General features: G+C 45.9%; 1 protein-coding gene across 13 annotated transcripts; it reads left to right on the forward strand.

Moving 5' to 3' along the window:
- The first annotated feature begins 13,230 nt into the window (after positions 1-13,230).
- Positions 13,231-236,350, forward strand: CCSER2 (coiled-coil serine rich protein 2). Of its 13 annotated transcripts, XM_075934841.1 has the most exons (12): positions 13,237-13,562; positions 49,606-51,064; positions 60,573-60,778; positions 100,592-100,682; positions 113,630-113,789; positions 114,517-114,712; positions 151,435-151,518; positions 186,460-186,546; positions 190,618-190,716; positions 207,648-207,732; positions 212,462-212,501; positions 231,365-231,575. In XM_075934841.1, exons 2-12 carry the CDS (start codon positions 49,645-49,647, stop codon positions 231,426-231,428), a joined length of 2,532 nt encoding a protein of 843 aa, XP_075790956.1. In that variant the 5' UTR covers positions 13,237-13,562; positions 49,606-49,644; the 3' UTR covers positions 231,429-231,575. The 13 variants fall into 13 exon arrangements, 12 of the variants coding, with proteins under 12 accessions (XP_075790960.1, XP_075790954.1, XP_075790955.1 ...); XM_075934839.1 differs by lacking the exons at positions 207,648-207,732; positions 212,462-212,501; positions 231,365-231,575 and adding exons at positions 199,899-200,012; positions 200,529-202,332 and having other exon boundaries at positions 13,234-13,562; XM_075934840.1 differs by lacking the exons at positions 207,648-207,732; positions 212,462-212,501; positions 231,365-231,575 and adding exons at positions 199,923-200,012; positions 200,529-202,332 and having other exon boundaries at positions 13,234-13,562.
- The last annotated feature ends 52,008 nt before the right edge of the window (positions 236,351-288,358 follow it).

Below are 288,358 nucleotides of genomic sequence, written 5' to 3' on the forward strand. Positions count from 1 at the left end.
AGTTCCATTACTTGGGACAGTACTGGATCAACACGAGTTGCTCTCTTAACTTGTACAGCAGTGATGGGTATGTTCTCCACCTGTTCAAAATAAAAGATTTCCTTCTGGCCACTATCTTGATGTTTGACTGGCAAAGGCAGTCTAGAGAGAACATCTGCATTGCCATGTAGAGTGGCTTTCCGATATCTGATCTCATATGTGTGTCCTGAAAGCCACAATGCCCATCGTTGCATACGACTAGCAGCCATTGGTGGAATACCTGAGTGGACCAAAAATTGCCGTCAGATGTCGATGGTCAGTGAGAAGTGTAAACTTCCGTCCAAACAGGTACTGATGAAATTTCACATTCAAATTGCACATAGTTAGTTTCAGCCTTGCTTAAGGTGCGCGAAGCAAAAGCAACTGCTTTCTCCTCTCCTGAAGGCATAACATGTGATAAGACTGCTCCCACTCCATATGGGGAGGCATCACAAGCCTACTGTAAAGGTAAGGATGGATCAAAATGTGTCAGGACCTCTGCTTTTAGAAATGTACATTTAGCCTTGTTAAATGCAACATCACAGGCATCAGTCCACTTCTAGACCTTGTTCTGGCCAAGGAGCTCGTGAAGTGGTTTTAATAGTGTGGCTAGCTGTGAAATAAACGTTCCATATTAGTTCAATAGTCCTAGAAATGAGCGAAGCTGACTAACATTTTGAGGGGGTGGAGCCTCCACAATAGCCTTAACTTTTGAAGGGGACTTATGAAGACCTGTAGCATCAATGATGTGTCCCAAATATTCAACAGAGGGCTGAAAGAATGCACACTTATCTTTACGGACTCGTAGGCCATACTCTTCCAGTCTTTGTAGGGTAGCCTCTAAGTTCTTAAGGTGATCCTCCTCGTTCCCGCCTGTGACCAGGATGTCGTCAAGATAGCACTGAACTCCTGGCAAGCCACACAAGATCTGGTCCATAGCTCTCTGGAACAAGACTGGGGCAGAAGTTATTCCGACGGGTAATCGACAGTAACGATAAAGCCCTTTATGAATCACAATAGTCAACAGCTCTTGGATTCCTCATCAACTGGCATCTGTAAATATGCTTGACTCAGATCAATCTTGCTGAACTTTTGTCCCCCAGCCAGGCCCGCAAAGATGTAATCGATGCGAGGAAGGGAGTATTGCTCTGCACATAAAACAGAGTTAACAGTGACCTTAAAATCCCTACAAATCCGAATAGAACCATCTTTCTTCAATATTGGAACTATTGGCGTTGCCCATGGACTATGGGTAACTGGTATTAGGACTCCATTTCTGACTAGGCGCTCCAGGTCTGCTTCAACTTTTGGCCTGATAGCATATGGCACAGTTCTGCCTTCAGATATTTTGGTTGGCTACCAGGTTTAATGTTCAGTTTCACAGTGATTCCCTTCATACTTCCCAGATCCTCTCCAAAAACAGCAGCATGTTTCTTTAATATATCAGTCAGACCTGTTTCTTGTTTAGTCATCCGGTGCACTTCTGCCCAGTCCAGTGGGATCTTCCTAAGCCATGATCTCCCCATTAAGGCTGGGTAATGGCCTTTCACCACAAACAGTGGTAATTCTGCAGTCTGTCCATTTAGTTCCACCTTAACATCAGTAGTGCCCAATAGGGGTACTGCTTCTCTTGTATATGTCTTCAGAATGATCTTTGTTGCCGTAAGTGGAAGATGCTTCAACTTTTCCTTACACACCGTGTCTGAGACCAATGAAACTGCTGCACCAGTGTCCACTTCCATGCGTACCGGTTTGCCATCCTACAGTGGGGTTACCCAGTATTCATGGGAGCCCCCTTCCAAAGACAAAACATAGCATGGCACTTCTTCTTCAGACAGGGTGTCACTTTGATCATCAGGCATCTGCTCGATGGTATGCAGATTTTCCTTTTTGTTCCACCAGGCCACAGGCCTCTTTCTCTTTTGTTTGCAGGCACGCTCAACATGTCCTTTTTTTCTACACTGTCGACACACTAGGTTCTTACACGAGCATTCTGATGCATGGTGACCTGTCTCACCACAGCGGTAACATTCCTGGCTCTCCATTGTTTTGTGAGTAGGTTCTTGGGACATTTAATGCACCTCAGGGGGTGCACTAAGGTATTGTGCCTCCTGTGTGGCCAGTTCCATGGAGACCGCAATATCAATGGCCTTCTGTAGGGTGAGCTGAACTTCTGTTAACAGACGCCTCTGTATAGCTTCACTGTGCAGGCCACACACTAACCTGTCATGTATGGCATCATTTAACATCTCCTTAAATTCACAGTGTTCAGCAAGCTTTTTCAAATTGGCTACAAATTATACAATTGTTTTACTTTCTTTTTGTTCTCTGTTATGGAACCTGTACCTTTCTGCAATTACCAATGATTTTGGAGCATAATGTGACCCCAGGATTTCCACAATGTTACTGTAAGATTTGGTCTCTGGCTTAACAGGGAGCAGCAAACTGTGTAGCAGAGAGTAGGTCTTAGCTTCTACAACACTTAAAAATATTGGCACCTTCTTTTCTTCTTTAATGTAAATTGCAATAACAAAAAGTTCAAAATGCTCAGTATATACATACCATTGCTCTATAGTCTCCTCAAAAGGTCCCAGTGGCCCTGTAAGTGTAGCCATGGCTGTTGCACTCCCCCCCTTTTTTTTCTTTTTCAGTCTCTGGGCTCCTTGATCTTAGTTTCAGTTTGCACAGTGTAGCAGTCAGTTCTTATCCCCACCTTTCAGAACAGCCAAAAAAAGTTTGTTTTCTTACATTCACTTCTACTTCTTTTGTTGCTGGAGGCAGCACAGGTATCCCACCCTCGTCGCCACTTGTTATGTCGTGGGGAGTTTCACAGTATAGGAAGAAATCAGTGGAAATGTAGAGACCTGGAGTAGTTGCAAGTGTCCATTTTATTGCACAGCACAGAACTAACAGAATAAGCCCAGACTAGCTGGGCTGACCTCAGTTACCTACTCAGTTACTATAACAAGATCTATATCTACAACCCAATATACAACAGCTGGAAGCTTCAAGAGGGCCTACTGACTACCCCTCATCCTCTGGATCTGGGTCCCCAAGTGGCAAATTTTAACATCTCTGAGGCATCCAAGGAGCTGGTCCTAGGCCCCACTCGCTTCCCTCAACAACAGGAGGAAGTTCGCTACCTGGTGAACTCCTTTCCTGTGATATTTATGGCCTGGCCTGGATACAAGACCATAGTCTATCATAAATTCAGACAACCCCGGGGGCTGTGGTCTGGGAGACAACTTGCCCGGTTCCCCGGCAAAGGTGAGAGGCGGTCCAGAGAGAAGGCCAGACCATGCTAGAGCTGGGAGTGATCGAACCATCTCAAAGTGAGTGGCGCAGCCCCATAGTATTGGTCCCAAAACTACATGGGGCCGTCTGCATTTGCATAGATTTCCACAAGATAAATGCGATTTCAAAGTTTGACGCCTATCCCATGCCTCATGTCAACGAACTACTAGATTGACTAGTGTTACCAGATTTGCCCAATACTATGAGGTAAGCTCATGTATTAGGGTTACTCTTATGGGGCTGGGGGGAGGTTAACAATTCTATCACTGTGCTGCTTGTGCTCTCATCTGGAGCTGAATTCTCTCCCTGCTGCCAATTCCTCTTCCCACTGGAGCTCTTCTGCAGGAACAAGGTTCCTCAGGACGGGGTTCTTCCCACCTTAGCACGCAGACACTCACACTCACTAACAGAGCATGCCTGAAAGGATTGGGTAATCAGCACTCACAAGCTGACCCCTTATATGTCTCTGGATTCAGCAGGCTGGGTTTAACAGCAATACAGGCAGTCCCCGGGTTACGTACAAGATAGGGACTGTAGGTTTGTTCTTAAGTTGAATCTGTATGTAAGTCGGAACTGGCATCCAGATTCAGACACTGCTGAAACTGACCGCCAGTTCTGACTTACATACAGAATCAACTTAAGAACCCCACGCGTCCCCAAGTCAGCTGCTGCTGAAACTGATCAGCAGCTGATTCCAGGAAGCCCGGGGCAGAGCAACTCTGCCTGGGGCTTCCTGTAGTCAGCGCTGGTCAGTTTCAGCAGAAGCTGACTTGGGAACGCCTGGGGCAGAGCAGCTGGGGTGCTGCTGGGTTGCTCCAGTAGCGCCGCTCCTCGGTGCTACTGGACTAATCCAGCAGCACCCCATCTGCTCTGCCCCAGGAGTCCTGATTCAGCCGCTGCTGAAACTGACCAGCAGCGGCTGAATCAGGACCTGGGGCAGAGCAGCTGGGGTGCTGCCGGGTTGGTCCAGTAGTGCCCAGAGCGGCGCTGCAGGACCAATCGGCAGCGCCCCAGCTGCTCTGCCCCAGAGTCCAAAACAAAAGCCTGGTCTGCTGGGGGGGGGGGGGGGAGCACACTAGCTGCGCCGCCGCCCCCCCCCCCAGCAGACCAGGGACACGGGGAGCAGAGCCGCAGCGGCAGCGGGGTGCCGCGCCTCTGAGGCTTTGCTCTGGCAAAGCCTCAGAGGCGCGGGACCCCGCCGCGGCTGCGGCTTCAGTCCGGGTGCCTGTGGTCTGCTGGGGACGGTCCCCAGCAGACCACAGGCACCCAGACTGAAGCGGCAGCAGCGGCGGTTCCCCGCGCTTCTGAGGCTTTGCTCTGGCAAAGCCTCAGAAGCGCGGGAACCCGCCTGGTGCCCCTGGTGTGCTGGAGACGGTCTCCAGCAGACCAGGGGCACCGGAGCAGCTTACGAACGGGGCTTTCTCGCCCCGACCTTCGGGGCGAGAAAGCCCCGTTCGTAAGTGCGGATCCGACATAAGTCAGATCCGCGTAAGTCAGGGACTGCCTGTACCACACTGCACCCTCATGTGCCTTTGGACTCAGTGGGTTGGATTAAACAGCATTTTAAGCTGCTATCCTCATATGCCCTCAGGTTTAGCATCCTCTAATCCCCACCAGGGCCGGCCCGAGCCATTTGTGTGCCCCGGGCTCTAGGAGTGTGGTGCCTCCCCCGAGAGCGCGATGCATGCACGGCCCCGCTCCTGGGTGCGCGGTGCCCCCGGGGCCCCGGGTGCCTTGTGCATGCATGGCACCACCCCGGGTGCATGGAGCATGCGCGGTGCTGCCCCCACCTGACCCGGCAGCCCTGCATGGCGCTCCCTACAATGGGGCGCCCCGTGTGGTAGCCCAGTCAGCCCGTAGCTTGGGCCAACTCTGATCCCCACTTTCACACCACAATCATTCACTAGAAAATCATTCATCACATGATGAGCAAACCCCACAGGATTTTGGGCACTACAGGGATCTTTAGCTTGGGTACAAGCAGCATTGTCACAGAGTGAATGGGGAAGCCAAAACAACACTCCTTGAAGAAGAGTGAGCGAAAGAGGAAGAAAGAGAGAGAAGCATCCAGCTTAACAATGAACGTTATTTATTATACATATAGGGAGTCAAGCACACATAACAATTACAATATTAAATCTAACAGTTACAATATTAAATCTAAATTGGAACTGATTACAAATGTTAGGGCTAGCTAACCATATAACAGTTTACATAGGGCAGTCAGGATGCTAGGCTTAGAGATAGGTAGTTTGTGGGAGAGAGAGAGAGAGACCTCACCACTCCATGGAGCTTACACTGTTCGGGATTCCCAGATGATGATAGTAGCCAAGGGCGGCAGGTTTGTATAATTTTTGGTGGTGCCCCATTAGCCACGCCCCCTGACCCCGTTAACCACACACCCTGCCCCCCCCCATGTTAGCCATGCCTCTGGAGGTAACACGCTTGGGGCAAGATCGACACATGACCAGAAGTAAACAGTGTCATGTCACCCCTCTCGAAGGGCTTTTCCCACCATTCTCCTACCAACAGGGATTAGTTTGGCCTCCACCACACCCCCCTCATGCAACTATCCTGCAAATTGCATTAACTCAATGTGTGTGACATTAACTTGGGGGTGGAGAGGCTGGGGGAAGTGTTCCCTCTAAGGCTATGTCTACACTCGCGGCTTCTTGTGCAAGTACAGCCATTCTTGCGCAAGAACCTGCAGAGCATCCACACTGCCCGCCTGCTCTTGCGCAAGGAAATTTACAGTAAGACATAGTAAGAGAGGGCGTCTTGCGCAAGAGCTATGCTCTTTTCTAACAGGTGAAAGCTCTCTTGCGAAAGAGGGCAGTGTAGACGCTTAGCAGGGATTTCTTGCGCAAGAAACCCCTATGGCTAAAATGCCCATCGGAGCTTTCTTGCGGAAGAGAGCGTCCATACTGTCATGGATGCTCTTGCACAAAAGCACAGCTTGCACATAGCACTGTGGATGTCTTTTTGCGCAAGACTTCTTGCACAAGAACCCTTGTGCAAGATATTCTTGCGCAAGAAGTCGCTAGTGTAGACATAGCCTAAGAGTCTCCTCCCGTGAGCAGAATGAATTTTGTGTTGTGCACCAGTACTGAGTTCATGTGGCTTGTTTGGATGTGCCACTGTGGCACTAAGTTATTAATACATATTTTACAAACCTCTACCTTTTCTCTCTGCTGCCATGTCTCCTGCCCTGGCTCCATCAGCTCCCCTGGTGCTTGCTGCCCCCCAACTCCTCACCCTCCTCTGCTGTTCTCCTTCCCTTTGCACTGCCCTCAGCCCTCCTGCAATCTGCCCCCCTCCACCAGCCCTTCTCTCCCCCCTGTGCCCACTCCTCCAGTAGCCCCACTCTGATCATGTGGGCTACCCCTCCTCATCCCCTCTCCTAACACCTCCCTCTACACACCTGCCCTGCCTCTCTCCTCTGGTGCTGGTCCCTCCCCTGCAGGTGTCTGCCCTTCTGCTTCATCCCCAGAATCACCTGGCATCTGCACCTTCCCTTAGCCCTGCACCCTCCTGGTGCCTCCCCCTTCTGTCACTGCCCCTACCCCTGCCCCTTTTTTCACTGATGCCCACCCCTTCACCACCCTCTGCCCCCGTTCCCCTCATGCCCCTGTACCCTCACACGACTTGCTCCATCCTCGCCTTCCTCATGCCCACCCCTTCTTTCAAGCCTTCTCCTAGCACCTCCCGCTCCCACCTCTAGCCTCCAACGCCCTTACCCTTTCCTCTCCCAGCATCACCCTATCCCCCTCCCACTGACACCTTCCCTCCTGCCCTTTTCCTCATTGTCTCCACTTGGCCCCCTGGCATTTATCTCTCCTCCACCCTGTCCCTAGGTGGCTTTGCCTTTCTTTTCCTGACCTGCCCCCCTCCCCCTCTGCACAAGCCCCTTCCTCTCCCACCCCTTCCCCTAATTTTCCCCCTTCCCATCCACCTTCCACTTTTCAGGGCCGGAGTCTGTGCTTGGGCCCAGAAGTCCCCGCAGCCTGGACTCACAATAAGGCTATCACTTCTAAATTCACTGCCTTCTGAGTAAACAATGGCAGTAGGTTCCTGCAGGCTCAGCCACAACTGCACAGAATGAGATTCACCCCATCCAGTTAGCCAGGCTGAGGACTTTGTGTGGTGATGCCACCTGTACAGCCTGAATTTGGGGTCCCTGCTTCGAAAAGTATGAACTTCTACTAGCAAAGGGACCAGCTTCATTAGCTGAGGCCAGGAGTTTTTAATCTGTGGCCTTTGGACCCCTGGAGGCCCTCAGATTATGTCTAAGATTTCTGAAGGGGTTCGCACAGACACTTGAAATCTTTTAAGGGCCAATGAGTGAAAAAAAGATAGAAACCCATTGGCCTAAGCACCATGGCAGAGTCACAGACGTCTGCACATGGATTAACCACTAGTTCCCCCCAGTTGGCGCTGGTGACTGCAGGGACCCCCGAGATTAATTTGACCCCACACTTCTAAGTCCTCATTGAATCTGCTCACTAGATTTTTCCCCATTGACACAGCCCTGTGGCAGAGGCACCTACAGATCAATTAGACACAGCATTACAAATGTTTATCCATTTTATTTAACCCAGTCCTGTTTTAGATGGCCCTTGGTCTTGGGCTAGGGACCACGGTAAGGAGAAGTGGCCATGTGGCCTTCTCTGTGGCTTTTCTTATGTTAAATATTGTGGGCCATGTGCTGATCTCAGTTCCACCAGTGTGAATCAGGGGTAACTCCTTGGACCTCAGACACTGATGTCAATGCTCAGCTATTGTTCTGCATTTCTCTCTTTTCCATAGAAAGTGATAAGCCAAAAGCAGTGTGGCCTAGCGGAAAGAGCCCCACTTGGGTGTCAAGATACCAAGGCTTCAGTTCTGCCTCTGCTACTTGGGTGTATCATTTCAGCTCTCTGTACAGTGAAAGTGTACATCCTTCCTCTGTAAAGTGCTCTGAGCTTTATCTGTGTTATTTATTCTCTCAACAAGCTCCTTCCTCTCTCACCCCTTCCCCTATTTTCCCTCTCCCCCTCCCTTACCTTCTGCCTTCCACGTTGCAGGGCTGGAGTCTGCGCTCGGGCCCCAGAAGTCCCTGAAGCCCGGGCTCTGGACCTGGAGCTGGGCCATGCGGCACAACACCCTGCCAGGGAGTTTTAAAGTCCCGGGCCGTGACATCATGTCACGCCCGGGCATCTCCCCACTCGGCTTACCTGTTGCACGGCGTGCAGCAGCCAGCAGCACATCCTACCAGCAGGTGGCAGGGATGCTCTGGGGCGGACTATCTGGGGCCGGGGGCAGGATGCATGGGGGCCGGCTGGCAGGTGGGTGCCGGGGCCTGCTCCAGGCAGGGCCAGAGGAGAGACCTAGCTCCAAATATTGCTGGAGCAGGGCTCCCGACTCTGAATATTGCTGGAGCACGGGCACCACGAGCCCATTTAACTCGCTGCCCATGTGTATGGGTGCTCCCCCAGGAGCAAGGGAATGGGTGCAATACCACCAGCCAAACACACTGACATTCACAGTAATTTTAATGGAGAATTACCTGACAACAGAAGAGACTGGAACCAGACCTCAGTGGTCGAAAAGTCCAAGTCCACCTCCTCCCTACATCTTCTCACCACCTCCTTGCTTCTGCTCCATCCCCACTTGACCACTTCCTCCAATCCCCCTTCTCCAAGAGATGCCTCCCAGAAGGATACTGGGTGGCTGGCACTGACACCTTAGGTTGTCCTCTAGGCTGCCTTGGGCCCTGTAGGGCCACCAAAACACATGGCCCAGGGCTGTTGCCTCTGGATGAGACGGCTCTTCTGGCCTGTTTCCCCCACCATGGCATGGGGGGCATACAACCCTTCCTTCCCTTCCCTCCATGTTGCACCTGCAGGTGGTTGTAGAAAGAGATTTTGCCTCAGTTGTTCAAATTGACTCAGATGAAGGTTTGAGGTAAAAACCGCAGGAAGGAGTTTAAATTCAGAAAAATTATAACTCTCTTAATGGACACAGTAGGAAAGGGGATAATGTCAGGAGGAACCATTGGAATGCTTAGGCTAATAATCCAATTTAAGAATAAAACTTTAATTAAATAATAAATGAACATGTTTAAATTTAGAAAATCCAGTAATGATGATGGAATTAAACACTCCATTACTTATAATGTAATGGAAGGTTCCATTTCCTATGGAAGATTCTATTTCTAAAGAACTATAGGGTTACATAAGAATTATTTTTCCTGTAATGAATTGGCAGTGACACTTCCTGTGACGTAGTGGTAAACTCCACTTCCAGCGGGAAATGATTAAGCAAAAACTCTAATTCTGACAGTTCTCTGAGTCACACACAGATCAGCTAAAAACTCCATAGGAATGTAACAGGAGCCCATAGGAATATACAGGGATGATGCAATATTTCATCATTACTGGATGATGTAATAGAAATAGAGGAACAATATTGCATCATTTTCAGTAGGGAATGACTCAGCAAAATCCCATAGGATGCACTGTAGCCCAGTGGTCACCAACCAGTAGATCAGGGTCTACCGGTAAATCTTGGAGCCTCTGACATGTGAACCTAACTGGTTTGGCTAGGAGGCTACCAAGTGCCAGCACCTCAGCTGTCCCTCCCCACACTGCCCTGAGGCAGAGTGGCGCTGATGTCATCCTGTCCCCCTCTCCAGTACCCCATCTTCACAAAGTGAGGAGAGCGGGGCCTCAGAGAAAGGGCAGGGCAGGGGTATTTGGGTTTGAGGTAAGTCCTGGACTGACAAATTCAAAAAGTGATCTTGTACTTAAAAAGGTTGGAAACCACTGCTGTAGCCCATAGGAATAGATGGGACTTCCTGTCATGTACAGGCACACATGGCTGGGCTTGGCTAAATTAGCATATGCTAATCCCTGGAAGCTAATTGGCTGAGCCTACATGACAAACCAGACTATAAGCACAATAGCTGACAGGCTACAGCTATGCTAGGATTGGGGACCTCCAAGAGACAAGATGGTACAAGACACCTGCAAGGAACAAGCCACTTGAGGAACAGCAGCAGCAGCAGAACCCTGAAGAGAAGCTGCCTGAAAAGAAGCTACTTGAGCAGCAGCAATCACAGAATTCTGATGTTGCTCTGGAAAATGGCTGCTCCAGCAACCTAGCCAGCAGGAGGTCACAGAAGTGATCACCTCAGCAGCCAAGCAGGCTTCTGTCTCTGCCTCCAGCAGAATCAACAGCCTGGTTGGGCCCCTGGGCAAGGTGGTAGTAGATATCTGCTCTGGGTCCCCTTGAAGGGGCAGGACCTTGGGCAGAAGAGGCAGGTTGGAGTTAGGCAGCTTTCCTGAGGCATGCTCCACAGCATTTTGGCAGCAATTTAAAGGGGCCACTGCCACAGCAGTGGCTGGGAACTCTGGGCCCTTCTGTAACACTGGGTGCCATGGCAACTGCCCTCCTTCTCTTCCCTCACCCTCATCAGTGGGCCAGGCCACCAGAAGGCAGCATTTACCTCAGCAAAACTCCATCAAAATAGGGGTCTAAGGCCACCAGTGCTCTCTGCAGCATTGCTCTCTATACTCAGAACAGAATGACCATTGACAATTTAGAGATTTTAAGGGCAGTAGTGTAACTTAATCTTGCATCTACTATACAAGATAGTATAGTATAGTATAGTATAGTTGCATGCTCAGCCAGGCGAGGAGGGGAGGGGCGGTGACGTACACGGCCAGGGGGTGGGGCCGTGTACGTCACCCGAGCCATTTTTGCGCCCTGGGCCCGACCCGGCCCGGCAGCACCACACGGCCCAGCAGCATGGGGTGGCACCTGAGGCGCCTGGGAATGCCATCGTCCATCACGACAGCACGGCGCGGTGCCCTTGAGGCGTCTGGGAGCTCCCCCGCCCAGCATGGCAGTACAGCGTAGCGCCCTTGAGGAGCCTGGGGGTGCCCCCGCCCGGCCCAGCACTACGGTGCGCATGGTGCAGCGCCCTTGAGGAGCCCGGGGGCACCCCTGCCTGTCCCGGCAGCACCACACAGCGCCCTGCCCTGCAAGCTGTAAGGCAGAAACTGAAGGTGGGGGGGGGGGGAAATAAGAGGAAGGGGTGGGAGAGGAAAGGGCTTTTGTGGTGGGGGAGGGTGGAGGAGGAAGAAAGGGGAAGGGGTGGAAGGGGCTTGTATGAAGGGAGAGGGGAGGGAAGGGAGAGGGGAGGGGAGGGAAAGGGAGGGGAGGAAAAAAGGGGAAGGCAGCAAAGAGACAAGGTAGAGGAGACACAAATGCTGGGGGGGGAAGTGGAAACAATGAGAAAAAGGGCAGGAGGGGAGGTGTCAGGGTATGTCTACACTGCCACCCTAGTTCGAACTAGGGTGGCTAATGCAGGCATTCGAAGTTGCAAATCTTGCCGGGCGCCGCCATTTTTAAATCCCTGTTAGTGCGGACTCCGGGCCTGCGGCTACACGCGGCACGGAGTAGGTAGTTCGAATTAGGCTCTCTAATTCGAACTACCGTTACTCCCGAGGTGTACCAGTAGTTCGAATTAGAGAGCCTAATTTGAACTACCTACTCCGTGCCGCGTGTAGCCGCAGGCACGGAGTCCGCACTAACGGGGATTTAAAAATGGCTGCGCCCGGCAAGATGCAAATGAAGTCCGGGATATTTAAATCCTGGGCTTCATTTGCAACTTCGAATGCCTACATTAGCCACCCTAGTTCGAACTAGGGTGGCAGTGTAGACATACCCTCAGTGGGAGGGGGGACAGGGTGATGCTGGAAGAGGAGAGGGTAAGGGCGTTGGGGATTGGAGGGGGAGGTGCTGGGAGAAGGCTTGACAGAAGGGGTAGGCATGAGGAAGGTGGGGTTGGAGCAAGTCATGTGTGAGGGCACGGGGGCAGAGGGTGGTGAAGGGGTGGGCATCAGTGAAAAAAGGGGCAGGGGCAGTGACGGAAGGGGGAGGAACCAGGAGAGTGCAGGGGTAAGGGAAGGTGCAGGTGCCAGGGGATTCTGGGGGTGAAGCAGAAGGGCAGACACCTGCAAGGGAGGGACCAGCACCAGAGGAGAGAGGCAAGGGAGGTGTTAGATGAAGGGATGAGGAGGGGTAGGTCACATGATCAGAGTGGGGCTACTGGAGGAGTGGGCACAGGGGGGAGAGAAGGGTTGGTGGAGGAGGGGCAGGTCTCAGAAAGGCTGAGGGCAGTGAGAAGGGCAGGAGTCAGGACAGCAGAGGAGGGTGAGGGGCTGGGAGGCAGCAGGCACCAAGGGAGTTGATGGAGCAAGGGGAGGAGACATGGCAGAAGAGGGGAAAGGTAGATATTTATTAATAACTTGGGTGCCACAATGGCACATCCAAACAAGCCACATGAATTCGGTACTGGTGCACAACACAAAATGCATTCTGCTCATGGGAGGAAACTCTTAGAGGGAACACTTCCCCTTCCTCCCTCCCACCTCTGCATTAATATCACACACATTGTATTAATTCAATTGCAGGATAGTTTGCATGGAGAGGGGGGGTTGGTGCGGGCCAAACTAATTCCTATTGGTAGGAGAATGGTGGGAAAAGTCCTTGGGTTGGGGAGAGGTCACATAACACTTTTTACTTTTGGTCATGTGCCCATCTTGCCTGGAGAGGGTTATGTCCAGCGCTGTGGCTAATGGGGGCCAGGGGGTGGTCAAAGTGCATTTTTTTTAAAAATCTTTGGGTGCACGCCTATGGTGACCCTCGTTGGCCAACTCCCTGCTCTAGGCAAGGCGTGGAGCCTCGCCAGGTAGGTCAGCAGGGCGAGGCCCTGCTCGTACCAGGTGCACGTGCTCGTGAGAGCAGAGACGGTAGCTGGAGAGGGTTTTTCTGCCCCAACCCCCTGTAGCCCATACCGTGATGCAGGCCGCGGCACCTCTCGCCCTGCTTTCTCGTGGCTGGGGGCTATGCGCCCTTCTCGCAGTACAGGTTTGAGTCGCGGCGGGCGGGAGAAAGACCGTCAGCAGCGCGCGCTGGGGGACCAGGGAAAGCAGCGTGTCGAGCGCGCGCAGGCCGCGCCTGGCAGGACCGCGCGTGCGCTGTGGCAGACGCTTACCTCAGCCTCAGCTATCAGACCCGCGTCGGAGCCCGGCCTGATTTCCGGGGCGTGTGTTGTGATCTGGGGCTGTGCGCGGTGCCTTCCCCCTCCCACCCCTCAGCTGCCGGGGGCTGGCCGCCTGCCTGCCGGCATTCATCCCGGACAGGAGGACGCAGAGCCCGGCCCCGCTGGAGGAGGCCGCGGAGAGCCCGAGCCCATCCTTGCGGTGAGTTGGGAAGGGCCTCGGCAAGGCTAGTGCGGCGAGACCCCTCTCCCGCGGCCGAGGCAGCCGGGGGAGGTCCCCTCCCCACTCTGAAGCATGGCGTCCTGCTGTGGTGCTGCTGTCCCGTCTCGTGGTGCCTGCTTAGGCTGGGGGTTGGCAGTGATTTGCTGGCTGTGCAGAGGATGCTGCAGCATCACCATTCTCCTAGGCCAAGGGGCTGTGTCAAGGTAAACACGAGCCACCCGGGGAGCGAGAGGAAGACTCTTCCTGCATGACACGCTAATAACAGGGCGCTGCCTTAACCTTTCATCTTCTCTGAACGTCACTGGCAGGAGCCGTGGCTTGGGAGCAATGTTCATTGTTGTGATGCCATGCTACAGGTGTGGCCATGTTGAGCTTTAGGGTCTACAGCAGGGTCGCCATAACTGTGGGCCATACTTTGGGAGGCACAGGCAACGAAGTTTAAAGTAGTCTTGGATGGTACACTCCACCTCTGCAATCACCTCTTTGCTATTTTAAATGTGGCTTTTTTCTGTTGTTGAGAAATTCAGAAACAACAAGGGAAAACTGATAGTGAAGGAAAAGAATCTGTGCAAAATATAAGTCTGCCTGCCAGGATCTCTGTAGGGTTGGGGTTTAACTTGGAAAATACATATGCCTGAAGTACACAGCCTGAAAAAACAGATAATCTTTTTTCTATGTCTTTCAATTACTTTTGCTATAGGAATTGCTTGTAATAGCAGGAAAATGGTTTTGGAAAGAAATAAGTTCACCTCTCTCTAATCACGGTAAGATGCCTGTATCACCCATTGGTTCCTGTAACTTTGTATTCAAATGTACCTGAATGTGCCATTAAGCTTAGGCAACATCAAATGCTAATTTTGACTTGGAGCGGTTCAAACTTTGTCTTCAGACTGAGGTCTAAATTACAAAATTAGGTTGATCTACACCAGAGGTGGAGAACATTTTGAAATCAGGGCCACTGACTCATGGTAAAATCAGTTGAGGGACACACGTGAATCAGAAGAGAAGAAATACTAAAAAAACAAACCCAAAAACCCTCCAAAACAGCCCCTTCTCTCTTCCCCACTTCCCCCGTCCGATACCTCACTGACGTGGCCTCTTCAACTGAGAAACAGAAAAAAAGAGACACTCATTTCGCTCATGCAACTCTGTGGACGGAGTACTGAAACTCAGGGCTTCTGTCCCCCTCTCGCCCCTCTCCTCCTGGGCTGAACTAACTCTTCTAAAACTACTAGACTTTGTGGGGCCCCTAGGCTCTGAGGTGGGGCCAAAAAGGAGGAGTTTAGCTTATGGGAAGAGACTGCTGGCCGTGGACTTGGGGTGAAGGGTCAGGGGTCTAGGAGGGAGGTAGAATGCAGGTGCAGACTGAGTGTGGAGGATCTGGGCAGAAGATAGGATGCAAGAGAGGGCTGGGTTTGGGGTCTAGGTGGGAGGTAGGGTGAAGGAGCTAGGTAAGGGTGTGGCATCTGGGTGAGAGGTATGGTGTGGGAAGGGGTAGGGGATTGGGGTGCTTACTTGTCACATCACCCTGGGAGGCTCTGTACTGCCTTGCACTTGCTGGCACTGCCGCTCCCATTGGCCGTGTTTCCTGGCCAGCAGGAGTGGTGGGAGAAAACCCTGTAGGTGCTGCCATTCTCCCAGTTGGCAGGGAGGGGAAAGGCAGTGCTCAGAGCTGCTTTCTCCCTCAGCTAGGCAGAACAGGGCACACAGTGTTGGCTCCCTGCTGCTTCCCTCTGCTGTGATGGGGGGAAGCTACAAGCCTCTTGGGCTGGATCCAGGGAAATGGGGTTGCATCCAGCCTGTGGGCTGTAGGTTCCCCAATCCTGATCTGCAGTCTCACACAGTAATTACATAAGCTGGGGGGGGAGATAAACCCAGGGTTGTGAGTTCAGTCTTTGAGGAGTCCATTTAGGGATCTGGGGCAAATCTGTCAGGGTTGGTACTTGGTCCTGCTGTGAGGGCAGGGGACTGGACTCAATGACCTCTCAGGTATATCTCCAAGAACTGGAAGATACTTTATCTCATTATATTCAGTTGTGTTCATATAACTATTTTTGTGCTAGTAGTTTGAGGTGCGATTGCATTGATTGAAGTTGGGCATTATGAAGCACTAACAGCCCCAGCTGTGGGTCAGTCAAGGACTCAATTTCACAGCAGGGAACCTACCAGTTATGAAATGGACATTTTTGTCGGTTTCACAGCTGCAATTACTTATTTAATATTTTCTTTTGAATTGCTGCTTGAAATAATAGCAACTATGAAACTCAAGGATGTCAGTTTCTCTACTGATAGGTTCCCTGCTGTGAACTTGAGCCCCTGTGCTGGCCTTATGTCTGGCTGCCACGCCCCAGTGCCAGCGGGAGGAGGCAGTAAATGCACACTTGGAGCCTTGCAGCAGCCTCCTCATGAGAAATGAGGAATGGAGTGGGGGGAAGACCTCAGCCATCTCGTAGTAAGATGGGAGAGGGGGGAGGATGACCCAAGCCCAGGTGGTAGGTTTGAATTCTTCTGTCCCCTAATTCCTCTTGAGGAGTTGGTGGCAAGGCTCCAGGCTGCCAGCCCAAGTGGGACGGGGTAGCAGTCTCTGGACTGCTGGCAGGTGATGTCAGTAATGAAATGTCTACACAGGCACTGTGTTACCCTAAATACGTTGACTTAAGTGTTACACCTTTCTCAGAAGTGGAGTTATTAGTTCGATGAAGTGGATGACTTTCATTGGTGGGCACAACATTCTAGTATAGGTACTGACATAGTTAGGCCACTGTAAGTTGCCTTATGTTGACCTAACTCTCTAGTGTAGACCAGACCAAAGGTTGCAAAACTGAATGGGAACAATGTTGGATACTATTGTGGTACTACAGCACAGATATAAGGAAGGAGGAGGAAATTAAAAAATCATGACAGATATCTGGGCCAGTGCTTGAGGTAACCCCTTGACATTATCAGCCATGTAAAATATGTATTTAATGCTTATTTAGCGCAAACTATATTTTAACATTTTATTTGTTTACAATGTTAAAAAAAATCTATCCGTAGGCAAGTAGAATATTGCAAGGTGTTGCTTATCATAGAAAAGGGAATTACACTTTTGCAGTTCATTTTGTAAAGGGTTTTTGCTTTTGCAAATGAAAGCTGACCTCAGTTTAATTCACCATCTTAAGTGTCTGGGTCTGAAAAGAGTATGTTTGATGTATGCTTTATTGTTTAAATTGGCCTCAGTGTGTTTCTGTGGGAAGGCTTTTGTTGAAGGCAGTGTATCTCCATGCTGGCATGGGCTAGCTTGTTAGATTGAGGCCTAAACTCTTCAGATATTTTCATGTTGTACGTGATCGAGATGCACTTTTTTTTAAATACAGAGGTAAAAATACTGCTGCTACTAGTTCTTGTGCAATATGTAAGCTTTTATTTTCGGACGTTTTCGTACCAAAACCCAATACAAACTGTGGTGTTACCCGGAGAGCTGGGGTAAACAATTGCTGTGCTATGGGCTATGCAATTTAATTAAAGCCTAAGGTGCCCTCCCACAGAAGCCAGATTCGGCCTGGTATCCTGTATCTAATCACCAGGGAAACAGCTTAGAAATCACCAAACAACAAGAATTTAGGGCCAAACCATGTATTTTAAATGTAAGATCAAACATTAGCAAACAGCATACAACTTAGCAACAGTCCCACCCTAACCCTGGAAAAGAAGAAGATAGAAGAGTCCCCCACGCACAAGGATATACATTACATTCAAAGCGGCGATTGATGTTTGATGTCCGTGACCTTCAACCTCGTGGCTAGTGAAAAGCCTTAAGGGAGGACAAAGGGAGCGATCCCTCGATGGATGCTTCTCGCCTCCTACAAGCTGACGCTTGGTGGGCACCGGATCCTGTCCGAGTATCCATAAGCGAGACAGTGTTATAAGTCCCAAAGTCTTAGTGGGAGCAGAAAAGGCTTCCCTTATTCCAGTTAAAGTCACTAGCAGTGGGTAGTCTTGTCAGACTGCAGGCTGGAACCTTGGCCTCCTCCGGGTAGACGATGACGCAGGGGAATGATGATTACAGATGCACACACGGGACATGAAGGGGGCCAAAGAACACGAATGCTCCTTGACAAGGGTATATAAACACCTCATGGCGGGAAAACCATGAAGAGAGCGGGGTGCAGAGAACTAGAGCTGGGTGCATAAGACTTGGGTGCCGTGTGCAAAGAATGGGTGTGCACGCAGGCAATTGGGCGGTGTGCACAGCCTTTGGTGCTGAGTGCACAGGTTTAGTGCTGGGTGCACAGCCTTCCTTTACCCGTTTTGGCGGGAAAACTGCTCTGAGGGAAAAAGAACCCCTCAGACTCCATTTTGTATTGATGTTTGATGTCCGTGACATTCAACCTCGCAACAGTGGGAAAATTTTTAAATTTCAGTAGAAACAATTATAAAAAATGTGAGTAGAGTATAGCATCTTAGTATGGCTTTCTCCCCCCCCCTCCCCCCGCCCCCAACAAGTTTTCCTTTTGTTTTTATGCTCCACAACTTTTCTGTTTTTTTTTTTTTTTTTTCTCAACAACTTTGAGTACCGGCATCTTTTTTTCTTACAAAAAAGGTAGGGGTGTGTGTGTGTGTGTGTGTGTGTGTGTGTGTGTGTGTGTGTGTGTGTTTCAGATGAGATGATCTTGAGTGGAGAAAAACATTTCTCTAGTACTTGCCACTTCAATGCTCAGCATTATGATAGTGTTTCAGAACCAAAAAGTAATTTTTTAAGCAAAATTGAAACTAACTCTCTTGAAATGTAAAAGCTTCAGTGGGTAGCCACGTTGGTCTGTACAGGATAAACATAAGAATGGCCATACTGGGTCACACCAAAGGTCCATCTAGCCCAGTATCCTGTCTTCCGACTGGCCAGTACCAGGTGGTCCGAAGACGACAACAACAAACATAAGAACATAAAAAAACCAACAAATAGTCTGGTAGCACTTGAAAGACTAACAAAACATGTAGTCTACTTCTTCAGATGACCAGAACCCCCTTACCTTCTGTCCTGTTTATTTGAGTTCTGGAAATCCAACACTCTGGTCATCTGAAGAAATAGGCTATGCCCATGAAAGCGCATGATATCGTCTACATGTTTGTTAGTCTTTAAAGTGCTACCAGATTATTTGAAATTTAAAGACATTGAACATTTAAATAAACAGCATGCATAATGGACTGAATTCTGCGAAGACAGAATTCATGTATTTTAAATATTGGCCAAATATTGCAAAGTTGAATCCCTAAAGTTAGGCACCAAGCAGAACTTGAAAAAAAGAACTTAAAAAAACCTTTGTTTTTCATCTTTTGATCTGTCATGGTGTAGATCAGGGGTCTCCAAACTTTTCTGCCCGAGGGCCGCATTAACTATCAAACAGCAGTTCGGGGGCCGACTACACACTTGAGGTCCAAATAAAAAACAATCAAAACATGGATGTTGTTTTTAATTATTTATTTAATATTATTTTATTCAGTTATTATTTAATAACACATTGATACACTACACATGAACACCTGTATTAGTGTGAATGGTGAAATTGTTTCCTGGATGCCAAAATAGAGCCCAGCCCACTAGTGACCTCATGAGAGAGCTAGCCAATAGGATAAGAATGCACTGGCCAATAGGGAGCAATTGTCCACGCCAAGTCCCAACCCCTCTTGCTGTGAGGGACGCGCAGAGCCCGGGCTCGGCCGTCGGTCCGCAGGGCGTGTGGCCGTCCGTTGGCGGCTCCGATCCCCCGCACCCCCGGCCGGGGAGTCTCGCTGCCCAGGGCAAGGGCTGCGCGGGTCCAGAGTCCCTCCTCCGTCCCGCTGGCTCCTCCGGCTTCCCTCTCCTGGCTGCCTGCCCAAAAGAAAGTGAGTGCCGGCCGCCCCTGTCCTTCCGGCCCCTCCCCCTTTTGAGCCGGCACGCACGGGGCGTGCTGTTCACCCTGGCGTCCCTGCCCCTTCTCCTCCTGGGTCCTGCCGCCTTCCTCGCCTGCCGCGCCTGCGGCTGCGCGCCCTCGCTCCCCTCCCCGTGGGCTTTCCCATGGGCTCCGCTGCGCTGGGAGGGGCTGTCAGTGTGGGGAGTTTCTTCCCCGCCCCAGCCCCAGCTCCGCGGCGCTGCGCCGCTCGGCGCTTCTCCAGGGGAGGGGCTGTTAGTGCGGGGAGTTTCTTCCCCGTCACAGTCTCCACGGGCCGGATGAGAGGGCCTCGCGGGCCGCATCCGGCCCGCGGGCCGTAGTTTGGAGACCCCTGGTGTAGATAATGAAAATTGGTTAGTCAGATTCATTTTGTTTATAACCACAGTTTCATTATTAGATATCCAGTGTTTTGGCTACAATCAAAGCAAGGTATTATTTTTGAATATTTCTGGGTTTTAGTCTTCATTAAATCTAATGGTTTTTTTAAAAGAAACTCTAAATATTTATCTAAGGAGTTAATAATATAATTATCTTATTTTTTCCTCAGAAACATGAGTAGTTTATGTTCATGAGTAGTCTCACTAAGGCTAGATCTACATTACAGCCCAGATCGAGGCTCTGAGATTGATTTACAGTACTGATGGTCAATTTAGCTGGTTTAGTTAAGACCTCCCTAATAGATGACAGATGACTCTCCCATTAACCCTGTTACTCTATCTTGGATGAGTAGAGTAAGGGAAGTTGACGGAAGAATTTCTCCCATCAGTCCTCTGTAGTGTGGAGCTTGCAGTAATGTGACTTAGGATACATCAACTCTAGCTACATTATTCATGTATCTGGATTTGCATAGCTTAAGCTGACTTTGTGCTGTAGTGTAAATATAGCCTCAGTATAATGGAACTACACACAGGTACAGTATAAGTGTTTGCAAGGATGGGGCCTATTACTTTCAAAACCAATCCTTTTAATATCTTTGGAATTTGCCACTGAGGGTGAAGAGGTGGCAGAGCTTCTGTAAAACTAGAGGCATCTTTCAAAAATTATGCTCTCTACATGATAGAAAAAAATCCTCTTTGCATAAGCTGGCTAGAGTTCATATGTATGGAAATAGTCTTAATTTTATTCAGTGGCTAAATGTTTTGCATAATATTCTGTTATATTGTCAATAAGCTGAAGTCTAATCAATAGGTCTGTCTCTTTTAACATGAGAAAGGTACCCATGTTAGGTTTACATTGGGTGACTCCTTGCCGAAAGGGATATTAAGGAGATAAAATAACTAATGGTGCTTTCTGTAGTTAGGAAGCTAAAATGAATAATTAATTTTATTTCCATTTAAATAATAAAAAGATGCCTATACAAGGCTCTGGGCACGTTAGAACATAATTAAGTAATACAGTAAAACTCCAGTTGTCCGGCATCCAGTGGTCTGGCACTCCTGATAGTCCGGCACCAACTGGAACCCGGAAGTGCTCCGGTCAGCTGGATCTGAAACTGACAAGCGGCGGACTTGGGGAAGCGGCAGAGCAGTGCAGCTGGGGTGCTGCCAGGTTGGTCCCACAGCACTGCCCTCACCCCCCCGCTCGGCTATAACTACTGCAGTCTGGGGGATGGGGAGCCCGCTCCCTTCCTGGAAACTCTCGGTGGCTGCACAGGGCTGACCTCAACTGGAACGGGGCAAGTTTGGGGACTTAGCTCTCGCCCCCTCTCCTCCACTGCCGTTCGCAGGCCGGCGACTGGGTTTCCCCAGCTGGCCTGTCGCCAGCGGCTGCACGGGGCTTCTCCCGCCATTTTGCTGGAAGGCGGAGGTTTGCCCCTTGCTGTGCAGTTCCCTGCCCACCCCCTGGATGCAGTGCGGGTCTTGGCAGACCTGTCACAGCCCTCTCAATACTCCGGCATATCTGATACTCCAGCACCACTTAGGTTCCAAAGGTGCTGGATTATCGGAAGTCTACTGTATTATAATAAAACCCCAGCAGCATTCAAATAATCATTTCAAAAAAGGGAATTCAGTGAGCCAGCCTACGAAATCTGTTCTGACCTCTTCATAGTTCTGTGAAGCATATCTTATGCCCTCTTCAAAAACCCAGTAATACAGATGCCTTTTGCGGTGTAACCTGAAGATCCCCAGATTCAATTTATTTTGGACCAAGAGAGTACCAGTTTCAGAATCTGGTGTCCTTTTAGAGAATGTCGTGCCAGCTACCTTTTCTCTGTCATGACATCTTGAACATCTCTGATGACCATAGATGTGGCAGTATGGAGGGAGGAGAAGAGAGGGGAAGCATAAGTATGTAGTTTGCTCTTTTGGGTTTCTGTGGTTCATAACCAAAACTTCATCTGAAGACAAGTGATCAGCCTAGAGCAGGGGTCTCAAACTCATAGCCCAGAGGCCATCTATGGCCTGAGCGGTTCCACCATCAGGCTTATGTGTAGCTGCCGACATGAATCCCTATAGCTCTGGGGGAGGTGGCTCTGTACCCTTGCCCCCCCCCCCCCCCCATGCCCAGCCCCTTCTATGTTCACACCCTGCTTCTTCCTGCCCTTGCTCTGGCCTTTCCTCCACCCGCCATTGCACCCTACCCGAAGCCCTCTTCCCCCAAGGGATATGGCCTTGGGGATTACTTGGGGCATGGTGTGGGGCAGCAGCAGGGGATTTGAAGAGTGGCATTGGCCCTAAGGTAAACTGAATATGAGACCTTGTCTTAGAACATTTGTGTCATGCCCCCAATGAGATGCGCTGTTCAGTAAGTGAGCTGCTAGTTTCTGCACCATCTTCAGACTGAATGGCTTTAAGTTACAGCCTCATGTTAAATGCATGCCAGTAGTTATGTTTGGAGGTAACTAGAGCATGGATAACTCAGTGTCCACATTTGAATGGAAAGGTCCGGATAGGTTTGCATGGGAAATAGTGGACAGTGTTGTAATGTGATTGCTGATTAGTGGCTGAGGTCTAAAGTAACTCCAGATGAAACCTAATATCTAGTGAAAAAGGTATGTCTTTAGTCAAAGGGACTGATGTTTTATCCACTCTCTTCTCCTCCCTGCTTTCCCAACCCACCATCATTGCTTCAGTAGGTTCGCTCCTATGAATGCCATAATCTCAACTAGACCATAGCTGAGGTGCTGAACAGCATTGTCTGAATTGGACAAGATAGAGATGTATTTAGAAATTATCAGCACACTGAAAACACCACATTCCATTCCTTTTTACTAACCCTCGTAATTGCTCCATACATACTCTCTGAACTGAAGATCCTGAATGTTTTCTTTATGCTTTCTCACAAGAGCAAAGAAGAGTACCCTCCAGAATAATTACACAATAGGAAGGGAGTTGTTTAGGTTGGACATGAGTAAAAACTTCCTGTCAGAGTTGTTATCCACTGAAATAAATTGCCTAGGGATGTTGTGAAATCTCCATCATTGGAGCTCTTTAAGAGCAGGATAGACAAAAAACAGTCAGGGATGGTCTAGATCAGGGATGGGGAACCTAAGGCCTGGGGGCAAGACTCAGCCCCTGGCTTGCTTGGATCTGACCCCTGTGGGAGCCCACACTTGTGAGGAGTGAGGTTTTTTGTTTTTCACTTGTGCACAGCCCGACTGATTTTTCTGTGGGGCAGTGGCCCTGACCAAAAAAGATTCCCCACTACTGGTCTAGATGGTGTTTGGTCCTGCCATGAATACAGGGGACTGGATTTAATGATGTTAGAGGGCTTCCCCTTTCACTCTCCCACTTCCCTGTTTCTTGTCATGCTGACAGAAGACCAGAAGTCTGAAGTACAGATAGTGGGGATGTTTCTTGGAGTTAACTTTCAGCAAACATTATGCTAATTTCCTTCCTAATTTGTTTCCAGTTTAACCTCAATTTATATAGTACAATTTGAGATCGCTCCACTATATAGTAACCAATGATTTTTTTTGAAATTTTGATAATCAATTCTAACATATTGTAAAATAATTCTCTGATCAATTATCTCCTACCACCTTGATTTATTTATAGTGTCCAACCTTTTTACACCCAAGATTACTTTTTAAATATCAAGACAAGCCAAGATCTACTCCATCTCTTCTCCAAGACCCCATCTCTTCCTTGAGGCCCTGCCCTCTCTGTTCCCTTTCTCTCCATCACTTGCTGTCCCCGGCCCATATACACTCTCAGGGTACGGCTACACTGCCGCTTTTTTTGAACCTTCTGTCAGAAGAGGTTTTTCTCACATTTAGCCCGTCTAGACTGGATGCCCCCTTATACCTCATGTAAAGAGAAATGCAGGGGCTGCCAAAAGAGTGTGTTTGCCGGAAAAACTCTTGTAGTATAGCCGTACCCTCACTGGGTTGAGACAGGTGGTGTGGGCTCTGGGGTAGGAATGAGGGATTTGGGTGTGGGAAGGGGTGAGAAGTGCAAGCTCTGGGAGGGAATTTGGATGCAGGAGGATGTGGAGAAGAGAATGCTGACTCGGGGAGGGGGCTCCAGGCTGGGGAGTGTTGAGGTCAGGTGGAGCATTGGGGTGCTGAGCAAGCCACAGGCTTGTGGATGTGAGGGTGCAGGAGTTTGTCTTGGGGTGTGTGAGACACTCAGGGCAGGGAGGTTGGGAGTGTGATAGGCTCAGGACACAGATTTGCGGTGTGTGGATGGTGCAGGAGTGTTGTGGCAGAAAACGGAAGATGTGGGAGTGCAGGAGTTTGGGGATGAGAGGCTCAGGACGGGGTTCCAGTGTATGATAGGCTCAGATTTGGGGTCAGGGTGGGGGGTACGAGAGTGTTATGATGCTGTGGCCAGATAGGAGCTTGGCGGCCAGGCTTCATGTTTAAATAAAATATGTCAAACACAAAAGGTTTCAGCATTGTCTTTATTTATGAGAGTGGCAGGGAACCTGTTTTGAGTCAGGATCACTGATCCACAGAAAAGTCAGTCGGGACCACAGAAGTGAGATGCAAAAACACAGCCGTTCCCAAAACCCCCCAAACCTCACTGATGAGGCCCCAACTGTTCCGGTGGGGACTGGGGCAGGAGACAGGGTGCCAGTGGATGCTGGGTAAGGGAACAGTGTGTTGGGGCTAGGTACTGGTGGGTGCCAGGGCAGGGGAAGGCTGCTAGTGGGGGCTGAGGCAGGGGACAGGGGGCTGGGGCAAGGTACTCGTGTGGGGAGGAAGGGGTCTGCCCAGGGGGAGGGGACAGGGTCAGCTCGGGCCAGTACCTGGGGATCCTGCAGCCGGTCTCAGGAAGCACGTGAGCTGCTCCCCCATCACCCAAACAGCCAGCGCATTTCCTGAAACGCCAGGTGTGTGACACTCTGACGACTTCCTTCTCCTGCTGCCTTCCTGAAGGGGTGTGCCTGGGCAGTTGGAGCTGGCGCAGTCCCGGGACTCCTCTTTCCCCCCCCCCCCCACTCACATGTGCGCAGGAAGGCAGAGGAGAAGGAAGTGCCCGGTGCACGCTTCCTCCTGGGACTCCTACACCTCCTCCGCCTCCCCACGTGCAGGCAGGCAGCAGGGGTAGGAAATCGCTGGTGCACCATAGTCCTGGCTTCAGGAAACATGCTGGGTATTTGGGGAAGGGGGGAGCATTCGGCGCACTTCCAGAAATCCTGGAAGTGGCGCACAGCTGCAGGACTTCCCCCCTCCCCACCCTGCAGGAAGCCCGCGCTATCTCCATTGTCGCTGGAGGTAGCATCAGTGGGGGCTTCTTGAGGGTGAGGCGGCATGGGGGGGTCCCGAACGCTTCGCGATTAACTGGTTGAATCCTGCTGATAGACCAGTCAATCGCGATCAACGGGTTGGTGACCATGGATTTACACCCAGGAAGATAGAAGCAATTAAAATCAAGAAAAAGGTCACCAAGAATAACAATAGAAAAGCAGAGACTGTTTCACAGCCAGTCATAGAATCGTAGGGTTGAAAGAGGCCTCAGGAGAGCATTGATTTAGCTGTGGTTGGTCCTGCTTGGGGCAGGGGGTTAGACTCATTCAGAGCTTTGTCAGTCTGGGACTTAAAAACCTCTAGGGATGGAGATTCCACTCTCTCCCTAGGTAACCCATTCCAGTGCTTCACTGCCCTCCTAGTGAAATAGTTTTTCCTAATATCCAGCTAAAACTCCACCACTGCATCTTAAGACCATTGTTCCTTGTTCTGTCATCTGTCACCACTGAGAACAGCTTCTCTCTGTTCTCTTTGGACCCTCCCTTCAGGTAGTTAAAAGCTGCTATTAAATCTCTTCTCACTCTTCTCTTTTATAGACTTAAGTAAAATCAAATCCCTCAATCTCTCCTCATAAGCAGGGCTAGACAAATGCACTCGCCCGCTCACCCGTGGTGAGTAGATTTTACCAGCTGGCGAGTGCAGGGGTGGACTGGTCCAGTGGGCTCTTGTGACGGGCTGGCCGAAGCCCGCACTACAGGCAGCATGGCCCCATCCGATCCGCCGGCTGGTGGAGGAGCGGAGTGCCACCGGGAAGGGGGAAGTTTGGCAATTCTCAGTGCCAGGCTGCCTGCGTGCAGTTCTGGCATGAGGAAGCGGGGCGTGAGCCAGAGGGCGGGAAGCTGGCAGACGCCAGCATGACGTGGCCCTGCTGATTTTAAAGGGCCGCAGCAGCTCGGCTCTGGCTGTGTGTCCCTGGGAGCTGGCTGGGGCGTGCAGCGCAGCCAGGCCCTGCCCTGCCAGCTTCAGTCCAGCCACGGCCCCAGCCCCCTTGCCGGCAAGAGACCGCTCCCTGTTGACCACCCACCCTGCGCCCTTTTGTCTCTGCACCACCCATTCCCCATGCCGCCCCTGCACCTCGGATCCTCTGCTCTCCCTCTTCCCTGCGACTCTCTGGCTCTGCGCTGCCCTTGCACCCTGCTCCCCCTGATCCCTGCACTGCCCCTAGACGCGATCCCTCTGCCCCTCCCGTTCCCCGCGTCCCATTCGCCGTGCCTCCACCGCACCCTGCTCCGCCTGATCCCTGCCCCCCCCCAAGCTCTGTGCCGCCCGTTCCTTGCACTGTCCCTAGACCCCATTCCCTCTGCCGCTCCCGTTCCCTGCACCACACCTGAACACTCCCAGTGTTCCCTGTACCTCTCTGGTTCTGTGCTGTCCCTGCACCCCCTGTGGGTTGGGAGTGAGGGGTGCTTGTCCATAAGGAGGGGCTGGACAGGGCAGGGAAAAGGCTGCAGTTACCCAGCAGCAAATGAAAGGGGGAGTTCACTTGAAGCACCTTTGCCTTTATGGAAAAAAAGGAATGAAAATGCTATTTGCTACTTATAGGGCTAAAATGCCAGGACAAAAATGAAAACAAACAAAGAAAACCCCATTTCAAAATGCAAACATGTAAAAGACAACAAAAAAGGGGGGGCAGCCAAAAAATGTTTTGCTTGGGACAGCAAAAAACCTAGAGCTGGCCTTGGGAGAGGGGAAGGGGACATGATAGCAGTTTTCAGGTATCTAAAAGGGTGTCATAAGGAGGAGGGAGAAAACTTGTTCATCTTGGCCTCTGAGGATAGAACAAGAAGCAATGGGCTTAAACTGCAGCAAGGGAGGTTTAGGTTGGACATTAGGAAAAAGTTCCTGTCAGGGTAGTTAAACACTGGAATAAATTGCCCAGGGAGGTTGTGGAATCCCCATCTCTGAAGATATTTAAGGGCAGGTTAGATAAATGTCTATCAGGGATGGTCTAGTCAGTATTTGGTCCTGCCATACGGGCAGGGGACTGGACTCGATGACCTCTCGATGTCCCTTCTAGTCCTAATATTCTATGACTCTAGGTCCAGACCTCCCTTGAGGCAGCTCTGGATGCCATGGACTCTGTGGTCAGGTCTCTGTCAACAGGCATAGTTATGAGATGGAACTCTTGGCTCCAGGTGTCTGGAATCTCTCCTGAGGTCCAGAGTATGCCCTCCTTTTGACAGCTCCAATTTGTTTGCAGTGCAAACAGATTCTGGGCTCCATAGCTTGAAGAACACAAGGGCAATGTTAAAGTCCTTGTGCCTTCACACGCCTATAAAGTAGTGGAGGCATTTCAAAGCAACCCCCCACATTCTATCCTCCATATCAGAGGCAGGAGCAGAATAGAAGGAGTAGTAGGCAAAGTTGCCATTGCCCCCCAAGTGTCAATAGTAGTTGGAGTGGCAGCACTAATAACCAGGCCCAATGTTCACCAGGTCCTAGCAAGAATTTATAAAGGTGGGCCCAAAGGCAAGGTACCTGTTTACCCATCAGATCCTACCCTTATATTTGGGGACTGCTTGTCCCATTTTTACCATGCCTAGACCCGAGTCACGTCTGAGAGGTGGGTTATAGGCACAGTAAACATGGGATATTTCATTCATGTTCTATCTACCCCACCTTCCCATTCCCCTGACCCATTCCATTTCAGGGACCTCTCTCACAAGCAGCTCCTGCATTAGGAGGTGCAGACACTCCTCAAGGTGCGAGCAGTAGGGGAAGTCCCTCTACTGTTCAGGGGCACGGGTTTCTATTTCAATTATTTCCTTATCCTGGGTTGATATTAATAGCTCGCTTGATGAGCAGGTTCCTTAAAGGCTTGGATAGACTGTATCCTCATGTGTGGAACCCGGTAACCCAAGGGGATTTAAACCTTATTTTGCCAAAGTTACTGGCTCCTCCATTTGAGCCATTAGCTATTTGTTTTTTATTGTATTTGTCAATGAAAATGGCATTTTTTTGGTGGCCATTACTTTAGCCAGACAGGTTTCTGAACTAAAAATGTTAATTGCAGAACCTCCTTATACTGTTTTCTTTAAAGATAAGGTTCAGTTGAGACCCCATCCTTCATTCTTCCCAAAAATTGTTTTGCAGTTTCATGTGTGTCAGGACATTTTTCTACCCATATTTCTACCATATTTCATCTTAAGCACCTCTTTACCCCCCAGGACAAGTCCCTACCTTTCCTGGATGTCAGGTGTGCCTTAGCTTTTTACCTGAACTGTACTAAGCTGTTTAGGAGGTCATATCAGTTGTTTGTTCCAGTAGCAGAAAGGATGAAAGGGCTACCTGTTACTGCCTAGAGGATATGTTCCTGGATCACGGAGTGTATCCCTACTTTTTATGAATTAATGAAAGTGCCAGCTCCTCTCAACATTTAGACTGTTAATATAGAATCAGGGATATTAAAACTGGAAAGAACCTTGAGAGATCATCAAGTCCAATCCTCTGCATTCATGGCAGGACCCAGCATCATCTAGACAAGTGCCCCCAACCTTTTGGGGCTGCTGCGCGCTCGGGGGTGGGGCTGTGCATGTGCCATGCGCTCGGGGGTGGGGGCTGCACATGCGCTGTGCGCCCGGGGTGCAAAAATGGCTTGGGTCGGCCTTGGTCACTCGGCGGGTGCACATATATGTCCCAGCGGGCGCCATGGCACCTGTGAGCACCGCGTTGGGGACCACTGATCTAGACCATCCTTGGCAGGTGTTTGCCTAACCTGCTCTTAAAAATCTCCAATGATGGAGATTCCACAAAATCCTTAGGCAACTTATTCTAGAGCTTGATTGCCCTGACAGGAAATTTTTCCTAATATCCAGCCTAAGCCTCCCTTCTTGCAATTTAAGCCAATTGCTTCTTGTCCTATCATCAGAGTTCAAGGAGAACAATTTTTGACCCTCCTTGCAGTTCTATAGAACCAGGTCGAAGTTTTAGCCACGTGTCTCATAGCATTTCCTTCATGGGGAGGTATAAATCACTTAAAGCTCAATTGATCCTTTCTACTGCTTGCCCTCTTCACTGGGTACCAGATCAAGAAGCCAAATTTGGGGGAGAAGTTCCTAGTCCCCTGGTTTACTTCAGCTTTTCTCCTTTGTGGGACAGGTGTTAGATGTGAAAGTTTGATCTTGTAAGTACGGAAATCTATATGTTCTGAACTACATTTAATAATAACCTTTTTCATTTTAAATACTACTGCTAGATCAGTGCTGCCAATGGGGTGTTGCGGGAGCAACTGCTCATGGGTGCAGTGATTTAAAAGGGTTGGAGTTCCCAGCAGGTGGCAAAGGCTGTGCAATGCTGAAGGGCTGGGTCGGGGTGGCTAGTCCCCAGCCCTACCTCTTCTGCGTTAGGCCTTGCTTCCTTTAACTATGAACCTGGCAATTCCATGGTTGAATATAAAATGCATCTTCTGTTTTTCTATTGCAATTTTGCATAGTTGAGGTTGGAGTAGATGCAAAAAACCATAATCAGAGGACAAAACTATGTATATATTTAGGGTATAACCTAGTTGTAAATATGATTCAAATGTAGTATGTACAAAAATAGAGCTATATGTGTGTGTTTTTGAAATACAGGCAGTCCCCGGGTTACGTACAAGATAGGGACTGTAGGTTTGTTCTTAAGTTGAATCTGTATGTAAGTTGGAACTGGCATCCAGATTCAGCCGCTGCTGAAACTGATCAGTTTCAACAGCGGCTGAATCTAGACACCAGTTCCGACTTACATACAGATTCAACTTAAGAACCCCAGGCGTCCCCAAGTCAGCCGCTGCTGAAACTGATCAGCAGCTGATTCCAGGAAGCCCGGGGCAGAGCAACTCTGCCTCGGGCTTCCTGTAGTCAGCCGCTGGTCAGTTTCAGCAGCGGCTGACTTGGGGACACCTGGGGCAGAGCAGCTCGGGTGCTGCTGGGTTGGTCCAGTAGCGCGGCCGCTCCTTGGCGCTACTGGACCAACCCAGCAGCACCCCAGCTGCTCTGCCCCAGGCGTCCTGATTCAGCCACTGCTGAAACTGATCAGCTGCATTTCCCCCCCCCCCCCCCCCCAGCAGACCAGGGAGACGCAGAGCAAAGCGGCGGAGGACCCGGACCGGACCGCGGCGCTTCCAGATCAGCGCCGCGGTCCGGCCCGGGTCCTCCGTGGCTTTGCTCAGCGTCTCCCGGATCCGCAGTTATGAACGGGGATTTTTCTTGCCCCGGAGGACTGGAGCGGCGGGACGCCTGGTCCCGCCGCCCGCCTCCTCCGGGGCGAGAAAAGCTGCTCCCCGTCTCCCTGGTCTGCTGGGGGAGCCAGCAGACCAGGGAGACGGGGAGCAAAGCGGCGGAGGACTCGGGCCGGACCCACAGCGCTTCCAGCTGATCTGGAAGCCCGCGGGTCCGGCCCGGGTCCTCCGTGGCAGATCAGCTGGAAGCGCTGTGGGTCCGGCCCGGGTCCTCCGCCGCTTTGCTCCCCGTTTCCCTGGTCTGCTGGCTCCCCCAGCAGACCAGGGAGACGGGGAGCAGCTTTTTTCACCCCGGAGGAGGCGGGCGGCGGGACCAGGCGTCCCGCCGCTCCAGTCCTCCGGGGCGAGAAAAATCCCCGTTCGTAACTGCGGATCCGACATAAGTCAGATCCGCGTAACTCAGGGACTGCCTGTAGTTCTCTTGTGAATACCATTTTTGTTTAAATTCCTGCTGTTAAGAAAGCTTTACCTTAATTGAAGAGATTAAATATGCAGAGCATTTTAGGAGATTTTTTTTGTTACAAATCAGTGTAACCTTACCCTACAGTAAGGTTAAGTATATGATAATTTTCTATTAATCATCAAATCATTGCCCTGCAGATAATACTTGGCATTTGATTTATTTTTATTTTGTGTTATCACAGCATCATGTAATCTTAGAATAGCTGTGTGTAGACGCTTATTTCGAAATAGGGGGCCTCCAGCTCTTCCCAGGGTGGTCTGCTGGCCGCCCTGGCCACAAAGCAACTTCTGACCTGATGCCCTGCCTGATCTGGTTCCAACCAGCCTTAAATGTGATTCAGTGTCCACTCAGTGTGGACATGCTGTTTTGAAATAGAAAAACGCTATTTCGAAATGCATTTTGTGTGCAGATGTGTTATTTCGAATTATCTATTTTGAAATAGCTTATTTTGAAATAACGCTGTAGTGTAGACATACCCTTTGTCACTAGGAAGGTGGGGAAGCACTGGAATGGGTTACCTAGGGAGGTGATGGAATCTCCATTCCTAGAGGTTTTTAAGTCTGGGCTTGACAAAGCCCTGGCTGGGATGATTTAGTTGGAATTGGTCCTGCTTTGGGCAGGGGGTTGGACTCGATGACCTCCTGACATCTCTTCCAGTCTTAAGATTCTGTGATTCATTCAGAGAACCTCAGCGTTATAAGCATCTTGGGGAGGAGGTTGTCTAAAATGTTCGTAACTCTGAACAAAATGTTATGGTTCTCTTGAAAATTTACAGCTAAACATTGACTGAATATACTAATGTAGTAATATAAACTTTACTACACAGAAGAAAAATGATGCTTTCCTCTTCTCCCCCCCCCCCCCCCGCTTTTCCTGTATTTGTGGGGGGAGGGGTGGAGAGATGGCGGTTGGTGGGTTTTTTTTTTTTTTGGTTTTTGCTGCTGCCTGATGGTAATTCGGGTTCTAAATGAGGGATCTGGTTGGCTGGTGTGTTTTGAACTACAAAGGAACAATATATTTTCCTTCAGAGGACATAGGATAAGTACTGGCTAATAGTTAACTTTTAATTTATTGTATGTCCATATTTGACTCTTAGCAGCTGTATTTTTATGTTTAAATTGGAGCATTTGTTGTTCAAGCTTAATTTGGAAAATAAATCCAAATACTGGATTATAATTTACAAACCTCTGGGTACTTTCACTGTCATTGATACACCGAACATCTGGTGAATCGATATGCATATCACTGCTGAGCTATTTTTTTTAACTTGAATAGCCAAAGTAGGGCAAACATGTTGTAGTAATCGAAAAGCTCCAGACTAAGCTAGACATCTAAATTACTATAATTAGAATTTTGATATTTTTGTTGGGCTATGCCTTTCTGCAATGGTGGAATATCCTGAAACCTTTTCAGATTTTTTTCGTTTAATTAACCGCTATGAAGGTAGCAAGGTGGGGGGGGGGGGGGGGGGGGAAGCCAATGTTGGGTGGGTCTGCACTGCGCACCAGCCTTTTAAGAGCCAGCTGGCTCTTAATACATTTAAAAGGCTGACGTGCAGAGTGGGGACCTGGTGGGAGCTGGGAATCAGCTGTCCTGGCTCACATCAGGTCGCGCCCTTCCCCCCCCCCCCCCCTGCGCTTCAGTCTTTAAATGAATTAAGAGCTCTGCATTTAAAAGGCAGACACACAGCGGGGTGAGCTCCTGGGGCTAGGAGCTAACCCTGCTTCAGCTCTCCTGCTTATTGACTAGTCAATGGAATTTAGATGATTAAACTAAATTTAACATCCCTAATCCATACACATCATGCATTCAGTGATGAAAATTCATTGCCTTATATCTCATGACCCATGGTTGTGATCACACATCTGTATGTTACTGCACTGATAATAATGTTTGGTTAGCTTATTGAATTTTAATAAAGCCCTATTGTTGACTGACCCTAGGATTCTCATGTGGAACAGCCTTTATTTCTATAAATGTTTTAACTTTGTCTATTTACATATGGGTGAATCTCTTTGAGAATTCTTTCCTAAAACAAGATGTTATTCTTGCATACTAGAGCTCTTGCTGCACAGCTGTTATCACCTAGCTCCTGAGTGAGAGGCCTGCCTGTTAGGGCTCAGACCTTTCAGCTGCAAGTGTTGCCTGCAGCCATTACCAGGGGCAGCCTTAAAACCAGGCGGCCGCCCCTGGCGGTGGCCCACTGCTGGCGGGTCGCCCCTTCGGGGCGATCAAAAGGGGGCTGCCCTTTTGGGGAAGTCCTTCGGGGGTAGACCAAGGGCAAGGGTGTGTGCTGTGATGGTCGATTGTAATTGAGTGTGTGTGTGTGTGTGTGTGTGTGTGTGTGTGTGTGTGTGTGTGTGTGCTGGTGAGAGCAGCACACTTGGTTGTGTGGTGGCCTATTCAGTCCCTGGTGAGAGCAGGGAGGGCAAGTGAGGGTTCTTGGTGAAAGGAAATTCCCTTTAGCTACCCAAACTGAAGGTGTATGTTTGTTCTGGTACCGACCCCCCCCCCACCGCCAGTATGTGGTTTGGCACAGATGGGGTGCCTAAGGAGGAGGGCTCAGATGGCATTGTGGCAGTTGTGACAAGTAGGGAAAGATACGGAAGTAAGATCTGGAGTGGCCAGCCAAGGGGAATGAGGTTTAGACAGTTATGTGCTATTCCTTTTTCCGGTCCTATTCCCAGCCTTAAAAATTTTGGGAACTTTAATACCTGGCCATCAGGGTGCCGTTGCTGAATGCCAGGTCAGTATCCCAGAAGACAGTTGTCATCCACGATTTAATTCTGAATGAAGGGGCTGACCTGGCTTGTATCACTGAGACCTGGCTGAGAGTGGAGGGAAGCGTTGACCTTTCCCATTTGTGCCCGGCTGGGTTTTCAGTACAGCATCAGCTGCGGCTTAATGGTCGGGGAGGTGGGGTAGCAATTGTCTATCGAGATACTATCTCACTGGGTAGGGTTGTAGTCCAACAAAGTGTCAAATTCGAGTGTCTGTACTTGACTTTGGGAGGCCGGGATAGGTTGGGTATGCTGCTTGTGTACTGCCCACCTTGCTCTACGGCAGATGCTCTGCTCGAGCTGGCCGATGTGGTCTTGGACGTGGCATTGAGGACGCCGAGGCTTTTGGTCTTGGGGGACTTTAATATTCACGCGGAGGCTGTTTTGTCTGGTACAGCCCAAGATTTTATGGATACCATGACCACCCTACGATTATCCCAAGAAATAACCGACCCAACACATGTTGCAGGTCATACGCTCAATTTGGATTTTTGGACTAAGGGTGATAGAGTTCTTGGGATAAAGGATGTGGCCACACTCCCTTTGTCATGGACTGATCACTACCTGGTCAAGTTTAGACCATCTGCTGACCTTCCCCTCCACAGAGGCGGAGGACTAATTAAGATGATCTGCCCTTGGAGGCTGATGGATCTGGAGGGTTTTCTGAGGTCCCTAAGGGATTGTTCAGCCATTATGGCAAATGGTCCTGTAGATACCCTAGTTGATACATGGAACACCGAGGTAGCTCCTAAGCACCCTCTTCGGACCAGTAAAGCCAAGTTTGCCCCCTGGTTTTCTAGGGAGCTGATGGCAGCAAAACAGTCTGTGTGACGGCTAGAATGCCGCTGGAGGAGAACTAGAGCTGAGTCTGATCAGCTGCGGGTTAGAGCTGAGCTGTGAGCTTACTCTGTGGCGGTGCTGACAGAGAAGAAAAGCTACTTCTCCATCCGTATCGCGTCCGCACGATGCCGCCCAGCGGAATTGTTTCGAGTAGTACAGGGCCTGTTGCAGTCTGGCACTTGTGATGAAATAGAGGAGCCTTTGGCCCCCGGCAATCTGTTTGCAAAGCATTTTGCTAATAGGATCGCCCACCTCCGGTTGGATTTAGACTCTGGTTGCTGTGTTAGTGGGACACAGAATGTGTTGAGTGCACCACCCAATTTTTTTCCTCTGGATCAGTTTCAGCTATTGCAAACTAAGGATGTGGACAGGGTGCTTGGAGGAGTGCGACCGACCACGTGCTCACTTGACCCCTGCCCTTCATGGCTTATTAAATCTAGCCGGGAAGGGATAACTGGCTGGGTCCAGGGGATTATTAATGCGTCTTTTAGATCTGGTATGGTTCCTGCTGCCTTGAAAGAGGCAGTGATAAAACCGTTACTCAAGGAGACCTCCCCGAACCCTCATGACTTAAATAACTATCACCCAATTGCTAATATTCCCTTTGTGGGCAAGGTACTTGAGAGGGCGGTGGTGTTGCAACTCCAGGCTTTCTTGGAAGAAACAGACTACTTAGATCCATTTCAGTCTGGCTTTAGGCTTGGTTTTGGAACTGAAACAGCCTTGGTCGCCCTGGTAGACGATTTACACCGGGAGATAGACGGGGGAGTGCATCCCTGTTGATTCTTCTAGACCTCTCAGCGGCTTTTGATACCATTGACCATGATATCCTTCTGGGATGCCTGATGGAGTTGGGTATTGGAGCACTGTTTTGCAATGGTTCCGGTCCTTCTTGTGAGGACGCTTTTAGAAGGTGGAGCTAGGGGGATGCTATTCGACCCCGTGGCGATTGTGCAATGGGATCCCGCAAGGTTCCGTCTTGTCCCCTATGCTGCTTAATATCTACATGAAGTCGCTGGGAGAGGTCATAAGGAGTTTTGGAGGACGGTGCCATCAATATGCAGATGACACCCAACGCTATTTCCCTGGGATATTAGAACCAGGTGTGGCAATTACTGATCTAAATTGGTGTCTGGAGGCAGTGATGGTTTGGATGAAGTCAAATAAGCTGAAGTTGAACCCAGATAAGACTGAGGTCCTATGGATCAGAAGGCCATCTGTGCGTGAATGTGGCATGGCACCTGTTCTAGACTTGGTTACTCTCCCCCTGAAAGAACAGGTACGCAGCTTGGGAGTCCTCCTGTATCCTTTTTTAACATTTGAAAATCAGATTTCTTCGGTGGTCAGGAGTGCCTTTGGGCAACTTCGTTTAATCCGCCAGCTGCGACCCTTACTGAACAAACATGACTTGGCCACAGTGATCCATGCTCTTGTTACATCCCGACTGGATTACTGTAATGCACTTTATGTAGGGTTGTCTCTAAAGAGCCTTTGGAAACTTCATCTGGACCAGAATGTGGCTGCTCAAGTTTTAACCAACACTAAGTTATACGGAGCACGTTATGCCAGTGCTTCGGCAGCTGCACTGGCTTCCGTATATTTCCGGGCACAATTTAAGGTTTTAGTTATGACCTATAAAGCCTTAAATGAGCTGGGTCCGGGGCATCTGAAGGACCGTCTTCTCCCATATGAACCTGCCCAGGTATTGAGGTCAGCTGGGGAGGCTTTGCTTCATGTTCCCCCACTTGTGGAGATAAGATTAACATCTACGCGGAACAGGGCATTCTCAGCTTTTGCTCCCAGGCTGTGGAATTCTCTTCCTTGGGATATTTGCATGGCGCCAACGCTAGTGTTGTTCTGGCGTCAGGCTAAAGCCACCTTTTTACTCGTGCTTTTATTAAAGTTTGAGTCGGTATGTGTGTTCCTCCCCTCTATATGTTTTTAGCTGGTTATGTCCCTCTGAGGTCTCATATTTTAAACTCTCATATTTTAAATTTTTATATATATTTGTATTTTTTTTTGTTTGTTCCTGTAAGCCACCTTAAATATTTTAAATAGAAAGGCGGGGTAAAAATATTTAAATAAAATACTACAATCACTAGCTTTCTCACTTGCTCAAAATATAAGTGTAGCATAAGTGTGACATAAGAATAATCTGAAGTTTAATTAAAGCATCATCATATGGATTCATGCCTCCAATATCATCCTTAGCTTTTAGTTAGACCTGCTCTCAGTGAGCACATTTTCTCATTTCACAATTTGATTAAAAAGCAGTTCTAATCTGAAAGGTGATGCTGAGTCTTAAAACCGATTGAAATCCATGATTAAGAATTAAGAGCCTTATCAGTGTGCACACTTTTCAATTAAAATTTCATTTCTAACTGTCCTCTTTGCATATACAACATAAATTTTAAAGGTAGATTATCATGTTTTGTGCATGACCATCATTAATAAAGATTTTGCTGGCTGAACTTGGCCAATCTCACTGACTTCAGTGAGCTTGTAGAAGTATACAGGCAGTCCCCGGGTTACGTACAAGATAGGGACTGTAGGTTTGTTCTTAAGTTGAATCTGTATGTAAGTCGGAACTGGCGTCCAGATTCAGCCGCTGCTGAAACTGACCGCCAGTTCTGACTTACATACAGAATCAACTTAAGAACCCCAAGTGTCCCCAAGTCAGCTGCTGCTGAAACTGATCAGCAGCTGATTCCAGGAAGCCCAAGGCAGAGCAACTCTGCCTCAGGCTTCCTGTAGTCAGCGCTGGTCAGTTTCAGCAGTGGCTAAATCAGGATGCCTGGGGCAGAGCAGCTGGGGTGCTGCAGGGGTTGCTCCAGTAGCGCCGCTCCTCGGCACTACTGGACCAACCCAGCAGCACCCCATCTGCTCTGCCCCAGGCGTCCTGATTCAGCCGCTGCTGAAACTGACCAGTAGCGGCTGAATCAGGACCAGAGCAGCTGGGGTGTTGCTGGGTTGGACCAGTAGCGCCCAGAGCGGCGCTGCGGGACCAACCGGCAGCACCCCAGCTGCTCTGCCACAGGCGTCCGGAGAAAAGCCTAGTCTTCTGGGGGGGAGGGCATACTAGCTGCGCTTCCCCCATCCCAGCAGACCAGGAAGACACGGGTGGCGGACCGAAACGCACCACGGTCCCGCCGCCTGGGTCCTCCACGGCTTTGCTCCCCATCTCCCTGAGCAGACCAGGGAGACGGGGAGCAAAGCCTCTGAGTACGCCTGCAGTGGGACAGCCGCGGGGCGTCTGATCTGTCCCGCTTCCGGCTTCCCCCGCGGCTTTGCAAAGCCGCGGGGAAGCCGGCAGCGGAGCAGCCCAGGCGGCCTGGGCTGCCTTGCTGCCCGAGCCCCCCCACAGCTTTGCAAAGCTTTGCGCGCCTGGGCTGCCCCGCCGTCGGCTTCCCCGCGGCTTTGCAAAGCCGCGCGCGGGGGGGGGGGGGGGGGGGGGCTCGGGCAGCGGGGCTAACCCGCTGCCCGAGCCCCTCCGCGGCTTTGCTCTGCGTCTTCCTGGTCTGCAGACCAGGGAAACGCAGAGCAAAGCCCCAGAGTACACGGGCGGCAGGACCGCGAGGTCCCGCAGTCCGTGTACTCTGGGGCAGCCCCGGTTGTAACTGCGGATCCGACATAAGTCGGATCCTCGTAAGTCGGGGACTGCCTGTAACTGACTAGAATTCAGGATTGTATCACTAACATTATTTTCTCTCTCAAGCATTGCAGCATGAACAGGAATAAAACAGTAAATTTGTAAGCTTTCTTAATGTCTCACATGGCACTGAATACACGTTAGAAGTATAGCTACTGCACTTTTGTTATAACTGTTTTTCAGAAACACACATTAAGGCAGGTGTGATACCTTTATAACAAGTAGGCCTTCCATGGACTGATTAAGCACATTATTTTGTTTAGGAATCTGTACTCAAGAGTTGTTTTATGGTGATCCTTATAGAGCTTATTGTGAGGAGCTTCCCCAAAATCTTGAAGAGTAGTATTGTATTAATCTGCTATATATTTTAGAAATGTGTGTCTGTCCATTTGTGATTATTTTTGTTCAAGAATTCCTCCTAAAAGGTGAAAGCAAGGACCATCAAATTTGGTATTCTGCTTCCTCTTATTCTAATTTAAAGCAAAGTTAGGGTTTGGTTGTGCCAGGACTAGGGATGTTAACATGTATCCATGAACATGATTAATCGATAAGCCTGGGCTCATTGGTTAACCTTCACGGTTACATGTATTATTAGAGGCAGCAGGGAGGAGGGCATGTGGGAACTGATGTGGGCTCCCTGCATGCACCAGCTCCCCCAGAGCTGTCTACCACCACCACCTTCATCCCCATCTACCCCCGCTCCCCCCACACACACTGCCTCCCAGCCAGCCCTGGATAGAAGCTAGTGGGCAGCTTGCGCAGTCTTCCTGTCGACTCGAAGGAGAAGCTGGGCACCACTGGATAAGTCTTCTAGTTGTAGGCATTGAGAAAGAGACATAATATTTCTCCTTTTTCTTTAAGGTATGAAATTTTATATTGTCCCTCATGTTCTCAAATTTCTTGTTGACATGAATCCTACTTTTTTCTTGTCAGTGTTTTTCTCGCTGTCAAAGGTAGTGGAGGGGACTATTATATTTGCCCTTGTCTTTGGGGTGTGGTTTCTTCATTTAAGCAAACGAAGAAAATCAATAAATAGAGATGTTTGGGATTTGTTACAGAAATATTTTAACTTCTTGGATATCTTTTAAAATATATTTGTTTAACATTTCCAGATTTTTGGTTATGTTTCCTACTTTATAAACATATTATTTCTCAATTTTGGCATTGTAAACCCTGGATTCTGTTTGCTGATACAAAAAAATTGTTGCATTCTGCAAATCAACAGTTAATATACATAAACAAAAATGGAACATTCTGAATGTTTCATTGATTTTGTTTAAAAGTTTTAAAAATATTCTGAGCAAATAAAACTTTTCTTGAAAATTGGTTATATCTTCAGTGTGACTTACCTATGTCATTCCTTTATCTGGAAGATGAGACTCAAAGATAAATGTGCATAGTTCATGTCATTCAGTCTCAAAATACAATCTCCATGAGCTAGTGCTGCACAGTGAACTCAAACCATTTTGTACAGGTTTTCTTTCTCTTAGCTGTGAAACATTACTATATACAGAGTTAGGCTGAGAATTTCAATCCCGTTCACTTTTGAATGTATCATTTGTAATTCCCTAACGGAAAGGGAACTTGTTGGATGCACTGTCATACATAAATTGTTTAGAAGTATACAGTTCAATTATTTATGGCTATCAATTTTTTATGCACATATGAAAGGCAGTCTGGCTCCAAGAACACAATGTTGCTTTATTAGTCCTGAATAAAGAGAAAGGGAAGGGTCAAAATAAGTATCTTTTCACCCATTTTCACCCTTCCCACTCTCCACTCCCCTTCTCCTCTCTTGTTCTAGCAATAACCCAAAATCATCTTTTCATAACCTGTTTGTTACGAAGACCAAAAATCCCATGGTCAATCCTGACTTTAGTTTCTTGCATATTGCTACCATTACCTCCAGATTTTTATCCCTTTATTTAAAAAAAAATCTATATACTCTGGCAGCATCTTTAGGCTGATTGAGTTGTTGATCAAGCTTGTTCACAGCTGCTGAGTTAGGGACTCTTTAGTTTATGAAATATTAAAAATACTGTTTCACTTAAAAATTTCTCTTTCATAAATGAACTATCTTTTTCCTGATAATTAATGAATGCATGGTATGCACAGTTAAAATACAAAACTGATTTATTTTTAGAGTGACCTACATTTTATTATCTGGGACACAGTAAGTAGAAAGTATAGTAAATGCATGGCTGGGGATTAATTTGATAGTTTGTCCCTCATTTCTATGAGGGAGGTGGCCGAAAGAGTAACACAGACACCTACTTTGATGATCAGTATTCAATATCTATTATTTATTGTTTCTAATGCCAATTTGGATAGTTGACCATTTATCTAATCTGAACTGGGATTTTACATCCCTATTAAATCAGCTAACTGGTTAGTTTAACCAGTTGACTAATTAAGCGGAATCCAAGGAGGAACTGCTTTAGCCCATCTGGAGCAGTCCCCAGGGGGCTGCTGGCTCTTGCTCCTGACCCCCTGCATGTGGAGGTGCTGCTGTTGGACAGCTCTTGGTAAGGGTGATGCTTCCTGGGAAACTGGTTAACCAGTTACTAGTTGTATCCATAATTTGTAAATATAAAAGTGATGTGTACCCCAGATTTTAAAATGCCATTCTGATGGTCGTAATGCCAATAAATAACTTAAAAGTTTTTTGTTGTTGTACTTATGTTCCAGTTTCTTCCTTGTCCAGGCAATTGAAAAATAGGTGTGGCCTAGTCCTGTAGTCTCTTGAATAATTCCCCTGGGATGTCCAGCTCCTGACACTAGCTGTTCATAGAATACCCAGGTCTTCTGCATCCAAAAGTGAAGTGTACCCTAATATGATGGATAGGAGGAGTGCTGGCTTTTTCTGAACATCCCAGCATTCAGTAACCAAAGGATTAAATTCAGGTAGCTAGGAGGTGATGGCAGGTAACCAGGAGAGCCAATGGGGGAAGGTGTTGAGATTTGAAATTAAAGAAACCCTGCTTGCTTTTTCTTCTTTGTGTGATTTTTAAGCCAGGATTTGGGAGAACAAGATGAGCTAAGCAGGCAGAACTACCATGCCTTCAAAGAATATTGGGCATGGAAAGGGTCTGGACCTTGAAGCACAGATCTGTGAGTAGATAGGAAATGAAATAACTTGATTGAATCTAAATAGACATTTTCTTTGTTTTGTTGTTTGGTTAAATTTCTCTGTGCTAAGTCCATGTGCCTCCTCTCCATATGTAACTTTAGGTTGTATCCCAGAGATGGAATTTCCCTGTGTTCTTAAATGTTTCTTTTCTTAGTTGTTTTAAAACACCTAGCAACCAGGTATGCTTTATCAAGTGTATCTCTTAATTGTATTATTCAAATCACCTTTGTTTTTAAGGCAATGATTTGATTCTTGTGTCCTGGAAGCTAATATGAGATCTGTGTGTGCATGCCTATGACTGAGACTACATTTCAGAGACTACATTTGGCTTTCTCTATTTAGTCCAGCTTTCTTATGTTAAAAGAGAAGAAGTTCAAAATGCTTCTTCCTGGGTTTTCTTTTTTAACCACATTTACTTTCACCAATGGTTAACTTTAGCTAATAAACTAGATTTTTTTTTTCCTCTCCAAGTTCAGTCTATTGAGAAGCTGGCTGCTTTATTGATAACTAGGATACAAATGTACATGAAAGCGTGCCTTTCTGTCTGGGTTTTCCCTCAGATTGCCTTTCCGTACTGGAATCAGTATTGCATGTCTCTTTGCAGGTGGGCTGAACCTCTGTCTTGTTGTAGAGCTTTTTTTTTCCTTCTATATTTAAGAGGAATTGCTTGCTTGCTTACTTCTCATGGCTTTTTCATTGACTGACTATTCTGGTATGTGACAAAAATAGACAATAGAATCATGCATAATCTCACCAGTTGCCTGGGAGGGGTGAAATGAATGAGCCATCATTGAGACACATTATCTCCTGGTGACTACCGGTAATTTCTACTCTGGGCCATAGAGCACTTTTCTTCCTTGGCCTAAATTTTTCCTATAGGACAACAGAGTAATGTCATCACATTGCTCTGCGTACCACTGCATAGCCCCCTGCTTCCTCCCTCCCTAGTGCTCCAGGAGGACAGCCGTGGGATGCCAAACCACTGCCTCAGCCTTTCTTGAGGCTGCCGTGGCCTTGGCCCAGCCCTCCCCAGTGGCTGGGAAGAGAGCCAGGGCTGCCTTGATTCAGCCCAATGGCGAGGGGGACAGCCAGCGCTGCCATGCTGTGGCCTCACCTCTCCCCGGTGGCTGGGGAGAGAGGGCCTCAGCCCAGCTCTCCCTGGCAGCTGGGGGGAAGGAGAGAGAACCGGGGCTGGCGTGGCCTCGGCCGGGAGAGTGGGAGAGCCAGATCAGGTGTAGTCTCTGCCCGGGGTGAGGAGAGCTGATGTAGGAGGAGGGGGAGAGAGCTGGGGCTGGTGTGACCTTGGCTTGGTGGCTGGAGAAAGGGAGAGCCTTGGCCTAGCAGCTGGGGTGGAGGGGAAGCAGCTGTGTGCTGCCACTCTACAACCTCAGCCTGGCCCTCCCCAGCAGCTGGGGGGAGAACCAGGGCTGCATACGCACTGGGGGAGAGGGGAGTTAGCAAGTGTAGTGAGCAGGATGCACAGCCCCCTAGTTTCAGTATAAAGATATTATTCCTTAAATGTAACCCTCATATACATGCTGCAGTGAGTGATTATTGACAAGTTATGAGCTTTCTGAAGATAACCTTTGCGTGTTACTGTTTATAGAAAAATAACCTATAAGATGTGTTTGGTGTAGTGAGTTTGTCAGGTTTTGATAGGGTTGCTAGATGGTCTCTCAAAAAATACCAGACACGTATTTTTTTGGTTGAGCAAAAAAAAAAAAAAGAAACGTGGGATAAGCAGCCCCCTCCATTCTGGGGCGCCCAGAACAGCAATTGCAACCCTGCCTCCCAACTGCGACTCCCAAGCTAGGAGGTGGGGCCACAATCGGCGCTGGGAGCCTGTGATTGTGCAGAAGCCTGGCAGGGGTGGGGGGAGTGGCTGCGACTCCCAGCCACTCCCCCCACCACCACAAGGCTTCTGAAGTGCCCAAAGCAGCGATCGTGGCCCTGCCTTCCAGCTGGGACTCCCAGGCTGGGAGGCGGGGCCGCCATAGGTGCTGGGAGCCTGTGATTGCGCAGAAGCCTGGCAAGGGCCGGGGGAGTGGCTGGGAGTCCCAGCCACCCCCCCGCCAGGCTTCTGCGCAATCACAGGCTCCTAGCACCGATCGTGGCCCCGCCTTCCAGCTGCTTCTCCCGCCCATGCCAGGCTGAAGTCCAGTGTGCAGCTGGAAAAAAATCAGAGAATACCGGACAAAGTGCAAATACTGGACTGTCCAGTAGAATTGTCCTGGCACAACCCTAGGTTTTGAGGAGGTGAATATTTACAGGGAACAGAGGATCCTTTGCCACGGGGTATCTGTGGGCATGTCTACACAGCAAAGAAAAACCTGTGGCTGGCCTATACTAACTGACTTGGGCTTGTGGGGCTCTGTCATTCTCCCATCATATATGGTCCTAGAGCCTGGGCTCCAGCTGTGTAGACAGATGTATACTGAGTCATAAAGTCATATAAACAAGCTGTTTTATAGGTAAAATGGGGCTTTAAAAGGATTGACAAATTTTTGACTGTTTTATCACATTTTCCTTATTACCGTATATACTCGAGTATAAGCCGAGTTTTTCAGCACAGTTTTTGTGCTGAAAAATGCCCCCCTCGGCTTATACTCGAGTCAGCATCTCGAAAACTGAGGCGGGCGGGCTCAGCGCGTCTCTGCCGCTGGCCGGGTCTAGCCGGGTCTAGCCCCGGAAGTCGGGGCGAAAGCTGCTCCGGTGCCCCTGGTCTGCTGGAGACCGTCTCCAGCAGACCAGGGGCACCGGGCGGGTTCCCGCGCTTCTGAGGCTTTGCCAGAGCAAAGCCTCAGAGGCGCGGGACCCCCCGCGGCTGCGGCTTCAGTCCGAGAGCCTGTGGTCTGCTGGGGACCGTCCCCAGCAGACCACAGGCTCCCGGACTGAAGCCGCAGCCGCGGGGGGGTCCCGCGCCTCTGAGGCTTTGCCAGAGCAAAGCCTCAGAGGCGCGGGGAACTGCCGCTGCTGCCGCTTCAATCTGGGTGCCTGTGGTCTGCTGGGGACCGTCCCCAGCAGACCACAGGCTCCCGGACTGAAGCCGCAGCCGCGGGGGGTCCCGTGCCTCTGAGGCTTTGCTCTGGCAAAGCCTCAGAAGCGCGGGAACCCGCCCGGTGCCCCTGGTCTGCTGGAGACGGTCTCCAGCAGACCAGGGGCACCGGAGCAGCTTTCGCCCCGACTTCCGGGGCTAGACCTGCTATCTATCTTCATTTTTTACATTTACCAGTAGCTGCCTCATTTCCTACCCTAGGCTTATACTCGAGTCAATACTTTTTCCCAGTTTTTTGGGGTAAAATTAGGTGCCTCGACTTATATTCGGGTCGACTTATACTCGAGTATATACGGTATGTCCCATAGCATTGAAATTGCTTGCAGGGGTGGGAGAGAATGTCTAGTACAAAGCATGTGACAAATTGAAACTGAAAGGAACCTCTTCTTTCAGGGTGGAGGGGCAGGCAGGGAGTTGAGTGAGAGAGTTATGCAGGCGATTTGCAAATTATTCTTAAAATACAGGTTGAAACTCTCTGAACTGGGATTCTCTGGTCCGGCAACATCTGTGGTCCGGCACGGATGTTGCGGGACCAGAGAATCCTGGTGGAGAGCCAGTGGCAATGAGCCCTGCAGCACTGGCAGGGGAGTTGGCTTCCCACAACAAGCTGATGGTGCCCAGCATGTGGTGGCAGGGCCACCCAGCAAGGTTGGGGGAGACAGTGCGTAGGTGCTCAGTGGATCCTGGAATCCCAACATGGTGCACACGCCTGCTCGGTGGGATTGGCATGGCAGCGGGCCCAGCAGGAGGTGGCGAACCAGCTGGGGGGCCAGCAGCTGAGCCAGGGTGCTAGTGGCAGGGGTCCAGCAATGACCTCCCTTGTCGGGTAAAATCCCTCATTTGGGACTAATCGGACCCCGAGGGTAGCATGGCCAATACATAATTTGTCATTTATTTTCATTCACAAAGTCTCTCACAAAAGCATTATTTCCTTACCAAAAGCAATCAAAAAGTCCTGAACTAGAGAGTATACTACAGAATTAAAATAGCATGTTGTTCCGGTTTGTGAGCTCAGTACCTGTACTTCAGAACATTGTTCTTTTTTCTCTGACTCTTGCTCTTAATTCTGGTGCAATTTTGTCCTGAACATATTCACAGTTTTGAACTTTGCCTTTCATGCTGTTTCATTCACTACCCATTAGCCAAGTATGTACAGAGTTGCCATCATTTGTGCTGCAATTTTGAGCGGCTGCTTATGCTGGTCAAAGCTCTGAAATACTGAATGAGGTACTTAGTGTTCTTGTTACTGAACCATAGGGACCTTTGTTCTGCTTTTTAGTGGACTGCTATTTATAGGCACTATGTACTCTATAGCAGCGGTTCTCAAACTCTTTGGGCTCCGGAGTCCTTTACATGGGTAAAAATTTATGCAGAGCCCCCAGTGGTCCACTGATTGTATGTGTTGTACCTATCGATGTTTCCAGTCTGTCAATCTCGCGGAGCCCTGTGTCCCTCCAGACAGCCAGCAGAGAATAAGGGTCCCTCAGGAGGTGGGATGAGCCCTGGAGAGGCCTAGGGCAGTGGTCCCCAACCTTTTGCGGCTGCAGGGTACCTGGGGCCTGCGCCTGGGGCACAAGAATGGCCTGGGCTGGCCCTGGTCACTCGGCGGGTGCACATAAATGTCCCGGCAGGCGCCATGGTACCTACAGGCACTGCATTGGGGACCACTGGCCTAGGGGATAGGGCATCAGTGTCTGGAGCACAGGGTGTGGTGGACTAGAGTCCCTGGCCCCCGCCCCCACCCCACCCCACCCAGGCAGCAGCCGGACAGCCAACACAGGCTGCTGCAGGGATCAAGCTGCCTCCCATATCAGGAAGGCAAGATAAGGGATACCCTGAATGTGGCGTGGGATGGGTTCTTGAGTGGACTAGGGGATAGGACATTTGCCTGGGAGCACAGGGTGGTGGGCTTGAGCCCAACCCACCCGGGGAGCAGTTGGCTAGCCAGCATAGGATACCCCAGGGATGGAGCTGGCTCTTGTATTAGTATGGCAGAATAAGAGACCCACTGAAGGTAGGGAGGTGGGTTAGGTTCTGGAATGGCTTAGGGTTAGGGTATTTGCCTGGGGAGCACAGAGTGGTGGTCTGGAGTCCTATCCACCCTGGGAGGAGCTGGACAGTAAACCCAGGCTTCCCTAGGGATGGAGCTGTCTCCAGCATTTGTGAAACAAGGTAAGGGACCTGCAGAGGGTGGGGTGGAGTGCGGTGGGATCTCCAGTGAACTCAGGGATAGGGCATCAGCCTCTGGAGAACAGGGTGGTGATGGCTTGATCTCATTCCCCTCCACCCATGTAGGCAGTGGCTGGGCAGCCAACACAGGCTGCCCCAGAGATGAGAGCTGGCGCCTGCATTAGGAAAGCAGGAGAAGGGCCTCTTTGAAGGTAGGTGGTGGGGTGGGTCCTTGAGGGGCATAGTGCACTTGCCTGGGGAGGGCAGAGTTGTGGTTTCAAGTCCCACCCTGGAAGTGGCCAGACAGCTGCCCAGGGATGGAGCAGCAGAGCCAAGGTAGGCCCAGTCCTGCCCCATCCCTGAAAGCAGCTGGCATGTACAGCAATGACTCCATGTGTTGCCCCTCATCTACAAGCACCAACCCCACAGTTTCCACTGGCCATGGTTCTCCATTATTGATCAATGCGAACTGCAGGAGCGATGTCTGCAAGCAAGGACAGCATATGGAGACCCCCTCCTCTGACCATATCAGGGGCTGCAGGGACATGCCAGCCTCCTCCAGGAGCACAGTTGCCAGAGGGATAATTACTCCAGCCATGACAGGCTCAGTGTTTTAGAACTCACTACTCAACTAATTAAATTTAAGTACAGGCAGTCCCCGACTTACGCGGATCCGACTTATGTCAGATCCGCAGTTACGAACGGGGCTGCCCCAGAGTACACGGACTGCAGGACCTCGCGGTCCTGCCGCCCGTGTACTCTGGGGCTTTCTCTGCGTCTCCCTGGTCTGCATACCAGGAAGACGCAGAGCTGCCCGAGCCCCGCCCCTATACCCCCCCCCCCCCCCCCGCGGCTTTGCAAAGCCGCGGGGAAGCCGGCAGCGGAGCAGTCCAGGCTCGGGCAGCGAGGCAGCCCAGGCGCACCTGGACTGCTCTGCTGCCGACTTCCCCGAGGCTTTGCAAAGCCGCGGGGGAGCTCGGGCAGCAGGGCACCCCAGGCGCGCCTGGGCTGCTCCGCTGCCGGCTTCCCCGAGGCTTTGCAAAGCTGCGGAGGAGGTCGGGCAGCGGGGCACCCCAGGCGCGCCTGGGCTGCTCCGCTGCCGGCTTCCCCGAGGCTTTGCAAAGCCGCGGGGGAAGCAGGCAGCGGGACAGCCCAGACGCCCCGCGGCTGTCCCGCTGCCGGCGTCCTCAGAGGCTTTGCTCCCCGCAAACCCCAGCAGACCAGGGAGACTGGGAGCAAACCCACGGAGGACCCAGGCGGCGGGACCGCGGTGCGTCTCGGTCCGCCGCCCGTGTCTTCCTGGTCTGCTGGGGTTGGGGGGGCGCAGCTAGTACGCTCCCCCCCCCCCCCCCCCAGCAGACTAGGCTTTTCTCCGGACGCCTGTGGCAGAGCAGCTGGGGTGCTGCCGGTTGGTCCCGCAGCGCCGCTCTGGGCACTACTGGTCCAACCCAGCAGCACCCCAGCTGCTCTGGTCCTGATTCAGCCGCTGCTGGTCAGTTTCAGCAGCGGCTGAATCAGGACCAGAGCAGCTGGGGTGCTGCTGGGTTGGACCAGTAGTGCCGAGGAGCGGCGCTACTGGAGCAACCCAGCAGCATCCCAGCTGCTCTGCCCCAGGCGTCCTGATTTAGCCGCTGCTGAAACTGACCAGCGCTGACTACAGGAAGCCCGAGGCAGAGTTGCTCTGCCCCGGGCTTCCTGGAATCCGCTGCTGATCAGTTTCAGCAGCAGCTGACTTGGGGACGCTTGGGGTTCTTAAGTTGATTCTGTATGTAAGTCAGAACTGGCGGTCAGTTTCAGCAGCGGCTGAATCTGGACGCCAGTTCCGACTTGCATACAGATTCAACTTAAGAACAAACCTACAGTCCCTATCTTGTATGTAACCCGGGGACTGCCTGTATAAGAGAGAAATGAAAGTTATGAAATGCACAGACTAGTCAAACACCAAAAAGAACCCACTTTGCAAGCAGTCAAAGTAGTAACAACACCCCACCCCCATGTACATGTTGGGTCAGGAGATGAGGGAAGGACGGTGTGTTTGTGAGAATGACAGACACACACACAGTGTGTGAGAGTGACAGAGATTTGCATTGGCAAGCTCTCTTCTTTCCCTTCTCTCTGTGTGGAGACAGGGTACAGGAGCTGGGGGGAAGCACACCCTGACATCATCACCCCCCTCTTTTCCCTCCCACACCCTTCATAGCAAGCAGGAGGCTCCCATGGGGCAGCTCCAAGGCAGAGTGCAAGAGTAGCAGGACAATGTGGTCAGGGGCAACTGAAGTGCCAGCACTTGATAGCTTCCCAGCCACACCAGTCAGAATCACCTGTCAGATGCTCGAAGATCTACTGGTTGATCTCGATCTCCTGGTTGGTGACCACCGGTATAAGAATTGTGATGGCTTTGTTCCTGTGGTGTACTAAGGAAGTCCAGAGACAAATTTGATCAGGAAGAGTCAAGGGTATTTAACTTCCAACTGGAGAGCAGAATAGTTTTCCATGCAGTATGGAGTCTACTAGGGTGCTAAGACTGGCAGGTGACGAACAAGGAAGGCTTAGAAAACTAATATCTATCAGAATCTATTCTGGATTTCTCACAAGTAATGTTACCCATTCAGGTGACTCATTCATGGGTCTTGTGATATTTTGAGGTTTTTTTATAAAGCTCCAGATGCTGAAATCAAATGATTGTATCTGAAACTGAGCTTTCATTTTTTTAAAATAGCTTTAGCCTGCCTTCTGTTGCTTTAAAAAAAAATCTTTAAAAACTGCATCTTAAAGACTTAAAAAACCAAAGGGCATGCAACACTTAATCAATATTGGGTTTTTATGTGACTTGACACTGAGTTTTAACACTTGATGTTGGCAATACTGCAAATGATCCCTCCCATTTAGTAGGATGCTTACAGTTATCTGGTTGTAGTTGAAACATTTTGTTTGCTATTTGCTAATGTGCAATTAGCCAAATGTAGTTAGAGCATCTCTTAAAAATGTGTAGGTAAACTGTATTTTTCTGGTGTAATTAGGCATCCAAGTGTAACATCATTTATAATTTTTAGCTGTATTGTGATCTCCAGAGCAATTAATTCAGGTGTAATATTCTGTCCTTTTTGATTTCCACAGATTCAAGAAACTTTCAAGGACCAATGCACCCAACAGCTCATGGAAGAAAAAATTCGTATCAAGACATCGTTGGTTTCTAAATTACCGAAATATGGAACGAAATCTTTAGGGAGCACCCTACAGCCAATCACAAATAGGACAGCTGTTACCTTGTCAGGGAATCCTCATAGCAGCCCTGGTAAAAATTGTATTAAGCACAATGGCACTGATAGCATGTCTTCCTTTTCTTTTAACTGGCAAAAATCAAATAAATATCAACTTGATAATCAAAGCGGTAGAGAATCTAACTCTGCTCAAAATTCCAGTGAAAAACTAGTCGATTCTGAGAAGTATTCTCCATCACAAGGAGGATTTGGTAAAGATGTGCTCACCACCTCTTCAATAGCATCAAAAGCAGCAAAACAAGTCAACATGTTTGTATCCTCTACAGAAGAATTAAACCAAAAGTCTTTGGTTGGACTGTCTAGTTCGGTGAAATTCACCAAAGGTACGTTATTTGGCAGAACTTCATTGTCTGGAGTCAGTTATCCAAAATCACGTTTATATGGATTTTATGGAAATAGGTCATCTGTAGACCTGCAGAGGTGTAAAATTAACTCCAGTGCCACCAAGACTAGTTCAGGAGAGAGTTTAGCACAATCAACAGATAACATTGCATCATTTTCTTCTGAAAAAATGGTTAGATCACAAAGCTTTTCACATTCTGTTCAGAATTCTTTCCTCCCTGCTGCATCCTTAACTAGATCACATTCCTTTAATAAAGCTGTAGATCTTACAAGGCCTTATCAAAAACAACACCTGGCTATTAGAGCATCTCAGAGGTCTATTCTGTTGTCCAGAAAAACACAACAGTTGGATGTAGCCAGTGGAAATGAACCTTTAAGGTATGGATTTACTAGGCCATACACTGGTATATCAACCTCTGGTTTAAAGAAGCTGCCAGTCTCAAATGGATCCAGGGCACCACCCTCTTTGGGCTATAGGATGGGTCGTCCTTCTTTACTGAAAACTAGTACACAGCAGTTTACTGGAAAGACCATTGTGGATGACAACAAAAGTACAACTACTGACATTTGTTTAGCAAAGGTCTCTGAGATTATAGTAGGTGTCAATGAAACCACTGAGAAAAAAGATATAGAAAATGATAGTCAAAAAATAGAATATGGTGAAGCCCTCCATGACAGTCCGGGAAACCATGGCTCAAAAGTCATATGTATGAATGATGATGTGGATGAAATATCCATATCTTCCTTATCCTCTTCTGAGAAGAATGACCTGAGTGAAGACTTCAGCGATGACTTTATAGATTTAGAAGATGCAAACAGAACAATGCAAGCAAAGCAAGAAGTCCCTGTTAAAGTACATAGATGTGCAACGCCAGTAGATCCAGTCATTTCTCTCCAAAAAAGTGAAAGGTCTCATTGTAACACCAATAAATGGCTGGATATCGATGTTTCTGGTAAATATTTTATTGCATTCTATTTTTTAACTTCCCTTTATGTCGAGGAAACACTTTGTTTAAAATACTAATCAGGTTTCAAGTATCCCTAATTGTATCTAACTCCTTGTAAAATAAAACTAATTTTTCTGTATTTTCAAATTAGTTGCTGCCTCGAGTTACATGTAAATTATTATTAGTAATAAATTATCCCAGGCCTTGGATATTGGATTTTCTGGTTGTCTATACAGACATGGAATACTACTCCATATAAGGTTTAAATTGAGTTTGTCTCCAAAAGAAAATCTCCCATCCTGTTTTAGGTACTTCAGAAGGGACAAACTGATGACTTTGGCACTTCATTTTTTTTATTTTTTTTTTTTAAAAAGAAAGTAATGGCCTTCACTTTTAGTTGATGGTTTTCAAGAGTGAATTGTGTGTGCTTATCTTTGACATTGAAGTAAACGTAGTATCAGTAAATCTCTAATTTATTTTATAATTCTGAAATACAAGATAGAAATTCAATGAAATGCTGATCCATTAAATGTTGTTTGCAGTCTAATGAAAACTCCTTACAGTAAAAACTGACAGACACTTCTCACTAAAGCTAAACATAGTTTAAAAATCTGCACCATTGGCATAACTCTTGTTGTTCTATTATTTTTCCATGGTATTACTTCATTTCTTTTTTGAGCTGTTGCGATATGCTAGGAAATATTCTTCTCCAAAAAGCTGATATTGCATCACAGACTGAGTCTGTGTGCATAAGTGACTGTTATCCTGCATGAGACTGAGAATCATGTGTTGCTTTGTCCTGATCTGCTCTCTTTCCTAAAACTGGGAGCACTGAACAGTTGTCTAATATAATATCCTAAACCTCTTCAGAGCACTTTTAACAAATAAATGTACTATACATGCTTATAAATTTATGGCGAGCTATTTGCCATAGGAATTATAACATCAAATTCACAAGGATAACATATGTTTATGTTTAGGAATTTACACAAACAATTTTAAGTTAAGGCTCCAATGGCAAACAAGTCCGCCTATATTGTACATGAATGTATAAGTCTCCAATATCCAAAAGAGATCCCAGTCCCTTTTCACATAGTTGTAACTTATATATATCTAGCACCGATAGAACGGAAGATATCCCAGGTGATAGCATCTACAAGGTGCTCCTAAGGGAAATCATAAGTTCTTCTTCGGGGATGTCCCCGCGGGTGCTCCACTATGGGTGCTGGGCTTGCCCCGGCGCCGCAGACGGAGACTTGTTGTTAGCAGTGTCTGGCCTGACCACGCATGTGCCACAGGCTCGCGGCTTTCGCGCTCTTTTTGTCGCGCGGTCCGGCCCCTCCGCCAGTTCCTCTTCACCGCCTCAGGCTGCAGACGCTTGTAACCGCGCTCCTCACTCCTTTGTATATAAAATTTCCTTTTCCTCCCTCTCTCCCCTCTTTCCCCATAAAGTGTTGAAAGAAACTTTTTTTTTTTTTTTTTTTAAGAGAGGAAGGACAAAGAAAGAACTATCGGGAGTGAAAGCGGAGACCGCTTACCTCCCGCCTCTCAGCTGTTCTCCTGTCAGCTTCTCCGTATATAGCTCCGTTCACCTTTTAAAAAAAAAAAAAAAAAAAAAAAAGACAGACTGTTGAGATAACAAGAACAAAGGATAGCTGACCAGAGCCATTACCAGGCTATCAGCCTTAACAACCACCTACTGTTCAAGAAAACAAAAGATAAAAAGCAGCGGACTGCCAGCGAATGTCAGGGACCGGCTTAAAAAAATGCGGCTCGTGCTGGGAGGCAATGCCAGCCTCGGACGGCCATGCAGAGTGTGTTCACTGCCTGGGGGAGTCTCACATCCCCCAAAAGTGTACCCACTGCTTAAGGCTCACCTCTAGAGGCAGGAAGGATAGGGTCAGGCGCCTCCGTATGTTCCTCTTTGAACAACTGCAGCAGGCTGACTCTAATCAGCAGCCTCATAAGCGCCGGGCTTCCTCCCCTACTCCGGGACTCCAGGAGAGAATGAGCCTGTCCCCAGCGAGGTCCCTGCCAGCTGCCTTTAATGGCAGGGAGAACCAGGCAGAGACACCTGGGACGACTGGCATTGTAAAGCCACGTCCCCCTGCCTCGGCGGCCACGGGAGTCTTCAAAGACGCCGGCTCCCCAGCCTGTATCAGCGCCGCCCCTTCTTCCTCCTCCGGCGCCGAGCGTGAGCCGGTGCCGAGAGTGACCTCGGACCCGACCACAGCACCGGCTCCGACACCGGCCCCGGCACCGACCCCGAGTCACTGTGCGGTGCCGGGCTGCACGGCGCCGACCCGTTCCGTGGCAGGCGCGCTGCCGATCGCTCCTGCCCCAGCGCACCAGCAGCCGACCAACTCAGCGGCTAGCGCTTCAGCGCATGCCGCAACTCAGCTACCCCAGAGCCCTGCTGCTCCCCATTCTCCACGCCGTCGCAGCTGCTCCCGCTCCCGCTTCTTCTCCCCGGCACGGTCCTCTCCTCTGCCGGCACTCCGATCCCCACGCCGGTCTCCTCATCAGTGCCGGTCTCCTCGTAGACTGCCCTCCCCATTTCTGGCTGCTGCATCTCCCCATCGCAGGCACCAGTACAGGCATCTCTCTGCCTCTCCTGCCTGTCCAGGGCATCACACCTCCGCTCCTGCTTGCCCTGCTCCCCGTACCATTATCTGTACGGCAGCCGCTCTAGCTTCCCCGGTGACCGTTCGCAGCGCCATGGCGCCTACCATCGCAACGACCGTGACTCGCGGCATTCCCATAGCCACTACTCTTACCGACCACGATCCGTCTCGGACTACGCTGCACGCAGGCGCTCTCCAACCCCGGCTCCCCTTACTTCAGAGCCGGAACATACTCCCTCCGTGCTCCATATCTCGGGGTCTTCCATTCCGGTTTCATCTTCTCCAGAGGATGCACTGAACCCCGACGACAGCTCTCATCCAGACGACCTCTGTTAATTCCAGGAATTACTTAAGCGGGTAGCTATTACACAGGAGATTCTGCTACAAGAGCTCAAAGATAAGCAGCATAAGCTCTTCAGGAATCTCCAACCCCGACATAGTTCACGCCTCGCCATCCCTCTCGACAAAGGCATCCTGGAACTCGCTGACGAGGTGTGGCATGCTCCAGCGTCAGCCCTTCCCACCAACAAAAGAGCCGACAAGAAATATTTCGTGCCACCAAAGGGCATGGAATTCCTCTCTGCCCATCCACAGGCTAACTCTTTGGTAGTTGACGCAGCTCAACAGAGATCTAGAGCCCCTCACCTCAAACACCAGGGCTCTGATAAAGACGTAAAGAGGCTCGACGTCCTGGGCAGGAAGGTATACACCTCAGCGACTTTACTCCTCAGAATCGCCAATTACTCGGTGCATCTCTCCAATCATACCTTCGACACATTCTCACGCCTCACTCCCCTCATGGATCACCTCCCCGATTCAAAAAGAGGGTTACACATCAGCGAGAACGTCCCTCCAGATGGCCATGGATGTGGCTGATACTGCTGCTCGTTCCGCCGCTACGGCTATTGTTATGCGTAGAGCTTCTTTCCTTCAAGCGGCAGGAGTTCCAAAGGAACTACAGACAAAAGTCGAGGACTTACCCTTCGACAAGGATAAGCTCTTTGCAGAGACCATGGACGCAATCCTGCGCTCCTCTAAAGACTCTCGGACAACCCTGCGAACTTTGGGGATGTATACGCCCCCCTTAAAGAGACGCCGGTACTCACCCTATCAGCGCAGATATGGTTACCCCTACACTAGACACCAGTGGCAACAACAGCACCAACAACAGAGGCCTTTTAACAACCAGCGTTCTCGCCAGAGGCCTCAACAGCGCCAAAACCTGACCGGCAGAAGGAACATGCCTTCCAACAGCAAGCAACAGATTTGATGTGTTGGTCGAGGGCGAGCACACAACCACAGGCAGCACCGTGAATCGTTCAACCCAGCTGTTTCACTGCCGTCTAAGACCCTTTCTACTTCAATGGGAAACAATCACCACGGACAAATGGGTCCTCGAGATTGTTCAGTTCGGCTATCCTATCTCTCTTATAGCCATCCCACCAACCACTCCTCCCACCCCGTCCCTCTTCAGGGACCCCTCTCACGAGACTCTCCTCAGACTAGAGGTCGACCGCCTTCTCTCTCTGGGTGCCATAGAGCCAGTTCCGAAGGACTTCAGGAACAGGGGTTTTTACTCTCACTATTTCTTCACCCAGAAAAGGTCCGGAGGCTGGCGTCCTATCCTAGACCTCCGTCGTCTGAACAAATATCTCAGAAAACAACGATTCAAAATGACAGTTAGCTGCCATAATCCCTATTTTAAATCCACAGGACTGGTTTGCCGCCCTCGACCTCCAGGACGCCTATTTCCACGTCCCTATTCACCCTGCTCACAGAAGGTTCTTGCGCTTCGTCGTGGCGAAGGACCATTTTCAATACAAGGTCCTCCCCTTCGGGCTATCTTCAGCCCCCAGGGTATTCTCAAAGGTCCTATCCGTGGTCACGGCCTTTCTCCAACGCCAAGGGGTGCTCATCTTCCCTTATCTGGACGACTGCCTGCTCAAAGGCGCTTCGGCACACGAGGTCTCTCACATGGTTCACCTCACGATGCAAGTCTTCCGATCGCTCGGATTCCTCCTCAACGAGCAGAAGTCCGTCTTGCATCCCACTCAGGACATCGAGTTCATTGGGGCCCATCTGGACTCACTCGCTGGCAGAGCGTTCCTACCGTTGCAGAGGTTTCAGGCCATCCAGGACCTCATTTGCACCATCACCATGAGCCCCACCGTTCTACTCATCACATGTCTCAGACTCATGGGCCACATGGCCGCCACAACGTACGTCGTGAAATACGCCAGACTACACCTGCGTGCCCTTCAGCACTGGCTGAGCCTCATATACCACCACACCAGATACGATCTTCACAGGCCCGTTACACCGCCACCGGCTGTTCTTTAATCATTCCGATGGTGGACCAGCCACACAAACCTGCTGTCGGGCGTACCATTTCACCCGCAGCAGCCTCTCCACCAAATCACAACGGATGCCTCCTTCCTAGGCTGGGGGGCCCACATGGGTTCCCTCTCGGTACAAGGCCAATGGTCCCTACAAGAAGCAAGGTTGCACATAAACCTTCTAGAGCTTCGTGCTATTTTCAACGCGTGTAAATCCTTCCTCGTCCACATTCGAAATACCACTGTGACGATACTTACAGACAATATCGTAGCCATGTACTACGTAAATCGCCAGGGCGGCGCTCGCTCCCGTTCCCTATGCACGGAAGCTATCCGCTTTTGGAACTGGTGCATTCGCCACGGGGTGACTCCTTTGGCATCCTACTTACCTGGCATCACAAACGTGACTGCAGACTTCCTCACCAGACACTTCCACTCAAAACACGAATGGGAAATGCACGACTGCATACTACGTGACATCTTCCAACGTTGGGGGACTCCCCGAGTGGACCTCTTCGCAACTCCCGCCAACGCAAAAGGCCACAAGTTTTGCACCAGAGTGGGCCTGGGCCGCGCATCTCTAGGGGATGCCTTCCTCGTGACTTGGCGCGGACCCCTCCTTTATGCATTTCCCCCCATACCTCATTCCCAAGGTCCTTCAGAAGCTGAAGGCGGACAGGGCTACGATAATCCTCATAGCCCCAGATTGGCCTCGCCAGCACTGGTTTCCATTCCTGCATTGCCTCTCTGTGCGGACACCGATCTGCCTTCCGCCTCTCCACGACCACCTCACACAAGCCCGAGGACGCCTGAAACATCCCCAGATACAAATGCTGAACCTAACAGCATGGTTCCTAACTGGCTGAACCCAGGTGAATCTCTCTGCTCTGCCGCAGTCCAAAACGTCCTAGTACAGAGTAGGCGACAAACCACGAGAAACTTACCTTCACAAGTGGCACGGATACTCCTCCTGGTGTACCTCGAACCACCACGATCCGACACGTCCGTCCATTTCCTCCGTACTGGGCTATGCACTGCATCTTAAAAAAAAAAAAACAAAAAAAAACAAGGGTCTTGCGTTAGCCTCCATCAGGGTGCACCTCACAGCAATATCGGCATTTACTTCACCTATAGATGGCGTTTCTATCTTCGCCCATCCTACGACTAAACGATTTCTCAAGGGCCTTACCAATATGGACCCACCACGCAACCCAGTCCCTCCTGTGTGGAGCCTGGACGTGGTACTCGACACCCTAATGAGGCCACTGTTTGAGCCTCTGGCGACCGTATCCTTACGATACCTCACTCTGAAAACGGTTTTCCTGCTCGCAATAACCTCTGCACGCAGGGTTAGCGAGCTTTCCGCCATGATGGCCATTCCACCATATACGATTTTCCGTAGCGATGGGGTAGTCCTACGATTACATCCGAGGTTCCTACCCAAAATTGTCTCCAATTTCCACGTTAATGAACCAGTCATCTTGCCAACCTTTTTCCCGAAGCCCCATGCCTCGCCACGGGACGTGGCCCTACATTCCTTGGACATCCGCAGGGCCTTAGCGTTCTACATAGATCGTACTAAACCGTTCAGGCTTACGGACCATTTATTCATCTCCCTGGCACACAGGTCAAAGGGTCAACGCCTATCTTCCCAGAGAATCTCCAATCTCGTAACGGCATGCATAGTGCAATCGTATGCAGCAAGAGGGTTGCCCCTTCCGTCCCAACCACATGCTCATTCCACTAGAGCCATGGCCACATCTACAGCATTCCACAGAGGCGTATCTCTGAAGGACATTTGCAGAACGGCGACCTGGTCCTCTCATGGGACCTTCGCTAAGCATTGTTTTATCTCTCTCTCTCTCATTCAGATGGGGCAGTGGCGACTGCGGTGCTCTCCACGGCGGATAAATAGGGTCTCCTTGCCCTCCTTCCGCTTTCGGCGACTACCGCTACGCAGTCACCCATAGTGGAGCACCCGCGGGGACATCCCCGAAGAAGAAAGCGAAGTTACTCACCTCCGGTGCAGTAACTGTCGTTCTTCGAGGTGGTGTCCCCGCGGGTGCTCCACTACCCGCCCTCCTCCCCGCTTTGGAGTCCTCTCTCTCTCTCTCTCTCTCTCTCTCTCTCTCTCTCTCTCTCTCTCTCTCTCTCTCTGCTTGTCTCTTACAGACTCCGAGGCGGTTTCGAGGAACTGGCGGAGGGGCCGGACCGCGTGACAAAAAGAGCGCGAAAGCCGCGAGCCTGCGGCACATGCGTGGTCCGGCCAGACACTGCTAACAACAAGTCTCCGTCTGCGGCGCCGGGGCAAGCCCAGCACCCATAGTGGAGCACCCGCGGGGACACCACCTCGAAGAACGACAGTTACTGCACCGGAGGTGAGTAACTTCGCTTTCCAGGGAGATGGCATGCCCCTTCCCCCAAGTAAATTGTATAAACCCCTTTATACACGCAACCAAAGGAGATAATCGATACCATTGGAATAGTACAGGATTTCTAAAACAAACTTGTTTAAATCCAGAAGCATTGGTTCAAACTAAGGAATAAATTCATGGTAGTTCTAGTTTCTCATATCTTTGGGTGAGTGAATGGCCCATTCAGAGGAAGTAGGGATGACAAGGGAAACAAACCCATTTCTTCTCCCCTTCCTGGTGGGAATGTGAAGACTACTTGGAGCGGAATATATATGGTTCTTCAAGTACTCCACAGATGGCTGTGGGAGGAACATTAAGCACAATTCAAGGCTAGTTTCATTAAAAGAGGCTCTGAACTCATGGTAGACTTCTGCTTACACTTGTCCCTTTTCCCATTCCCAACTTCCTGACATCTGTCTCTCTTGGGATTAGAGAGAGTTACATTTCTCTGCTTTTAATTAAACTCTTAGTGGGGGTTTGTTTTGGACTGCTTGTCTTTGAAAAACTGTTCTGTGTTGTTGGCCCTGTGCAGGTTTCCTGTAAATAGAACAAAAATGGCAACTCATTATTTCTGATCCTTGCTATTTAAGAAAAGTTCAGAAAAAATTAACTCTGCCACATGTAAATTCCTGTAAACATGGACATATAAAGTCAGTTCAATTATAGTATTATTACAGAAATGTATAGGGAATATGTAACTTAGCCTAATATAATCAGTGTCTGTAAAGTCGGGTGGGGGTTGGTTTTGTTTTTGTTCTTTGTAGAGGAAGGTTGCTATAGTGCTTGGAAAACAACCTTCAGATACTTGGCTTTTAATTTTGTTTACATCAAAATAAATTATTTGGCACAGCTATTAATTTGTTTTAATGTCCCATATCCTTCCATTAATTAATGGGCATCTCGCTGGACAAGATTTCCTTAAGAAGTATTGCTATTCTGCCATTTGAAAGTTGGTCTGTCTGGGTCCGACATATTTGGTAATTCACAGTTTTTTAAGAAATATTTCTTACTCTGTTAGAATTGTTACAGAGCTGGAATAGGAAAAATATTGGGGGATGGTAGAAGGTACTTGTGAGTATATTGAGTTTATAACATCTTAAGAGCAGGAGAGGAAAAGTTACGTTATTTTTTTTCCCCCTAGACTTTTCATTTTCATTTCTACCACTTCCATTCAGATCACTTTACATCAGGCCTAGGCAAAATACACTTTACGGGCCGGATCCAGCCGACTAAGCCACTAGATCCAGCCCGTGGATGCAGCAGGGAGCCTCAGGCAGACTCCTTCCTTGCCCCGCACGTCCCCTCCAACACCGCTTAGAAAAGCTGCTGCCATAGCCATTTCTTTCTCTCAGTTGTGAGCCTGAGGGCGGAGTGGTGCTTACACTCTGCTCCCACCCCAGTGCAGTCCTGTTGATAGCATGTGAAGCACCACTCCCCACCTCCTCTCAGGCTCTTATTTACCAACGCACATGGACCTTGCAGCCAGTACAAGGGCGGATCAGGCAGGGAAGCTGCCTGAGAACTCTGCTGGGCTTCTGTCCATGAGTCAGTCAGTCTCCTGGCCATAGCCTGCCTCTGGCACCCACGCGTCTCCCTGCCCCCAATCCTTTGCCCCCTCATTCTTGCCCCTCTACCCCACATAAACCAGTCCCTCAATCCCATACTCCCATCCATATCCTGCACCCCAATACCCCGACCAAAGTCACAACCCTCTCCTGCCCTAGTCACAACCCCCTGTACCCTTCCTACACCCCAGTCCCCTGCTGCAGGTCACAACCACCTCTTGTCCTAGGACCCAATCTCCTACCTTGCGTCACAACCCAAACCCCAGCACCCAGCCCAGTGCCCCAGGTCACAACTACCTCCTTCACCCAAACTCCTTCCCAGATCTCACACACCATTCTGCACTCCAATCCTTTACCCCAAGCTCCCTTCTGGACCCAACCTTCATCCCAGACCCTGCCCCTCCTCCATTAACGTCATGGAAGAGTGCAGCCATTGACCACTTTCCAGAATCTTGGTGTGGCCCCACATCAAAAATTATTGTCCACCCTTGTTTTACATGCCAATGTCACAGAACATAAATATTTAATTTCAATCTAAATTCTTTGGATTTTGACCATTTTTCTTTTTATTTAAGCTATAGCTGACAAGAATGAAAGCACAAAGCATACTATTGGGAACAACTTGATTTCTCCTGACATGGACTACAGAGGTGGCTCATCTTTAGAACTTTCTCCATCTGATAGTTCCGATGGAACATATATGTGGGATGAAGAAGGTTTGGAGCCCATTGGGAGTGTCCATCCATGTGGAAGTTATGAATCTTCAGAAATGAACAGCATAGTATGTATATGTTCTTAAAGCTTTTTGAGATTGTTAGCTTAGTATTTTACAGACAGTGTTAATTTTCATTGAATTCTTACATTTTCTCATTACTCCTTAGTATATATTTTACAAAGATATAAACTACACTAGAAACTCTGAGCCCACCTAACAATAAATGACCGACAATAAGAATATTTTATTCCAGTTATCTGAATTCCCTTTGTATGAAAGCCCTAGCTATCCAAATCCACAGTGTATTCTTCATGTAGTCCTGTGTTAGTTCATAGCACTTCTGTTTATCTGAATGCTTGGGTTTTGAAAATTGTCAGATGCCCACCAAATGTCGATAAATGAGTGTTGTATAGCTAATTGCATTTAAAAATAATTAGTGAAATATTTAGTATCTCCTTACTCCTGAAACTGTGGACTGAGTTGATTAGAGTATCACCTTCCTCTTCCAATGTGATGCTAAAGGAATAGCAATGGGATTATTTTCCTCCAATTAGCATGTACAATATTTCCTGTTAGCCTAGGAGCATAGAGGATGCATAGTTGTTCTCAACTCCTTCAGCCTAAGGTTTGTCCTAGGGAAGAGGAATAATGGGTTTCTCCAGCCTACCAATCGATTAAATAAATTCCTTTAAACCTATACTTCATTTCACTGTCAGCAAGTTTTCTAGATTATAGGATACCTGTTTTGGAGACAAACTCTAGCTCCTCAGTAGGACAGAGCTTTAATATCTTTAGAGTTTTTGTGTATGAAATGGGCACCTACAGTTCTTGGCTGCTTGCTATGTAGTAGGAGGGAACATATGCCTTCATCTGAGACTCCATTTCCAGAGTAGGTGCAGGTGGCTTGCTGGTAGTATGGTTCTTACCTGTTTTTTGTCTCAATCTGAAATGTTGTTCAGTCTTAGGGGAAGAGTTAAGCAACACTGCTGACTCTTTTTACTTACGTTTAAGGAGCCAACATCTGATTTCCTAGAGGGCTACAGAGGCATTTCACAAGCTTTACATTATTTTTGACAAATGTTTGTTCAAGATGCAGTGTTTTGCTCATCCTTTGCTTCACAGCTGATCCCATCCAGAAGAAGTTACTTTTTCTGGCTTACTGAACTATGGACAAATGTAACTTGCATGAATTTTCCTCCATGTAGGAGAGTATGTGCACAAATGTAGTTAGTATCCACTGGCAAATAAAAATGAAAAACAAAATCTAGCATATTTTTGTAGCAATATCACCAATATGGGTACAGTTTTTAATGTTAAAACAAATTCAGAAACTGCAACCAGATAATCATCTTTGAGTCTGACTTAGTCATACTACAGAAAGTAAGCAGGATCAGTCTTGATCAATGCTGGGAGGGGAGTCCTCTAGGGAAGGCTTGTGTATTGAAGTGGTGTTGGTACTAAGAAGCTGGTAATGCTGCATAGTCAGTGCTCTACTCTGGTTCTGTGGACGACTGCAAATGAAAGGTATCATCTTGTCAGAGACTATAAGTGTGGGTATCTCCTCTTTTGGATCAAGGTGTTAGGTACAAGGGCTGTGTAAGTTTGACAACCACTTCTGGTTTCCTGTTTGTATGCAGCAGGTGTTCAGATCATTGCCCACTTGAGATAACTAATTTTGTTCTTCCTTCTTTTGTTTTCCCTTAATCAATTTTGGACTGCTACTTTTCTGAGTGCTCTTGGAGAAGCATTTCTTTGGTTCCAGGTTGATGGTTGTCGATGCCATTGTAGGATTTTGAAATTTTCTCAGTTCTGCTGATCATTGTTATTGGCAGAGGCAGATGAAAAATCCAAGTTGAAATATGGTGCATGAAGTTGGAATAAAATGTCATGACTGATCAGTATATCAGGTGTTCCTGATTCCTGGGAGGAGAATGTGCTGCTTGTAGTATTATAGGTTCTTCATTTTATATGAGATGGGAGAAATATTTTAATACTTTGATACAGGAAGCAGTGAGAGATCTTCCTAAAATTGTCTTTCAGACTAATATGAATGTACATAAAGGCTTTGATCTCCTTAGATAAATTGCTGAATAAATGTGAAGAATCTGACTGTAGTTTTTATATTTTAATTTGGTTCATTTCTCTTGTTTTTGAAATGTTAATGTTAATAAATGATTTACACAAATGGAAATCTTTTGCATCACTCAGTTCCCTCTCTGGCTGGACATTCACCAGTCTGTTGTGTTTGAAGACCTCCCTCATTGTACCCTACATGCTCTTTAAGCTTCCTGAGTGTGAACAGAGTTCAGACTTGGGATGTAAGAGTTTAACCGGTTAACCTTACCAGTTAAGCCCAGGAGTCCAGCCCAGTCCACGGCCTATGGCTGGGTTCTCTCACTCTTGGCATGCAGGTCCTATGTCTGGCATTCTCTGGTCAGACCCAACAGTTCAGGTGCCTAATTCTTGATCGCTGTCTTTCCTATAGTTTAAGTAGTGATGTTAGGGTATGGTTGAGTAAATGATCAGAAGATAAGACTGGACTTATCAGTTAATCCTATTGACTATGCACACTTTGCTTCCCCTTGCTCCTGCTGTATCAGTCAGCAATGGGGGCAGGGTGGGAGCTAGTGCCCAAGGGGAGCTGACTTTTAAGCTGGCTCCCAAAGATCACCCAATCCTGAGGAGTCGACTGCCTCTGATAGGCAGCAGCACAGAGAGCGAAGGGGGCAGGCAGGAGCTGGTACATGTGAGGAGCCATCTTTTAAGCCAGCTTCCAGTGAGCACCAGCTTTGCAAAGCTGCCTGTCTCCCCTGCCCCCATACTGCTGCCTCTGTATCGGCAGCAGCACAGGGGTGGGGGACAGGCAGGATGCTGACACAACCCTGCCTGCGGGGAGCTCAGGCTCCCCACAGACAGAGGGTGCTTAGGGATGTTAATGATTAACTGTTAATGGATGAGGCTTACCAGTTATGGTTAACTGGTGGGGGCTGGAGCAGCCCCCTTCCTGCCATGGACAGGTGGCCGACCTAGCACAGGTTGGGCGGGGGGGGGGGGGGAGGGAGCAGTGCTGTAGCCCAGCTGGAGCTGCTCTCATCCACAGGGGCCTGGTCCAGGGCACACTGCAGAGAGGAGCACTTCAGTCTAGCCAGATCAGTCCCCATCTGCTAAGCTCTGTTTAATCAGTTAACTGGTTAAATGTAACATTTAACCAGTTAACAAATTAAACAGGATTTTACATCCCTAATAAACACACCCAGTGTTTTTTTTTGTGGCAGTGCTGCCTGGTACACAGTACCGGCACCTCCCGTCAGAGCTCAACAACTTTTCCCCTGGAGTAACCGCGCATTTTTTTTTTTTGTTAATTAAAAAAAAAAAAAAAAAAAAAAAGCAAAGCACTTAACACACCTATATGCATTTCCTCTGCCTCAGTTTTCTCACTACTCTGGAAAGTTTCTTGGGCTTTGACATAGTCCTCTGGAATAGTCTCAAGCAGCTTCTCTTCATAATCTTGGAGTCTTGCCTTGGTCAGGTTGATTTCTCTACACACTACTGGTCGCACCTACTATGAAAGCATGTCCCTCTGTTCTGTCTAAGGCTTCTTGTGTGACTCAGTTCCTTGAGTTTGTCACCACTTGATTTCTTAGTTCTGTTGATGAGAAGTTTCTACTTTGTCCCTGCACAGAAATTGGAAGAACTAGTTTCTTCCATTTACAGCCAACTAACTCTCTCCAGGTATTTCCATCTGAATAAATGGCCATTAAGTTATATTAACTGGCTGTTGTGCCTGGTCTGGCAGAAATGTGCTACAGCCAGTGTCAGAAAATGGGGGATTGCACATCCTTTTAGAGGTTTTCTATGATACCACAATTTCATAACTTCATAACATCCACCAGAATTCATAAATTGTACATAGATTTTCCCCAACTAGACACATTTAAACCAAAAAATGAGCTCATATGAACCATTTATATATTTAGTTCAGTGGATTACATGAATATCTGATCAAATCCCTCTTTAAAACAACTAGAAGTGAGTTTTAACCATCCCTTTTACTTGCTACAGCTGCTGATCTTCACTGCACAGACAGCACTGATGTACCAATCCTGTCCTTTTTTTATTTATTTCAGTGAGAAAATGTATGCCTCAAAAGCCAGTTCTGGTGCTATCAATATCACAGGGAATGTTTAAAAACTTTGTAGTCTCATATGTTCAGCAGTACAGTTTGCCAGGGTATTTTACACTAACTTCAGTGTCCTGCAATTTTTTTTTCATGGGAGCAGGTGTTGACCAAGGGTAGGCGATAATTTTTGATGGGGGGGCCCACTTCAAGTGGTCAAGGACTGCACTCTTCTATGGAAGAGGCATAGGTGTGGGAGGGGGTTAGGTGCAGAAGGGAGCTAGGGCTAGGAGACTGGGGTGCAGAAGAGAGTATGGGGTCTGAGAAGAATCTGGGCAAAGGAAAGGATTGTGATCTAGGGCAGGGGCTCCTCAGTTAACGTGCATGGTTACACACAGCTTCCACCACCACGCTGCAGCTGCTGGGTTGGATCCAGCAGTTCACTTGAATGGGTCACTTGATGGAACAGTATGACAAGAAACCTTATCATATTCATCTGTGTTTTCAAAAGGAGAATGTAGCCTCTTTACCAGGGTTGGGCAAAAAGACTTCCATGGGCTGGATTTAGCCTGACTAGTGAATTGATCCGGCCTGCAGAAGTCCTGCCAATCCTCCTCCCTCCACCCCTAGGCCCTGTTTGGCCTAGGGGAAGTCTCCTTCTGCGCTGTAAAGGGGCTTGGCACTTAGTCAACCTCCAGCTGCTGCTCAGCTGGCAGGTGACTCTAAGCATGGTGCATCCTTGCACGATGGGGACAGACTTTGCATACTCCCTCCACCCCCAAGCCCTAATTGACTTGGGGGCAGGGGAAAAGGAAGTGTGCAAAGTTTCCTCCCACCACCAAGGGTACAGGGTGGCAAGAGGGAACCACCAGCTGTTCAGAACAGCTGTTGGTTCTCTGCGAGGGAGGAGGGGGAGGCAAGGCAAAGATTTCACATGCTCCCCCACCCACAAACTGATCAGGATCTGTGAGTGGGAAAGCACGGAAGTGTCCTGGCCCTGTCCCTTCCACCTGAGGCTCTGCCCTTTCTGAGGCAGCCTGGGGCCGCTTCAAAAATTTCTGAAGTGGCCCCCAGTCAAAAATTATTGCCCACCCCTGCACATTACTAGTTCTGTAGTCCCTTTCAAAAGAACAGAGTTCAAAGTTTTATAGATGTGATGTTGTAAATGAAGTCCTTTTGTATGACAAGGTCTGTGTGTAATGAGGGTCTACTGGCTCTTAAAGTGTAGAGAGAGCCAGAAAACCTTGTTTTGGAACCTGAAATGAGTAAAGGCCCAGAGAGGAAGATGGGAAAAGGTCCTAGGGAATTGGGAGAAACCCCAATATGCCCAGGATCAGGAACCCTATAGTCTTAAGGTGGGGTGAAGTCCTCCTCTTTTCCAGACACTTAGGAGGCAATCTGTAGAAGAAGGCAGTATGTAGGTTCCCTTCTCCCTCAGAATAGGGTAGATACTAGGAAGAGATACTGGCTACAGCCAGAAGACTAACCTCTTAGGAAAATCAGCTGTGAGAAACAGCTCAGCAAAGAGCAGGCTCTGGCAGGGGCAGAACTCTGTGTAGATGACAGAAGAGTCAAAAATAAGTATGTATCTTTGGATCGTTGTAATGGGCTTCATTTGTGAGAACATGTGGAGCTGTTGGCTGGTATAAAACCAGGCTGAAGTAGATGGGGCATCTGTTTGTTATAAGAGGCCCCCAAGCGGGAGAGCAGAGGAAAGCTGCTGCAAAGTGACCTCTAGCTGTGAGGGCCTACTCATGATGTGGAAGGCCATTATGCTGTAATTTTACTAATAACTGAACAGGTGAACAAGAGAAGCATGGGCATTTGCAACCCTTCCCCAAGACCATGCAGAGCACTGAGCATTTTATGCTCAGCCTCTGTAGCCTTCCTTTTCCAGTTGCCCTGTTTGCTAGCACAGAATTTGGGAATCACAGTTCACGTTTCTGCATGCTGCTGTAGTATGGGACTCAGGAAAGAGATAATGGCTGGGGAGGCGTAGAGTTTCTAGGCACTGAAAACCACCCAGTAAGCTGGGGAGTTTGTTGGCACAGGGTATGTTTCCCTCTTGATTTGCTTAGCTCTTCAGACTGTGCTAGTGTTTATCTGCTGGAGACTCTGTAGTACTAGAGAACACCCAGGAACTGTTCATTCCTTTCGCTCCCCTCCGCTAGATATGTGAAAGTGTAACTAGTTAACTGATTAGCCTTGGCCTGAGCTCATCAGTTAACATTCATGGTTACACACAGCCTCCCTGAATGCACGGGGGTCGGGCTTAAAATCTAGTTCCCTGTGTGCATCGACTCCCAGGCTAGCCACCTGCCATCCCACATGTAACCGCTGAAATTTTTAGCAGTTACACAGTTACTTAATTATATGAATTTTAACATCCCTACACCCAGCCACCCTGTCTAGGCTTCTGGGGGCCTGTTCCCTTCCCCCAACTACCAGGAGCCTGTTCTCTCCCCCCTGTCGTGCTATGGCCAAAGACCGTGTGTGTGTGTGTGGCGGGGGAGGGATTTGGGGCAGGACGGCTACTTAACTCAGTGTGCTGGCAGGCAAGATGGTGGAGACCCAGCTAGGGTTGCCAGGTGTCCGGTGTTCACCTGGACAGTTCGGTATTTGTGGGCTTGGTCCGGCAAAAAAACCCCGGAAATACTGGACACGTGAAATGTCCGGTATTTCCTGTTTCTCTTGGATGGAACTTTTTAAGGTTGCCAGGTGTCCTGTATTCTACCGGACAGTCCGGTATTTGCGCTCTTTGTCTGGTTAAAAAAAAATCAGAGAATACCGGACATGTGGAATGTCCGGTATTCTCGGATTTTGTCTGGTTAAAAAAAAAAAAGAGTGCAAATACCGGATGGAAGCCTGGCGTGGGCAGGGGGAATGGCTGGAAGGCGGGGCCACGATTGGTGCTAGGAGCCAGTGATTGTGCAGAAGCCTGGTGGGGGGAGTGGCTGGGACTCCCCCGCCCCCACCAGGCTTCTGCGCAATCACAGGCTTCCAGGGCCAATTGCAGCCCCGCCTCCCAGCTGAGACTCCCAGGCTGGGAGGCGGGGCCGCAGTCGGTGCTCTTGGTGCATCAGAACCCCAGCTGCGGCGGGGGAAGTGGCTGGGAGTCCCAGCCACTCCCCCTACCCCTCCACCTCTTTCCCCCCCACCCCTCCACCTCTTCCCCCCCCCCCCCACCTATGACACTCCCAGACCGAGAGTCCCAGATGGGAGGTGGGGCTGCAATCGCCGTTCTGGGCACATCAGAAGCCTAGCATGGGTGGGGGAGTGGCTGGGAGTACTTATTATCCTGCGCTCCTTTTTTGCTTGACCAAAATACTGTGTGTCCGGTATTTTTGGGGAGGACCATCTGGCAACCCTAGATGGAAGCCCGGCGGGGACAATTTTCCCCTGCTGCATCTGGCAGGGGTGGGGGAGTGAGGCAGAGTCGTAGTGAAGGGGGGCAGGAGGGGAAACTTGCTGAGTGCCATGCTAGAGGGGGCGTCGAGCTGGGGTGGGAAGCTGGCCATGTGATGCCTCCCTCTACACCAGCTGTAACCAACCCATGGCTTGCAAGCTGCATGCGGCTCTTGCCCTCCAAAAGTGCGGCTCACGAAGCTGCTCCTGTGCCCCCTCAACAGCCCCCTCCCATTCTTCCTCCCCCCCCCCCCCCCCCGGCTTCCCTGTGCTTATCGGGTCAGAGCTGCGGGGTTTTAAAAATGGTGCCCAAGATGGTGGCCGTTTCAAAGGGGCAGCCTCCTTTTTCATTTTTTTTGTTTGTTTTTTGCTTGACAACTTTGGTTTCTCCCCCCCCCCCTTTTTTTCCTCAACAGAATTTTTTCCCTTTTGGGGGGAGGGGAAAGGGCAGGGGTGTTTGGTATTTTTTGTTAAACCATCTGGCAACCCTAGACCCAGCCCTACTGGCCACTGCCTTGATTGTACAACTCTTTCCTCCCCCCCCCCCCCCCGCCTCCTCCAGTGGACACTCTGCAGGACAGCTCTCTCTCATGGTCTCGCTGTCCTCAGTGGCCACTCTCATATGGCATCCCTCCAAAAGCAACCTCTCCCTTTGCATATTATGGAAAACTGTTCCTTTCCTGGAGCTTCTAGTTCTTCTGGCACAGCCAAATCATGATTTTTTTGCTTTAAATTAGAAGAGGAAGCTGCATACCACATTTTGTGGTCCTAGATCTTACCATTTAGAAGGAGTTTTTGAACAAATGGACTTGCAAACAGGTGGACACAGTCTAAAATGTATGTATATGTAGATTATACTGAAATAATAAAAGGAAAGTATATACCAAAGAGTATTGCTACACTGTATCCAAGGAGTAATTAGTTTTCTAATGTTTCTTCAAATATGTTTCCTGTAAGTAGATGATACTAGGAAAATCCTTTTTTCAGTGAGCAGATTACCCATTTCCATTTTGATAAACTGGTCATCCTCTTAATACAGTAAAACTCCATTGATCAGGCATCCAATGCTCTGGCACTCCTGATGGTCCAGCACCATTGGGAACCCGGAAGTGCTCTGGGCAGCCGGACAATTGGAGCTGCTCTGCGCCCGGCTTCCTTGATTCAGCCGCTGCTGAAACTGACCAGCGGCTGATTCCAGGAAGCCTGGGGCAGTGCAGCTGGGGTGCTGCTGGGTTGGTCCCGTAGCACTGCCCCTCGTTGCTGCGGAACCAACCCTGCAGCACCCCAGCTGCTATGTCCCAGGCGTCCCCAAGAGCAGCTGGGGTGCTGCCGGGTTGGTCTTTCAGCACCGAGGGGTGGCGCTACTGGACCAACCCAGCAGCACCCCAGCTGCTCTGCCGCAGGCGTCCCCGATTCAGCCGCTGCAGAAACTGACCAGCAATGGCTGAATCGGGGATGCCTGGGGCACAGCAAGACTGTCGGAAGGTGGGGCTATGAGGGGTTTGGGGTGGCATCCCCCCACCCCACCCCACCCCAGACCCCTCATAGCCTCCCCCTTCTGATAGTCCAGCATATCTGATAATCCAGCACCCCCTGGGTCCTAAAGGTGCCAGATTATCGGAAGTTTACTGTAGTAACAGTCATGACTTTAATAAAATCATCCAAGAGTAGGGCAGTGCAAAAATCAAGGAATGATGTATTCGTTGTTGCAGAAACCAGAACTTAGATCATGCACTTCATCTTTTTGTAATTGCTACAAATTGGAGTAGTGATGTGTGACCCCCTCCCTCCCACCCGTGTGCTACCTCATGATGCCACTTACTCATATTTGGCCCAGGAGCTCTTCTTTCACTGTACCATATCCTCCTGAGCCACCTTGTTTAGCTCTGATCACATTTCAAAAGTAAGCTTGATCCTTGTTCTATTATAAGTAGTGCATGGCTAAGAGTTACTTCACAGAGAGCCAGCCCTACCTTATTTCTCCTTTTTGTCCAAAGAGTTGCTTCCTGGAACCAGTTCCTAAGTGAACTAACCACATTCAACTAGCCAAGCTAGTGCTAGCGTATTGGATACCATGTCTCCAATGGAATGGATAAGGACTTTCAACCCATATCCGGGGAAGCAGACACTTTCAGGAATTGGAGGTGGATTGGAGGTGGAAGTGGGAATGCCTAATACCCAGATAATATCTACAGGGGGATGAGTGACAGGGGTAAGATCAGGCTTGTGAAAACTTCCCATAAAGAAGAAGCCTGATAGTGTCTAAAGAAAAGGATAGTCAGGCAGAGGAAAGGGAGAAGGTGTGTCAAGATCAGCTCAATATGGAGAGATTACACCACTAAAACCGTAATCTGTGAGGTGAAGCTAGAGACTGTACTATGTCCTCTAACTCCATCTTGTTGAATTTTCATCCCCTTTCAGAAGCATTTACAAACACCTTAGCTTCATTCCCTTCCCAGAAGGGAGGAAATAAGTGGGAGTCTGTGCTACCTACTGGGAAAGCTTAATAAGGTCCAACTTATTTTCTTGTTTTAGGGAAGACGATGTTGCAAATATGTCTCCTTATACATTTGAAATAGGATATGAATTGAACAAGGTAGGGCAGGTGGTCATAGTACAGTGATGGACAAGTGACTGTGCAAAGTTTGAGTGGTGTTTGTAATTTGGTATGCAATAAACTGAAGGGTGATTATATGCGGTGGTGTTTGTTGTTGTGAAAGACATAAGTATAGAAATCCTGCATGTCCCTAACTATCAAATACCACATTAAGAGGTTGGTTACATGCCCAGGTGCACACTGTGAAGCATGATATTATTTGAACAAGTTATTTTGGCAAATAACCTTTTTCCTTTGGAAAAGCTTATGTATCTGACGCAGCAGCTTGAATTATAATTGACCGCGTACATCTTTACTGGTCAAAATAATGTGAAAAAGACCAACATGGGAACTCTGCTTAATAAATTTCAGTTTTCTTTCCATTAGTCACTTCCTATACTGGCAAAGTTGGGGACAAAATAGTTGAAGTGGCACAGTGAACTGAGGTCTCAAATTAGCATGAACAATAATTAGTATTTCCTTTTATTTCAAAGGATTGTGAGATTTGTGGCATGAACTTCTAAATCAGTGCAAAGTTAAAAGGACAAGTCAAATTGAAAATTTCTATTTGAATTTTTTTCTGTTACAAGTGGCCTTTAAAATTCCTATAACAATTACTTAAAACCTGTTTAATTTTGTACATAGCACTCTGATTAATATTTTACAGGTGATACATCGCTTTTTTCAGATCCTGAATAGGTCATGTACTAATAAAGGTAGCAGATAAGTTGAAGCTGATGAGAATGAGTGTACATAGAGAAAAGAGAGGAGGAACAGGCACTGAATATATTTGGTGGTTGCTCTCTGGTTTGTACTAAAATCTCTTCTAAAGATCAATTTGGATGCAAGAAAACCTTTTAAATCCTTTTTGAAATATGTAAAAAAAATATCAGGACTTAAAATTAAGGGGTTCTGTCAGAAAATTGAATATAAATCAGTAAGTTTAAAAAACTTCAGATTGACAATGTTCCTTTCAGTTATATGTGTATTGTCTGGTTCACAAAATTACAGAGTAATGTAAAATACACTTATAACTTTCTAGTGTTTTAGAAGTATGTGTCTTTTGTTCTGTTTAACAGTGTTTTGTAAATCTTTACTTTTGGTAATAGCCACTAATTTGTGCCTTCTTGGTTACTCATAAAGAGTTAGCCTCTGGTTTGTTTTCCCCTGTACCTACAGCTTTAAAAATTGAATGCATTTTAATTTGATTAGGTTTTTGTGGAGACTCCAAATGAAAGTTTAGCCCTATTGGGCTATGTCTAGACTGCAGGCTTCTTTCGAAAGAGGCTCTTTCGAAAGCATCTTTCGAAAGAGCCTCTTTCGAAAGATCGCGTCTAGACTGCAGGCGGATCTTTCGAAAGAGAAATCCGCTTTTTCGAAAGAGAGCACCCAGCGAGTCTGGATGCTCTCTTTCGAAGACGGCCTCTTTATATTGAACGCCTTCCTTCGAAAGAGGAACTTTCGAAGGAAGGCGTTCTTCCTCGTGAAACGAGGTTTACCGCCATCGAAAGAAAAGCCGCGTTCTTTCGAAATAATTTCGAAAGAACGCGGCTTGAGTCTGGACGCAGGGGAAGTTTTTTCGGGAAAAGGCTACTTTTCCCGAAAAAACCCCTGAGTCTGGACACGGCCTTGAAGTCAGAGACAAAACTCCAGTTGACTTCAGTATAATCAGGTTTTCTGATACGGTGACAGGGAAATAACCAATGTGGACAACCTATAAAGCTTTATAAAAATATTAACACGTTCAGTGACTGTTCTTTGCATTTCAAATTCAGTAACAGTATGTAAAAATAATTGCAGTCTTCATTTGTTCCTGAAGTTAAATATAGTGACTATATGTGATTCTGGAAGTCACCATTTCTTAAACTAGATAGTAATCGGAATTTTTTTATGGTGGTGGCAACTTTTCTATACCAAAGTTGGACTCAGTTGTCATATTGAATATTTCAATTCAGGAGAAATATATTTACTTAATTTTATTTGGAAAAAGTGTTAGTGCAGATTAAAATTGCAAGTGGGTTTATGTAAGAACTAGGCACAGTATTGTATTGAGGAAGTTGAATACAAATGGACATGTTAACTTTTTAACAGAAAAATTTGTACTGTGAATAGGACCTAATCAGTGCCTTTATAACTAGTCTGCCCAACATTTTTGTTTGGTTTTCTGGACGCGATTCAGTTCATGTTCAACTTCCAGTGTTTAACCAACCTGACAGGAAGTTTTCCAAATGTCCAGCCTAAACTTCCCTTGCTGCAATTTAAGCCCATTGCTTCTTGTCCTATCCTTAGAGGCCAAGGAGAACAATTTTTCTCCCTCCTGCTTGTGACATTCTTTTAGATACTTGAAATCCTCCATCATGTCCCCTCTCAGTCTTCTCCTTTCCAAACTAAATAAACCCAATTCTTTCTGTCTTCCCTCCATAGCTCATGTTCTTTAGACCTTTAATCATTCTTGTTGCTTTTCTCTGGACCTTCTCCAATTTCTCCACATCTTTCTTGAAATGTGGTGCCCAGAACTGGACACAAGACTCCAACTGATATTGAACAGAACCGGTCCCAAAACAGACTCCTGCAGAACCTCGCTTGTTATGACCTTCCAGCATGATTGGGAACCATTAATAACTACTCTCTGAGACTGGTTATCCAGCCAGTTATGCACCCACCTTATTGTAGCCCCTTCTAAGTTGTATTTGCCTAGTTTATTGATAAGATCATACAGGACCATATCAAATGCTTTCTTAAAGTCTGGGTATACCACGTCCACCACTTCTCCCTTATCCCCAAGACTTGTTATCCTATCAAAGAAACCTATCAGATTGGTTTGACGTGATTTGTTCTTTACAAATCCTTGCTGGCTGTTACCTTATTTTCTTCCAGATATTTGCAGATGAATTACTTGCTTCATTATCTTTCATGGCACAGAAGTTAAACTGACTGGTCTGTAGTTTCCTGGGTTGTTCTTATTTCCCTTTTAATAGTTAGGCACTGTATTTGCCCTTTTCCAGTCTTCTAGTCCCCTGTCTTCCATGATTTTTCAAAGGTGACTCAGATGCCTCCTTTTTGAACTTCTTGAATATTCTAGGATGCATTTCATCAGGCCCTGATGACTTGCACACACCTAAACATTCTAAGTAATTTTTAGTTTCTTTTTTTTAATTTTATCTTCTAAACTGTCACGGAAATCCAGACTCAGGGTTGGAAGGAGAGAAACACTTTTATTAAGACACAGCTGTGGGAAGTTTCAAAAGGAAGACTTCAAAAATCAAATGTCCGCAGTAACCTTGTATACATTCATGATTACACACAAAATAGAATAGACATTACATAAGCTAGTAACAGCGTTATGATTGGCTTAATGCTCGGAGCCCCCTTTCTCAATATGCATAGATAAACTTAGTTACATGAGTGTTAGTATCATCCTTGAAGCAGAAAAGCTAGATCAGGCTGGTTTCATTAGGTTCACTATCTCTCACGCACAATGCAAGGTCACGGTCAGTCAGTTGCATGCACACTCCACATTGTTCCTTTCAACAACATACATTTTCCTTCTCAGTCCCTCCTTTTGCACTTTTTGCAAAACTTACACGTAGGACCCCATCCTCGCGTCCTCTGAAGCGGAGGTGTAGTCCTATTCAGTGTACTTGGAGGACGGATCATACTTCTATATCCATCAAAACCTGTATCTCAATTTATTATTCCTTTTATTCCTCAATTAACGTCATGTGTTGTATTTCTTCTTTTTCTTTTTCTGTTTGCTGCATATCGAGGTACATTAGGCACATTTCTTGTCATGCAGGGTATGACAAGAGACCACCTTGGCTTAACCAGGAGATCTAACATGATCTAAAAAACAAAAAGGACTTGTATAAAAATAAAAACTAGGTTAAACTACAAAGGATGAATATAAGCAAATAATGCAAATATGTAGGGGCAAGATTAGAAAGGCAAAGGCACAAAATGAGTTCAATCTAGCTAGACACAGAAAGGGTTAAAAAAAAAGACGACAAATATATTAGAAGTAAGAGGAAGACCAAGGACAGAGTAGGCCCATTGCTCAATGAAGAGGGAAAAACAGTAACAGGAAACTTGGAAATGGCAGAGGTGCTTAATGACGACTTTGCTTCTGTTTTCACCAAGATGATTGATGGTGACTAGATGCCTAACTTAGTAAATGCTACTAGAAATGCAGTAGGTTTAGAAGTTAAAATAAAAAAAGACCAGGTTAAAATTATTTAGAAAAGACTGCAAGTCACCTGGCCTGATGAAATACATCCTACAGTACTCAAGAAGCTGATAGAGGAGGTATCTGAGCCTTTAGCTGTCATCCTTGAAAAGTAATGGAAGTTGAGAGAGATTCCAGAAGACTGGAAAAGGGCAAATATATAGTGCACATCTGTTTAAAAGGGAAATAGAAACAACCCAGGAAACTACAGACCAGCCAGCTTAACTTCTGTGCCAGGAAAGAAAACGGAGCAAAAATAATTAAGGAATTCATCTGCAAACATCTGGAGGATAAAAAGGTGATAAGTAACAACCAGCATGGATTTGTAAAGAACAAATCATGCCAAACCCATCTGATAGCCTTCTTTGATAAGTTAACAAGTTTTGTGGATAAGGGAGAAGCAGTGGACGTGGTATACTTAGAATTTAGTAAAGCATTCGATATGGTCTTGCATGACCATCAGTAAAGTAGGGAAATAAACCCTAGATAGGGCTGCTTTAAGGTGGGTGCATAGCTGACTGGATAACCGTTCTCAGAGAGTAGTTATTAATGGTTCACAGTCATGCTGGAAGGGCATAACAATTGGGGCTCTGCAGGGGTCAGTTTTTGGGCCCCGTTCTGTTGAATATGTTCATCAGTGATTTAAATCCTGGCACAAAGTGCATGCTTATCAAGTTGGCAGATGAAACCAAGCTAGGAGGGGTTGTAAGTGCTTTTGAGGATAGGGTCAACATTCAAAACGATCTGGACAAACTATAGATCAACAGGGCCCTGGCTGTGCGGGAGGGCCCGGGTCCCCCAACTCTACCCCTATCTTGCAACATGCCTCCTCTCTGATTTTGGGGAGGCTTACCTTTGGACTAGGCCTCAAGGCTGCATACCTCCTAACAGAGGGGACTGTACTGTGGACTAGGCCTCAAGGGTGTATCCCTCCTAATAGAGGGGACCATATGGTGGACTTGGCCTCAAGTCCATATACCTCCTAATAGAGGGGCCTATATTGCAGTCTAGGCTTTAAGGCCGTATACCACCTAATAGAGGGGGGTGTATTTTAGGGGCTGTAATTGCCCTGAACTGGGCATTTGGGTCATGTACGCCTGGAGAAGAGGGCGGGGACACAAACTTTGGGGACTTCAGAATGGCTGAGGGGTGTGCCCCTTGACACTCACCCTCTATCCTTCATTGATTTAGGCCTCAATTGGGATACTGCGTCCAGTTCTGGGTACCACATTTCAAGGAAGGTGTGGAGAAATTGGAGAAGGTCCAGAGAAAAGCAACCAAAATGATTAAAGACCTGGAAAACATGATCTGTGAGGGAACACTGAAAGAACTGGGCTTGTTTAGTTTGGAAAAAAGAAGACTGAGAGGGGACAAGATAGAAGTTTTCAAGTACCGAAAAGGGTGTTACAAGGAGCAAGGAGAAAATTGTTCTCTGATCTCTGATGATAGGATAAGAACCAATGGGCTTAAATTGCTGTAATCTAAGTTTGGACATTAGGAAAAGCTTCCTAACTTTCAGGTTAGAATCACAGAGCAGGAAGAGACCTCAGGAGGTCAATAAGTCCAGCCCCCTGCCCATAGCAGGACCAATCCCAAGTAAATGAACCCAGCCAGTGCTTTGTCAAGCCGAGACTTAAAAACCTCTAGGGAAAGAGATTCCACCACCTCCCTAGGTAAGACATTCTAGTACTTCATCACCCTCCTAGTGAACTAGTTTTTCCTAATGTCCAACCTAGACCTCTCCCACTGTAACTTGAGACCATTGCTCCTTGTTCTGCCATCTGTCACTACTGTGAACAGCCTCTCCGGATCCTCTTTGGAACCTCCCTTCAGGAAATTGAAGGCTGGTATCAAATCCCCCCTCACTCTTGTCTTACGCATACTAAACAAATCCAAATCCCTCAGCATCTCCTCATAGCTCATGCACTTCCCTAATCATTTTGATCACCCTCCACTGTACCTTCTCCAATGCATCCACATCTTTTTTTTTTATAGTGGGGAGCCCAGAACTGGTCACAATACAGGCAGTCCCTGACTTACGCGGATCCGACTTATGTTGGATCCACACTTACGAACGGGGCTTTCTCACCCCGGATGTCGAGGTGGCGGATTGCTGCCTGCGAGCTCCGGGGTGAGAGTGCCCCGTTCGTAAGCTGCTCCCGGTGCCCCTGGTCTGCTGGAGACCATCTCCAGCAGACCGGGGGCACCAGGACTGAAGCCGCAGCAGCGGCGGGTTCCCGTGCTTCTGAGGCTTTGCTCTGGCAAAGCCTCAGAAGCGCGGGAACCCGCCGCTGCTGCGGCTTCAGTCCCGGTGCCTGTGGTCTGCTGGGGACGGTCCCCAGCAGACCACAGGCACCGGGAGCGAAGCCGCAGCCGCGGCGGGTTCCCGCGCTTCTGAGGCTTTGCCAGAGCTCTGGGCACTACTGGACCAACCCGGCAGCACCCCAGCTGCTCTGCTCCAGGTCCTGATTCAGCCGCTGCTGGTCAGTTTCAGCAGTGGCTGAATCAGGATGCCTGGGGCAGAGCAGCTGGGGTGCTGCTGGGTTGGTCCAGTAGTGCCAAGGAGCGAGGAGCGGTGCTACTGGAGCAACCCAGCAGCACCCCAGCTGCTCTGCCCCAGGCGTCCCCAAGTCAGCCGCTGCTGAAACTGACCAGCGCTGACTACAGGAAGCCGGAGGCAGAGTTGCTCTGCCCCAGGCTTCCTGGAATCAGCCGCTGATCAGTTTCAGCAGCATCTGACTTGGGGAGCTTGGGGTTCTTAAGTTGAATCTGTATGTAAGTCAGAACTGGCGGTCAGTTTCAGTAGCGGCTGAATCTGGACGCCAGTTCCGACTTACATACAGATTCAACTTGAGAACAAACCTACAGTCCCTCTTATCTTGTACGTAACCCGGGGACTGCCTGTACTCCAGGTGTGGCCTCACCAGAGCCGAATAAAGCGGAATAATCACTTCTCTAGATCTGCTCGCAGTGCTCCTCCTAATGCACCCTAATATGCCATTAGCCTTCTTGGCTACAAGGGCACACTGTTGACTGCTATCCAGCTTCTCATCCACTGTAATCCCCATGTCCTTTTCTGTAGAACTTCTACTCTAGCCATTCTGTTCGTGTATCTCTCTCTCCCCCTAGTTTAGTGTCATCTCCAAACTTGCTGAGGGTGCAGTCCAGCCCCTCAAATGGGTTGATTAAACACTGGAATAAATTCCCTATGGAGGTTGTGAAATCTTCATCACAGGAGATATTTAAGAGCCGGTTGGATGGACATCCATCAGGGATGATCTAGATGGTGCCTGTTCCTTTCGTGAGGGCAGGATATTGGACTTGATGGTATCTTGAGGTCCTTTCCAAGTATTCTATGAAAGTTAGTATCTAATTATTATATCCTGACATCTTAATTTGCCTGTGCTTTGAGATTAAAATAGTACTAAATAGAATGATGTAAGAACATAAGAACGGCCGTACTGGGTCAGACCAAAGGTCCTTCTAGCCCAGTATCCTGTCTGCCAACAGTGGCCAGTACCAGATGCCCCAGAGAGGGTGGACCGAAGACAATGATCAAACGATTCGTCTCCTGTCATCTCTCTCCAGCCTCTGACAAACAGAGGCCAAGGACACCATTTTATCCCTTGGCTAATAGCCTTTTATGGACCTAACCTGAATGAAATTATCTAGCTTCTCTTTAAACTCTGTTATAGTCCTAGCCTTCACAGCCTCCTCTGGCAAGGAGTTCCACAGGTTGACTACATGCTGTGTGAAGAAGAACTTTCTTTTATTAGTTTTAAACCTGCTACCCATTAATTTCATTTGATGTCCTCTAGTTCTTCTATTTAGGGAACTAATAAAAAACTTTTCTTTATCGGCCCTCTCCACACCACTCATGATTTTATAGACCTCTATCATATCCCCCCACAGTCTCCTCCTTTCTAAACTGAAAAGTCCCAATCGCTTTAACCTCTCCTCATATGGGACCCATTCCAAACCCCTAATCATTTTAGTTGCCTTTTTCTGAACCCTTTCCAAGGCCAAAATATTTTTTTGAGGTGAGGAGACCACATCTGTACACAGTATTCAAGATGTGGGCGTACCATAGTTTTATACAGGGGCAGTAAGATATTCTGTGTCTTATTTTCTATCCCTTTCATAATAACTCCTAGCATCCTATTTGCCTTTTTGACTGCCACTGCACACTGTGTGGAAGTTTTCAGAGAACTGTCCACGATAACTCCAAGATCTCTTTCCTGATTTGTCGTAGCCAGGTTAGCCCCCCTCATACTGTACGTATAGTTGGGGTTATTTTTCCCAATGTGCATTACTTTACACTTATCCACATTAAATTTCATTTGCCATTTTGTTGCCCAATCACTCAGTTTGGTGAGATCTTTTTGGAGTCCCTCACAGTTTGCTTCTGTCTTGACTATCCTAAACAGTTTGGTATCATCTGCAAACTTTACTACCTCACTGCTTACCCCTTTCTCCAGATTATTTATGAATAAATTGAAAAGGATTGATCCCAGGACTGACCTGTAGGGGACACCACTAGTCACCCCTCTCCAATCTGAAAATTTACCATTTATTCCTACCCTTTGTTTCCTGTCTTTTAACCAGTTCTCAATCCATGAAAGGACCTTCCCTCTTATCCCATGGCCATGTAATTTACACAAGAGCCTTTGGTGAGGGACCTTGTCAAAGGCTTTCTGAAAATCCAAGTATACTATATCTACTGGATCCCCCTTGCCTGCATGTTTGTTAACCCCTTCAAAGAACTCTAACAGATTAGAAAGACAGGATTTCCCTTTACAGAAACCATGTTGACTTTTGTCCAACATATTATATTCTTCTACACGCTTCACAATTTTATTCTTTACTATTGTTTCGACTAATTTGCCCGGTACTGAAGTTAGACTTACCGGTCTGTAATTGCCAGGATCGCCTCTAGAGCCCTTTTTAAATATTGGTGTCATGTTGGCTACCTTCCAGTCATTAGGTACCGATTTAAAGGATAGGTTACAAACCACAGATATTAGCCCAGCAATTTCCCATTTGAGTTCTTTTAGAACCCATGGATGAATGCCATCCGGTCCTGGAGATTTGTTAACATTAAGTTTTTCTATTTGTTCCAAAACCTCCTCTAATGACACTTCAGTCCGGGACAGTTCCTCAGATTCATCACCCACAAAGGACGGTGCAGATTCGGGAATCTCCCCAATGTCCTCAGCCATGAAGACTGAAGCAAAGAAATCATTTAGTTTCTCCGCAATGGCTTTATCATCCTTGATTGCTCCTTTTATAGCTCAATCATCTAGGGGACCCACAGGTTTTTTCGCAGGCTTCCTCCTTCTAATGTACTTAAAAAACATTTTGTTATTTCTTTTTGAGTTTTTGGCTAGCTGTTCCTCAAAATCTTTTTTTGCTTTTCTTATTACATTTTTACACTTGATCTGACAGTGTTTATGTTCCTTTCTATTTTTCTCACTAGGATTGGACTTCCACTTCTTAAAAGATACCTTTTTGTCCCTCACTGCTTCTTTTACATGGTGGTTAAGCCACGGTGACACTTTTTTAGGTCTCTTGCTATGTTTTTAAATTTGGGGTATACATTTAAGTTGGGCCTCTATTATGGTGTCTTTAAAAAGTTTCCATGCATCTTTCAGGGATTTGGCTCTAGTCACTGTGCCTTTTAATTTCTGTTTAACCTCCTCATTTTTGTGTAATTACCCTTTTTTAAATTAAGTGCCAGGGTGCTGGACTGCTGAGGTGTTCTTCCTACCACAGTTACTGTAATTCAGCAAAATACATCTGATTACTAGTGTGCTTAAAAATGTAAAAACAAGTAGTCCCGTGGCACCTTAGAGATTAACAAAAATATATAGTATCATGAGCTTTCATGGGCAAAGCCCATTTTATGAGATGATGGGCTCATCATCTGATAAAGTGGGTTTTGCCTACAGTACAAGATACATAATACAATACTGTACATGCTACAATACATGATAGTTTATAACTTTCATTTTATTTTGTTCAGTTAGAACATTTCCTATATAGAAATGTTTTCACCTATGGGTCAAACCACAATGAGTTAAGTGGGAATGCATTAAGTTCAGAATTGAGGTACTTGGGGGGAGTCGTTGTTTTATCACAACTTGCAGCCAGTTTCCAGTATGGGTAAAAGGTTGATTCCTTGTGGCATTTCCAGACCAAAGTCAGACCTTATGGCCTTTATGGTCTGAGGTCCACACCATTCTGCACTTTCTGTCCCCCCAGCAGTAGAAAGATGCTAGGACTCAGAAAGCTGAGTCCTGTGGGGTGATCATAGGAGAGTACTCCAAGTTATGGGCTATATTGTCAGGAGCTCTGTAACCCCTGTGCTGAAACAAATTAAATGTCTGGTTAGGGAGTCTGTAGGTTAAACTTTAGCACAGGTTTAACTTTTGTTAAATAAAAATTGCTGCCTGATACTTAATTCCATGCATGTGTCTGTCCTGGTGTGTCCACATCAAGCACTTTGGATATCTTTTTATGTATAGTTCTGACAAGCTGATCTGTTCACAGAGGAAATACTGATTTTAAAATTGCATCTGCCAAGACAGTAAGTGATTGAGTCCAACTGTTTTAAATTTCATAGTGGTCTGCCTGCAAGCACACAACTTGATTTGCAGTTTAAGATACAGTACATTATTTTGTCTCTATTTGCATTGTCATTGTATATTGAAAACAAGACTGTTTTACAATTTAAAGGTACATTTTCTGGTGTTTTTAAAGAAGAAAAACAGCCCAAATTTTGCTCTTCTCATTGCAAGTCAAATTTTTTATAAATAAGAATGAATAATTGTTGCTGATATACTTTTTTAAGTTGTTTTGACTTTTCGCTGAACATGCTCTTTTGAAGTGTACATATCACATCCTTCCAAACGTTCCAGCAATGCAATATGAATGCAAGCTATTTAGAAAAGATGGACATAGACAAATGCATCCCAGGGTACTGAGGGAGTTTGCTGATATGATTGTAGAGCCATTGGCCATTAACTTTGAAAACTTATGGTGTCTGGGGGAGGTCCCAGACTATTGGAAAAAGGCAAATGTAGTGTCCATCTTTAAAAAAGGGAAGAAGGAGAATTCGGGGAACTATAGACCCATTAGACTCACCTCAGTTCCCAGAAAAATCATGGAGGGAATGCTCAAGGAATCCATTTTGAAGCACTTGGAAGAGAGGAAAGTGATCAGTCAACATGGATTCACCAAGGGCAAGTCATATGTGACAAACCTGCTTCCCTTCTATGACAGGGTAACTGGCTTTGTGGATATAGGAACGTGGTAGATGTGATACCTTGACTTTAGCAAAGCTTTTGATATCGTCTCCCACAGTATTCTTGCCAGTAAGTTTAAAGAAATATAGATTTGATAAGTGAACTGTAAGAAGGATATAAAGCTGGCTAGATCATTGGGTTCAATAGGTAGTGATCAACGTCTCGACGTCTGGTTGGCGGTCGGTATCAAGTGGAGTGTCCCAGTGATTAGTTCTGGGACTGCTTTTGTTTAACATATTTATTAATGACCTAGGTGATGGGATGGATTTCACCCTCAACAAGTTTGCAGATGACCGTAAGATAGGAGGTGAGACAGATATGTCGAAGGGTAGGTAGAGGGTACAGAGTGACCTGGACAAATTGGAGGATTAGGCCAAAAGAAATATGATGAGGTTTAACAAAGACAAGTGCACTTAATCTGGAAGAATCCCAAGCACTCATGTAGGCTAGGGACCAACTGGCTAAGCAGCAGTTCTGTAGAAAAGAACCTGGGGATTACCGTAGATGAGAAGCTGTATATGAGTGAACAGTGCACCCTTGTAGCCAAGAAGGCTAATGGCATATTAGGGTGCATTAGAAAGAGCATTGCCAGCAGATCTAGAGAAGTTATTATTCTCCTTTATTAAGGACTGGTGAGCCCGCTTCTGGAGAACTTTGTCCAATTCTGCACGCCCACCCCGTTATAGAAAGAATCTGGATGCATTGGAAAAAGTCCAGTGGAGGACAGCAAAAATTATTAGGGGGCTGGAGCACTGAGGAATTTGGGCTTAGTTTACAGAAGAGAAGAGTGAAGGGAGATTTGATAGTAGCCTTCAACTATCTGAAAGGAGATTTCAAAGAGGATAGAAAGATGTTATTCTCAGTGGTGACAAATGACAGACCGAAGAGCAATGGTCTCAAGTTGCAGTGGGGGAGAGGTCTAGGATATTAGTAAAGACTTTTTCACTGTAATGGGTTGGCTAGGGAGGTAGTGAAATCTCCATCTGTAGAGGTTTTTAAGTTTTGCCTTGAAAGAGCCCTGGCTGAGATGACATAGTTGTGATTAGTCCTGCTTTTTTAGTCCTGCTTGATGACTTCCTGAGATCTCTTCCAACCCTATGATTTCATGAATAGTTTTTATTAGAGACTTGATTTACTGATATTTCATGACTTATAAAAATTATGTAGCATGTGTAGTATGTTTAACAGGAAAATACCGATAAGACAATTTGAAGCCAAATGTTGGATATAAATCTTGGTCTTTTTTTGTTGTGTCCTTGTCAGTGCATGTCTAGAACCCATGTAGTAAGCTCCAAAATCCAGATATTTTCTAATTGAGCACTAAAAGAAGAATTCCATTGGCTATATGTTATAGAAAAGGACCCTTTGAGTACTGTCATTGGTGAAAGTGAAGTGATAAATGTTCTGGCTGGATTTAGCTTTCCCCTCCACTACAGTGCCTCCATCAGGGAAGTAGAGAAGTTAAAAAAAAAATGGTGTAGATGTCCAGATGCACCAGGGTTGCTTCTTTAAGTGATATTGATTCACATTTTGATAGTTAATCTTGCCTTTTTAAAAGAAGTGTCAAGAACTGGTAGTAGAAAGGTTTTAGTTGTAGAGATCACAGAACATTAGGTTATAAGAACGGCTATACTGGATCAGACCAAAGTCCATCTAGCCCAGTATCCTGTCTTTTGGCAGTAACTAATGCCAGATGCTCCAGAGGGAGCGAACTGAAACAGGTAATCATAAAGTAATCCCTGTCATCCATTTCTAGCTCCTGACAAACAGGTTAGGGACACCATTCTTACCCATTTTGGCTAAAGTATTGATGGACCTAACCTCTATGAATTTATCTGGTTCTTTTTTGAACTCTTTTTAAAGTCCTGCTCTTCATGACCTCTTCTGGCAAGGCGTTCGAAAGGTCGACTGTGTGCGGCATAAAGAAAAACTTCCTTTTGTTTGTTTTAAATCATTTGTTAACCCCTATTCCCTATGTTATGGGAACAAGTAAATAACTTTTCATTATTCACTTTTGCCGTACCTTTCATGATTTTATAGACTTCTATCGTATCCCCCCGCTTGGTCACTTCTTTTCTAAGCAGAAGAGTCCCATTCTTTTTAATATCTCTTCATATGGCACCTGTAATCAACAGAACAAGATCTTTAGAAAAGAGGAAAGGTTTTGTCCAGTTTTAGAGGAAGACAAGCTGCTACAAAGCATTGTCTCAACTACAATCTTTAATAGAATTTTGTGTTGATTTTATAGTTTCCATTACTACAAAACTAGTATAGTATAGTATTTGCAGGCATGCAAATCATCTGCATAATTAAAGACCTGTATTGATATAGAAATCAGGATTTACAGCTGAAATTGCCATACATTTGATGCCAGTTTTGAAGCTAAATTTACCAGGTAGTGTGTTGACTTTCAGAAAGTTACCCTCAATTGTAATCAATAAGTAGAGGCTTCTATAGGGCAATTATCTAACTGAAAGATCTAGCATTGTAACATACGCTGTCAGTATAATTGCTTCAAAAATGGCTTTTCTGAAGAATAATCCTCAGGATACTTAAAAATTGGTGAGGTGCATTATGAATAGATATGTGCTTTTTTGTCTAAAGAAAATCACATTATTTGGTCCAACTTCTCTCCTTTTTAGCTAGTTTAATCACTAAGGTTTATAATAGTGAAGCCATTTTAGAAATAATATAGTGCTACTTGCTATACTACTAGAAGTTGTTTATATAGCATGAGATGAATACTGCTACCTAAAGGAAATTTTTAAATGATTGATTTTTTTAATCTTTGAGGGAGGAAATTTCCTTTAAAAAAGAGTTGGCTTATTAATCTTCAGCATTTGCAAATAATGAACAAAAGCGAATATATTTTCACAAGATTCTAAGGTTCTTCTTCGAGTGGCCCTGTGGGTGCTCCACTCTAGGTGTCAGGTCCCGTCCCGGCGCCGCGGCTCGGAGACTTTTCATAGCCGTGCTCCGCCGGCTCGCGCATGCATGGTTCACCAGGATAGCGTTCGCGCCTTTGATCAGCCGCGCGCGAGCCGGCAACCGTCAGTTCCTCTCAACCGCCTCAGGTCGCGGTCGGAGCTCCCTGATCTCTTCTCTAGTCATGCTTTTAGATAGTTGTCTACCTGTAAATAGTTAGAGTTCTTAGGGTTAGCTGTGTTCCTGTTAACTGTTATCTGTTCTCTTGTTTAAAAAAAAAAATTCTTTAAAACTGTTTTCACTCAGAAGCGCTGCTGCTAAGCGCTAAGCTGTGAAATTGACTAACCGCAGCGGTTACACACGATTCAGTCTTTCCGTAACTCTGCTCAAAATGCCAGGATCAACTGGTTTCAAGAAATGTTCGGTCTGCCGAGAAGCCATGCCAACGGCTGACGGCCATGATACTTGTATTAGGTGCCTGGGGGAGACTCATGTCCCTGACAAGTGCACCCATTGCCGCAAATTAACTTCGAGAGCCCGGAGGGAGCGGGAGATGAAACTAAGGATGTTCATGTTTGGTAAGGCATTGCAGCCTGACCCTACTCCTCCAGCAACCACAAAAATCTCCCAGCACAAGCGGAGAGCGGCTTCTCCGGGACCGGCTGACTCCAAAATGTCAAAGCCATCCCGGGCGCGCTCCCTCCCTGCGGCAGCTTCAACCCCGGCAGCGGCTTCTAAAGTGACCTCCAGGGGGTCCAGACAACTCACGGGGGATAGCATAAAGGAGCCCCCATCATCTAGAGCCAGAGCGGCTTCAGCACCCACACCGGGAACGGCGCCGCAACTGACCAGCAAGCCGGCATCGGCTTCAGCTTCACGCGCCTTGAAATTGACAAGCGCGCCGGCGCCGCAACTGACCAGCGTCCCGGCACCAGCTTCAGCGGCTTCAACGGCACCCAGTGGATCGGCGCCTGTTTCCCCTGCCCCGGCGGTGACGTCGGCACCGTCTTCCCCAGCACCGAGACCTGAGGCAGAACACGCTAATGCCTCAGACTCGGCACCTTTGTCAACTCCGGCACCGGGTGTCCTGCCGGCACCGACATTAGACCAGCAGCAGCTGGCCTCTCCGGCACGGTCTCACCTTCAATCGGTGCCTGGTTCCCCTATGCCTCGTGGTAGAGATGAGACTCCAGCACATAGGAAGTCATTGTCAAAGACCCATCACAGGCACAGGTCTTTTTCCCCACCTGCTTCACCAAGAGGGCGAAGTCGCTATCACGACTATTTTTCCCCCTCTCGGATAATGTACAGTCGGCATGGTTATAGGGATGCGGTGTATTTAGATGCACACCGATCCCGTTCACGATCCCGGTCGCCCTCCCGTCTCTCAAGATACGGATCGGTGAGGCGCTCCCCCTGTCGCGTTTATTATATCCAGCATGATAGCGCACGTTCTTCTCGATACCCCTCTCCGTCACGCTCTGAACGTTGCTGTGACCGCTATCATAGATCGTATGACGATTGCCTCCACCGTCATCGTTCACCATTATCGCACACGGGATCTTCTCACATCTGCCAACCACCGTTAGCGGACTACTTACATCATAAATCACAACCACTACACTCACCTTCTCCAGTCAAAAGCTCAACAATTCAGTTAGACCAATCCGAGCCAGAGGAGGGCCAACTATCGGAAACGGAAGACCCTAAACCAGAAACTTCTCCGGCGGACTGTCCATCGTCTTCCCCGGATGAAGCAATTTGCCCAGTTGAAATCTCTCCACCGGACGATCTGAAACATTTTCAGGATCTCTTCAAACGAGTGGCAGACACACAGGACATTCAGCTAGCAGATGTGCCTGTTAAGAGACATCGCCTTCTGAAGAATATCCGCCCACAACAACGGGCGAAAGTCGCGCTACCAATCGATGAGGCGATTATGGAAGTGGCGGACGAGATATGGCAAACCCCAACATCAATTGCACCTACAAGTAAAAAGGCTGATAGAAAATATTTTGTTCCAGCGAAGGGGTTGGACTTTTTATTTAATCACCCCCAACCTAATTCACTGGTAGTAGACGCAGCGCAACGTAGGAGTAAGGTGCCACAGTACAGAAATCCCCTTTCGGACAAGGACAATAAAAAATTGGATATATTTGGGAGGAAAGTGTATTCTTCAGCTACACTCTTACTTCGCATTGCGAATTACTCAGCCCACCTATCAAACCATAATTTTGATAATTACTCCAAACTAGCGGATTTATTGCACCATCTCCCAGACACCAAGAAGCCACTCCTGAAAGCGATAGTACAGGAAGGGTATACATCCTGTGGCGCTGCGCTCCAGATCACTATGGATGTGGCTGACACAGCAGCTCGGGCCGCTGCTACTGGTATAGCCATGAGGAGATCATCTTGGCTTTCATCCGCAGGGGCACCGAAGGAGTGGCAGAGCAAGGTTGAGAATCTGCCCTTTGACAAACTTAAACTTTTTGCGGCAAACACCGATGAGGTCCTCCATTCGGGAAAAGACTCACGCACCACTTTACGTACACTGGGGATGTATACACCTTCCTTCAAGCGTAGGCGTTATTTCCCCTACCAACGTTGGTATGACTTCAATTTCCCTAGACAACAATCACGTCCCTTCGACAACCAGCGTCCTAGACAGCGCCCCCAGCGCAAGCGACCACAGCAGAACCGTTCGGGTAATCAACAGTCTACTAAGCAACAGATTTGACTTGCTTGTCGAGGATACAAACCAATCGTCCATAGTCAATACGGAAACCCACCATCTTTTTCACCATCGTTTACGCTCTTTTTACCACCATTGGTCTACGATCACCACAGACAGATGGGTGCTAGAGGTAGTTCAATCCGGCCTCTCCATCCCCTTTCTTTCTATTCCCCCTACCACTCCCCACTCCCCGTCCCTCTTCAGGGACCCTTCTCACGAGAATCTATTGGAGCAAGAAGTTCAATGTTTGCTCACCATCGGGGCGATAGAGAGAGTTCCCAAGCAGTTTTGGGGGAAAGGCTTTTACTCACACCAAAGAAGTCGGGAGGATGGAGGCCCATCCTGGACCTTCGAAGACTGAACCGGCACCTTTGAAAGCAGCGTTTCAAGATGGTAGCTTTATCGACCATTCTTCCGTCATTGAACGAAAAGGATTGGTTTGCAGTCCTCGACTTGCAAGACGCTTATTTCCACGTAGAGATTCACGTGGCACACAGACGTTTCCTTCGGTTCCAACTGGGGAGTGAACATTACCAGTAAAGGGTTCTCCCATTCGGCCTGGCATGTGCCCCCAGAGTCTTCACCAATATGCTAGCAGTGGTCACGGCCCACCTACGCAGACTAGGGGTAACGATATTCCCCTACTTGGACGATTGCCTTCTCAGGGGTACGACCTGCATGGAAACATGTCATATGGCTTGGACAGTATCCGACGAGTTTGCTACCCTGGGTCTTCTCATAAACTTGAAGAAGTCAACACTAGTTCCATCCCAAAATCTCATGTTCATAGGTGCGCACCTCGATTCAACCATGGCGCGCGCGTATTTACCGATGGAACGTTTTACAACGATCAAAGAATTGGTGCACACGGTGGTCCACACTCCAACAATACCCACACGTGTCTGTCTACAACTGTTTGGGCATATGGCGGCTGCCACCATCGTCGTGCCCAACGCAAGGTTACGTTTTCGTTGCCTCCAGCACTGGTTAGCCACGGTATACATCCCGTCGAAGCACGGTGTCCACAGGCCTCTAGTGGTGCCGCAGTATATCCGGGAATCCCTTCAGTGGTGGATCAACCCGACCAATCTCCTCACAGGCGTTCCATTTCATCGCCCCCAACCTACTATACAAATGACAGATGCCTCCCTCATAGGCTGGGGAGCTCACATGGGCAATCTCACGGTCCAGGGACGGTGGTCGACAAGAGAAATGCTTTTGCACATCAATGTGCTCGAATTGAGAGCGGTGCGGCACGCGTGCAGGCATTTTCAGTCACGCATTCAAAATACAACGACAAGGATTTTAACAGACAACATGGTGACTGTTTTATATAAACAAGCAAGGAGGAGCGCGATCCCGTTCTCTTTGCGCAGAGAGCATCCGTTTATGGAATTGGTGTATTACCAACAACACTGTTCTAACAGCTTCCTACCTGCCGGGTGCCGACAATATAGTAGCGGATTCTCTCAGCAGGCGTTTTCCACACGACCACGAGTGGGAGATTCGCTCGGACGTACTGAATCGTATCTTTGGTCGATGGGGATTTCCAACGATAGACCTGTTTGCGACAGAACTCAATTCGAAATGTCCCAATTATTGTTCAAGAGCCGGGATAGGACGCCATTCGCTGGGGGACGCCTTCCTTCTCCATTGGGGGACGTCATTACTGTATGCTTTCCCACCAGTAGTGTTAATTCCCAGAGTTCTCGAAAAGATCAATGTAGACAAAGCTCGGGTAATCCTTCTCGCGCCAGCATGGGCTCGCCAGCCTTGGTTCTCAATGCTTCACCAGATGTCAGTGAAAGTGCCATATCCTCTACCTTCCCTTCCGAATCTGTTGACCCAGGACAACGGATCCCTCAGTCATCCGCGACCGGAGGTCCTACACCTCACTGCGTGGATGCTGACTGGTTTACTGACTCCGAGCAATCCTGCTCCCAACGAGTCAAACAAGTGTTGATGCATAGTCGCAAACAATCTACTCGAACTGCTTACACAGCTAAGTGGGCAAAGTTCCAAGCATGGTGTGCGGACAATAACGTGGACTCGCGTTCTGCACCCTTACCTTATGTACTGGACTATCTCTTGCAACTACATGACAATGGTTTGGCAATGGCATCGCTACGGGTGCATCTGGCAGCAATTAATGCATTCCGTCATAAAGTTGGTGGTATTTCGTTGTTTGCTCACCCCACTACGAAAAGATTTCTGAAGGGGCTCTTGAATCTCCACCCTCCGCGGAGACCCCCCCCCCCCGCATGGAATCTGGACCTGGTCCTACAAACTTTGACTCGTCCCCCTTTCGAGTCCTTAGCGACAGTAACACTACACTTACTTACGCTCAAACTGGTTTTCCTCCTAGCCCTCACCTCAGCTCGCAGAGTGAGTGAGATAGCAGCCTTCATGGCTTCTCCGCCCTACACAGTCTTTTCAAAAGAATCAGTAACCTTGAGGACCCATCCAGCGTTTATTCCGAAGGTGTCTTCTGAATTCCACATAAATGAACCGGTGGTCTTACCGTGCTTCTTTCCGAAACCTCATACCTCAACCCAAGCAGCGCACTTACATACTCTGGACGTGAGAAGGGCGTTGGCGTTCTACATCGACAGAACACGGGGTTTTAGGAAAACAGACCGTCTGTTGGTTGCAGTAGCGGGTCACTCAAAAGGACAGCCTTTAACTTCTCAGCGTATTTCTAAGCTCATAGTTTTATGTATATCAATGTGTCATTCGCTGCGAGGGAAGCCTCTCCCCTCTCGCCCTAAAGCTCATTCAACTAGGGCAGTGGCTGCCACTACGGCCTTCCTCAGTGGAGTGTCATTTCACGACATTTGTAGAGCAGCAACATGGTCTTCATATGTGACTTTTATGAAACATTACGCTATAGTAGAACAGTTTACTTCAGATTTTTCCGTAGCTACAGCAGTACTAAATCGTGCTGATAGTCTTGGTTCCGGAGCGCTTTGATTCTGCTCTGTGTACTGCTCCGGAGTCACCTAGAGTGGAGCACCCACGGGGCCACTTGAAGAAGAAAGAGAAGTTACTCACCCTGTGAAGTAACGATTGTTCTTCGAGATGTGCCCTGTGGGTGCTCCACGACCCGCCCTTCCTCCCCGCTCTGGAAAGATTTTTCCTTCTTAATGTCTCTTTCAGATGAGCGGATGAGAGGAACGGACGGTTGCCGGCTCGCGCGCGGCTGATCAAAGGCGCGAACGCTATCCTGGTGAACCACGCATGCGTGAGCCGGCGGAGCACGGCTATGAAAAGTCTCCGAGCCGCGGCGCCGGGACGGGACCCAACACCTAGAGTGGAGCACCCACGGGGCACATCTCGAAGAACAATCGTTACTTCATAGGGTGAGTAACTTCTCTTTAGAGGTTTCACTTGAAACAAAACAAAAACATTCCATCTCTGCTGCTGCCGCCTTCTCCTTCATTAAAGTTTTGAATCATAGCATTCATCGTAAATCTGTGATTATTTGAATACAGTCTCTTCTTGTCGTCCATGGTTACTTAAGCTGAAAAAATGCATTGCTCCTATTTCTTAGTGCTAAAGCATGTGCATGTTCTAACACTTGCAAGCTAAGATTTAAAAAAATGAATACTTAATGTTAGATTTCTAAGTCTGTATTAGACTAAATTATTGTCTGATTTTTAAAAAATGCTTAGTTTCATGGTTACAAAGGGCTAGCTGCATCTCTGACCTCATTAGTCTAAGTGCACCCTTTCAGGTGTTACGTAAGGTTGCCAGGTGTCCGGTATTTGAGCTCTTTGTCCGGTTAAAAAAAAAATCAGAGAATACCAGATATGTGGAAATGTCTGGTATTCTCTGATTTTTGCTGCTGCATACCAGACGGAAGCCTGGCGTAGGCAGGGGGAGCGGCTGGAAGGCGGGGCGATGATCGGCACTAGGAGCCTGTGATTGTGCAGAAGCCTGGCGGGGGGAGTGGCTGGGACTCCCAACCTCTTCCCCCCGCCAGGCTTCTACACAATCACAGGTTCCCAGCGCCGATGGCGGCCCCACTTCCCAGCCTGGGAGTCCGAGCTGGGAGGCAGGGCTGCAACTGCCTCTCTGGGTGCTTCAGAAGCCTAGCCGGGGCTAGAGTTCCATTAATTTGACTCCATATAGTAAACATCTTAATAACCAGGACCTACACGCTTTTCATAAATTATTACAGAGCTGTTCCAGGTCCTTTTTCTTTGTATCTAACAAATTTTAAATTATTGGCTACAGTATTTTATAGTCTCAAATAACATAGTCAACAGAATGGAGAAATGGAAAAGTTGATGGTAAAGCCTTATGTAAAGATTTAACTGTATTCAGTGTACTGTGCAATGTATTCAGTGTATTGTACATTGGTATAATTAAACAGGGAAATGGCAGTTTATTTTCATTTCAGAAGGAATTTTCAGAACTCATAAAACAGATGTGGTATTAGTATTACATTAATGTATTGTGATGCAATTATAGTATTTTATTTGGGGGTCATTTATGGTAAAATCCAATTAAAAACAGTTTCCACAAAAATAGCTAATGTACAAAAATAAAGCTATGACTGGCTAGATGCAGTGAATAGTGGTAAATTTTGAAGAGCAAGTTCCCTAATAGTGGTATACCTTCATGGGAATTAAGACACTAAGAATTTGAAATAAGATATTTTCCTCCAAAGATATGACATAGGAACATTAGAATGGCCATACTTGGTCAGACCAAAGGTCCATCTTGCTCAATATCCTGTCTTTTGACGGCCAATGCCAGATGCCCCAGAGGGAATGAACAGAACAGGAAATCAAGTGATACATCCCCTCTTCCCCATTCCCAACTTGTGAAAAAGAGGCTAGCGACACCATTCCTGTCCATTCTGGCTAATAACCATTGATGGACCTGACCTCCATGAATTTATCTAATTCCTTTTAGAACCCTGTTATAGACTTGAATTTCACAACATTTTCCGGAAAGGATTTACACTGTCAATCTGTGGATCGTCTGCATTCCTTTTATTTGTTTTAAGCCTGCTACTGTAGCAAGGTCCTCACTCAGGCCCCTTGCTCTGGTACATCTTCTGGTCCTCAAATCAGCCCTCAAACCCTCTCTGGTGGGGTCAAGACAGAAGCAGACTGTGAGGGACTCCAAAAAGATCTCACCAAACTGAGTGATTGGGCAACAAAATGGCAAATGAAATTTAATGTGGATAAGTGTAAAGTAACGCACATCGGGAAAAATAACCCCAACTATACGTACAATATGATGGGGGCTAATTTGGCTATGACAAATCAGGAAAGAAATCTTGGAGTTATTGTGACAGTTCTCTGAAAACTTTCACACAGTGTGCAGCGGCGGTCAAAAAGGCAGATAGGATAGAAAGGGATAGAAAATAAGACCCAGAATATCTTACTGCCCCTGTATAAAACTATGGTACGCCCACATCTTGAATACTGTGTACAGATGTGTTCTCCTCACCTCAAAGACATTTTGGCCTTGGAAAGGGTTCAGAAAAGGGCAACTAAAATGATTAGGGGTTTGGAATAGGTCCCATATGAAGAGAGGTTAAAGCGACTGTGACTTTTCAGTTTAGAAAAGAGGAGACTGAGGGGGGATATGATAGCAGTATATAAAATCATGAGTGGTGTGGAGAGGGCAGATAAAGAAAAGTTATTTATTAGTTCCCATGATAGAAGAACTAAGGACATCAAATGAAGTTAATGGGTAGCAGGTTTAGAACTAATAAAAGAAAGTTCTTCTTCACACAGCATGTAGTCAACCTGTGGAACTCCTTGCCAGAGGAGGCTGTGAGGGCTAGGACTATAACAGAGTTTAAAGAGAAGCTGGATAATTTCATGGAGGTTAGGTCCATAAAAGTCTATTATCCAGGGTATTGAAGTGGTATCCCTGGCCTCTGTTTGTCAGACGCTGGGGAAGGATCGCAGGAGACAAATCGCTGATCATTATCTTCGGTCCACCCTCTCTGGGGCATCTAGTGCTGGCCACTGTCGGCAGACAGGCTACTGGGCTAGATGGACCTTTGGTCTGACACATTTCGGCCGTTCTTATGTTCTTATGGTGCAGTTAACCATGCCTTTTATTGTCAGATCCCCACCACCTTCTATTTATAGAGCTTTGTTTTACAGCAAACTCAGCCAGCCAATCCTTCTGCGTAGGGAGCACACTCAGCCACACCCTGGCTCCTAGCTCCTCCCTCTTTCACTTCCCCTCTGTTTGCCTTATATAGCCCTCTGGCTAATTAGGCTCACAGCTGCTTTCATTAGCCCTTCTGACCTGGGCTTGCTCAGTTGTCTGCAATTGGCCTTTTCAGACAGGCTGTAGTGGCAGAGCTCTGGCTTACCCAGCAGTCTGTTACACTACCTATTAATATAATTTGGTGACCCTCTAGATCTTATTATGGGAACAAGTACATAACTTTTCCTTGTTTATTTGCTGCACATTAATCATGATTAGACCTCTGTCATCTTCGAGTGCTTGCTGATTTCCATTCAACGTAAATGTGTGCTTGCCACGTGCACCAGTTCCAGAAGTTTTTCCCTCAGCAGTACCTGTATGCAACTGAGTCTCAGCACCTCCAGGAGTGGCGGGTACATGCTGCATTATATAGGATGCTCCCAGGCCCCTGACTCCTCACTTCGTGTTTGCTACCTGTGATGGGAGTAGTTCCCATGGATGCTCCACTTCAGCTCTTGGGTCTGAAGCAGGAAGGTCTCATGCTAACCTCCATTAAGGTCCATCTAGTAGCAATCTCGGCACTAGATTTGGTCAATGTCTCTTTGGAAGCCTTGTTGACAAATGTCCCGATCCACGAGATACGTTGAGGGTCAACGTGATCTTCAGTGCACACTTTCATGATCTCGCTTCATGCAAGAAGTGATGCAGCCTTTAGTAGAGTGGTGTTGCAATCTGCATACTCTTGAATCTTCTACCCGCATCCACGGACTCTGCTAGCAGTCTCCTATGTGAAAGGACATGAGCAAGCTTTCGAAAAAGAAAAGACCTGTTCCATAACTGGTGTTCTTCAAGATGTGTTACCATCGAGATGTAATGTCCATTCAACTCACCAACCTCTGTCACTGCTGTTGGAATTCTTTGAGTTCTTTTGGCAAAAGGGAACTGAGGAGGGAGGGGCCTGGTAGCGGGTGCTGAGACCCAGGCCAACTATGGGTACTGCTGAGGGAAAAACTTCCAGCACTGGTGCATGTGGCAAGCGCGTACGCCTAAGTTGAATGGACACGAGCAACATATCTCTAAGAGCACCAGTTATGAACACAAATAACTGTCTTACATTTATCCCCCCTTAGTTGTTTCTTTTCCAAGCTGAAAAGTCCCAGTCTTATTAATCTCTTCTCATATGGCAGCCATTTCATATCCCTAATAATTTTTGTTGCCTTTTTTTGAACTTTTTCCAGGGCCAATATATTTTTTATATAAGATGACCACATATGCACATTGCATTCAATATTTGAGCATACCATGGATTTATATGGAGGCAATAAGATACTTTCTGTCTTCTTTTCTATCCCTTTTAAAAGTGTCCTAACATTATTTGCTTTCTTGATTGCTGCTATCCACAGTGATTCCAAGATATCTCTTTTGAATGGTAACAGCTAACTTAGTCCCCATCATTTCATCTAATTGGTCATGGTCATACTTTATCTGATAACCAGATCTTTGCTTTAATACAGGCTCAATCTCTTTGTCACCAAACATGTATCATATTTTAAGAATTACAAAGTTGCCCAATGTCATTGATTCTACGTTAAGTCAATTGGGATTCAAATTATCACTTTTCACATCTCAGTGCCATTTGTTTATAGATTTGTGTGCAGAGCTACATACCAGGTTGATTAGTATATTAGAATAGAAAACAGATGGAACATTATAAAAATTATATCAACTATAGTAACATTGAACAGTATAAAGAATTTCATGAGTGCATAATTGGTACAAAATGTATAAAACAGATTCTCACTTTGGTTTTTGATTATGCTTCCTTTCTTTGTGACTAGATGGAAAGGAGAATCTCATAATATTGTTTTCTGCAAATTGGGTATATGGCATGAAAAAGGTAGATAACCACTGCTGTAGTGAAAGATTTGAAGGACTTCACACCCACTTTCTTGTGATTACAAGACAAATCTTAAAATACATTTTAAAATCTGCTGACTTCAGGAAACTTGTTAAATTATGTTTAGGGTTAATCCTTAAAAGATATCCTAAATGATATCCTTAAAATTATTGGTTTGTTACTTGCATTACTAATGTTGATAAATTGTGTATTGAATTACTTGACCTTATGTTATTTTATGAAATATATTCAAAAGACCAAATGGCTTATATCAGTTAGGCACAGTACAGGATAATGGTTCGATATCAGCGTTAGGCAACCTACGATAGTGTGTGGGCATCATGAGTAGCTCTCTTTCATCTCAGTGGGCCATAAGATTGTCATAACTAAGATGGTTTCCTGGGATAGGTTAGTTTTGCTAACTGCGCTTGTGTACTTAGAATTTGTGGATATGCCGATTGAACAGTAGCAGCACTTTGATTGGATCCAGAGGGCCTGGATCCATGGCTTTCACAGTCAATGTTATGTACAATTAGTATGCACCTCACATGGAATTCCCTTGCTCTGTGCATGTCACTTTAATAATATAGATAGGAAAAACTATGTGGATGGAAATCAGTGGAATCTGGCAACCCTGCAGAGGAGCAACAATAACAAAATGTCTCTTGGGCCACATTGAGAACCCCAGTAGGCAGCATGCAGTCTGCTGGCTGCAGGTTACCCACCACTGTTCTATATACCAGTCTCTGTAAAGGTGTATTATGCACCATTGTTGTATTTACCTTTTGCAGAAGTTCTTCCAAAATTACACATTTCAGCTGGTAATATTATAGCATGATTTTTCTAAGTTACATATTTCTTTACATGTCACTAAAATCCAACCCACTGATTTGTCCCAATTCATTTAACTTATGTTCCTTTCCTTATTTTTTGTTTGGATGCTAGCATTCAGGATTCCTGTGAGAAACTCCCTACTTGTCAATCTGATAAAATAATCCTATGCCCTGATTTTGACAGACATGTTTACTTAACCCAAAGCTTATGTCAGCTAAAGCAAGGGGTTATGGGATACTTAGCATGAGTGAAAAGATGAATCATAAAGCTGATTTAGGCTATTTAACTAAAGGGTGAACCTCTCTGGTCTGGGACTCTGTGGCTTGGCAAGATGCTGCTGGACCAGAGAGCCCATGGACCAGAGAGGAGCAGGGTAATCTGACGGCAGAGAAAACAGTGGCCCTGAATAGGGAGAACCTAGAGGGCTGGTACCTGGGAGCCCGATAGAAGCAGCCTGGCAGGGGCCTTGGACGGAAGTGGATCTGGCAGTGGGCTGGGGAGCCAATGGCAGGGGATTTCCCGTGGTCTGGCAAATTTCCCTCATTCAAGACCAGTCAGGTCGTAAGGGTGCTGACCAGGGGAGGTCCCCAGCCCTCTGCCGGATATTTTAGAGGAGAGGTCTAAAATATAACTACAGGTTGGACCTCCATGGTCTTGCACCCTCGGGACCTGACTGGTCCCAAATGAGGGAATTTTCCAGATTGGGGAGGTCCCCAGCCCTCTGCCGGATCTGCTTCCACCATAGCTGGGTTGCTTTCCACTGGCTCCAACCCCAGGCCCCATGCTAGGCTGCTGCTATCCCCACAGGCTCCTGCCCCAGCTGGGTTCCCAGCTGCCATCCCTCCTGCTGCCTGATTCGACCACCAAAAATACATTGCAGGAAGCCCCCCCCCATCTCCCCCACCCCTTTGCCCTGGTAAACTTCCCAAAATCTAGGGTTTTAAGATTTTGGGGGAAGTTTTATACCAAAGCCTGGTAGATAAGGCTTTGGGGTACACCTGCTGGCCCCCACTTCTGCATTTATCATGCCAGAGTGGGGAAGGAGCCATGACATGGTGGCATAGCTGTGGGATTATGTTGAGAACCCAGGATTTTTAAAAGGACACAGGTTTTTCTTTTGAGTTGCAAGCTTTGCAGTTTTTTTTCTCTTGGTTTTTTTTTTTCTTTTGTTTTCTGGGCTGCTTCAGAGGGGCAGACAGAAGGTTACGCTTAAGCCAGACACAGATCATCCCAGTTTGTTTTTTTTCTCTAGTTTTGGATAGCTAGGGTAGTTAAGGTAGGATGTCCAGCTATAGGACATCATGCCCCTTGAACTCTGCTTTTTTCCCATTAAAGGTCCTCAGGCAAAGCACTGCATTGTCTGTTGTGTAGGGACAATCGAAATTTCTTTCAGAAATGGGTTAGGTTGCTAATCTGACCCTGAAGAGAGGGGGAGGAAGCCCAGCCTCTCTTTCAGGAGCTCCTTTCTCCCCTCCTGACTCATACTTATAAGTGTGTGTCTGTCACGGGCGCCCCATTTGGGCCCCTATCTCTTTATATAACGAGCGGCCAGTAAGATTGGTTGAATGAAAGTCGCCCTGGCGGCGGGGTGGGGGGTCCGGGCCCTCCCTCCCTCCGGACCCCGACCCAGGGCCCTAACACCAGGAGCTGGGGCTCCTGATGGCAGCAGGTGGGGGCTTGCCCCTAAACACGCCTGCTCACGGGTTCCGCAACCCTCCCTGGGTCTGTTCCTACCCCGCTGGCGGGTCTGGCTGAGCGTCCCCTCTCCACACCTACAACGGGTGAGGGATTAGCTCCTCTGGCTCCCTTCTGTCCGTCGCTTCTCTCTTCTCCTTGCCTCCTCCACCCCTTATGCGTTTCTCCTGCTCCCCCTCTGCGCTGCCCTGTCCGTCCTCCCTCTTATCCCTGGCCGGGTCCATTTCACCCCCTCTCGCTTCCGGGTGCCCCGCCCCTCTCGCCGTGGTCATGCCGCTGACATCAGCGGGCGTCCCCGGCACGCGGAGATGACCGCTCTCCCCGTATGCCGGCGCCGTCCGGGCTGAGCCTCCTGCCCTGCTGCCGGAGTCCGCACCACCCGGCGCCAGTGGGTGATGGGGTTGCCCCACCCCGTCACAGTGTCTGTATTACCTCATTTACATTCTCACTCTCTCCTCTATCTCACCCTTGCCTCCATCTAATAGGGGAGGCTTTAGTAGGTCTCCGGCGGGCCAAAAATGGAGTCAGCTAGCCTTAATTACGTGACGGTAGCTTGGTCTCAGCTGATCCCTAATCTGCCTGAGTCAGCACCCTGTCAATTGCTTCTAATTGATCCACTCCTTGGTAAGAAAGGATTTGGCACTTTTCCCCCCATCCTTCTAGGGCTGCCTTTCTCCCACTCTGTTGCAGCCCTCAAACCTGACTTTGACACGTTATGTAGGTGTAGATATAACGTGTCTCATCGTTTTCTTGATATGTCTGTATATTCCCGCATTTACTCCTAGTTTTCTTTTTTTGGTTTCACCTTTTCCTATCTTCCATTTCAATTATTAGTTTGTGCCTTCAACATAAGGACATACCACTATCTGGGTTTTCTGTAAGTGCAATTCTTAGTCCAATACTAATGGATCTCTTGTTGCTCATTTCATATTTCTTCTTCTTTGTTCTACATACGCAAAGCATTGATAGTGTTTTGAAAATCATACAGCAAGGGTGGAAAACCTTTTTTGGGCTGGAGGCCATTGACCCACAGAAAAATCAGTTGGGGGCCACAAACATGTGAGAAGCAAACAAATTTACAAACCAAAAAAACCCTTACCGTGGACCCTAACTGAGAAGCAAAGAAAAAAAAGACAGTCACGCAACCCTGGGCTCCAGGGTTACCTTCATGCTCCAGCTTCTCATGCAGAGCGCTGAGGCTCTGGGCTTTCCTCCAGGACTCTTCTGTACGTTTGGGGCTAGTAGATTTTTAGTGCCCATTAGACTTTGAGGTGGGGTCAAAAAAACCATGTTTGCTGAGCTGCTGGAGAGTGGTGAGGGCTGGGGGTTGCAGGCGGGGGAGACTGCTTGCCATGTGCAGGTCTATCACTTGCTTAACTTCCAGCTACCAATGAACCTCCCATTTTGGTAGGGTCAAAGGAGTTTTGAGTCACCCATGGTGCAACTTCTTGAAAAATTATACTTTTACTGAAACGTGCTAGTTTTATCATTTAGAGCGGTCATTTGTATTTTAATGAGGCTGAAATAGACAAATTTGATACTTGAAGCTTTGTTTTGAGTGATTATTTTTACCCACTCTTTCATAATGGACACTATTATGAAGTCGAGCCACCGCTTCCTGCAGCTCCACTTGCAAACAGAAAACTGGAGCCAATGGAGCCATAAGGTTCTGGGGCCATGGCACCAGTAAATAAACACACCAGAGTAGCTAGTTAGCAGCTCTCTCAAAGTGGTTTTGCAGATCTCTTTGAAAAATACTGCTCCACAGCCTTAGAGCTAGCTTCATGCTCATGCAGTAGGGACTCATGCACTAAGCTCCGGAGGTCTTAGGTTTGGTTCTGCCTGTTGGCATTGTGTAACTATTTGTAAAATAAAATATACCACTTTATGGCTAGAGAGTAAGGTAAGTATCATGTTTGCTATTTGCGCACACAGCAATTTTCCCTCATTCATTTTTTTTCTTGTAGGATATCTTGAATAACCTTGATTCGTGTGATCTTGAAGATGATGATCTTATGCTTGATGTAGACCTACCTGAAGACACACCTTGTGACAATGGTTAGTGAAGTACTTAAGTCTTGGTTTTGTGTGGGCTAACAATTAATACTCCAGATTACACACACAACTCAACCCAGTGTTCTGTCTCTGTTATGGAATTTGCAGAACAGAATGTGTTTGAATATAAAAATATTACTTCACTCACCTTGTTTCTATCATGAAAGTGTTAGTCATTGTTCCAGTTTAGTCAAGTAAAGTTTTGTACATTAATTAGTTTCAACTACTGTGCTATGTATAAAGAATTCCACAGTAGTATAACACTTATGGAATGAATTTTATGGGAAATTACAAACAAATTAGTTTTGTTTTTTAGTTTTGTTTCTAAAACTAGTTCCTTTGAGAAGATTAGCGACTGGTACCGAACCTTATTTTGTCCTAACTTTCTTAAGAGATTAACAGTAGATTCAAACTTTCCCTTTAGTTTTTTTTTTTTTTAAACTTTCTGGAATTTCATGTGTTGGCTACATTTGAAGAAACATTTTAGGATCAGTGATCAGTTTTTGCCAATTTTTTTTTTTACAACTGAAAGATTCCCAGTCAGCTGACAGAAAACATTCCATCCTAGAGAATTCCATGAAGCCCTACCATCTTAAACATAGTTGTCATCTTCTGTTGAGAGTCAAGCCATAGAAATCTGAAGTTAAGATTCCATCTTCTATTGTTCCTAATGGAAGTGAAACAAACTTCCTTTGGAAAGACGGTAGCCCCTCTGCTGCCAGAGATGCTGTGAGGGGGTAGAGATAATGCAAATCTAGTCCCTTTCTGCATAGATGCTAGGCTATTGTCTCGTTTTCAGGAATGGATTTTACCAGTGCTTTTTTTGTGACAGTAGGCACTGGTACGGCATACCATCATCTTTTTTTGGGAGCACTCACTGCTTTCCCCCGGCACGGCCCCCAGCCGGCCCTGGGAGCACTCACGCCACGCTGGACAAAAGCCCACTTGAGACATGCAGCAATTAAAGGGGCCGTGACCACGTTTCGGCCCTGGCGCTTTTTTTTTTTTCTTCAACACATTGTGCTTGACATCTGGCAACCCTAGTACCGGCATTTTTTTTTACCCCCCCCCAACCGCACCCCAAAAAGAAAAACCCACTGGATTTTACTATTTTTCAATCTTTAAGTCAGGAAACACAGCCATCCTTCTCCACTCACCGCCATATAATACCTTCTCCATTCTTATAAATCCTTCTCCATTCTAATTCCTTATGGCTGGACAAACTTCCAGCTTTTTAAGGATCTCATTAGATAGGCATCTTTAACTTGACCATTAGTATGTTTTAATGTACAGTTTGTCTTGATTAGAGTTTTAGAATGTATTGATTAAGCTAGAGAAGGTGATGTAACATTGCATCCTGAAACTCTGACCATCTTTGGGATGTTGGCATTTACCAAAACCAGCCCTTGAGTGGTGACATGGGCTAGCAGATATACATCCCTATAACGGCCTGCATCCTGCCCACCCTCTCAGTCCTTTCCCACAATTCAGCTTCAATTGTAATGGCCAGTTCCACTTAACATTGCTTTTAAAATAAATAGCAGTGTTGGCTAGACACAACTGCCATGTCCTGTCTTGTGAAAGTAAACATTCTGCAGAGCTCTGTCTCACTGACTCTGACTGTCCTACTCAACTCAGGGAAGGAGAAGCTTCTGTCTTCTTGAGTGCATACCTTGTTATGTTATGCTTGAAGAAAGATTTTTGAATGTAAAAATCAGTGTTTGTTGGAAATATGTATATTCACTGCACAGCTAAGTTAACCACAAATGCATGCAGTGGGCAGATCACTTTAAAAATTACTGTGGCTAGACAAAAAGAAAATTTTGTAGCCTCATAATTATCAAATCCACTTTTCCAAGGCCACTAAAATGAAAGATTTTTAACAATGAGAATTATTTCCTGCCAAATTTCAACTTGTAACCCAAGATTTTATTTGCTAGAATTGATTAAAAAAATCCACTGAATTTTTGTCATGAAGGGGAAAGTGTATTCTTCCAGTGCTAGGTCATCTGTAACAGATGATGGAGTGGATGGACCTTTGCTTGCTGCTTCCTAATACTGGCTCATACAGATGGACCTGATTCAATCTCTGCCAGAAGTTTTAATGCTATAAGGGGGCCTCAGTGTCTACAACAGATCACTCTCAGACCATTATGAGCAATTGTCTTAAGTTTTTTAAGGCACATGATAGTGTGAACGTGTCGTTTCTCATGTACTTCTTACAAGCATGTTTCTTTTTTACTCCATTGCCCTTAGTCATGACCTATATAAATATCAGTACAGGTCCTGGACAGGATGCTGTCATTTCTGACCTGCTGTGGATAAACCCAGACAATTTGTGTAGGGAAATCCCTTTCTCACTACTACCCCCTCACCTCCATCCATGATTTTGGTAACAAGTGCTGAACTATGGTGTGGCAAGTGCATCTTAGAAACTTTTTGAGCTCAAAGTTTGTGGATTATACATCAGGCCGGATTGCACATGAATAGTTTATGATTAAGTGCAGATTTCCAGGTGTTCTGGCACATTCAAGGCAAGACTGTCCATGTGCTTAGCAACAACTGCTGCAACTTTTATGTGAACAAACAAGGAAGATTTGAGCAGACTGCAAAGGGTCAATTAAGATATAGAACTTGTGCTTTTGGACCTTGGTTCCTCTCAAAGTCTATCACCTACTGAAGTTCTAAAATACCAGTGGCAGCTCATTTTTCTTTGAGAAGTGTCCCTGTGGATGCTCCACTGTAGGTGCTTCAGCTTATAGTCAGAGATTTACAACAGCAGTATTCACAAATATGTGCCCATTGTAAAAAGCTGTTGGCCTGATCTCTCAAGCCATGAGACCTGCAGTTCAAGCTTCTCCTAATGGAGAAATCACACAGGCCACTCTTGGACTCTGAGGCTACGTCTACACTGCAAGCCTTTTTTGAAAGAGGCTTTTTCGAAAGATACCTTAGAAAAAGCTTCTTTCAAAAAAGAGCATCTAGACTGCAACCTCTTCTTTCGAAAAAGTGAGCCGCTTTTTCGAAGGAGAGCACCCAAGCAGTCTGGATGCTCTCTTTCAAAAAAAGCCCCATTTGCATTCAAGAATGCCTTTTTTCGAAAGAGCACTTTCGAAAAAAGGCGTTCTTCCTCGTGAAATGAGGAGTACTGCCATCGAAAGAAAAGCCGCATTCTTTCGATTTAATTTCGAAAGAACACGGCTGTAGTCTAGACGCAGGTGAAGTTTTTTGAAAAAAGGCTACTTTTAAACCCTGCAGTCTAGACACAGCCTGAGTCTCTCACTCTATCTTGCCACCGATCCCTGGAAAAAGTCTCAGACCAAGGGTGTCTCCTCCTGTTTCGAAGAACCTGGTTTAAAAACAAACAAAAAAAAGACGACCAAACGTAAGCTGCAGTCCTCCCCTCAAGGAGACAAGCAACTCTAAAAGAAACAGTCTCCAAGGACAAAACCCATCTCAGTACCATCACGGTCCACAGATGCTGGGCACTTCTGGTATAGACTAGTTCTTCTTCAAGTGATGTCCCCATGGATGCTTCACTGTAGGTGTCAGGTCACCCCAGGACCACAGATCAGAGTTTTGCACAGCAGCAGCAGGTTGGGCTGTGCATGTGCACCAGGAGCCATGTGCCGTTCACTCCTCTTTCACGCAAGCATCCCAACCCCTCCTCAAAATGCAGGACAATGTAGCACTTTAAAGACTAACAAGATGGTTTATTAGATGATGAGCTTTCGTGGGCCAGACCCACTTCCTCAGATCAAATAGTGGAAGAAAGTAGTCACAACCATATATACCAAAGGATACAATTAAAAAAATGAACACATATGAAAAGGACAAATCACATTGCAGAACAGGACGGGGATGCGGGGGGGGGGGGGGGAGGAGGAAGGAAGGTAAGTGTCTGTGAATTGATGATATTAGAGGTGGGGAGAGTGGGATGTTTGTGAGTTAATGGTATTAGAGGTGATAATTGGGGAAACTATCTTGGTAATGGGTGAGATAGTTCAAATGTTTGTTCAGTCCTTTTTGGAAAGTGTCGAATTTTAACATGAATGACAGTTCAGAGGATTCCCTTTCAAGTGCAGATGGAAAAGGTCTTTGTAGCAGAATGCAGGTGGTTAAGTCATTGAGAGAGTGTCCTTTCTGGTTAAAATGGCAAGAAACTGTTTTTTCTTTGTGATCTTGTCTGATATCTGTTTTGTGGGCATTAATCCTTTGGCGAAGTGTCTGAGATGTTTGTCCAATGTACATAGCAGACGGACACTTTCGGCACATGATAGCATAGATTATATTTCTGGATGCGCAGGAATGTGTGTTCTTGATCTTATAACTCACTTGGTTAGGTCCAATAATGGTATCAGCAGAATGAATATGTGGACAAAGCTGGCAACGGGGTTTGTTGCAAGGGTAGGTACCAGGGTTGGTATTAGTGTGGTATGTCCTGTGGTGGTTGGTAAGAATCATCTTGAGGTTAGGTGGTTGTCTATAGGAGACTATGGGTCTGTCTCCCAGAGCCTCTTGGAGTATGGTATCCTGTTCCAATGTAGGCTGTAGTTTATTGATAATGTGTTGGACAGGTTTAAGTTGGGGGTTGTAGGTGATGACAAGTGGTGTTCTATTGTTGGTTTTCTTGGTTCTGTCTTGAAGTAGATGGTTTCTAGGTATTCGTCTGGCTCTTCCAATTTGCTTATTTATTTCTCTGGGTGGGTAGTTGAGGTTTATAAATGCTTGGTAGAGAACCCCTCCTCAGTTTCTTTTGTTGCCACCTTTGGCTGCAGACAGAACTTCAAGCTGCTCTCCTCAGAGAGCTACTTCAGAATTTTAACTGCATCAGTCAGTCCTTTTTCTCCTTAGTTTAACATTTTCAGCCTTTTTAACTTTACTCACTGCTCCTACGATTTCCTTTTTAGTCCATTTTTTTTTTTTAAATGTGAAGGGGCAGAAAGCAAGCCCAAAAGCTGCTGCGGCCTAGCCACCAGTGGCCAGAAGAACCAATTTCTTAGCTCCACATCTTGGGATTTCCTAGCAAGGTACAAAATAAAATTGGAGCTCCCATTTGAGGGGCAGAAACTTGTTGTGAAGAGTACTGATGCCTTTCTCCACAACCTCAGGGATTTCCATGCAACTCTAAAAACCGTAGACATGAAGGGCCTCAAGGCCACTTCTATCCAACATTTCCGGTAGGCATCTTATTCTCAACAGCAGCGTGTATGCAACCAATGCCGCAGACAGAAACAACGGCATTAACGTCAGATGCAGCACCAGACTATAGCATCCCAACCTTCCGCATTACACCAACTAGTTTGAGCTGTTGTTCGAGGGTTTGACACCTCTACTTTTAGCAGAATACCAACGAACCCACAACACTTTTACGGACTGTCGTCTTCCTTATTATCCTGTATAGAGGAACATCAAACAAATGGGTGCTGGAAATTATCCTCTAAGGCTACTCTCTCTCCTTCATCTTTACCCCACTTACCCACCCAACCATCCCAAGACCATTCCCATAAGTCCCTGCTATAACAGGAGATAGATCACTACTTCAACTATGAGCAGTAGAGAAGGATCTTTCTCAGCACACGGGTATGGGCTTTTATTCCTGCTATTTTCTTACTCTAAAAAAGAATGGGGGATGGAGGCCTATCCTGGACTTGCTCCAACTGAACAAGTTTATAAAGAAAACACTTCAGAATGATAGTATTGGCAACTATCATTCTAGCACCATAGAAAGGAATTTGACTGTCATCCCTCAACCTAGAGGATGCAAACTTACACATCACAATTCACCCTGAACACAGGAGATTCTTATGTTTCACCCTGAGAAACCACCATTATCAATACCGAGTACTACCTTTTGGTTTAACCCAAGACCCTAATAGTGTTTTCAAAAGTTCTGGCCATAGTTGTGGCTCACCTTCACAAATCAGTGGTTATGATATTACGAAAACTGTTGCCTCATAACTGCCACATCCCTTCAAAAGGCATTATGAGACACTTAACCTCACTGTGAAGGCCCTCGCCACATTTGGTTTCCAGATAAATGACCAAAAATCATACCTTATCCCTACAACTAAACTTCATTGGGGCCTATCTAAGACTGCCTGCAAGCCCAAATCAAACTATCACACCATTGCTTTGTTGCCTTGACTATGCTCATAACAACCATTAACAGCCCCCAAATGTCAGTCAGACATTGCCTATCACCAGGGCTCGACAAACTGCTGTTTCTACTCGCCCATGGTGAGTAGATTTCAGCCGGTCGCTTCATGCGCCCCATTCACCGGCACTGCGCACGTGCGCAGTGCCGGTCTGGCGCATGCACGGTGTGCGGCTGGCAAGTAGCTCTCGCCACAGTTTGTTGAGTTTGCCTATCACCAAACTAAACTAAAAAAGCATGGCCTTGCCAATAGCTCCCTCATGGTGCTCCTCAACGCAGTCTCCATTAAACACAACAAAGTGGATGGTTAAATTCTCTTTGCACATCCTATCATTAAATGCTTCTTAAAAGGGCTCAATTACATCCCCTCCTTCCTCCCCCCCCCCCCCCAATAAAACAACCTGTACATTATGGGATCTTAATACAGTCCTCTGAAGGCTCGTAGGAAGGCCCTTTGAGCCCCTAGGAACCTGTTCTTTACTGCACCTCTAATGAGGTTTGCCTTCCTTATTGCAATTACTACAGCTAGGGGGTCAGTGAAATAGCACTAATGGCTGATTTCTCCCGCTCCCTCCAAATATACAATCTTCTTAAAGGATAAAGTCCCTTTCGGACCACCTCCAAGATTTCTCCCTAAAATCTTATCATCCTTTCACCTTCATCAACCTATCTGCTACCAATTTTCTACCCAAAACCTCATGCTGATGCTGACACTGATTTTCTTCATTCCCTGGATGTTCACCTTTTACCTCAAAAGGACAAAGCTATTTAGAAAATCACTTCTCCTGTTCCTGTCCATCACTGAGCCCTCCAAAGGAAAGGCCATCTCCAATCAAAAGCTTTCTAAATGGATTTCACTTTGTAGCCGTCTTTGCTACAGTTAGAACAACACTGAGACTCCTCCCAGTATATGCCTGCATTCTACTGAAGCAGTAGCCACCTCTATGGCATTTCTGCACAATGTTCCACTCTTAGGGTACGTCTAGACTACATGCCTCTGACGACAGAGGCATGTAGATTAGGCTACCGGACATAGTAAAATGAAGCGGCGATTTAAATAATCGCCGCTTCATTTAAATTTACATGGCTGCCGTGCTGAGCCGACAAACAGCTGATTAGCTGTTTGTCGGCTCAGCGCGGCAGCCATGTAAATTTAAATGAAGCGGCGATTATTTAAATCGCCGCTTCATTTTACTATGTCCGGTAGCCTAATCTACATGCCTCTGTCGCCAGAGGCATGTAGTCTAGACGTACCGTTAGACATCTGCAGGGCAGCTACAAGGCTTTAGCGCATACCTTCACCAAATATGATGCCATAGAAAAATGTGCCACAGCTGACGCATAGTTTGGGCATGCTGTACTCTCTCCTATTCACTGACAAGTTCTGAAGCCCTTCCTTCCCTGTAGAGGTACTGTTCCATTGTCATGTACAGGATGAGGTGCAGCTGAGACCACACATCAACTTCCTTGAGAAACAACATTCATATGGGGGCTAGGACAAAGCCCTTTTGAATATCATCCAACCTGCATCTCTCATATGCAAAACAGTTAAAGGATCATCCAGCCTCTCAAAATGGATCCCAGGCTGTATCAAGCCTTTATTACACTGCCAAAGGGGCAGTGTTTTCTGACCAAGTCATAGCGCATTCAGCCAGAGCTCAGTCAACCTGAGCAGCATTTCTGATGCATGTCCCAGTTATGGACATCTTTAGAGCAACAATGTGGTCCTCAATCCACATTTTCTTCAGACATCATGTACTCTCTGCACAATCAAAAGAGGGTTCAAATGTAGAAAGGTCATCTGTAGCCCCTCACAGATTACAGTAAAAGCTTCGGAGTCACCTACAATGGACATACACAAGCACTTGAAAAAAAACCACTTCCATATCTTTCTATAACTTTTGTCCTTTAAGGTAGGGAGCATATATCTAATATGTGGCCCACTCTCCTTCTCCAGTGCATTGGAATTTACTAGTGGATTCTAGTGTGAAGGAATTAAGAGATGAGAGAGATGACTGTGCCCTTTATACTTTCATTCTGCAGCACGAGAAGCCTAGAGACTGGAGGGGCCATCCATACAGGTATCACTAAAGAAAACCAGCTGGCACTAGCGAACAAAGGGAATGCACACCTACCATGTATTGTATTTATACAATGTATCTCTGAAGGAACAGAACCTGGACACCACATAGAATCATAGAACTGGAAGAGACCTCAGAAGGTCATCAAGTCCAGCCCCCTGCTCTAGGCAGGACCAATTCCAACTAAATCAACCCAGCCAGGGCTTTGTCAAGCCGAGACTTAAACACCTCTGGGGATGGAGACTCCACTACTTCCCTAGTAGTAACCCATTCCAGTGCTTCACCACCCTCCTAGTGAAATAGTTTTTCCTAATATCCAACCTGGACCTCTCCCACCACAACTTGAGACCATTGCTCCTTGTTCTGCCATCTGTCACTACTGAGAATAGCCTCTCCATCCTCTTTGGAACTTCCCTTCGGGAAGTTGAAGGCTGCTATCAAATCCCCCCTCACTCTTCGCTTCTGCAGACTAAACAGACCCAAGTCCCTCAGCCTCTCCTCATAAGTCATATGCTCCAGCCCCCTAATTATTTTGGTTGCCCTCCGCTGGACCCTCTCCAATGCGTCCACATCCTTTTTGTAGTGGGGGGCCCAGAACTGGACACAATACTCCAGATGTGGCCTCACCAAAGCTGAATAAAGGGGAATAATGACATCTCTGGATCTGCTGGCAATGCTCCTCTTAATGCAGCCTAATATACCATTAGCCTTCTTGGCTACAAGGGCACACTGTTGACTCATATCCAGCTTCTCATCCACTGTAACCCCCAGGTCCTTTTCTGCAGAACTACTACTGAACTGGTTGGTCCCCAGCTTGTAACTATGCTTGGGATTCTTCCGTCCCACGTGCAGGACTCTGCACTTGTCCTTGTTGAACCTCATCAGATTTCTTGTGGCCCAATCCTCCAATTTGTCTAAGTCACTATGGACCCTATCTCTGCCCTTAAGCGTATCTACCTCTCCCCCCAGCTTAGTGTCATCCGCAAACTTGCTGAGGGTGCAATCCATCCCCTCATCCAGGTCATTAATAAAGATATTGAACAAAACCGGTCCTAAACCGAATCTTGGGGCACTCCGCTAGAAACCGACCGCCATCCTGACATCGAGCCGTTGATCACGACCCGCTGGGCCCGGCCTTCTAGCCGTCTTTCTATCCATCTTACCGTCCATTTATCCAATCCACATTCCCTTAACTTGCTGGCAAGAATATTGTGGGAGATCGTATCAAAAGCCTTGCTAAAGTCAAGGTATATAACATCCACTGACTTTCATGTGACCAAGCAGGAGAGTTTATTACACACAGCTCTGGCGGAGTGTCAGGTCGCTTGTTAGGGCTCAGTGAACACTGCCAGACCATAGATTACAATTAATTATATAGGATGCTTAATGGGCAGATCAAAGTGATGGGGGGAGTAGGTAAGATCCTGGAACCCAGATAGGTGCTAATTGTGAGGCAAAATAAGAACAATAATATAAAGTTACATAGTGTTTCCAGTAAAACAAGTATTTAAACAAAGCAGACATCAGTTATCAACTATGTGTTAAGTGGTGATCTGTCTGTCAGCTTCAGGAAGGTATCTCTGCATGGATGTGGTCCATCTGGAGATTAAAGCAGAGACACTGGGGCTGTGTCTAGACTGCATCCCTTTTCCGTAAAAGGGATGCAAATTAGACATATCGCAATTGCAAATGAAGCAGGGATTTAAACCCCCCCTGCTTCATTTGCATAAACATGGCTGCCGCTTTTTTCCCGCTCGGAGCTTTGCCGGAAAAAAGCGCCAGTCTAGATGGGGATCTTTCAGAAAAGGCTTTATTTTCCGAAAGATCCCCATCTAGACTGGCGCTTTTTTCCGGCAAAGTTCCGAGCCGGAAAAAAGCGGCAGCCATGTTTATGCAAATGAAGCGGGGGGGATTTAAATCCCCGCTTCAATTGCAATTGCGATGTGTCTAATTTGCATCCCTTTTATGGAAAAGGGATGCAGTCTAGAGACAGCCTGGGAGTACTTGATAATGGCACATTTGTTCCTAGCACCACTGAATGTGTCTTGTCCGGTCTCCCATCCTGGGCTAGGTGTGGGGGAGAAAAGGAGGGGGGAACCATTGTACTGTGTTTGTGTGCCAGTCCCAGACTCCAAATTTAGAATAGGGGTTCTTAACAGAATATCATAGCCTGCCTCAGAAATTTTTATCCTACAATCTCTAAGAACAATAGTTACAAAGAGTTAACCATTTTTTATTGTGGCATCTGTATTAAAATCACTCAAGACCAAAAAAAAAGCCACACACACAAAACTGTTCCACTATAGAAGAGCTCTTCTGCTAATGGTGGCTGGGAACTTCATTGGAAAACAGCTGGGAATTTCTTAATGTGTCACTTGGTACTAAAAATATGTTGTTTATAAAGTTCTTAAAACAAATACAAAAATAATTTAATATCAAATACATTCCAAAAGCAGAATGCTATTGAAGAAGAAAAATTGGAAACCGCTTGTGCAGATGTGAACAGCTGAACAAGTAAAATTCCTGTTTTGATAAGGTTCATATTCTTTATTTCTTCCCTCTTTTCTCCCCCAAACCCAAACTACTTTGTGCAGTTAGGTTTGCCAAACATCTGGTTTTTGACCAGACTCCCCAGTCAAAGAGACCCTCCTGTCTTTGGTCAGTACTGATGACGGGGCCACTGATAGTCTGGTCGGAAGAACAGTGGGGCTAAGGCAAGTTCTCTACCCAGCTCTGTGTGGCTCCCAGAATCAGCCAGCATATCCAGCTTCTAAGCATAGGGTCTGTCACTGAAGCTGTATGTGCTGCTCCTGCCTCAAGAACTGGCTCTGCATTTCCCATTGCCAGGAACTGTGAACAGTGGGAGCTGTGGGGGGCTGTGCCCGTGGGGGGCAGGCAGTGTGCAGAGCTCCTGTGGTCACCCCTGTGCCTAGGAACTAGACATGCCAGCTGCTTCTGAGAGTGCTTTCCTCAGGTGGCTATCTGACTGAAGCCTGCACCTCAGAGCCCCAACTGCACCTCAACTCTGTGCCCCAGGTTGTAACTGCCTTTTGCATCTAAACTCCTTCCTAAAACTGCACCCCTTTTTGGTCCCCAACTCCCTGTCCTAGTCCTGAGCCCCCTGCTCCATCCCAAACTCCCTCCCAGAGTCAATAACCCTACCCTGAGCCTGAGGCCTTACTCCCTCCTGCATCCCAACCCCGCATCTCAGTGCAGTGAGGGTAAGGGAGAGCAAGTGACAGAGGGGGAGGATGGATGGAATGAATGGGGGTGGGGTAGCCCCTCAGAAGGGGAACGGTGGGGACAAATATAGGAGCAGCGCATGCGTGTTTGGTTTTGCACAATTAAGAAGTTGGCAACACTAGATAGTTTCAATTTTGTTTGTAATGCTGAATAACAATGAGACTGCTTATAAATATGTTTGTTTATACTTTATAATGTATTCCTATATAATAAGCTATAGCAGACAGCTTTTTAAAGTAATTTGTACTATATTTTGTTTTATGTAACTTCATTTTTTAAAAAAATTTCCATCTTAATTATGTTGATGATAAATGTAACTGATAAAATTAAGCATAGATATGATAATTATCACCAACAGTATCTTAATTTAGGATTACTTTAAGCCGTAAATGCACTTTGCATCCTACAGTTAGTTTATGATTATGTATGATTTACTTAATACCAGTGCCCTCATAATACTTCATAGGCACACTGAAACTTTGCTTGTTCTATTCTGGGTTCTGGGATTGTATTTAGATGCTATATATAGAAACCGTTATCTTACAAATATATACAGAGTGAGTGAGGATGGTAGTTTTAAATGACAGGGTAAAACTTGGCTTGCTTCCCAACAAAATGCAGGCTAGGAATGAAGCAGGAAGGAAGGCCTGTTTATTAATGTATTACGTACAACTATTTCTGAGTAGGCAGGAGAGTAACACAATGTTCTTTTGTGTGAAGTTTTTCTTCTAGACACAGGCAGACAATGTGAGGAAAAACTCTTTGGGTAAGTGACAGGGAAGTCTAGCAGCAGATCAGTAGCTCATAACTTGAACTTATTTTCTGCATCTGACTTCTTCCATTATAGCTGAGTTTCGGCTTTGTTTTTAGTGGTTTTACAAGCTGTTGCCAAATACAGTCTTCTCAAACTGTGGACAAAAGCAGTTTAAATATGAAGATGTTTCGTGTTTTTAAAATATTTTTTTAAATCATAGGGATTCTTTCTGAAGCTAAAAAAAGGCTACAGCCAGTTTGGGATATTTTTAAAAAAAGAAAAAAGGTCATTTCAGCTTAATATTGGTCTTTTTACTCAAAACACAAGATGACAATGTTTTTAGATTGTTTCTAAATCTTTACTGATAGTAAAAAGATTAGATTTTTTTAAATTGGCCTTCTAGAAATATTTTAAATCATAAGACTTATGTTTTGTAGATTCTGTTGCAAGTTCAGATCAAATTTTATTTTTATTAAACAATATAACTTCTGAAGTTGTTGCAGTAAGGATTGTGGAGATTAAAAGTGAGATCATTCTAGATAGTCTCGTGTGTTCAGCTTAGCTTGCTTTTATGATCAGTTTGAAGAAGGATTGATGTTTCCAATCGTACTCGTGTACCTATTAATAATACTTAATTAATGTTTACTTGTATTTTGTATGTAGCAAATTCCTTTAGCATATGTTACATACATAACTTTTTAAAACATCTGTTTAGTGGATTACGAAAACATGAATCGTTATGGTAGACAAGACAGAAATCTGCGGCAACAACAGGATGGATTCTGGAAGAGAACACCACAATGTTGGAGTGCACAAGACTGCTGTCACTTGGGTCATTTAGACCACTTTCCACATAGCAAAAATGATCTGAGCAGGTAAGGGCCCTGTTGCACTTCTTCTCAGGGAGTTGTTAGAAGTTAACACATGACGAAGTAGGTTAGTATTTTTCTGAGAAGTGGTGTGTCAATTAGTTTGTGAAGATGATGACACTTTTACTGGTATGGCTCTAATATTTCCTCCTTTAAACTCAAATCTTTAATGGAGATTGTAATTTAGATGCAGATATTTTATCAGTGGTTGGCACTAGTTTCTGTGAATGTTAAGCAATATTATAAATGTGCAATCAATTATACCATATAATTTCGCAGCTAAATGCTTTGCTGGTTTCATTGTTCCAGTAGCTGTTATGTGAAATAGGAAATTGTGTTTCTATTTTGAGAAGTAAATAGTGTGGCATTGTTTTTCAAGCCATCTTTTATATATGTTGCTAGTCTGATAGTATAGGTGTGAACTGATTGTGGATTACTGGGAACTGAATTAGTTTCTGAGATGCTTCTTGAAGATGTGTAATAATGCATAGAATTTTATGTAAAGATAATATTGGCTTTATGAACATTTTTCTCCAGTTGGCAATCTAAATAGCTGTAGCTATTTTCTGAAATTTTAAAAATTGCTGACAGCATTAATGAACACACACTCTCTCTCTCTCTCTCTCTCTCTCTCTCTCTCTCTCTCTCTAAAATGCTCCCTTCTTAAAAAACAGCTCACAGATCTGAGCTCTAGAGTGACTACTTTTCATTTAATCTAAGATATTTATTTCAGGGACTCCTGCCACTTAGAACCTCCTGTTGATCACTTTGAAGACTATGGAATACCAAATATGTGCCAGACTCCTAGGCAATTGGTGGGCTTGCCAGAAAACACAGTGATGCTTGATGAAATGACCCTTCGGCATATGGTTCAAGATTGCACAGCAGTAAAAACTCAGTTACTAAAACTGAAAAGATTACTACACCAGGTTAGTGTATTATCAGTCCAGCAAAAATGAAAGAGGTGTGTGTGTTTAATATGCTAATCTTTCTCTTTTATTGTCTAATGAATGATAGCATTATTTAAGAATTTGTTCTCATTAAGTTATACTTAGAGACTTATGCCTTTCTTGTACTGTAAAAGTGTACTGATTAGAAGCCCTGTCTAAAAATAGACACAACTATCCTATCTTTTATTGAAAGAAAATTGAAAAATAAGTAGTTTTCTGGGTGTTTTGTGAATTCAAACAATTTCTACTTAATGGTGAAGTCCAAGATGGTAGTAAAAAGTAAAATCTTTCCCTTCAGTTCCTTTGACAAATGCACATTAAGGAATGCACCTTTTTGGCCATGGTAACATTTGTAAGAAGTCACTTGCCTGCTTGCTTTTCACCTTATCCTCATGTTTCTGGAATACGATTATCAACCACTAGTTAACTATCAATTCACAGGCAGTGCTAAAATTTGGTCAGCGCTTTAGTATACAAAAAAGATGAGTTGCTTAAAACTCTCAAGAGGCTTCTTTCATGTATGTACAAACCTAGCTAAATAAATGACAGTGTTAATAAACTATGATTTTGCAAATGCATTAATATTCATTTTCAAAGATACTCTGTTTAAAAACTAGACAGGAAAAATAAATTTAGATGAACTTTAGAGGGGAACAAATTTCCTCTGGAGATTTTTACTTTGTTAAACTCTAACTCAGGATCTTCACTTCTAAAAAAATTTTAAGTTCACTATTTTAGGAGAGAGCTTCAGTTAGCTTAATGTATTTCTTTATTAAAGGCTAATGGAAAGTTTGGATGTCATCAGGAGATTGCCCTTTTAATAAAATGTAATTTAAAGAGTACAATTTTATGTGGAATTCAGTAGCAGTTATCCAAAACCACATTACAAAGTTCCTCCTACAAGGAGCCAAGCACTTCTACTCTTAGCTTCATTAAGTTTGAAATGCAGAATAACTATTAGATTACTACTTGGTTGCAGGCCCATACAAAAAATTAGTAATTTATATCTCCTGTCAGATGATAACCATAATAAAAGAAGCAGAAGTTTGTGAGTATGTACCTGTTATGCATACATATATTTAAATGCTGATTTGTACTTAAATCATCTTGATTAACCATGATGACTTTGGCAATATCACTTGTAATTTTGCACAGATTTAAGAACTTATAAGTGAGGCAATCAGCTCAGATAGGAGCTTTTAGCAGGAGAGGTATTATCAGTTATACCAACATGGCAAGTCTAGGAGATAGGAAGGTTGACAGTCAATAATGAACAAAGACATGGGAAGCAAAAAAGGGCGAATAGATAGAAAAATGAATGCTCTTGTTTGAAGAGGTCAGGTCATGTCCAAAGCAGCTGAATATCCAAGACAATGGCTGAGACACATATAGAGATGAGATTAGGCAGAAAGACACTTGAAGGTTCATTGACCCAGAGGTGGTAGTTGAAAATGAAGGTTAGGCATGAGTAAAGAAGAGGGAGTCTGGAAGCTTAATAGACACCAACAAATGTAGAAAAGATAAATGAATGTGGCACAAATATTGCATCTGGTGCAACAAGCAGAGGGTCATGGAAGTCAGGAAAAGAGTGACCAGTATCTAAGGCAGTAGAGAGATAAAGAAGATGAGGGCAGAGAAGTGTACCTTAGACGTATCTTGGGCTATGTCTACACTAGGGAGTTATTTCAAAATAACTTATTTAAAAATATTAACTCACAAAATAACTATTTTGAAACAAGCTATTCCTCTTCACAAGCAGGAGTTATTTCAAAATAACAGGTGTGGTAGTATGGATGCTTGCCTTATTTCAAAATAAGACATACCTTTGGAGTCTGACTGATTTCACTGTGCTTAATGTTAGTAGAGGATGGAATCCAATTTGAGTGTAGATCAGGAAGAGAAGGTAAGGTATAAGAAGAAATAGCATGTTCTAAGATTTTAGAACTAAAACGGAGAAAGGAAAAAGGACCGTAATTAGAAAGGAAAGTTGTATACATGTTGAAACAAAGCATGATAGAAGGCAGTGGAAAATGCGTCAGAAGCATTGAGATGAAGGAGGGGGAAGAAATAAGGTGTATGACAAAGTCCCTTGTTAGCTCCCCATGGGTTCTGCGCTTCTTGACAGTTTTTTGTGTGCCTCAGAGACTTATGGTGACCCCTTCATTGCCTTGGGACTTCCCCAGAGGCAAGGGTCTCTGCTTACTGAGTAATTCTCATCACAGGCAAGCCCTGAGTATGGGGAGGGAGGGAAGACAAGATCCCCTTTTCCTAGCCTTTCGTCTTTTCCCGTCTCCCCGGCAGGGTAATCCTCCAAGAGAAAAAGGGAGGGGTGGAAGTCCCAGCCTGGCCATTCCACTGGACTCCAGCCCATGGGCCCTACAGGAGGGGTGGCTGGCAGGGCTTCTTGCCCCACATTAATACCTCTCCCCTGGGCCACTTCACCCACTGCTTTCCTCTATTATCTTCTGCCTTTTATCTTGGGGTTCAGCTCTTCTCTGCTCTCCAACTCTCCTCTGTGCCTCTCAAAACTCTCCCCCTGCTGCTTAGGAGGAAAACTTGTATAGGGGCCTGGAGGCTTTAACTAGCAACAGGTGCTTAATTAACTCCTGTTGCAGGCTGACTCCTAATTAGGCCTCCATTTTCTGCCCTGAGTGCCACGCTGTGTTCAGGTGAGACTAATTGGGAAACATGAAGGCATTAACCCACCTCCCAATATAGCTGCCTTCTATAAGATTTTTGCAGTTCACAGGCTGTGATCTGCCACTGTTGAAATCAAGGACAGACCCAGAGATTCCAACACCAGAAGAGACTGTTGTCATCATCTAATCTGACCTGCTATTTAATATGCCATAAAATTTATATTCTCTAGGAATTATTTTTAAGAACATCCAGTGCTTGATTTAAAAATAGTCACTGATGGAGTCCTGACTTGAATAGCAAGTCCTATTATGCTTGGTAAATTGTTTCAATTGTTAATTATTTTCACCATCTTCCAGTCTAATTAGTCTAGCTCAACTTCCAGATATTGGATTGTGTTTGTTACATCTTTATCTGTTAAGTCAGAGCTCATTATTAAATATTTGTTCCCAGTTTTGAGACATAAACTAACTAGAAGATTTACCTTGCTCAGGTCCTTAACTCAATTTTTATTTTTCTTCATTTAAATCATTGCACTGCAGTGGGGCTGGGGATAAGGGGTTCAATATGCAGGCTGCCCCAGGCTAGATGAGTGGCTGCTGCTGCAGGTCCACAAGGCACAGCTGGGGGAGAGCGTATGGTTCCATGGCTGGGTCAGGTCCACGTTCATCTGCCCCCTACGCTCCCAAGCCAGAGTGAGGAATGCAGCAAATGATGCCCTTTCCCCTCATTCAAAGGGGAACAGCCAGCAGTGTTCCCATACAAATTGGGGCAGGGGGAGCTTGAGCCCCCCACTCTCCCTAAAGGGCACGTGTGGGGTGGGAGGCTAGGGACTAGACAGTGTAATCTTGTAATCATTCATGTGGCTCTTTGCTCAGCTGCCTTTAATTTATCAACATCATTCTTGACTTATAGGTAATGGAACTGAACACTGTATTTTAAGGGAGAAAATAGTAAGGCTAAATATACAGGTAAAACAATGTCTTTACTCCTGCTTGAGATTCCTTTTTTGGCTACAGCATCACACTCATATTCAGCTAATTAGTGATCATGACTAGAACCTTATGCAGAAAGAAAATTGGTATCTGCATCTGCGGATATTTGCAAATTTGAAGAGTACTAGATACAAAATTTATATCCTCATCCCTCATCTGTATCTGTAAAAATGAGCCATGGATATCCGCATCCATATATATGGATATAGTGCCCTTCATGTCTGCAGATATCCACCTTAAGTATGACCTCAAAATCTTTTTTCATTTGACACTGCTTCCCAAGATAGTTGCCCATCCTGCAAGTATGGTCTACATTCTTTGTTCTTAGATACAAATGTACATTTACATATAGCTACATTTATGTGAGTTTGATTTACCCCTGGCAGTAAAAAGGATAGGTTGAATCATAAGAGCAGATGGTATAAGTTTGGAGCCTGTCAAAGAATAGGTTAGAAACATGAGAATTAAGACTTTTTATTTGATCCATAACAATATGACCTTCTGCTGAGTAACCGCAGAACATATGATATGCAAATGGTATACATGTAATATGTTAGCACCAAAGTAATTTTTAAATTGGGGAGAAAAATCTAAATGATAAACTCTTGTTAAAGTGAAGATTGAAACAGTGCAAGTCAAACTCTTTATACCATTTGTACTGTGGTGTCCAGGAAGTGGATCTCTCGTGTAGAATGGACACCACAGTACAAATCAACAATGGAAAATTAGACACCACTCTCTACAGAAAACCCACCGACTCATACAGTTACCTACATGCTTCCAGCTCCCATCCAGAACACACCACACGATCCATCGTCTATAGCCAAGCCCTTCGATACAACCGCATCTGCTCTAATCCCACTGACAGAGACCAGAAGCTTCAGGATCTCTACCAAGCATTTATAAACCTCAACTACCCACCCAGAGAAATAAATAAGCAAATTGGAAGAGCCAGACGAATACCTAGAAACCATCTACTTCAAGACAGAACCAAGAAAACCAACAATAGAACACCACTTGTCATCACCTACAACCCCCAACTTAAACCTGTCCAACACATTATCAATAAACTACAGCCTACATTGGAACAGGATACCATACTCCAAGAGGCTCTGGGAGACAGACCCATAGTCTCCTATAGACAACCACCTAACCTCAAGATGATTCTTACCAACCACCACAGGACATACCACACTAATACCAACCCTGGTACCTACCCTTGCAACAAACCCCGTTGCCAGCTTTGTCCACATATTCATTCTGCTGATACCATTATTGGACCTAACCAAGTGAGTTATAAGATCAAGAACACACATTCCTGCGCATCCAGAAATATAATCTATGCTATCATGTGCCGAAAGTGTCCGTCTGCTATGTACATTGGACAAACATCTCAGACACTTCGCCAAAGGATTAATGCCCACAAAACAGATATCAGACAAGATCACAAAGAAAAAACAGTTTCTTGCCATTTTAACCAGAAAGGACACTCTCTCAGTGACTTAACCACCTGCATTCTGCTACAAAGACCTTTTCCATCTGCACTTGAAAGGGAATCCTCTGAACTGTCATTCATGTTAAAATTCGACACTCTCCGGGAAGGAATGAACAAACACTCAAACTATCACCACTTCCCTCTAGCTAGACAGAGACAACTCCCTTGGGTTACATTTTTATACACATTTTTATACACAGGTACAAGCAAGTTATACATCACTCCTGATGTATCAAGTTACCATCCTCTGGATGTGCCCAGTGCCAGGTGCCCTTCTTCACTCTCAAGTTCTGGAGCCATTGTTGGTTTCCCCAGTGCTCTAGAATGATGTGGTCCCACCAGTCTACACTGGTGTCCCGATGCCAGATGTGGTGGGGCATGGTGTCTATGCCACAGTAGGCAGGCTCCAGCTGCTGGACCCATTTCCCTACATACCCAAGGAGGGTCTCCCAGAAGGCCTGGGGGCTGGGTTCCTGTAGAGCATGGGAGGCAGCCTGCAGAAAGTGCTGCAAGACTGCCCAGAGGGAGCTCTGTCTCCACAGCAGTGAGTTGGGGCAACCAGAGCAAGAAGAGAAAATGCTTTGCTGTCCCTCAGAGAGGTAGGCAAGTAAGCAGAGAAACCTGAGAAATGTCTGTCCAGGGGGGTCCCTTTAATTACGAGCCTCACATAGTCTCAAGCTGCAACCACACGATGCAACTACTGACCTGATGCCCTGACTGAACTAGTTCTGTGTGGCCTTAAATGTGATTCAGCATCCAATCAGTATGGACACACTATTTGGAAATAGCTAAGCACTATTTCGATACACATTTTGTGTGTAGATGCTCTATTTTGAAATCAGCTATTCTGGAAAATCTCTTCTGGAATAGCTTATTCCGAAATAACGCTGCTGTGTAGACATAGCCTCTTTGGCCTGTTACTGTGATGGACCCAAGTCCCCCTTATCAATTCCACCCTTTGACCATGTGACCTATATTGAATTCTTTACGTTTCCCAGTGAAACTGAAAAACATTGCTCTTTTGGTCAGTCAGAATGCCATTGTTCAGTCAGCATCAGTGAGGTCACTGACTGACACACACTAGGTAAAATGCTGTAGGATAGCTAATGCTGGTATCCCAGAAAAGTGACCTTAAACAGCATCTTGTTGGAATGAGAATGATAAAAAATAGAAGTTTTGAATCCAGCAGTGGATCCCTAGCAGAGTACATCAATGTTTCTTTACAGAATTTTTTTTTTTTTTTTTTTTGTAATTAAAATACCTCAGTTTGTTTTTAAGTAAATCTTCAATGGGTACTTGGCTAGAACATAATTGGTTGTTAGAGAAGAAATTAAGGGATTACATTAATACTATATTCAAGATTAAATTAAATGCTGCTACTAGTTTGTTATGATCTAATGTATATACGTATGTGTGATAGTATGCATTTTTCCACGTGCACCCTAAAGGGGTTAATGTAGGCCAGATAGGCCAATTAACCTATAAGTATGTAATCAGGGGGACATTTAGGCTGAAAGGAAAGCCCAAATTTGGTGCAGTCCCCTTTTTAGGAACAGCCACAGATTCTATAAAGCTAGGGAGCTGGTAGTAGAAAGAGGGCTCCAGGGGAAAGACCTATACAAGGAGGGAGAGAGAGAGAGAGATGGACCTAAACCGAAGAGTTTGTTTAGTACATCCAGAGTACAAGGCTTTAGCTACAAGGGTAAAGACTGAGGGTGTGTCTAGACTACATGGTTTTGTCGACAAAAGTGGGCTTTTGTCAACAAAACTATACCTGCATCTATACTACTGTCGCTTTCTGTTGACAGTAAGTAGACAGAACACGGCAGTTTTGTCGACGCCGGTAAACCTCATTTTACGAGGCATAATGCCTTTGTCAACAGAGTTCTGTCAACTAAAAGGGCAGTCTAGATGCAGGGGTTTCTTTTGTCGACAAAAGAAGACCTCCAAGGAAACCCCCTGCTGGACACTCCTTCAGGGAAAACCTCTTGTTCCTGTCTGTAGCCATGTTTTAAAGGCACAGACACCCCTGGTAGGCATTCTGACAGAAAGCTGGCCACAGACCAACACAGTCAGCACCCAGCTCTCCCAGCTTCACTTGCACGTGGCCATGTGTGCAGCTCCAGAGCCACGAGGCTTCCAAGGGCCTTTGAGGGAGCCAGCTCAGGTTCCCTCAGGTGAGAGAGAGAGCCCCAGCCTGGTCAGGGCCAGAGGTCCTGACACAACTCGAACTGTGGGGGGGAGGAGGAAGCAGTCCAGGCCTTGCACACCCGGCGCAGGAATGCCAACATCTATGGCTGCATGACTCAAGGGCTGACTGATAAAGGGCATCACCCCAGGACACGACAACAGGTCCCAGGCCAAAGTTAAAGAGCTTCGGCAGGGCTACGTGAAGGCCCGAGAGCAGAGCTCAGCATCAGGTGCAGCCCCGATGCACTGAGCCTATTATAATGAACTGGACCGCATCCTGGGAGGCCAGGAACCTATGTCTGCACTGGTGCTCATGCAGACAGGGTTGCACACACCAGTGCAGCAGGGCTGGCAGGAGGTCCCCAGGGAAGATGTGGAGGAGAAGGAGGAAGAGCAGCAGACAGAGGACATCCTGATCCTGACCCTGCAGCCTATCCCGGAGACTCAGGAAGCCTCACAGGCATCTTCCAACGCTGGCGAAGGAACATCAGGTGAGTGCAGTCAGAGTCACAGACAGAACGGGGGAAGTGGGAGCAGAGAGGATTCAGAGCAATGTGCACATCTTGGTCCTCCTGGACAGCTTGCATCTCTCTGTGTGCACACAAGCAGGTGGGCAGGTGGTGGGTATGTGGGTGGGAGCCATGGGAGACCCAAAGTGCTGCAGGCCCCTGTTCCACTGTGGCTGCAAACTTACCTGGCCTGCATGGCCATGGTAGAGGGGGAGAGGATGTAGGGGGTGGAGGTGAACATTGCCCTAGCCACAACGGGGCCCCTGTGAGGTCAAGGCAGCTGGCAGGGCCAGACGTGGTCTTACAGTAACAACATTCTCATCTCTTGTTGTAAGGACTTGTGTGTGTAGTCCTAACACTGATCGGATCTCCCTCTCCTCCTCCACAGCCGGACCTGCTGCTGCTGACCACCGGGCAACACCAGTGCCACCACCCACACAGTCCCACAGCACCCGCAAGCATTGGAGGGCCTATAATGACCTCTTGTGGAGGCGATGGAGAAAATTGAGGGGACCATGGCCAAAATGCAGGAGACCATGTCCGAAAGATCCAAGGAGGAGGCTCGCTGGCATAATTGCCTGCTTAACGATTTCCTACCGCAGTGGAGCGCAATGTGTGCCACCCTCCGGGAGGCCCTGGCTGTGCCAGGTCCTCTCCCCCTGGGGACTCCTCCTGCCCATCCAGCTCCAGCCCCCTCTAAACCCCCCTTCCTGTCCCTGCCACTCCTCCAGCCCTGCCCCACTCTCCCTCCCCCCTCCCCCACTAGAGCAGAGCCATCTGCATTCCCAACTCAAGCCTGAGGATGGCAGGGTCCACGGACAAGAGGTGGCAAAGCCTTGAGGCCCAGGCGATACCACCATTATCCTTAAACTGTCTGTCCTCCTTCCCTCCCTCCCTCCAGATTGAAATCCCCCCTCCTACCACAGTTATAAACACATGTTAATAGTTCAAAAAAAGTTTATTTTTAACAGTTGTTGAACAATTCTATTTTTATAACAGTTGCAAATTCTAACGTTACTCCTTGATAAACATTATATTTTTCATGTTTAACATGGTGTGTGTGCCTTAACTGTTCAGAGGCTGATGGAGGGAAGGTTTTGGGATGGGGGGCAGGCCCACAGGCCCCATTGGGGAGACCTTGGGGAGTAATTGGGCTCCAGCTGAGAAGCGTTCATGCAGAGCCTCCTGGATGTGGACCCCCACCTGATAGGCTTGGCGAACGGCAGCTGTCCAAGGCTGTTCAAACCGCCTCCCCTCCAGCCATTGGCCCTCAGCCTGGGAGAAAGGCTTCCCCTTTGCTCTCCACCAGGTTGTGGAGGACGCAACATACTGCCACCACCTCTGGGATATTGTGTTCCCACATGTCGAGGAGAGTGAGCAGGCACCTAAACCTTCCCTTCAGCCGGCCAAACGCGCATTCCACTTGTAAATGTGCGCATGTCAGGTGCACGTTAAAGACTTCCCTGCTTAGGTTCAGATGCCCTGTGTATGGCTTCATGAGCCAGGGCATGAGGGGGTACCCCACATCGGCCACAATGCAGACTGGCATCTCCATGTCCCCAACAGCAAAGGTTCGCTGTGGGAAGAAGGTTCCAGCCTGCAGCCTTTCGTAAAGGTATGAATTCTGGAAGATCCGAGCATCGTGTGCCCGGCCCAACCACCCCACACAAATGTCCGTAAATAGTCCACGGTAGTCAATCAGGGCTGCAGCACAATGGAAGTACCCTTTTCGGTTAATATAACAGGCTGCTCGATGGGGCGGTGCATGGATGGGAATGTGAGTTCCATCGAGTGCTCCTCCGCAGTTTGGGAATCCCAGCCCAGCAGAACCAGTCATGATGGTGTCTAGGTTTCCGAGGTGGACAATCCAGTTCAGCAGCTCCGAGTTGATGGCCCTTATCACCTGAAGAAATAGACACATACAAACACACACAATATGAAGTTAGAGGTGTTGCCCAAGTCCTTGGGAGGTACCCTGCCTCTATCCCCCCCAAGACCCCAGGAGTCTTCCCCCTGTCCCTCCCCCGGTGATTGCTCCCAGCAGTATGGTGGAGTGAGGCCAGGAGCTCTCCACCATCTCCCCTCCATTGCCCTCCCCCCCCGCTCTCTCCTGGTACAGTCCCCCTAGCCCTCATGGACTACCCCCACCCCACTCTCCTCACCGAGAGACTTACCTCCATCAACATGGCACCAACAGTAGATCTCCCTGCACCGAAATGGTGTCCCGCTGACTGGTAGCTGTCAGGAGTGGCCAGCTTCCAGAGGGCAATAGCTACCCTCTTTTCCAGCAGGATGGCAGGGTGCAGGTGAGTGTCCTGTCATTGCAGGGCAGGGGTAAGCCAGGTACAGACCTCCACGAAGGTGGACTTCTGCATCCTGAAGTTTTGGAGCCAAGCCTGGTCAACCCACTGCTCCATTACCAGCCAGTCCCACCAGTCTGTACTTGTCTCCAGCCTCCAAAATCGCATCTCCTGGGAAAAGTTTGGAGGCAAGAACAGTGTTGCTGCATCCTGAAGTAGGGGCTCCAGCTTGGGTGCAGAATCCAGACCAGGCATTAACAGCATGAAAGTCTCATGCAGTTGCAGCAGCATTTGAAGCACTATGGAGTGGGGTCAGCTCTGGCTCCATGGCAAACAAAGGGATCAGAAAAACCTTCCAAAAAAAACCAACCACCCAAACTGCTGTGCTGTGTCAGGAAGCAGGTCACTCTCAGCAAGCACTGCAAAACCTTTGCTGTCTCTGTAGGAGGTAAGCAAGGCAGCAGAGCAACGGCTGGTCGGGGGGTCCCTTTTAGCATGTATCTCTGCAAAGGGCAGGCAGCAGCACCAGGAAGTACATGCTGCCCCTGTGACCTGGCAGAAGCAGTTTTGAGTGCCTTTTTGAGTTGACAGAGCGTTCGGCAGTCTGGACGCTCTTTGTCGACAAAGCAAATGACTTTGTCTATCCGCTTGATGCAGTCTTGATGCAATACTTCTGTTGACAAAAGCCTGTAGTCTAGACATACCCTGAGAGCCTGGAATAGGCAAGTAGGAAGTAGTGGAAGAGAGCAGCAGGAATATTTGTGGTTGCCCATGTTACACTTTGGTTCTGTGATGTGATGGGAGCCTCAAGGGTTAAAGCCGACTACCCAGTGAAAACTACTGGATGATGGTGAAACAAATGATTTTTTATTAAGTGGTCAAAACCAACAATTACCAAATAGGTGTTTAAACTAGCAATTGCTCAATACTTTTACAGTGTAGAAAAGCTTGGGCACAATTATACCCAACTGATTACAATTCTTTGATTACAATTCACTTATATCAAATCACTATCTCTAATTCGCCTAAGACAACGCAGCATACAAATGAAAAATACAAAAAACAAAGCCAAAATAATGATAATAAAAGAACCACCCACAGCCAATCCCTCCAATGTCCCTTTAGGACAGCTGGTGGAGTTAGTCATTGATTTTTTTTTTTACTGTTACCAGTTGACAACTCCTGGGTTTTTCTTCTAACACTTATACCTGGGCTAAAACTTAACCCTTTCACATAGCACAAAATCACACTATCTATACAATATAATTAATATGACTTACTTATATTTCACAGGATTATAGGATGTAATCTATGCAGCTTAACTATTAACTAAACCACCAATTAATAAATTTAAGCAATACTTACAAATCCTGCAACGATAACACAAAGACACACTAGAACTCGGAGCATGCTCAGGACTCGTGCACCCCTATATTTGATTCGAAGGGTGGGGAGGCAGCCTCAGGGTGATCAATCCTTTAGCCGGGCAAAAAAAGACACGTGCCCTCAATACACGGAACCTCCATCGAACAAAGGGGTAGAGGGTCTTTTATACAAAAATTCGGTGTCTAATGCCATGCTAGGGTCTCCATTTGGCAGGGCCTGATAGGCTAGTGACGAGGTAGTATGACAATACTGCCCTATAGGAATTTTCGTGATGTATGCGTGATCCCCTTGTGGACAGGACCAGATGGGGCATAGTTAGTGTGAGACAGTTGTGTTTTATTACCCTATGTTTACTTTTTCCCTTGCCCCTAAGACCGGTCAAGCTACGGTCAAATGAGGCTTATCTGTAAGTGCAGCTGGCACTATCTAGTCATGCTCACCTCCCTATTTTATGGCGCCTGTGAGTCTCAGGATGTCTGTAAAGTCAAATTCCATTCACAAAACCCGCATTGTGCGCTTACAAGCTATGCTTTCTCAAAGTGTGTCAGAGGCCTGCATTTTCTGTGAGTGCTTTGTGCTGCTGGATGGGTGTGACGTAGTGGGGGTACTTGCTGGGCTGTGGTGACCTCTGCTGTCTGGAGCAAGACCCAGCAGGGAAAACCTCACTATGCAAAGGTAATGCCAAACTTGTTGAACCAGACACCCCCCATGGAGAGGAACAAAGGAAGGTGGAATGCTGCCCTGGCTGGGGGGCAGGGCTGGAAGAGGGTTAGGGAGTTGCTGGCTGGAAGCATGGAGGAGACAGCCTAGGGAAAGGGACTGGAGTTTAGGGGCCCAGTCTCCCCCATCTCAAGGGGGCCTGAGGCATCCTAGCCCAGCTCTGTGACCAGATTACATCTGTGCTGTGCTGTATCCTGGAGAGGCAATAAACTTCCTCTACTCCACCGGCTGGTGCAGTCTGTTTGTGCCATTTCGGGGTGCAGAAGACGGGGGACCCCCAATGCGCCGTCACAATGGGCTATACGCGAAGGCCGTGGTCAGAAAAAGCCTGCTTTCCAACAGCCCAGACCTTTGCTTCTGGAGATAAGGTTCTGGATTGGAAACCAGAGTAGAGAACAGGCCTGAGTTCCCCTTCCAGTCACTGAATGAATGGAACAACCTGGGCAGTGAATTTGGAGGCTGTCTGAGGCCACATGTTGTTGTCACCACTGTAGTGGTGGCTAAGCCAAGGCTGTGAGCAATGATGAAGAAGATGTGGCTAGTATCCTGGAAGAGAAAGACTTCAGTGACTTGGCCAATGGGCTGAACCATGAAGGCAGCACTGCAGCTCCTGAAATGCAAGCGCTGCAGACAAAGATGGTGGGACAATGGGACAAGAAACCACAAAGAGGATGTCAGGCTAAAAGAGTTAATCCCAAGATAAAGCCATTAGGAGGCACTCCAACATGCAGGGGAGGTGTCTGTGACAATAGGACATAATTTTTCTCTTCTTTTAGGAGTATAGGTAGGTTTTTCACACATTTTCATTTCAGAAGTAATAATGTCCTTAAAAATCCTTGACCTAATGATCTGAAGTTGTCTAAAAAGTCTTTATTTAGTGTGCTGTTTTCTTTGTGTCAAAACTTATGCTAAGCTATCTAAGAACTTCACATCTTGAGGCAATCGATTTCAAGAAGATTGCCCCAAGAATTAGATCCATGGTCAGTTTTGTTCAACATCTTTATTCATGACCTGGATGAGGGGATGGATTGTACCCTCAGTAAGTTTGCGGATGACACTAAGCTAAGGGGAGAGGTAGATATGTTGTAGGGCAAGGATAGGGTCCCGAGTGACCTACAGGATTGGGCCAAAAGAAATCTGATGATGTTCAACAAAGACAAGTGCATTTGGGATGAAAGAATCCCAAGCATTGTTATAGTCTGGGGACTCACTGGCTAGGTAGAAGTTTGGCAGAAAAGGACCTGCAGATTACAGTGGATGAGAAACTGATATGAGTCAACAGTGTGCTCTTGTAGCCAAGAAGGCTAACGGCATAGGTTGCATTAGAAGGAGCATTGCCAGCAGATCTAGAGAAATGATTATTTCCCTTTATTCTACACAGGTGAGGCCACATCTGGAGGATTGCATCCAGTTCTGGGCTCCCCACCACAAAAAGGATGTGGACACATTGAAGAGAGTCCAGCAGAGGCAACCAAAATGATTAGGGGGCTGGAGCACATGACCTGCGAGGAGAGGCTGAGGGATTTGGGTTTATTTAGTCTGTGGAAGGGAAGAGTGAGCGGGGATTTGATAGCAGCCTTCAACTTCCTGAAGGAAGGTTCCACAGAGGATGGGGAGAGGCTGTTCTCAGTGATGACAGATGGCAGAACAAGGAGCAATAGTCTCAAGTTACAGTGAGGGAGGTCTAATTTGGATATTAGGAAAAACTATTTCCCTAGGAGGGTGGTGAAGCATTGGGATGGGTTACCTAGGGTGGTGGTGGAATCTCCATCCCTAGAGGTTTTTAAGATCCAGCTTGACAAAGCCCTGGCTGGGACGATTTAGTTGGGGTTCATGCTGCTTTGGGCAGGAGGTTGGACTCAGTGACCTCCTGATGTATCTTCCAGCCCAATGATTTCATGACTTTATGTGACTGACCACCGGGACCAGTTCATGGACATATATGTCAGATGGTTGGGGAAGGCGCACAACGCACATGTCTTCAGGAACTCGAGCATGTTCCAGAAGCTGCACACTGGAACTTCTTCCCTGACTGCAACATCAAGGTCAGGCACATGGACTTGGGATAGTGGAGTCCCCCTTCCCCCCCCGTACCTTCTCCCACTCACCAGGAATAATGCCCTGTAATCACACGCACCCCTGGCAGGGCTTTGTGTGGGTGGGACAGAAAAAACCCTCCCAGGGAAGGGGCTTGCACCACCCCATCACCCTGGTGGGGGACGTGGCATATTCCCTGCAGCCGTGGCTTATGAAGCCATACACCGGCCACCTCAACCCCTCACGACAGGCATTTAATGCCAGGCTAAGCTGGTCCCTCATGGTGGTCAAGGGTACCTTCAGACGCTTGAAGGTGCATGTTAGATGTCTCCTCACCCGCCTGGACCTCGGGGAGCACAACATCCCACATGTGGTGGCTGCTTCTCTGCACAGCATGTACAAAGGCAAGGGGGAGGCCTTCCTGCCATGGTGGGGGCAGAGGCTGACTGCTTAGGCAGGGCCTATGTGCATGGCTGCCATCTGGCAGACCCATCAGGGAGCTGTGTGCATCTGGAAGGCCCTGAGGGAGAGCTTCTCCCTGGGGCACCAGTGACACTCACCTGTGGGCCACCCCATTGGGGGCTTCTGCTTCACTCCTCACTGCCCCCCCTTTCCTGATTTGAAAAAAAGACACTTTTTTTTTCCAAAACTAAACACTCTGTATTTTACATAACTATGGGATCAAAGAAACTGGGGAAAGAACCTGGGAGAGGGGAAGAGAGGGTGGAAGAAGGGGGGTGTTGAAAACCTGGAAGGAGGAAGCGGGAGGAGAGGCTCAGGGTTCGGAGTGGTGACGGGCTCTGTGGATCCCACCACCATGGGTGCTGGGGCCTCGGTGTCCATGGGGGGGGGGGGGTAGGAGGGAGACTGGGTATGGAGAGAGAAGTGGGAGGGGAAAAGGAAGTGGGAGGAGTAGCAACAGCAGGGGATGGAGCAGAGGCTGGAGCGGGAGGAAGCAGCATGCTCTGCACAAAGGAGTATGCATCATTGCACAGGGAGCAGCCCTGAACAAGCAGCTCCCGCCAACTCTCCTGCCGTAGTTGCAGGTGGTCCTGGTCCCAGCCCTGGATGGTGTGGTGCACGGCTCAGTGCTGCCAGGTGCTTCCTCTAGTACTCTTCCTTGGGACGGATGTGCCTGTGGAAGCCTTGTGTGCAGGAGCATGTTGTCCACCTTCCCCTGGCAGCTGGTCTGGCTGTGGAGAACAAAGAGGGATGGTCAGTCATCCCAGGGGACAAAGTGCCTGAAGCCCAGCCCCCATCTTCAAGCCAAGAGCGACAGTTCTTGGCTCTGCCACAGATGACGAGCTTGGAGCCAGGCCAGTGGGCCCAGATGTCTCAGAGTGGGAGCTGCCCTTAGACTGAGGGCATGGCTGTGTGTGTGTGTGTGTGTGTGTGTGTGTGTGTGTGTGTGTGTGTGTGTGCGCGTGCACGTGCGCTAGAGGTGGCTTATGGAGGGAGGGTGTCCCACTCTGGGTTCAGGAGCATGGCAGGCCTCTCCATACACCCTAGCCCAAGAGGCCTCTGAGGCAGCCTCCTGGGGCCACGTGCCCAGGAGCGGCATGGCATATGCTCCCACGTGCACAAGTTGCTGCATGATCCATGTCCAGCAAGGACCAAACGTGGAGCACTCACCTCCCCTCTGCTCGGCCATCCCTTCCACCCCCTGTATGAAGGGGAATTGATAGCAGTCACATGATGTACTTTCCCCAGCCTCAGATGACGCCTGGGACACGTCCACAGGGAGGCTTCAGGGCTCCTGGGTCAGCTGCATTCTCAGGCTGTCTTCGTCTGGATCCTGATCCCACTCTCCCACCCTATCGCCATCATCTCTCCCCCCAATAAAGATGACGGGCATCTTCAGCCCGGAGTCTTTAACTGGGGTAGGGAAAAGGGACTGCCCTGCCTTCCAGAATGCGATCAAACTCCTTAAAATAAGGGCAGCTTTGCAGCTCTGCCCTGGTTCGGGAGCTGCCCTCCTTGGCCCTGGTAGAGCTCCTTAACCTTCATCCACACCTGCTCTTGGATGCGGATGTAACCTTTTGAGGCCAGACTGTCTGCCATGTGGCCATGGCAATACACATCCACATTCCTGAATCTGGTGTAGATTCTGGAGGTTGGTCTCGTCCACCCAAACCTCAATAAGGCCCAGGATCTCCGCACCAGACCAGAAAGGCGCACGTTGTTTGCAGCCCCTGGCAGGCTCCTAGAAGCTGTCTGAATGCTCCTGGGGAGCAGTGGAAGGCTGGGTGACACCATCAGTGTTGCTCCTCGTGGCCTAAATGCAGTCAGTGGCAGCTGCAAGATGGCTCAGGGCTGTCAGGCTTGCTGCAAGCCGCAAACCTTGTAGAGTCTGCAGCTGTAGAGTCTGCAGCTTTAAGGGCTCCAGGGGAAGGGGAAAAGGGGTAGAGTTTTCCTGTGTGTAGATAGAGATAGTGCCTTCTCAGCAAGGCACCCTGAGAAGGGCAGGAGGCCCCCTATTCCCTGTCTACACAGGCCCTATTCTGAAATAGCTATTTTAGAATAGGTACTATTCCTTGTAGAACGAGGCTTACAGAACTCAAAATAAGCCATCCGCTATTTTGAAATTATTTCAAAATAGCGGTTTTGCTGTGTAGATGCTCTCAAAGTTGTTCAGAATAGTGGCATGATAATTCTGAAGTAACTTTGCTGTGTAGACACACCCAGAGGGACCCATATGTGTAGATGTACCTAGGCCACTTTATTGTTTTAATCCAGCCCTACCAACAAAATTATGCTTGTTATCCATATAGTGAACCTACAAAACGTTTTCATTTATCTGGGAGCCCTTTCTGCTCTTCATTTTTCCATTTTAATTTTTGGGCTTATGCTTATAACTACCTTATTAATTCTCTGTTTTTATAAGGTGCTTCATGCTCCTTTTTTCACAATGTAGGCAGTCACAAGTGTTGTATGGAAGTTTTAAAGCAGAATGATAGATCAGAGCAGAAAAAAAGTTGGGTGGTTTTTTTTGGTTTGAAATGACAATGTAGTCATAATTTGTATATCTTTGAAAAATGTCTTCAAAGAAAAAATAATCTTTTAAATAAATTATTCAGTTGGGAAGATTGCAAAGTAGGAGTATAGTGTTGGTTTACGAGTCATTGATAAAAGCACATTTCTACCCTATTGCTGTAGTTAATATGGGACTCAAATTTTATCTAGGAAGATCAAAATTAGCAGAACTCTGTTTCTCTCTGGAGGTTTTTTGATTAGTATGTTGATGTTCAGTGCATGATGAGAATCTTAAAAATTCTAAGCAATGGCAGTAGGAAGCAGAAATTGGTCCATACAGATTATGCAGTGAAAAATGGAATAGCGGTTGATGAGGATCCATAAAGGAGACCAGGCATTTCCTTTGGAGCCACCATATTCTCTTCAACAGGAGGAGTAGGAAAGGCTCATGTTCCAATACAGAAATGCCGGACTTGTTTTCTCTTCAAAAGAGGCCCTAAGCTGCTTTGTGATAGCACTCAGAGCTAGGAAAGTTCATTTTTCTTTCTGTTCTGTTTTGGGATTTTTTTAACTGAAGTGTTCATTGCCTAAAGATCAATTTTATTTCAGGATTGCAGTGAAAGTAGTTAAATACTGCTGTATTGTGTAATATCTGCTGTCACCTGAAGCTTGTGGCAAAAAAACTCTTTTTCCCTCCTCAAAAAAGGGAGAAAAGAGCTTTCTTCAACGTTTTTTAACAGGCCTTTGTTTTCTATCCATGATCTACGCTGCTATGTGCAGAACTGGTATAGGCTTGAGGTTTTTCAGATAGTTATGTTGGGGCAATTCCCTATTTAAGATATCAAAAAAAAATTAGAATGTTAGGAAATCTTCGGGTAAACATCTCTGCTGACATGCCAATGTTTAGTGTTTTACAAGATAGAATTGCTCAAATTAAGAGGACTAGGAACTATAAGCCCCTAGTCACTGAAGGATTTTGTAGTACCTTGTATACATTCACTAATTGGCAGAACTGCAGGACATGGGAAAATGTGTAGCAAATAATTAACCATAACACTTCTTCAGGGTAACTAACTATCCCCATTTTATTGATGGAGGAAACCAAGAAAAGTTTTTGGAATGGATAAAAGGTGAGTTGGCTTAAAGCTGTAAAACCAAAATTATACATCTAGAGCAAGCAAGTCAGCCATTCTAAAGTAAAATGGTGTTATGGATTATCTTTTATCAAGCTGCCCTGCTCTGTAGCTGGACATTATATCGATTGAAGTTCTAGAATCAGTATGGCTATAGGTGACTTGGTGGAAAGAAGCTGGCAGCAACCTTACAGCCTTCAGCAGCAAATCTGAGCAACATTATCTTCACAGCTGTGAATTTGTCTAGGTTCCTCTCAAATGAAGGAAGAATGGTAGCTGAGTTTTTCATGGACCTTGAAGTAGATAGTGTTAATGAAAAATGAGGTAAACTTTCTACTCTAATGGTTGGCTTATTTTCAAGAATTTCTTCATAAGGAAAATAGCTAGAGAAAATTTTTTAAATGAAAACTGAGCTTAACACTAATATTTGTAGTCCAAGATAAGCAGGGAACATCGCAGACATGGGCTTCACAGATCCTCAGAGTCTGACTTTCTAGATAAACCTATGTAGTTTTAGTTAAACTAGTAAATTGAGTAATGAGGTATTCTTCATGTTGATTTTTAAAGCCATAAGATATTTGAGAATTTGGTAGAAAATAACATTATAGAAATCTATAATTTAAACTCCTCCTGCATTCATTTTTCATATCAGTGAGTCCAGTAGTTTTTAGTGAGTCTGCCCTCTTTTAAATAATCTCTACTTAGTAATAGCTGAGCATATCTACTTCATTGCTGATTTCACAGAACAAGCATGGCTGTTATCTGCTGTTTGAAGGCTAAAAGTTAGAAATTACAATTTACACTGGACCTTACATTTAAAATAACTGACAATTAAATTTCATAAGTTGCAAAAGGGAAAATGGCTTTGAGCCCTATTTTTAGTACTTTTATGATGTGCTAGATGATTTATTCAGCGTTGCTCAGGTCCTTAGCTCAAATAATTTTTATGGGTTTTTTTCCCCCATTTAAATCATTGTTCGGGGGTGTGGCTGGGGATTAGAGAATCAGTATGCAAGCTGCCCCAGAAGAATGGACTACCCCCAACCTGCTCTCATCACAGCATCTTGAGGCCAGGTGAGAAGTGACGCTCCATGGTTGTTGCAGCTCCAGCAGGCACAGCCGGGAGAGGCGTGCATATTCCCTAGGTGGGGCAAGTCAGGTTCCTCTGCCCCCTGCATTCCCTGGCCAGGGGGATGAATGCAGCCAACTCTGCACTCTCCCCTCGCTCCTTGACAAAGGAGAACAGCCATCAGTGTTCCTATAGGAATAAAGGGGGGAGGGAAGCTTCAGCCCCTCCTGACCTCCTTAAAGGGCATCTGAGGAGTGGGAATCTCAGGGATAGGGCAGTCCTTGATGGGTGGGGGCGTGCCCCGTTCACTTGCCTGGTGATTCTCTCTCTTTTCTGTATGATTTCATGAGAAGCCATCCCATTCCGGGCACATCCCATTTTTCTGGCACAAGCAAATCTTTACTTTGGTTTACATTTTAATAAGAGGAAGCTGCATACTGAATTTGGTGTCCCTAGCTCTTACCATTTAGGAAGAGATCTTGAACAGACAGACACATGCACAGACAAACTCAAATATATAGTAGATAAAAGACCTCAAATTAGAAAAAAAAATCTATCAGAATGAATTCTTACTTTTATTCCAACATTTTGCTTTTTTTTATTATTGCATGAAGCCAAGAGTCTTAAAATAGTTTGAGCAATGGAGTCTATGCCTAACAAATTAAAGGGCATGGCACTTTGGATTAGTTAGATCCACAAAATTTTACTGGCTGTTACATTTCTCTTGTGTCTGTTGGATGAAATAGCTCAGCTGTGCTGTTTGTATGGCTTTGTTTGTTTTTGAATGGCTTTGTTTTGCTTTGTTTTTGTTTGTATGGAAACATGGAGGCTTGTGATGAGAAAATGTGCAATTTAGGAGTGATAGAATTTTTGCGCTCATTCACACAATACAGACACTATGTATAACAAAGAAGCCAAGAGACCAAAACACTTGTTTTAAAATATTTTATTAATGATCTGGACAAACTAGACAAATGGTATGAGGTAAACAGTATGAAGTTCAATAAGAACAAATGTGAAATACTCCTATTAGGAAGAAACAACCAGTTACACACATGTAAAATGGGAAATGACTGCCTAGGAAGCAGTATTGCCAAAAGAGTTCTAGGGGTCATGATGGACCACAAGCTAACTATCAATCAACAGTGTAACACTGCTGCAAAAAAAGTAACCAACGTTCTGGGATGTATAAGAAAAAGTATTATAAGCGAGATACCAGAAGTAATTCTTCCAGTCTGCTCAGCACTGCTTAGGCTTCAGTTGAAGTATTGTGTTCAGTTCTGGGCACCACATTTCAGGAAAGACATAGAGAAATTGGAGAAGATCTAGAGAAGATAAACACAAATGATTAAAAACCTAGAAAACATGACCTATGAGGGAAGCCCTTTGGGGCTCTTGCTACATTTAAAAGGCAGAGGCACAGCAGTTGAACCTGCATGAGCAGGAGCTGCTTCAGTCCCTCTTCACGCTGCATCTTTCCTGCTGCATCTTTCTCCCCTGCCACCCACACCACCCTGCGGAGACAGTGCCAGTGGGAAACCTACTTTTAACCAGCTCCCCCAAGCACTGACTCTTTCTCCTACAGGAGCAGCAAAGGGGTGGGAGCGACTAGTCGAGTACTGACTTGATTACCTGATTAGCCTGTGCTTATCAAGTAGTCAGCTAGTCGCTTACATTGCTAATACTGGATAATTTGATTCTTTTAAGCTATAAATGCTTATAAGCAGTATATTTTTGTCAGTATTGGGGTGATTTTCTCTCAGGCTATGTCTACACTACGAATTTTGCCACAAGAGCCTATGCAAATGAAGCACAGATTAGCATTTTCTTGTGCTTTATTTGCATACTCTCTTCTGATCCATTTTTGCACTAGGGGTTTTTGCACACAAACAAGCAGTATGGACATTTCCTTTTTGCACAGAAACCCCTTTTTGTGCAAGATATCATACTGATCGTGCACAAAAAGGGGTTTTTGTGCAAAAAGGTAACATCCACAGTGCTTGTTTCTTACATTAAACTGGGATATTTTCAATATATAATGAGGAATGTTTGTGTGTGTCACCAACAGAAGTTGGTCCAATAAAAAACATCACATTCCCTACCTTCTCTCTCTCTAAATGATTATAGTCCAGACAAGATATGGGAGGCAAAATTTTACTTATCGAGTCTTAGTGCCAATTCAGGGAAGTGACCCGCACAATTTTAGTCAAATGGAGTTTTTATTATATTTTTAAGCGATATCAGAATTTCAGGCAAGTAAAGTACTCTGTTATTAACCACAAATATTTTATATTAAGTACTTGTTTCTACCCTAATGTGTTGCTATGGCAATTACAGATTCAGGCCACAAAATGAAAGTAAGCGCTTAAATATTTGAAATGATATGTTTCAAATATACCATAAAAGTACATTTAATCACTTGGTGTACTGTAAGTTGCATTTCTGAAACAAAGGGTTGTTAATTATTATAGCTAGGTGTGTATAGCATTTTAAATTAAACCTCTAACATTAATCCAGGTCATACCAAGACAATGAAATCAGCTGATCTGTAATGTGACCTTTGACATTTTTAGTTCAAATTTTAAAGCAGAATATTAAGCAGCGAGTCTTCAAACCACACAAAGTTAATTTCATTCCGAAGAAATCTGCATTTTTGTTAAAGTAAATTCAAGTGCCATTGTAAGTAATAGTCATTATGATTGCAAAGATTTTGTCAAATTAATTCTTAATTCAAACTGATGAAAACTGACTGTCTAGATTTTATAAGACAGAAAAAGAATTGGGTCTTTTGAGTCTTTCTTTGTTGGTACAAACTTGTAGTATTATACCAAATAAACACATTTCAGTTGAAGTAGTAAGTTATTTATGAAAGCATGGACGTGGCTTTTCAAATATGCAGCAGTTAAGAGAAGTGAGTGGAGGACAGCTTTTTGTCTCTAAACTGTTAATTTTTTCAGTAGGAAGATGGAGAAGGGGAGCACATGATTTTTAACATTTTATTTTGATTTTATCAGTACAAATAATATGTGAATACATTTCCAAGTGTCAGGAGCTTACAAAAAGTGGGTCTAAACACAGAAAGGAAGCTTACAAGAAGTGGAAACTTGGGTGGGTGACTACGGAGGAGTATAAATATATTGCTTGAGAATGCAGAGGTGTAATCAGGAAGGCCAAAGCAAATTGGAATTGCAGCTAGCCAGGGATGTGAAAGGTTTCTAAAGGCATATTAGCAAGAGGGTGATAAGGGAAGGTTGGGGACCCTTACTGAGTGAGGGAGGTAACCTAGTGACAGATGATGTGGGAAAAGTACTCAATGATTTTTTTTGCCTCTGTCTTCAAAGACAAGGTCAGCTCCTACACTACTACTAGGCAACACAGCTGTTGGTGGAGAAAGGACAGGTTAAGATTGATTTAGAAAAGTTGGACATACACAAACTCTTGGGGCCGGATCTAATGCATCCAGTAGTGCTGAAGAACTAGGCTGATGTGATTGTAGAGGCTTGGCGATTATCTTTGAAAATCTGTAGTGAATGGGGGAGGTCTTGGATGATTGGAAAAGGCAAATGTAGTGCCCATCATTAGAAAAGGGAAGGAGGGCAATCCAGGGAACTACAGACTGGTCAGCCTCACGTCAGTCCCTGGAAAAATCATGGAGGGAATCCTCAAAGAATTAATTTTGAAACACTTGGAAGTGATCAGGAATAGTCATCATGGATTCACGAACGGCAAGTCATGCCTGACCAATGTGATTGCCTTCTATGACAATGTAACTGTCTCTGTAGATATGGGGAAGCTGGTAGACGTGATCTATCTTGACTTTAGCAAAGGTTTTGATATAGCCTCCCACATATACTTGCCATTTATGGATTGGATAAATGGACTGTAAAGTGGATAGAAAGCTGGCTAGATTGTGGGTTTGACAAGTAGTGATCAACGGCATAATGTCTAGTTGGTGGACAGTATCAAGCGGAGTGACCCATGGGTCGGTTCTGGGGCCAGTTTTGTTCAACATCTTTATTAATGATCTGGATGAGGGGATAGATTGTACCCTCAGCAAGTTTGCAGATGACACTAAGATAGGGGGAGAGGTAGGTACGTTGGAGGGTAGGGATAGGGTCCAGAGTGACCTAGAGAAATTGGAGGTTCGGGTCAAAAAAATCTGAAGTTCAACAACGAAGAGTGCAGAGTCCTGCACTTTAGCCGGAAGAATCCCAAGCATTGTTACAGTCTGGTGACAATCTGGCTAAGCAGCAGTTTGGCAAAGAAAGACCTGGGAATAACAGTGGATGAGAAGCTGGATATGAGTCAGTTGTGTGCCCTTTTTAACCAAGAAGGCTAATGGCATATTAGGGTGTGTTAGGAGGAGCATTGCCAGCAGATATAGAGAAGTAGTTATTCCCATTTATTCAGAACTGGTGAGGGCACATCTAGAGTATTGCATCCAATTCTGGGCCCTGTCACGTAATTGGATTTTAATGTGAGCAGGCAAATCACTGTGTTCCCTCTACAGTGCGTTTTCCCCAAATTCTGTGCAAAGTGTGCAGTGTCAAATGAAAGCTGATGCTTTGCTGATTATATGTATGCTACTCATATACTTGTATGATTTTATATGTAAAGTTATTAATGTGAGCCCTGTACTTGTATTTTAAATGTTTCCTGTCTGGGAAACAGCAGTTGGCCACCTATTGTGAGGAATGGTTGCATAGAGAAAGGCCCTCAAGGTTTGCAATAAACTTCTGAGGAATGCGTCTGGGAACATGCAGGCCAGCAAGTACATCATGGCTACTTTCGTGAAGAACATGGAGAGGTCATTTGATCATGTGACCAGCTCCAGTTTGGGAGGTACCAGGAGAACAAAGAATTTCCTTCTCCATGGAAAGATTTTATAAATATCATGAGAGTGCCTCCATATGGTTTTCACTCCTGCCCTCTGCTCTGAAAGCACCACTGGTAAGGATAGAGGGCCCAGAAGGATTTGTGGACTCATCCTGACATAGGAGGCACACCAGAGACTTTTAAGTTGGCAGTTTGTTATATCTCTGCTAAGAGCCTGCATCAAGAACTGAGTGATTAATGTATGTAAAGTATTCTCTTTAACAATCTCATGCTCAGCCTTTTCTTTCTTTTATTAATAAACCTTTAGATTTTACATTCTAAAGGATTGTCCCAGTGTGTTCTTTCGGGCATGAGCCAAGGTATAAATTGACCTGGGACTAGGACTGGTCCTTTGGGACACTGAGAACCTGTTCAGAGTTAATGAGATTGTGTTTTGTAACCTCTCACTAGTGTAAGGTTCTGTGCTGTTTGAGGCACAGTGGTTAGTGGGGTATCTAAGGGATTTTGCTTGTGAGAATTCTTGCTGGTTAGGGTGGCAGCTGAAGTACTCTGTGTGACTGGTTTGGTAACTTATAGGGAAGGAACCCAATCTTGGGTTATAAGTAGCTCTGGTTTTAAGCATTTTACCCTGATCTGATGCACTCAGTCCAGACTGATTTGGTATGTTACAGTCCCCCATTACAGAAAAGATGTGGATGCATTGGATAAAGTCCAGTGGAAGGCACCAAAATGATTAGGGGGCTGAAGCACATGACTTATGAAGAGAGGCTAAAGGGTCTAGAATTATTTAGTCTACACAAGAGAAGACTGAGTTGTGTAGAAGCCTTCAACTACATGACAGGGGTGTTACGGGGTACAGGGGCTCACCCTGTCCCAGGCAGTCCCGCCGCCCCGTTCGCTGTCTCATTCACTCCCGGTCTTCATTAAACGGTGACTGGTCACTCTCCCTTCGGTCACCCAGACGATCCCTCGAGCGAGGAGGTGAGGGGGGTCCGGGCCCTCCCTCTCTCCAGACCCCAGCCCAGGGCCCTAAGGTGGGACAGACTAACCTCTCTCCCCCGACCTGGCTGATGGGGCACAGAGCCTCAACACATCAGCCCGCGGGTTCCAATATGCACCTGCCCTGGGCTGCTTCCTCACGCCTCGCTCGTCCGCTCACCAGTAGGCTTGTCCCGCTGCTTCCTCGTGCCTCTCAGTCCCTTCATCCGGCATCGTCCTCCTCGCCTGCCCTTCCCCTCCTGACTCTGCGGTTTGTATACATGGGGGGGGGGTGCCGCCCCCTCTCTTCCAGAACGCCTGCACCTGCATTTGCCCGCGGCTCCACCCTCTCCTCCCCAGCTGTCGTCACTCACCTCCGGTGTCCTCCTTGCCGCCGGCATCCGTGGGGAAGATGGCTGCCCGGGGGCGTCTGCGGGGCTGCCCGCTCCGAGGCTGGTGGGGTGGTGTTCCTCCCCCGTTGCCACCGTCTCTCCCGGCGTGGGGAGCACTTCCCCCGCGGTGCTCGGGGCCGCGCCAGTCAAGCCTCCTGCCGAGCGGCGTGTCCCGGCTGCACCACCGACCGCGTCCTCAGCGGCGGCGAGAAAAGCCGCGCCCCTTCTCCCTGCCTCGCTGGGGGGGGGCCACCCTCCGTGTGGGGTTTCCTCACCCCGTCAACCCCCGTGGTGCTTGGGTCCATGCTGGCTAAGCCGCCTGCCAAGCGGCGCGTCCCGGCTGCCCTGCCGACCGAGTCCTCGACAGCGGCGGGAAAAGCCACGCCGCTTCTCTCTGCCTCGCTGGGGGGGGCACCCTTAGTGCAGGGTTGCCTCACCCCGTCACAGGGGGGTTCCAAAGAGGATGTAGAGAGGCTGTTCTTAGTGGTGACAGATGACAAAACGAGGAACAATGGTCTCAAGTTGCAGTGGGGGTGGGTCTCATTTGGATATTAGGAAAAACTATTTCACTAGGACGATGGTGAGGTACTTGAATGGATTCTCTAGGGAGGTGGTGGAATCTCCATCCTTAGAGGCTTTAAGTCCATGCTTGACAAAATTCTGACTGGAATGATGTAGTTGGGTTTGATCTTGCTTTGGGCAGGGGATTGGACTTGATGACCTCCTGAGGTCTCTTCCAACCCTACTCTGAACCATTTCTGATTTCAGCTCTGAGTCTCTGATTCAGTAAGGTACTTTAATATATACCAAATTTTAAGCATGTGAGTGGTCCCGTTGCCCAAAAAGGGACTCCTAAAAGTTAGTTATATGCTTAAATAACTTAGGATGTAAGAGTCCAGTAAACTAAATAAGATAAGTATCCCAATAAAGTAATTAAATTGCAAATATGTATGGAAAACTGGTGTCTCAGATTACTATTAGTCATAGCCAACAGCAAAGGACAGTTCTTTAACACAAGGATGTGGCTATAAACAGTAATGATCTATCTTTTGTCAAAACAGGGATTGCTTGGTTTAAATATCAGTGGAATCTATGTAATTTGTAGGCTATATAGAAACAGTTCTCTATCGTAGACTTTCAGTTTTTTACATAGTTAATTAAATGAGAGACATTCCGTAGTGAAGAACTGAAGCACAATGTGCTTCCTTGTCTAAGTCAAGTTAATGTCAAAATAATAACAAAAGGACTACAGGTTAAACCTCTCTTGTCTGGGACTTTCTGGTCCGGCAACATCCATGGTCTGACAGGTTCAGGCAGTAAGCCCCAAGAGTGGCTGCTGCCTTGCATGGGGCCAGGCATCTGGGGGCTGGGAACCCCAGGAGCAGCTGCTGCCCTGTTTGGGACTGGTGACAGGGAGCAGAGCCCTGCGAGTGGGCTGGGGGCAGCAGAGCAAGGCAGGTGGGCTGAAGGGGAGGTCAAGCCTCCAGGTTCTCCCATGACAGCAGCCAGGGGGGAACTCTAAGGGAGCCCAGACACATGACCTCTGTTGGTCCAGCAAATTCCCTTGTTCAGGACCACTCAGATCCCAAAGGTACCAGAACAGGTTTAACCTATATCATAATTTGAGACTTACTATAAGGTGTTTTCTAATTAATTCAAAATGTATAATAAACAGTTACAAATAAGATTGGTTTTATTTTCTGTTCTAACAGCATTATTTCTCAGAACTAATTGTCAATTAAGGACATTCAGTAAAATTGTATTGTGTTGCTGATAATGTGGGGTTTTTATGTACAATTCAAATTAGGCATATATGGTTTTATACAGGGAGTTTCCAGGGTGTCCTTATGGAAAAGAATGTGTTTAGCCTATTATAATTACAAACATCTTTAAAAATACACATTTAACTTTTTGTTGTTCCTAAATAAGCAATAAAATATTAGTTGAATAAAGAATATATTGCTGTTTGAAATATGTGTTGGTGATTTACTTATTAATGTACCATTGGACATAACAGAACAGCTTTCATTTTATCAAAATAAAAATTTAAATTCAGTTATTTAGATTTCTCAAAAGATGATATAAGTGTTGTATACCTTAATAGTTACTTGCAGTTATTCTTGTGACTCCTATTTGAAGCTTCTTCTTTTTACACAGGGGAAATGATTCTTCTTCTGGTGCTAAACTTTTCATGTTGGCAATAAACTGAAAAGGACACGGGGAATGTAATGAACAAGAGGAGTGCTGACCAGCACTGGTGACTAAGGGGTTAAATAGGTAGCTAGCAAATGTGTTGGCCAGGGGGCCAGGAGAACCCAGCGAGATAGTGTTGAAATTTCAATTGGATATTGATTCCTTGCCTGCTTTCTTTGTGTGGGAGAGAATAACCAGGAATTGAGAGAGACAGAATGATGTAAGGACTGCCATGTCTCCAAGGAATTTGGGGCATGGGAGTGGACTGAACAAAATAAAAATTGGAAGTCAGTAAAAGGAAAAGCGGATCTAGTTGCAATCAGAGTACTTTTGTTTATGTTGTGGTTTGGTTTGAACTCCTCTGTGTGAATTTATGCCTCCTCTCTGCATTTACCATCTTGCATTGTGTCCAGAGACTTTTCTCTGTGTTTTAATTTTTCCTTAGTTGCTCTGTACATCTAGCAACTAAGTATGCTTTATCAAGTTTATCCTTTGTTTTGTAATAAAAATCACTTTTTTTAAGGTGATTTGATTCTTGTGTCTGGAAAGTCTGTCTGTCTGTGTGTATCTACATGCCTCTGACTGAGGGGTCAGGTACCAGAGACTGCAGCTTGTTTTTCTCTTTTCTTTTTTCAAGCTCTTTTGGGGCAGAAGAGCTTGGGGTATTCTTGGGGGTGGTTTCAAGTGTTCACCCCTGGTTTTAGGGATAAAAAAATTGCTCAGTGGCAGCAATTCCCCAACATCTGTGAATTGTGATGGGGGGGGGGGGGGAGTTTTTGGTAACCAGTGCCTATAGAGGCAAAGGTGTGGGGTTTTTTTTTTTCTTTTGAACTCTTTGCAGGCCCCTATCCTCTGCACTTGGAGTGTCAGAGTGGGGAACAACCCTGACATAGAAACAGAAATCACTGAGTTCCTTCTAAAATAACCATATTTGTCGTCATTAATATTGTGCGGAATAGGGTGCTGTAGTTCCAATGGACATGTATTGTTAGATCTAGAAACATCTTTTAGATTCTTTGTGCATTGTTTGAATTGGAAATGATTCACCTAAGTTTGGAAAGAGCAATGAAAATGAACTTTCATATTGTTTAATTTAAACTTTCTTTATTATAGCAAAAATGTTTTTTATAAAAAATGTAGTAACTTCTGCATAGTGTTCAAGGATCCCGAGGGTTCTGATGAATGGTTTTTGCCAGTGGATACTGGAAAATGGAGAAGTAAACATGACTATCCAAATTCAAACTATATTGTAATTACTTCAAAGGCTTTTTTATTAAAAATCGCAAAAATGTTATACGGCAGCCACCTCTTCATTCATGGTCAAGTTTTCTGTGTAATACAATAGCAAAATTATACGGGAAGGTTCTTCTTCGAGTAGTGTCCCCGTGGGTGCTCCACTGTCAGGTGTCGGACTTGTCCCGGTGTCGCAGTCCGGAGATTTTCCTATAGCAGTAGCCCCTGGAGGACTACGCATGTGCAGAAGCCACCTGCGATGTGCAGTTTGTCCCACCAGTTCCTTCTAACCGTCCACGGTTGCAGACGGAGTTGGGACGAGCTCCTGCCGCCACCTGAGGAGAAGAAAGAATAACAATTATTCTGCTGTCTGTTCGTCCCAGTTCAGCCCCTACCTATAGTTAGTGTTTTTGCAGTTCATAGTTAGTTTAATATATATATATATATATATATATATATATATATATATATATATATATATATATATTTAGAGACCTTTCATTCTTGTATATAGTTAAACTTTACTCTGCAGACGTTTAGCCATAGTTTGCCGGATTCTTTCAAAATGCCCAGTTCCCCAGGCTTCAAAAAGTGCACCTCGTGTGGGGATGCCATGCTGGCATCGGACGGACACGCCAGATGCATACAGTGCCTCGGGGAAGGTCACATCCCCCAAAAATGCGGGCGTTGTTCAAAGTTAACTGCTCGCACAAGGCGAGACAGAGAAATGAGGTTGAAGATGCTCCTCTTCAACGAAGCCCTCCGACTGCTGTCTCCAGAGCAACAACAAAGGGAGTTATAGCCTCGTAAGTCCCATGAGGAGGGGTAGGGGCCCTACTCAGCCTAGAAGTACGAGTGCAGGGGACACACCGGGCACCTCGGGCTTTCTGGTGAGACATGCTACGGCTAAGTCCTCTAAGCCCCACAGCACCTTGGTGCTTAGCCCTGCTGTATCTTCTATTTTGGGGTCGGCATCGCATGTCCCATCCTGCCTGGAGTCAACGCCGGTCGCAGCAGCATCAGATCAGCCGCCGAAAACGGCATCAAGAGCACAACCGGCACTGCTAGCCAAGTCGGCACTGAGAAGCTGTCCGGCACCGAAACAGCCCGTGCGGGCAACCACTGCGCCAACAACTGAGCTGGCGCCGAGGCCAGAGCCAGTGCCGAGGCACAAGCCGGCACCAAGACATGAGCCCGCACTGAGGCATGAGATGGCATGAACGCATGAGTCGGGGCTGAGAAGAGATGCGGCGCCAAGGTGCAAGTTGGCGCTGAGAAGAGATACGATGCCGAGGAGGACTGCGGCACCAGTAGAACTGACCGTGCCGACCAGCCCACATGGTGCATGGAGGGGGCCTGTACCGGATAACATCTCAGTACCAAGGACTCTGCCTCAACTCCTGGCACCGCCGTCCCTGTTGCTTAAATCACCGTCCATCGATTGAAGCACATCAGATGCCAGATCAGTGTTGTCGGTGCCAGCTAGCCCACCTCCACCACCACCACCACAGAGGTCCACCTTGCCAACGAAGGCGCAAAGGAAGGCTCAACATGTCCCTACCCCCTTCTCCATCTCCTTACAGGGCAGTGTTCTCACCTGAGCACTCACCATCCCCCTATGTAGACAGACGTGGTCGCACTCAGTACAGGTCATCACCTTGTTACTACTGGAGATCCCCACGAGCATCACCCTCACAATACTACCGTTCATACCGGTCCAGATCTCCTTCTCATTATACGATCCATTCGGGCTCGGACGCCTCGCCATCACGATCATGCTATTCCCGACATAGGAGCGTTAGTCCCTACTCTCCTTGCTGCTCTCCGCGTTGCTATGGTGGTCGCTATACTCGCCACTATCGTCGCGACACGTACTCCCGTGGTGCTCCTCATTTGCCATCAATCTCGCCAGAGCGTTCACGTTCACCTCACCTTTCTACGCAGGAGATTATCCCTCCGGCACAGGCTCCACCGACACCCACGGGCAATGCCCCTTCAGCGTCCACCTATCCATGAGGAGCAACTTATGGGCTTGCCGACAGACCAGTCTTTGTCGTCACCAGATGATGCAGTTTTTCCTGGAGATCCCTCCCTGGTTGACAACTACAAGTAGTTCCAGGACTTGTTCAAGAGTCGCTCACTCTCAGAGCTTGCGCATCTTGGATGTGCCTCAGAAGCATCATCCTCTCTTGAGGAATCTGCAATAATCCACTAAGCCAAAGCTGGCCCTGCCTTTTGAGGAGGCCATATTGGAAATTTCAAATGAAATATGACAGACCCCAGCATCAGTACCTCCTATGAACAAGCGTACTGATAAGAAGTACTTTGTGGATCCCAAGGATGCAGAATTCCTATTCATGCATCCTCCACCCAACTCTAAAGTTATGGACACGGTGCAACAAAAGTCTAAGACTGCGCACACGAAAAACACAGCGCAGGACAAAGACTAAGCGCCTAGATCTGTTGGGCAGGAAGGTTTATTCCTCGGCCACAGCCACCCTGAGGATGGCCAACTATACAGCCCACTTGGCCAAACACGATTTCGACAATTATTTCAAACCGATACCGCTCTTGGAATACTTGCCTGAGCCTAAGAAACAGTTCCTCAAGGCTGTGGTACAAGAGGGCTATACATCTGCACACACCGCCCTCCAAATATTCCTCGACATTGCCTATTTGGCCTCATGTACAACAGCATGTTTTTATGCGTAGGGCATCGTGGCTTCACTTCGCTGCTGTGCCTAAGGACCTTCAGACTAAGGTCAAAGATCTACCTTTCAACTGGCATTCCCTCTTCACCAAGAACACAGATCAAGTGTTTCATTCCGGGAAGGACTCACGCACCACTCTGAGAACACTCGGAATATACACTCCACCTTTCCAGAGCAAGAAGTTTGTTCCGTACAACAGGCAGAGGCCCTTCTCCTATGCCACACCCAGATTCCGGCCTTACGACCAGACTAGGCACAGACAACGACCGCAGCATCGACATCTACAAACCACAAAGATGTTGAACCAGCAGCAACCAAGGCAGCAAGTTTGATGCGTCGGTTGAGAGACTGCGCGCCATTCCCTTTCCATAGGTTTTTCATGACCATTCCAAGCTTTTCCGCCATCGCCTACGACCCTATTACACCAGATGGTGTACCATAACCACCAATCAATGGGTCAGAGAGATCATCGCCTCCGGTCTCGCCATTCCTTTCTCCACTTGACCTCCTCCCAGCCCTCTCCTCCCATCCCTCTTCAGGGACACTGCTCGCAAACCTCTGTTACAACAAGAGGTTTCTCGTCTACTTGCCGTAGGAGCAGTAGAGAGGGTCCCACGTGAGTTCAGAGGAAAAGGCTTCTATTCTCACTACTTCCTCACGCAGAAGAAGTCCAGGGGATGGAGGGCTATCCTAGACCTTCGCAGACTAGACAGGCACCTGTGGAAACAAAAGTTCAAGATGGTCACCTTAGCCTCTATCATTCCTGCATTGAATGAAGGGGATTGGTTCGCATCTCTTGACCTCCAAGATGCGTACTTTCACGTAGCGGTGCATCCAGCCCACCAGAGGTTTCTTCGTTTCACTCTTGGAGACGACCACTACCAGTACACAGTGTTACCATTCAGTCTTTCAATGGCACCTAGAGTGTTTTCCAAGACTCCAGCCGTCATAACCGCTTATCTCTGCTGCACAGGCATCACTATTTTTCCTTACCTGGATGACTGCCTCTTAAAGGCCCTTACTATGGAACAGGTGCGAGCGGCAGTCAATACCACCACGAACATATTCAAAGCGCTTGGCCTCCTCATAAACATACCCAAATCCTCTCTAATTCCTTCCCAGTCGCTCAAGTTCATTGGGGCAAGACTGGACTCAAAAGCCGCTGCTACATACCTACCTCTTGACAGATCTCATACCATTCAAGACCTAGCAAATGTTCTTCTTACCACACCCAAGTAGACCATACTCACCTGCTTGAGGCTGCTCGGCCATATGGCCACCGCCACTTATGTCATCCCTCATGCACGTCTCCATCTAAGATATCTCCAACATTGGGTCCTCACAGTTTACAAGCCAGGCATTCACAGCACTCACAAACTTGTAGTCCTTCCACGGCACATGAGAGATTCCCTGATATGGTGGCTCGACCCAGCCAATACATTAGGTGGTGTGTCATTCCACGCCCAGAAACCATCCATTCAGATTACGATGATGCATTCCTCGTGGGGTGGGGTGCACGCATGCGGCATCACCAAGTTCAAGGCCTATGGCCGTAACATGAGTACCTGGTCCATGTAAACTTCTGGAGCTGCGTGCTGTTTTCAATGCCTGCAGGCATTTCGTGCAATGGATCTGCGGAGCCACAGTACAAATCCTCTGCGGAGCCACAGTACAAATCCTCACCGACAATATTTGTACGGTCTACTACATCAACCGTCATGGCGGGGCCAGATCCAGATCCCTTTGTGTGGCGTCCATTTGCCTATGGAATTGGGCCATCTGCCGCCACATTTACCATCATGGCAAAATATCTCCTGGGCAAAAGCAATACCATTGCCGATGCTTTGAGCAGGTCCTTTTATCTACAGCATGAGTGGGAATTGCTCGACCAGGTGACCCATACCCTATTCGAGGCCTGGGGATACCCCAGTATAGACCTGTTCGCCACGTGATGCAACAAGAAATGCCGCCTCTTCTGCTCAAGAGTAGGCATCGGAACCGGTTCTCAGGGGGATGCCTTCCTCATGAACTGGGGAGCGCACAGCCTCTCGTACGACTTCCCTCCAATCCCCCTCATTCCAAAGGTGCTCAGACCGAGCTATCATAATATTAATAGCACCCTTCTGGCCTCATCAAACATGGATAACTCAGCTAATGCAGATGTCAGTGTCTCAACTACGGCAGTTACCACAGTTACACAACTTACTGTCACAACAGCACGGCTTGCTCCTTCATCCCTACGTTGATTGACGGCATCTGACAGCATGGCTCCTGACTGGCTTCAAGGCCCGGAGCTAGCATGCTCCCAGGCTGTCAAAGATATCTTGGTACTAAGGAGGTGACAAACCACAAAGAGATCTTACCTTTATAAGTGGCGTCGTTTTCACTCTTGGCGTCAGCCACAAGGCCTTATCCCCTCCTCACTTACTATTCAGCAAGTTCTGGACTACATCCTTCATTTGCACTTGACAGGCCATTATCTATGCTTAGGGTCCATTTGGCAGCAATTTCCGCCTTCCACCTGCCTATAGACAGACACTCCATCTTCGCCAACCCGCTCACCAAGAGGTTCCTAAAAGGCATCATGAATCTCTGCCCCCTGTACAGACCAATCCCGAAGCCTTGGCATCTGGACCTTGTCCTAGATACCCTTACCCGACCACCCTTTGAGCCATTGGCAACTTGCGATTTGAGAACTCTTACCATGAAAATCTGCTTCCTCTTGACTATTACATCCGCCCGTCATGTGAGCAAGTTGGCGGCGTTGGCCGCTGACTCTCCTTATACGATGTTCATGGAACAAGCAGTAACTTTACGCAGTCACCCTGCCTTTCTACCAAAGGTCAATTTGCCTTTTCATATTAATGAACCTGTCACTTTACCTACCTTCTATCCAAAACCACATACTCCTGCAGAGGAGGCGTGCCTACACACGCTGGATCTTCGACGAGCACTTGCCTTTTATCTGACAGGACGCGACCTTTTCGAAAGTCACAATGTCTCCTGTTGTCAATGGTGGATTACTCCAGAAGCGAACAGCTCTCTTCCCAGAGCATTTTGTCTCACATTGTGACTTGTATTTCCCATTATTATTCATTACGGAACAAAACTTTGCCTACCAGACCAAAAGCCCACTCTGCTAGGAGTGTGGCTACCTCTATAGCTTTTCTTAGCCATGTGCCGCTTCGAGACATATGTCTGGCCGCTACATGGTCCTCGACATCAACCTTCGCCAGACATTACACCCTCCAACGCATCCTGGCTACAGACTCGGCAGTGACGCACGCAGTGCTCTCCACGGTGCAGAGGTCTTGACGCTGAAGCACGAGATTGACTCTGGTCACTGCTTCACACTCACCTGACAGTGGAGCACCCACGGGGACACTACTCAAAGAAGAAAAAAGAGTTACTCACCTATGTAGTAACATCTGTTCTTCGAGATGTGTGTTCCCGTGGGTGCTCCATGACCCGCCCTCCTCCCTGCTTCAGAACTATTGTCCTTCTGTATGTTTCAGATGTTCCAGCTAGGAGGAACTGGCGGGACGGACTGCACATTACAGAAAGGGTGCGAACGGCGCGAGGCAGCTTCTGCACATGCGCGGTCCTCCAGGGGCTACTGCTATAGGAAAATCTCCGGACTGCGGCTCTGGGACAAGCCCGACACCTGACAGTGGAGCACCCACGGGGACACACATCGCGAAGAACAGATGTTACTACACAGGTGAGTAACTCTTTTATTTCATATGTAAGAGGGGGCAAAACACACACATCCATGGTAATTATTTTAGAACCTTAAAATAGTGTGTCATGTTCTGTAATGACCTGAGGCTACATATGAACATTGCAATACAAGTGTGATAATGTGACACGAAAATCTCTCTTCAGTGATTTTTGTCTGATTTCTTTTTTGACATGGACATTTTATATCATCAGCTATTTATCATGGCTATTTAAATGCTTCAGGAAACAGTCCTGCAATTATCTGTTGTCATCTTTTCAGGATCTTTTTAACTTTATTTATTGTGTTTATTTCCAGAATCCAGCACTATTGCTAAAAATAACAATAAATGTGCCTTTTCACTCCATGCCATATTGGCCTGATTTGGGGGGGAAAAAGGGTTCATTTTGCATTAGTCATCCAAACAAGCAATAGTATAGTTGAGTTTAAAAAATTATCCCTAGTTGAGGTATGAGCTATGTTAGTATAACTTAAATGTGAATCACACTTTATTTACAGACTGTTTTTCTTAACTATTGCAACTTTTAAATGGAAACAGATTCATGAGATGCTTGAAAAGTGAAACATTGCCTCTCTGGCCTGATTTTCAACAATAAGATACATTCCTTCAGGGGTTTTTTGACTTCCATTCCACTGTGTCCTTCTCACCAATTATTTTTCTGGATGTGCATCTGAAATAGTTGAGAGCCAGGATTCTTGTCCTGAGTTGTAACGTGTGTGGTCACTATCAACAAGATGTTTTGACAGACCATTCTTCTGTAAGGCAAAAATTGTAAGTAAAGAGATGGTGCCAGCTAAATGACAATAATCATAAGTAGAGTACCACAGCATTTAAAATACATTTTGATCAAGAACTGTTTTATTGCAATTTATTACACTTTGTAAGAAGTGCAAATGCAATGAAATACAAGAGTAGGGTAGAATGTCATAAAAAATTGATCTAAAAAAAGTATGGTAGCAGTTTAGGGTTTCACTGATTTTTTTTATAGTTTGTTTGAATTTTGAAATGTAGCTCTTCATTCTTAGGAAGTCTGCAATTAATAAGTGACAGTGAAAAAGTTGAGATTAACTCTTAATTTTCACAATTTTTATTCTTTGGTATCTAATGCTGACTTTGGGAACAAGATATTTAGTAAACAAGCTAAGCCTTCATTCCTTTCCTTTTTTCCCTGCAGAATGATGAGACTGTCTATTTTCAGGACATCCCACTCTCGATGCCATCAAGCCCAGACCAACAGGATGTTGAGCCTACATATAAGGTAAATTGGCATTGATTGTAATGGAGAATAGTAGCATAACTTTGTTTTTATCAGCATTGCACATAATTGTAAAGCTAGCACTGCCAGGTTAAATGGACAAAGCTAAGGTGAGAAACAGATTTTTTTATTTAGTCCAGGCTGAATAAAAATTAATGATTTTTTTAAAAAATGTCAGATTTTTTTTATTTAAATAAGACTTTTCTTTATATATATATATATATATATATATAAAAAAAAAGTTTTTTCTGCGGGACAACCGAGTGATGTCATCACGTCGCTCTATGTACCACCTGCCTGCCTCTCCCCTCTATCCTCCCTCCCTCCCAGCTCGAGTCAGACATCATTGCTTCCCCTCGGCACTTAGAATTGCTATTTTAAACCAAGCCTCTACCCCCCTTCTTCCACCCCACATCACAGGACTTTCAACGCCAAGAAACATGGCACAGTAGCGTGTAGACCCCATATCGCCGCCATGACAGGCCAGGGGGTTTGGTGATTGGGACAGCAGCCTGGGGACAGGTTCTAGGAGCGGGGCACCCAGCCGGGCTTATGTGCCAGCAGTGGGCTCCTGAGGGCTTTACCATCACCATGCTCTTGGGGAGCCGGACTGCAGTGCCTGACCATCCAAAGTCTGGCTGCTCCTGTGGAAACTCACCCCTCCCCAGCAACTGCACTTACTGCAGCTGCCAGAGCACCCCCAGGCCACACAAGAGTCACCACAGCGACCTGTCTCCTACTTCCCTTCTGCTCCTAGCAGGCAGATGGGTGGTCCTAGGCTCTGTGGACAGGCTGGGCAGTGAGCAGCACAGGCAGTACCGTACTGGGAGAAGTCAGGCAGCACCCCCCGCACTGCTGCTTTCTCCACCTCAGCAAGCTGCAGTGCCTTAGAACACCGTGTGCCCAGAGCACTACCTGCATCTTGCTGCGCCACCCTTGCGCCTCCCCTGCCACTGGAGTTAGAGACGATCCTGGCATGTAACCGGTATGAGGGGGAGGGAAGGAGAAAGGACTCTGGCTTGCACAGTGCAGGGGCAGAAAAGGGACCCTGGCTGGCAGGGCAGGGGAAGGAGAAGGGAGGCCTGAGCTGGCGCAACAAAGGACTGGGGAGAGAAGTGGAGCTCGGACTGGTGCAGCAGGTGGGGGAGGGAGGAGAAGGTGGGCTTGGGCTGGTATGGAAGGGGAGGGAAAAGGGGTCTGGGCTGGCAGGGAGGAGGAGGAGCCTGGGCCTGGCTGACAGGCCCAGGGAGGGAGAAGGAACCTGGGCTGGCATGGCCATAGACCACCCCTCCCTGTTGGCTAAGGTGGGAGAGCTGAAGTGCCACAGAGGGAACGAACAGATTCTTCTTCGAGTGGCCCCGTGGGTGCTCCACTCTAGGTGTCAGGTCTGTCCCGGCGCCGCTGGTCGGAAGCTTTCAGAGCCGTCTTCGGCCGGTCTGCGCATGCCCCCTGCAGCGCGCGGCTTTCGCGCCTTTGATCACGAGCGCAGACCGGCCCCCCTGCCATTTCTTCTCAGCTGCCCCAGGTTGCTGGCGGAGCTCCGTGATCTCCTCAGAGCAAATCCTGTCAGAAAGACATTGTAAATTAGTTAGTTTTTATTAGATAGTTAGTTACCTGTTAGTTAGTTAGTAAAAAAAAAAAAGAAAGAAAGAAAGAAAGAAAGACATTTTTCTAGGCAATTTCTGCCAGTGCGGCAGTTTGCCTAGGTAATTGAATCATGCCTGGGACACCAGGATTCAAAAGGTGCTCCCAGCGCAAAGATGCTATGCTAACCTCAGACGGACACACAGTATGTGTCAGTTGTTTGGGGGAGTCCCATGTACCCCAAAAATGCGTCCATTGCCTGAAGTTAACCCTGCGGGCGCACAGGGACAGGGATCTCCGGCTCAAGCTCCTCCTTTGCGATAAGGCTCTTCAGCCGGCACAAACTACACAGGAGCAAACAGCTGCTCCAAAGAGAAGGGCGCTATCCCCAGGGGTGCCAAAAACAAAAAAAAAAAGGCGTCTCCCGCCCGCTCGCTCCCCGCTGTCCCCCTGCCGCGGGTGAGCCAGGACAAGTCGGAGGCGAGACCGGCATCTAAAACGCTTCCCCGGTCTGTGGCAGAACCAGCAAAGCCGTGCACAGATTCGGCTTCTGAAGCGGCTGCCCCTACTCATAGGGAGCATGTACGGACCAGAACCCCTTTGGGGGATAAGCTGGCCATGCCGCTAATGCCACCAGCTATGCCGTCTGACAGGGAACTGTCCCCGCAGCAGCGGGACGAGTCAGAAGCAGCAACGGGGTCGGGACTGCTGAGAAAGGCATCCCCAACCCCTCCACAGGAGCGAGCACTGGCCGCTCCAGAGAAGACACAGCGGCACCGGGAGACCACGGCTCACAGCATGGTGCCGATAGGGCAGACGGCACCGCAAGAGAGAAATTCCCCCGGAGCACCCCCGGTGCCGTGTGAGAGCACTTGCTCCGTGCCGGGGGAAAGCATTAACCCGGTGCCGTGTGAGAGCGCGGTGCCGTGCGAGAGCAATCGCTCCGTGCCGAGGGAGATCATTAACTCGGGGCCGAGAGCTGCTCAGTCCTCCCACCCCTCGGCACCGAGATTGCAATCTCTGCCTTCAAGGCATTCTCAGCCGGGCGGGCGCTGAGCGTCACCATGGCAACACAGCAGGAGACCTGACAGCTACCCAGCAGTCCCCGGCAGCTATTCCTACTAAGACAGCAAGGAAATCAGCACCTAGGTACCATTCCAGGTCACCTTCACTGTACTTCTCACCGGAGCCTTCCCCTCCTGCATGTCACTCAGACAGGGGGGCTTATTCCTCCGCGTATAATAGCAATCATACACGCTCCTGCTCGAATTACTCTTATAGAGGTGGCTCTCCGCATAGATCTCTCTCGCCAACCTACTCTCCTCCCAGATCATATCGGAGCAGGCACAACAGCAGATATACATCAAGGAGATCATCTCCTGATTATGATTATCATACTCACAGGAGTTATCATGCCCCTATAAGGAAGGGCACATCACACTCCAATTCCCACTCTTGCTGTTGCCACCAGCCCTATCATAGATGGGCTTCACCGCATGCCCCTGAATATCAAGGACTTCAATCACCAAAACCGCCCCTTCCCACGGCACCCTCAATATCAGTCCTCGCTGACCCGGAAGAGGGTCAAATTTTGGATACAGGCGAGCACACGCCTGCAGCTTCCCCTGGGGATGTCCAATCACCCTCCGCAGTTTTCGTGGGGGATCCTTCACCACCAGATGATGCCTGTGAATTCCAAGACCTATTCAAGAGGGTAGCACAGTCACAGGAAGTTCAACTAACGGTGTGCAAGCGAAACAACATAAGTTGTGGAAGAACTTACACCCTAGGCATCAATCCAGAGCGGCCTTACCGCTAGATGAGGCAATTCTAGAGTCGGCTGCAGAGATCTGGAACACGCCGGCTTCAGTTACCCCATCGTGTAAAAGGGCGGAGAAAAGATACTTCATAGCAGCCAAAGGGGCAGAGTTCCTGTTCTCACACCTCCAGCCAAATTCACTGGTGGTGGACGCAGCCTTGCAGAGAGCAAAGAACCCACAGGTCAGAAATTCAGCAGCTGACAAGGATGCAAAAAAAGCTAGACACCTTTGAACAGAAGGTGTATTCTTCATCCACACTGCTCCTGCGTATCGCTAATTATGCGGCTCTCTTGTCCAACCATAGCTTCGATAACATTGCAAGATTGACGGAAATTGCACAACGAATCTCCGAGGCCGATAGGGTTCTCCTCCGTGAGATAATTCAAGAGGGATATGCGTGTGCCAGAGCGGGTCTGCAAATTGCCAGTGACATGGCTGACACAGCGGCACGAACAGTTGTTACGGCAGTATCCATGCGAAGGGCCTCATGGCTAGCAACGGCCGCAGTACCTAGAGAGTTACAATCCAAGGTGGAAGACCTCCCATTCGATAGGATTAAGCTCTTTGCGGAAAAAACGGATGACGTACTCCATACAGGGAAGGACTCGTGAACAACCTTACGTACTCTCAGAATGTACGTCCCACCTTTCCGCAGCAGACAATATTTTCCGTTCCAAAAACGATATGACTATCAATTCCGGAGACAACAAAACCTTCCTTATGATAAAGGTCATTCTAGGCAGAAACCACAGCGCAGATGTCCTCACCCGACTAGAGTGAACAATGCCGGGGCGCCCAAACAGCAGGTTTGACTCCCATGTCGGGGGCGTGCTGAACACTCCAATCGTTGCCAGAGATGCCAAGCCCATTTTTCATCACAGACTACAACCCTATTATCATCAATGGGCTGCTGTAACATCAGACAAATGGGTGTTGGAGGTGATAAGATCCGGTCTCACCATCCCATTCACATCCCTCCCTCCTACCACCCCACCATCCCCGTCCCTTTTCAGGGACCCCTCTCACGAGGACCTTCTGCAACAAGAGGCCTATCGCCTACTAGCTATCGGGGCGATAGAGAAGGTCCCAGAGGACTTCACAGGAAAAGGGTTCTATTCACGTTATTTCCTAACGCAAAAGAAAATGGGGGGATGGAGACCTATTCTGGATCTGCACCAGTTGAATCACTACCTCAGAAAACAGCGATTTAAAATGACGACGCTCACGACGATCATCCCAGCTCTGGACAACAATGATTGGTTCACGGCCCTCGACCTACAGGATGCGTACTTTCATATAACAATACATCCTGCACATAGATGATTCCTGTGCTTCATCATAAAGGACGAGCATTTCCAATACCGTGTCTTCCCATTCGGTCTGGCTTCGGCTCCACGGGTATTCTCAAAGACCCTCGCAGTCGTTGCAGCGCACCTCCGGCAAATGCGAGTCATCATATTCCCTTATCTGGACGACTGTTTGATAAAGGGCACATCACAGGAAGAACCATCCCTCATGGTCACAACGGTCAGACAAGTGTTCGACTCTCTAGGACTGATTGTAAACAAGTCGAAATCGACTCCCACTCCAACGCAGAACATACAGTTCATAGGGGCAGTTCTCGACTCAAAGACGGCAAGAGCCTATTTACCGAAGGACAGATTCCAGGCGATAAAGGACCTGGTCACTCTACTAGGCAAGGGCCCAGTAGTCTCAGTACATACCTGTCTACGTCTCCTGGGCCACATGGCTGCGGCCACGTTTGTCGTTCCCCATGCACGCCTCCACCTCAGAAACCTGCAACACTGGCTGTCAACGGTGTATGTGCCGGGAAGACACAACATTCACAAACAAGTTTCTCCTCCGCTCCACGTTCAGCTCTGCGCTGGTGGACCAAGGCATCAAACATTCTCATGGGAATGCCTTTCCACAGACCAATCCCATCGATACAGCTGACGTCGGACGCCTCCCTTATCAGATGGGGTGCGCACATGGGCGATGAACGCATACAAGGTCGCTGGTCTCCCGCCGAGAGGCGTCTACATATCAACAGACTGGAGTTGTGTGCAATATTCCTGGCATGCAAACACTTCTGTACTCACCTGAAGGGCAAGACAGTCAGAGTGTTTACGGACAACATGGCAGCGATGTATTACCTAAACAGACAAGGCAGAGCGAGGTCACATTCCCTATGCACAGAAGCGGTATGGTGATGGAACTGGTGCATAAGGAACAATATCATCATAGCAGCATCCTACTTACCTGGCATAGCCAATGTCATTGCCGACTCCCTAAGCAGGCACTTTCCCGTCGACCACGAGTGGGAGATGAGGCAAGATGTGATTCAGGACGTCTTCAACAGATGGGGCACCCCCCTGGTAGATCTGTTTGCGACGGCCTCCAACAAGAAGTGTCGCCTGTTCTGTTCCAGAGCACGGATCGGCAAGGGATCACTAGGCGATGCACTACTAACCAGCTGAAAGAAATCACTACTGTACGCGTTCCCTCCAATAGTTCTCATTCCCAGAACACTAGAAAAGATCAGAACGGAGGCATCAACGGTGATTCTGATAGCATCGGCCTGGCCCAGGCAAGCTTGGTATCCGTTCTTGCACAGGTTGTCTCTACGGCCTCCGTGGCCTCTGCCTTTACACCAGAACCTTCTCTCCCAAGAACGGGGTTCTCTGCTACATCCCAAGCTGGAGACGCTACATCTGACAGCGTGGCTCCTGACTGGCTCGAACAAGATGAGAACCTTTGCTCACAGCAGGTCAAGTCCATTCTAATTCATAGTAGAAAGGATTCAACAAGACGCACTTACCTCGCTAAATGGCGCAGATACTCGGCTTGGTGACTTCAAAACAACATCCAACCGCTGTCCGCTCCATTACACCAGGTCCTCGATTACATGCTGCACTTGCGGGATTCAAAACTCTCGCTGGCATCCCTCCGTGTTCATCTATCGGCCATCAGTGCGTTCCATTCCCCAATACAGGGGTTCTCATTGTTTTCACATCCGACCACCAAGCGATTCCTCAAGGGTCTAAATAATATAAGTCCACCTCGGAGACCTCCTCCACCGTTGTGGAATTTGGACTTAGTTCTTGAAACACTTATGTTTCCCCCATTTGAACCACTTGCATCCGTAGCACTACAGATGCTGACTATGAAGACTGCTTTCCTGCTCGCAATTACATCAGCGCGCAGAGTCAGTGAGTTAGGAGCGATGATGTCGACTCCCCCGTTCACATTGTTTTCAAAAGAATCAGTGACGCTACAGTTGCACCCGGCGTTCACCCCTAAGATCTCCTCGTCGTTCCACATCAACGAACCGATTGTACTTCCTTCTTTTTATCCGAAGCCACATACCTCAAATAAGGAGGCCATGCTTCATACACTGGATGTCAGACGTGCCCTTGCCTTCTACATAGACAGAACCAGACAATGGCGCCGAACAGATAAGCTTTTGGTATCAACAGCTCAGCGATCCAAAGGACAGCCGCTTTCAACTCAACGCATAGCTAGGCTTATCTCCCTCTGCATAACCCGGTGTCACGCTATTCGTAACAGACCGTTGCCCTCCAATCCACGGGCACATTCAACTAGGGCAGTAGCAACCTCTACAGCCTTTTCCACGGGAGTTCCCCTGGCAGATATCTGTAGAGCCGCTACTTGGGCTTCAAGTACTTCCTTTATGAGACATTATGCCATAGTACAACGATGGGCGTCAGACCATGCGGTGGCCTCCGCAGTCTTGTCTTCTACAGGCAATAATTAATTGACCCGGAGCACTGGTGTCCCGGTTACTGCTATACAGTCACCTAGAGTGGAGCACCCACGGGGCCACTCGAAGAAGAAGAACAAGTTACTCACCCTGTGTAGTAACGCTGGTTCTTCGAGATGTGCCCCGTGGGTGCTCCACAACCCGCCCTCCTCCCCGCTCCGGGTCTCTCCCTTTGATTTATCTTTCAGGGACCGAGCGGTGAGAGGAACTGGCAGGGGGGCCGGTCTGCGCTCGTGATCAAAGGCGCGAAAGCCGCGCGCTGCAGGGGGCATGCGCAGACCGGCCGAAGACGGCTCTGAAAGCTTCCGACCAGCGGCGCCGGGACGGACCCGACACCTAGAGTGGAGCACCCACGGGGCACATCTCGAAGAACCAGCGTTACTACACAGGGTGAGTAACTTGTTCTTAAGTAATCATCTTGTCACCCATTTTCAGCTTCTAACAAGTAGCAACGCCATTCCTGTCCATTCTGACTAATAGCCATTGATGGAGTTATACTCGATGAATTTATAGAGTTCTTTTTTCAACCCTGTTATAGTCTTAGGGTACGTCTAGACTACATGCCTCTGGCAACGGAGGCATGTAGATTAGGCTACCGGACATAGTAAAATGAAGCGGCGATTTAAATAATCGCCGCTTCATTTAAATTTACATGGCTGCCGCGGTGAGCCAACAAACAGCTGATCATCTGTTTGTCGGCTCAGCGCAATAGTCTGGATGCTCCCCTGCCGACATCAAAGGTATTTGTCGACCACCCAGGTATGCCTCCTGGGATGAAGTTTACCTGGGTGGTCGACAAATACCTTTGATGTCGGCAGGGGAGCATCCAGACTATCGCGCTGAGCCGACAAACAGCTGATCAGCTGTTTGCCAGCTCATCGCGGCAGCCATGTAAATTTAAATGAAGCGGCGATTATTTAAATCGCCGCTTCATTTTACTATGTCCGGTAGCCTAATCTACATGCCTCTGTTGCCAGAGGCATGTAGTCTAGACGTACCCTTAGATTTTACATCATCATCTGGCAAGTCATCCATCAATTTACTGTGCATTGTGTGAACAAATACTTCTTTTTGTTCGTTTTAAACCTGCTGCCCATTAATTTCATTTGTTGACCCCTAGATCATGTGCTATGGGACCAAATAAATTACTTTTCCTTATGCACTTTTTCCACACCAGTCATGATTTTATAGACCACTGTCATATCTCGCCTTAGTCAACTCTTTTCCAAGTTGAAAAATTCCAGTTTCACGAATCTCTCCTCATATGGCTGCTGTTCCATACTCCTAATCATTTTTGTAGCCCTTACCTGAACTTTTTTCCAATACAGCGGTATGTTTTTTGAGGTAAGGTGGACCACATTTGCATGCAGTATTCAAGATGCGGGCATACCATGGTTTTATACAGAGGCAATAATCAGCCACAGAGAGGGGCAGGCTTTTAAGTAACCTCTCACCAGCACCAGTTCCTGTAAGAGGCAGGAAGGGGGGGGGCAAGGCAGGTGGATCCGTGGAGCTGGCACATGTGCGAAGCCTGCTTCAAAGCCAGCTCCCCACGTGTATTGGCTCCAGCCTGCCCTCCTCACCCTCCGCTGTATTAGAGGCAGTAGTGCAAGGGGGGAGGGGCAGGTGGATCCAGTTCTCATGGGGATCTGGCTGATACAGATGCAGCAAGGGAGGAATGTGCGTAGTTAACAAAAATAACTAATTAGGCTTATCGGTTAATTGTATAGTCTACTACCGTGGTCACCAACCAGTAGATCAGGATCTACTGGTAGATCTTGGAGTCTTTGACAGGTGATCCTGACAGGCTTGTCTGGTAGGCTGTCAAGTGCCAGCACTTCATCTGCCCCTCCCCCACTGCCCTGCTGCTCATGCCCTCTGCCTTGAAGCTGTCCCCCCTTTTCTTCCTCCCCCCCACCTCTTGCTTGCTATTCAGGTCACAGGAAGAAGAGGAAGGGGGTGCTTATCTCAGGGTCCTCCTCCCGCCCTTCTTCCATCTCCACAGAGCAGGGGGGACAAGGATGGAGAGAATTTACTGCCTGCTTTTGGGAGTGGTGCAGGGCCAGGATAGGGGTGAGCCTGCCGTAGTCCCCTGCACCACCACCCAGAAGCCACCTGTGAGAAGCAGTGCCCAGCTGGAGCCTACATTCTGAACCCTGGCCCCAGTCCTGAATCTCTCCTGCCCCTCAAGCCCCTGCCCTAACCCTGAGTCTTCCTGCACCCAAACTCCCTCCCACAGCTTTCCCCCTGAACCTTCTCCTGCACCTCAACTCCCTGCCCCAGGCTCAGCTCAGAACCACTCCCACACTCTAAATCCTTTAGTCCAAGATCAGAGTCCACACCCCAGCCCTCTGTCCCCAGGCTGATTAAAGTGAGTGAGGATGCGGGAGGGAGGATGGAGTGAACAGGGGCAGGGCCTTGGAGAAGGGGCGGGAAGGAGGCGGGGCAAAGATGTTTGGGTTTGAGTAAGATCCTTGGATTGCACTTAATTTGAAAAAGTGATCTCATGCTTAAAAAGTTTGGAGACCACTGGTCTACTACATGTTGACATCCCTGCTTTTAGAATCTTAATCATCCAGTGGGCCCCAATGGCTGTTTAGCAGGGTTCCTTGCTTCTGATGTACTTAAAGAAATTTCTATTATTTTTTGAGTTTTGGACTAACTAGTCTTCAGATTTCTTTTTGGCCTTCCTAAAAATATTTTACACTTCGTTTGCCAGAGTTTATGTTCCTTTCTATTTTCCTCATTAGAATTTAACTTCCAGTTTTAAAATAATACCTTTTTATCTCACTGCTTCTTTTACTTGGTCAGCCACAGTGGCACTTTCTTTGTTCTCTTACTGTGTTTTTAATTCAGGCTATATATTTAAGTTAAGCCTCTATTTCAGTGTCTTTGAAAAGTTTCCATGCAGCTTGCAGGGATTTTATTTTTGGCACTGTACCTTTTAATTTCTGTTTAACTAACCTCCTCATTTTTGTGTAGTTCCCCTTTCTGAAATTAAATGCCATAGTGTTGGGCTTCTGTGGTGTTTTTCCCACCACAGGAACGATAAATTTAATTATATTATGGTGGTTATTTCCAAGTGGTCCAGCTATAGTCACCTCTTGAACCAGATCCTGCATTGCACTTAAATCAAGAATTGCCTCTCCTCTTGTGAGTTCCAGAACCAGCTGCTCCAAAAAGCAGTATTTTATGATATCAAGAAACTTTCTTTGCATCCTATTCGGAGGCAATGTGTACCCATTATCTCCCATTATTATTAAGGTTTTTTTATTGCCTCTCTAGTGTCCCTTAGCACTTCAGTCGCTATGATCATCCTGGTCAGGTGATTTGAATGTGACCCTTCTGCATCGAGTAGTGTCCCCATGGGTGCTCCACTGAAGGTGACAGGCCCATCCCAGGCTGCAATCCGGAGAGTCTTCATTAGCAGTAGCCCCTGCTGGACTGCGCATGTGCAAACGCTGCCTCGCACCGTACAGCCCTTTCTGCAATATACAATCCAGCCTGCCAGTTCCTCCTAACCGTCCACAGCCACAGACGGAGTTGGGACACGCTCCATCTCCATCCTGAGGAGAAATATAGAAAACTTCTTAGAGATTAGAAAGTTTGTTTTTCGTCCCAGTTTACACCCCTCCCGATAGCATAGTTAGTTTACTTCATTCCAGTTAAAAAAACAAAAACAAAAACAAAAAAAACAGTTTTTTATGTACATAGTTCTTCAGTCTCTTGACTCAGTCACAGAGACTGTACCGGACAGACTTCTATAGACATCATAGTTCTCCAGGATTTAAAAAAGGTGCCTGGGGGAAGGCCACATCCCCCAAAAGTGCACACAATGTTTGAAACTAACTGCCCGGGCAAGGCGGGACAGAGAAATGTGGCTAGAAATGCTGTTATTTAACAAGGCATTACAGCCGCCATCTGCGGACCATTCAATGGACGAAGCCACTGTGGCATGAGAAGAGCTCTGCTCCTGCCAGGAGTGTTAGTGCGGAAGACGCACCGAGCACGTCTGGATTGCCGCCCAAGCATGCTGCGGTCAAGGCATCTAAAGGCCACAGTACCTCCGTACCTAGTGCTGCGGTTACATCTATGCCAGTACTGGTGGCACACACAGCACCACGACCAGAATCGGCACTAGCAGTGGTACCGAGTGAACCACGTGCCGCTGTGAGATTGGCGGCCCCGGCACCAAAGCGGGCGGCACCGCCTCGGTCTCTGTTGGCACCGATGTCATCGGCACTGAGCCCGGCTTTACTACCATCACCGGCACCAAGAGGGTTCGGAACCGAGGTCCTTCATCTCCGCAACACATATCCCGAAAGTCACGGCTCTTCCTTCCTCACATAACTCTGCGAAACCAACTAAGGCACAACAGAAAGCTAGATACATGCGCAAATCAACGCCCAGCCCTGAGATGGCTGTTTTTCTCCAGCGCCTTCTCCTCCATCTCCGCATAGCTTGGGAAGTCATGGCCACGCACACTACATCTTGCCTCCACGATGACATTTGAGATTTCCATGTCAGTCCCGCACCCCTCTTCATTACCGGTCTTATCGCTTTTGTTCACCCTTTCACAGATTCATAGATTCACAGACTTTAAGATCAGAAGGGACCATTATGATCATCTAGTCTGACCCCCTGCACAGTGCAGGCCACAGAATATCACCCACCCCTCTTAGAATAATCCTCTCACCTATATCTCCGATATTGAAGCCTTCAAATACTTTGAAGGTCCCAAGATGCAGAGAGTTCTCCAGCTGTGTTCTGCGCCCCATGCTACAGAGGAAGGCGAAAAACCTCCAGGGTCTCTGCCAATCTACCCTGGAGGAAAATTCCTTCCTGACCCCAAATATGGCGATCAGCTAAAGCCTGAGCATGTGGGCAAGACTCACCAGCCAGACACCCAGAAATTCTCTACAGTAACTCCTATCATCCATCCATTGACATATTTCCTACTGAAAATGAATCGTCAATTAGTTACCAAGATCATATTCTCTCATCAACCCATCCCCTTATCATAGAATCATAGAACTGGAAGAGATCTCAGAAGGTCATCAAGTCCAGCCCCCTGCTCTAGGCAGGACCAATCCCATCTAAATCAACCCGGCCAGGGCTTTGTCAAGCCGAGACTTAAACACTTCTAGGGATGGACACTCCACTACTTCCCTAGGTAACCCATTCCAGTGCTTCACCACCCTCCTAGGCTACGTCTACACTGGCCCCTTTTCCGGAAGGGGCATGTTAATTTCAGAGATTGTAATAGGGAAATCCGCGGGGGATTTAAATATCCCCCGCGGCTTTTAAATAAAAATGTCCGCCGCTTTTACCGGCTTTTAGAAAAGCCGGAAAAGAGCATCTACACTGGCCCCGATCCTCCGGAAAAAGCGCCTTTTTCCGGAGGATCTTATTCCTACTTCAAAGTAGGAATAAGATCCTCCGGAAAAGGATCTTATTCCTACTTTGAAGTAGGAATAAGATCCTCCGGAAAAGGGCGCTTTTTCTGGAGGATCGGGGCCAGTGTAGACGCTCTTTTCCGGCTTTTCTAAAAGCCGGAAAAAAGCGGCGAACATTTTTATTTAAATGCCGCGGGAGATATTTAAATCCCCCGCGGATTTCCCTATTACAATCTCTGAAATTAACATGCCCCTTCCGGAAAAGGGGCCAATGTAGACGAGCCCCTAGTGAAATAGTTTTTCCTAATATCCAACCTGGACCTCTCCCACCACAACTTGAGACCATTGCTCCTTGTTCTGTCATCTGTCACTACTGAGAACAGCCTTTCTCCATCCTCTTTGGAACCTCCCTTCAGGAAGTTGAGGGCTGCTATCAAATCCCCCCTCACTCTTCGCGTCTGCAGACTAAACAGACCCAACTCCCTCAGCCTCTCCTCGTAACTCATAAGCTCCAGCCCCCTAATCATTTTGGTTGCCCTCCACTGGACCCTCTCCAATGCGTCCGCATCTTTTTTGTAGTGGGGGGCCCAGAACTGGACACAATACTCCAGATGTGGCCTTACCAACGCCAAATAAAGGGGAATAATGACATCTCTTGATCTGCTGGCAATGCTCCTCTTAATGCAACCTAATATGCCATTAGCCTTCTTGGCTACAAGGGCACGCTGTTGACTCATATCCACCTTCTCATCCACTGTAACCCCCAGGTCCTTTTCTGCAGAACTACTACTTAACTGGTTGGTCCCCAGCTTGTAACTATGCTTGGGATTCTTCCGTCCCAACTGCAGGACTCTACATTTGTCCTTGTTGAACCTCATCAGATTTCTTGTGGCCCAATCCTCCAATTTGTCTAAGTCACTCTGGACCCTATTTCTGCCCTCCAGCATATCTACCTCTCCCCCAGCTTAGTGTCATCTGCAAACTTGCTGAGGGTGCAATCCATCCCCTCATCCAGGTCATTAATAAAGATATTGAACAAAACCGGTCCTAGAACCGAACCTTAGGGTACTCCGCTAGAAACTGACCGCCATCCTGACATCGAGCCATTGATCACTACCCGCTGGGCCCGGCCTTCTAGTCATCTTTCTATCCATCTTACTGTCCATTTATCCAATCCACATTCCCTTAACTTGCTGGCAAGGATATTGTGGGAGACAGTATCAAAAGTCTTGCTAAAGTCAAGGTATATAACATCCACTGGCTTTCCCATGTCCACCAAGCCAGTTACCTCATCATAGAAACTAATCAGATTGGTCAGGCACGACTTGCCCTTTGTGAATCCATGTTGACTATTCCTAATCACTTTCCTCTCATCCAAGTGTCTCAAAATGGATTCCTTAAGGATCCCTTCCATGATTTTTCCAGGAACCGAGGTAAGACTGACCGGCCTATAGTTCCCTGGATCGTCCTTCTTCCCTTTTTTGAAGATGGGCACTACATTTGCCTTTTTCCAATCATCCGGGATTTCTCCCGATCTCCAGGACTTTTCAAAAATAATAGCCAAAGGCTCCTCAATGACAGTTGCCAACTCCGTCAGCACCCTCGGATGCATTAAGTCCGGACCCATGGATTTGTGTACGTTTAGCTTTTCTAAATAGTTCCTAACCTGTTCTTTACCCACCACGGGCTGTCCATCTTCATCCCATCTTGTGTCCCTTAGCTCAGAAGTCCAGGAGCCGACCTTGTCCGTGAATACAGAGGCAAAGAAAGCATTGAGTACTTCAGCTTTCCCTACATCATCTGTCACTAGGTTACCTCCTTTATCTATTAGGGGCTGCACACCCTCTCTGATCACCTTCTTCTTGTTAACATGCCTGTAGAAACCTTTCTTGTTATCCTTCACATCCTTAGCCAGTCACAATTCCATTTGCGTTTTCGCCTTCCTGATAATCCCCTGGCATTCCTGAGCAGTACATTTAAACTCCTCCCTTGTTATTTGTCCAAGTTTCCACTTTTTGTATGCTTCCTTTTTGTGCTTAAGTTCACCAAGGATTTCTCCTGTAAGCCAATCCAGTCTCCTACCATGTTTTCCTCTCTTGCTACACGTTGGGATGGTTTCTTTCTGTGCCTTCAGTAAGGCTTCTTTAAAATACTGCCAGCTGTCCTGGACTCCTTTCCCCTTCATGTTAGCATCCCAGGGGATTCTGCCCATCAGATCTCTGAGGGAGTCAAAATCTGCTTTTTGGAAGTTCAATGTGTGTATCATGCTACTCTCTTTCCTTCCTTTGGTCAGGATCCTGAAATCTACCATCTCATGATCACTGCTTCCCAGGTTGTCACCCACCTCCACTTCCCCTATTAGTTCCTCCCTGTTTGTGAGCAGAAGGTCAAGCTGCTGGTCGGATCCTTCAGCACTTGTGTCAAGAAGTTATCCCCAATATTCTCCAAAAACTTCCTGGATTGCCTGTCTACTGCCGTATTACTTTCCCAACAGATGTCAGGGTGATTAAAGTCCCCAACGAGAACCAGGGCTTGTGATCTGGCAGCTTTGCTCAGTTGTCACACTATACACTGTGGTCAAGGTCACCAGTGTCTCCAACTCCCTCACGGTGCTCTCGCTACTACAGGAACGCAAGCTCCTATTCTCCGAGTCACTGCCCTCATGATTATCACCATTGTAGCCGACGTTACACTTATTACTACTGTGAATGTCCACACTCCACAGTACAGTGCACTCACCATCCACATCATCTAGACCGGCTCAATCCCACTCTCCACATCATGCGGTCCGGAGCATTCCACCTCCTGATCAAGCTCTGCCAATGCCCATGTATGCTGCACCCTCTACCTCTAGCCACCATGAGGGGGATGTCAGTCTACCCCCCACCCGGGAACAACAGCACATGAACTCCCCCACAGATCAATCATCCTCTTCACCGGACGACTTACCAATCAGTGTGCAGATAAGAAGTATTTTGTTGCCACTAAAGACACAGAATTGTTATTCATGCATTCACAGCCCAATTCAATTGTTATGGATGCCGCACAACAAAGATCGAAGACGGCGCAGGACAGGACCGCGGTACCTGATAAGGATGTGAAACGGCTGGACTTCTTGGGCAGAAGTCTATTCTTCTGCCACAGCAACCCTTAGGATGGCTAATTATGCGGCTCAACTTGCCAGTCATGATTTCGAAAATTACTCCAAGCTTGTCGCCCTCATAGAATACTTGCCGGAGGCTACGAGGTAAATCTTGAAGGTGCAGGAAGGCTACATAGCAGTGCGTACAGTGCTGCAAATCGCCCTCAATATTGCTGACATGGCCTCTCTGACCACAGCAACATCAGTGGTTATACGCTGTGCTTCCTGGCTCCACCTGGCATCCATTCCAAAAGACCTCCAACCAAAGGTCGAGGACTTACCCTTTGATCGTCAGTTGCTGTTTTCCCAGAACACCGATCAGGTCTTTCATTCCAGCAAAGAATCTCACACTATTCTGAGGACACTCGAAATGTATACTCCACCATTGAGGCGCAAGAGATTTGGCTCCTAACATAAAGACCATCTCCTATGCTATTCCCCACTTCAGACCATATGGTTGGCCGAGGCAGAGACAATGACCTCAGTGATGTCACCAACCACCCAATAAGACATCCAACCAACAACACACTCGGCAGCAGGTTTGACGTGTCAGTCGAGGGACTGCGTACTATCACCCTTACAGAGGCTTCTCCCAATGCGACCAAGTTATTCCATCATCAGCTGAGACCATACCACCTCTGCTGGTTTGCTATAACCACAGACTGTTGGGTCAGGGAGATCGTCATATCCGGTCTCACTATTCTGTTTTCTACCGAGCCCCCCCTCATGCCTCCTTCCCCATCCCTTTTCAGGGACCCCTCTCACGAACCTCTTCTGCAACAAGAGGTCTCACGCCTACTTACCATTGGGGTGGTAGAGAGGGTACCATATCAATTCAGAAGAAAAGGCTTCTATTCCCGGTACTTCCTCACTCAAAAGAAGTCTGGAAGATGGAGACGGTCATACCTCGGTGTCTTTGTACCTCGGTACCCTCAGTGGTCTGGACTGTCAGTGTCAGTGTCGTCTGATCAGGGTTGTCCTGGCGTGCTCCTGACAGGACCTCTACTCCATCGGGGATGATAAACTTTCAGCTGTGTGCGTAACAATCGGTACTCCCTTTATCTAGAGTGTTAGACCCCGTGCACTTGAGTCAACACAAGAGATCTCTGAGAGGCCCCGGAAACAACAGATGCAGGCAAGGTTTGAAGTCAGTCGAGCAGGTTTATTGTCAAATGCGAAGCTCTACCAGTTGGTAACAGAGATCAGTACAATGTTACACCACTGGGCACTATGGCCCGTGTTGACAAGGTACCAACACCAGGCAGGCCTATTGCCATATATCAGATATTAACAGCAGTTAGTCAAAGTTAAGCTACTGTGCATTCTGTAAGTTTTTAGGCAATGACACCTGCCGTTCACCCTTTGTGGTGTCCTTTTATAGACAGGTACAAACAACTTACATCACTTCTTTACGTACCAGGTTACCACCCTCTGTTGCCTAGTTACCACCCCTCACTTTACGGAAAGGGGGCTTACTTACTATTCTTCATGCTGTCAATTCTGACCTGGTCCTGAACCTAGGTCGGTATGTGCATTAGTTTTTGGGGAGTCTTTGTACCAGGACATTCCTTAAGATGTTCCGTTACTCCCTTTTGGCTTACAGTCTATACTTGGTGCTTCCCTGTGTCCTTCCATGCTTCACCTAACTTACACAATTACACAGTTATTAACAGGGCCTCTTTCTTGGCTCCTCTGTTACTGAACCAAAGTCTTGCTCACTAGATTGCAGGCCTGTTGCTGTTTTCATGTTACAGGCCTCTATTCAGGCCTGCTGACTCCATGTTACTGACCCTCAACTTACAACAGAGACCTATCCTGGACCTTCACAAGCTCAACCGCCACCTGCAAAAACAAAAATTCAAGATGGTCACGTTAGCTGCTATCATTTCAGCCTTAAAGGGGATTGGTTCGTGTCCCTCGATCTCCAGGACGCGTATTTCCACATAACCGTTCACCCGGCCCACAGGAAATTCCTCTGTTTCATACTGGGTGACAAACAACAGTACAGGGTGTTGCTGTTCGGCCTCTCCGCAGCACCAAGAGTGTTCTCCAAAACTCTAGCCATCATAGCTGCCTACCTTCAACATTGCAGCATCACTGTTTTCCCTTATTTGGACAACTGCCTACTGAAGGCCCCTACTGCGGAAGAAGCTACCATGGCAGTCAACACAACCAGAGCAACATTCGAAGCCCTAAGCCTTATTATCAACCTTCTGAAGTCTTCCCTAACTCCTTCTCAGTCTCTCAAGTTCATCGGAGCGAGGCTAGATTCCACAACCGCGGCCGCGTACTTACCTCTTGACAGGTCGCTTACCATCCAAGACCTAGGGAATACTCTACTCACCGCCCCCAAAACACCCATACTCACCTGCCTGAAACTGCTGGGGCACATGGCGGCTGCCACTTATGTGGTGCCCCATGCGAGACTCCATTTGCGGTGCCTGCAACATTGGGTGCTCACGATATATACACCAGGCACACAGAGTGTACGCAAGTCTGTGGTTCTCCCCAAACACATGAAACATTCGTTACCGTGGTGCTCAACCTGAAGAATACCCTAGCAGGTGTCCCCTTTCACAGCCAGAAAACAGCAGTACAAATCGCCAAGGACGTGTCCTTAACCGGTTGGGGAGCCCATATGAACCATTACCGCACTCAGAGACTATGGACGCATCAGGAGTCCCTGCTCCAATTAAACTTTTTAGAGTTGCGGGCGGTGTTCAATGCATGCAAACATTTCCTGCACACAATACGAGGAATCACAGTACAGATCCTCACAGACAACATTTGCACTGTCTACTACATCAATCAGCAGGGCGGTGCCAGATCCTGATCTCTCTGTGCTGAATCCATCCGTTTATGGAATTGGGCTATCCAGCATGGAATCACACTCACTGCTGCATACCTCCCTGGCAAGAAAAATGCCATTGCCGATGCTCTCAGCAGGTCCTTCCCTCTACAGCAGGGGTCTCCAAACTATGGCCCGCGGGCCGGATGCGGCCCGCGAGGCCCTCTCATCCGGCCCGTGGAGACCTTTTTGTCTACGGAAAAAAAATTACGTGAAGAACAATTTGAGAACAAACTTGTCCGATGATAATCTCAGGTCACTGTTGATGTTAGGGACAACAAATCTAAAGCCAGAAATGTCTGCTATTTTGGCATCCAGGAAACAATTTCACCATTCACACTAATACAGGTGTTCATGTGTAGTGTATCAATGTGTTAGTAAATAATAACTGAATAAAATAATATTAAATAAATAATTAAAAACAACATCCATGTTTTGATTGTTTTTTATTTGGACCTCAAGTGTGTAGTCGGCCCCCGAACTGCTGTTTGATAGTTAATGCGGCCCTCGGGCTGAAAAGTTTGGAGACCCCTGCTCTACAGCACAAGTGGGAATTGCTAGACTAAGTAGTCTGCAGCCTCTTCGAACACTGGGGATATCCAGTCATAGACCTTTTTGCCACTCTGCTCCTCGAGAGCAGGCATGGGCACAACTTCTCAGGGGGATGCCTTCCTTATCGATTGGGGAACACACCACTTACTGTACGCTTTTCCCCTGATCCCACTTATTCCACGCGTACTAGAGAAAATAGATACGGATGGGGCGACAGTGCTAATGATAGCACCATTTTGGCCCCGACAGACGTGACTAACCCAGTTAATGCGGATGTCTGCCTCACAGCCATGACGGCTGCCACAGTTACACAGTTTACTGTCGCAGCACCATGGGTCGCTCCTTTACCCTCACATCGACTGATTGCATCTGACTACATGGCTCCTAGCTGGCTCCAAGGTGCTGAAATGACTTGCTCTTGGGCAGTGAGAGACATTTTTATCCATAGTAGGCATCAGACCTCCCAAAAGACCTATCTTGATATATGGCATCGGTTCCAGTTGTGGTGCGAGTCAAGAAACGTCGAACCTCTATCTATATGTATCCAGCAGATTCTCGATTATATTCTTTACCTGAAGTCAAAAGATCTGGTGATGTCCTCACTTAGGGTACACTTGGTAGCAATTTCCACCTTCTGTTCTCCCATCGACAGCAGCTCTGTTTTTGCACATCTGCTGACCAAGAGATTTTTGAAGGGTGTTGCAAACCCTCACAGACCACCTCCAGAGCCTTGGGACGTAGGTCTAGTCCTGGACACGCTGACTTGTCCCCCTTTGAGCCTCTAGCGACATGCGACCTGTACAAGCTCACCATGAAAGTGGCATTCCTGCTTGCCATCACTTCTGCACAACATGTGAGTGAATTGGCAGCACTCTCCGCTGACTCCCCCTATACCTTTATTTACCGACCAGGGAATGACATTTTGCATTCACAGCCTTTCTGCCAAAGGTTAATTCGCCTTTCCATATAAACTAACCTATAAGTTTACCCTCCTTTTACCCAAAATCTCATTCCACCGCAGAGGAGATGCACCTACATATGCTGGATGTGAGGAGAGCGCTTGCCTTTTATCTAGAGAGGAAGCCCTTTTAGAAAATTGCAGCATCTCTTATTGTCTGTAGTGGACCGTTTTAAGGGCCAGCAACTTTCCTCCTTTAATAGAAGGCATTCAGTTGACCTATCTTTCTATTTAGACTTCTAGTATTTGTGTATAAGGACTTTAAAAACTTGTCACTATTTACCTGTCTGCATTACATAATGTGACTGAGTAGGACTTTTTCACGTGTTTGTTTCTCATCAAATCTTACCCATATTTTATCATCTTCCATCTTCTCCTCTTTACTAGGGCATAGAGAATATCTATTAATAGACCCTCCCCATACAGGACGTCTCTGTCTGATCCATGTGCTTCTCCACATCTGTCAGCTTTCCCCCAGCCCTTTTAAAAACCTGCTTTACAGCCTTTTTAATTTAAAATGCCAGCAGTCCCGTTCCATTTTGTTTTAGGTGGAGGCCATCCTTCCTGTATAGGCTCCCGCTTTACCCACAGTTTCCCCAGTTCCTAATAAATCTAAATTCCTTCTTCCTATTCCATCATCTCAATCATACATTGAGACCCTGCAGCTCTGTGTGTCTACCTGGCCCTGTGTGTGGAACTGAAAGAATTTCAGATGGCACTACCATAGAGGTCATGGATTTCAATCTGTTTCTTGACAGCCTAAATTTGGCATCCAGGATCTTATCCTTTCCTACATCATTTGTACCTACATGTACCATGGCCTACATTTCCTCAGCACTACACACAAGTTTATCTACATGTCTTGAGAGATCCACAAACTTTGCACCAGACAGGCAAGTCACCTTTCAGTTCTCCCAGTCATCACAAACTCAAGTGTCTGTGTTTCCAATTGTTCAATCCCTCATTACAAACACCTGTCTTTTCCTAATAACTAGAGTTCCTTCTGCTGGAGATGTATATTCTCTCTCACTGAGGGTGCCACAACATCATCTAGAAGGAGAGTCCCATCCATGGGATCATTTCCCTCTACTCCAGTTAGATGTTTTTCCCTGAGCCTTTCACCTTCCTCAACACCACAGAGGCTTTCTCACCAGAGGTAGGACCATTCTACTGTGTGCTGGAAATTCTCATCTACGTACCTCTCTGCCTCCTTTAGCTTCTTTAATTCAGCCACCCTGGTCTCCAGAGTCCATACATAAATGCAAACATATGGCACCTGCGCATAGGGCAGGTAATTGTACGTGCTAATCTTCTGCTTGTATTCTCTTTTTACTCCTAGAGCTAATTTCTTTTTTGATAGCTTTTATTTTTTTTAAATCAGGACGTTTTCATTTTAGTTTAATTTAAAGAAGTTTAAAGAATGCTTAATGTATCTAGTTTCCTTCAAAATCCCTGTATCAGTTTCCATGCAAACTTCCCTGCTGGCTACTCCTATTCACTAGCTCCTCTGCTTGCTTTGGAACAGGCTTTTTTAAAGCCCTGACATTCCTGAGTGGCCCTGCCCCTTGGTTAAGGCTCAATGCATGTTAAAGGGATTTACTCTTTTTTTTTGTTTTGTTTTGTTTTGTTTTGTTTTGTTTTGTTTAAAGGGATACTGACAAATCTGAATGGTCCAAAATAGATTTGTTTTTTCTTTTCTATTTGGGTTGATCTGCTATGTGTGTTGGTTTTGCTTTATAGAAAAACTTTTTATACTGTTGCCAGGGGTAAGCAATAAAATGGTGGTAGTTCACCAGGATTAATCTCTGGTGGGAGACTGCTGCTATATTTACCTTCACCTCCATAAGTACAGGCAATCTCAGCTCCCATTCACTGGTTGGCAATGGTAATACCTGGCCAACGGGAGCTGTGATCCTGTAAGCGCAGAGGTGCAGGTAAATATGGCAGCATGGGGACCTGCTCGGGACTAAGTGGGGACCAGCCCACAGGCTGGTATTTGCTTGTACCACCTCCAATCTTTTAGATATCATAGAATCATATAGATGGAAAAGACCTCAGGAGGTCATCAAGTCCAGCCCCCTGCCCAAGGCAGGACCAATCTCAACTAAATCAACCCAGCCAAGGCTTTGTCAAGCGGAGACTTAAAAATGTCTAGGGATGGAGATTCCACCACCTCCCTATGTAACCCATTCCAGTGCTTCACCACCCTCCTAGGGAAATAGTTTTTCCTAATATCCAATCTAGACCTTCCACACTGTAACTTGAGACCTTTGCACCTTCTTCTGCCATCTGTCACTACTGTGAACAGCTTGACTCCATCCTCTTTGGAACCTCCCTTCAGAAAGTTGAAGACTGCTATCAAATCCCCTCTCACTCTTCTCTTCTGCAGACGAAACAAACCCAAATCCCTCAGTCTCTCCTTATAGGTCATGTGCTCCAGCTCCCTAATCATTTTGGTTGCCCTCAACTGGACCCTCTCCAATGCGTCCACATCCTTTCTATACTAGGGGGCCCAGAACTGGACACAATATTCCAGATGTGGCCTCACCAGAGCCAAATAAAGGGGAACAATCCACTTCTCTGGATCTGCTGTCAATGCTCCTCCTAATGCACCCTAATATACCATTAGCTTTCTTGGCTACAAGGGCACACTGTTGACTTATATCCAGCTTCTCATCCACTGTAATCCCCAGGTCCTTTTCTGCAGAATGGCTACTTAGCCATTCAGTCCCCAGTCTGTAACAATGCTTGGGATACTTCCGTCCCAAGTGCAGGACTCTACACTTGTCCTTGTTGAACCTCATCAGATTTCTTTTGGGCCAGTCCTCTAATCTGTCCAGATCACTGTGGACCCCTATCCCTGTTGTCCAGTGTATCTACCTTCCCCCCTCCCTCCCCCAGCAATCCATCCACTCATCCAGGTCATTAAAAAAGATGTTGAACAAAACCAGCTCAAGAACCGATCTTTCGGGCACTCAGCTAGAAACCAACCGCCAACCTGACATTGAGCCATTGATCACGACCTGCTGTGCCCGGCCTTCTAGCCATCTTTCTATCCATCTTACCGTCCATTTATCCAATCCTCATTCCCTTAACTTGCTGGCAAGAATATTGTGGGAGACCGTATCAAAAGGTTTGCTGAAGTCAAGGTATATCACATCCACTGACATTCCCATATCCACAAAGCCAGTTACCTCATCATAGAAGCTAATCAGATTTGTCAGGCATGACTTGTCCTTCGTGAATCCATGTTGATTGATCCTGATCACTTTCCCCTCCTCCAAGTGCTGCAAAATGGATTCCTTGAGGATCCCCTCCATGATGTTTCTGGGGACTGAGGTAAGGCTGACTGGTCTGTAGTTCCCTGGATTGTCCTTCCCTTTCTTAAAGATGGGCACAACATTTGCCTTTTTCCAATCATCCGGAATCTCTCCCTATCTCCACAAGTTTTCAAAGATAATAGCCAAAGTCTCCACAATGACATTTGCCAAGTTCCTCAGTACCCTCGGATGCATTAAATCCGGGCCCATGGATTTGTATACATTGAGCTTTTCTAAAGAGTTCCTAACTTATTCTTTACCCACCAAGGTCTGTCAACCTCCTTCCCATACTGTGTTGCCTAGTGCATTTGTCTGGGACCTGACCTTGTCCGAGGCAAAGAAAGCATTGAGTACTTCAGATTTTCCCACATCATCTGTCACTAGGTTACCTCCCTCATCCAGAAAGGGCCCCACACCCTCTCTGATCACCCTCTTATTGCTAACATGCCTGTAGAAACCTTTGTTACCCTTCACATCCCTTGCTAACTGCAATTCCAACTGCGCTTTCACCTTCCTGATAACTCCCCTGCATTCTCAAGCAATATATTTATACTCCTCCCTAGTCATCTGTCCAAGTTTCCACCAAGGATGTCCCCGGTAAGCCAATCTGGTCGTTTACCATATTTGCTTTTCTTGCTGCTCATTGGGATGGTTTCTTCCTGTGCCTTTAATAAGGCTTCTTTAAATTACTGCCAGCTCTCCTGCACTCCTTTCCCCTTCCCAGGGAATCCTGCCCATCTATTCTCTGAGAGAGTCAAAGTCTGTTTTTCTGAAGTCCAGGGTGTGTATTTTGCTACTCTCCTTTCTTCCTTTGGTCAGGATCCTGACATTTATCACCTCATAATCACTACTTCCCAGGTTGTCACCCACCTCTAGTTTCCCTACTAGTTCTTCTCTGTTTGTGAGCAGCAGGTCAAGCTGTCCATGGCCCCTGGTCGGTTCCTTCAGCTCTTGTACCAAGAATTATCCCCAACATTCACCAAAAACTTCCTGGATTGTCTGTGTACTGCTGTATTGGTCTCCCAACAGATGTCAGGGTGATTAAAGTCACCCATGAGAAGCAGGGCCTGTGATCTGGAAGCTTCTCTCAGTTGTCCAAAGAAAGCTTTGTCTATCTCATCCACCTGATCAGGCGGTCTATAACAGACACCAACCACAATATCCCCCCTGTTGCTTCCTCCTCTCAATTTAGCCCATAGACTCTCAACAGTCTTTTCTCCCTCTAAGTGCTCCGAGCAATCATACTGCTCTCTTGCATACAATGCAACTCCTCCTCCTTTTTCCCCCACCTGTTCTTCCTGAACAGTTTATACCCTTCCATGACAGTGCTCCAGTCATGCGAGTCATCCCACCACGTCTTCATTATTCCAATCAAATCATAGTTCTTCTACTGGCTTCTAATTCTTCCTGTTTGTTTCCCAGGCTTCTTGCATTGATGTATAAACAGCTTAGATAACCAGTTCATCGCCCTACCTTCTCTATTTGAATCAGGGTTCCTTCTTTGTTGCTCGTTCCTCCTTGTGACTTTTCCTGATGTCCAACTTCCTCACTTACCTCAGGGCTTTGGTCACCGTCCCCCCCACGAACCTAGTTTAAAGCCCCCCTCACTAGGTTTGCAAGCCTGCCCTCAAAGATGTTCTTTCCTCTCTTGGTTAGGTGGATCCCATCTCTTCCTAACAATCCTTGTGCCCGGAACAGAGTCCCATGTTCAAAGAAACCAAAGCCCTCTCTCCGACACCACCTGCACAACCATGCATTTACTTCCTCAATTTGACGATCCCTACCCGGACCTTTTCCTTCAACTGGAAGGATGGACGAGAACACCACTAGCGCTTCAAACTCCTTGATCCTTCTTCCCAGTGTTACATAATCTGCTGTGACCCAGTCAAGGTCATTCTTGGCCATATCGTTTGTTCCTACATGGAGAAGCAGGAAGGTTTCATCACTTTCAGAAGACTCTCGGTCACATCCTGAATGTGAACTCCCGGGAAGCAGCACACTTCTTGAGATTGCAGGTCTGGATGGCAGATGGATGACTCAATCCCTCTGAGTAGTCTTGAATCCTGAATTATTCCTAAGAAAAGAAAGTGTTGCCTTGTGCTTTCAAAACCAAACCAAATGCAATGAGTAGGTATATGGTTTGCATTGCAATCAGATATCTTTGAGTCCAAGTGTTTCATCCAAAGTAGCATATAGTAGCTGTCTTTACTAAATTGAAATCATATGTACATGTTGTTATTACTAACTAAAAAATTTGCCCCCACAATGTAATGTTAGCTAATCAGCTTGATTAGTTCACTGACAAATAGAGCCCTTCAAATCAGTGGATATCTGTGGATATCCACCATTCATTTTTGCAGAAATTGGAGCAGATACAAGTACTAAAAAGGTTGGGGTGCTCCTGGCAAATGACCTGTAGCTGGGACATGGGTGTTTGTCCCATTCTAACCTGCCAAGTGCTTCTTATGGGGAGCTTCTCCCGCTCTGTCCCCATCCCCCAGCACTTCCCAGTGAGCAGGGTTGGGGTGCTCCTGGAGAGGAGCATGGCTGGGGCATGGGTGCTTGTCCCATTCTCCAATAGGAGCATGTGTCAGGGCAGGGCAGAGCAGGATGGGCGCCCATGTTATGCTTCTAAGAAGCACATGGAATCTTTTTCAGGGGAAAAGGCAATATGCCGCATTTATTGAGAATACAATGGAAAAACAGTTAGCATCTGCTTTATAAAGACAACCCCCCCCCCCCACACACACACACACACACAAACACACACACAAACGTACGTCTTAAACTTGCGTAAAGTAACCAGTCTGTTACTCACATTAACTTAATGGCCAGGAAAGTTAAATGCGAGGAGAGAGAGCGGGGCTTCTCTCGGTCCAGACCGATACGCCGATGTTGACAAGACGAGACCCAGAGATTCATGCAAGATGCTCCATCTTTTATAGGACTTTTCTCCTATTCAGGTCTATGCATTTTGTTTTCTCAGCTCTTACTCAATCACCATCCGTTCTGCTTAATATATGTTTATCTGAAAGTTAGTCTTTACTATGACCTCAATATGTTGGTGTCTCCTTCCCAGTGTTATTTCAAGGCTATCTTGTTTGTAACAGAGCGCTTGCTCCTTCATACTCCAAGGCCGTCCATATGTCTTCTCAATTTGTGATACCTTGATGCCTCTGAGTCTTCCAGCCCCCTCCCCTCTTTCTCCAACAGACTCTGAAACACTCCCTCTCCCCAGGAACTTATACAGTCAGTTCACACATGGGAAAAGGGACACAATTGTCCATATAAAAAGTATCAACCTAACTCCTGAATACAGAGCTTTGGTTTGTACAGACTTTTAATCATTCATCATATTTTCTTTAGAACATAATCTATATTGTAACTACTACTAAAACCAACAGTGTGGTCATGTTCACTCACAAGGGTCCTGCTGATCTCTTTCTGTCTCGACATCAGATAGACACAAGCAGTTTGCCTGATGCATCTTGATTAAGGGCCTAGAAGACTGTTCTTCACTGCTAACCAGAGAAGGGTGGCTGGCAGTCTTATAGTTGTTTAACATTCCTTTTCATGCTACCCATTAAGAAAATTACATAAAACATTATAAAACTCTGTGGTCTACGCCCAAGCCCTTGCCACACTCATCACCAGGAGTGCCCCAATCCCAGTAAGCGCCAGAGAGTGGGGCAGAGTGAGACAAGCTCCACAGTAGGAGCAGCTGATAGGATAGACCAGGACAAGCACCACACCTTGGCCATGCTCCTCACCAGGAGCATCCCAACCTCACTCTGGTAAGTACCAGGGAGCGGAGCAGAGTAGGAACAACTTGGCAGGGCAGAGCGGAATGAGCACCCGCACTTCGGCTGCACTCCTCTCCAGGTCCCTCACTCCCAAGTAAGCACCAGACAGGGCAGAGCTGGACAAGCACACTGCCCCAGTCATGCTCCTCCACAGGAGTGCCCAAACCTGCTCTTCTGGTGCACAAAGCTGGGCAAGGAAAACACCCAGTCTGATCACACTCCTCGACAGTAGTGCTGCAGGTCCCAGACCATAAACCCCTACTGTGCCTCTAGCCCCAGTTGAAGTACCCTCCCCCCAAGCTGCCACCATTGGGGAATTCAGTTGGCAGCTTCCTTATATTCAGGTCATGGCTCTTGCTGTGCATTTTGCATCACACAGGAGAGATTCTGACAAAGTCAAGCTTCGCCCTCACATTACGTCACTTGCCCTGTGTATTTGCAAAGACACAAGTTGAGCAAGAGCAAGCTCTTGGCCTTTGGGGTGACAAGGTAGTAGGATTCTTTGATGCTTACTGTTACTGAGTGCATAGCAGAAGAATAAGTATGGTGAAGTATGTGTTTACTATGACTGCCTTGTACCATGTCTAGTTCCTCACCTCCACAGTATCTGTATTTTAGGCAATGCACCATATGGCTTGTACCATGGAATTTGCACCTTCGCCTGTATCGTACACTCAATTTATTCCAATTCCACTAATACCATGAGTAAAAAGATCACTTCTTTTAATGAATATTTTTGTTTGCATTGGTGTTGTACATTCGAGAGAGAGAGAGAGAGAGAGAGAATTTTATTTATTTATTTATATGTGTGTGTGTTTATTTTAAACAGCCTAAATGTGTGGAATAAAATATATTAAAACAAGGGATAGTTAAAAGGAGCAGTGTTTACAATATTTAATATGAAATCAAATAAAAAGAAACACTACCCTTGAACTACATGTATCATCCTTTCTAACAACTCAAGCTAGTAAACACCAAAATGCATTTATCCACACATAGCTCAGCTTTAAGATGCTAAACAAATCTGAGTCAACTAGAAATAGCATTTGCAAGGAGAGCACAACTAATATAATATTTGCTGATGCTGGAAAGGAGAGTAAAAGGCATTCACTAAGGCTTATACATTTTTTCTGGGGGATGTTTAGGAGCCATTCTCTAAAAACAGATACAAAACTTTCAACTTGTGTGTGTCGTCAACTTAGAGTAGAAGCCGCAGAACAGATTAACACATGACTTCAGGGTTTGTAGACAGAAGCAGGTTTCAAAGAGCTTGCAAATAAGGTTTCATCCTACAAAACTAGTGTTGCACCGAATACCTGCAATTTCTGACTCATAAAAACCAGAACTGTACCACATAGCCAAAAATCTGATCTTAATGCAAGACAATATACCATGTATTAATTAGCAACACGTGATTTTAAAAAAATCATTAAGATCAGTTTTAGATATCTGTAACACACCAAAAAATTTCTGTTTAATGAATCTTTTTTTGTTTTTACCTTAAGCCATTAACACTTATGTAAACGTTGTTTGAAATGTAATCATGCAAATGTCTTCCTGCTCCCCCCCACACACACACGCACCCATGCACCCTGCTTTACCCTCCCTCCCAACCCAGACAGACAGAGAGGACTGCAGCAAGTGAGTCAGGGACACCCTAAACAAACTTCCCCCTGCCTCCACCTCACTTCACAGATGCCAGCATCCACCCACCCTGTTTCCCCTACCTACTCCTGTGCAAACTGTTCCCCTCAGCTCAGCTGGAGATGGGGAAACTTGCAGGCACCAGCAGTCTAGCTGGGAGTCAGGACAGGGGAGACACCACAAAAAAAGAATCTACCCCTGCCCCATCTCACCCCAACATACAGCACAAACAAACTTCCTCTTGACTCCACCACACCTCAGTACCAGCAAGCACCCCCTTCTTTTCTTTCCCACTTACCCAATGCAGTCAGCCCCTTACCTCCCCCTTCCCAGTCCAGGAGGCTTGAGGAGAGTGCTGGGTTTCTGCTTCTCTCTCTCTCTCTCTCTCTCTCTCTCCTTGCACAGAAAGGACTCTCCAGACTCCTCTCTTCCCCACCCAGCCACTTATTCCCTTCTGGGCTCCTCCATTTCAAGCACTTAGCAGCTCCTTTTGAAGCTGCTGCTCAGGTAGATGGCCCTCCCTGCCTTCACAGGAACTCTGAATCTCTGAGCAGGGCTCAGAAAACCACTGTGCAGCCACACAGCTTATAGGGAACTTTGGTCAGCAGTGACGGATTCCTTGAATATTCTCAATGTTTGTTTAACATAGATGCCAAACATAGTGAAATGGATTCACATGTGCTAATACCACATTTCACAACGTTAGCTCAGCATACTGCACTTGTGGCAGGAAAAAAAAAGAAAACCAGTCTCCAGTATCATGTGGTTTGGCTCTTCTTCGAGTGCTTGCTCATGTCCATTCTGATTAGGTGTACGCGCGCCGTGTGCACGGATTCCGGAGCTTTTTTCCCTTAGCAGTATCCATAGGGCCAGCAGGGAGCCCCCTGGAGTGGCGCCGGTATACTGGTGCATATATACCCCTGCTGGCCCTTCCACCTCTCAGTTCCTTCCAACTCCTTGATTTATACAGTTGAAAGAAAACCAAGTTAACAAGATTAAAAGAAAGGCAAAACTTCACATGATTAGTATAAGGCTAATCAAGTATCTTCATTTCCACATCAAGCACACAGCAATCTCCTGTCCATATCTCCCTGGTTATCTTAATTGCTTTCTGCCTAACACCTAATGTTCCTTTTCCTATTATCCCAGGCCCACGTGGCTAGCACTCTGATCTGCATACCTACAAACAACATTAACATATTTTCCTCTTTCCTGTTCAGAGACAGTGTTCCTTCAATTTATTCAATTATTACAGCATAATTCATCTTTCTTTTACAATATAATTCTTTCTACTTTCACAATCCCTCCTTTTGGTCATGCCACACCTATGACCAACAATTACTGGGTTCCACACATTAACTGTTTTTTGTGTGTCTGTTCATCAGTGATATTTAAAATCATCAGATTAGCACTCTGGTTATGGATAGCTAGCTGTGTGACATCTTGCACAATTTTGGATACAACAGGAGATTAACTGAAAACATACAAAAATCATTAAGATCCCAAATAGGATAGTCAGGGCTCCCTGAAACAACCAGTTTCCTATGCCAGAGAAATTGAACAAGTTACTTAGCCATTTCCACAGGGAACTTGGCTCTTCGTGGGGAAGGTATGCAATCTGTTCCAAGTGGCTAGCGCGATCTATTACATCATTGGTGTTGTCAGGTAAATATATACAACATTATTTTCCAATGAGAGCACAGGTCCCTCCTTTTGCTGCCTGCACTATATCCAATGCCTGATGGTTTTGGAGGGCCAGCTGTTGGATCGCTCCTGTTTCTTTGGCCAGGGCCCTTAAACTTTCTCTGGTTTCATTTGCCATGATTTCACTACTGCTTGTAACCTCAGGAGCCTTTTTGCATGATATATTACTCCCCCAGATGGGATAAAGGAACTACCAATAGCCTCTTCCCAAGGTAAGGGACTTATGTAATTCACATACCATTGGGCATTTGACAAGTCCCTACTTTTTCACCTAAAATTACGGAAGCATTCTCATGGGAAGGACTCTAACACTCGGAATTGTGGGAAGAGTTGGGTGGGATAACAGATATCTGACCAGTTAAACTGCTAACGTGGTATAGGCTTTTGTCCCACAGACCCAATGATGCCCTATCAAAGCCGGGAAGGGTCAGTTGCACCCATTTGCCATTTAGGTGTCTACAAAGGAGCAGTAATATCCCCCGAAGGGCACATGGTAATTCTCCTTATGGGGAATGGTATAATTTGCATGGCATTGAAAGATTGTACTGTTCTCACTACGGTGGCTGTAGGAGGAGCATGAGAGTGATTTCCCTGTTTGATCCCAGGTTGAGAAAAAAATTCATATCCCCATACGCGGTCCGCCATTCTCCAATCTTGTTTGAATAATCCCATACACGATTGGTTACAGTATACTGGAGACAACTGCTCCTCCCCAGATTCAGCCCCGTCCCATTACACACCCAGCACCAGTGACCTTTTCCCTCCACCACACTTATCTATTTAGATACATTTATTCCCACTGCTTCCCAAGTGTCATTACTGTTCCATGTCTTGTTAAACGGATGAGGTCCTCTGGTGAGGCCTGGAGAATTAAGTGGGATTGTCAAAACAGGAACACCAGCTGTGAGTGGGCTGGGATGCGGCTGCAGACCCAGCAATTAGACATATTAAGGGTCTGAACGATCCATACTTGCTGGGGGATACAATAATTGTCATTGTAGATTCCCCAGACCTTAGGACACCAGTGGCCGAGGAACAGGCACCACAAAAGGCACATATTGAAGGCAAGACCCTTTTGGTTCTGACAACCTCAACTGAGGGAACTGCAGTCACAATTTTATGTCCACCAGGCAGCAGGTGCTAGGCTCGCTACTGCTTCTTCCTGGGCCTTGCTTTTGGTCGTCATCTGCTTCTGGCAACCTTTACGCGAACATAGGTTGTAAGGTATTGCAGGCTGTTCCTCTACGTCTTCTTCTGGAATCAAAATTGACCCTGTGTGGTTCTGAGGCTGGGGGTGGTGGGGGTGGTGAAGCATGTATCCACACTGTGAAGCATGTATCCACACTGCAGTGCCGGATAGCTTAACAGCTGTCTGGGTAGTGAGCAGCACCTGATGCGGGCCCTTCCATCAGGACTCCAAGGCATGTTTTCAATGGTGGTGTCGTACGTAGACCCAATCATCTGTCTCGAGGGCGTGGCAGGCGTCAGAGGTGGGTTCGGTCGGCCAGGTGGCTTGAACCTGTGAATGGAAGTGACTTACAGCTTGCATTAGTCCCTTGAAATACTGAAGGAGTGTACTGTGAGTCAAGTTCAAGTCTGTGACTGGAGTAATGGTAGCCATTGTTCGCATAGGGCGCCCCATAACAATTTCAAAAGGACTTAATTTATGTCTTCGGGATGGGGTGGATCGAATTTCCATAACGGCCAACGGTAAGGCCACTGGCCAGCTTAACCCTGTAGAGTCACAAATTTTTGCAAGCTTATTTTTTTAGCACACCATTTCGTTTTTCAACTGCACCTGCGCTCTGTGGGTGGTAAGGACAGTGCAGCAGATGTGTGACATGTAATACACGATCCAGGTGCTGAACAAGTTGAATAGACAGAGTGGCAGGAATTCCTTTGGCAGGCATAATATGATTTAACAAACATTTGGCAACAGACAGCGAATCAGCTTTGTGACAAGGAAAGGCTTCAATCCAACCCAAAAATAAGCATACCATAACCAAAATGAATCCATATTGTTGACACTTAGGCATTTGTACAAAATCAAGCTGCCAATGCAAGAATGGTGTTTGGGGCAGGCTCCGGAACCCTTGCTACCTTTACAGGTTTGCCAACATTGTAGCTTTGGCAAGTGGCACAGGCGGCACAGTGGCAGGCTGCAAAAGAGCTGAAATTTGGGGCCCACCATCCTGCCTTAGTTACAGCAGAGACCATCCCCTCCATTCCAACATGCGAAAAACCATGAAGTAGGGCAGCCAGAGATGGGTAGAGTGAAAAGGGGGCCACAAAGGCACCAGTAGGCGAGCGCCAAAGGGAATCAGGGTGTAGAGAGCAACCTTGGGTGACCCAGGAGTCTTTTTCTGCTTCTGGGGCAGAGTCTTGGAGCAGGGCGAGGTCAGAAAGGGTCGGCGGTGGTACAGAAACAGAAAGGGAACCGAGAAACTCATCTGGGGAAGGATCTATGGCAGCAGCAAGTTTAGCAGCAGCAGCAGCAAATGCATTACCCTTAGCAACATCAGTATCTGCTGTGGAGTGGCCAGGGCACTTAACAATAGCTAAGGCAGATGGGGGTAAAACTGCATACAGGAGAGCAACAATGTAGGGGCCATTCTTGATAGGGGTACCAGCAGAGGTAAGGAAACCCCGAGCTTGCAAGAGGGTGCCAAAGTCATGTACAACCCCAAAAGCATATCGAGAATCAGTATAAATGGTGGCAAAGCGTCCCTCAGCCAGAAAGCAAGCATGGGTTAGGGCAACTAGTTCAGCAACTTGTGCTGAGGTCACAGAAGGTAAAGGCACAGCTTCTAGGGTTTCAGAGAGTGATACCACAGAGTCTCCTGCAAGGAGACGACCTTGGCTGTCTCGAAAGCAGGAACCGTCAGTGAATAACACAGAGTCGGAGTTAGAGAGAGGGACATCAGAAAGGTTGGGGCGCGGGACAGTGACAGCAGAGACAGTTGCTAGGCAGTCGTGGGGTTTACCGTCATCAGACAGAGGAAGGAAAGTGACAGTGTTCAATTGAGAACAGTGCTTTATGATGATATGCGAAGCCAAAAGCAGTAAAAGTTCGTACCTAGTTAGGTTGGCAGAGGAAAGGTGAGCTGTATTACGTTGTAGCAGGAGAGTTTCTACAGAGTGAGGGACCATGAGAGAAAGAGGAGAGCGGAGGACAAGGGAATCAGACATTTCAACTAGGCATGCCGCGGCAGCCACAGCATGCAGGCAGGGGGTAAACACTGGGCAACAGGATCCAAGGTGGCAGAGAAATAAGCCACTGGACGATTTTTGTCACCATGCTCCTGAGTAAGAACCCTAAGTGCACAACCAGATTGCTTGTGGCAGAAAAGAGTAAAAGGCTTACAGTACAGGCAGTCCCCAGGTTACGTACAAGATAGGGACTGTAGGTTGTTCTTAAGTTGAATTTGTATGTAAGTCGGAACTGGTACATATTGTACCCCAGGTGTCCCCGATTCAGCCGCTGCTGAAACTGACCAGCGGCTGACTACAGGAAGCCCGAGGCAGAGCTGCTTTGCCCCAGGCTTCCTGGAATCAGCCGCTGATCAGTTTCAGCAGCAGCTGACTTGGGGACACTTGGGGTAGAGCAGCTGGGGTGCTGCCAGGTTGGTCCCCGCAGCGCCGAGGTGCGGCGCTGCAGGGACCAACCCGGCAGCGCCCCAGCTGCTTTGTCCCAGGTGTCCAGATTCAGCCACTGTTGAAACTGACCAGCAGTGGCTGAATCGGATACGCTTGGGGCAGAGCAGCTGGAGTGCTGCTGGGTTGGTCTGGTAGCGCTGACCCTTGGCGCAGCGGGACCAACCCAGCAGCACCCCAGCTGCTCTTGGGGACACCTGGGGAAGAGCAGCTGGGGTGCTGCTGGGTTGGTCCAGTAGTGCCGCACCTCGGCGCTGTGGGACCAACCCAGCAGCCCCCCAGCTGCTCTACCCCAGGCATCCTGATTCAGCCGCTGCTGAAACTGACCAGCAGCAAGAAAACCTGGTCTGCTGGGGGGGGGGGGGGCGCACTAGCTGCGCCCCCCAGCAGACCAGGCTTTTCTTGCCGCGGAGGACTGGGGCGGCGGGACCATGGCGCATCTCAGTGGTCCCGCCGCCCGCGTCCTCCGCGGCGAGAAAAACCTGGTCTGCTGGGGGGGGGGGGGCGCACTAGCTGCGTCCCCCCCCCAGCAGACCAGGGAGACGTGGGCGGCGGGACTGCCGAGACGCGCTGCGGTCCTGCCACCCGCGTCCTCTGCGGCTTTGCTCCGCATCTCCCTGAGACGCGGAGCGACTTTTCTCGCTGCGGAGGAATATTGTCGACACCCACCCACCCACCCTCATTCCACCCCCAGTAGAAAATATCACATTGCCTACTTTTCTATTCATTTGTCAGACTGAAGATCTGCTAAATGAGATCAGGCAGCTTAAAGAAGATCTGAAGAAAAAAGATGAAACAATCAAACGATTAGAGAGCCAGCTTGTAAGTATAAGTGTATATTTTGCTAATTGTGACATTTTAATGAGTGTGTACAGAGCATATATTTGTATTATAATTCTCCTGAAGACTTTTAAGAGGGCTAGATTTTTTTACTTTGACATTTATACTTTTAGAAATACAAAGATGTTATTGATTATTTATGGTTTTGTTGCAAGATGAAGGATAAACAGGATGGTAATGAGTGAATACCCTGATTAATAACACACAGCTTAAATAATTTTATAAATAATTGCTCAAGTAACTGTTAAATCATATTCAACTAATATTGGAATTGAAAAGTGACTTTCCTAAATAACAAGAGGATTTATTAATGCATAATTGAACATCCAGAAAGTGAATATAACTGTAACCATTCTCTGAGGCTTCTTTAAAGCGGGTGTACCAGTAAAACAAAAAAATTGCTTTTCCTAGATAGATGTGCTAAAGTGCCTATTAAGACATTTTTAATTTTAAGCTATCAAAGCAATTAGTCGCTCCTAAGTAGACAGTAAATACAGACTTGTTCATGATTATAAAAAAAGACTTCCCCAGTTCAGTAAATTTATTGTTGAGAGGGGGGATGATTTAAAATGCTGTCCTAGCCTAATTTTGGGTTTTGCCATGCAACAAATTTGCCAGGTTATAGAAAATTATCTTGTTCTATATAGTCCTGATTGTGGGGGTTCGGGACCTTCCTATGTGTTTGGATGCTATTTTCTTAAATTAATAGGTAAATAATCTGCTATTTGATCTACTGATGAGCCTGGTTGATTTAACACTTTTGACCTGTGCAGCTATACTTTAATAGGGGGTGGGAAGACTTTCAAGAGAGGATGAAAACTTGACTTGAGAGCATGTTTTGAAGACACTTCTGTAATATGAGTAGAAAGTGAGTGTCCCTTTGTCCATTCTTCACATCATCCATGCTCATTCAGTCAAACACTTGTCTTCACTAAATATAGTGAGGGAAATTTTGCATTAAACGCCACTTTCAGCTTTTGTTTTTATAAGTAAAAATCAATTTTCACTAACAGTGTTAGTTCAGAGCAAAGATGTGTTGAGGTTGACACTGGATGCCAAATTGTTATTTAATTTAAAACTTCATAGTTTTCAACATAAATCCTCTTCAGTACAAAATGCACAGCAGAAAGTGTTATATTCTCGCTTCATAGTTTTAATCGTGGGTGGAGATATTGAACTTACTTGGTGTATTATTACTGTCAACCATTGAAAGACTTTTACTTATCCCTGTCCTGTGTGTTTAAAAAAAACTCTAGCCGGGTACTGCTTCACCCTTAGGAAAAAAGATGAACAGAATTAAATATGGGGAAACAAAGATTTTAGAGATGTTTTATAGAACCTTATAGAGTTTTATGGAGACTAACATTGTTAATATTTTAATTCTCATATAAATACAATTCCCTATCAAGATAAATGTAAAATAAGGAGTGAGCGAGTGAGTGTTTACAACACCATCATGTATTTCATATTGTTATATCTATAAACCATGTGTTTTCCCAAGCAAATTCTGATAAAATTTAGGCATTACTATTATGTAGTCTGTATGCTCCATATATTTCAGTGGAACTTCTTTAGAAATATTGGAGACAAAAAAGTGCATCAAAGCCTTTTGCAATTGTTTTGTATTGGTCTTATCCCTCCTACATGCAAATTCAAGCCTCTTAGCTAAAGTAAGTACAACATTTCAGGCTTCAGAGGAAGGAAAATTACTAACATTATAGAACCCTAACAAATATAGTAGCCCATTGTCTGTGAGTCTATAACTCTGACGTACACGGCCACCTCCTGGCCATGTATGTCAGCGCCCCGCCCCCCTTCCCCTCCCTCTGTGGCGGTTCGGCCAGCCCCACAGCCCCCCAGACACCTCCCCCGCCAGTGCTGCTTCCCTTCCCCCCCATCCTCCCCTCCAGCCCCACAGCCCCCAGTCTCCCCCCCAGCTCTGCTTTCCATTCCCCTTCTGGCCAGCCCCATCCCCTTCCCCTCCCTGCGTGGCACCTGCCCCCCTTCCCCTCCCGGCAGGGGAGCAAGCGGCGGCAAGCAGCCCTTTGGGGTCCATGCTCCCTCAGCTGGGCCCAGGGTGGCAAGCGGCCCTTTGGGGTCCATGATCCCCACGCATGGGGAGCGCGGACCCCAAAGGGCCGATTGCCGCCGCTTGCTCCTTCGCTGGGGCCCTGCAGGGCGCCACGGAGGATGGGAAAGGGGGTGGGGCTGGCCAGAAGGAGGGTGGGAAGCAGAGGTGGGGGGAAAGGGGATCAGGGGCTGTGGGGCTGTAGGGGAGGATGGGCGGGGCCTGGAGGAAGGGGGGAGGGAAGCAGCGCTGGCGGGGGGGAGGTGAGGGGTCTCCTAGGGGCCATGGGGCTGGCTGGCAGGAAGTGGGGCCGGGAAGCAGAGCTGGGAGGGATCGGAAGCAGAGCTGGCAGAGCTGTGGGACTGTACGGGAGGAGGGGGGCGGGAAGCAGACCTGGCGGGGGGGGTGCAGCCACTGGCCACAGCCGGACCCCAAACGGCCACTTGCTGCTGCTTGCTCCCCGGCTGCGGCCCAGCTGAGAGGCACTGGCGCTGCGCCGCTCAGCTGAGCCCCGGTGGGACAGGAAGGGGGGCAGGGCAGTGATGTACACAGCCAGAGGGTGGGGCCATGTACATCACCGCCCCCCCTTCCTCCTCCCGCCGTGGTGCTGAGTGGGGCTCCCCTCAGCTGGGCCGCCATGGGAGAGAGTGGGGGGATGGTGACGTACACGGCTAGGGGGCGGGGCCGGGTACATCACTGCCCTGTTCCCCTCCCGCTGTGGCACTCAGCTGAGTGCTGTGCCCCCTCAGCCGGGCCGCCAGGGGAGCCAGCAGTGCAAGGGGCTGTTTAGGCTCCCCTGGGGTGGGAGGGGAAGAGAGGATCATGATGTACACAGCTCCGCCCCCTGGCTGTGTATGTCACCGCCCCACCCCCTTCCCTCGCGGCAGCCCGGCTGAGCAGGCAGCACTCAGCCAAGCGCCAAGGTGGAAGGGAAGGAGAAGGGGGGCAGGGAGAGAAGGAGGGGGGAGAGAGGCAGGAGGAGAAAGAGAAGAGAAAGGGAGAGTAAGAGGCAGGAGGGGGAGAAGAGAGAAAGAGATGGAGAGAGGGGCAAGAGATGGAGGAGAGCTGAGAGAGAGAGGAGGGGGAAGCAGGAGGAGGAGAGAGAGAGACAGAGCGAGAGCACTTAGGAAAGAAGACCTGAAAATCCCGTCTTATGACTGGCTAATTGGCTAGTTTTTGAATAAATAGATTTTACAATTTTGAGATTTGATATCATGAAACATCACAGGGCTACATAGGCTCTTTCTGATGGCAAAAAGGACCTGTTTCTAGCAACTTAGGATTTCAAGGTATTTGACCTTAAGCTTAGTACCAGTTTTATCTCAATTTTGAGGGCATTAAGAACCTGTCATTTTGAAGAAAATTTCTCCTTTAAAAGAAGATAGAAACAATTTTATAGCAAGTTAATTGGAGAGATATACCATGTGGCAATATTACACACAGTGGCTGCATCTAGACTGGCAAGTTTTTCCGCAAAAGCAAATGCTTTTGCGGAAAAACTTGCCAGCTGTCTACACTGGCCACTTGAATTTGCGCAAGAACACTGACAATCTAATGTATGATCATCAGTGTTCTTGCGCAAATACAATGACTCTCCCGCTCGGGAAAAAGCCCTCTTGCGCAAATGCTTTTGCACAAGAGGGCCAGTGTAGACAACTGGGAACCGTTTTGCACACAAAAGCCCCGATGGCGAAAATGGCGATTGGGGCTTTCTTGCACAAAACCGCATCTAGATTGGCAAGGACACTGTTCCGCAAAAAGTGCTTTTGTGCAAAAGTGTCCGTGCCAATCTAGACGCTCTTTTCTGCAAGTGCTTTTAACGGAAAAACTTTTCCGTTAAAAGCATTTGCGGAAAATCATGCCAGTCTAGACATAGCCAATGGTTGAACATTAAACTTGAGTTTTATTACCAAATATCATTCACTTTGTTTCATTTAAAGAATGTAATACATTTATTGTTTTCTTTTCTTTGATGGGGGGCTAAGGCCAGTAGGTGTAACTGCCACATAGACGGCCAAAACCATAAAGGGATGACGTACACGTATGCTGACAAATTTACACAAACCTCCTGCAGGAGAAATTCTGTGAGTAACACTTACTATCCTCTCTCTCCAGTATAATGTTGTATGTTTCGTTCTCTGATTCATTGTTGTTTTATATCAACATGTAATTTTTGATGATTTACAAGACTGATTATTGCATTTTTATCCTTCTAATTCTGCAGCACATACTTGACATTCTTTTAAGAGTTCAGTCTCCAGTTGTTTTCTTCTTTGTCCTTATATAGGTCTTATCTTCGAGCATGTATGTACTAATAAATAAAATGAGGTGATAAAGAAGAATCAGGGCTTTATCAGGTTATTCACCAGGTCCTGTAGGTGTAGTTCTCTCCATCTGGCAACTCAAGTGTGCCAGTAAGTCATGCTTTTTGTGTTTGACCTCAGAAGCAGAAAATCCATGTTCAGCTAAGATTGCTTGCTTGTTTTTGAATCCGCACCAGCTTTCCCCCACATTGTTGCCTTCAGTAGAGCTAACACATTGAGCAGTGAGCAAAAGTATACCTGGTCACCATCTGCTCAGTAACATGTCCAGCAAGCTAGTCTAATAAACTAAGATAAGCACTGAGATAAATTAACCTCTGTATTTTAATCTTAGCTGTAACTCCTACTCTTATATCTTAGTGAAATCATTTAACCTTTATTCTTCAATTTTTCTATTTGTAAAAAAGGGATTCATTACCTGCCCTACAAAATTGAAAAATTCATTTTTTATATTAAAGTATTATGTAAGTGCTAAATGTCACCATATTGTACAAAAATCCCTACAGAGGCTCAGCTCACTTTTAACTCTGTTAACTGCACATTAACCAAATACAAATAGCTGAGTTTAATCTCTCTTGGAGAAACTGGGGCCCCAAAATCTCCCCCACTCTATTTATATTAAATGAGGTACTTCCAAATTTAATTAACTTTAAAAAAATGTCACCTACCTTAATCAAAATAAAAAATGTTCATTAGGCCAGCCATGTCAACAGTGATAAGATTATAGTAACTGTGGACAGGAATAAGTTATGTTCAGAGAAATATAAAAATTGTTTTTTATGCCTGCCTACCTACATAAAGCCGTCAGGATGAGCTCTGAATTGTGTCTGGATCAGTGAAGGACAACCTAAGCTAACGAGTGGCTCTTCTTCATTTCAGTGAGCCAAAAGATTGCCATAACCAAGGCAGTTTCCCACGACAGGGTATTTTTGCTGACTGTGCTTGCATACCCAGAATTTGTGAGATGTGCTGTTTGATCCATAGCAGTGCTTTGATTGAATGCAGAGGGAACTCTCAGCTCTCACAGTCAATGTTGTGTGTAATCAATACACACCTCACTTGTTTTATATGCGTGTCAGTTTAATAATATCAGTGGGGGGGGGAAATATGCAAATAATAGAATACTAGAACTGGAAGGGACCTCGAGAGATCAAGTCCAGTTCCCTGACCTCACAGCAGGACCAAGCACCATTTAGATCATTCCTGATAGATGTCTCTCCAACCTGTCCTTAAATCTCTCCTGTGATGGAGATTCCACATCCTCCCTAAACAATTTATTCCAGTGTTTAACCACCCTGACAGTTAGGAAATGTTTCCTAGTATCCAACCTAAACCTCCCTTGCTGCACTTGTGTGGATCACATGTGTGGATCTATTGGCAATGCTCCTCTTAATGCAACCTAATATGCCATTAGCCTTCTTGGCTCCAATGGCACACTGTTGACTCATATCCAGCTTCTCATCCACTGTAATCCCCAAGTCCTTTTCTGCAGAACTGCTACATAGCCATTCAGTCCCCAGCCTGTAACGGATTCTTGCATCCTAAGTGTAGGACTCTACACTTGTCCTTGTTGAACCTCATCAGATTTCTTTTGGGCCAATCCGCCAATTTGTCTAAGTCACTCTAGAGTCTATCCCAGCGTATCTACCTCTCCCCCTAGTTTAGTGTCATCCGCAAACTTGCTGAGGGTGCAATCCATCCCCTCATCCAGGTCATTAATAAAGTTGTTGAACAAAACCGGTCCCAGAACCGAACCTTGGGTCACTCCGCTAGAAACCGACCGTCATCCTGATATCGAGCCATTGATCACTACCTACTGGGCCCGACCTTCCAGCCAGCTTTCTATCCATCTTACCGTCCATTTATCCAATCCACATTCCCTTAACTTGCTGGCAAGAATATTGTGGGAGACCGTATCAGAAGTCTTGCTAAAGTCAAGGTATATCACATCCACTGACTTTCCCATATCCACAGAGCCACTTACCTCATCATAGAAGCTAATCAGATTGGTCAGGCACGATATGTCCTTCATGAATCCATGCTGACTATTCCTGATCACCTTCTCCTCTTACAAGTGCTTCTAAATGGATTCCTTGAGGATCCCCTCCATGATTTTTCCCGGGACTGAGGTAAGACTGACCAGCCTATAGTTCCCTGGATCATCCTTCTTCCCTTTCATAAAGATGGGCACTACATTTGCCTTTTTCCAATCATCCAGAATCTCTCCCGATCTTCACGACTTTTCAATAATAATGGCCAAATGACATTTGCCAGCTCCCTCAGTACCCATGGATGTATTAAGTCCGGACCCATGGATTTATGAACCCCCAAGGGCTGTCCACCCTTGTCCCATCTTGCGTCACTTAGCACCTTTGTCTGGGAACTGACCTTGTTTATGAAGACTGAGGCAAAAAAGCAGTAAGTACTTCAGCTTTCCCCACATCATCTGTCAATAGGTTACCGCCCTCATCCAGTAGGGGCCTCACACCTTCTCCCCCACACCCTGTCTGATCACCTTCTTCTTGCTAACATGCCTGTAGAAACCTTTCTTGTTATAGACTTATAGACTTTAAGGTCAGAAGGGACCATTATGATCATCTAGTCTGACCCCCTGCACAGCGCAGGCCACAGAATCTCGCCCACCCCTCTCAGAATAATCCTCTCACCTTCACATCCCTTCCGAGTCACAATTCCAATTGCACTTTTGCCTTCCTGATAACTCCCATGCATTCTCGAGCTATACATTTATACCCCTGTCCAAGTTTCCACTTTTTGTAAGCTCCCTTTTTATGCTTAAGTTCACCAAGGATTTCCCCTGTAAGCCAATCCACTCGCTCCTACCATATTCGTTTCTCTTGCTACGCATTGGAATGGTTTCTTTCTATGCCTTCAGTAAGGCTTCTTTAAAATACTGTCAGCTCTCCTAGGCTCCTTTCCCCTTCATGTTAGCATCCCAGGGGATTCTGCCCTTCATGTCTTTGAGGGAGTCGAAGTCTGCTTTTCTGAACTCCAAGGTGTATATTTTACTACTCTCTTTTCTTCCTTTGGTCAGGATCCTGAAATCTTCTATCTCACGATCACTGCTTCTCAGGTTGTCACCCTCCTCTACTTCCCCTATTAGTTCCTCTGTGTTTGTGAGCAGCAGGTCATGCTGTGCATGGCCCCTGGTCAGATCCTTCAGCACATGTACCAAGAAGTTATCCCCAACATTTGCCAAAAACTTACTGGATTGCCTGTGTACTGCTGTATTGGCTTCCCAACACATGTCAAGGTGATTAAAGTCGCCTATGAGAATCACGGCCTGCGATTTGGAAGCTTCTCTCAGTTGTCCGAAGAAAGCCTCATCTACCTCATCTACCTATTTCGGTGGCCTGTAGCAGACACCAACCACAACATCACTGCTGTTGCTTACATCTCTAAACTTGGCCCATAGACTCTCAACAGGCTTATCTCCCTCTATATACTGGAGTTCTGAGCAATCATAGTGGTCTCTTACATGTAGTGCAACTCCTCCTTCTTTTCTCCCCTGCCTGTTCTTCCTGAGCAGTTTATACCCTTCCATGACAGTGCTCCAGTCATGCCAGACATCCCACCAATTCTCTGTTATCCCAATCAAATCGTAGTTCTTGGATGGGGCCAGGAGCTCAGTGCTTCCTGTTGGTTACCCAGGCTTCTCACATTGGTGTACAAACACCTTAGAAAACCAGTTGATCATCCTACCCTCTCCGTTCGAATCAGGGGTCCTCTTCTCTGGACCTTCTCCAATTTTTCTTGAAATGTGGTGCCCAGAACTGGACACAATATTCCAACTGAGGCCTAATCAGCAAAGAGTAGAGCGGAAGAACGACTTCTCGTATCTTGCTCACAACACTCCCTGTTAATGCGTCCCAGAACCACGTTTGCTTTTTTTGAAACAGTGCCACACTGTTGACTCATATTTAGCTTGTGGTCCACTATGACCACTAGATCCCTTTCTGCAATACTTGTTCCTAGACAGTTGCTTTCCGTTCTGTATGTGTGAAATTGTTCTTCGAGTGATGTCCCTGTGCTTCACTGTTGGTGTTGGGCTCGTTCCACACTGTACTTTTTCTAGCAGTGTCTAGTCAGTCTGCACATGCGTGAGTGTGACTCATGCTGTTCATGCCTTTGAAGTTTGAACTCCCCTCAGTTCCTTCTTGACCACCCTCAGTCGCAGATGGAGCTGGATCCTTCTCCTCCTCCTCCTCCTCTTCAGCTTCCTGCAGATAGGAATTGAATTGTAGTTTAAACTTTTAATTCTTTGTTGCTTTTATAGTTAGTAATAGTTAATTTTTTAAATATTCTCTTTAATTCTTGTAAATAGTTAAGGTGCAATGCGCCGCTAGTCTTGAGGGACATGGCCCTCAGACCTGTACTTCTTTTAAGAAACAAGATAGAGAGAGGGATAAAACTAATTATCCTTGAAAAATTTCAGAGACTAAGGCTGCCGTACGTGTAGCTACCGATGTGTTGTGTGTCGGAGGCACATGTCCCCCAGAAGTGTGTCCATTGCCACAGCCTTACATCCAGAGCTCGCAGGTACAGGAAGCTCAGACTATGCATGTTGCTGTTTGATAAAGCGATCTAGCTGCACACAAAACGTGACAACACCAATCAATCAAAATCTGCCACCAATCAAAAGAAAACCTTGGGCTTTCTCTCTCACACATAAGCCCTTGACTAAAGGAAAGGCCTCTCCAGCCCACTCCCTACCACCAAGGGTTAGTACAAGAGACGAACCAGGCATCTTGCCCCATGCCGTGTCTGTGACAGACCTGAAATCACAGTTTGAACAAACTGCTGCACTATTTTAAAAATCACTTAGGAAAGTTAGATGTCAGCAAGTCACCAGGTCCTGATAAAATGCATCCCAGGATACTCAAGGAGCTGATAGAGGAGGTATCTGAGCCTTTAGCTATGATCTTTAAAAAATGATGGAAGACAGGGGAGATACCAGAAGACTGGAAAAGGGCAAATATTGTGCCCATCTATAAAAAGGGGAATAAGAACAACCCAGGAAACTACAGACTGGTCAGTTTAACATCTGTCCCAGGGAAGATAATGGAGCAGGTAATTAAGGAAATCATATGCAAACACTTGGAAGGTAATAAAGTGATAGGGAATAGCCAGCATGGGTTTGTGAAGAACAAGTCATGCCAAACTAATCTGATAGCTTTCTTTGATAGGATAACAAGTCTTGTGGATAAGGGAGAAGCGGTGGATTTCATATACCTAGACTTTAGTAAGGCATTTGATACGGTATTGCATGATATTCTTATTGATAAACTAGGCAAATATAACTTGGATAGGGCCACGATAAGGTGGGTGCATAATTGGCTGGATAACCGTAGTCAGAGAGTTGTTGTTAACGGTGCTAAATCCTGCTGGAAAGGGATAACAAGTGGAGTTCCGCAAGGGTCTCTTTTGGGACCCGTATTGTTCAATATCTTCATCAATGATATAGATATTGGGATAGAGAGTACGCTTATTAAGTTTGCAGATGATACCAAATTGGGTGGGGTTGCAACTTCTTTGGAGGATAGGGACATAATTCAAAATGACCTTAGCAAGTTAGAGAAATGGTCAGAGGTAAACAGGATGAAGTTTAATAAAGAGAAATGCAAAGTGCTCCACTTAGGAAGGAACAATCAGTTCCATACATACAAGATGGGAAACGACTGTCTAGGAAGGAGCATGGCAGAAAGGGATCTAGGGGTCATAGTGGACCACAAGTTGAATATGAGTCAACAGTGTGATGCTGTTGCAAAAAAAGCAAATATGATTCTAGGTTGTATCAACAGGTGTGTTGTAAGCAAAACTCGTGAAGTCATTCTGCCACTCTACTCTGCACTAGTTAGGCCTCAGCTGGAGTACTGTGTCCAGTTCTGGGCGCCACATTTCAAGAAAGATGTGGAGAAATTGGAAAGGGTACAGAGAAGAGCGACAAGAATGATTAAAGGTCTAGAGAACATGACCTGTGAAGCCAGGCTTCATGAACTGGGCTTGTTTAGTTTGGAAAAAAGAAGATTAAGGGGGGACATGATAGCAGTTTTCAAATATCTAAAAGGGTGTCACAAGGAGGAAGGAGAACTAATGGGCTTAAAGTGCAGCAAGGGAGGTTTAGATTGGACATTAGGAAAAAATTCCTAACTGTCAGGGTGGTCAAATATTGGAATAAATTGCCAAGGGAGGTGGTAGAATCTCCCTCTCTGGAGATATTTAAGAACAGGTTAGATAGACATCTGTCAGGGATGGTGTAGACAGAGCTTGGTCCTGCCTTGAGGGCGGAGGGCTGGACTCGATGACCTCTCGAGGTCCCTTCCAGTTCTATGATTCTATTATAGTACCAAAGAGACCCAGTATCAGGGAATAGGATAAGACTTTGGCACCTCGGGCACAGACCAAGACTTCAGTGCAGATGAAGGCTACATCTAAATCAGTCCAACTGGTACTGTGCATGCCGAGTCTAGAGTCAGCGCCCTCACCATCAGCATCAATGCCACCTCCATTGTCACAGCACTCCCCGGCACCACAGGAATATGTGCCGAGCCCTCATTATCCTGCTGCATACACACAATAATACAATGCACCAATATTACATGCAGAACCGAGATCCAGATCTCCATATGCTAACTTCTTTGAGGCCCCTATCCCTATCCTCCTTCTCAGTTTGTCCTTCTCCACCATGGTCGCCAGTACTGTCACAGTATAGTGACTATGAAGGGGCTAATCGAACTGTATTCTCATCCCAATGTTCTCCATCCAGAGCTCATTCATCCTGCGATAGACACCAGCCATGCTACTCTCACCAACTTCCGTGGTATCCTCACTGGTCCCATCTCACTGGTTTCCATACCTTCACTAGGCACCCATACGGCACCAGTCTATGACATCGTCAACATCAGCTCACAGGGCAATATCTCCCATACATTCTCATACCTCTCCTTCCTCAGTAGTTACACTGACAAATGTGTCCCATTTTTTCTAGACAGCCCCTCCCTTTCCTCCTCCCCCCTGCAGGTCCTGATCGGCGGCCCCACCTCCTTCTCCTCCAGGCTACTTTGGCACCTGGCAGGAGCCACATGGAGCCAAGATGGGGCACTTCAGCGTGAGGCGTCCTGGCTTGGCAGATGCCGGGACTGGAGTGGGGGCTGCCTGAGGAGCTATTTTTAGGCAGCCCTGATTCCAGCTGGAGTCAAGCAGCAGCCATGGGAGGGACTTGATCCGAGGCTGCCCCAGCTAGAACGTGTCTTGCGTGGCTGCTATTTGACTCCAGCTGAAGCTGAAGCCACCCATGGGGACTTGACTGCGGCACTAAAAATAGCACCACGGGCAGCACCAGCTCCCATTGGAGTCAAGTGGCAGCTTCACTTGAACAGGTCCTGTGTGGCTGCCGCTTGACTCTAACTGGAACCAGAGCCACCAACAGGAACTGGACTGCAACACTAAAAGTAGCACTGCAGGCAGCCCCGGCTCAAGTCCTGGCAAGTGGTTCCGCCCTGGGTAGCAGTTGGTCCAGAGCTGCAGGGACTTACGATGCCAGATCACAGGCTTACAAACTGGAAGGCAGAATGTGGGGGAAGGGGTGTGAGGAGAGGAAGGGACTTGTGCTGAGGGGAGGGGGATAGGGCAGAAGAAGAAAGGTGTAGGCATCAAGGGGCAGGTTGGAGGAGAGACAAATGCCAGGGGGCCAAGAGGAGACAATGAGGAAAAGGGCAGGAGCGGGGGAAGGGAGGGAAGGTGTCAGTGGAGGGTAGGGGAAGGGAGGGGACAGGGTGATGCAGGGAGAGGAGAAGGGTGGGACAATGGGGGCAAGAGGGAGGAAGAGGAGAGGGCAGGAGTGGGTGCTGGAAGAAGAGGGGTTGAAAGAAGGTGTGGGCATGAGGAAGGTAGGGAATGGAGGAAGTCACATGTTAGGGCACAGAGGGGTGTGAGGAGAACTTGGGTAGAGGGTAGTGAGGAGGTGGTCACCAGGGAGAGAGAGGGCAAGAAGGGCACGGGGCAGTTAGGGAATGGGGAGGCACCAGGAAGGTTCAGGTGCCAGTGCATTCTGGGAGTGAAGCAGAAGGGGAGGAACAGAGAGGGGAGGGACAGGCACCAGAGGACATAGGAGAGAGGCAGGGCAGGTGGGTAGAAGGAGATGTTAGGAGAAGGGATGGGGAGGGGTAGCTACAGATGACTAGAGTGGGGTTAGAGGAGGACTGGACACAGAGGGAAGAGAAGGGCTGGTGCAGGGGAGGGGGACAGGTTCCAGGGGCACTGAGGGGCAGTGAGAAAGGGCAAGAGTCAGGACAGCAGAAGAGGGTGAGGAGTGGGGGGGATCAGGCACCAGGGAAGCAGATAGCGCTCATGAGGTAGATCACCTAGTTGCTACCCCCTACCACCATCAAACAAATGGCCTGGTGGAAAGATTTAATGGGACTTTGCAAGCCATGATATGCAAGTTTGTGAATGAATGCTTCAATGACTGGGACCTGGCTTTACAGCAATTACTGTTTGCCTATAGAGATGTCCCACATCCCAGTTTGGGATTCTCACCTTTTGAACTGATGTATGGCCGCAAAGTTAAGGGTCCCTTACAGCTTGTAAAGCAGCAATGGGAAGGGACTAACCCGTCCCTGGGAACCAACATTTTGGATTTTGTGTACAACCTCCAAAATACCATTAGAGACTCTCTAACTCTCACACAAGAGAACTTGCAGAATGCTTAGCAAGAGCAAAAGGCCTGGTATGATAAACATGCCAGGGACCTGTCCTTCAAAATAGGGGAGCAAGTCAGGATACTGAAGGCACTCCAGAGAAATAAGATGGAAACATCCTGGGATGGACGAATCACAGTCCAGGAGTGTCTACGGGTGGTTAATTACCTCATAGCATTCCCTGACCCTTACCTTAAACCTAAGGTATATCATGTCAACTCTCTAAAGCCCTTTTATTCCCGAGAATTCAAGGTTCTTCAGGTTACAGCCCAGGAGAAGGAGGACACAGAGTGGCCCGAGGGAGCCTACTATGACGGGAAAGATAAGGGTGGAGTAGAAGAGGTAAGCCTCTCACTGAGCCTCAGCCGTGAGCAGCGCTGACAGACTGTGCAGCTATGCACCCAGTTCACCCCAGTGTTCTCAGCCATCTCGGGACAGACCAAACGGGCGTCTCACTCCATTGGCACAGGGGATGTTTGTCCAGTCACGGTCCAACCCTACCGAATGGCTCCTCCAGCCAAAGTGGCTATAGAGAGGGAAATCACGGACATGTTAGAAATGGGCATAATTCACCCTTCGGCGAGCACACGGGCTTCTCCAGTAGTCCTAGTTCCCAAGCCAGACGGGGAAATCGTTTTTTGTGTGGACTACCGTAAGCTAAATGCTGTAACTCGCCCAGACAACTACCCCATGCCATGCACAGATGAGCTGTTGGAGAAATTGGGGCATGCCCAGTTCATCTCCACCCTAGACTTAACCAAGGGGTACTGGCAGGTACCTCTGGTGGAAGCAGTGAAGGAAAAAAATCAGCCTTCATTACACACATCGGCCTATATGAGTTAATGTTCTTCCTTTCAGGCTGCTCAACGCACCTACAACCTTCCAAAGGCTCATGGATACTCTATTAGCCAGATTTGTAGTATTTTCTGTGGCCTATCTAGATTATGTGGCCGTATTCTCTGATTCATGGGCAGAGCACCTAGAACACCTCCAAGCTGTCTTACAACATGTAAGGGAGGCAAGGCTAACAGTTAAAAGCAACAACAAAAAATCAAATTGGCTTGAACAGGGTGACTTACACTTTGGACACCAGATGCATCAAGGAAGTATCAACCCTCTACAGGCTAAGGTAGAGGCTATAATAAACTGGCCTGCCCCCAAGTCAAAAAAACAGGTTCAGTCCTTCTTAGGCTTGGCAAGGTATTACAGGCTTTGTACCCTAACCCTAAACCTAACCCTAACTACAGTGAGGTCATCACACCTCTAACAGATCTAACCAGGAAAAACCAACCTAATGGGGTCAAGTGGACTGACCAGTTCCAGGAAGCTTTTCACCAGCTCAAGGTGGCTCTTATGTCTGACCCTGTGCTGAAGACCCCAGACTATGACAAGCCTTTCATCGTCACCACAGACACGTCCGAGCGGGGTGTGGGGGCAGTTCTGATGCAGGAAGGACCAGATCAACAACTCCCCCCTGTCGTGTTTCTCAGCAAAAAATTGTCTGAAAGACAAGGCCACTGGTCTGACTCAGAGAAGAAGTGCTATGCAATTGTGTATGCTCTAGAGAAGCTAAGACCGTATGTGTGTGGACGACGCTTTCATCTGCAGACTGACCACTCTGCTCTTCAGTGGCTTCATTCAGTGAAAACGACCAACAAAAAACTCCTTCGGTGGAGTTTGGCACTCCAAGACTTTGACATTGATGTACAGCATGTTTCAGGAGCCCCTAACAAGGTGGCTGACACCCTCTCTCGAGAGGCATTTCCGGACTCAGTTACTTTGGACACTCTCAGTATATCTGTCATGGTACTCCACTGATGTGGAAGGATCTTGTTTAATTTTCATGTATTCCATAGTCTAGTAAAGTGTGCATGTACTTATTTACTATGTTTTATCCCAGACCTCCACGAAGAAATCACAGCCAATGTGGCCAGAAGCTGTTCAGCACTGTCTGCAATTTGGGGAGCATGTCATGGTCATGAGGGATGGGCAGCAGCCTGGAGACGAAGGGGTTAACTGTACCTAACCAGGTAGCAGTCAGTCTATAGAAATGCAGATAGGGATTTCAAAGTGAGACAAAGGAATTTTGGGGTTTTCCCTCCTTTGCCTCTGGGCAGTTTACTCTCCAGATACTGAGGGGGACAGACAACATGTCTATCTCCAAGAAAAGACTCTTCACTATCTGTAAGTTGGATAAAGTTTAGTTAAGTCCATTAGGTGTTATTGTTTTATGGTTTGGGAATAGGAATCTGATATCTGTGCATTTTAAAATGGGTTTTCCTCTTCTTTGTAACTAAGTTTTTGGCCCATGGGAGTCCCCCCATGAGTATATTAATTGATGACTTTTCCATCTAGTCATTATGCTTGTAACAGGAATATTGTGGTGATAATAAAAGTTCTTTCCTTTTTAATAACCTGGTATTGATTAATCTTTGTGTCCTGGGTTTACTTTAGGGCTAAGATTTCTCAAGTGATCTCTTCCCTAGTTTTCTTACCATTACTTGGGTGGTGGCAGCGGATTTTTATCCCCAAAATCTAGGTTTTTAGGTTTTGGGACAAAAGTTTTATACCAAAGCCTGGAAATATAAGGTTTTGCGGTACTTTTGCAGGGCCTCACTTCTACATTCATCGTGCCAGAATGGGGAATCAGCCTTGACAGGGGTATGGCTAATGTGTGTCTAATTTTGGTTTAGAAAATATGGTCACTACACCAATGGTGGATTTGGACACAGAGGAGGAACGGATCATTGATGACCCTGATGCCGACCAACCTGATGTATCACCAACTGACAAATCCTCCTCATCACCAGATGAAGCAGTTATCCCTGATGACCTGTCACCAACAGATGACCTGAAGCAATTCAAGGACTTGTTCAAAAGGGTTCCTACTATCCAGATTGGTGGTATTATCAAAGATGCCAGAAAAACATAAGATTTTGAAGAACCTTCATCCCTCCACCAAATCAAGGATTGCACTTCCCATAGCCACGGCAATTATGGGAACCAGCAGAAGAGGTCTGGCAGACACCAGCCACAGCCCCACCCACCAAGAAGAGGGCAGACAAGAAATATTATGTCCCCTCCAAAGGCATGGACTTTTTATTCCTTCATCTGCAACAAAATTGTCTAGTGGTTGATGTGGCGCAGCATAGATCTAATACCCCACACTACATATCCGCCACTCAGGACAAGGATCGCGTATAGTTAGATCTGTTTGGCTGGAAAATGTATTCCTCAACACTGCAGCTTTGAATAGCCAACTATACAGTACTATTAGGCAATCACAATTTTGATAATTATGCTAAAGTGACAGAATTAATGCAACACCTTCCTGACAATAAAAGACCTATATTAAAATTTATACAGGAAGGTTACACTACATCTTGCACAGCACTGCAAATGGTGTTCTACTTCACTGACGCAGCTGTGAGAGCAACTGCAGCATCTATTGTGATAAGATGCAAGTCATAGTTACAAACAGCAGGGGTCCTCAAAGAACTCCAGACCAAAGTGGAGGACCTACCGTTTGACAAAGATAAGGTCTTTGTGATGAAAACGGATGAAGTACTTCACTCCAGCAAGGACCACCTTACACACTTTGGGGATGTATGCACCCTCATATTGTAGGAGACAATGTATTACCTACCAGAGTCAGAGAGACCTTACATTTGGCAGGGAACAACATCAAAGGCTATTTTGCAATAGTCGCCCCTCACCAAGAAGCCAGTGCTGATGGGCTTCTAACACCCCTCATTAAGCTTCCAAGCAGCAGGTTTGAGGCTTTGGTCGAAGGCTTACACAACCTTTCCATTCCACCAGTGCCTTCCCAATATATCATATTCCATTACACGAGGGCAGGGGACTGGACTCGATGACGTCTTGAGGTCTTGAGGTCCCTTCCAGTCCTAGTATTCTATGATTACCATTTGCACCCTTTTTACAAGCAGTGGACAGCAATTACCACGGATCGCTGGGTCCTAGAGATCATCAAGTGCAGCTATTCCATTCCCCTACTTTCAGTTCCTCCAACCGCCCCACCTTCTCCGTACCTCATCAGGGACCACTCTCATGAAATGCTGTTCTGTCAAGACGTACCTTGCCTCTTACGCATAGGAGTTCTAAAGAGAGTACCCAAGCAATATCAGGGCAGGAGATTTTACTCCAATTACTTTCTCATGAAAAAAAGAATGAGTGGCTAGAGACCCATTTAAACAAATACCTCCGCAAACAATGATTCAACAATGATTCACACTTGTGTCAATTATCCCGTTACTGGACAAGGAAGACTGGTTTGCAGTCTTCAACATCCAAGATGAGCATTTTCATATAACCATACACCCAGCACACAGACATTTCCTTTGCTTTTATGGTAGCTTCAGACCATTTCCAGTACAGTGTTCTAACTTTGGGACTTTCATCTGCCTCCAGAGTCTTCTCTAAGACGCTGACTATAGCAGCAGCATGCCTTCATTGCAAAGTCACTATATTTCCATGCCTAAACAATTGCCTCATCCAAGGCCCTTCACAGCAGATCACAAGAAATATGTTACTCTTCACCAAGGAGTTTTTCAAATCTCTCAGCCTCATTATCAATAAGCAGAAGTCTATCCTATGCCTGATTCGATCCCTAGAATTCATAGGAGCACGTCTCAATTCTACCATAGCATGAGTGTACCTCCCCACCGATACTGTGAAGCAATAAAAAGTTTGATTTTCGACCATGGTGTTGAGCCCCACAGTCCCCATACTTACCTGCCTTTGGCTTATGCAACACATGGCCGCTACAATATATGTCGTCCGACATGCGTGTCTTCTGGTGCCGTCAACATTGGCTTGCCTCAGTCTACACGCCATCCAAACACTGGGTGCACAGACATGTCTCGGTCCCCCCAACTGTCCTTTCATCATTATGATGATGAAATGACCCAAAGAATCTCCTTTTCGTTTCGTCAGGCACAGCAATCCAGCCACATTACCATAGATGTGTGTCTCCTCAGCTGGGGCTCCCATTTCCAGCATCACTTCACTCAGGGCAAGTGGTCCACCCATGAGTCCAGGCTCTGCATCCATCTCCTGGAGCTCCAAGCTGTGCACAGCACCTTCAAACACTTCCATTAACACATTCAGGGTTCCATGGTGCGCATCCTTACAATGTCACTACAATGTTTTACAACAATCAACAGGGAGGTGCGTGTTCTTGCTCTCTCTGTATGGAGGCTATACGCCTCTGGAACTGGTGTATCCACCATCACTGCATCTTACTTCCCTGGAGCCAACCAACACATTTTTTATATTCTTATGATGAGTTTTAATGTCATGAAAAAGTCAAAATGTATTCTTGACCTTCTGATCATCTTATTCAAAATTAGGCTATCACTTGACTAAATAATAAAGAATATTTTAATAGAAATAACTATGTTGCTAAGCGTTCTTGGAAGAGAATCCAGATACTGAAAGAGTTCAGAAATTGGAGAAATTTTTTTTTAACATGGGGAGGGAGTCATCTGTGCTTAGAGAGAAATTCTGGGAAACCCTTTTGCTCTTTCTGATATACAAATTTTATCTCCAGTTTCATAATCTTGCATCCATTGTCTGTTGTTAAAATCATCTATTTTCCTGGAAGTTTTAATGCTTATTTCTCCATACTACACAATCTGTGAAAGCAGAAGTTTTTAGTTTTAGTAATAGATGGTAAAATACCCTGGATTTTGGGTTTGAGGAGGAAGCCTGGATTATTTCATGACCTGAGAGAGAGAGAGAGAAATTCCAATCTGGATGGATTTATTTGAAAGGTAAAGTTCTGGAGAAAAACGCTGTCCTCATAAAAAACCTAGTTTGTTTTCTGTCCTAGAAGACCATCACCATCAAGGTCTAAAAGAATTTATATTGAAATGCAACTACCGTAATTTAGCAAATATAATCCATAGGTTATATTCGTTTTTACAAAACCCGCACCCCCACCCCCACCCCGCGGGGTATATTCAGGTGCGGGGTGTATCGGGTTTTTTTTTTGTTTTTTTTTTTTTAACTCACCAGAGGCTGGTGGTTCCTGTGGCTGAGCAAAAACGGGGCGGGGGGGGTGAGCGCTCCCCCGCCCGGAGGCTGGTGGTTCCTGTGGCTGCGCAGGAACGGGGGGTGAGTGCTCCCCCGCCCGGAGGCTGGTGGCTAAGCAGGAACTGGGGCGGTGAGTGGCTGGCTAATTCCCCTCCCCCCACCATAAATTAGCAAATATACCCCTGGCACAGAAAAGTCTTGTATACCCCGTGGGTTATACTCGTGCACGGGGTATACAAGTTTTTTTTTTACTGAAATAGAAAAAAACGCGGGGTATATTCAGGTGCGGGTTATATTTGGGTGTGGGGTATATTCGCTAAATTACGGTATGTCATTTTAAATACCAAATATACAACCAGGCAGGACAACAATAATATTGCAGGACAAATCTCGCATTTCAGAGAGTATTTAAAGATAGCTATGCATATAATTTTGTGACATTTTATCCAATAATGGAGGATTCATGCTACATACAGTAAAGCATAAAGATACTATCAAACTTCACATCTATGCCTTTTTGCATTCAGTGACTACTCTTTCCCATATCTGAAAGATGTGGACTAAAGCCCACAGATAAGCTTGTCAGAACACCTTCTCTCCATTCGGTTGATAGGAGGGTTTTTTGTTGGGTTTTTTTTTTTTTTTTGGTTTTTTTTTATTATTCTAAAGCTCTTAAGTCTTTCTAATAAAATAAAATGGTTCAATACAGGTTGGACATGTTTTATCTGGCACTCTCAGGACTTGACCAGTCCCGAACCAGGGAATATGCCCAACTAGAGATGGTTCCCTGCCACAGTCCCCAGCTGCCAACTCTGCCAACTCTGGGGTGGAGAAGGGACTCCCTCCAATCCCTGCCAGGCTGCCTTGTGGGTCACTGACCCTGCAGCTGCTGCCCCAGCCGGACTGCCTGCCGGGCTCCAGCAGCCTGCACTGCCGTAGGCTCCAGGTCTGTGCTACCACAGGCTGCTGGGAGCTGGCTTTTTCCCTGGTTGAGCTGCCATGGGCTTGGGCTCCAGTCTCATTCTGGCCCCGCTTCTGTAGGCTGTCTGGGGCTCCAGCCCCCGGTTGCCGTGAGCTGCTGGGACTTTCTCCATCCCTAAACCCAATCCCTCTGCCGCGGGCCACCGAGAGCGTTGGCTCCTGCCCTGCAGCAGCTTGCAGGCTCTGGCCCCAGTCCCACGCTACCACAGGCTGTCGCTGGCCCTAACCTGTGCCTCTGGGATCTGCCCCAACCTGGTCCCAGTGCCACAGGCTGTTGGGGGCTGCTGCCAGCTCCTGACCCATCCCACTGCTTCAACCTGGCCCCTCTTGGATTGCCCTCCTGCCTCTAAGCTACCGAGATTCTCTGATCAAGGAAAATCTATGGTCCTGCTGGACCATGGAGGTTGCTGAACCAGAGAATTCTGGTTATGGGAGGTGCAACCTGTAGACATATTCTGACTCCCATTGAGGTGCTTTGAATATAAATTTTTGCCTATAAACATTATATGAAAAAAATTTATTTTGCAGCTGCCCAGTTGTATGCAGCTCCCAAGTTTAAATAGATGGAGCTATTTTTGGCATAAAAAATGAATACCTAAAGCCATGTTTTTCCCCTTGAAATGTATTTTCTAAAATGAAAAAACTTGTTTTACCAAAAAAAGTATGACTATATATGTCATTTTAAATAGATATTTTATAAACCATGGGGTCGCTGATATAGTTGTCAGACAAGGGATCTGACTAGTGTAATGAGGGAATCATAACTTGTCTAGGTTTGCTAATGGTTTTAATAATTTGTGGTGTTAAGTTTAGCAAAAGCGAATAATTGTAAATGACAGCATTATTTATTTATTAGAAAAAGGACCTGTGTGGCTTTTTGGTGGCTTTTTTTCCTCCTGTTCTCTTTTTTATTATACCTTTTCCCCTTCTCTTTCTGTACAGGGTGGGTATTCTGTTCCTTCCTTCACTCCCTGGCAGGGCTCATTCCAGGGCATCCCTCGGACTGTCCCACCGCACCGCAAACAGAGTGAGTCTGTATCTCTCACTCATTTCCCTCACTGTGTTCCAGTATAAACTTTCCCTTTGCATGCATTGTTCACGTAACAAGTTTCTCAGGCAGAAATTTTCAGGCATATCCAATCATCTGTGGCCTAATCCAAGTGCTTCCTGCAGTCTCTAGCAGCTACAAGTTAAAACTTTATAATAGTTACTCAAAGCTGAGACCAACATATAAGCCCTTCTTTCCAGTCTTGTCTAACATAACTCTGCTTCCTGTATTTCCCTTCCTTCTCTATTGTCCTATCACATTGTGCTGTTGTTGTGTGGTCTTTAATTCAAATTCTGCATGTGATCTTGCTTAGAAGTCATGTTCTCACTGCAGCCTCAGAGGGAGCTTTTTATGGTTTTCCTGGTGGCTGTTGCAAATCAAATATTTTTTGCTTTAAAATTGTTTGTTGTGAAAAAATGTCTGATGCACTATGAATGGCTGTTCTAAAGCATGCATGATTTACTAAATTACTTATGTGGTAATTACTGCTTGAGCCAGGGCTGTTGATGGAGGGGGGCATAGGGGAGGAGGAAGGCATGCCCTGAGCCTGGTGATTGAAAAGGGCCTGGGGCGCTGAGCTGCTACCAAGGCAGCGGCAACAGCAGCAGCCAAGGCCCCCAGCCATTTCACTTCCAGCATTCCAGCTGGCATTGACAGCTGGCCAGGGGAGAATAGCTCCACCCCTTCCAGGGTGATAAGAGTTGACTTCCTCTTTCCCCCATTGGTCAGGGCCAGACAAAGTCTGTTGGCTGCCCTGGTTTGAGCTAATTAATGTGCAAACTAAAATTGTTCTGTTGCCTTAGATCTACACTACAAAAGTCAGAACTGCTTTTTTTAAACTAAGTGCTTAAATAGATAATAGAAAAATAATAAGTCTTATTTTGAGCTTCAGTATTTTGAATAAAATATTCTGTGTATGGCAAAGGAAATTTAACCAGTTAATAAATACAAATTTATTGTAATTTGCAAATTACAGCTCAGCTATACTAGTGTGTTTCGATCAGAAGTACAGTGAAAATGTATTTTGTTGTTAAACTAAATTAAGGTTTAAAATTCTGTGCAACTTTAAAAGTAAACTGCATTCTAAAAAACTGTTAAATGTAAATTAAATTTGTACTGAAATAATTGTAAGAAAAAGCTCACAAGGAAAATCTCATGCCATTTAATATATTTTAAAGAAATGTAAAATACTTTCTTGGCATTTTTGTGAAAAATACTCATTTAAACAATCCTAATCCTAAGGTTAAATTCTCCATAACAGATCTTTTCCAGGGACTAGTCAGATATGCTATCACCTTACGCTTTTCTTACATAATTTAGTGTTCACAAAAGGTGCCAATTTGATTATGTCAGTAGACTGATTTGTTCTATGCAGCGGTATAGCACAACCTGTAGCAGTGCGCAATTCTTGTACTGCCCCACCAATGGGTAAGCCAGACTCTGCAAGATCACTTGTAGGAGTAAGGGGATGAAGGGAATGGATCACACTTTATGTATTCAGTACACAGTGTATCTGAGCTTATCAGCAAGGAAGTCAAGTTATATGAATGGTGACTTAAGACTGTCAGCTACTCACAATGGTCATTTAACTAGCAACAAAAAGCTTTGATTCCATTACCTGTTCTCTATGAACTCCGTATCTTATCTCCTTTAACATTAGCACATTTATAGTAAGCTCCCCTAAAAGAATCAATTTGATATATTCTTTGCCTTTAGTCTACATGCTCTATGGTTACATGGGTATCTGCTTTTTTTCTGCAAAGACAACAGATGAAAATACAAACTACTACATTAGTATGAAGTGTAGCAGGTATATTATATAGAAAGAAAAAGCTAGGAGTGTGAAAATATGAAATAATCATGTTTCTATGTATATCTTAAAGTATATCATTTTTACCAGCACACTTGCCAAGCCAGTACTCTGTGGCATCAGTTTTGAAAGCATTCCTTCCAGAAGACTACATTACGAGGAATAACATCTGTAGTTCTATCTAATCAGTATCTTTACTACAGTAATATTATTTCCAAAAAAATAATATCTGGTAGAAGATAAGTATGGGATGTGGTATCATCAGTAGATAGAGCCTTGGATGCGTTTAATGTGACTGTTTTTACTGTGGGAGAGTTGTGGAAGAACATAGTGTATGCTTGATTTAACGCAACTGTTTCCATTTGGAGATATTTGATTTCCATGATTATTGTCAATTTCTTTTAGTAATTATTTATTCTGGAGGTCAATTTAATATTATCATCTGCAAATCTACTTCCAGTTGTGGATATTGCAAAATTTTACATACAATCAGAACTTCAGTATATATCTTCTGTTAATGAGCACGGTCTCTTTGCAGATGTGTACAATTTAGACTATCGATATATAAAGCTATGAAATAGTCTGTAATTTATACAGTTCTAGCAGAGTTTTATTTGTTCTGCACAAAAATCTTACAATCCAATTATGTTTTCAATCCAATCATATGGCAGCACTAACAATCAAGCTAACAGACTTCAGTGCTTAAATGGCCAAATGTAATTTCTGTGATTTTGCACAGTGTTAGTGAACATATTGTTGGGTGTATGTCTTGAATTTTACTGAATGTTAACAAAAAAGTGAAATTAAATATTTTAAACTCAATAACTCTGAATATCATTTTTCACATCCCGTGATGGAATTTAGGCTTTTACAGTGTGTAATCATTTGTCCAATAAAAGATGTGATTTGTGTATATACCATTTCCAGGAACAAAATTGGATATCATCTTGTATACCTATATCTCCAAATACTCTATATCATGAGTGTTCTAATCTTACATGTTCCCTGCATGTTCCTACTTGTTCCACTTGTTATTGATATATAGTTAGTTGCTATTACCATGGTGAGTTTTTTATGTGAACTCTCCTCAGTCGTTCAAAATTTTTGCATCAAAATTTGGAAGTTCCATTAATGGCAAGAAGTGAGCATTTTGAAATCCAAGCATATTGTAGTCATTTCTTTAGGCAACAGGTTCAAATATTTACTACAACAGGAGCGCACTTATCTGAAAAGCTGGAGTTTTCATTTGTGGGATTGGTTACACAGATAACATTGTACTGACACATGGCACAAGTTCTCAGGACATGAATTGTAGGTGAAAGAAAACTAAGCAATGCTGGCTTTATGCTATGAATTAGAATAAGCTAATTTAGTAATGTTTTAGTAATTTAGTAATTTCAGTGTGTTTTGTGATGATAAGGTTGATTTTTTTTATACTTTTTAAAAACAAGCACAAACCTGACCTCATGAGAGGTTCCACAAGAAACAATAAATATATGTGCCAGGTTAAATATATTAATCCTCGTTGGCTATTTGGGATGCTTTACAGTTCTGAGAGCTACACCAGTTGATACTCTTAGCAAAATAAGACTGCTTTAGAAAACTGGTGAACCCTTCATGCTCTCTGCTTGGCATGATGAGGGAATGATCAAAATATTGAAAATATTCTGACACACAATTGCATACAGTGCACTTGCACGTGTACTGTTTATACCTTGATTTCAGCATTGTGAAGTTAACTTTTTAAAAGGTTAATTTTATAGGAAAACGTGTTGTAGGCATTTGTAAGAGAAGTATCAAATGGAATAGCAAAAGATCTGGAAGCATTTAAAATGTGGTATATACCAGTTTGTAACTATGATGTGGTAAAGTTTTATTGCTGTGAATTGAGGTGGCTTTATTGCTCACAGCAAAAGAAACAATCAATTTTACAGAAAACATTCCAAACAAACTCCTATCAACTTTTGTCATGCCTTACTATTAAATATTTTGCGTATGCTATGCATCTGACAGATTTCTAATATAATTTTTCTGGTAAGGTTTAAAGAAATGGGATAATCTTTTTTATAGAAGTTTGTGAAATGAGGCTGCCTTGTGGCCTTCTGTACTATGGTATACAATATAGCTAATTAAAAAAAACAACTTTCCAGGCATATATATGTCCTGTTTTTAAGGTTTGATATTCTGGTTCTTTCTATTGATAGAAGCAGGAGTTGTCATAGTGAAAAGCTAGAAACAACCCCTTTCCACTCGTGTAAAATTACTTCTTCACATGAAAGATTGCAAAATATTGGATATGTACCCTCTCAAGAAAAAAGTTCCCATCTGGCCCAGGATAACAGGAATGAAGGAAATTCCACATTTGGGCAGAAACCTTTTTGTGGACATTTTATTTTGGAGTACCAAAACCAAATAGGGGTTGGCTGAATCTACTCAAATGAGTTGAATGTTACAAGGGAAGCCAAGAAAAAATAGATTAATAAGCAGTGAAGGTAACAAAGTCAAAATTGCATTATAAATGCAGTTTATCATATGGCTCTGCAGTTATTACATGATGTATTTGATCTCTGTGTGTGTGATGTGTATGTATAAACTCATGAACATGCACATTCACTATAACAAATTTCATTAAATACTGTCAATAGTAAGAGGTTACATGTATTAAAGCACTAAAGTTAAAGTAGTAAAGACTGTAGACATTACATGAAGAGGAGTCTTTTCATTGGCATTACTATCTTTGTTAGAAGCTGGCCTTAAAGTTTATTGGGGACTTACAAACGAAGGGAAAAAAGTTAAAATTCAGTCATGGCAATTACTCATTGTTGCGTCTTGGTCCTCTGACATCATTGTCCTTGTCTTTTTTTCTTGTCTCTGCTTTCCCATTATGCTATTGGCAAGGAGTTGAGAAGTTAGTCCATTACTTCTGTGATAAAGCGTGGTACAGTACAACTTCAGATTTCTTCCCATCTCCTTCTTGCACATCTCTACTGTTGTTTTTGCTCCCAGCATGATGCATGCCTATCAGAGCCATGCATGCAGTCCATCATTTATTGCACCTTTTTCCCCCTCTTCAAAATATTGAGAAAAATACTGTTTTATTTGTTCCATAGTAACATTCTATCTAGAATTGAAATCAAAGATACAGCTATGTCTTTAAATATACCAAGATTATTAGCACAATGAACCTGAAAGTAATGATGCTTTATTACTGTCTTTTTCATGCCCACATTGTCTTAAATATTTTGTATTCATCACTAACTCTAAACTTATTTACAAATTGTCTCAGTGCTGAAAATTATAGTGACTCAGTTGATACAAAAACTTTAGTGGAAAACCTTTTCATTGAGTAAATATTTCTTTCTGGCTGTGACACCACCCAGACAGATTTATTCTGAAAGAGTTGATCGTAATTTATGGCGTATTTCTGCTACTGTGAGAGGGGTTGCATTTAATAACTTGCATTTAATCACCTAACAATTCACTGAGTGCAAAATCATAGACAATCTTGCCATTAAAGAAATAAGTCTTTTGCTTTCATTGTTATAAGTGGAATGTGTGCACAAATCCTATTACATACTGTACTTGAAGCTGTATTTTAGTGCATTCTTTGGAACCTAAAAATAATGTTGTAATTAAGTATCTGTGTACTTGGTCATTCTGTACACCAAACAGAGAACCTATTAGTATAATCCTCTGTACTTGGTCATGATAAATTGCTATATGAAATAGAGTCCAGTATATGCAGTCATATAGAGCAATGGATGTGTTCCATGCAGTAAAACATTATTATTGCTAATTGATGGGACACTGGATATTTTTCTTGTTCATATATCATTAGGAGACTAATACTAGACTCCTAATATCTCATTATAAATCAGTCTATCACTAATTTCATATAAATGGAGGTGGGGATGATTATGCTACGAAGGAACAAAATGCAAATGTAGAAAATACAGAGTTGTGGTGACAAACATGTTGTGAACGTTAACTCCTTTCAAAAATAGTCCTTCCTTCCCTTCACTTGTATATAAATTATTATTTTGGTGACATTCGGTTATAATACTGTCAAGTACCAGTACAATAAATGTATAAATAGAACCCATCCATCTTTTGTTTACAAAGGTTTCTAAAGTTTCTTAATTTGTCATGAAAGAAGCAATTGTGGGCTGGAAAAGTATACCTGCATGGGAGCCAGATTACAAAGTGAAGTGTAAATATTTTGACTGCCCCATAATCATGCTTTCAATTACCCTATCAATAATTCAAACAGGTATCCCCCTTTCCTTTCCTCTAGCCTAAATGATCATTTCACTAACAGTAGCTCCAGCAGAATATTAAATTTTGTGCTTAATTTTTAACTAGATAGTTTGTTCTCCCTGACTGAAAATTCTCAGTGAAGTCATCATTCTTCTTTGAGTGGTAGTCCCTATTGCATTCCATTGAGGATTATGTACATGCACCTGGAGTACTAGGGTCTGTTGGTCCGTGCATGTGCCTTGTGGTTTCACCCAATGTGCTAAAGGGAATGGTGGACTAACAGTGTCTTCAGTTCTCACCACCACAAGGTCAGAGTCACAGCTTCTGCTTTCCAAACTTTCCCAAAAAAAGTTTTTATTTATATTATGTAGTTAAGATGGTACTATTTTTTTTTGTAATATTAATGTTCATAGTAATATTTGTAGAATTAAGGACTTTGGCAGGAAACTGCTTTGTTGGTTTTCAGTCCTCTTTCCCCCTTTATTCCTCCCTGCAACAGTGTCTGGATACTGTAATATGCTGAAAATGCCAGAATTCAAGGTCCGTATTTCCTGCCATTCTTCATTTTAATTCAGTAACAAGCATCAATGCTGTCTGTACTGCTTGGGAAGCTCATGTCATGTCTGAGTATAGTATCTGCCTCTCCTTCTCTGGCCATACTCCAGAATGCTGGCTCCTACATTCCTCCATGGAGGTTGCCATGAGGCCATAGTTGGATCCTGGCCGGTGAACTTTCCTCCTCTGAATGTTAACTTGCACAGTCCAGGAGTGCACTTCCCACCACAGAGTTCCAGCCTGAATCTGACAGGACCTGCATTATGGATCCCACAGTTCATGGAGTCTAGCCAAGAAACATTAAAGCATATGCATAAGCATGGCAGTAGGTCTTCAGATCCAAGAAAGAAGCCCAACTGGCCACCCATTCTGGCCATGAAGGGGGAGGAGGGGTGAGGGGAGTCATGTTCCAAGGCTCACAAGAGCAAGAAGTTGTCACATTGTTCACTAGATCTGACAGTCCTGGCACCCCCATTTATGCAGGACTCTGAATACTAGAGATAGTCCCTGTACGGAAAATAACAACACCACTGGCCATCACCTACAGATCCCAGCTTAAACCCCTCCAGCGCATTATTGACAATCTATAACATATCCAAAAAAAGGATACCTCACTCTTATAGACCTTGACAGATAGACCAGTCCTCACATACAGACAGTCCCCCAACCTGAAGCACATCCTTTCCAGCAGCCACTCATAACATGTCAGATACACTCACCCAGAAACCTACCCCTGCAACAAACCCTGTTGCCAACTCTATCCACACATCTATACAAGGGACACTATCACAGGACCTAACCACATAAACCACAACATCCGGGGCTTATACATATGCAGATCCTCTAATGTTATATTTGTCATCAAGTGCCAGCATTGCTCCTCTGCCATATTAGCCAAACTGGAAAGTCTCTTCAACAAACGATAAATGGACACAAATCAGACATCAGAAATGGTAACACACACAAACCTCTAGGAGAACACTTTAACGTGCATGGTCACTCAATCATGGATTTAAAAGTAGCCATTCTTCTACAAAGGAATTTCATTAACCAAGAGAGAGCGAGGCTGCAGAGCTGGAATTCATTTGGAAACTTGACACTGTTACCGTGGAACTGAATAGAGACCTTAACTGGTTAACACACTACAAAGCCAATTTTCCCTGCCTTTTTTATTCGCATTTCCACGTCAAAAACTATGAATGGGACATAGCCAGCCCACTTAATTAGCTTCATTAACATGGATTCTAAAGTGGACTTTTGTCGACAAAACTATACCTGCGTCTACACTACCGCTGAGTTCTGTTGACATAACGTCAACAGAACTCAGCAGTTTTGTCGATGCTGGTAAACCTCATTTTACGAGGCATAACGCCTTCTGTCGACAGAGTTCTGTCGACAGAAGGTGTTATTGCATCTAGTGTTGTGTCTAGACTACAGGGTTTTGTCGACAAAGCAACTTGCTTTGTCGACAGAACTGAATGTAGTCTAGACGCTCTTTGTTGACAGAAGCTTTGTCGACAATATCTGTCGACAAAACTTCTGTCGACAAAAGCCTATAGTCTAGACGTACCCTAAGAGTGTGTCTAGACTATAGGGTTTTTTTGAAAAAAGTGCTCTTTCAAAAAAAGGTGTTCTTGAATGCAAACAGGGTTTTTTCAAAAGAGAGCATCCAGGCTGGCTTTTTCGAAAGAAGTGGTTGCAGTCTAGATGCTCTTTCAAAAGAGGCTTTTTTGAAAGATACTTTCGAAAGAGGCTTGTAGTCTAGACATAGCCTAATACAGTGGGTTTTACCCATGAAAGCTCATGATTCTATATATAGTTTTTGTTCGTCTCTTAAGGTGCCTCCGGTCTTCTCATTTTTAAATTTACAGGCTAACACAGCTTCCCTTCTGAGGCTGACTACTTGGAATCTGAAGTTTTGGACACTACTTGTGATCCACCACTTCCATTCTGAAGGCATGCTTGTCAGGGTGTTCCAGTAGCACCAGGAGAGTAGCCTCCTTTGCCTCAGGAGTAAGGAAGGGTAGGAAAGTTTAGATTTATTAGGATGAATTTATTGATTTATTAGGATGTTTAGATTTATGGATGGATGTTTAAATGTATTAGGAACTGGGGAAACTTTTGGGAAAAGAGGAGCCCATTCAGAAAGGAGGGGCTTCACCTAAACTACAATGGAACCAGATTGAAATTGAAATGGGTGTAGAGCAGTTTTTAAAGTAGGCAAACCTGACAGGTGCAGAGGAGCACATGGATCAGAGAGAGATATCCCTTAGGGGATGATATATTAATAGAGATTCTCTATGTCCTAGTAAAGAGCAGAGGGTGGAAGATAAGGTATGTAACCTCTGTAAGATCAAATGAGAAACAGTCAAATGAAAGAGTTCCATTCAGTCACATCAGGTAATGGCAGACAGCTAAATAGGGACAAGTTTTTAATGTGCTTATATACAAATGCTAGAAGACTAATAATATGGATCAACTAGAATGCTTTATATCAAGGGAGGATATTAACGTAATAGGCATATCAGAAACTTGGTGGAATAAGATAATCAATGGGACACAGTAATACCAGGGTACAAAATATATTGGAAAGACAGAACAGGTCATGCTGGTGGGGAAGTGGCAATCAGAGTTCCCTCTACTATTTTCTATCCTTTGGTGGGTTGAATTTTTGTGAGGGTTGAAATGTCTTATGTGCAACACCAACAGTGAGGTAGGATGTGAATGTGCACCATCCCTACAAAAAAAAACGCTGGAGAAAGAGAGAGAGACACACAAATATATAAATGCAATTCATAGGGGTGTGAAAAAAATATATTTAAACAAAGGATAGTTAACAAGGAGCAATGCTTATGATGATTATTTAATATTAAATCAAATAAAAATAAAATGAACACTACCCTTGGAGTACATGTATCATTATACTTTCTAACAACTCCAGTTAGAAAACACATCACAATGCATATTATCCACACACAGCTCAGCTTTAAGATGCTAGACAAATCTGAGTCAACTAGAAATAGTCATGTGCTCCTTGCAAATACTAATGCAGTATTTATTGACACTAGAAAGGAGACTAAAAGGCATTCACTCAGTCTTATACAGTTTCTCTGATTCATGCCATAAAAGAACTAATAAAACAGAGACATCTGTAAAATCAGATAAATGTTTTCCTGGTTTGAAATTTTCACCTGGTGTGTCACCAACTCAGAGTAGAAACCCCAGAGCAAATTAACACATAATTTCATTGTCTGTAGGCAGATTCATGTTTCAAAGAACTTGCAACTAGGATTTAATTGTACAAAACAATTAGCATTACACCTAATACTTGCTGCTTCTGACTCATAAGATCGTAAGAACAGCCATCTAGTCCAGTAACCTGTCTGCCAACACTAGCCAATACCAGATGGGAGGGATCACAACAGATAATCCTCACGTGATCCCTCCCCTGTCACCCACATCCAGAGAAACATGCTAGGGATACCATTCCTACCCATCCTGGCTAATAGCCATTGATGGACCTAACCTCCATAACTTTATCTAGCCCTTGAACCCTGTTAAAGTTCTAGCCTTCTTCGCATCCTCTGGTAAGGCGTTCCACAGGTTGACTGTGTGCTGGGTGAAGAAAAACTTATTTTTGTTTGTTTTAAACTTGCTGCCTATTAATTTCATTTGGTGACCCCTAGTTCTTATATTGTGGGAATAAGTAAATAACTTTTCCTTACTCACTTTTTCCATGCCAGTCATGATTTTATAGACTTCTATCATATCCCCCCCTTAGTCTCCTCTTTTCTAAGATGAAAAATCCAAGTCTTTTTAATCTCTCTTCAAACAGGACCCATTCCAAACCGCTAATCATTTTTGTTGCCCTTTTCTGAACCTTTTTGAAATGTCAACATATCTTTTTGAGATATTTTCTCTTATTCTCTATCCCCTTTTTAATGATTCCGAACGTTCTGTTTGCTTTTTTGATTACCTCTGCACTACCTCTGAGTGGATGTTTTCAGAGAACTATCCATATTGACTCCAAGATCTCTCTCGAGTAGTTGTAGACAAATTAGTCCCATCATATTATATATATAATTGGGATTATTTTTTCCAATGTGCATTACTTTACATTTATCAACATTGAATTTCATTTGCCATTTCGTTGCCCAATCACTTAGTTTGTTGACATCTTTTTGAAGCTCTTCACAGTCTGCTTTGATCTTAACTATCTTAAGCAGTTTGGGATCTGCAAATTTTGCCACCTCGCTGTTTACCCCTTTCTCTAGATCATTTATAAATAAGTTGAATTGGATGGGTCCTAGGACAGACCCTTGGGGGACCCTACTAGTTACCTCTCTCCACTCAGAAAACTTACCATTGATTCTTGCCCTTTGTTTTCTGTCTTTTAATTGGTTACCAATCCACGAAAGGTCCTTCCCTCTTATCCCATGACAACTTACTTTACTTGAGAGCCTTTGGTGAGGGACCTTGTCAAAGGCTTTCTGGAAATCTAAGTCCACTATATCCACTGGATCCCCCTTGTCCACATGTTTGTTGACCCCCCCCCCCCAAAGAACTCCAGCAGATTAGTAAGACATAATTTCTCAAACCATGTTGACTTTCCCTCAAAAACTTATATTAATCCATGTGTCTGACAATTTTATTCTTTACTATAGTTTCAACTGATTTGCCCAGTACTGACTTTAGACTTACCTGTCTGTAATTGCCAGGATCACCTCTAGAACCCTTTTTAAATATTGGCATCACATTAGCTATCTTCCAGTCATTAGATACAGAAGCCAATTTAAAGGATAGGTTACGAACCACAGTTAATAGTTCTGCGATTTCCCATTTGAGTTCTTTCATAAATCTTGGGTGAATATCATGTGGTCCTGGGGAATTGTTTATCAATTTGTCCCAAAAGCTCCTCTAATGACACCCCAACCTGGGACAATTCCTCAGATTTGTCACCTAAAAAGAATGGCTCAGATTTGGGAATCTTCCCAATATCCTCAGCCGTGAAGACTGAAGCAAAGAATTTATTTAGCTTCTCTGCTGCTACTTTATCATCTTTGGGGGTTCATTTAGCATCTCAATCATCCAAGGACCCTCCTGGATGCTTAGCCAGATTTCTGCTTCTGATGTACTTAAAAAACATTTCACTATTACTTTTTGAGTTTTTGGCTAGCTGTTCAAACTCCTTTTTGGCTTTTCTTATTATATTTTTACACTTAATTTGATGGAATTTATTGTCCTTTCTATTTTTCTCACTAGGCTTTGACTTCCACTTTTTAAAAGATATCTTTTTGTCGGACTGCTTTTTTTACCTGGTTGTTAAGCCACAGTAGCACTTTTTTGGTTCTCTTACTGTGTTTTTTAAGTTGGGCCTCTCTTATGGTGTCTTTGAAAAGTTTCCATGCAGCTTGCAGAGATTTTACTTTTGTCACTGTAGCTTTTTAATTTCTGTTTAACTAACTTCCTCATTTTTGTGTAGTTCCCCTTTCTGAAATTAAACGCCACAGTGTTGGGCTGCTGAGATGTTTTTCCTACCACAGGGATGTTAAATTTCATTACGTTATGGTCACTATTTCCAGGCGGTCCAGTTATGACCAGATCCTGCACTCCACTTAGGGCTAAATCAAGAATAGCCTCATAGGATCCAGAACTCTTCCACATATCAAAAATCTGGCCTTAATGCAATACAGTATACCATGTATTAATTAGTAACACAGGATTTTAAAAAATCATTAAGGTCGGAGTTTTAGATATCTGCAACCCTCGAAAAAAATCTGTTACAATGTTTTTCTTCCTTATCTTAAGTCGTTAGCACCTATGTAAACTGTGTTTGAAATCTAATCATGCAAATATCCTGGCACACAACCCCCACCCATGCATCCTGATTCCTTCGTCTCTCCCCCCCCTCCCAACTCAGACAGATGGAGAGGACTGCAGAAAGTGAGTCTGGGACACTCTAAACTGCCCCCTGCCTCCACCTTACTGCATAGATGCCAGCACTCGCACACTCCATCTTTCCCCCACTTACCCCTGTGCAGTCTGCTCCCCCCCCCCCCAATCCAGCTGGGGTAAAATCCTTCTTCTCAGGTCTGCAAGCATCAACAGCCTACAAGAAACAGCACAAACTTTTCACCCCTTCCCCACCTCACCCCAAGACACACAACACAAACTTTCCACTTCCACCACACCCCAATGCCAGCACCCACCGACCCACCACCACTTTCTCCTACCTACCTCAAGCAGTCAGCTTCCATCACCCTCCCCTACACACACACACCCTCTCCCACTCCCAGTCCGCTTCCCAGTACAAGAGGCTCAGGGAGAATGCTGGGTTTCTGCCTCTCCTATCCTGGCAGAGATGGGACTCCCCAAACTCCTCACCCCTCCAACTCCACTCAGCCAATTACTCCCGCCTTCTTCTGCCGCTCCATTACTCTACAACTCTGCCTCCAGCCACTTATTTCTTCCCTACTTGCTCTCTGAGCACCTCTATTTCAATCATACAGTTCTGTCTGAAGCTCCTCAGGCAGTCCCTCCTCCATCTGGTCAGCTGAGCTTCCTGCCTGAGCAGGAGATCAGCATCTCTATGCAGGGCTTATTAAACAGCTGCATGGTCACAGAGCTGCACACCTTACATGGAACCTAGGTGCCTATATTTGTGAAAGAAAGTGTGGAATCAAATTAAGTAAAAATTTAAATGAATCTAACTCTTCAATACAATATGGGGTGGTAATTCCATGCTTTAATAATATGAATATAGCAGAAGGGCTATATTACCAACCACCTGACCAGGATAGTAATAGTCACTGTGAAATGGTAAGAGAGATTAAAGAGGCTATAAAAAAAACTTAAAAAATTCAGTAGTGGAAGTTTTCAACTATCCCCATATTGACTGGGGTACATGTCAACCCAGCATAGGATGCAGATATAGTTTCTTGACATCTTAAATGGCAAATCATGACTGGTGTGGAAAAAGTGAATAAGGAAAAGTTATTTACTTATTTCCACAATATAAGAACTAGGAGTCACCAAACGAAATTAATAGGCAGCGGGTATAAAACAAAAGGACTTTTTTTCACTCAGCGCACAGTCAACCTCTGGAACGCCTTACCAGAGAATATAGTGAAGGCTAGGACTTTAATAGGGTTCAAAAAAGAGCTAGATAGATTCATGGAGGTTAGATCCATCAATGGCTATTAGCTAAGATGGGTAGGAATGGTGTCCCTAGCTTCTGTTTATCTGGAAATGGGTGACAGGGGAGGAATCATATGAGGATTACCTGTTGTGTTCCCTCTCTCTGGTGCATCTGGTATTGGTCCCTGCCAGCAGAAAGGATACTGGGCTCGATGGACCCAGTGCAGCTAGCTCCAGCCACTATGAACAGAGGCTGTTTGGTGGCAGCAGCCCCGATCTGTGAGGAGTCCCATGGACAGGGGCTTCTGCCATAGCAGCCTCTTCCCATAGTGAGCCTCAGCCTGCTGTGGGCTTAGGTTGCTTCACAGCATCCTCCCCTCATCCCCCACTGCTGCCTCTTGTAGAGGTGGCACGGGGGGCAGGCAGAACTGCAGAGACAGTGCTGGGGGAGACCAGCTTTTAAGCCAGCTTCCTCCAGCACTGGCTCCTGGTTCCCTCCTACCTCCCCCCCCCCCCTCCCGCTGCTGCTTCTCCTACAGAAGTAGCGGGGTCGAGGGGAGGGAAGCAAGAATTCAGTAGTCCACTTCACTACTACAAGCTTATGAGGTAGTCAAGTAGTTGACTACTCACTAACATCCCTATTCTTGGTATTGGAAAATGTTCAGGATAAGGCAACAACACTTAAGGGATTGAAATGGCTATTTACTTGGTCCTATAACACAAGGACTAGGGATCACCAAATGAAATTAATAGGTAGCAGATTTTAAAAATACTTCACACAATGCACACTCAGCATGTGGAACTCCTAGCCAGAGGATTTTGTGAAAACCAGGTCTTTAACAGGGTTTTTTTAAATAATTAGATAATTTCATGGAGGATAGGTCCATCAATGTCTATTAGCCAGGATAGCTAGGAATGATTCCCATAGCCTCTGTTGGTCAGAAGTTAGGAATGGGTGACAGAGGAGGGATCATTTGATGATTACCTGTTCTGTTCATTCCCTCATTCCCTTCTGACCTGGCATTGGCCACTGTCAGAAGACAGGATACTGGGCTAAATGGACTTTTGGTCTGACCCAATATGGCTGTTCTTATGTTCTAATCATGTTGTTGAAAACCACTACAGTGTACTACATGAACAACCAAGGGAAGCACAAGGTCCCTAACAGTGTGTACAGAACTAGCGTGCCACTAGAAATGGTGCATTGCCCAGTGTATCCTCTTGTCAGAGACTTATCACCAAGGATCCAAATGGTGATTGCCAATGCTCTCAACAGGAACTTTAAAATCCATCACGAATGGGAAATGCACAACACGGTCAATGCAGACCTTTTTGGTCAGTGGAAAACTTCAATCAGGAACCTTCTTACATCTCACACCAACACCAAATGCATTCAGTACTGCTCAAGGGGAAGACACAGGGCAACACCCTGATCATAAACTGATCAAACTAGGCAAACTGTGCCTTCCCTTCTCTCCTTATGTCATGCATCCTTCGGAAACTCTTGAGGGATAAGATGACAGTCATCCTGATCACTGCCTTCCAGCCTTGTTACTTCTGGATTCCTTTCCTTCTCCCTATATCAAAATACCCTCCACTTCTGCTCCCAACATTCTGGAACTGCTCATACAAAACAGCAGCAAACTCAGTCATCCTGATCCACAGATGCTCCCACCTGATAGTCTAACCTTTTGGATGGACATATCTGCAGGCGCAAGAATGTTTGCTGTCAGTCTGAGAGGTCCTTTCTGATAGCAGAAAGGACTCCACTAGATGCTACTACTGAGCTAACTAGGCACATGTCACCTCCTGCCCAACAGAAAGGTCTTGCCCTCGAAGCTATTGGCATCCCTCTGCTCTTGGATTGTTTTCTCTATCTGAAGGCATCGGGACTTGCTCTCAACTCCAGCAAGGTGCATGCCATGGTTATTAGCACTTTCCAGCCATCTGGTGCAGGGTCATTCAGTTTTAACCCACTGTTTGACTTCCTGGTTCTGGAAGGTAACAGCCTGCCCATCCAGCTTGTCGCTCCATTGAGGGACCTCAACCTATTAACAAACTCTCCCTTTGAATCCTAGCCTCCTGATTCCTTTTTCTTCTGTCCATGAAAGTCACTTTCTTAGTCTGCAAGGAACATTAACAAACCAGCAAGCTTCTATTTCACCACATTTTATGAAGATAAAGTCTTGCTGTGCTTGCATTCCAAAGTTCTACCATGTGTCTTTCTACTTTTACCTCAACCAACCCATACATTTGCCAACCTTCTTTCCCAAACCACATACTTCAAATATGGAACAGCAGCATCACTTTCTCAATGTCTCCAGGGTCTTTGCCTTCTACCTACAGAGATCAAAGCCCTTCTGAAAGTCTCCTAAACACTTTGTAGCCATTGTAGGCCATTTCCACCCTAAGAATCTTGAAGTGGATTTCGGGATGTGTTACACTCTTATCAACTATTTGAACTGTCCCCATAAGATGGGATATAGGTCTGTTCCACAAGAGCACAGGTATCTACTACTATGCCCATTCTGGACATATCTGACAGCCACATGGCATTCAGAACACACCTTTATGTCTCTTGCTCTAGTGAATGATTCTGCAACAGATTCCTCATTTAGCAACCAGTGTTTCTGTGATTGTTAATCACACTGGAATACTATGGGGAACATCTCTCAAAGAAGAATGGAAAGTTAATGCTTGTATTTGGAGGTTCTTCGAGATGTGGACTTCCTATCTGTTTTCAAGATACACCCTCCCTCTCTGCTGTGAACATGGTAAACTTGAGGTGGAGAAATCCACCTCACCTTTCATCACCTAGGGAGAAACCACAAGGCAATGCAAGAGTGTATGCCTGGATTGACAGATGCTACTACTTTCAAAAGCTCTGGCTCCTAAGTGCAGTCACATAACCGTTAGTGGAATACATTTAGGCACCACACATTTAGAAGAATCTTAAGTAAGGAGTTAGTACCTCCCTTTCTGAGATGAACTGTTGATTCTGATTTTAATCTTCTTTTGATCTTTCAATAGTATAAACCAGGAGTAACCATTGAAGTCGTATTTGTGAGATCAGTGTTAGGCTCAGTGTGATTCATTTTAAATAGAAGACCACATTTTTGTCTATTCTGTTGGAAATATACTGAAAGATGATATGGCCATCTGTGCTAAAGCTATATCATATAAATTGTTTGCTGAGTAGATTTAATGCTGCTTTCTACTTTGGGGTCAAGTGTTGGCATCTTTTGATTATGAAAGATTTTAGGTATTTATGTCTTTATACATTTGATGATATCTTCTGTGCAATTTCTGTAATATTGAATGCAAATGCTTACCACTCCATCATTCAATTTAAACAATATTTTTATGCTATTTTGTGATCTGGCAGCCCAGATACTGCATTAATAAAAGTTTCTAACTAGTATTTCAGATACAGGTATACACATAGTAACACTTTTAAGTAAGGAGCAGGGGTTGTATCTTACACTGTTACATTTCAGAAACTTTACACTTTTTAATTAACATTTGACTAGTTATTTTGATGTAACTGGGCACATTTTGGGGTTTAGTACATGTAATTTAGTGTTCATAAATAACCTATTGGGTTTTATTGATTTATTACTAAAAATGAGGAGGTTAAACAGCTGTTTGTGTATGATAGACATTGATAAAGAACTTTATGCCATAAAAATAATCTTCATTTTGTGTTTTTCTCAATTGGATTAGAAAATCTTAACTTCGTTAGATTCATAGGGTCATGGAGTCCAAACCCCTGCTTAAAAAACAGGACAAATCCTAAGTAAAACATCCCAGCCAGGGCTTTGTCAAGTGGGACTTAAAAACATAAAATTCTATCACCTGCCTAGGTAACCCATTCCAATGCTTCACCACCCTCCTAGCGAAACAGTTTTTCCTAATAGCCAAATTAGACCACCCTCGGTGCAACTTGGGACTGTTGCTCTTCATTTTGTCCTCTGTCACTACTGAGAGCAGCCTCTCTCCATAATTTTTGGAACCGCACATCAGGTAGTTAAAGGCTGCTATCAAATATCCCCTCACTCTTCTCTATAGACTAAAAAAGCCCAAATCCTTCAGCTTCTCGTAAGTCATGTTTCAGCCCACTAAACATTTTTATTGCCCTCTGCTGGACTTACTCCAATGTGTCTGTAATGGGGGCCCAGAATTGGACACAGTACTCCAGTTGTGTCCTCACCAGCGGTGAATAAAGGGAAATAATCACTTCTGTAGATCTGCTGGCAATGCTCCTACTAATGCACCCCAATATGCTGTTAGCCTTCTTGGCTACAAGAGCACATTCAGCTTCTCATCCACTATAATCCCCAGGTTCTTTACAGCAGGATTACTGCTTAGCCAGTCAGTACTCAGCCTATAGCAATGCTTGGGATTCTTCCATTCCAAGTGCAGGACTCTGCACTTGTCCTTCTTGAACCTCATCAGATTTATTTTAGCCCAGTCCTCACTCTGGACCCTAACCCTACCCACCAACATATCTACCTCTCCCCCAGCTTAGTGTCATCTGCAGATTTGCTAAGGGAGCCATCCATCCCCTCATCCAGGTCATTCATAAAGATGTGGTAAACAACCGGCCCAAAAACCAACCATTAGGGCACTCCGCTTGACTGCCAACCAGACATCTAGCCTTTCATCACTACCCATTGATCTTGATGATCTAGCCGGCATTCTATAACCTCACAGTCAATTTCCCTGGAAGCAGTGATCATGAAATGGTAGATTTCAAGATCCTGATCAAAGGAAGAAAAGAGAGTAGTAAAATACACAACTTGGAATTCAGAAAAGCAGATTTTGACTCCCTTGGAGACTTGATGGGCAGAATCCCCTGGGATGCTAACATGAAGGGGAAAGGAGTCCAGGAGACCTGGCAGTATTTTAAAGAAGCCTTATTGAAGGCACAGAAAGAAACCATCCTGATGCGTAGCAAGAGAAGCAAGCCTGGTAGGAGACTGGATTGGCTTACCGGGAAAATCCTTGGTGAATTTAAGCACAAAAAGGACATTACAAAATGTTGAAACTTGGACAAATGACCAGGGAGGGGTTTAAATGTATATTGTTCGAGAATGCCGGGGATTATCAGGAAGGCAAAAGCGCAATTGGAATTGCGACTGGCAAAGGATATGAAGGATAACAAGAAAGGTTTCTACAGGCATGTTACCAAGAAGAAGGTGATCAGAGAAGGTGTGTGACCCCTACTGGATAAAGGAGGTAACCTAGTGACAGATGATGTAGGGAAAGCTGAAGTACTCAATGCTTTCTTTGCCTCTGTATTCACGGACAAGGTCGGCTCCTGGACTTCTGAGCTAAGTGACGTAAGATGGGATGAAGATGGACAGCCCTTGATGGATAAAGAACAGGTTAGGAACTCTTTAAAAAAGCTAAACGTACACAAATCCATGGGTCCGAGTTTAATGCATCCGAAGGTACTGAGGGAGGTGGGAAATGTCATTGAGGAGTCTTTGACCATTATCTTTGAAAAGTCGTGGAGATTGGGAAAGATCCCAGATGACTGGAAAAAGGCAAATGTAGCGCACATCTTCAAAAAAGTGAAGAAGGACAATCCAGGGAACTATAGAGAAGAGTGAGGGGGGATTTGATAGCAGCCTTCAACTTCCTCAAGGGGGGTTCCAAAGAGGATGGAGAAAAGCTGTTCACGTTAGAGACGGATGGCAGAACAAGGAGCAATGGTCTTAAGTTACAGTGAAGTCCAGGTTGGATATTAGGAAAAACTATTTCACTAGGAGAGTGGTGAAGCACTGGAATGGGTTACCTAGGGAAGTAGTGGTGTCTCCATCCCTAGAGATTTTTAAGTCTCAGTTTGACAAAGCCCTGGCTGGGTTGATTTAGTTGGGATTGGTCCCTTCTAGGGCAGGGGGCAGGACTTGATGACCTTCTGAGGTCTCTTCCAGCTCTATGGTTCTATGATTCTATGAATTTATCCAATCCCATACTACTTTAGCATAGTTTTTGATACAGTTTCCCACAGTATTCTTGCCAACAAGATAAAGTCAAGGCATATCATGTTCACCACCTTCCCCATGTCCACAGAGCTAGTTTGCTCGTTATAGAAGGCAATCAGGTTGGTCAGGCATGACATTGCCCTTGGTGAATCCATGTTGACTATTCCTCATCACTTTTCTCTCTTTCAAGTGCTTCAAAATTGATTCCTTGAGCATCCCTTCCATAATTTTTCTGGGGACTGTGGTGAAGCTGACCAGTTTGTACTTCCCCAGATTCTTCTTCCCTTTTTTAAAAAAGATTGCCACTACATTTGCCTTTTTCCAATTGTCCAGGACCGTCCTCAATTGTCCAGGACCGTCCTCAATCGCCAGAGTTTTCAAAATAATGGCCAATGGCTTTTCAATCACATCAGCCAACTCCCTCAGCATCCCCAAATACACACATCAATGGGGCAGGATATAATGTATGTCCAGCTTTTCTAAATATTTCTTAACCTGTTCTTTCTCCACGGAGGGCTGCCCACCTCCTTCCCATACTGTGCTGTCTAGTACAGCAGTCAGGAAGCTAACCTTTTCTGTGAAGATAGGGGCAAAAAAAGCATTGAGTACTTCAGCTTTTCCCTGTTCTATCACTGGATTACCTCCTTCATTTAATAATAGTTCCACACCTTCCCTGCCCACCCTCTTATTGCTAACTTGCCTGTAGAAACCTTTCTTGTTACCTTTCACATCCCTTGCTAGCTGCAATTCCAATTGCACTTTGGTTCTCCTGGCTATACCCCTGCATGCTCAAACAATATGTTTATACTCCTCCCTAGTCATGTGTCCTCACTTCCACTTCTTATAAACTTCCTTTCTGTGTTTAAGCTCACCAAAAATTTCACTGTTAAGCCAAGCTGGTTGCCTACCATATGTGTATCATCCCATCCGGTCTCCGTTATTGCAATCAAATCATAATTCTTTGACCGTGTCAGGACTTCTAATTCTTCCTGTTTGCTTCCTGGGCATCTTACGTTTGTGTGCAGACACCTTAGATAGCTATCTAATTGCCCTACTTGCTCAATTAGGGGTCCTCTTCTGTTGCACCTTCCTCCTTGTGTTTCTTCCTCGTATCCTACTTCCCCACTTACCTCAGGTCACCATCCCCCGATGAATGTAACTTAAACCCCTCCTCGCTAGGTTTGCAGGCCTGCCTATGATGATACTCTTCACTCTCTTCATTAGGTGGATCCCATTTCTTCCTAGCAATCCTTGTGTTTGGAACAGCATCCCATGGATGAAGAATCCAAAGCCTTGTCTCCAACACCAACTGCGCAATCACGTATTTACTTCCAAAATTTGACAATACCTGTCTGGACTTTTTCCTTCAACAGGGAGGATGGATGAGAACACAACTTGTGCCTAAAACTCTTTGATCCTTTTTCCCAGTGCTGTGTAATCTGCAGTGACCCACTCACGGTCATTCTTCGCAGTATCATTGGTTTCTATGTGCAGAAGTAGGAAGGGGTAGTGGTATGAACTCTTGATCAGTTTCAGAGAGCATCCTGTATTTTGGCTGCAAGCAGCAAGCACACTTCTCAAATTTCCTGGTGTGGATGGTAGATGGATGACTCTGTCCTCCTTATGAGGGAGTCCCCGTCTACCACCACCCTATCTCTTTCTCTTGGGAGCGATGTTCATGGAACCCCCATCCCAAGGTCTGTGCATCCCATGCCTTCTGGTCGATGGCGTCTCCTTCTGACCCCTTCCCTCAGAGGTCTCTGTCAAAGCATTCTCCACTGTAGTATCTGTGCAGAGAGCCTGGAAATTGTTGCTTACCTCTATCTGGATTGGGGATACCTGAATTATCTGTTGTCTTCTGAAAGTCACATGCTGCCAGTTTTCTTCCCTGTTTTGCATTGTCCTCTCTCTTTCTTCAGCATCCTGTATCTGCAGTATAAGATTCTGACTTCTATCTAGAAAGTCTTCATTTTCACTGATGGAACAAAGGATGACACTTTAACCTTCTCTTCTAATATGGAGACCAGATTGCACTTGTACAGATGAATTCTCTTCTATGCTCTGGGAGGAAGACAAATATGGCACATCCTGTGCAGGTCATAACAGCTAATCTCTCACTATCCATATTGTCTTCCTTCTGAAAGACTCCTCAGATGTTGTATTGATTGCACCTGACGCCTGAAGGAGAGAACAGAAGGAGAAAAAAGAGAAAGACAAACTCCAACCACTGTGTGGTTCTCCCAAGGTAAATTCCCAAGCGAACTCCCATTTTTAGCTGCTGCTTTGTTCACTGCTCTCTCTGTTCTCTCTGGCTGCCTTTTTTTATAAGGCTGCTGATTCGAAGCAAGTCCCTGGCTCAGAGCTTTGTCTCCAATCCCATCAGCCCCTCATGGTTCACTTGAAACAAAGTACTCCCGATTCATACTTTTCAAACAGACGAATACACAGTCATACAGTCCCTGCAACTAGCACCAGTAAACAAATGGTCACAGACAGACAGATATTTGGATATTCGCCCTACCAGCTCACAGCACAGCCCCCGTAATGTCACACACACCTTAGCTTCTTTCACACACTGCCCAGGCAAACTCCCTCTATTAGCTGATGCTCTGTTCGCTGCCATTGAAGTATTTTGGTTCTTTATTCAGTACATATGCATTCATGCATTGTGAATGGTTCTACTCTATTTGCTTCTGTGCTCAAGAACTTTCTCAAGTTTTTTAGAATTTATAACTGGGTTCTCAAAACAGTGAATTGCTTGGGCTGACATCAAGCCATCTTTGTTTTGCAAGTCCTCTCTGAAATAACAGGATTTAGTTCAAGATACAGAGATTATCCATGTCTATTCCATTAATATAGAATAATTGACAGATTTGCCAGAATTTATTCTTTAAGCTTTATGTATTTAAAATTTGCTAATGCCTTTTGAAGCATTTTTGTATCTGTAGTAGAACTGCTTGGTAGGAAAGAAAATGCCAAAGTTTACCACACTCACCTGCAGCTTGATGATGTTAGTCTGTGGAGTGAAAAATAATGTACTACGAAAGTAATGTTTTGAGACTCATCTCCAATTTATCACACTTTTCTTCTTTATAAAAGCACCAGTTTTTCCTGTGTTCAGTGTCTCTGCACTTCACTTTGTCAGTCATTGATGTCACTGGCCCAGTCTCTAGCTTGCCAAAGGGTGGAGTTCATGAACCAAAGGAAAAATCTCCAGTAAATCAAAATTAGATTAATAAATTTTCCTGGTCTGTTTTTTCTCTTAAATTCGCTCTTTATGGAGAATGATAGAGGAGGTACTCAGTACTTCATTGAAGAGTAGCCTAGCAGGTATATGTGAGAGCGCTGATGAAAACTGAGGTGCTTGTTAATCTGAGTAGCAATCTAAAATGCTCTTTGAACTGAGTTGACTTGGTTGAGCAAGGTATTAAGAAAGATATCCCCTTCCCTCAAATAATCCTCCTCTTCAATGTAATAATGGTGAAAAGGTTAAATCAGAGTAGCTTAATGAGAAATGTTGCTCCTGCATTACTGATTTATTGTAATAGTGCTTGACACTTTGGGTACTTCTAGACTACATGCCTCTGGCGACAGAGGCATGTAGATTAGGCTACCCGGCATAGGAAAATGAAGCGGCGATTTAAATAATTGTCACTTCATTTAAATGTAAATGGCTGCCGTGCTGAGCCGATCAGCTGTTTGTCGGCTCAGCGCAGCAGTCTGGATGCTCCGCGGTCGACATCAAAGGCATTTGTCGACCTCCCAGGTATGCCTTCTGGGATGAGGTTTACCTGGGAGGTCCACATATATAATTATATATATTTCCCTAGTCTAACATGTTAACGTATTTTCTTTTTAACAGCCTCAAGTACTACAGCCTTCCTGCATCCTTCCCAGTTCCACAGACCTCGTCCAGGGAAAATTAATAAAAACCCCACATATCGAGGCCCACAATGAACACCTTAAACAGGGCCTGCATGAAAACAATGATTGTTCCATTCAAAATGCTGCAAGTGGCTCTTTCATAAAGAAGTTGAATATTTTGAGTAAATGTTTAAATATAAAGGACTTGAATGAGTGTGCACCTTTTGATGAGAATTTGAAGGTTAACAAGGGTGCTAAAGATCAAGGAGAACTGGCTACTAATGAAGATAGAACACCTTCTTCATTTCAGACAGCTACCCAAGTGGATGTTAAAGATGTGCAGACTAAGTTAGCTGTGAAAAGTCAACCTTTATCTCCAAGCCAGGCTTCTCAGCCAAAGACTTTAAGAGCTTCAGAGTCCCCAAACCAGAATGCTTTAGTGCCTCCTACAGTAGCCATTACTGCACCATCTCCAACCTGCTCCATTGCTTCCACGGAACCTAAGCTATCACCACTAAGTAGTGCCACACAGCTACAATCAGCAGCTAGTCAGAGAAACCTAAAGAGTAAACCGAGTCAGAGAATTTCTAAACTTCATCCGCCAACTATTTCCTTTGTTAAATGTAAGCAAATAAGAAACCCGAAATCTTTGCTTATATCTGCAGAACCTCAGATCTTCCATTCCAAGACTAACATCCCAAGGCCGCTGGCACAAAAAAAGGAAAATGTGCAAAATCAGAGTGCCAGTTTGCATTTTGGGGATAGTTTAGCCTCTAATTGGCATTCCCGCCTCCCTAAACCAAAGACACATTAAAAACATGACATCCATATGCACATCTCATTAGAAAAAATTATACATTGCTTTATTTATGACTTTATCCAAATCCTGAATGAGTATTAAAAATGGGATCTGTTATTAAAATTTGCCTATTGCAATCTGAAAGTTGATGCAATCAAAAACTGTCCATCTTCTCTTAAAAGATCATAATGGTTTATACTTGCATCCTGTATTACCGTTCTGTCTCTCCTAATAACTTAACAAATACTGAAATCTGTGATGACCACTGAGCACTTTTCCACGGTGTTTCACCATGCATTTGAGAAGGGTAGTTTGCTTGCAGAATTAATTACTTGTTTTTATTAATGTGAACTGTTGGACAGCAGAATCAATATTCAATCTAATCTTTCAGTTCTGACTTCTAGTTAGATTTATAGCAGTGGAAAATTAATTTAGATATCTAATTTATTAGCATATGTTACCCTGGACATAATTTCACTCTATTCTAGAGGCCTATGCAAAATCTTCATACTTACCCAAATTATCTCATGACTCTAATAAAATATAATTAATGTTGTTTTAATCTAGATTTGATACCCTGAAGGTATCACAATGCTGCTGTATTTGCTTTTAAGCTGCTCTTTACCATTCACGGATTGCAAACAGATCTCATAGGGTGAAATAGCTCTTATTTGCACAGAAACTTCGATCCATCCGAATAGTGTACTGAAACTGTAGTATCTCTTGTGGTGTTTAATAGATATTACTGGGTAAATTTTTGTAACAGAGAGCAAAGGATACTTGTGCAAAAAAACTGTGCAAGTGCTTTTCAGAAGGTGTATAATGAGCCTCTGGGGATACGGAATCCATAAAAGCTGAGCTGGTGGTTTCACACCATACATTTTAATTATTTAACTTTCTTGTACTATTTTTATATGTATTGACTTCCTGCTTATTATTGGAAGAACTGAGGTATCTGAGTTGAAATGTTTGCACAAAACTTGAGCATATATTCAGGGATTTGAAATTATTTTACATAATAAAACTTACTTTTAAAAAGCCCTTCTTTTTCTAAGACCCGCAGCTTTGCTTTGAGCAATTTTCTGATGTCATTCTTAGACCTGGAAATATGGTTATTTCAGGGAAGGGTACCTTCTCAAAGATAGGGGGTTCCTAGGAAGGAATTCTGGGAAAATAAAATAAGGAAATACGTTTCTTCTCTCTTTAGCAAGATATCTGGTCTTCAGATATTTGTCAGGTGGTAGCAATGGGGTCCCAAAGTTTGAAAAATACACATACTATGGGTTGAGTAAGTGCATATCCAGCAAAGTGTTCCAAAAATTTACCCTGGTATCTCCCCCGGAAGCATAGTACCTTGTTGTCTTTAGCTTATGTATACCTGAGATGCAAGACTAGCAGCAGAACAGTCAGAAATAATATTTTCAAAAACTTACTCTTCAGTATGTAATAAAACAGAGGAGCAAGATACTGTGCTTATAGGCCTTTGCAGAAGGAAGGTGTAATACAGTACACTTTTCCAGGGAATATATTGTACATGTATATCTCTACAGGAACTTTTCAATAATGAACTCTGGCTCATAAGACAATGGTGGCTATCCCAGTGAAAAAATAAGTGACAAACTTTTGAAGAGATAACCTATGAACAATGCAAGCATAGTGCTGACAGTGTGCTCTTTTAATCAGGAGTTAGGTGAAATAATTTCATAAGTATACTTTGTTTAATCTGTTCATTTCACATCTGGTTATACAATTCTGAAATGAAACAGATTAATGTTTTATGTTAACTTATTTTTAAAAATCTATTTACCATTAATATTGTACTTGTTACAGAAATTGATCAAAACAAGTCTAAGCACAAGACTACTGTTATAATGACTTAAGTTTTTTTCCTTCTAGAAACATCTTGACAATTCTGTTTGCTGTCCAGAAGCAGAGCAGGTCTTATATTTGAGCAGTAAATAAAATTGACTTTGTGTATAGTCATAGAATTAATTCCAGGTGGTTGACTGTTTCTCTAGAGTTTGAAAATTGCTGATGAAATAATCATGTTCTTGGCTCATTTTCAGGTCTGAATAGATTTTTATGGAAGTTTTGAAAGTTGACTTTACTTAAAGGGAAGGTGATTTTATTTTTAATTGTATATAGTTTGAGGGACTTTCATGAAAAAGAATGCTATTGGTATAGAGATATTTCAGAATGGATTCTGTTATTCTCCCTTTCTTCCGTCAGTCCCCTAAGTTTTACCATTCTGATTTACTTTTCAAGAGATGGTAAAAATAAACTATTTAGTTTAAAAAAAAAAAACCTGAACTTTTACTGATTTTAAGATACAAAGAAAAGAGCCACCAAGGTTTCTATGGACATACAAAATTATTTTAAGATTTATTTTTGAAAAAAAAAAGTTGTGGTTCTTCTTGTTTCTATAGAAACTTCAGTAAGATATATTCCTTGAAGTGAAAATACATATACACACTCCCTATTTTACCCTAACAGACTAGTAAATAAGAAATGGAGCCATGGATAGCAGAGCTGCTATATGTAATAGACTACGATGGTAGTATACATTGTAGTCATGTTCAGTTAAAACTCCTTGCTAAACATTCATTCATTAAACACAAGTCCATATTTCTGTTTCTATCAAGACTTTAGCGAGGGTTGTTCCAGAGTATGTACAGAAAGTCCAGAGTGTGAGGTAAAGATTATTAGTTGAACAACTGGGAGAGGTGAAGTCTTGCTCTAGTGAAAGGGGAGAAAAAAGATACCGTATGGAAAACTTCAAGTCTGAAATTGTAGCAACTGTGCTTTAAAGATGGAGATGGTTGATTAGTACTGGTGTAGATTACTCTAAATGTATAAAGGTTTAGATGCATCTTTGGACTTCTTTACATTTCTAAAATTAGTTACTGTTGACTTTTTCATCTGTTTCACATCTTGGACTTTCTTTTGTGCAATATTCACAAAACTATTAAACTACTGTTCAATACATGTGTATAAAAAAGGCAAAACAAATTACATTCTAATGAGAAAACACAAGAAAAAATAAATTGCACTTTAAATTAGCTTTATTGCTTAGAGTTGTGCCTAAAATAATCTAAATGCATCCTGTTGTGTGTGGCTTTTTGTTTGAAACTAATTTCTGTGCAAGTGTTTCTGTTTCCAAGATACCCTTATATCATCTAACAGAATTATCATATACCCAGGCATGTGAAAAGATCCATATGCAATAGCAGGTTTTCATTGTACATTAATTTTAGCTTTTATAATCATGGAAATTTAACATTAATGCAGCTCAAAAGAGCCCCCTCATTTCTCTCCAAGGTAGTACGTACTTAATCCCATTTAAAATTAATGGCAAAACTTTCATAGGATTAATATTTAGACCTTGGAGAAAAATGTGTCTTGAGTATATTGTGGAGATAGTATTGCATATGTTTTTTCATTAATAACACAGGGGTTGAGGAAAGTATTACCAACCATTTCTATTGAAAATCCCCAAATCCACTAAAAATCTTTTCATGCAGTTCACATAAAAATGATCCTAGAGTTCAAAATCAGACTCCAAGGAGATTCAACTAGATTGTATCATAGATCAATAAAAGGCAGTCCATTTTGGCTTAACTGCTGATGTAAAAAGCTAGAAGACTTGAATACCATGTGAATTGTTTATTTTGTTGTTTGCACATCACTCCCATAAGACATCCATATACTGGTTTATTGCATGTCTGGGGTGGGGGGAAAGTTTCAGATTTTGCACAGTACATAATACACTTAATATAAACATTCTCATATCATTAAAATGGAAATTTACTCATGAATTGGGCTCCTATAACTATCCTTTTTCATCTCATCATAGTGGCTAACTAAGGATCTTAGTAGATGATCATGTTGGTAGGCATGAGTTTTATAATCTACAACCATGCCATAAAGGAAATTCAAGAGTACTTCAATCACTGTTGTGGTAAAGCTGCTCACTGCCTACTTAAAGCACCACTATAATAACAATGTTAACTCCAGTGTTGATATTTATCTTAAATTCAGTATTGTTGGTTTTATTTTTTAAAACCAATTCAGAGAAAATACTGTATATTGGAATTTGCTTGTAAAATTCAGGTTTAAGCCTGTATGTAAAGATTATTTCATTTGTGTTGCACTAGTGAATACAAATAAAATTACTAATTCTGAGTATTCAGTTCTCTCAACATTCACTTTGTATTTTTACTTTACTCCACTGTAAATCTTCATTATGAAAAGTTAGTGCTGCAGGAAGGAAGCTGCACTGATGATTAATCTCTGCAATTGTACTTCTAGTGCTTTGTGTTACTAATGGATTTGTTGCCACCTCAAACAAGAGTCATTTTTGTCTAACGAAGATATTTGAATTTTTTTTTCCCTTTGTGATCAAAGTTAAGGAAGTCTGAAAACAAGAGAAAGTAGAAGACTAAAATTTAAATTGTGTCCTCTGGTAGAATCTGGTATTTAATCTAGATGAGAAGCAGAGTGTAATAGATTGATTAAGGTGACATCTAAAGATGGGGCAAGAAATGCAGAGTTTTCCTATTGAATTAACTTTTAATATTAAAGATTATGATGTACAATAAAATTGTCCTTGCTTCCAATTAAACTAAGTTGTGTATGCCTACTGCTCTCTATGTATACAGTATATATTCATTTATGTGTCTATATATGGCATTCTGAGAAGCCTTTTTAAAGAGGGTACCTAACAAGTTCAAAGGTTGGGGCTACTTTTGACTTTCTGCTAATTCCCCAGTATGTAATACATTTGTTTCTTCACTTTCTCAGCAGTCTAAACAGTTAATAGCAGGATATACTGAAAGATATGTGAAAAGAATATCCATAAAAATAAATAGGTGAGTGCTAGTGATTGGTTCAAAGTGAGATATTTCAATAGGTTTTTAAGAAGCTTTCAAATGTTCAAGTGAAAGCTATTGAAAATTTTAAAGATTTCTTATCTGGAGGGAGAATTTTATTATTTGTTTCCAAAAGACCATAAAGTTAAGAATAATATTACTCTGTTGTTCCTATCCAGGAAAATACTTAAATTCATACAATTCCAGTGGAACTTGAGCACATGCCTAACTAGGTTCCTGAACTGGGGCCTAAAGCACTAGTTAGCCACGTATTTTCAGTGACCGAAAGTATTCAATCTTTACTCTTGTGCCTTGCAGTTCTCTGATATTTGTGGGCTTGGTGTTCCTATATACAAACATAGGTTCCAATAGAAAATAGTGTCCCATATTGTAATTTTAACCTATAATGGAGACTCTAAATTTTCTAAACTGTCTCCTGCATAGAACCTGGAAGAAAATGTCAAGTATCAATTTTAAAGTATTACATTGTTGCAGAAATTCCTTTAAAACTATGTATATGGTCTTGGCAGGTGTAATCCTTAAATCTGAAAAAAAAATCAACATTTCAAATTCATAGGAATCTCAGACATTAACCTTTTTGGCTTTGTTCCAAAAAATGATAAAAAGCTAAATTTTCAAAATTTTTCACTTAACACAGTGGTTCCCAACCTTCTTTATACTGTGGACCAGCAAACGCATTCACAAATTTTTGGTGGACTGGTAACATTGTATTTGCATATTCCTTATGGTAATTAATTTTAAGAGGTCACATGTTATTTTACATCTTATCTGTTGTTGTGGTGGATCACAGTTTGAAGACATGTACATCACTAAAAAAAAGAATAACAGAAAGAATTCCCCTTTGGCTGCTGTGTGGGGCAGTCCCTCCCACAGGAGTGACTTGTGCCTGCAGAAGGAGGGGCACAGAAAGGAGCACCCAGAGGGGCAGGGAGCATGTGGGGCACTCTGTTTGGCAACTGAAATTTTCATAGAATCATAGAACACTAGAACTCGAAGGGTCCTCGAAAGGTCATTGATTCCAGTACTCTGCACTCACGGCAGGACCCAATACCATCTATACCGGTGTTTCCCAATTGGTGCTCCAAGCAGTTCTGTGAGAACTCGGCACTCCCCCGCCCTCTCTTAAAGAGACAGAGCCTTTTTGTGGAGAGTCTTTTTTTTAAGCTCAACAAATTTTACCCTGGCAATCCTTGGGGTTCCTTGAAATTCTTTCAAGCTGAAAAGGGGTTCCGTGTCCAAATGAAATTGGGAAACACTGATCTAGATCAGCCCTGATAGATGTCTGTCTAACCTGCTCTTAAATATCTCCAGAGATGGAGATACCACAACCTACCTAGGCAACTTATTCCAGTGTTTAAACATCCTGACAGTTAGGAAGTATTTCCTAATGTCCAACCTAAACCTCCCTTGCAGTTTAAGCCCACTGCTTCTTGTCCTATCCTCAGAGACCCAGGAGAACAATTTTTCTCCCTCCTCCTAGTAACACTCTTTTAGGGTATGTCTACACTACAGAGTTAGTTCGAACTAACTTAGTTCGAATTAGTTAATTCGAACTAAGCTAATTCGAACTAACGCATCTAGAACTAAAAACTAGTTCGAATTAGCGTTTTGCTAATTCGAACTAGCATGTCCACATTAAGTGGACCCTGAACAGGGCTTAAGGATGGCCAGAAGCAGTGCCGGCAGGGCATCAGAGGAGGACTTAGAGTGTGGAGATGCTGTCTCAGGCTAGCCGAGGGCTGTGCTTAAAGGGACCTGACCCCCACCCCGGACAGACAGTTCTCAGGGGTGCCCCGCTTGAAAACCAGTCCTGGCTTGGAGTGCCCGGAGTGCCCACACTGGGCACATCACACCACTCGGCCATCAGCCCGGCTGCACTTGTCGCAGGCTGCCATCTGGAGAGAGGGGGCAATTGGGGGGCTGCAGGAGAGCTTCCACCCCCAGAAGCCCGCAGAGCCAGCCCAGTCCTCCCCATTGGGGGCTCGTGCCCCATTCCTCCCTCACCTCCTTCCACTTACCCTTCCCTAGCCCCTTTTCTTGATGTACAAAATAAAGGACAATTGTGTTCAAAAATGGAATCTGTCTTTATTGAACAAAACTGGGGGAGACTGGGAAAAGGAGGTGGGAGAGGGGAAGAGAGAGGCTGGGAGAGGGGAGGGCAACTGAAATGATCAGGGGTTGGGAACAGGTCCCCTATGAAGAGAGGCTAAAGAGACTGGGACTTCTCAGCTTAGAAAAGAGGAGACGGAGGGGGGACAGGATAGAGGTCTCTAAAAGCAGGAGTTGGGTGGAGAGGGTGCATACAGAAAAGTTCTTCATTAGTTCCCGTAAAGAAGAGCTAGAGGACACCAAAGGAAAGGAATGGGTAGCAGGCTTCAAACTAGTAACAGAAAGTTGTTCTTCACAAAGCAAAGAGGCAGGAGGGAGCCAGAAGTCTCCCCGGCCCCACCTGAGCTATGTCTACACTCACCGCTTTTTGCCTCAGAAGTATGCAAAAAAGTGTGGAATATCGCCAAGACTCATTTGCATACCTAATGAACCACCGTTTTTGTGAAGAGGCTCTTGCACCAGAAGGAGCAGTCTACACTGCCCCTTTTTGCGCAAGAAAAACCCTCTTGCGCAATGCTGTTATGCCGATTATTTTCAGGAATAATGGAATTGCGCAAGAGGGTTTTTCTTGCGCAAGAAGGGGCAGTATAGACAGCTCCTTCTGGTACAAGAGTCTCTTCTGCAAAAATGGCGGTTCATTAGGTATGCAAATGAGGGCTCAGTGATATTCCATGCTTAGCCTCATTTGCATACTTCTAATGCGAGAAGCCGCTAGTATAGACATAGCTCTGGTGCGGAGCCAGAGCTGCAGGTAGAACCAGAGCCGGAGGAGGTGGACAACTGGCCTGGGCTACCGGGGCCACTGCTGGAGGACTACCAAGCGGGACTGCTTATGTGGCTGGAGGACCCCAACTTGTGTGGCCTGGAGGACCTGCCACGGAACCAGGTACAGGGGGCGGAGGGAAGAATTGGAGCCGGCCTAGGGATAGCTGACCTTGGTCTGGCTGAGGGTCAGCAGGCTGCAGTGTGGACCCCTGCTAACCCCAACATAACAGGTCAGTGAGTTTTGGAACTGGATCCCTGCTGACCTAGAAGGTGACTGCCTGCTGCTATTAGGGCCTTGGGCTGGGGCGCAGTGGTGTAGAGAAGGCCCATGTCCCCCCACCAACCTTGATTGGGTGGCCGTCTCCCCTCCTGTGGTTGGCAGCCATAGGCAAGGTGTCTGAACCACACCAAACAAGGAGAAAGACTACTTACCTGTGCTTATTGTTGTGAACTAGTTGGCTTGCCCTGTGTAATACCCTTGCCCTGCCCTAGGGCTGGGCCTCTAGCTGTTTACAGTAAAACTCCAATAGTCTGGTATTCAATAGTCTGGCACTCCTGATAGTCCAGCATCAAGATGGCAAGAGCCTAGTGACTGAGCTTTGGCAAAAAATGAGTCACAAGGTAACAGCGGCAGCAGCTGAACTGAGGAAAAAGGGGTAAAAAAGGCTTAAAAAAACGAAAACATTACAGTCTACTGTATAAAGTATGTACAATAAAAAGGGTTAAGAACACTTTATATACAGTATATATATAACCAACTTATAGTACCTCCTGATAGTCCGGCATATCTGATAATCCGGCACCACCTAGGTCCCATAGGTCCCGGATTATTGGAAGTCTACTGTAATTGTTGACTGCTTAAGTGCAATTAAGCCTCCCCTGTGTTTGGGCTGGCTTCCTGTTTACTGACTGCAACCCTTGCCCTGTGTTACTGGCTGGACTATTGACGGTTTAATTGAGGCAGCCTGCCTTGCATCTGGGCTGGCTTATTAACTGGCTGACTACAGCAGCCTTTGCCCTGGACGACGGCTGTGGGATTCTAGACTTCTAGGGGAATAGCTTCCCTGTTGAATCAGCCTGGGACATAGAGTAGTGGGTTGGAGTGGCCACCTACTGACCCCGAGGGTCATAACACTACTGTTAATGCATCCCAGAATCATGTTTGCTTTTTTTTTTTGCAACAGCATCACACTGTTGACTTATGATCCATTATGACCGCTAGATCCTTTTCTGCAGTACTTCTTCCTAGATACTTCCTAGTACTGCTTTCCATTCTGTATGTGTGAAATGTTCCTTCCAAAGTGGAGCACTTAGCATTTGTCGTATTAAACTTCATCCTATGTACCTCAGACCATTTCTCCAGTTTGTCCTGATCATTTTCAATTATGACCCTATCCTCCAAAGCAGTTGCAACCCCTCCCAGCTTGGTATCATCTTCAGACTTAATAAGTGTACTCTCTATGCCAATATCTAAACAGAACCGGTCCGAAAACATACCCCTGCAGAACCCCACTTGTAATGCCTTTCCAGCAGGATTGTGACCCGTTAACGACTACTCTCTGAGAACAGTTATCCAGCCAGTTATGCACCCACTTTTATAGTAGCCCCATCCAAGTTGTATTTTCCTAGTTTATTGATAAGAAGATCATGCAAGACCATATTAGATGCCTTAATAAAGTCTAGGTATACCACGTCCACTGCTTCACCCTTATCCCCAAGACTCATTATCCTATCAAAGAAAGCTATCAGACTGGTTTGACATGATTTGTTCTTTACGAATCCATGCTGGCTGTTACTTATTACCTTATTATCTTCCAAATGTTTGCAGATGAATTCCTTAATTACTTGCTCCATTATCTTCCCTGGCACAGATGTTAAACTGACTGGTCTGTAGTTTCCTGGGTTGTTCTTATTTCCCTTTGTTTTAGATGGGCACTGTATTTGCCCTTTTCCACTCTTCTGGAATCTCTCCTGTCTTCCATATTTTTTTCACTAAAGGCTCAGATACCTCCTTTCTCAGCTCCTTGAATATTCTAGGATCCATTTGATGGCCCTGATGATTTGAGACATCTAACTTTTCTAGGTGATTTTTAACTTGTTCTTTTTTATTTTATCTTCTAAACCTACCCCATTCCCACTAGCATTCACTATCTTAGGTTTTCCTTCATCATCAGACTTCTTGGTGAAGACCGAAACTTTTGTTGTTGGCCTCCGTCGGTCATGTTGACCATGGATGACGTATCCTAGTTCTCGTCTTGGTTCGTGTCGGATTGTCTGGGACAGCGTCGGGGACAGCGTCGTTGGTGACTGAAAAGGCCAATCCGGGACAGGCATTCTTTGCCGCAGAAGTCGCAGCTGTAGGTGGTTCCCTGGCTGTTGTTGTTGCGTAACTTCCTGCAGGCTCACTTTTCTTCTGATGCACGCATCATGTTCGTTTCGCCTGACTTGAGCTGTGTGGTCAGGGTGCCCCTCCACTTCGGGCGGTCTGCTGCGAGGTCTTCCCAGGACTGCGTGTTTATGTCGATGGCTTTCATGTCCCTCTTCACGACATCTTTAAATCGCAGGTTCGGGCGCCCTGTGGTTCTCTTCCCAGATGCCAGTTCCCCGTAGAGGATGTCCTTTGGGATCCTACCGTCCTCCATGCGGCGTACATGGCCAAGCCAACGCAGGCGACGTTGTCGGAGCATGGTGTACATGCTGGGGAGGCCGGCTCGAGTCAGAACTTCGAGGTTGGAGACTTTGTCTTGCCAGGTAATGCCCAGGATGCGGCGCAGACCTCGTAGATGGAAGGCGTTCAGTCTCCGCTCTTGTCTCGCGTATGTGGTCCATGTCTCGCTCCCGTACAGCAGGGTGCTGATGACGCAGGCGTTGTACACTGCCATCTTTGTTGCGGTTGTCAGCCTGGGGTTGGTCCACACTCGGGTTGTCAGGCGGGATAAAGTAGAGGCTGCCTTCCCGATCCTCTTGTCGAGCTCAGCGTCAAGGGAGAGATTATCAGTGATGGTGGAGCCCAAGTACGTGAACTGGTGGACGACGTCAAGCTGGTAGTCGTCTACTGTGATGGCTGATGGAGTGACAGTGTCCTGGCTTAGGACGTTTGTTTTTTTCAAACTGATAGTCAACCCAAAGTCTTTGCAGGCCATGGAAAAACGGCTCATCAGCGACTGTAGTTCTTCCTGGGTATGTGTGACGACTGCTGTGTCGTCGGCAAATATCATGTCCCTGATCAGCGTCTCGCGTATCTTCGTCTTGGCTTTGAGGTGAGAGAGATTGAATAGCTTGCCGTCTGATCTGGTGCGGAGGTAGATTCCTTCCGTTGCTGAGCCGAAGGTATGCTTAAGGAGCAGGGCAAAGAAGATCCCAAACAATGTGGGGGCAAGAACGCAGCCTTGCTTGACACCGCTGCTGATGCTGAAAGGCTCGGAGCAACTGCCGTTAAACTGCACTGTTCCCTTCATGTCTGTGTGGAAGGATTCAATCAAACTCTGCAGTTTTGGTGGGCAGCTGATCTTGTGGAGGATTTTGAAGAGTCCGTCTCTGCTGACCAGGTCAAAGGCTTTGGTGAGATCAATGAAGGAGACGTACAGGGGCATCTGCTGTTCTCTACACTTCTCCTGGAGTTGTCGTAGGGAGAAAATCATGTCTACGGTTGACCGTTCTGCGCGGAAACCACACTGTGACTCCGGGTAGACACGTTCAGCCAGCTTCTGCAGTCGGGTCAAGATGACCTTAGCAAATACTTTGCCTACGATGCTAAGAAGGGAGATGCCTCTGTAGTTGTTGCAATCACTTCTCTCGCCCTTATTCTTGTAGAGGGTGACGATCTTAGCATCCCGCATATCCTGCGGTACGACTCCTTCTTTCCAGCACTGACAGAGCACTTTGTGAAGAGGGTGCAGTAGGGAACACTTGCACTGTTTCAGCAGGTCTGGAGGAATCCCGTTGCTGCCAGGGGCTTTTCTTGAGGCCAGTTTATCAACAGCCTTGCTGAGCTCTTCTGCTGTTGGCTCTGCATCAAGTTCTTCCATGGTTGGCAGGCATTCAATGGCATCTAATGCTGCGGAGGTCACCGTGTTCCGTCTGGAGTAGAGGTCGGAGTAGTGTTCCACCCATCTCCCCAACTGTTGTTGCTTGTCGGAGATTATTTCTCCAGTAGATGACTTGAGGGGTGCTGTTTTGCTCTGGGTAGGGCCCAGCACTTTCTTGATGCCGTCGTACATGCCTCTTGTGTTCCCTGATATGGCTGCTTTCTGGATGTCGTTGCTGAGCTGCTGCCAATATTCGTTCGCACAGTGTCTGGCAACCTGTTGAGCCTTGCTCCTAGTAGCCCTGAGAATTTTCAAAGATAATGGCTAAAGACTCCTCAATGATATTTGCCAACTCTCTCAGTACCCTCAGATGCATTAAGTCTGGACCCATGGATTTGTGTACATTTAGCTTTTCTACATAGTTCCTAACCCGTTCTTTACCTAGCAAGGGCTGTCCATCTTCATCCCTTCTTGCATCACTTAGCACATTAGTCCGGGAGTCCATCTTGTCCGTGAATACAGAGGCAAAGAAAGCATTGAGTACTTCAGCTTTCCCCACATCATCAGTCACTAGGTTACCTCCTTCATCCAGTAGGGGCTACACACCCTCTCTGATCACCTTCTTCTTCGTAACATGCCTGTAGAAACCTTTCTTGTTATCCTTCACATCCTTTGCCAGTCACAATTCCAATGGCGATTTCGCCTTCCTGATAACCCCCCGGCATTCTCAAGCTATACATTTAAACCCCTCCCTGGTCATTTGTCCAAGTTTCCACTTTTTGGAACGTCACTTTTTGTGCTTAAGTTCACCAAGGATTTTCCCAGTAAGCCAATCCAGTCTCCTACCAGGCTTGCTTCTCTTGCTACACATCAGGATGGTTTCTTTCTGTGCCTTCAATAAGGCTTCTTTAAAATACTGCCAGCTGTCCTGGACTCCTTTCCCCTTCATGTTAGCATTCCAGGGGATTCTGCCCATCAAGTCTCTGAGGGAGTCAAAATCTGCTTTTTTGAATTCCAAGTTGTGTATTTTACTACTCTCTTTTCTTCCTTTGGTCAGGATCCTGAAATCTACCATCTCATGATCACTGCTTCTGAGGTTGTCATCCACCTCTACTTCCCCTATTAGTTCCTCCCTGTTTGTGAGCAGAAGGTCAAGCTGCGCATGGCCCCTGTTCGGATCCTTCAGCACTTGTGCCAAGAAGTTATCCCCAATAGTCTCCAAAAACTTCCTGGATTGCCTGTGTACTGCCGTATTGGTTTCCCAACAGCTGTCAGGGTGATTAAAATCCCCCACAAGAACCAGGGCCTGCAATCCAGCATCTTCTCTCAGTTGTCCGAAGAAAACCTCATCTACCTCATCCACCTGATTTGGTGGCCTGTACTGCTATTGTTTGCTCCTTTAAACTTAATCCATAGACTGTCAACATGTTTTTCTCCCTCTTTATACTGGAGTTCAGAGCAATCATAGTGCTCTTTTATATATAGTGCAACTCCTCCTCCTTCTCTCCCCTGCCTGTTCTTCCTGAACTGTCTATAACCTTCCATGACAGCGCTCCAGTTATGCGAGTCATCCCACCAAGTCTCTGTTATCTCAATTAAATCATATTTCTTTGACTGGGCCAGGGCCTCCAGTTCTTCCTGTTTGTTGCTCAAGCTTCTCGCATTAGTGTACAAACACCTCAGATAACCAGTTGATCGCCATAACTTCTTCATTAGAATTGGGGTCCTCCTTTCTTGCTTGTTCCTCTCTGCATTTCTTCCCGGAATCTGACTTTCCCACTCCTCTCAGGGTTTTGGTCACCATCCCCCGATGAACCTAGTTTAAAGTCCTCCTCACTAGGTTTGCAAGCCTGCCCGTGAAGATGCTCCTTCCTCTCTTCGTTAGGTGGATCCCATCTCTTCCTAACAATCCTTGTGCCCGGAACAGAGTCCCATGGTTGAAGAAACCAAAGCCCTCTCTCCGACACCACCTGCGCAACCACGCATTTATGTCCTCAATTCGACGATCCCTGCCCAGTCCTTTCCCTTCAACAGGAAGGATGGACGAGAACACCACTTGCACTCCAAGTTCTTGGATCCTTCTTTCCAGCGCTACATAATCTGCAGTAACCCACTCAAGGTCATTCTTGGCCGTATCGTTAGTTCCCACGTGGAGAAGCAGGAACGGGTAGCGATCTAAAGGTTTGATCAGTTTGGTAAGCCTCTCAGTCACATCCTGAATGCGAGCTCCCGGTAAGCAGCACACCTCTCGAGATTCCAGGTCCGGACGGCAGATGAATGGCTCAGTCCCTCTTAGGAGGAAGTCCCCAACCACCACCACCCGTCGTTTTTTTAGGACTATGCATCCCATGCCTTCGAGTAGATGGCGTTCCCTTCAGGTTTCTTCCTTGTGAGGTCTCTTCCAGAGCTTTCAGTACTGCAGAGCCTGTGGAGAGAGCTTGAAAGTGATTACTTACCTCTATAGCATCGGGGGATTCCCGTGCTGGCCTTTTTCCCCTTCTAGAAGTTACATGCTGCCAGTTCTCTTCCTGGTCACATACTGCCCTCTCTGGCTCTTCCACCTGCCGTGCTTGAAGGATTAAATGCTGCCTTCTATTGAGGAAGTCTTCATCCTCTCTGATCGAGCATAGGGTCGACACTTGGGCCTCTAGTCCTCTCATTTTTTCTTTCAAAATGGCGACCAGCTTGCACTTAGTGCAGATGAAATCCATTCTTTCTTCTGGGACGAAGACAAACGTGGCACACTCCGTGCAGGTAACAACAGCAGACCATCACCATCCATCACTGTTGTCCTATTCTCAAGCTCCTTGGTCGCTTGCCCACTGCCTTCTTGAAGATACAAATTGTCTCCAAATTGGAAGTAGTTGTTGGCGAGGACAAAGTCGCAGAGCTCCTTAATCAGATGTGCAGTGGTGTCATTGGGGATGGTGTTCCTGATAGCCTGTAATCTGTCTGCATGTGAAATGCCATTTTAACCTTTAGTACAGGGGACTCCAGATGTAGGCCATGTGACCCCCAATAGAGGGAACTTATGAATGGACTAGGCAGTTGGGCTGTACTGCCCCTACTGACAGGACTTGTGAGTAGACTCCGGCAACTAGAATGAGTTACCCCTAGTGAAGGGGATGTGACTCGAGAAGGCTTTGAGGAGAGCTTGCCCCTTGACAAGGTCATCTATAATAATCAGATTTGCTTTATTATTAGGAAATAGTAGTTCATCATGAAAAGTATCTGGTAATCCTTCCATAAATGTAATACATGGACATTTTTGTAACAACTCTTTATCCATTGGTTGCTATAACACTATACAATATTTTTAGGCATACACAATAACAACTTATTGCTGTTTTCTAACAACTGCTTTATAAAAAATGTTTTGCCAGAATTCAAACACCCGCAAAGCAGGCAGGAAAAGGGGTGAACAAACCGAATGAATTTTGCATAATAATCAGTACCCGTATGGCCAGGTTTTTAATCCTCTTCAAGGGCCCTTTTGTCATAAACAACTTTTGGGCGGTTTTTAAACCCTATGGACGAGCTTTGGGGTGCAATCACCCCCTGCCGGCAGAACAAGGGGGGTTTAGCGGACCCTCTCTTCCGGCTAGTCGACCCCCGGGGCCAGATTCCCCCGGCCAAGGGACGGTGGGTCGGGTGCAATCACCCCCTCTCTGTTGAGCAGGGGGGGATTCAGCGAACCCGCTGTCAGTCCTACTTCTAGGCCAGTGGGCCCAGGACCCAGAGTTAGTTTTAGAGCCCTCCGACCTTGCCTGCCTAGCTTGCCGGCAACAATGAGCGCTGCTGTATAGCAGGGCGTGTGACTGTGGGTAAAGAGGGGGAGGGGGACCCGGGCCCACCCTCTCCACCAAGTCCCAGCCCGGGGCCCTACATGCAGGGGGGCCAACAGTGCCCCTGCATGGCAGGTGAGGGGTTTTACACCCTCAACATTTCTGCCCATGGGCACCACAAAGGCCCCGCCCTGGGCTGCTTCCTTCCCTCTAGGGGCCCCCTGGGCCCACCCTCTAGTGCCCCTGCGCCTACCATGGTTCTGAAGGTTGGTATCTGGGGGACTTGTTGGTTGTCCATCACTCCTGTTGCATTCCGTGGGGGCTCTCCTGGGCTGCTCGGAGACCGGGACGCACCGTTTGCCTCCGATGAGGTCGGCAAGGGGCCGCTCTGTGGCGAGGGCTTGCCGTCTGTCGGTCGTGGGGGCCGTTAACAGGTGGCCTCTCGGCCCCGGTCCACCATCCAGCAGCTGTAGCGGCTGCCCCCCTCCACGCCGGCGGCGAGCCATTTTAAAATGGCCTGCCAGCCGTGACGTCGTCTAGAGGGCCCGCCCTCCTGGTGATGTGAAGCGCTCCCCTGCCACATCCGGGCAGTCACTCTCCGCCCCTCTCAGCGGTATGTCAAGGGCGTGGGCGGTGTTTCCCCAGCCGTGCAGGCACAGAGACAGATTCTGGCCCTGCCACACTGCTGCGTCGGTACCTTGCCACTGGGTCTCTTCCCCCACAGCTCCGCTTGCTCCCCACCTCCCCCGCCATCTGGAGTGCGAGCCGAGGATGGCCCGTCACACCTTCCCTTTAGACAGGGTGCCTCCCTTCCCCTTTCTCTCATACACCCTTGAAAAAAAGTCCACCTTTTTATGCTTCACCCCCGCTCGATACGCCACCTCGAAGCGGTATGGCTGCAATGTCATATACCATCGCATGATGTGGGGGTTAGTGTTTTTCATAGAATTCAGCCAGACTAATGGTGCATGATCTGTCACAATTTTTAATTTATTACCTCACAAATAGTACCTCAATAACTCCGCTGCCCACTTTACAGCCAGGGCCTCCTTTTCAATTGTCGCATAATTCTTTTCCCGGGGCAGGAGCTTCCTGCTGATGTATAGTACCAGGTGCTCCTCGCCGAGATGTTCCTGGGCTAAGACGGCTCCTAGTTTGCACTCGGAGGCATCTGTATATAAGAAAAAAGGCTTTTCAAAGTCTGGCTGTATCAAAACCGGGGTTTAGGTTAGCCTGCATTTTAGTTCCTGGAAGGCATAGTTTGTTTGGGCCATCCATTGGACCTTGGTGGGTTTCGTATTCTTAGTTAACTCAGTCAGGGGTTCGGCTATGATCACAAAGTCTGGGACAAACCTACAGTAGTACCCAGCAAGTCCTAAAAATTGCCGTACCTGCCTTTTGGTCGTGGGTGTGGGGTAATTTCGCAGGGCTTCGACTTTGTCCATCAAGGATTTCAGTCAGCCCCCACCCACCGAAGTGCCACTTCACACAGAAAGGACACCTCTTTCTGTGCGAAGTGGCACTTCTTGGGATTGGCCATGAGGCCAGCCTCTTGCAAGGCTCACATTACCGCCTCCAGATGATCCAAGTGCTCCCTCCAGGTTATGCTATAGACCACTATGTCATCAATGTAGGCGGCAGCATACCCCTGGTGAGGGCCCAGCACCCTGTCCATAACCCTCTGAAAGGTCACAGCAGCTCCGTGCAGATTGAAGGGCATCCAGCAAAATTGGTAGAGTCCAAAAGGGGTCACAAAGGCATTTTTTTCTCGGTCCCTTGGATCCAGAGGAATTTGCCAATACCTTTTTGACAAATCTAGGGTGGATATATACCGCACCCGCCCTAGGCTCTCCAATAACTCATCCACCCAGGGCATAGGGTAGGTGAAAAATTGAGAGATGGCATTAACTCACTGGAAGTCAATACAAAACCGCACAGACCCGTCACTCTTGAGGACCAGTATGATAGGACTTCTCCGATTGCTCCACAACTCCTCAATGACCCCCCACAGCTTCATTGCCTGGACTTCCTGCTGCACAGTTCCCCACACCTTTCTCAGGAGAGGCCGGTGAGGTTCCTGCATGACTCGTCCTGGCTCAGTGATTATCTTGGTCTGCCCTGGTGTCGCTGTCAGGATATGGTGGAATCTCTGCAGGAGTTCCTCTATCTGCTGCTGCTGCTCCCCCAACAGGTCTGGCCCCAGATACTGCCCCTCTTGCCGTGTAGTCTTTGTCTGAAGTCCCTAGGTCCTCTTCGGGTTCCGGGGGAGCCAGCAAGAGGCCTTCCCATGTCACCCATTTCTTGAGGAGGTTGACATGGAAGACTTGCGTGTCCCAATGCCTCCCTGAGAGGCGGATCTCGTAGTTGACATCACCTACCTTGTGGACCACTTCGTACGGGCCCTGCCACTTTGCGAAGAGTTGGACTCCTTGTGGGCAGGAGCAATAATACTTCGTCTCCCGGCTCGAAGTGGCGCACCTCCGCCGTGCGGTTATAGTAGTGTGCCTGTCTAGTTTGGGCCTTCAACAGATTCAGCTTGGCATAGCCTCCCACCCGCCAGAGTCACTCACAGAGCTGCAAGAAATACTGCACAATGCTCTGACAGCGAGTGGTTTGTGCTTCCCAGTCCTCCCTTAAAATATCTAACATCCCCCGTGGCTAGTGCCTATAAAATGTTAAAACGGGGAGAATTCTGTGGAAGCCTGGGGCACTTCCCAGATGGCAAACAGGAGAGCTGGCAACATTTGGTCCCAATCACGGGGGCCCTCTTGTACTAATTGCCTTAACATAGCCTTCAATGTACGATTAAACCTCTCCACCAGTCCATCCGACTTGGAGTGGTACACCAATGTCCAAAGGGTTTTTATCCACAGCAGTACAATAGTTCTTTCATCAACCAAGAGGTAACGTTGGTACCTTGATCGGTTAGAATTGCTTTTGGGAACCCCAGCTGAGTGAACATCTTAAGCAGTTTGGATGCTAGTGTGGGGGCTTTGGTTTTGCGCAGTGGCACCGCTTCCGGGTACTGCATAGCATAGTCGATTACTACCAGAATGAACCGGTGGCCCGTCTGGGACAGCTCAAGAGGTCCCACTAAGTCCAGGGCTATCCTCTCAAAGGGAACGCCCTCTCTCGGTTCCCATCCAAGGAGGAGGAGGAATAAGAGGAAGTGGAAGAGAAAGAGGAGGAGGACACAGTAAGTACCATGACCATGCTCACTTTGGAGCCAGTACCCCACAGCCTGGATGTGTCCCAGGCATCCCTTGATCCCTACATTAGGGGGTAGGCTGCATCCCCCAGGATGCACAGTGGCATCTCAACATCCCCGACCCTGATGCTGTGCTCAGGGAAGAATGTGCCAGATTCCAGATTGTGATACAGGCTGGAGTTGCAGAAGATGCAGGGGTTGGGCACCTTCCCTGACCAGCTGAATAAAATGTCCATGAACTGTCATGGTGGTTGACCATGGTCTGCAGGACCATCAAAAAGTATCCCTTACAATTGATGTACTGTGCTGCCCAGTGGTCAGGGGCAAGGATGGGTATATGGGTTCCATCAACAGAAACCCCACAGTTAGGGAAGCCCAGGGCAGCAAATCCAATGACAACGGGGTCCAGGTCACAAGGACGACCCTGTGCAGCAGGATGGTATTTATGGCCCTCACCACCTGCAGGAGACAAAGACACAAAACAGAGAATCAAAGGGGGTACCTGAGCTCTTGGGAGGTCCCCTCCCCTTCCTCCACCTTTTTCCCACCACAAACACCCCTGCAGCTATCCCAATGAAGCCTCTCTCCACAGGGCTGTGTGAGGGCAGGACTGAAGAACCCCCCAGAGATGGGGCTGCCCCCATAATCCCCAGCCCATCCTCTATCCCCAACCCACTGTTTCTCTAGGGTCCCCCTTTCCAGTCCATACCTTCATGAGAAGGACCCCAACAGTTGACTTTCCCACACTGAAATGGTTGCCCACAGACTGGTAACTGTCTGGGGTGGTGAGCTTCCAGACGGTGATCATGACTCACTTCCCCTGGGCGGTGGTGGGTTGTATCTTGGTGTCAGGTCATCAGAGGGCAGGGGTGAGCTGGTCACACAGATCCAGGAATGTCTCTTTCCTTATGCGGAAGTTTTAGAGCCACTGCTGGTCATTCCATCACTTCATCACCAGCCAGTTCCACCAGTCGGAACTGGTGTCCAGCTTCCAAAAGCATTGTGCCACAATGAGGTGCAGTTGCAAGAGCATTGCTCCCGCATACAGGCAACAGTTCTTACGGATGAGCTCGGGGTCGAGCTCATGCAGGGCCATGAAGGCAGCCTGCAGAAACTGCAGCATGTGATTGTGGGGCCATTGCATGCCCAGACACAGCTCTGGATCCATGGCAAGGAGTGCTGTGGGTATTCCAAGGCGGGGCAACCAGAGCCTGCAAAATAAATGCTTTGCTGTTGCTCAGAAAGGTAAGCAAGCAAACAGAAGAATCTGAGAAATGGCTGTCCATGGGGGTCCTTTTAAGCACATCTCACATAGCCTTAGGCAGCTGCTACTGGAAGCAACTGCTGACCTAGTGCCCTGCCTGAACTAGTTCTGGGAGGTCTTAAATATGAGAGAGCATCCACACTGATCGGATACTATCTTTCAATATAGCACCGCTATTTTGTTGCACTTTTTGAGTATGGATGCTCTATTTCAAAATAAACTTTTCCAGAAGCTATTTTCTGGAAACACTTATTCCAAAAGAAGCTTGGAGTGTAGACATACCCTAAGGCTACGTCTAGCCTGGCATGATTTTCCGGAAATGCTTTTAACGGAAAAGTTTTCTGTTAAAAGCATTTTCGGAACAGAGCGTCTAGATTGGCACGGACGCTTTTCCGCAAAAGCACTTTTTGCGGAAAAGCGTCCATGGCCAATCTAAACGCACTTTTCCACAAAAAAGTCCCGATCACCATTTTCGCGCTCGGGACTTTTTTGCGGAAAACAAATCTGAGCTGTCTACACTGGCTCTTTTGCGCAACATTTTTTGCCCGAACGGGAGCAGCATAATATTGCCGCAAAAAGCACTGATTTCTCTGGTTGCCCTCTGCTGGACTGTTTCCAATGTGTCCACATCCTTTTTCTACTGGGGACCCAGAACTGGACACAATACTCCAGATGTGGCCTCACCAGAGCCGAATGAAGGGGAATAATGACATCTCTGGATCTGCTGGCAATGTTCCTCTTAATGCAACCTAATATGCCATTAGCCTTCTTGGCTACAAGGGCACACTGTTGACTCATAACCAGCTTCTCATCCACTGTAACCCTCAGGTCCTTTTCTGCAGAACTACTACTTAGGTGGTTGGTCCCCAGCTTGTAACAATGCTTGGGATTCTTCCGTTCCAAGTGCAGGACTCTGCACTTGTCCTTGTTGAACCTCATCAGAGGCACGACTTGCCCTTTGTGAATCTATGTTGACTATTCCTGATCACTTTCCTTTCTTCCAAGTGCCTCAAAATGGATTCCTTAAGGATCCCCTCCATGATTTTTCCAGGAACCAAGGTAACACTGACCTGCCTACAGTTCCCTGGATCGTTCTTCTTCCCTTTTAAGATGGGCACTACATTTGCCTTTTTCCAGTCATCTGGGATCTCTCCCGATCTCCATGACTTTTCAAAGATAATGGCTAAAAACTCCTCAATGACATTTGTCAACTCCCTCAGTACCCTCGGATGCATTAAGTCTGGACCCATGGATTTGTGTACGTTTAGCTTTTCTAAATAGTTGCTAACCTTTTCTTTCCCCACCAAGGGCTGTCCATCTTCATCCCATCTTGCGTCACTTAGCACATTAGTCCGGGAGCCCACCTTGTCCGTGAAGACAGAGGCAAAGAAAGCATTGAGTACTTCAGCTTTCCCCACATCATCTGTCACTAGCTTACCTCCTTCATCCAGTAGGGGCCCCACACCCTCTCTGATCACCTTCTTCTTCGTAACATGCCTGTAGAAACCTTTCTTGTTATCTTTCAAATCCTTTGCCAGTCACAATTCCAATTGCGCTTTCGCCTTCCTGATACCCCCCAACGTTCTAGAGTTATACATTTAAAACCTTCCCGATCATTTGTCCAAATTTCCACTTTTTGTAAGCTTCCTTTTTGTGCTTAAGTTCACCAAGGATTTCCCCTGTAAGCCAATCCTGTCTCCTGCCATCTTTGCTTCTCTTGCTACGCATCGGGATGGTTTCTTTTTGTGCCTTCAATAAGGCTTCTTTAAAATACTTCCAGCTGTCCTGGACTCTTTTCCCCTTCATGTTAGCATCCCAGGGGATTCTGCCCATCAGGTCTCAGAGGGAGTCAAAGTCTGCTTTTTTGAAGTCCAAGGTGTGTATTTTACTACTCTCTTTTCTTCCTTTGGTCAGGATCCTGAAATCTACCGTCTCATGATCACTGCTTCTGAGGTTGTCAATCACCTCTACTTCCCCTATTTGATTCCTCACTGTTTGTGAGCAGAAGGTCAAGCTGCGCATGGCCTCGGTCAGATCCTTCAGCACTTGTACCAAGAAGTTATCCCCAACATTCTCCAATAACTTCCTGGATTGCTTGTATACTGCCATATTGGTCTCCCAACAGATGTCAGGGTGATTAAAGTCCCCCACGAGAACCAGGGCCTGCAATCTGGAAGCTTCTCTCAGTTGTCCAAAGAAAGCCTCATCTACCTCATCCATCTGATTCGGTGGCCTGTAGTAGACACAATCACAACATCGCTGTTGTTGTTTGCACCTCTAAACTTAACTCACAGAATCTCAACAGGTTTCTCTTCCTCCATATACTGGAGTTCTGAGCAATCATAGTGCTCTCTTACATACAGTGCAACTCCTCCTTTTCTCACCTTCTGTTCTTCCTGAACAGTCTATACCCTTCCATGACAGCGCTCCAATCAAGTGAGTCATCCCAGCAGGTCTTCGTTATCCCAATTAAATCATATTTCTTGGACTGGGCCAGGACCTCCTGTTCTTCCTGTTTGTTGCCCAAGCTTCTCGCATTAGTGTACAAACACCTCAGATAACCAGTTGATCTTCTGTTGCCCTATCTTCTCCATTAGAATCAGGAGAATCCTTTCTTGCTTGTTCCTCTTTGCATTTCTTCCTGGTATCTGACTTTCCCACTCCTCTCAGGGTTTTGGTCACCATCCCCCAACGAACATAGGGTACGTCTAGACTACATGCCTCTGGCGCCAGAGGCATGTAGATTAGGCTACCAGACATAGTAAAATGAAGCAGCGTTTTAGATAAGCACCGCTTCATTTAAATTTACATGGCTGCCGCGCTGAGCTGACAAACAGCTGATCAGCTGTTTGTCGGCTCAGCGCAGCAGCCATGTAAATTTAAATGAAGGGGCGATTATTTAAATCGCCGCTTCATTTTACTATGTCTGGTAGCCTAATCTACATGCCTCTGGCGACAGAGGCATGTAGTCTAGACGTATCCATAGTTTAAAGCCCTCCTCACTAGGTTTGCAAGCCTGCCCACAAAGATGCTCCTTCCTCTTTTTGTTAGGTGGATTCCATCTCTTCCTAACAATCCTTGTGCCCAGAACAGAGTCCCATGGTCGAAGAAGCCAAAGGAGGAGTAACGGTAGTTCGGATTAGAGAGCCTAATCCAAACTACCTACTCTGTGCCGCGTGTAGCCGTGGGCACAGAGTCCGAACTACTGGGGCTTTAAAAATGGCGGCGCCTGGAAAGATGCAAATGAAACCCGGGATATTTAAATCCCGGGCTTCATTTGCAACTTTGGTTGCCTACATTAACCACCCTAGTTCGAACTAGGGTGGTAGTGTAGACATACCCTGAGAGTCACATGATGCTGCATTTGCCAGAGTCCAAACACATAAGCTTCACCCCATCATTCCCAATATGACTCTTCAGTAGCATAGCACAGCTATGCACTCTATCCTAAACACCTGTGCTCTCCAATGGGGTTTTGGCTCTCCTACCTGAACAGCTATCACAGGTCTGTACAGTCAATGGAAGCAGAAGCCTCTTCCTTTCACTTCTCTAACTCTTTAGTTCTAGATGGCTTTTCAAATAACAGACTTTCTATGTTGTCCTTGTGATTTCTTTCAACCATGACAGTGTTAAAAATAGCTACAGAGCTATTATATATCACATATGAATAAACCTGCCTAGTACTGTATTCTTCCCTGTCATTTTTAAAAAAGCACTCCTTGTGAGGTTGTTTGGCTAAAAGAGGTATGAATCTTGCAAAAATTGCAGTGTGTTGAGAATCTTGCTACTGTGTTCAGCACCCAAGGACATATAGGCTACATCTATACTTCAGGCTTTTTGCGCAAGAACGGCCATTCTTGCATAAAAACTTGCGTAGTGTCTACACAGCATGCACATTCTTGCACAAGTAAATTTACAGTAAAGTGTCGGAACAGAGGACTTCTTGCGCAAGAGCTCTGATGCTTCGTACAAGGAAGAAGCCTTCTTGAGCAAGCGCTATTGCGCAAGAATGCAGTGTGGATGGCAGCAGGGAGTTTTTGCACAAGAACTGGCCTCCCAGGAAAAAGTGCCATTTGGATGCTCTGTACCCACACTCACAGCTCGCTATTTCCTGCTTGCCAGACCCCCCCCCCTTAAAGGCCCATGCACCCTGCAGAAGCTGTGTGGCAGCAGCAGCACACACAGAAGCTCCACCACATAGCTCTGCCTGCTGCACCCAGGAGCCCAGAGATGTCTGCCCCGGAGCTACCCCATGAATCTACACCCCTATCCCAGCAGCCACCCCAAGGCTTCCAGCAGGCCCAGAAAGGCACCAAGCACCGAGCTCTATGCTGGTCCAGGGATGAGGTTGAGGCCCTCCTGGATCTGTGGGTGCAGGAGGAAGCCCTCCACAACCCCTAGTCCCATCACCACAATGCCAACATCTTTGGCCACATGGCCTAGGTCCTGGTGGAACAGAGACATCCAGCCTGGACCCCTGAACAAGTCTGGGCCAAGGTAAAGGAGCTGCGCCTGGGCTATGTGAGGGCCACTGAGGGCGAGAGGGCAGGAGGCGACACCTGCCCCCACTAAGACCGCTTGTATGCCATCCTGGGGGAGACGGTGGTCCAAGGGCCCTCTCCAATGATGGACACTGGACTGCGCACCCTGGTGGTCAGGCCACCTGACCTGGAGGAGGAGGGTAACCTGACCATCAGCTCCAAGGACGATGGAGAGGACCGCCCCATCACCCTCTACCTTGAGCCAGTGCCCAGCAGCTGGGCCTCATCTGATGCCAGCGACAGATCCTCCTTGCACTTTTCACTCACAAGGGCGGGGAAGGCAGTGTCCAGGAGTGGGGGGGAGCGTCACTCAGGCAGTTCGAGCTGCACACCATGCAGCAGTACGTAGCACGTGCAACCTCATGCAGCCTGACTGTGTGGCACGTGGACATGGTGGGAAGCTCCAGGGCATGCCTGGGATCCTGCTGCTCACACAAGTCTTGCCCAGGGCAGGGGGCGGGGATGCTGGCTGGAAGCAGCCAAGCCTCAAAGGCACAGGCCACATCCTACACATCTCATAGGTTGCTGCACACAGACAGCATGCAGCCATGCCTGCCCATGTGACACAGCAGCTGCTCCTGGGAAAAGTGCAGTGAGCCCCCCTGTGAGCGCCGCCCCCACGGAACCCCTTGGCTGCTCCCAGCCCCTCTGTTGCCCCGAAGGGAATCCCCCACTGTGGCCACACACTTCCCTGGGCTACTTGTCCGAGGGTTGGAGGCAGGGGGAAGTGGGCAGCCTGGGCCTCTGGACCAATAATTCTTACTACAGGGACAGTACACTCCCCAGTAGCCCTGGCTCCATCTCTGAGGAAATCAATGACAGTAGTCCGAGAACCGAGATCTCATCTGCCACACTTGCTCCCATGCAACATGGATGTGTACTCAAACATGACTACAGCATCAATGGAGTATGCTCACAGACAGTGAGAAGAGTAGAAGCCATGTGCTCTACCTTTGTGAGGGAGTGTACACAGTGCCAGACAGACAGACACAGCATGCCAAGTGGTTAGAACACAGACAAGAGGTCTTCATTCACAGTGATGTCTCCCAAGTGTTACAATCCATGGAGGATCACTTCACATCCAGGATTTTGAGCTAGTCCTTATATGAACACAGGGGACCGACTGGGCCCAAGCCACAGTTGTGTGGTGTAATGTGAGGCTCAGGGAGGAGAGCATGGGGCTCAGGGACATTGTGGGCAGGGCAGACTGACCACCTCGCCATTTTCTGAGTTCTCTGCAGTGGGACCAGCCAGGTGCGAAGGATCATCCAGCCCCATGCCGGCGGCACCGACGGCCCAGGCACCAATCAGGCAGGCCAGGCAGCATGACCAACTCCTCCGGCGGCACTTCCAGGCCGTGGAGTGGATGGAAAAGGCGGTCAACACCAAGCTCCAGGCTGACCTGGAGTGGAGGCAGCAGACATGGAGCCAGTTCCTCCTGTACTGAGACCAGATGTGCAACACCATCTCCACCCTCACGTTGCACATCAGCCATTCCGTGCGTTAAGGCATATCCTGCTGCCCTCCCTTCCATACCCATGCTCCCTCCTGCTGCCCCTCCTGCCATGCCCATGCCCCCCCACTGCACCGCATCCTGCCCACCTCCCCGTGCTGCTTGCCCCAACCTGGGCTGAAGAGCGCTGAGGCCTCCACACCCGCAGAGATGCTGGGAGGAGCCGCCCCTCCCAACAATAACTCCCCCTCCCAGTTCAGAGCTCCCTCCCACTGCCCACCCTTCGTCCCTATGTAAATAATACAGTTTATTGTTTGTTTAACAAAAACAGTTGTGTTTATTGGGAGGTGAGGGAAGGGGGGGGCGAAGGGTAGGGGATGGAAGGGAGATGTGGATGCCCAGAGAGACGCAACCTACTGTGGGGCCTAGACGAATATCTCCCTGAGAGCCTCTGAGATGTGCACCCTTTATGGTGCGCCTGTCAGATGGCGGCTGTCCAGGGCCATTCAAATGCCTGGCCTTCGCCTGCCATCCACCCCGGGAGGAAGGCCTCCCCCTTCCGCTCCACTATGTTGGGCAGCACACAACATGCTGCAACAACTTCCATGATGTTCTGCTCGCCCATGTCGAGACGGGTGAGCAGACAAAGGAATCTGGCCTTCAGCCATCCGAAGGCACACTCCACCTGGTTGCGGGCCAGTTCAGGTGATGGAGGGTGAATTGTTGGAATGGAATGTGGTATATTGTAACTAATTTTGGCTGTTGTCGGGTCACAAACCATGCTACCCCTAAATGTAGGAACTGTAAAATACAACACCATCATTGTACAGGATCTCAGATGAACAAGCCTCCCCTTACAGATTTGAGTGGATGAGTTGAGGGCAGGGGCAGTGGCAGCGGCAGTGGCAGTGACAGCCAGCCAGCCAGCCAGCTTCATGCCTGCCAGGTTTGAGCTGTAAGACTGAGTCAACCTGTCTCTTTTCTCTTCCCTTCCTCCCCCCCCCCCCCTTCTAAGGATAGACTTAAAGCAGATTCTATAAGGAGTCTCTTTGTTATTCCAGTGGAAGCTGGAATCTTTTGGCCAGCCTAGGTGGTGGTGAAGAGTTGAAATCACTAAACGCTGAAGTCACTGATAGTATCATACTGTTGCAAAAAAGCGTTTTTACCCTATAGGAGCATTTATTACGCAAGAACTCTCCTATGCGCACAAGAGAGCTGTAGGCATTCTTCTGCAACCAAAAATGATCACCTATAATTTTGTGCTTGCTCCTTTTCAGAAGCGAGACATAGATACGAAAATTGTCGAGATTTACAATCTTAGTGTTGTACAATAGCTTTTGAACAGGATATGAGTATTTAAAGCTACTCACACTAGAAAGTGTGGCGTTGACAATAGCCGACACGCATTTAAAACACCTCTAAGCATCCCTACACATTCCCAGTGTTCGGAAGCTTTCAGGTTTGCTCTAGACAGGTGGCAAAGGCCCTCAAATGTCGATATTTAAATTTTTATATACTGTACCTTGCGTTTGTAACAGATTTAAAAAGCAGCACGCCCTCGCTTTCTATGTGACATTAAATAGACCTATGTTCTTTGCTGATTTTTTTACTTAATCGCAGTGTTATTCTATGTTACCGGAGCAAGCGCTTGATGCTACATTATAGACCATAGCTCAAAGGCTGAATAGTTATGCGGTTTTATAGCTCGAGGCAGATTAACTAGTATATTAAATACCGGCTTGTAAAATTAGAGTCTCGGGGAACGTGAACTAGCTTAAATGGGAAGAGGACCATTAGCTGACAGTTCAAGTGCAAGATAACTCCTGAGCAAAATAAACACACACACTCGACAACTAGAAAAAAAGTTACACGAGAGCATAGTTATTGGTTGTCTTGCTTGTCACTTGGCGTTTGGTTGTAGTCAAACGTAACAGTTCTTCGTACACTATGCTTGACGTTCTGAACAAGCATTTGACTTTTGTCTCACCATATTAATGGTGTTCCTTTAGTCTTAGACAGTGGAAAAACCATTCAGGCCCATTACATCGCAGAACGAGGACCTTCAGCTATGTAAAGTATTTGTGCAACCAAACTTACGGCAGTAATATGACATTGTCCTTTGAACCATGGCCTCTTTAGCCATTTTACTTCAGGGGGACAGTGGAGAGAGACAGGGAACAGTCTCAAAATAGCCCATGCCTAAAACTGTCCTTTTCCGACTCCTTAGATTGTATTCTGCCCCTGCTATTCTCTCCTTATGCTGCTGGTGTACAGCGACTCTGACTAAGCGCCCTTCCTCAGGCGCCATCATGCCAGAAACTCCTCCCCTTATTTTCGCATGCATTATGAGTCACACACTTGCCTGCTACCACAAAGGGACAGTATTTGATTAGTCCCAAACAAGTCAAGAGACTCCTACACCTCCCACGTTAATGTCCACTATATGCTGCACAGTCTCAGACTACAATTTAGAACCTCCTTGCTGCAGCTCATGCTTCCCATGTATAACCGTAAGAATGGGGACAACAAGGCTGGTTGACCAGCATGATGATGGGCATTTGCCATATCGCTCTCTCTCTCTCTCTCACTCTCGCTCTCACTAAATTATTACTTTTCCTGTCTGACAACTGAACTTTCCCAATCATCCCCATGATGACGGCCTTGCTCCCCTGCACCACCTCCTGCAGCACCATTGAGAAGTAGTACACTATGCATGTAAGGTGGTCTGTCTGCTGACAAGTGGAGGACGAGCTGGTTCGGTGTTGGGCAATGGCAGCGGGTCGCTTCTAGGCAGCATTGCAGTGCTCCCTCAATCACTGCTTCCAGCCTTCCTACCGTGGTACGAGAGAACTGTTACGCTGTTCTGGATAAAGAAAATAAGGCATTACCAGCTTGCACCCCCACGGATCAGAGGTCTACAGGTGCCATGGAGGCACCCATCTGTCGCCCTGACAAGTCATCTCGGTAGGTATGATGCCTGCCAAGAGCCCATGTCTGAGCTCTTATGGAGACTACTACTCCATGCTAAGCCATGTGGGCACTGATGATACTGCAACTTGTGACACTGCATGGATCGAGTAAGTACCGGACTCTGGGACTAGCCTTCTTACAAAAACGAACAAACAAAAAAGCAATCCTCACAAAATAATCCAGGATTTGGTAATGTTGGACATCACCTAGTCAGATGTATGTTGCAAAATAATATGGGAGGGACACGTACTATACAATAAATTCCTAAGCCTAAACCTAAACCTAAGCCTAACCATAAACCCTACCCCAAAACCAACCCCTTAACCCTGACCATGACCTTAACCCTAAACCTTAACATTTAACCCTAATGCTAACCCTTAACCCTTAATCCCTAACCTTAACCCCTAACCCTAAACCCTTCACCCTGAACCCTACATCTGCCCCTCCCCCTCCCCCTTAACCCTTCACCCTAAACCCTAACCCTTAACCCTAAACCCTAAACCTAACCGTAACCCCTAAGCCTACCCCTACCCTACCCTTAATTCTAGCCCTAAACCCTAACCATAACCCTAACCCTTAACCCCTAACCCTCAACCCTAACCCTTCACCCTAAACCCTACACCTACCCCTACCCCTCCCACTTAACCCTTGACCCTAAACCCTAACCCTTAACCGTAAACCTAACCCTAACCCCTAAACCTACCCTAACCCCTAACCCTTAACCGTAACCTTCACCATAACCCTAACCCTTAACCCCTAACCCTAACCCTTAACCCTTAACCCTAACCCTAACCCTTAACCCTAACCTGAACCCTTTACCCTCAACCCTAAACCCCAACCCTCAACGCTAAGCCAAAGCCTTACCCTTTACACTCAACACTTAACCCTAACACTTAACCTTAACCCTTAACAATAACCCTAAACCTTAAGCCTAACCCTCAACCTTAACCCTAACTCTTATCCCTTAACCCTTAACCCTAAATCCTTAACTCTAACTCCTAACCCTAACCTTAACCCTAACACTTAACCCCAAACCCTCAACCAAAACCCTAACCCTTAACCCTCAACCCTTACCCTCAACCCTAACCCTAACCTTTAACCCTCAACTCTCAACCCTGAACCGTAACGCCTAAACCTAAACCCTAACCCTTAACCCAAACCTTTACCCTCAACCCAAACGCAAAGCATTGCACTTTACACTCAAAGCTTAACCTTAACACTTAACCCTAACCCTTAACACTAACCCTAAACCTTAACCCTAAACCTCAACCCTCAACCCTAACCCTAACTCTTAACCCTAAACCCTAAATCCTTAACCCTAACACTAACGCTAACCCTTTACACAAACCCTTAACCCTTAACCACTCACCCTTAACCCTAACCCAGACCCTTAACCCTAACCCTAAACCCTTAACCCTAACCCTTAACATTAACCCTACCCCTAACCCGTAACCCTTAATCCCTAACCCTAACCCTAACCCCTTACCCTTAACACTTAACCCTATCCCTTAATCCTAACCCTAACCTTAACCCTATCCCTTAACCCTTAACCCTAAACCCTAAACAATAATCTTAAAACTTAACCCTAACCCTAAACTTTACGGCTTTACCTTAACCCTTTACCCTTTACCCTAAACACTTAACCCTTAACCTTTAACCCTTAAACCTTAACCCGAACGCTAAACCCTAACCCTTAACCCTAACACTAACCCTAACCCTATACACTAACCCTTAACCCCTAACCCTTAACCATAATCCTTAACCCTAACCCAAAACACTTACCCTAAATCCTTAACCCTATCCCTTTACCCTTAACCCTAACCCTAACCCTAAACCCTAACCATAACCCTAATCCCCAAATCCTAACCCTTAACCATTACCCTAAACCATATACCCTAAACCCTAAGCCTTAAATATTAACCCTAAACCTTAACCCTAACCCTAACCCTTTACCCTAACCCTCAACCCTTAACCCTAACCTTAACCCTAACCCTCAACCCTTAACCCTAACCTTAACCCTAACCCTTAACCCTAAACCTAACCTTAACCCCTAACCCTTAACCCTGAACCCTCAATCCTAACCCTAACCCTATCCCTAACCCTTAACCCTCAACCATCAACCCTAACCCTAACCCTTAAACGTTAACCCTGAACATTAACCCCTAACCCTAACACTCAACCCTAAACCTTAACCCTAACCCTAACCCGTATCCTTTACCCTCAACCCTGAACCCTAACCCTCATCCCTAACCCAAAGCCTTACCCCTTACACTCAACACTAACCATTAACAATAACCCTAACCCTTAACCCCTAACCCTAAACCTTAATCCTCAACCCTCAACACTGAACCCTAACCCTAACATTAACCCTTAACACTTAACCCTAACACTAAATCCTTAACCCTAACCCTTAACCCTTAACCACTAACCCTTAACCCTAAACCCTAACTCTAACCCTAACCCTTAACCCGACACCCTAACCCTAATGCAGAACCCTAACCGTAAACCTAATCCCCAAACCCTAACACATAACCATTACCCTAAACTCTAACCCCTAAAACTAACCCCTAACCCCCAACCCCCAACCCTTTACCCTTAACCCTAAACCCTAACCCTAAACCCTAACCTTTAACCCTTAAGCCTTAAACCTTAACCCAAATGCTAAACCCTAACCCTTAACCGTTACTCTTAACCCTAAACCCTAACACTAACCCAAACCCTTAACCCTAACCCTAACTCTAAACAATAGCCATAACCCCAATCCCCAAACCCTAACCCATAACCATTACCCTAAACCGTATACCCTAAACCCAAACCCTAACCCTTAAATATTAACCGTAAACCTTAACCCTAACCCTCAACCTTTAACCCTAAAACTTAATCCAAACCCTTAACACTAACCCTAAACATTAACACTTAACCCTAACCCTCAACATGAACCCTAACCGTAACTCTTAAACCTTAACCCTAAATCCTTAACCCTAACCATAACACTAACCCTAACCCTTTACACTAACACTTAACCTAAACCTAAACCCTAAACCTAACCCTAACCCTAACCTAAACCTAACCCTCTACCTTAACCCTAACCCTAACTCTTAACCCTTACCCCTACATCCTTAACCCTAACCCTTTACACTAACCCTTAACCCTAACCCTAAACCCTAACCATAACCCTAATCCCCAAACCCTAACCATTAACCATTACCCTAAACCATATACCCTAAACCCTAACCCTTAAATATTAACCCTAACCCTTAACCCTAACACTTAATCCTAACCCTTAACCCTAACCCTCAACCTTAACCCTAACCCTTAACCCTTAACCCCTAACCCTAAAACCTAACCCTTAAGCCTAACCCTTAACCCTCAACCCTAACCCTATTCCTAACCCTTAACCCTCAACCCTCAACCCTAACCCTAACCCTTAACCGTTAACCCTGAACATTAACCCCTAACCCTAACACTCAACCCTAACCCTTAACCCTAACCCTAACCCTAACCCGAACCGTCAACCCTAAACCCTAAACCCTAACCCTCAACCCTAACCCAAAGCCTTACCCTGTACAAACAACCCTCAACCCTAACACTTAACACTAACCCTTAACAATAACCCTAACCCTTAACCCCGCACCCTAAACCTTAATCATCAACCCTCAACACTGAACCCTAACCGTAACCCTTAACACTTAACCCTTATGCTAAATCCTTAACCCTAACCCTTAACCACTAACCCGTAACCCTAACCCTAAACCCTAACTCTAACAATAACCCTAACCCTTAACCCTAAACCATAAAACCTAGCCCTAATGCTAAACCCTAACCGTTAACGCTAAATCCTAACCGTAAACCTAATCCCCAAACCCTAACACGTAACCATTACCCTAAACTCTAACCCCTAAACCTAACCCCTAACGCCCAACCCCCAACCCTTAACCCTAAACCCAAACCCTAAACCCTAACCTTTAACCCTAACCCTAACTCTAAACAATAACCATAACCCCATCCCCAAACTCTAACCCTGAACCATTACCCTAAAACCTATACCCTAAACCAAAACCCTAACCCTTAAATATTAACCCTAAACCTTAACCCTCAACACTTAAACCTAACCCTTAACACTAACCCTAACCCTTTTCACTAACACTTAACCTAAACCTAACCCTAACCCTCTACCTTAACCCTAACCCTTAACCCTAAATCCTTAACCCTAACCATAACAGTAAACCTAACCCTTTACACTAACACTTAACCTAAACCTAACCCTAACCCTAACCCTCTACCTTAACCCTAACCCTAAGTCTTAACCCTTAACCCTAAATCCTTAACCCTAACCATAACACTAACCCTAACCCTTTACACTAACCCTTAACCCTAACCCTAAACCCTAACCCTTAACCCTAAACCCTAACCCTAACCCTAACCCTTAACCCTCAACCCTCAACCCTAACCCGAACCCTATCCCTAACCCTTAACCCTCAACCCTCAACCCTCAACCCTAACCCTAACCCTTAACCGTTAACCCTGAACATTAACCCCTAACCCTAAAACTCAACCCTAACCCTTAACCCTCACCCTCACCCGAACCCTCAACCCTAAACCCTAACCCTCAACCCTAACCCAAAGCCTTACCCCGTACACACAACACTCAACCCTAACAATTAACACTAACCCTTAACAATAACCCTAACCCTTACCCCGAACCCTAAACCTTAATCCTCAACCCTCAACACTGAACCCTAACCGTAACCCTTAACACTTAACCCTTATGCTAAATCCTTAACCCTAACTCTTAACCCTTAACCACTAACCCTTAACCCTAACCCTAAACCCTAACTCTAACAATAACCCTAACCCTTAACCCTAAACCATAAACCCTAACCCTAACGCTAAACCCTAACCGTTACCGCTAAATCCTAACCGTAAACCTAATCCCCAAACCCTAACACGTAACCATTACCCTAAACTCTAACCCCTAAACCTAACCCCTAACGCCCAACCCCCAACCCTTAACCCTAAACCCAAACCCTAAACCCTAACCTTTAACCCTAACCCTAACTCTAAAAAATAACCATAACCCCATCCCGAAACTCTAACCCTGAACCATTACCCTAAAACCTATACCCTAAACCGAAACCCTAACACTTAAATATTAACCCTAACCCTTAACCCTTAACCCTAACCCTCAACACTTAAACCTAACACTTAATCCTAACCCTTAACACTAACCCTAAACCATTACACTAACACTTAACCTAAACCTAACCCTAACACTATACCTTAACCCTAACCCTAACTCTTAACCCTTAACCCTAAATCCTTCACCCTAACCATAACACTAACCCTAATCATTTACACTAACCCTTAACCCTTACCCTAACCCTAAACAATAACCGTAACCCTAATCCCCAAACCCTAACCCTTAACCATTACCCTAAACCCTATACCCTAAACCCAAACCCTAACCCTTAAATATTAACCCTAAACCTTAACCCTTAACCCTAACCCTCAACACTTAAACCTAACACTTTATCCTAACCCTTAACACTAACCCTAACCCACAACGCTTAACCCTAACACTCAACCCTAACCCTAACCCTTTACCCTAACCCTTAACCCTAACACTAACACTTATCCTTTCCCCTTTGCACTCAACCCTAACCCTAACTCTAACCCTTAACCTAAACCCTAAACCTTAACCCTTAACCCTAAATCCTTAACCCTAACCCTTAACCCTTAACTCCTAACCCTAACCCTAACCCTTAACCATTACCTTTAACCATAAACACTAAGCCTAAACCCTAACCATAAACCCTAACCCTTAACCCTTAACACTAACCATCAACCCCAACCTTAACTCCTGAACCCAACCCTTAACCCTCACCCTAAACCCTAACCCTAACCCTTAACCCTTAACCGTCACCCTAAACCCTAACCCTAACCCTAACCCTAATCCCTTAAACCTAAACATTTAGCCCTAACCCTTAACACTAACCCTACCCCTAACCTTAACCCTGAACCCCTAACCCTAACCCTAACCCCTTACCCTTAACCCTTAACCCTATCGTTAACCCTTAACCCTAACCCTAAACCCTAACCTTAACCCTATCCCTTAAACCTAAACCCTATACCCTAACCAATAACCATAACCCTTAACCCTAACCCTAACCTTTAACACTTTACCTTAACCCTTAACCCTAACCCCTATACCCTAAACCCTTAACCCTAACCCTAACCCTTAATGCTTTACCCTAAACCTAAAGCCTAAACACTTAACCCTTTACCCTTTATGCTTAACCCTTAAAACTTAACCCTAACCCTAACCATTAACCCATAACCCTTTACTCTAACCCTAAACCCTAAAACATAACACTAAACCCTAACCATAACGCTAACTCGTTAAGGGTAATGGTTTAGGCTTAAGGGTTTGCGGTTAGGGTTAGGTTTAGGGTTTAGGGTTTAGGGTTAGGGTTAAGGGTTAGTGTTTTGGGTTTAGGCTTTAGGGTTAGGGTTAAGGGTTAGGCATTTGGGTTAGGGTTAAGGGTTCAGGATTAGGTGTTAGGGTTAGGATTAGGGTAAGGGTTAAGGTTACGTTTAGGGTTCAGGGTTAGGGTTAAGGATTAAGGGTTAGGGTTTAGGCTTTAGGGTTACGGTTAGGCTTAAGGGTTAAAGGTTTAGGGTTAAACGTAATAGTTAAGGCTTAAGGGTTTGGGGTTAGGTTTAGGGATTAGGGTTAGGGTTAAAGGTTAGGGTTTTGGGTTTAGGCTTTAGGGTTAGGGTTAGGGTTAGGGTTCAGGTTTAGGCTTTAGGCTTCACGGTTAGGGTTAGGCTTAAGTGTTAAGGGTTAGAGGTTTGAGTTAAGGGTTAAGGGTTAAGGTTTAAGGATAAGGGTTAAGGTTAGGGTTTGGGTTAGGGTTAGGGTAAAGGGCTAAGGGATAGAAGTTAGGATTAGGGTTAAGGGGAACGAATTAAGGGTTAAGTGTTAAGGGTTATAGTTATGGATAGGGTTAGGGTTAGGTTTAAGGGTTAAGGGTTAGAGGTTATGGTTAGGGTTAAGGTTAGCTTCAGGGTTTAGGGTTTTGGGTTAAGGGTTAGGGTTAGGGTTAAGGATTAAGGGTTAGGGTTTAGGCTTTAGGCTTTAGGCCTTAGGGATAGAGTTAACGTTTAAGGGTTAGGGTTTTGGGTTAGGGTTAGGGTTAGGGCTAGGGGTTAGGGGTTAGGGTTAGTGATAGGGTTAAGAGTAAGGGTTAAGTCTTAAGGGTTAAGATTAGGGTTAGAGTTAGGGTTAAGATTTTAGGGTTAGGCTTAAGGGTTAAGTGTTTAGGGTTAAGGTTAAGGGTAAGGATTAAGGTTCAGGTCAGGGTTAGGGTTTAGGGTTGAGGGTTTAGGGTTAGAGGTTAGGGTCAGTGTTAGCTTTAGGGTTAGGTTTAGGGTTTAGGGTTAGGGTTAGGGTTAAGGGTTATGGGTTCAGGTTTAGGTGTTAGGGTTACGGTTAGGGGTAAGGGTGAAGGCTTAAGGGTTAAGGTTGGGTTAGAGTTAGGGTTAAGGTTTTACGGTTAGTATTAAGACTAAAGATTTAAGTGTTAGGGTTTGCGTTAGGATTAAGTGTTAAGGGTTAGGGTTTAGCATTTAGGCTTAGGATTAGGCTTAAGGGTTAAGGGTTAGAGGTTACGGTTATGGGTTAAGGTTTAAGGGTAAGGGTCAAGGTTAGGGTTTGGCTTAGGGATAGGGTTAAGGGTTAGAAGTTAGGGTTAGGGTTAAGGGGCAAGAGGTAAGGGTTAAGGATTATGGATAGGGAAAGGGTTAGTGTTAAGGGTTAAGGGTTAAGGCTTAGAGGTTAGTGTTAGGGTTAAGGTTAGCTTCAGTGTTTAGGGTTTTGGGTTAAGGGTTAAAGGTTAGGGTTAGGATTAAGATTACGTTTAGGGTTTAGGGTTACGCTTAAGGATTAAGGGTTAGGATTTAGGCTTTAGGCTTCAGGCTTTAGGGTTAGGGTTAGGTTTAAGGGTTAAGGGTTAAGGGCTAGGGTTAGCGTTAAAGTTAGCTTTAGGGTTTAGAGTTAGGCTTAAGTGTTAAGGGTTAAGGGTTAGAGTTATGGGTTAGGGTTAGGTTTAGGTTTTAGGGTTAGGGTTAAGGGTTAAGGGTTAGGGTTTATGGTTTAGGCCTTAGGGTTAAGGGTTAAGGATTAAGGGTTAAGGTTAGTTTTAGGGTGAGGGTTAGGGGGTAAGGGTTAAGGTTTAAGGGTTAAGGGTTAGGGTTAAGGTTGGCTTTAGGGTTTAGTGGTTAGGGTTTAGGTTTATGGGTCAAGGGTTAGGGTTAAGGTTAGGCTTAAGGGTTAGAGGTTGGGGTTAAGGATTAAGGTTTAAGGGTAAGGGTTAAGGTTTGGGTTAGGGTTAACGGTTCTGTGTTAAGGCTTAGAGGTTAGGGGTTAGGGTTGGCGTTAAGGTTAGCTTTAGGGTTGAGGGTTATGGTTAAGGGTTAAGGGTAATGGTTAAGGCTTAACGGTTATGGGTTAGGGTTAGGGTTAGGGTTTAGGGTTAGTGTTAAGGGTTAGGGTTTATGGTTTAGGCCTTAGGGTTAAGGGTTAAGGATTAGGGGTTTGGGTTAGAGTTAGCGTTAAGGGTAAGTGTTAAGGGTTAAGGATTAAGGGTTAAGGTTAGGGTTAGGGTTAGGGGGTAAGGGTTAAGGTTGAAGGGATAAGGGTTAGGGTTAAGGGTTAAGGGTTTAGGGTTGAGGGTAATGGTTAAGGCTTTAGGGTTTAGGGCTAGGGTGAGGGTTAAGGGTTAATGGTTAGGGTTTATGGTTTAGGTGTTAGGGTTAAGGGTTAAGGATTAAGGGTTAAGGGTTAAGGTTAGTGTTAGGGTTAGGGGTAAGGGTTAGGGTTAGGGTTAGGGTTAGGCTTAAGGGTTAAGGGTTAGAGGATGGGGTTAAGGATTAAAGTTTATGGGTAAGGGTTAAGGTTTGGGTTAAGGTTAAGGGTAAGGGTTAAGGGTTCAGGGTTAATGGTTAGGCCCAGGGTTAGGGTTAAGGTTCGGGTTATGGTTAGGATTAAGGATTAAGAGTTAGGGTTCAGGCTTTAGGCTTTAGGGTTTGGGTTACTCTTAAGGGTTAAGGGTTAAGGGTTAGAGGTTTGGGTTAAGGATTGAGGGTTAATGGTAAGGGCTAAAGTTTGGGTTAGGGTTAAGGGTTCTGTGTTAAGGGTTAGAGCTTAGGGGTTAGGGTTAGCGTTAAGGTTAGCTTCAGGGTTTAGGGTTAGGGTTAAGGGTAATGGTTAAGGCTTAAGGGTTACGGGTTAGGGTTAAGGTTAGGGTTTATGGTTTAGGCCTCAGGGTTAAGGCTTAAGGATTAAGGGTTAGGGGTTTGGGTTAGAGTTAGGGTTAAGGGTAAGTGTTAAGGGTTAAGGGTTAAGGGTTAAGGATTAAGGGTTAAGGTTAGGGTTAGGGTTAGGGGGTAAGGGTTAAGAGTTAAGGTTAAGGTTAGCTTTAGGGTTTAGTGGTTAGGGTTTAGGGTTATGGATCAAGGGTTAGGCTTAGGCTTAAGGGTTAAGGGTTAGAGATTGGTGTTAAGGATTAAGGTTTAGGGGTAAGGGTTAAGGTTTGGGTTAGGGTTAGCGTTAAGGTTAGCTTTAGGGTTTAGGGTTAGGGTTAAGGGTTTAGCGTTAAGTATAATGGTTAAGGTGTAAGGGTTACGGGTTAGGGTTAGGGTTAGGATTAGGGTTAGGTTTAGGGTTTAGGGTTAGGCTTTAGGGTTAGGGTTAGGGTTAAGGGTGAAGGGTTAGGGTTAGGGTTAAGGGTTTAGGGTTAGGGTTAAGGGTTAAGGGTTAAGGGTTAGAGGTTAGGAATAGGGTTAAGGGTAAGGGTTAAGGGTTAAGGCTTAGGTTTAGGGTTAGGGTTAGGGTTTGGGTTTGAGTTTGGGTTAGGGATAGGGTTAAGGTTTAAGGGTTAGAAGTTAGGGTTAGGGTTAAGGAGCAAGAGGTAAGGGTTAAGGGTTAAGGGTTATGGATAGGCAAAGGCTTAGGGTTAGGGTTAAGGGTTAGAGGTTAGTGTTAGAGTTAAGGTTAGCTTCAGGGTTAGGGTTAGGGTTAAGGGTAAGGGTTTAGGGTTTTGGGTTTAGGGTTAAAGGTTAGGGTTAGGGTTAAGATTATGTTTAGGGTTAGGGTTACACTTAAGGATTAAGGGTTAGGGTTTAGGCTTTAGGCTTCAGTCTTTAGGGTTAGGTTTAGGGTTAAGGGTTAAGGGTTAGGGTTAGGGTTAGCGTTAGCGTTAAAGTTAGCTTTATGGTTTAGAGTTATCCTTAAGTGTTAAGGGTTAAGGTTTAAGGGTTAGGGTTAAGGGTTAAGGGTTTACGGTTTAGGGTAATGGTTATGGCTTAAGGGTTAGGGGTTAGGGTTAGGGTTAGGGTTAGGGTTAGGTTTAGGGTTTAGGGTTAGGGTTTAGGCCTTAGGGTTAAGGATTAAGGGTTAGGGGTTTGGGTTAGGGTTAGGGTTAAGGGAAAGTGTTAAGGGTTAAGGATTAAGGGTTAAGATTGGGGTTAGGGTTAGGGGGTAAGGGTTAAGTTTAGGGTTATGGTTAGGGGTAAGTATAAGGGTTAAGGCTTAAGGGTTAAGGTTGGGTTAGAGTTAGGGTTAAGGGTTTAGGGTTAGGATTAAGTGTTAAGGGTTAAGGGTTAATGTTAGGGTTAGTGTTAAGGTTAGGGTTTGGGTTAGGATTAAGGGTTAAGGGCTAGGGCTTAGGGTTAGGTTTAGTGATAGGGTTAAGAGTAAGGGTTAAGGTTAGCTTAAGGGTTAAGGGTTAAGGGTTTAGGTTAAGGGTTAAGTGTTAGGGTTAGGGTTAAGGTTACGTTTAGGGTTCAGGGTTAGGGTTAAGGATTAAAGGTTAGGGTTTAGGCTTCAGGCTTTAGGGTTAGGGATAGGCTTAAGGGTTAAAGGTTTAGGGTTAAGGGTAATGGTTTAGGCTTAAGGGTTAGGGTTAGTGTTAGGGTTAGGGTTAGCTTCATGGTTTAGGGTTTAGGGTTTTGGGCTAAGGGTTAAAGGTTAGGGTTAGAGTTAAGATTATGTTTAGGGTTCAGGGTTACGCTTAAGGATTAAGGGTTAGGGTTTAGGCTTTAGGCTTCAGACTTTAGGGTTAGGGTTAAGGTTAGCTTTAGGGTTTAGTAGTTAGGGTTTAGGTTTATGGGTCAAAGGGTTAGGGGTAGGGTTAAGCTTAAGGGTTAAGGATTAAGGTTTAAGGGTTAGGGTTATGGTTTGGGTTAAGGTTAAGGGTAAGAGTTAAGGGTTAAGGGTTAAGGGTTAAAGGTTAGGATCAGGTTTAGGGTTAAGGTTCCTTTTAGGTTTAGAGTTAGGGTTAAGGATTAAGGGTTAGGGTTCAGGCTTTAGCCTTTAGGGTTAACAGTTAAGGGTTAGAGGTTGGGGTTAAGGATTAAGTTTAAGGGTAAGAGTTAAGGTTTGGGTTAGGGTTAAGGGTTCTCTGTTAAGGCTTAGAGGTTAGGGGTTAGGGTTAGCGTTAAGGTTAGCTTCAGGGTTTAGGGTTAGGGTTAAGGGTTAAGGGTTAAGGGTTTAGCTTTTAGGGTAATGGTTAAGGCTTTAGGGTTACGGGTTAGGGTTAGGTTGAGGGTTAAGGGTTAAGGGTTAAGGGTTAGGGTTTATGGTTTAGGCGTTAGAGTTAAGGGTTAAGGATTAAGGATTAGGGGTTTGGGTTAGAGTTAGGGTTAAGGGTAAGTGTTAACGGTTAAGGGTTAAGGATTAAGGGTTAAGGTTAGCTTTAAGGTTTAGTTAGGGTTTAGGGTTATGGGTCAAGGGTTAGGGTTAGGGTTAGGCTTAAGGGTTAAGGCTTAGAGGATGGGGTTAAGGATTAAGGTTTATGGGTAAGGGTTATGGTTTGGGTTAAGGTTAAGGGTTAAAGGTTAGGCTCAGGGTTAGGGTTAAGGTTCGGGTTAGGGTTAGGGTTAAGGATTAAGAGTTAGGGTTCAGGCTTTAGGCTTTAGGGTTTGGGTTACTCTTAAGGGTTAAGGGTTAGAGGTTGGTGTTAAGGATTGAGGTTTAAGAGTAAGGGCTAATGTTTGGGTTAGGGTTAAGGGTTCTGTGTTAAGGGTTAGAGGTTAGGGGTTAGGGTTAGTGTTAAGGTTAGCTTCAGGGTTTAGGGTTAGGGTTAAGGGTTAAGGGTAATGGTTAAGGCTTAAGGGTTACGGGTTAGGGTTAAGGTTAGGGTTTATGGTTTAGGCCTTAGGGTTAAGGCTTAAGGATTAAGGGTTAGGGGTTTGGGTTAGAGTTAGGGTTAAGGGTAAGTGTTAAGGATTTAGGGTTAGAGTTAGGGGGTAAGGGTTAAGGGTTAAGAGTTAAGGTTAAGGTTAGCTTTAGGGTTTAGTGGTTAGGGTTTGGGGTTATGGATCAAGGGTTAGGCTTAGGCTTAAGGTTTCAGGGTTAGAGGTTGGTGTTAAGGATTAATGTTTAAGGGTAAGGGTTAAGGTTTGGGTTAGGGTTAGCGTTAAGGTTAGCTTTAGGGTTTAGGGTTAGGGTTAAGGGTTTAGGGCTAAGTATAATGGTTAAGGCTTAAGGGTTACGGGTTAGGGTTAGGTTTAGGGTTTAGGGTTAGGCTTTAGGGTTAGGGTTAGGGTTAAGGGTGAAGGGTTAGGGGTTTGGGTTAGGGTTATGGTTAAGTGTTAAGGGGTAAGAGTTAGGCGTTAGAGGTAGGGTTAGTGTATGGGTTAAGGTTAAGGGTTAAGGCTTAAGGGTTAAGGTTAGGGTTAGAGTTAGGGTTAAGGGTTGAGGGTTAGGGTTAAGGGTTAAGGGTTAGAGGTTAGGAATAGGGTTAAGGGTAAGGGTTAAGGGTTAAGGCTTAGGGTTAGGGTTAGGGTTTGGGTTTGGGTTAGGGATAGGGTTAAGGTTTAAGGGTTAGAAGTTAGGGTTAGGGTTAAGGGGCAAGAGGTAACGGTTAAGGGTTATGGATAGGCAAAGGTTTAGGGTTAGGGTTAAGGGTTAGAGGTTAGTGTTAGGGTTAAGGTTAGCTTTAGGGTTAGGGTTAGGGTTAAGGGTAAGTGTTAAGGGTTTAGGGTTTTGGGTTAAGGGTTAAAGGTTAGGGTTAGGGTTAAGATTATGTTTAGGGTTTAGGGTTACGCTTAAGGAGTAAGGGTTAGGGTTTAGGCTTCAGTCTTTAGGGTTAGGTTTAGGTTTAAGGGTTAAGGGTTAAGGGTTAGGGTTAGCGTTAGCGTTAAAGTTAGCTTTATGGTTTAGAGTTATCCTTAAGTGTTAACGGTTAAGGGTTAGGGTTAAGGGTTAAGGGTTTAGGGTTTAGGGTAATGGTTAAGGCCTTAGGGTTAAGGATTAAGGGTTAGGGTTTTGGGTTAGGGTTAAGGGAAAATGTTAAGGGTTAAGGATTAAGGGTTAAGATTGGGGTTAGGGTTAGGGGGTAAGGGTTAAGTTTAGGGTGAGGGTTAGGGTTAAGTATATAGGTTAAGGCTTAAGGGTTAAGGTTGGGTTAGAGTTAGGGTTAAGGGTTTAGGGTTAGGGTTAGGGTTAAGGGTGAAGGGTTAGGGGTTTGGGTTAGGGTTAGTGTTAAGTTTAGGGTTAGGGTTAGGGTTAGGATTAAGGGTTAAGGGTTAGGGCTTAGGGTTAGGTTTAGTGATAGGGTTAAGAGTAAGGGTTAAGGTTAGCTTAAGGGTTTAGGGTTAAAGGTTTAGGTTAAGGGTTAAGGGTTAGGGTTAGGGTTAAGGTTACGTTTAGGGTTTAGTGTTAGGGTTAAGGATTAAAGGTTAGGCTTTAGGCTTCAGGCTTTAGGGTAGGGATAGGCTTAAGGGTTAAAGGCTTAGGGTTAAGGGTAATGGTTTAGGCTTAAGGGTTTGGGGTTAGGGTTAGGTTTAGGGTTTAGGGTTAGGGTTAAGGGTTAGTGTTAGGGTTAGGGTTAGGGTTAAGTTTAGCTTCTTGGTTTAGGGTTTAGGGTTTTGGGTTAAGGGTTAAAGGTTAGGGATAGGGTTAAGATTACGTTTAGGGTTTAGGGTTACGCATAAGGATTAAGGGTTAGGGTTTAGGCTTTAAGCTTCAGACTTTAGGGTTAGGGTTAGGTTTAAGGGTTAAGGGTTAGGGTTAAGGTTAGCTTTAGGGTTTAGTAGTTAGGGTTTCGGGTTTTGGGTCAAGGGTTAGGGTTAGGGTTAGGCTTAAGGGTTCAGGGTTAGAGGTTGGGTTTAAGGATTAAGGTTTAAGGGTAAGTTTTAAGGGTTAAGGGTTAGGGGTTAGAGGTTAGGGGTTAAAGGTTAGGGTCAGGGTTAGGGTAAGGTTCGGGTTAGGGTTCAGGCTTCGTGCATTAGGGTTAGGTTTAGGCTTAAGGCTTAAGGGTTAAGAGTTAGAGGTTAGGGTTAAGTATTAAGGTTTAAGGGTAAGGGTTAAGGTTTGGGTTAGGGTTAAGGGCTCTGTGTTAAGGGTTAGAGGTTAGGGTTAGCGTTAAGGTTAGCTTTAGGGTTTAGGGTTACGGGTTAGGGTTAGGGTTAGGGTTAGGGTTAAGGGTTAAGGGTTAGGGTTTATGGTTTAGGCGTTAGGGTTAAGGGTTAAGGATTAAGGGTTAAGGTTAGTGTTAGGGTTAGGGTTAGGGGGTAAGTGTTAAGGTTTAAGGGTTAAGGGTTTAGGGTTAGGGTTAAGGTTAGCTTTAGGGTTTAGTAGTTAGGGTTTAGGGTTATGGGTCAAGGGTTACGGTTAGGGTTAGGGTTAGCGTTAAGGTTAGCTTTACGGGTTAGGGTTAGGTTTAGGGTTAGGGTTAAGGGTAATGGTTAAGGCTTAAGGGTTATGGGTTAGGGTTAGGGTTAGGGTTAGGGTTAAGGGTTAGAGGTTAGGAATAGGGTTAAGGGTAAGTGTTAAGGGCTTAGGGTTTTGGGTTAAGGGTTAAAGGTTCGGGTTAGGGTTAAGATGTTTAGGGTTTATGGTTACGCTTAAGGATTATGGGTTAGGGTTTAGGCTTTAGGCTTCAGGCTTTAGGGTTAGGGTTAGGTTTAAGCGTTAAGGGTTAAGGGTTAGAGTTAGCATTAAAGTTAACTTTAGGGTTTAGAGTTAGCCTTAAGTGTTAAGGGTTAAGGGTTAGAGTTAAGGGTTTAGGGTTTAGGGTAATGGTTAAGGCTGAAGGGTTAGGGTTTTGGGTTAGGGTTAGGTTTAGGGTTTAGGGTTAAGGTTTAGGGTTTAGGCCTTAGGGTTAAGGGTTAAGGATTTACGGTTACGGGTTTGGGTTAGGGTTAGGGTTAAGGGTTAAGGGTTAAGGATTAAGGGTTAAGGTTAGGGTTAGGGTTGGGGGTAAGGGTTAAGTTTAGGGTTAGGGTTAGGGTTAGTGTTAAGGATAAGGGTTAAGGCTTAAGGGTTAAGTTTGGGTTAGAGTTAGGTTTAAGGGTTTAGGGTGAGGATTAAGGGTTACTGGTTAAGGGTTAAGGGTTAATGTTTGGGTTAGTGTTAAGGTTAGTGTTAGGGTTAAGGATAAAGGGTTAGGGTTTAGACTTTAGGCTTTACGGTTAAGGTTAGTCTTAAGGGTTAAGGGTTAGAGGTTAGGGTTAAGGGTTAAGGTTGAAGGGTAAGGGTTAGGGTTAGGGTTAAGGGTTAAGGGTTAAAGTTTAAGGGTTAGAGGTTAGGGTTGGGGTTAAGGTTAGCTTCAGGGTTTAGGGTTTAGTGTTTTCAGTTAAGGGATTAGTGTTAGGGTTAGGGTTAGGGTTAAGGATTAAGGGTTAGGGGTTTGGGTTACGGTTAAGGGTTAGGGTTTAGTCTTTCGGCCTTAGCGTTAGGGTTAAGGTTTAAGGGTTAGGGGTTTGGGTTAGGGTTAGGGTTAAGGGTTAAAGGTTACGGGTTAGAGTTAGTGTTAGTGATAGGGTTAAAAGTAAGGGTTAAGGCTTAAGGGTTAAGGTTAGGGTTAGAGTTAGGGTTAAGGTTTTAGGGTTAGGATTAACGATTAAGGGTTAAGGGTTAAGGGCTTAGGGTTAGGGTTAGGGTTAAGGGTAAGAGTTAAGGTTTGGGTTAGAGTTAAGGTTAGCTTTAGGGTTTAGGGTTAGGCTTAAGGGTTAGGGGTCAGGGTTAGGTTTAGGGTTTAGGGTTAGGGTTCAGGGTTTAGTCCTTAGGGATAAGGGTTAAGGATTAAGGGTTAGGGGTTTGGGTTAGAGTTAGGGTTAAGGGTTAAGGATTAAGGGTTAAGGTTAGGGTTAGGGTTAGGGTTACGGGTAAGGGTTATGGTTTAAAGGTTAAGGGTTAGGGTTAAGGTTAGCTTTAGTGTTTAGCGGTTAGGGTTTAGGGTTATGGGTCAAGGGTTAGGGTTAAGGGTTAGAGGTTGGGGTTAAGGATTACGGTTTAAGGATAAGGGTTAAGGTTTGGGTTAGGGTTAAGGGTTCTGTGTTAAGGGTTAGGGGTTAGGGGTTAGGGTTAGCGTTAAGGTTACCTTTAGGGTTTAGGGTTAGGGTTAAGGGTTAAGGGTTTAGAGTTAAGGGTAATGGTTAAGACTTAAGGGTTACGGGTTAGGGTTAGGGTTATGTTTAGGGTTTAGGGTTAGGCTTTAGGGTTAGGGTTAGGGTTAGGGTTAGGGTTAAGTATTAAGGGTTAGGGGTTTGGGTTAGGGTTATGGTTAAGTGTTAAGGGGTAAGAGTTAGGGTTAGGGTTAGGGTTAGGGTTATGGGTAAGGGTTAAGGCTTAAGGCTTAGAGGTTAGGATTAGGGTTATGATGAGCTTCAGGGTTTAGAGTTTAGGGTTAGGGTTTAGGGTTAAGGGTGAAGGGTTTAGGGTTAAGGTTAAGGTTAAGGGTAAGTGTTAAGGGTTAAGGTTAGGGTCATGGTTAAGGTTAGGGTTAGGGTTAAGGATTAAGGGTTATGGTTATTCTGTCTGCTTTAGGGTTAGGGTTATATTTAAGGGTTAAGTGTTAGCGGTTGGGGTTAAGGGTTAAAGTTTAAGAGTAAGGATTAAGGTTAGGTTTAGGGTTAGGGTTATGGGTTAAGAGTTAGAGGTTAGGGTTAGGGTTAGGGTTAAGGCTAGCTTTAGGGTTTAGATTTAGGGTTAGGGTTAGGGTTAGGGTTAGGGTTAAGGTTTAGAGGTTAGGAGTAGGGTTAAGGGTAAGTGTTAAGGGCTTAGGGTTTTGGGTTAAGGGTTAAAGGTTCGGGTTAGGGTTAAGATGTTTAGGGTTTATGGTTACGCTTAAGGATTATGGGTTAGGGTTTAGGCTTTAGGCTTCAGGCTTTAGGGTTAGGGTTAGGTTTAAGCGTTAAGGGTTAAGGGTTAGAGTTAGCATTAAAGTTAGCTTTAGGGTTTAGAGTTAGCCTTAAGTGTTAAGGGTTAAGGCTTAGAGTTAAGGGTTTAGGGTAATGGTTAAGGCTTAAGGGTTAGGGTTTTGGGTTAGGGTTAGGTTTAGGGTTTAGGGTTAAGGTTTAGGGTTTAGGCCTTAGAGTTAAGGGTTAAGGATTAAGGGTTACGGGTTTGGGTTAGGGTTAGGGTTAAGGGTTAAGGGTTAAGGATTAAGGGTTAAGGTTAGGGTTAGGGTTGGGGGTAAGGGTTAAGTTTACGGTTAGGGTTAGGGTTAAGGATAAGGGTTAAGGCTTAAGGGTTAAGTTTGGGTTAGAGTTAGGTTTAAGGCTTTAGGGTTAGGATTAAGGGTTACGGGTTAAGGGTTAATGTTTGGGTTAGTGTTAAGGTTAGTGTTAGGGTTAAGGATTAAGGGTTAGGGTTTAGGCTTTAGGCTTCATGGTTAAGGTTAGGCTTAAGGGTTAAGGGTTAGAGGTTAGGGTTAAGGGTTAACGTTGAAGGGTAAGGGTTAGGGTTAGGGTTAATGGTTAAGGGTTAAGGGTTAGAGGTTAGGGTGTGGGTTAAGGTTAGCTTCATGGTTTAGGTTTATTGTTTTGGGTTAAGGGATTAGTGTTAGGGTTAGGGTTAAGGATTAAGGGTTAGGGTTAAGGGTTAGGGTTTAGGGTTAGGGTTAGGGTTAAGGGTTAAAGGTTAGGGGTTAGGGTTAGGGTTAGTGATAGGGTTTTAACTTAGGGTTAGGGTTAGGGTTAGGGTTAAGGGTTAAGGGTTAAGGGTTTAGGGTTAAGGGTAATGGTTAAGATTTAAGGGTTACGGGTTAGGGTTACGGTTAGGTTTAGGGTTTAGGGTTAGGCTTTAGGGTTAGGGTCAGGGTTAAGTGTTAAGGGTTAGGGGTTTGGGTTAGGGTTATGGTTAAGTGTTAAGGGGTAAGAGTTAGAGTTAGGGTTATGGGTAAGGGGTAAGGCTTAAGGGTTAGAGGTTAGGGTTAGGGTTATGATTAGCTTTAGGGTTTAGAGTTTAGGGGTTAGGGTTTAGGGTTAAGGTTTAAGGGTTTAGGGTTAAGGTTAAGGGTAAGTGTTAAGGGTTAAGGTTCGGGTCACGATTAAGGTTAGGGTTAGGGTTAAGGATTAAGGGTTATGGTTTTGTCTGTCTGCTTTAGGGTTAGTGTTATATTTAAGGGTTAAGTGTTAGCGGTTGGGGTTAAGGGTTAAGGTTTAAGAGTAAGGGTTAAGGTTAGGTTTAGGGTTAGGGTTATGGGTTAAGGGTTAGAGGTTAGGGTTAGGGTTAAGGCTAGCTTTAGGGTTTAGGTTTAGGGTTAAGGGTTAAGGTTAGGGTTAGGGTTAAGGGTTAGAAGTTCGGGTTAGGGTTAAGGCTAGCTTTAGGGTTTAGGGTTAAGGGTTAAGGGTTAAGGGTTAGGGTTAGGGTTAGGGTGAAAGTTTAAGGGTTTAGAGTTAAGGGTAATGGTTAAGGCTTAAGGGTTAGTGGTTAGGTTTAGGGTTAAGTTTAGGGTCAGGGTTAAGGGTTAGGGTTCATGGTTTAGGCTTTAGGGTTAGTGTTAAGGTATAAGGGTTAGGCGTTTGGGTTAAGGGTTAAGGTTTAGGGGTTAGGGTTAGGTTTAGTGATAGGGTGAAGATTAAGGGGTAAGTCTTAAGGGTTAAGGTTAGGGTTAGAGTTAGGGTTAAGGTTTTAGGGTTAGGATTAAGGGTTTAGGGTTAGAGTTAAGGGTAAGTGTTAAGTGTTAAGGGTTAAGGGATAATGTTAGGGTTAGTGTTAGGGGGTAAGGGCTAAGGGTTAAGAGTTAAGGGTTAGAGGTTAGGGTTAGGGTTAAGGTTAGCTTTAATGTTTAGGGTTAAGGGGTTAGGGTTTAAGGTTAAGGGTTAATGGTTAAGGATTTAGGGATAAGGGTAAGGGTTAACGGTTAAGATTTGGGTCAGGGTTAGGGTTTAGGGTTAAGTGTTTATGGTTAGAGGTTAGGGTTAGTGTTCAGGTTAGCTTCAGTGTTTAGGTTTAGGGTTTAGGGTTAAGGGTTAGGGTTAGGGTTAAGGTTACTTTTAGGGTTTAGAGTGAGGGTTAAGGTTTAAGGGTTAGGGTTTAGGCTTTAAGCTTTAGGGTTAGGGTTAGGCTTAAGGGTTAAGGGTTTAGGGTTAAGGGTAATGGTTAAGGATTAAGGGTTTGGAGTTAGGGTTAGTGTTAGTGTTATGTCGTGGGGAGTTTCACAGCATAGGAAGAAATCAGTGGAAAGGCAGAAAGATGGAGTAGGTGCAAGTGTCCATTTTATTGCATAGCACAGAACTCACTAGAACAAGCCCAGACTAGCTGGGCTGACCCCAATGACCTACTCAGTTACCATAACAACAAGATCCATATCTACAACCCAATATACAACATATTCCTCCCCCCTTAATAAAAATGTCCCTTACAGAAAACAAAAACTGACTATGAAATGAGGGTAGAATGCCTCAAGTTCCCAGCTGTGATTTAATCTCAACTAAAGGTCCAGCCGTTGAGGAGGCCTCCTTTCTCCAGGTGGATTACGGCGGACATCCGGCGTTCTCGCATCCGAAGATGTTATGGGTGCAGGCCTGACACTGGGCTGGGAACTTGAAGTGGGAACAGGTGAGGCTGTTGGATCAGCCTGCTCAGGGAGGGGCTTATTGTTCACCGCTGGTGGTGATGGAGGAGGAGAGTCAGGAGCAGGTGATTCTTGACATGGTAGCTCACCAGCAGTGGGAAGGACGGGCAACTCTCCTGGAGATGTGCCTTGGGGGCAGGAATAACCTGTCAATAGCTGATCTACATGCCGCCGCCAGATGAGATCTTTCGCAGTCTGGACAGTATAGGAAACAGGTCCTGTTTGAGCAATAATAGTGGCAGGGACCCATTTAGCTCTAGGAGCATAGTTCCGAGCCAAAACTGGCTGTCCAGGACTAAAGGTTCGATCTTTTCCTCTGGATGCCCCCCGATGACTTGACCTTGCTGCTGACGTTGCACAATTTGTCGCGGTTCTGAAGGTTTCAGCAAATCAAAGCACGTGCGTAGCTGACGTCCCATCATTAGAAAAGCCGGGACACTTTGGTTGTAGCGTGAGGAGTGTTTCTGTAGGATAGTAAGAAGGTGTCCAGACTCTTTTGTATGAGTGAATGTCCTCTAACCGATTTCAAAGCTTGTTTCATTGTCTGGACAAACCTTTCAGCCAATCCATTTGTGGCCGGGTGATACGGTGCTGAAGTGATGTGATGGATCCCGTTTGCTTTCATAAAATTTCCAAACTCCTGAGACACAAACTGTGGACCGTTGTCACTCACAAGTTGTTCAGGAATACCCAAATGACAGAAGATTCCCTGTAATTTTTGGATAGTACTCTCAGCAGTAGTGGAAGGCATTATACAGACTTCTGGCCATTTGGAATGAGCATCTACCACCACCAAAAACATGCAACCTTCAAATGGGCCAGCAAAATCAACATGAATACGTTGCCATGGTTTTTCAGGCCAGTCCCATGGGTGCAGAGGTGCCAATTGAGGTGCATTCCTCACACCCTGACAAGAAATACAAGCTCTTGCCTTCTCTTCAATGTCACTGTCCAAACCAGGCCACCAAAAATAGCTTCGTGAAATTTCTTTCATGCGCACCATTCCACAGTGACCTGAATGTAGTTGCTCTAACATCTGTTGTCTCAGTATTTTTGGAATAATGACACGCATTCCCCACAACAAGCACCCCGAATGGGTTGATAACTCCGTTCTCCTGGACATGTAAGGGACAAGGTCAGATGAGACCTGAGAGTTCCGTAAAGATGTTCCACGCATAACTAGTTCCATTACTTGTGAGAGTACTGGGTCAACACGAGTTGCTCTCTTAACTTGTGCAGCAGTGATGGGCCTGTTCTCTACCTGCTCAAAGTAAAAGATTTCCTTCTGGCCACTATCTTGATGTTTGACTGGCAAAGGCAGCCTAGAGAGACCATCTGCATTGCCATGTAGAGTGGCTTTCCGATATCTGATCTCATATGTGTGTCCTGAAAGCCACAATGCCCATCGTTGCATACGACTAGCAGCCATTGGTGAAATACCTGAGTGTGGACCAAAAATTGCCGTCAGAGGTTGATGGTCAGTGAGAAGTGTAAACTTCCGTCCGAACAGGTACTGGTGAAATTTCCGAATTCCAAAAATGATTCCCAATGCTTCACGTTCAATTTGTGCATAGTTAGTTTCAGCTGTGCTTAAGGTGCGTGAAGCAAAAGCAATTGGTTTCTCCTCTCCTGAGGGCATAACACGTGACAATACTGCTCCCACTCCATATGGGGAGGCATCACAAGCCAACTGTAAAGGTAAGGATGGATCAAAATGCGTCAGGACCTCTGCATTTAGCAATGCACATTTAGCCTTGTTAAATGCAACATCACAGGCGTCAGTCCACTTCCAGACCTTGTTCTGGCCAAGGAGCTTGTGAAGTGGTTTTAATAGTGTGGCTAGCTATGAAATAAACCTTCCATAATAGTTCAATAGTCCTAGAAATGAGCGAAGTTAACTAACATTTTGAGGGGGTGGAGCTTCCACAATAGCCTTAACTTTTGAAGGGGACTTATGAAGACCTGTAGCATCAATGATGTGTCCCAAATATTCAACAGAGGGCTGAAAGAATGCACACTTATCTTTACGGACTCGTAGGCCATACTCTTCCAGTCTTTGTAGGGTAGCCTCTAAGTTCTTAAGGTGATCCTCCTCATTCCCACCCGTGACCAGGATGTCGTCAAGATAGCACTGAACTCCTGGCAAGCCACACAAGATCTGGTCCATAGCTCTCTGGAACAAGGCTGGGGCAGAAGTTATTCCGAAGGGTAAGCGACAGTAACAATAAAGCCCTTTATGAGTCATAATAGTCAACAGCTCTTGGGATTCCTCATCAACTTGCATCTGTAAATATGCTTGACTCAGATCAATCTTGCTGAACCTTTGTCCCCCAGCCAGGCCTGCAAAGATGTCATCAATGCGAGGAAGGGGGTATTGTTCTGCACATAAAACAGGGTTAACAGTGACCTTAAAATCCCCACAAATCCGAATAGAACCATCTTTCTTCAATATTGGAACTACTGGAGTTGCCCATGGACTATGGGTAACTGGTATTAGGACTCCATTTTTGACTAGGCGCTCCAGGTCTGCTTCAACTTTTGGTCTGATAGCATATGGCACAGTTCTGGCCTTCAGATATTTTGGTTGGCTACCAGGTTAAATGTTCAGTTTCATGGTGATTCCCCTCATAGCTCCCAGATCCTCTCCAAAAACAGCAGCATGTCTCTTTAATATATCAGTCAGACCTGTTTCTTGTTTAGTCATCCGGTGCACTTCTGCCCAGTCCAGTGGGATCTTCCTAAGCCATGAACTCCCTATTAAGGCTGGGTAATGGCCTTTCACCACAAACAGTGGTAACTCTGCAGTCCGTCCATTTAGTTCCACCTTAACATCAGTAGTGCCCAATAGGGGTACTGCTTCTCCTGTATATGTCTTCAGAATGATCTTTGTTGCCTTAAGTGGAAGATGCTTCAACTTTTCCTTATACACCGAGTCTAAGACCAATGAAACTGCTGCACCAATGTCCACTTCCATGCATACCGGTTTGCCATCCAACAGTGGGGTTACCCAGTATTCATGGGAGTCCCCTTTCAACGACAAAACACAGCATGGTGCTTCTTCTTCAGACAAGGTGTCACTTTGATCATCAGGCATCTGCTCAATGGTATGCAGATTTTCCTTTTTGTTCCACCAGGCCACAGGCCTCTTTTTCTTTTGTTTGCAGGCACACTCAATGTGTCCTTTTTTTCCACACTGTCGACACACTAGGTTCTTACACCAGCATTCTGATGCATGGTGACCTGTCTTACCACACCGGTAACATTCCTGGCTCCCCACTGTTTTGTGAGTAGGTTCTTGGGATATTTTATGTACCCCAGGGGGTGCACTAAGGTATTGTGCCTCCTGTGTGGCCAGTTCCATGGAGACCGCAATATCAATGGCCTTCTGTAGGGTGAGCTGAGCTTCTGTTAACAGACACCTTAGGAATCCTAGTTCGAACTACCTAGTTCGGGCCCCGTGTAGCCGCGCTGCACGGGGTTCGAACCAGTGGGGTTTTAAAAATGGCAGCTCCCCACTTATGCAAATGAAGCCCGGGAAATTCAAATCCCGGGCTTCATTTGCAAGTGCGGTATTCCTATATTACCCCGCTAGTTCGAACTAGCGGATAGTGTAGATATACCCTAAGGATTAGGGTTCAGGCTTTAGGCTTTAGGGTTAGCGTTAGGATCAGGGTTAGGGTTAGGGTTAAGGATTAAGGGTTAGGGTTCAGGGTTTAGCCTTTAGGGTTAGGGTTAGGGTTAGGCTTAAGCGCTAAGGGTTAGAGGTTGGGGTTAAGGATTAAGGTTTAAGGGTAAGGGATAAGGTTTGGGTTAGGGTTAAGGGTTATGTGTTAAGGGTTAGGGGTTAGGGTTAGCGTTATGGTTAGCTTTAGGGTTTAGGGTTAGGGTTAAGGGTTAAGGGTTAGGGTTTAGGGTTAAGGGTTAAGGATTAAGGATTAAGGGTTAGTGTTTAGGATTTAGGCTTTAGGGCTGGGTTTAGGCTTAAGGGTTAGGGTTAAGGGTTAAGGGTTAAGGGTTAAGGGTTAGGGGTTTGGGTTAGGGTTAGGGATAAGGGTTAAGGGTTCAGATTTAGGTGTTAGGGTTAGGGTTATGGTTAAGGGTAAGGGTTAACGTTAGGGTTAGGGTTAGGGTTAAGAGTAAGGGTTAGGGTTAGGGTTAGGGTTAGGGTTAGGGTTTAGGGTTTAGGGTTAGGGTTAGGGTTAGGGTTAGGGTTACGATTAAGGGTTAGAATTTCAGGTTAAGTCTAAGGCTTAAGGGTTAGGGGTTAGGGTTAGGTTTAGGGTTTTGGGTCAGGGTTAAAGGTTAGGGTTCAGGGTTTAGGCTTTATGTTTATGGTTAAGGTTAGGGTTAGGGTTAAGGGTTAGGGGTTAGGGTAATCGTTAGTGATAGGGTTAAGAGTAAGGGTTAAGGCTTAATGGTTAAGGTTAGGATTAGAGTTAGAGTTAAAGTTTTAGGGTTAGGATTAAGGGTTAAAAGTTAAGGGTTAGGGTAAGGGTTAAGGGTTAACATTCGGGTCAGGGTTAGGGTTTAGTGTTGAGGGTTTAAGTTTAGAGTGTAGGGTTAGTGTTAAGCTTAGCTTTAGGGTTTAGGTTCAGGGTTAGGGGTTAAGAGTTAGGGTTAGGGTTAAGGTTACATTTAGGGTTTAGGGTTAGGGTTAAGGATTAAGGGTTAGGGATAGGGTTAAGAGTAAGGGTTAAGAGTTAAGGTTAGAGTTAGGGTTAAGGTTTTAGGGTTAGGTTTAAGTGTTAAGGGTTCAGGGTTAGGTGTTAGGGTTAGGGTTAGGGTTAGTAGGTAAGGGTAATGGTTAATGGTTAAGGGTTAGGGTTAAGGGTTAAGGTTTAAGGGTTAAGGTTAGGGTTAGGGTTAGGATTAGGGTTAGGGTTAGGGTTAGGGTTAGGGTTAGGGTTAGGGCTGAGTGTTTAGGTTTTAGGGTTTAGGATTAAGGGTAATCGTTACGCGTTAGTGTTTAGGGTTTAGGGTTAGGGTTAAAGTTTAGGGATTAAGGGTTTAGGATTAAGTTTAGGGTAGGGTTTCGGGTTCAGGGTTAAGTATAATGGTTAAGGGTTAAGGTTTAAGGGTTAAGGTTAGGGTTAGGTTTAGGTTTTAGTGTTTAGGTTTTAGGGTTAGGGTTAGGGTTAGGGTTAAGGGGTAAGGGTTAGGTGTTAAGGTTAGGGTTAGGTGTAAGTGTAGTGGTTAAGGGTTAGTGTTTAGTCATCCATCTGCCATCCAGACCTGGAATTTCGAGAAGTGTGATGCTTACCAGGAGCTCGAATTTAGAATGTTACTGGGACTCTTCCAAAACTGATCAACCCTTTGGATTACTACCCGCTCCCTGAAAAGATGGATAAAGGAATTTGAAGAACAAGTGGTGTTCTCGTCCATTCGCTCTCTTGAAGGAAAACTTCCAGGTAGGGATCGTCAAATTGAGGAATTAAATGCATGGTTGCGCAGCTGTTGTTGGAGATACGGCTTAGGGTTCTTCGACCATGGGACTCTGATCAGGGCACAACCTAACCAAGATGGGATCTACCTAACAAAGAGGGAAAAGAGCAGCTTCATGGACAGGCTTGCAAACCTAGTGAAAAGGGCTTTAAACTCACTGCGGGACAGTGACCAATTAGCCTTGGGCTCCGTGCACTGTGTGTCCTGGGATGAGTACCCTTGTCACTTTTCCTCACAGCTGAGTCATCTGGGAGCATGGTGAGTCCACCACCTCCCATGCCATCTTCCTGGATCCAGGAGACCCCCCTGCTGGGGGCCAATTGTCCTGCCTCCAATCCTTCATCCAGGGATTCCGTGAAGAAGAGTCCGAGGAGTGGACTACTGACTGTGAAGAGCACCAGGCTGACTGGGAGCAGAGGAAGTCCCTGTGTGAGCAGCTGTCATGCCAGCATGAGGCCATGTACTCCTCAATAGCATCCGTCATGGAGCTCATGGCTGCATGTACGGAGTGGGCCACCAGCCATCTCCCTGCCCTCACCCCCCCCCCCCAGCTTCCTGTACAACTCCTGCATCCACATGCACACCTGCCCCAGTGACTTCTCCTCCTAGCCCCTGCAGGGGGCCCTCAAACACATGGAGTTGGGACCATCTGGGCAACCAAAGCATCCTGAAGTACCCAAGGGTGGCACAAGTCCCAGTCCCATCCCTGAGCCCTTTCCTCCCTCCTCTGCCCTCTTCCTCCTTCCCTTATTCCAGAGTCTTTGCCCAGTCCCTTCCCTGTTGCACATCCCTACAAATACAAAATCAGATTTGTTTGTTCAAACAATACCAACTTTTTTATTTGCTCTATTGGGTGGGGAGGAGAGAAGGGGAAGGGGGGAAGAAAGGACACACGGGGCAATGCAGAGGGCCCCTGTGGATAAGCCTGGGGGGAGAGTTTCACAAGTGGGCTTGTCTGAAACTCTCCCTCAAAGCTTCCCAGATGAGCACAGTCCCCTGATTGCTATCCGTATGGCACAGGTGGCCAGCTTCTCAGCCTCACAGGAAAGGCTCCCCCTGCTCTCACATATGTTGTGGAGCACGCAGCAGGCCGCCACCATATAAGTGCTCTTTCAATTTCCAAAGTCCAGGTTGATGAGGAGACTTCTGAACCGCCACTTTACATGGCCAAAGGCAAACTGCATCACCATGCAGCATCTGGTGAACCTGGCATTGACATACTCTTTGGTTTAGGGTTAAGGGCTTAGGGTTCAGCGTTTAGGGTTAAGGGTAATGTTACGCTTCGGCCGAAAACTCCTCCGACTGAGTGTAAAAAGCTCTTTACAGTGCTTGAAAACACGTCCGTGGAGATATCAAATCTTTCGGAGAACTGCGATCCCAATTAATAGGAGCCGATACATCTTTAGCTACAAACCCACTGGAGGGAATGGTGAGGTAAGTGTATGGAGCTAGTTACCGGAGTTTGAAGCCCAGTCAAGAAAAAAAGGGAAAACATCTTCAGAAAACGCCTCCGAAAGAGGGGTTTGCAGCTCTTCAGGACGCGTTCTCGTTCATTTCAGTGTACAAAGCTTGAAAACACTTTCGTGGAGATATCAACTCTTTCGCTGAACTGCGATCCCAATTAAGGAGAGACAATACATCTTTGGCTTAATACGCTGTAAGTAGAAAGCCACTGGAGGAGAATGGTGAGATAAGTGTATGAAGTTAGTTACTGGGTTTTGAAGCCCAATCGTGAAAACAAAGGAAAGCTTCTTCAGAAAACGCCTCCCACTGAGGGGTTTGCAGCTCTTCTGAAAACGTTCTCGTTCATTTCAATATACGAAGCTGGTTACAGCACTTGAAAAAACTTTCGAGGCGATAGCAACTCTCTC

This window comes from Pelodiscus sinensis, chromosome 8, assembly GCF_049634645.1.
Source record: "Pelodiscus sinensis isolate JC-2024 chromosome 8, ASM4963464v1, whole genome shotgun sequence".
In the NCBI taxonomy this organism is placed as follows: Eukaryota; Metazoa; Chordata; order Testudines; family Trionychidae; genus Pelodiscus; species Pelodiscus sinensis.

What these genes read in the sequence shown, in the direction of transcription:
- CCSER2 (XM_014576094.3), top strand. Translation starts at nt 13,742, where the DNA reads ATGCTGCAGCATCACCATTCTCCTAGGCCAAGGGGCTGTGTCAAG. An exon ending in AGACACACCTTGTGACAATG is followed by an intron (nt 100,683 to 113,629) that starts GTTAGTGAAGTA and finishes ACATCTGTTTAG; the next exon opens with TGGATTACGAAAACATGAAT. An exon ending in ATGTTGAGCCTACATATAAG is followed by an intron (nt 151,519 to 186,459) that starts GTAAATTGGCAT and finishes TTCATTTGTCAG; the next exon opens with ACTGAAGATCTGCTAAATGA.